Below are 288,358 nucleotides of genomic sequence, written 5' to 3'. Positions count from 1 at the left end.
TCAGCCTCTACATTAACTGTATTGATGCAAGCCCTGAGGGAAATGTTGACATAATGTAAACTACTTTTCACTTAGTTTAACAGCCAGAAAATCATTATGTATTATTAGTGCTTCTACTGTATCCATGAAAGAATAGTACCTTGAATCTAGTAGCCTAGAAACACACAAAGCTGATCAAGTGTTTGATGTGTTGCGATTGCTGTCACAAACCCACAAAACATGACTTTTTACATTGTGGAAATTTAATTTTGTAAGTTGGCTAGAGTCACCATGCATGAATTTTGGTGGCCTTATAACTCCATATCTGTTTAACTTTAGGTACACAAGGTGGTGGTAAAAGGTACCCCATTTCCCAATAGACATGTGAGCTGCATTCAACTTCCTGTAAACATGGCCAATGGAGACAAGCCCAGAAAAGTTTATCTCTTTGGATTATCATTTTTTTCAGTCTGGTTTGGAAGCATCACTGCTTCAGACAGGAAGGCAGTGCAGAGAGTGGTGAGGATGGCCGAAAAGATCATTGGTAGTTCCCTCCCTCCCATCCAGGACATAGCACAGAAGCGTTGTTTGAACAGGGTCCATAAGATTATCTGGGACACTACTCATCCTCTTCACAACCCGTTTTCCTTATTACCTTCTGGGAGGAGGGGGCTTCATGGTATCCAAAGCAGAACATCCAGATTCAGCCAGTTTCATTCCATACAGCATTAACCTTGTGAACTCTCAGGCTTCCTCCTTCCGTTATATATTCAAGATGGACAGTATTTAATATTTTATTGTTATGTATGTGTAGGGGTGTGGATCTATACATATGTTGTATGTAGTATGTTTTAGGTGTGTGTCATGTATGTGTTTCACTTTCAGAGCGGGCAACTAAATTTAATTTTTGATGTGTGCCGTTGTGCCCACAGTAAAAAAATGACAATAAAGGTTGTCTTGTCTTATCTTGTCTTATCTTATCTTATCTTATCTTATCTTATCTTATCTTATCTTATCTTATCTTATCTTACCTTACCTTACCTTACCTCACCTCACCTCACCTCACCTCACCTCACCTCACCTCACCTCACCTCACCTCATCATCTCATCTCATCTCATCTCATCTCATCTCATCTCATCTCATCTCATCTCATCTCATCTCATCTCATCTCATCTTATCATCTGGAATGTCGTTTTTTTCAACTTACTAACAGAAGAAACAAGAATTCCTTTAGTTTATATCACTCTCCTGGGTTAGGGAGAGTCCTAGAATTTATTTTTCAAACAGACGATGAGTCATGCCTTTCATTTCTTCATCAATTTATGGCATTGTTATATGTATTAGCTGAAAGATGTTCTTTCCAGTCACAGTTTATTATCCCATTTTGAAGCTCTGTGCCATATCTGAGACTTCTTTGTATTAAACAGCAAGGAAGAGGTTGCTGGAGACAAGCTAAAATAAGAAACCTGGAACTTCTTCTTCTTCTTTTATAAATGTTTGATTGATTTTCTATTTTCACACACATACTCAATAGACAACGTGATGACTGAGTCCATTAATGATTCTGTGGTACATATAAGCTCCTTCCAACTAAGTCCACTATTACACCTGCCAGTACATCTTCTCTTCCTCTGGCAATAACCATTTTTCCACATCAAGCAAATACAATTTTTATTATTGTTAGTAAACATACAATTGCATATCAACATTTGTTACATTTTTCTAATAATATCAATAAATCAGTTTAAAATATCTTTTCTAGCCAAAGCATATTTTAATTGCATTTACACTCAGTTTCCACTTATTTAATCCATATTCTATTTTTGCTTTTTTCAATTTTAATTTCCCAGCCATGTTCAAAGTTTCCCAATCATTTATAATTTTGAAACAAGTTGTATTTGGGCAACCAAAAGCATCCCTTATTCAAAATTCTTAACATATTCTTATTTCCCTTTTCATGCCAAGATGCAATATACTTATTATAAATCTTAATTATCTAGTTATAACAATGCTTCTATTTCTAACAATCTATTCTTAACCATATTCAAATCTCTAATTAATAATAGGGCATTTCCTCTCATAGGTCAAAGCTTCTGTTTCCTTTGAATCTTACTCTAGCTTTATTTCTCTGTCAATTAACTTTCCAAGTCAGTGCATTTGGATCATCAAATAATTCTTCCTCTATTTTTGTATATATTATTTGGAACAAGAGAAACAATGTTTTTGGAAGACCTAGCCTGTTGATATTCATTAAACTGCTTCCCTCCTTCTCCAGTTCCCCACAGTTCTGTTAACGACTTTCTCTTTCATTCCATCAGCTCTCCTTCCTTGTCATCCAATATGTTCTGAAACCTTGGTTTATAAAATGTCTTTTCCATTTCCAGTATTATCGTTGTGTCTTCTGAGTTTTCATTTATCTGACTCGGCTCATTAATTTCTTCCTTTAGATCGTCAATATTTGTGTCAGCATTCACTAGATTTTCCTTCTATTTTCTAGCTTGGTGGATCCTTCACTGTAGTTGTTGTCTGAGTTTGTAGATGTAGGTTAGAAAATTGTTCTGTTATCTCCTTTGTGTTATTATTAACCTGCTCACAAGCTAAAGTAATTGTGTTTTTTTTTTGCATTAATTTCATCATGGAGAGAATTTCTTTCTGTGTTTCATCAGTATTTTCTTGGTGATATGGCAAGTTAAGGCTACTGGGAATAGATGTTAAAGATGATGTTTTACTATTTAACGCTGAATATGGAACATCCATTTTATTTTTATTTTTTTTATTAGTAGTCTTTATAGATTTATCCAACCAAGTGTCCATTCCTGAGTTTCCCCTAAGCAGATATAGGTAAAATTCATTTTTTTTCTGTCCAGTAAGAAATATATCCTTTCTGTCCAGGGAGAAAAAAGAACCACTGAAGGTTGTTCAACAATCAAGATTTATAATCCAAACTATTCCATATGTTTCTTCTGCAAGAAAATAATTACACAATACAGTTCTGAAAGTCAGTATTTATGTTCAAAATTCAGACAGGCCAAATTTAGAATATTTATCGTCTCTGCCACCCAGATAAGCAGCCCCCAAACCTGTTCCTCTTTTCTTAGCAGAGTAGTTAAAACTTCCAAGGCCAGCCAAAGTCTTATCTAATTCTGGGCTTCAAGCCAGGAGAAACCTGGAGCTTCTTTTAAAAAAAATTGAGGGAGAAAGTTGTGTTGTGGGTGGCTGAAACTTTCTGATTTTAATGAACTCTGATTGGCCAGGAGGTAGCAACTGATTTTTGCTTCAAGCAAATCCACAACTCTCAAAAGGACAAGTTTTGGACTTTTGCTTCATGGATACTAACAAGATTGAAAATTCTTTGAGAAAAAGAGACTTTCCAGGGAAGAAAATATTATTCTATGGAGGTACGCTGGAAGGGAGGGACGTGGTGGCTCAGTGGGTTAGGACGCTGAACTTGTCAATCAGAAGGTCGGCAGTTTGGCGGGACGAATCCTGAGTGCCGCGTAACAGAGTGAGCGCCTGTTACTCGTCCCAGCTTCTGCCAACCTAGCAGTTCGAAAGCACGTAAAAATGCAAGTAGAAAAATAGGGACCACTACGGTGGGAAGGTAACAGCGTTCCGTGCGCCTCTGGCATCTAGTCATGCCGGCCACATGACCACGGAGACATCCTTGGACAAGCGCTGGCTCTTCGACTTTGAAACAGAAATGAGCACCGGCCCCTAGAGTTGGAAACGACTAGCACGCATGTGCGGGGGAAACTTTACCTTTACCTTTACGCTGGAAGGAGTGACTTAAACTTAATTAATCGATTGGAGTTAGGATGGATTTTTACAAGTCTGGTATATGTAATTGAAAGAAAGTTCTAATATAGTTTTGTGTTTATAAAGTGGGTTTGAAAATGTCAGAATTTATTGATTTTAGAAATATTTTCAAAGAAAAATCTAGAAACTTAAAATGGATGTTCAAAAAGATTTTTCCCCTTTAAGTTTAAAGAACCTGAGAGCCTATGTAGTAAATATTGTTAATAAATGATGATAGTCTATAATGATTAATAAGTACAAACATAAATATATACTGTATTATTTCCCACAGCAAGGGGAAAAAATAGAGATGTTAAATTGATTGCTTTGTTCTAAGAAAAGAAGATATCCAATCTTATTTCCATTTGAAAATTACTTCTGGATTTTGTGCTTGTGATGATAAAAATGAAACTTTGATTTTGATTTTGCTGATTAGATAGATTTGTTGTTATAGAAGTGGCTAGTATTTATTATTGTGTAAAAGTTGTAGCTGTAATGTTATTATCTTCTACTGTGCTAACAACAAGTCAGAAATCAACACCTTTTTTCTTCTTTTTCCCCTTCTGCCCAACACTTTCTTTTTTCCCTTTTCCCTTCCTGAATTTCCCATTATTTTCATTTTCTTTGTATTTTATATTCTGACAAACTAATAAAAAATTAAAACTGACGTGTAGGCTGTATTCACTATTAAACCTATGTAATCTCTCTCCACGCATACAAAAGGCTTAAAGTGCCCTTATCAAAAACATTCTCAGCAAGCCAAAATGACACTGTAGGTAGAAGAATCAACCAGTAACCATATTTTAGATATAGTATGGTTAGTAGTGAGCAAACTGCACACTCACTAGCATTGATGATGTTACCCAGCTCACTAATGAAATGTCTGCAACCAAACAATCTAAAGTCATCAAGGATTTCAAAAACACATTTTTAATTTAAATGCCAACTGCCAGGACATGAGAAGCTAAGAAAGAAAACAATCAGTATGTCATTTAAAAAAACAAATGTTAGTAGAACAAACGTACTTAAATAGCACACAGATTATAAATCAAATTTTACGGGGTGATATTCAGTCTCCTTGCTTAGTTTAAATGGACTATCTAATTTTGCTTTCCAAGAAATGAAACCATATTTTGATTCCTTTAACACTCATAACAGGATTGTGACTGAGGTAATTCAGTAACACTGCAAAGCTAGACATTATAAAAACATAATGACTTCTCCCGTAATCTTGAAAATTTCATTCATGTATTCCTGTTATAATAATAATTTGACATTGTGCAATGTTCTTACAATGCAATCCAATAAATGTTTATTTCTACTAGAGACATTAGCTATCTAGTAGCCATTAAATATATTTAACTACAGCAATAAATGAGGCGGAGTAGGAACATCAGACAAGACAGCATAAAAGAACTTAATAACTCCATTATTTTAAATACATTTTCAAATATAGAAATATATATTTTATGTTTATGCATAAAATCTCCAAGATCAGTTGCACACAAATACATATTATTCCAATCACTTTTTGTTGCTGTAGTCAGTTTAAATATAAAATATAACTTATATATAACATTTGACATTGCAAAAAACCATGAAAACAAGGGAAATGTTTATAAAATACCTGTTTAAACAGAAATCTGCTAAACTATATTAAACTGTAAAAAGGAACATGCCAGAATCAAACCTAATGTTATGTTGTTCCAGAATGTAGAAAAAGTAATTAAAATTGAGGTTTGGTAAATGTGTGATAGGAATTATAGAAGGGGCACTATTAAAATTTTAAGCAAAAAATTAAAGACTGCAATATAATAATCAAATAGGTCTTGATACACCATTAATGAGCAATCTGAATTGATTTGGAAAACAACCCACCACCACCTTTTGCTAGAAATGTCAATCATTTGCATTTTAGTTGCAGTTTCCAAAACAATTTCTAAGGCTACCATTTTGAAGAGAGTATTGCAATAACTTCACCTATACATATCAGTGATGTTTCTAAAATGCTGTATCTCTTGACTATTTCTATTATTACCTTCTAAAACCCAAAGCTGAAGTCCTACAATCAGCCACATTTTCATTTTATATGAATTTAGCTCCAACTTCTTTCATATTCAACCTGGAAGAAATGTAGAAACTCTTCCAAAGTCAACCCTCTCTTTAGGACAAAAAGAGAAATACAGCAGGTTATTTATTTATTCATTCATTCATTCATTCATTCATTCATTCATTTATTTATTTATTTATTTATTTATTTATTTATTTATTTAATTTAATTTTTATACCGCCCTTCTCCCGAAGGACTCAGGGCGGTGTACAGGGCAATACAATAAAATACAATAAAAAAAAACCCAAGTTGCGAGCCCTATCTACGGGGGGTAATATCTCACCCCCCATAATTAACGATGGAATATTCTGAATTTCCCGAGACGCTGGCACACACAGCCACTCAGTCTTGGCAGGGTTGAGACGAAGCCTGTTCCTCCCCATCCAGACCCGGACCGCCTCCAGGCAACGGGACATCACGGAGAGGGCATCACTGGGGTGGTTTGGGGTAGAAATAAAAAGCTGGGTATCATCAGCATATATTTTTTTTAATTCCATTTATATCCCGCCCTTCTCCGAAGACTCAGGGCGGCTTACAAGCTTAGCAGTAGCCTTCATTCTATGTATATGCCTGCTTATTAGGGCTTTCACACACCCCCAAGAGGCATTATTACAAAGTCAGCTTAATTGCCCATAACAATCTGGGTCCTCATTTTACCTACCTCGGAAGGATGGAAGGCTGAGTCAACCTTGAGCCTGGTGGGATGCGAACCTGCACTAATTGCAGACAGCCGGTGTTACTTAAGGAGGCATTAGCCCACTGCTCCACCAAGGCTCATATTGATGATACCCAACCCGAAAACCACGAATGATCTCACCCAGCGGCTTCATATAGATGTTGAACAGGAGAGGCAAGAGGACCGACCCCTGAGGAACTCCACAAACAAGAGGCCTCAAGGCCGACCTCTGCCCTCCTGCCAACACCGACTGCGAACGTCCCAGGAGGTAGGAGGAGAACCACCGTAAAATGGTGCCTCCCACTCCCAACCCCCAAAGACGTCACAGTAAGATACCATGGTCGATGGTATCAAAAGCCGCTGAGAAGTCTAATAGGACTAGGACAGAGGAGCAACCTCTGTCCCGAGCCCGCCAGAGATCATTCACCAGCGTGACCAATGCCGTCTCCATGCTGTACCAGGGCCTGAAGCCCGATTGGTACGGGTCTAGATAATCAGCTTCCTCCAGGAACAGAGGGAGCTGCTGCGCCACCACACTCTCAACAACCTTCGCAAGAAAGCGAAGGTTGGAGACTGGACGAAAGTTGTTTAAAACAGCTGGGTCCAGGGCAGGCTTCTTGAGGAGGGATCTCACCACCGCCTCCTTCAAGGCGGCGGGAAAACTACCCTCATTCAGAGAAGCAGTTATCACTGCCTGGAGCCAGCCTCGTGTCCCCTCCCGAGCCGAATAAACCAGCCAGGAGGGGTATGGGTCCAATAAACACGTGGTGGAGCTCAGCCTCCCCATAATCCTGTCCACCTCTTCCGGAGTCACATGATCGAACTCCTCCCAGATGACATCGACAAGACCACCCATGTTCTCACCGTCAGACTCTGCCTAGTCGGAGGCCAAACCGGTCCGGATCCGAGCGATTTTGTCCGACAGATGCTGGCTAAACTCCTCGGCCCGCCCCTGCAAGGGCTCCTCCCTCACCTCCTGATTCAGGAGGAAGCGAGTCACCCTAAACAGGGTGGCCGGGCGATTATCTGCGGACGCGATGAGGGCAGCAAAGTAGTTTGACCTCGCTGTCCTCATTGCCGTGAGATAAGTCCTAGTGAAGGACCTTAGTCGCAATTGGTCGGATTCAGACCAGCTGGACCTCCAACAGCTCTCTAGGCCCCGTCTCCGACACTTCATCTCCCAGAGCTCTGCGGAAAACCACAGAGCCCACTAGGATCTGCACCGGATCAGGGGCCGCATGGGTACAACTTGGTCGAGTGCCTCAGTGGCTGCCTTTTCCCTGGCTTCCACTAGGGCCTCGGCCGAGCTGTGAACTAAGGCGGCAGGTTATCATTAGTAGACTGATGGTGCCGTATCTATTGTAAAATAATCCAAAAATGAGAAAGAAGTAGAGTAGGAAACCTGATGCCTAGACCAAAGAATGCTAACAAATCATTATTACCACCACCATCACCACCACTACCACAACATTGTGATTGGATGAGAAAAACTGACAGATTCTTCCTGCCTCCTCCTCTGGATCCTGGAGAATGCCACGCAATTGAAGCATAAGAAGAAAAACATTTGCCAAATCAATGGAAAACAATTGGGACATTATTTCCTTACATGTTGACTCCTGAAGGACCATTGATGCTAAGTATCGGAAAGAAAATGGGACGCCAACTGTTGAAGAATTATCTTCAAAATTGACTGAACTTACAGATGGCAAAATTAACCCCATTGATGATAGACAATGGGTTAGACAGGTTTATAAGAGATTGGAAGTTTTGAGGGATTTTCTGCATGTTAAATAAAATAACAGATGGTTAACGGAAGGTTTTGAAGATTAGCTTTATTTTGGGGGTTACCTGTTGACTGCTTTTTCATAGAGTGAACAGATGGTGGGTCGACTTGACTGATGACAGATTTTCATATCAGTGACAACTTTCTATGCAACATAGTATTTTTTATTAAATATAGATGGGAAAGTATAATTATGTGTAGACCTCTTATGTTAAGTGTTGAAGAATGTATCAGATATTTCTGATATATTTTCCAGCATTCAGTTGGGGTGGCATTTTATGTTTAACTTCAGTGTTAAATATATATATTTATCATTTGTTATTTTTTTGTTCACATTTTTTTTAATTTTTTTATTCTTAGTGTGTTTTTTTTCTTCCTTATTTTGGATTTTAACTTGGGAAATAAGTAAAAAAAAATAAAAAAGAAGAGGAACAGTGGCATGTTAGAGAGACCTCTCTTAGATGGGAAAAAAATCTCCATAGTTTCAGAGCTCAGAACATAGAATAACAAAGTTGGAGGTCATCTAGTCCAAACCCCTACTCAAGCAGGAGACCCTATTCCATTGCAGACAAATGGCTGTCCAGTCTGTTATTGAAAGCCTCCAGAGATGGAGCACCTACAACTTCTGAAGGCAAGTCATTCCGCTGGTTGATAGTTCTCCCCATTAGGTTACTTCTCTCCTTGATTAGTTTCCATCTATTGTTTCTTGTCTTACCTTCTGGTGTTTTGGAAAATTGGCTGACCCCTCATCCTTGTGTCATCTGCTCAAATATTGGAATACTGCTATCATATCTCCCCTAGTCCTCCTTTTCACTAGGTTAGACAGACCCAATTCCTGCAGCCTCCAAGCACTTAAATCATCTTTGTTGCTCATAGGAAAGTAGCTGGTTTGCAGTGTTTAAAAAGGTAAAGGTAAAGGTTCCCCCGCACATGCATGCTAGTCATTTCCAACTCTAGGGGCTCATCTCCGTTTCAAAGCTGAAGAGCCAGCACTTGTCCGAGGACGTCTCCGTGGTCATGTGGCCGGCATGACTAGACACCAAAGGCGCACGGAACGCTGTTACCTTCCCACCGTAGTGGTCCCCATTTTTGTACTTGCGTTTTTACGTGCTTCAAACTGCTAGGTTGGCAGAAGCTGGGACGAGTAACAGGTGCTCACTCTGTTATGCGGCACTCGGGATTTGACCCGCCAAACTGCCGACCTTCTGATCGACAAGCTCAGCGTCCTAACCCACTGAGCCACCGCGCCCTTTGCAGTGTTTAAGCTGCACCTTATGTCTGATATCGTTCAGTAATGACTAGACTGTGAGCAAGAGCTGACATTTTGTAGTGAAAAAGTTTGACCAGCAGTTTATTGTAAGCAAAAGTGATGAAAATGAATTTAGGTAGTCTTCCTGATTTACAGTTAGTTCATTTTGATTGTTATCCTGATTAAGAATAAACCATACTAGGCGTATCATGGTCATATTTCTTTTTTTTATATCTGTCAGAGAATATCATTTTACCTGTACTGCAGCAAGCACCGCTGAAGATTACACTTTTTCTCTCGCACCACATTTAGGCTATATTAGCATACTATGTCATGCCTAAATAGTATGACACAGTTCACACAACATACTAAAAAAAGGGCTAGTGACTTCCCAAACGACTTCAGGCTTTTTGCTTTCGACCTTGTCAAAATTGTCTTTCATAACATTTTCCCTTTCACATCCCCTCTTCCAACTCCTTTGATAAGTCTCAGATTTCCAGACCTAGAAGGAACTATGATTCTTCCCATATGTGTTTTAATTCAGAGAATTGTTGGAATAATTGTAGAATTAAAACCATAGGTTTTTTTTTTAGGTTTCATGAATAAACAATTTGAAAAAGAATATGGGACTTTACTTTTATGCGTGATAACAGCTATAAGACTTTTCTTTGCATAGAGATGATGGGACTTGCAGATGCCCAGAATGGAGAAATGGATGGTGAAATTCGTGGCAAAATTGACTGATTTGATTTTTTTTTAAAAAAGTCTTTATTTAGCTACCTAGAAACATTGTAACTTTTTGCTTGAAACTGAAAGAAATGAAACTTTAATTTTGGAATGTGGCAATTAGAACTGCTTATGTATATAGAAATACTGTGTTCTATCTTAGAGCAACATATTTTATATTTGTAGCTGTATAGAAGAAAGTTGGAAGTCACTCTGTTTCTATTTTTTTTATCTTTTTTCTTCTTTGCACTTCTAAACTTGTTTCTTTCCTGACTTTTCTTTCTATTTGTTTCTATTTCCATCTTCCTGTATTATTATTTTTTGCTGAAACTTAACAAAGTTTTTTTAAAAAAAGAAAAAGAAACAGCACTTCTATTTCTTTCAATTTTTGGTGACTCCAAAAGTAGTAACCAAATGTGTCAAATGTCAATGAAGAATCCAGGAATATCTGCATAGCTACACTTCTACAGATTGTCCATTAAGGCAATAAATGCTTGTCTCACCAAAGACATATCTAAATTTATACTGGAAAATATCTACTTAATATTTTTTTCTAATACTTCTAGGATCTGTGATGTTAACTTTCTTGTATACCGTGTCGATAGATACAGAATATGACACTTGAAGCTTTTATCTTATATTAACCTTCCATCAATAATGTGACCTAAATATTCTTCTGAAATACTAACTTGACAGCAATTTCCCATTTAGTAGTCTGACAATTGCCCTTAATTATCATTAGTTAATTAATTATATTAGAATTAATTATTAATTCTTATATGAAAATCAGCATTTGCTGTCACAGGTCATCCATTTTATTATCGATCACACAGATCAAAATTTCTCTGTTCAACATCTTTATATATTTCAGCCAAGCAATACATATTTGCCATGTCTATAGTCATCATCATAAACAACCTGTATTCAGCTGAGAATTTCAATTAGAGGGACTCTTCAACAGTCAGAAATTCAGTAAGGTTGAGTTGATCAAAGGACACTGACAAATACTGCATGAAGGTTCACAACCTTTTCTCTTAGCAACTTCCCGCCAGGTAAAGTGGAAGAACAGATGTAAAAGAATATGTCAGATCATCTAGCATATCAGTTCTGCCAGCTGTTGATAACATCTTATAACATCTAGGGCAGGGGTCTTCAAACTTGGCCCTTTTATGACTTGTGGACTTCAACTCCCAGAATTCCTCAGCCAGCAAAGCTGGCTGAGGAATTCTAGGAGTTGAAGTCCACAAGTCATAAACGGGCCAAGTTTGAAGACCCCTGATCTAGGACATTACTTTTCATTCAACCCTTATATAATATACCCATTTCTGTGCAACTTCATATTGTTCAATAAATCACTGGATAATTTTAATTGCTATGTCACACATAGAAAGCAAGAAATAAACTTATTCTTAAGTGGGGTTTAATACTGCATCTACCTAGTCCTATAATTTTAACTCATTCATCCAGGCAAAATGAAATCTATTTCCTAAATGTGAACTAAGTGTGTGTGTGTGTGTGTGTGTGTGTGTGTGTGTGTGTGTGTGTGTGTGTGTGTGAAAGGCACAATAACACATTTTCTTCAATTATAAGATATGATTATAACCTTTATTGCAACAGTAATTTAATATTTCAATTAAATATATAATCATTATTGTTTCCACAAGGTGTCTTTCATTTCTCTGCATTATAACTTAATGAATCAATTTTCAGTCACAATCAACAATATTGGCATATAATTATTAAAACCGTTTCTTTTGGTCGTATTTTTGGGTTACAGAAATAATTTGGATATATTTCTATGCAAACATAAAATTAAATTTCCTGCTTTACTCTTCTACGTGTATTACAAATAAAAGTTTATATAAAAACAAACATTTATATTTCTGATATGATAGGAACAATCAAGCAGAACATAATCATATTCCACATTCTGTCTAACTTATGGAAAAGCTATCTGATAACTAAATCATTGTGCTTGCTTGACTCTGTTTTCAATTTCTGAAGTTCGGATTCAGGTTTCAGGGTTTATCAGCCGAAGTGTAATGTTTTATTTTTTAAAAAATAATGCATTGGGAAAAAATTAGGCAATATTTATTGTGCTATTTAGCAAGTGTTTGGCAATATTTATTTTTGACAGTTTCATGGACATGGTAAAATTATGCAGTCCTGTCTATTAAAAACATGAAACGTGGAAGGCAAAATCCCCTACTATTCAAAGTTTGTTACCTTTTCATTTGTAATGATTAAAGATTAGTATTTTCACCCTTATGGGTGGGATGTGTCTTCCTCAATCTCAGGTCCTCTATCAGAGACCTGGAGCTTTAGCATTCTTAGCTATTCCTAACACTGCCCTCTTCTGGACACAGAGCTTTGAAGTTCCTGGGATCAGTTGGGGCTACTCTCCCAGCTTAGGAGCCACAGCCCAAGTGCTCCTACCACCACTTTGGCCTGTACTTTCCACATCCTCTCCAATGTGGAGGGACCCTAACGTTTCTCTAACTCCTCATAGTCCTTTTTCCTATATGTTGTTGTTGCTTGGCACTCCTATATCTATCCCCATCGCTGTCTTTCGATCTTTGTCTACTACATAGATGCCTGACTAGTATCTGCCTGTCTATCTGGATCTGGAAATCCCACAAGATCTTACTTTTTTTATTCTCCACAATGTTCTATGGCAGGGGTGTTAAACTGCTAGCCCATGGGCCGGATGCATCATTCCAAAACCACGCCCACGCCCTCTGGCAATGGGGAAAAAGTCATGATACGTTACGATACATCACGTGACATTGGGAGTTTGGCAGCCCACCTTGAGTTAGGGTGGGCTAGCCTATATTCTGTGCAGATGTTGTTATGATCCAGGGTCAGCCTGTGGGTTTGGCAGCTGGGTTGGACAATTCAGAGGAGGAGGAGGGGGGTGTTGGAGAGCTTGCTGAGGGTGTTGGAGAACTTGCTGATGATGGCCTTGAGGCTCCGCAGAGCCCTCAGCCAGGCCCCTCCCATCTGGTTACGACGCAGACCCAGCTGTGTGAGCCTGACAGCGTGGATGAAGATGACCCACAGCTGGCCCTGTTCAAGGACGCCCAACGCAGGAGGCAGTCAATCAGGAGTAAACAGAGGAAGGCAATGGGGCACCTCGGAAGGAGGCAGAGAGAAGCCACGCCCTGAACTGTTTAAAAGGGGAATGTGTGGGAGGGCTGGTTTGCTGAAGGCAACCATTTGAATAGCTCCTGTTTCATGATTCGTGTCTTGTTTTGCTCTGTTTTTATGTTAATAAATTTGGCAGGCTTAGTTCCAGCCTCTTGCCGTTTGTAAAGGGGTTGTCCCTGCCTTTTCTGCAGGGCTGGTAGTAGGCTGGTACAGAACAGATGTTCTGTACACAATGTCAACTACTTGCTTGTGCCATATAGCGTATGCTGTTCCTGCATGCATCTCCCACCCTGCCACTATGTGTTGGATAGCCTCTATGTTCTCTCTGCACCTTGGATCCTGACTAGTGTGGTAAATCCCTTCTTCTAAGGGTCTGGTGCATGTCCTTGTGTTATTATGATCAGTGCTGTCTTTTAGTCCAGCTCTTTCCAGCTGCTGAGGATTTTCCAGAGTCTGCCACCTCAGCTATCTGTCAATGGTACATTCCATGCAGAGCCTTGACTGGCCATGGCACCTCCTCTGCTTGATCTTCATCACATGTCTGTTGCATTCTCACCCCATTTTACTGATGCCATTTTGAATGCCATTTTACTGATGCATTCTGGATGCTCTGGGTTTCATATATGGTAGTGGCTTTGAGACTCATCAGACACTGACATCTTCTTCTTGGTTAGTATACAATCTCTGGTTGTTGGGGTTGAGGTGGGAACGTCTATACATTGTGAGAAGCTTTCGAGTCTTCACACTCATTCTGTGAATTCCAGAACAGAAAAGTCAAGCAAATTGTACTTGTACTTTTCATATTACCTGCATCCTTCTCATTGTCCACTCAAGTTTATAAACAAACGCTTAGTCAGGTTTGTTCCTGGCCTGTGGAAGAGAAAGTACTTTCCCCCCCATTTCCTATCATTTCATATGATATATCCATGGCATAGGAGCAGGGGATATTGCTCATTTGTAGCATTATACAAAGCTTTTCTGTTCTGGGATTCACAGAATGGTTATGTATGACACTCTCATAGATATAGGCACATTTCCACATCCTTGTGTGAATCAGAAAAGTCTAAAACTGATTTCTATATTAATTAACACTCTAGAGTTTCTATTAAAATTGCTGTCACAGTTTTCATATTTGCTGAACTTTGGTGTGCTGTTCCATTAGCTGTTTTCCATTATGTTTTGACAACTTTGTGAGTCTGCCAAGTTTCAGTAATAACAGTAAATGGCTCAGATTAATCTATGGTGAGTTTAGACAGAGATTTAAAGCATATCTCTAAAGTTCGGTTCAGTATTTTATTCCTACTACCAAATTCTTTACATAGTATTTTAAAGGTTGCTAATGATAGACCTCTCGCATTTGATCCTTCACCCAGAGTATCAAAGAAGCACTGAGACTCCGTGCCCTAACAGAACCCAGTATCTTCATTGTCATTTCTAAGGCTGGTTTTTGTAGCAGTTGTTGTTAGTTTGGTCTTCTTTACATGTAACCTTAGTCCCATTTTTTTTCCAGCGTGCTTCTTGACTTTCATTGCTCGACCTTCTAAATCATTTGCATTTTCAAAGATCAGAGTGGCATCAGTAGCGTAGCATAAGTTATTGAGGTTCTTTTTCCTTCAAGTTTTAAAATCATGCTCATATTTTTTCCCCCAGTTCAGTTTGCCTTAATTGAACTTGACCATAAAATTAACAATAGCAATAACAATAGTACTTAGACTTATATACTGACTTCACAATGCTTTACAGCCCTCTCTATGCAATTTACACCATCAACCTCTTGCGCCCCCCCCAACAATCTAGGTCCTCATTTTACAAACCTTGGAAGGATGGAAGGTTAAGTCAACCTTGAGAAGGTAGCAAACACTAAGATTTTCTGATTGAAATTGTCCAACTCTAATCTATTTTAATTTGATGATGACTAGGTTGTCAGTCTGCAAAACTTCCATCTTTCACTGTGTTGAACTTTTCCATGTTCCTACTTCTTATGTTCCATGTTCCTACAGTTATTAGAGCTTCAGATTTTCTTTGCCTGCAGGACAACAACTACTAGATGTGCCAAATGCTTTTACCTATTCATGTCATAAACATCGCTAGTATTCCGAAAAGTTCTCAACTTTTTTCAATAGTGAGTGTGTTGAGTGCCATCCAGCTAGAGAGTTTTATCATCTGCATTCTTTCATCAATCATTTTATACTCTCTATCCATGTGGCTTTCTTGATAAAAATATAGGAGTAGTTTGCCATTGCTTTCTCCAGTGCAGCATGAATTGATACCTACGCTTGATAACTTTATCACTAAAGTGATTGCACATCTCTGGCCTCTTCCTATATCACTGCTGCCCAATATAGGTGTCTGCTTGCTCTAGTTGGGCAGCTGAAATGACCTTCACACCTTGAATGACTTGCTGCAAGTATTGTCATATATTCCCAGAATCCTTCTCTAGTCCCTCTTAGGAACACCTTCCACATCAATCACAATGATTAAAATAGGCTTGGCATACTTATAATAGAAATAGACGTTCAAAGATTCATTCATAATGCTTGCCTATATAAATTACACAGTATTTTGTGTTATCACCTCCATATATTGCAGTCTTACATTCCCCAAAATAATCTTACCATTTTGCCATAAAATGGTTATTCAACTCTATTATATAGTGTACCATTATTCAATGAAGTGACACTCAGGGAATCATCAATTTAGCAAAGTGGTTGTGTGATGGTGTGTTTTAGCTTTCAGTACTTACACTAAAAATCAAACTGTACTTCTCATGCAATATTTCTGTACTTTCTTCCTGCTTTCCTTCCAGTAATGTTTTCATGTCACAATTTCATCTGTTTTGCAAAAAATAAAATAAAATAAAATAAAGAACAAAGAACCCATTATAGCTGATGTGTTTCTGTGTATTGTTGGGTGTTGCTTCTTGGCAGGAAAAGCACGGAGCCTGCTTAATTGGTTCTCGCAGGAGAAAAAAAATCAAACTTTGTGTACTCATTTGTGTAGTCATGTACAATGATCCCAAACCTACTGATATTGATTACTTGTAAAACAATGTGGTCACATGGAGCAGGATGAAACCATTTTATCAAGAAAGAAGACCCTAATTAACATGGTCCAGATTGCCTTTTGAAATACCCACTGGTGGTTTTCAGCATTGAATTTGCTACAATGGCCAGTGGAGAACTATACAAAATCTCATACTTTCAAGCCCTTCTTTAAAAATAGCATCAACTGCCTATACATCTTGCTAAATGTTTTCTGACACCAAAAAGATTACTATCATTTTCAATAAAACATGTAGACCGAGATCTGAGATGCTTAAGTTTTGAACAAGATATTGATCTTGAGTGAGATTTTGTTCCTCTTCTGGCTCTTCCAATTTTTTGAGATTAAATAGTGACCTTTTTAGGGCAGTAGAACAAGAGTTGAGAACTGGACTATACATTGGGGGACTAAAGTGACATATGGATAAAGTATAAAGTGACATATTCATTCTAGCTGTAATGTGGAAGAATGAATTCTATATATATAGTTGAATAATTCTGTATTGGGGAGTAAGTAGGGCTTTTCATGATTTTATTACTTTCAACCAAATTAATTCTGTGTAATTAAACAAAAAAGACTTGCTATAGGATGTTTAAAAAGCAATGTATCTAAGATTTCTTCATGTCTAGCTTAAGCACTTAAAGTGTCTGAAAAGTTCCATAAATAGTTAGAGGTTCTGGAGGAATTAGCTGGTGCTTGTAGTTTGGCGGGTTGAATCCCGAGTGCCGCATAACAGAGTGAGTGCCTGTTACTTGTCCCAGCTTCTGCCAACCTAGCAGTTTGAAAGCACGTAAAAATGCAAGTAGAAAAATAGGGACCACTATGGTGGGAAGGTAACAGCGTTCCATGCGCCTTTGACGTCTAGTCATGCCGGCCACATGACCACGAAGATGTCATCGGACAAGCGCTGGCTCTTCGGCTTTGAAACAGAGATGAGCACCGGCCCCTAGAGTCGGAAACGACAAGCATGCATGTGCGGGGGAACCTTTACCTTTACCTTTACCTGTAGGTCTCAGTTACCAACTTTTTTATAAGAAACTTGTAAATTTGACATTGATTAGTCATAAGCTTGATTGATCTACTTTTGTAAACCAATGAAAGATTATCTTAAACTGTGAAATTAATATATTTTAATATTAAAAAGTATTTAATATATCAGCATATTCTATTTAATATTTTTTCCAGAATTTTTTTTAGTAAGAACTGGATGAAGATTAAAATATTATGTGCAATGGTGGGATTCAGCCAGTTCGCACCACTTTGGCAGAACTGGTAGCTAATTTTTTGTTGCCCAGGCCCAGAATAGACTTCCAGAAGTGACATCCACACAGAAAACTGGTTGTTCACATATTTGAATCTCACCACTGATTTCATGGTATGTAATATTACTGTATATGGCACTAGCTTTTCCACATGGCCACATTTGGAGCTAAACCTATAGGTTTATTAACATGCATAGATTGTTACTCAAAATGATAAAAAAACAGTATATGAAATAAATAGAAATGGAATGCTTAGCAAAGGGTTCAATATCAAGCAAAGAGTTAAAGAAGTATATATGTAATATCTCCATGGCTGTTTAATATGCTGCATTTATAGGTAAATGTTATGTTAGAAATGTTCAGACTGGGGATGTGAATATTTTATGCAATTTTGCATTCAGATAATACCGCCTTGTTTGCTGAAAAACATGAATGTGTTGCAATTAATGTTTAATTATATCATGCAAAAAGGAGTGTGAATATGAAAATTAATATATCAAACACCAAAGTAGTTGTGACAGAGAAAATAGAGTGAACCGTTGTTGGTATAAATGAATAAAAATTACAACAAATACATGAATTTGTGTACTTTGGAAGAATGTTTATTTACCAAAGATTAAAAGTTGGATGGAGAAACTAAGACTCTAAATGCTGATAGAAAAATTTTGAGTAGTATATTGTTTGTCATAATCTAAGCATGATTATATTGTTTGGCTCAAAACAAGCTCTGCAATCTGTAGTTTACTCTTAATGCATTATTCATTTGTGATTTTAAATTATACATTGGGACATTCAACTTACATGTCTACTATGATCAAAACATATTGACTGTGTTTATAGTTCCCATTCATGAGACAAAATAAAAATCTGCAAGGCTGTAATTTGTTCCATTTTAGCTCTGGAGGAATGGAAAACTAAATTTCAAACAAACATTTTTATTATTCTATGTGTAATCACATTTTTAGAAATGAAAGAATTAGAACTCAGCTCTAGAAATGAACTAAAGCCTATTTAGTATATGAAGAGTTATGCTACAAATAGATTTTGGAAATTTTGTCGACAGTATTTCTTTTCCATTACTAGGGAGGAGAAATTGATGGTGGTGCAGACTTTATATTTTAATGATATATTTTGTAATAATGCATATTATTTTGCTTTTTTAATGTACCCCTATTTTTCTAAATATTTATTTTTTCTCTTAATTCAAGGATTAGCTTTAATTAAGACAGATAATCTTCCTTACAGACTTATACCAAATCACATTCATCACAATTCTATTCATATGAAACTTCAATGAACATGAAATTATTTAATACTATTTTATGTTTTATTCCATGATGCATATCTCCCCTTAGGCATGAAAGCCAGCTGAGTGACACTGAATCAGTCATTCTCTCCCAGCCCAAGATTCCTCACAGGTGCATGGTTGTGGGGAAAATAACAATAGGAAGGAGATAGTAGCTTTGTTGGCTGCCTTGAGTTAATTATAAAAATATTTAAGGTGTGACCACAACACAACACTATGCTATATAACACCACAACATAGCACAACACAACACAGCACCACCATGCCACATCACACCATGCGAATACCGCACCAAGCCATACAACACTGCCACACAACAAAGCAACATAACACATTATGATTATAATAATGTTACTATAGTGTTAATTTTCAAGCCACCATAAACATCATTACCTTTTATTTTATTTTTAAATGCCTGTGCAGTTCTGGACATGGTTGTTTTTGTTTTTTTTACAATTACATTCACCAATTATCAAATAATATTATTTGTTTCTTTATAAAATGATGAAGTCTTCCCTTTGTCAGTTTAATTTGAATGAATAAATAATATACTTCATCGTCCTAATTAGAATTAGTACGGTAGTAAACAAGTATAAAAAAATCTGATATGTATGTCCACTGGACAATTTGATCTTCTTATCAGCAAATAGTATTGTGCTGTTTTGGACTCTTGGAAGACTTACATTTATCTTTGTAGAGGGAGCTATCTTCTCACAAAAAGAGCCCTTAGTTTAATACAATGTGCAAACTGCTTAGAACAGTTTACTGTGGAGGTTGTAACTGTATGAATTGTATCATGCAAAATGATACATAATTCTGGAGTGGGAAAAATATCCTATAATAAGCTGTCAGAGAAAATGAGAGGCCATTAAAACTTAGTGAATAGGAAAAGAAGTTATTTTTGGTTGTACACACGCTTAGCTGTGTTCCATTTTAATTATTGCCCTCATCAGAGTGACAGGTGAAAGCAAGAAAATAAACCCTTCTTTTAGAAACTGTTGTGGCAGAATTTAAATACCACAGATATGCAGTACATTCTGATATGAGATGTAAGCAATATGTAAAAGAAAGAAGCAGCACAACAACTCCAGCTATATAACCATCACCACATATTAAAAGATGTAATCAGACTAAAACTACAGGTAGGTCCTAGACTTAGGAGCATAACTGAACCCCAAATTTCTGTTGTTAAGTGAGACATTTGTTAAGTGGGATTTGCACCATTTTAGGGCCTTTCTTGCCACAGTTGTTAAGTGAATCACAGCAATTGTTAAGTTAGTGACATGGTTGCTAAGTGAATCTGGATTACCCATTGACTTTATTTGACAGAAAGTCACAAAAGGTGATCACTTGAGTACGGGACGCTGCAACTATCATACTGTAAATGTGAGTCAGTTACCAAGACTGGAAATGATCATATTAGAGTGTTTGGAAACAACACAGCTCTGTAGGGACCAACAGTCACACCCATAGGCATCTGATTTGCTAGAATGTTTTCAGAATTATATAATACACATACACTTACACACACACACATACTTCCCACTTCTCTCTTTCTCAATACAAAGTGAAAGAAACATAATACCTTTTATCAAGGTAAAATCTCTTTCATTCTGAGCTCATGTATACAAACACTTAGCTTTCTTTGCAGCTATACAAAAAAAACGTTTGCCACTTTTTTCAACTTGCCAAGCTAACCTACCATCCTGCTGTTCCTCACATGCTCCCAAACAAAGGGAGGGCAGCCCTCCCTTATTGCTATGTTTCAAAAAGATGCAAAAACAGATTTCGATCTTTACCTATGGGCATCTGGTAAATATTTCACATTAAATTAAATTTTTAAGGAGCCATGGTGGTGCAGTGGTTAGAATGCAGTATTGCAGGCTAATTCAGTTCACTGCCAGGAGTTCGATCCTGACCGGCTCAAGACTTCCATCCTTCCAAGGTCGATAAAATGAGGGCCCAGATTGTTGGGGGCAAAGTGCTGACTCTCTAAACCTCTTAGAGAGGGCTGTAAAGCATTATGAAGTGGTATATAAGTCTAAATGCTATTGCTATTGATATTGTCCTATTGATTTGCTGATTAGAGCTCCATAACATTAGTATTTTAATCTTATTTTATTTTGAGTAAGTAGCACTGTACTACTAAATTTTGAGGAAAGATTCATAGAATTATACTGTAAGAGATTTAGTTTAATTATCTGGTTATTTTGTGGTAAGGCATTGGTGTGGAAGAGCCAGAAATGCATAAACTGAAATGTCCTCTCCAGTGAGATATAACTGGCATTAATTTAATATTTTCTGTTTTGGAAGAAAAAAATATTCATTTTTTTCCAACAAGCTCTCTCTCTCTCTCTCTCTCTCTCTCGCTCTCTCTGTATGTGTTTGTGTATCTCTGTGTTCATTCTTCAATAGAAATGGATGGTTTCTGCTGTTTATTGTGTATTTGATTCTTATGGATTTATTATTATTATTATTATTATTATTATTATTATTATTAGTATTAGTATTAGTAGTATTAGTAGTATTAGTATTATTATTATGTCAATGATTAATTTAAAGTTCGTACTGTGACATTTTGAATAGGATTGCTAGTAAATGGACCCCAGATAAGGCAAATAAGACATCCTAGAGCATTTTAGATTGATATGGTCTAGAATGGGTAATTGAAAGGCTTTACTTATTGACTTTGAGATGATATATTTTTTCTTCTGTTTCTGAATCTTAATCTACATATCTTTTGCTGATATGCCCTTGTTCATTTTTTTATCTCTCTGCAAACAAGAAGGAAAGACAACTTTCAAGACAGCCAATCTAAATTATTCTTCACAAAACTGTTATCCCTGATAATACAGTACTGCTGAGAAAATGTATTTTCCAATAGCTACTGCAAGCACTGCAATTGTGAGCTGAGAGAATACACAGAAATGCTATTGGTGTGCCTGCCCTGGTTTAAATCTGCATGGTTTGATTTTGGGGACATTCGTCTTCCACTATCTCCAGTTTCTGGTTTTTAGTCTTCTTCTTTACCCACAGTAAGCAATGATGGCTTAATAGAAGGAAAATAAATAAATAAATATATCAAATGTAATTGCAATTGAGTTATTTCCCCCCCTCATTTTTTCCACCCTGAGTGGGAGTCTTTATTTTAATTTGTACTGAAAATTGGCAGCACTGAAATGATCCATTGAGGCTATTCTATTAACAGTACACACACACACACACACACACACACACAAACACACACCCTGTTTGATCTGAACCCAGATGAATCAAATGAAGGCTTCAACTGTGTCTCCAAGGAGACTGGACACCAGACAAATATATTATGTAGTGAACTTGTCATTAGTAAATAACCTGTTTTTTCCCCAATAGGACATAGCTGACAACTATTGTCTATATTTTATTTTATTTTTTATTTTTTATTGAAAAGTTTTAAAATACATTTTATCTTTAACAATCCCCCCTCCCCCCACCCCCACCCGTACCAATCCCTCCCTACCCCTCCCCACCATTCCCCCCCCCGACTTCCCAGAGCTAAGTACAAGGTATAAAAAACAAAGAACAATCATAAACCTCCATATGCTAACAACAATAATCTCTTAAATCTATCACTCTCTAGCTCATATAGGATAACTACAAACAATATTAATATTACTTATATATATTAAAAAAAAGAAAAGAAAAAAGAAAGGAAGACTTATTCAAATGCTAAATGAAACTTTTTAGTCCCATATTTGTTCTGGATATAATCAATCCATTTTTCCACTCCATAATATAACGTTCTTGCGAATGGTCTTTCAAGTAAGCCGAGATCTTTGCCATTTCCGCCAGGTCAGAAACCTTTAGAGTCCATTCCTCTATAGTCGGCAGATCGTCCTTCTTCCAATATTGACCTATTAAAAGTCTTGCTGCTGTAATTAAGTTCAACATCAACTTAGTGTCCACAACAGTAGCATCTGTAATTATACCCAACAAAAACAATTGCGGGCAAAACTTTATCCTTTGCTTGAAGATCTTCTGCATATTCCACCAAATTTTTATCCAAAAAGCCTTAACCTTTTTGCAGGTCCACCATATGTGAAAATATGTTGCATCTTCGCCACCACACCTCCAACATTTTGGCTGATAGTTCGGATACATACTTGCAAGCTTTTTAGGATCTAAATGCCATCTATAAAACATTTTATAAAAGTTCTCTCTTAGGTTTTGAGCTTGTGTAAATTTAACGTTCCTCACCCAGATCTTTTCCCACGTGTCCATTGTAATAACTTCTTGGATATTCTGGGCCCATTTTATCATACAATCCTTAACAAGTTCTGTTTCTGAATCAATTTCTATCAATGCAAGATATATCCGTTTGATATGTGCTGGACCCTGATTTCTAATTTGCTTTATCAAATTTTCATCAGTCATTGCAAAACCAATTTTCTGATCTTCTTTCCACCTGGCCCGTAGCTGAGTATATTGAAACCAAGTTTGAACAATCTTCTCATCTCGCAAGAGGTTGTATGGCTTTAAACACCAGACATTTCTTTCCAAGCTTAAAATCTCCTTATACGTAGTCAGATCATGTTTGAAACCAACATTTATGTTTTCTATTGCGTGTTTTGGAATTGCCCACAACGGTATCTTGTAATCTAACTTATGTCTATACTTCTTCCAAACTCTCAACAATGCCTGTCTTAAAATATGCACTTTAAACACGTTATCTACCTTCTTATCATACAACAAATATGCATGCCAGCCAAATAACAAGTCATGGCCCTCAAGATTTAATAATCTCTCTTGTGTCAAATTAGTCCAGTCACTTATTCCTGATAACGCAGCAGCTTCATAATATAATTTAAGATTAGGCATTTTAAGACCACCTCTTTCACGAGTATCCTGCATAATCTTAAGTTTAACTCGTGGCCTTTTCCCTGCCCAAACAAATTTATTGATACCCCATTGCCATTCTTCCAAATTAGAATCTTTTTTAAGAACCGGTATCATTTGAAATAAAAATAAAAATTTAGGCAGGACATTCATTTTCACTGCTGCAATTCTTCCCAACAGGGACAATTGCAATTTTTCCCAGCTCTCCATTTCTTTTTGAATTTTCCCCCATAGCTTTTCATAGTTATTTTTGTATAACTTTGTATTAGAGGGTGACAAAATCACCCCCAAATATTTGACCCTTTTAACTATCTCAAATCCAGTTAATCCTTCTAAAAGGGCCTTTTGCGATACTGTCATATTTTTGGCCAGAATTTTAGTTTTTTTGTGCATTAACTTTAAATCCAGAAACCTTCCCATATTGCATTATTATCTCCATCAGGTCCACAACAGAGTTTTCTGGCTGGGTCACCGTAACAACCAGATCATCTGCGAACGCTCTCAGTCTATAATCCTGATCTCTGTCTATATTTTATTGTTTGCCACATTAATATCCTCTGTATTTGCCAGACGTCATGGTGATGGAATTGGCATGATGAGATGAAAACTGACTTTGCTGTACATTTATACAGAATGTGGTGGCTAACTTTGCTCTGAACTGGGCATGCAATGAATGTATCATTGCAAAATCAAAGAAATAAAACCCATTATAGAGTAGAAATGAATCACTGAAATGGCAAATAATTTGCTAAGCTGCAGTATTTTATTTGCTATTGTTTTCCTTTAAGCTGTGCTAAAAAGCAATTACTTTATTCTTTATCTTGGCTTTTATTACTTGTGACTCCTATGCTAGTTCCCCCCCCCCTCTTTATTTCCTTTGCCTCCAGCTTCATTTTTCTCCTGATTCAGTGAAGAGTTTGAAAGGAAGTGTTTCAGCTTTCTAATGACCTCTCCTAGTGCCTGCCTTTCTGAATTAGGAAACCAGATGATACAATGTCCAAAATACTAAAACAAATAACCTGAACTATATTATAAAGAAACAGTCCACCTTTTACTCTAAATTAAAGGTGTGACTGTTTTGAGAACGAATTTTGTCTGAATAGCTTCTGTCAATCTAAAATCGAATACGATAGACCAGTATCCTAAATTGGCGAAAGGCAGTTGCCTATAAAAATAGTAATAGCAGTAGTAGTAGACTTATACACTGCTTCATAGTGCTTTACAGCCCTTTCTAAGTGGTTTACAGAGTCATCATATTGTCCCAGAGAGATAAAAAAAATCAATCTGGGTCATAATTTTACCGACCTTGGAAGGACGAAATAATAATAATAATAATAATAATAATAATAATAATAATAATAATAATAATAATAATAATAATAATAATAATAATAATAGTAGTAGTAGTAGTAGTAGTAGTAGTAGTAGTAGTAGTAGTAGTAGTTTGAAGGGACCTTGGAGGTCATCTAGTCCAGGCAGTAAACCCTATACTATTTCAGATAAATGGCTGTCCAGTCTCTTCTTAAAAACGTCCAGTGTTGGATCATTCACCGCTGCTGGAGGCAGGTTGTTCCACTGGTTAATTGTTCTGTCAGGAAGTTTCTCCTTAGTTCTAGGTTGCATCTCTCCTTGATTAGTTTCCATCCGTTGCTTCTTGTCCTGCCTTCAGGTGCTTTGGAGAACAGCTTGACTCTCTCTTTTTTGTGAGAACCCCCGATATATTGGAACACTGCTATCATGTCACCCCTCGCCCTTCTCTTCATTAAACTAGACATACCTAATTCCAGCAGCTGTTCCTTATATGTTTTGGCCTCCAGTCCCCTAATCATCTTTGTTGCTCTTCTCTGTACTCTTTCTAGAGTCTCAACATCTTTTTTACACCGTGGTGACCAAAACTGGATGCAGTATTCCAATTGTTGACTTACCAAGGCATTGTAAAGTGGTATTAATACTTCACGTGATGTTGATTCTATCCATCTGTTAATGCAGCCTAGCAATGTGTTGGCTTTTTTGGCAGCTGCAGCACACTGCTGGCTTGTATTTAAGTGATTGTCCACTAGGACTCTGAGATCCCTCTCACAGTTACTACTATTGAGCAAGGTACCCCCTATACTATACCTGTACATTTGGTTTTTCTTGCCTAAATGTAGAACCTTACTTTTTTCACCATTGAATTTCATTTTGTTAGATAGTGCCCAATGTTCAAGTCTGTCCAGATCCTCCTGTATCTGAAGCCTATCTTCTGGAGTGTTGGCTGTTCTGCCAGCTTGGTGTCGTCTGCAAATTTGATGAGTTCCCCATCTATCCCCTTGTCCAAATCGTTGATGAAGATGTTGAAGAGCACTGGGCCCAAAACAGAGCCCTGGCGCACCCCACTACACACTTCCCTCCAGGTAGATGCGGTTACATTGAGGACCACATGCTGAGTACGGCCAGTCAGCCAGCTACGAATCCATCTGGTGGTGATGCTATCTAACCCACATTTTTCTATCTTATCAAGTAGTAGGTTGTGATCTACTTTATCAAATGCCTTACTGAAGTCCAGGTAAATTATATCCACAGCATTCCTAAGTCAATCCTGACTGGCAGAATCAAACTCCAGGCAGTGAGCAGTGAATTAGCCTGCAATAGTACATTCTAACCACTATGCCACCACAGCTCATCAAAATATGTGACTTGACATTAGTACCACCCAAAATAATTTATTACAGCTTGATAACTATAAAAAATAAGAATGTTCATTTGTTCACTTGCATGTTTTTGTAGTTTTAAATGTTATGATCCATAACTTCTATATGCACTTTAGTCAAAACAAGTCATTTTATATCTGCCTTAAATCCAAAAATATCCTTTTTATTTAGCTGATATATTTCTGTGAATACTGAATAGAAACAAAGAGTTGTCTCTGTGTGTATATTTCTTCTTCCAGCTATTATATTTGCTAAGGCTTGTAACTAATCTGTCATTTAGTTGTTCAAGCTACTGATAAGGGTACTTGCATTGCTATATAACTAATTTCTGTAATTCTTAGCCTTGCTTGTACCTTTGTTTTTTGTGCAAGTATGTATTAACTAAGTATGCATTTGCTTTAATTAAGAAATAATTGTAATAAATTCAGATTCCATTTATAAATACAAATTATTATTCAAATGTTTTGCTGTAAAATCTATCATCTCCATTTCAAAGCTGAAGAGCCAGCGCTTGTCCAAGGATGTCTCCGTGGTTATGTGGCCGGCATGACTAGATGCCAAAGGCGCACAGAACACTGTTACCTTCCCACCGTAGTGGTCCCTATTTTTCTACTTGCATTTTTAGGTGCTTTCGAACTGCTAGGTTGGCAGAAGCTGGGACGAGTAACAGGTGCTCACTCTGTTACGCAGCACTCGGGAATCGACCCGCCAAACTGCTGACCTTCTGATCAACAAGCTCAGCATCCTAACCCACTGAGCCACCGCATCCCCCTTAGATTAAATTAGATATGTCCTATTTTATCTGATGATGTAGCTGATTCAGTTTATAGATTTGCCAATTCTTCTATTTCTATGACAACATGAACACTCACTAGCAGCTAACTTTATTCTTTAGTTACCTTTGGGTCATCTTTTCTGACAATGAATTGAGTATACCTTTGGAATACTTAACTGTCTTTCTAAATATATTTTTTTTGCTGGGTCAGCCACATGTTAACACAAATCATGTAATGTGAAGGCTTTTTCATCTGCAGCTATGACTTGGGTTACTGAGTGAACAATATGTCATAGGCAGAACATCCAAAAAATAATCTAACTTTTTCCATATTTCACATAGAGAGAGATGCCATCTGCTTTGGGTATTGTTGTTCCCTCCCATCTTTTTCCTCCAAATTTCCCCGTCCACAAAGTTGTCAGTTCTTAATGAATAATGTGTGATTCCTTAGATTCATTCTCCATCTTTGGTGATAATTAGCTTGTTTTGTACTTTTTTTTAGAATTTTTTTTTTAAATCAAAGTGTGAAGCATATATTTAATTTACTGCTGAAAATGTCATTTACGGAAATACAGATGAACTTTTCTTTTCTTTTTTTCTTTTCTTTTTGATTCAAAGTGTTTTGCTGCTTATCCAAGTAGCTTCTTCAGTTCCTGCAAGTTGCTTGGTGGACTCCATGTATGTCCTCCAGGAAGGCTTTTTTTCTCTTCTTATCTGGAAAGGCTTTTATGTGAGAAGCAGAGAGTCTGTTCTGTACCAGCCTGCTACCGGCCCTGCAGAAAAGGCAGGGACAACCCCTTTACAAACGGCAAGAGGCTGGAATTAAGCCTGCCAAATTTATTAACATAAAAAAGAGCAAAACAAGACACCAACCATGAAACAGGAACTATGAAACAGGAACTATTCAAGCGGTTGCCTTCAGCAAACCAGCCCTCCCATGCATTCCCCTTTTATACAGTTCAGGGCGTGGCTTCTCTCTGCCTCCTTCCGAGGTGCCCCATTGCCTTCCTCTGTTTACTTCTGATTAAATGCCTCCTGCGTCGGGCGTCCTTGAACAGGGCCAGCTGTGGGTCATCTTCATCCACGCTGTCAGGCTCACACAGCTGGGTATCCATCGTGACCAGGTGGGAGGGGCCTGGCTGGGGGCTCTCATCAGCAAGCTCTCCAACCCCCTCAGTATGCTCTTCAACACCCCCCCTCCTCCTCCTCTGAGTCGTCCGACCCAACTGCCGAACCCACAGGCTGACCCTGAATCACAACAGAGTCCTTGGGATGTAAATGTTCTAACTCCTAAATCCTTTACTCCAGGTGGGTCATTAAGTGTGGCCTGCCTTGTGAACCTCTGACGTGCTCTTAATCTTCCTGGGGACTCAAGAAAGAGAAACATAAAAAATGTGGGGGGACAGGTTGTGTCTGAGGCCTTTACCTCTACTAAGGGAAGGATTTTCCACTCTGGCATAATTGTATTCCTTCATTTCTCAAACCATCTATCTTCTTTGTCCAAAATGTGAATATTATGGTCCTCAGAAGAGTATCTCTTTTCTTTTAAATGAAGATATACTGCTGATTATGGTCCTGTCATGTTTCTTCTCCTGTGTTGGGCCATCCTCTTGTGTAGAAACCAAGCAGCCTTTACGCAACAGCCTTTTGTAATGTAACGTTAAAATTAATTTCTAGAATTGATAAAAACAATGCAAAAAATATGGAACATTAATTTTATTTTTTAAAAAGAAAAATATTAAATAAAACCCACATAAAATCAGCAACAGAATGATATCAAAGAAATAAAACCATTCATGCTGGCAGAAAAGCAAATCACAAGTTTAGGAAGTCAGGGAATCTTCCTTAAGAACCTTATATTTTTCTGTTTCTTATCATTTACCTTAGGGAGCGCTGATCAAAATAATTTTACAAATAATATTTATTTAAACCAAATTGGATAATAATTATTTAGATACAGTGAGTGAGCATTATTTTGCCCCTTGATCACTTAATGGACAAAAATTATTTTTAATAACCTTCAGACAATTATAGAAAACCTGGAGCATTTTGCTTGATTGTTATTAGTAATGTGTCATTATGTTAATACCGCTCATTAAGAAGATGGCAAGCAAATGGTGGCATTGTCTGAGTTCTCTAATTAGCCGAAAAAATATAATCTGTAAAACAAACATTTCAAAATATCATGCATGACAGCATAGGCTTATACTTGCGTAAGTGCTATGGAGTTCAGTGAGTTCAGAATTGAAATTTAAATGAGATATTACTCTAACGAGGAATGATGTAGTCATTAGTTCATAAACATTGGTTTTGTCATTAACTTGACAAATTAACTGTTTACAATATTATACTGGTATTAATTTATAGTATTACAAAACAAACCATTTTTTCTGACAAATCTAGGGGAACTACAATCTAATAAGAGACATTCTTGATTATTTTCAAAAAATTGAAACCAAGATTAAAATAGTTATGAAGTTTGTATAAGTATGTATGAAAAAAGAAATCAACCAAATACACTTAACACAATATGGTCTAAATCAAAAATAATACAGCAATACTTCCTACTTGGAAGTATGTTTGTTGTATGCTTTATATTTACCATCATTTTCTATTTTGGGGGAATATAAAACATACGAGGTACATTGTTGTTAATCCTTACAATATTGTAGGCATCAATTTCTCAACACTATTAACCTCACAGTTGACCTTATTGTTCATGACTGTGAAGTGTAATCTTATGTTTTCCACTTGAAGGATTTCTTTCTGATAGTTCAGATAAAAGTGTTACCTTGAGAAAGCTAATGAAGCTGGCAGTGAATATATATGGCATATATATATATATATATATATATATATATATATATATATATATATATATATATATATGTGTGTGTGTGTGTGTGTGTGTGTGTGTGTGTGTGTGTGTGTGTGTGTGTGTGTGTGTAATGCTTGTTAACTATTTAGATTACCTTGCTAGGCCCCAAACATGGGACAGATCTTTATTTCCCGTTTCGGCCTAACCGAAGGCCATCCACAGGCAGTAGTCACAACAGTGACAGCTCATATTTGTGTAAATTTTAGATTGCTAACAAAGAATTAAAGGGAGACTGATATGCATTTCAAACTTATTTGTTTTCATCAGGGTATGGCTGACTGATGAAAACAAATAAGTTTGAAATGCATATCAGTCTCCCTTTAATTCTTTGTTAGCAATCTAAAATTTACACACAAACACACACACACACACACACACACACACACATATATATAAAAATATGAAAAGTGAAAGCAATCCTAATAGACATACTGGGGTTTTCCAGTTAGATAATTTGCTCCAATGGAACCCTTAATATTTAAGTCAGCGTGAAAATTCTGTATGAGAGCAATTGCATTAGTCAAAACACATATGCTAACATTGCAGCCTGATAGTATAAAACTGGACATCAAACACATTTTAACTTTTTCCTCATGGACAATATTTTGAAATGCCCCTAATTAAAACTAGCTTAATACCAAAATGAGTATGTCATATTTTTATCACCTTTATTGTTGCTTTCTGAGACAGTTTGTGATTACTTAGGAGCCAGTTTATTATTAATTAGAAGAAAGTTATAGTTAAGGAAGGAATTAATAATAAATAATTAATCAAGAGTGCATCACCTTTTTTCTCTCTCTACAGCAGCAGCCCTTGCAGATTGAATGATAGCACTTGAGGCAAACCATTTTGTAAAACTGTGGATAGACTTCTGCCTGAGTCTCCCCAATCCAAATCCTTAACTGCCAAATTGCACAATGATGTTCAGTTATATATCAAAAGTTTGAATCATGACAAAACAAAATGGGTGAGGCTAGAACAGTTAAAATTAAAATGATTAAATATATTAATAGTTTCCTTTCCTAGAACATCTGATCAAGAAAATCAAAGAAGAAAGTAAGAATTTTGGTCTCTTTCTGAATCAAAAAGAGACCACTGTGAAGAACAGAAACATCAAGGGGTGAATGCAGCACAGAAATAAAATATCAGATTGCATTGGCTCGTATAGCAGTGATGAACATGAGCCAAATATGGAAATGCGAGGACATCAGCCTGGCAACAAAAATAGTCCACTCTATTGTGTTCCCCAGAGCTACCTATGGTTTCAAAAGTTGGACCTTAAAAAAAGCAGGACAGGAAGACAATTGACTAGTTTGAGCTGTGGTGCTGGAGGAGGCGCCTGCATATATCTTGGCCAGCAAAGGTGACGAACACGAAAATACTGGAACACATCACACCAGAGAGCCCACTAAAAGACAAAATCACAAAACTGCATCTCATGTACTTTGTACATGTTATGTGGGTGAATTCACTGGAAAAAGTAATTATGTTTGGAATACTTAGTAGTAAAAGGAAACCAGGCCACCAAAGAACATGGTGGCTGGACACCATCAAAGCTTACACAAACTAGAGCATAGAAAAACTCAAAGAAGTAATGCAAGATCAGAAGATGTGGACAGAACTGGCACATAAAATTACCAAGATTCGGACATGGTTGAATGGATAACATCATCATCATCATCATCATCATCAACAACAACAACAACAACAACAGTTTCCTACATATTAAATTATTTATTTTCTGTCATTCGAAGATTAGTATTGAATAGCAAATTTTGGAGGACCCAGAATGTGTGAAACAAACTGCAATTTCAGGCAAAGAAAGATCCACTGAAAATGTCTACGGAGATTCTCAGTCATCCAGGTCATAGCTGTGCCAAAGATGCTTTTTCACGAAACAACTGGACTTTCCTGTTCTTTCTTTGAAGATGTTTCGCTTCACATCCAAGAAGCTTCTTCAGCTCTGGGAGCTGATATCAAACTGAAAACTTAATCTGATAAAAAGGAATTACAAGTTTTTACCTGAATTCTGGAGTGGACAATGAAGAGCCCAATGGCCAAAGATAGGCAACATAGTTTTATGATACGGGACAAGAAGACAGAAGAAATGTTTTTTTGCTTATTGATGTGAGTTATTTTGGAAAATAATGTCTGAAAAGACAGCAACTATCACACACACAAAAAAAATCATTGAGCAAAGGATGTTTTTCAGAGCTGGCTTGATACTAAAGTAGCAACAAATACTGTTTTCCACACTGAATCTTGACCTTCAACCCTTCATTTGTAGTAATGTAATCATAATAGTTATCAAAACAAGCCTGAATTAAAGTCAGGAAAAGGAGGCCAACTAGAAGAGTACATTTTAAATTAAAAATTAATGTTTTGTTTTCCATGTGTCCTTGTACTTGTAGGGGAAAGTCTGAAACCAAGCCCTTTACATTACACAAGCAATCTGCTTTGCAGTTTTGTACCGGTCAATACTGAGAATGCAGATCTATTTGACATTCTTAGGCTCTTTATTTAATAAGGCTTTACTTTAGAAAAGCATTGACTGATTGAATGTTTATGAATATTTCATAAATTAAATGAATTAATTTAATTAATTGCCTTTAATTAACCTTTAATTTCATTAAATATGTATAACCAGGATGATTCATATGAATATGAAAGACAAAGTACAGTTATTTGTCATAATGTTTGCAACAGTGTCACTGCAACAAGGACAACTGCTTTCATTTTTTAAGGGGGGGGGAGAAGAGAAAGAGAGAGAGAGAGAGGGGGGGGAGAGATGAACATTGCTAAATCCAGACCTTTGCAGGCTTCTGCATTACAATGAAACGCATAATAGATTTTGGTGATTTGGAGAATACTGACTATTTTGTTTCTTCTCATTAAAAGTTGCCTAATTTTAGGAATCCATGCTGACCTCAAATAATTTCAAAATATGTATATAAGCCTTGAAAATTATAATAATATAAAAGAGCAGCATCAATCTTAGATTTATATTTTTAATGCAATTTGTAGCATTTTGTATCCTGTCAGAATATCTTCATCAGAAGATAATAAATTGAGTGATAGTTTTAATTTGTTTTATATGTAAGTCACATACATTACATGAAAGTTTTTTTTTACCATTTTGTAAGCTGCCCAGTATGTCCTTAGAAAGTGGAAGAAGGGAATGGATTATATTTCTTTGCTGATAGAATTTATTTTCATTCCCCCCCCTCCACATCCTACCAGGATCTATCCTTCCACCCCTATCCAGTCTCAACTGTCAGTACCTACCCTTTCATTCCCTGCCATCACAACTGATGAAGCTTCTTGGATTAGAAGCAAAATGTTTTCTTCTTCTTCTTCTTCAAGGAAAAAAAAACAAAAACAGTTCATTTCAGTTTTCTTCAGTTATGAACTCATTGTTTATTTTGTGCTGGAACTGTACCGGAGAAAAGGCTGCAACTAGCCGCAACATATAGTCTAGCCCCTAGGTGGCAGCCAATAGGTTTGAATCAACCATTGCTGCCTGGAGATAGCCAATTGCAGCACAGGAGACTTGTAGTCTGGGTTGCTGGAGAGCCGTTAGCTGCTCCAGCAACCCACGTGGTATTCCCTCAGAAAGCCCAGTACATAACAACCTGGATGACTTCACAGATGCTAAGCAGAATCCTTTTGAGTATTTGAAATTAAGCCACATTTCTACAAATAGAGTAGAAAGGTATATTTAATTTTAATTTAATGCTATTTTTTGCGATAGGGATCCCTATTTTCCTCCATATGGACTTTAGTTCTGGGTATGTCATTCTTCTTCTATTTTAAAGGTTGCCTTTTCTTGGTTAACATTTAAGCTAATTTTGTTTTACGTTTAAAATGGGTTTTGGCTAGCTGACCTCTTGGAGTAGGGAGATTAGGTAGCCGCTGCCCAAGATTGACATCTAGACTCGTTTTCATATTGTAACTGGAGCAGTGGTGGGATTCAAATATGGGAACAACCGGTTCTGTCTGTAGATGCTGCTTCCGGAAGTCCATTCTGGGCCTGGGCAATAAAAAATTAGCTACCGGTTCTGCCGAAGTGGTGCAAAATGGCTGAATCTCACCCCTAAACAGGAGACATGATATTGCAAAGTGAATTACTTTGCCTGCATATTGTGGATATTAGTTATGATATAAACAACCAGGATAATTGGAATAACGGTATCTAAGCCTCAAAAACCATCTTCAGATAATGAAACTTAGCAGAGACCAAGGGGCTAGGGCAATGCAGCACTCAAGTAGTCCTTCTGGGTATAGCTGACCAGCAGATGAGACACAAGGTTATCTATTCTGTCTTTATCCTATATTGCTTTTATCCTACAATATTTAATTTTCAAATACTCAGCAAATCTTCTAACAATTTTCTAGATGTGTATTCATTGTTTTCGAAATCTTAGAGCCACCTGCTATTTCAACAATACTTTTTTCAAATATTCTCTTATGTTCCTAACTGCTGGCTAGCATCCACTGCTTGTGACCATCATACTAAACAAAGAGGCATGATCATTAGAAAATATAGAACATTCCTTAGGGTTATGTGTCTTATTGAACAGAAAATATTCTAATATATGAAAGGCAATTAGAAGATAGTTAACTATCTCAAACATGTTTATCCAGAGATGGAATGAGAAAAATGAGGGTTTTGTATTTGCCCGGCAATAGTTAGCATGCAGACTGCTAAGCGGTTCTCTCACTGTGATAAAATGTATTATATTAAATTATACAAATTATTTTTAATCACTTGAGATGAAGGAGTAGAGAAATAAAATAAATAAATAAATAAATAAATTTGCATCAATACATCCTTGTTGAAGTATTATGTTGTTGTTGTTAGTTGCGAAGTCGTGTCCAACCCATCGCGACCCTATGGACAACGTTCCTCCAGGCCTTCCTGTCCTCTACCATCTTCTGGAGTCAATTTAAGCTCACGCCTACTGCTTCAGTGACTCCATCCAGCCACCTCATTCTCTGTCGTCCCCTTCTTCTCTTGCCCTCAATCTTTCCCAGCATTAGGCTCTTCTCCAGTGAGTCCTTCCTTCTCATTAGGTGGCCAAAGTATTTGAGTTTTAGCTTCAGGATCTGGCCTTCTAAAGAGCAGTCAGGGTTGATCTCCTCTAGGACTGATCGGTTTGATCGCCTTGCAGTCCAAGGGACTTGTAGGAGTCTTCTCCAGCACCAGAGTTCAAAGGCCTCAATTCTTTGACACTCAGCCTTTCTAATGGTCCAACTTTCACTGCCATACATTGCAACTGGGAAGACCATAGCCTTGACTATACACACTTTTGTTGACAGGGTGATATCTCTGCTTTTTAGTGTGCTGTCTAGATTTGCCATGGCTTTCCTCCCCAGGAGCAAGCGTCTTTTAATTTCTTGGCTACAGTCCCCATTTGCAGTGATCTTGGAGCCCAGGAAAATAAAATCTGTCACTACCTCCATTTCTTCCCCATCTATTTGCCAGGAATTGAGAGGGCCAGATGCCATGATCTTGGTTTTCTTAATGTTAAGTTTCAACCCAACTTTTGCACTCTCCTTCTTCACTCCCAACAAGAGGCTCTTTAGTTCCTCTTCACTTTCTGCCATTAGAGTGGTATCATCTGTATATCCTAGGTTGTTGATATTTCTTCCGGCAATCTTAATTCCAACTTTTGATTCATCTAGTCCTGCATTTCTCATGATGTGCTCTGCATATAAGTTAAATAGGCAGGGCAACAGTATACAGCCTTGCTGGACTCCTTTCCCAATTTGGAACCAATCAATGGTTCCATGTCCAGTTCTCACTGTTGTTTATTGGTCCACATATATGTTTCTCAAGAGACAAATAAGATGGTCTGGTACGCCCATCTCTTTAAGGACTTGCCACAGTTTGTTATGATCCACACAATCAAAGGCTTTAGCATAGTCAATGAAGCAGAAGTAGATGTTTTTCTGAAAATCTCTAGCTTTCTCCATGATCCAGCGTATGTTGTCAATTTGATCTCTAGTTCCTCTGCCTCTTCGAAATCCTGCCTGTACTTCTGGTAGTTCTCGATCCACATACTGCTGAAGTCTAGCTTGTAGGATTTTAAGCATAACTTTACTAGCATGAGAAATGAGTGCAATGGTGCGATAGTTTGAACATGCTTTGGCACTGCCTTTCTTTGGAATTGGAATGTAAACTGATCTTTTCCAATCCTGTGGCCACTGTTGAGTTTTCCAAATTTGCTGGCAAATTGAGTGTAGCACTTTTACTGCATCGTCTTTTAAGATTTTGAATAGCTCAGCTGGAATACTGTCTCCTCCACTAGCTTTGTTGTTGCTCAGCTTTTCTAAGGCCCACTTCACTTCACATTCCAGGATGTCTGGCTCAAGGTCAGTGACCACCTCATTGTGATTATCAGGGACGTTAAGTTCATTCTTGTATAGATCTTCTGTATAATTTTGCCACCTCTTCTTAATCTCTTCTGCCTCTGTTAGGTCCCTGCCATTTTGGTCCTTTATCATGCCCATTTTTGCATGAAATGTTCCCTTCATCTCTCCAATTTTCTTGAAATATCTCTGGTCCTCCCTTTTCTATTGTTTTCTTCTATTTCTTTGCACTGTTCATTTAAGAAGGCATTCTTATCTCTTCTAGCTATTCTCTGGAATTCTGCATTCAATTGGGCGTATCTTTCTTTTTCTCCCTTGCCTTTCGCTTCCCTCCTTTCCTCAGCTATTTGCAAAGCTTCCTCAGACAGCCATTTTGCTTTCTTGCATTTCTTTTTCTTTGGGATGGTTTTGGTTGCTACCTCTTGTACAATGTATCCCAGTATTGCTTTTCCTACTCTTTTATTGACTATGAAGGCTACTCCATTTCTTCTGAGGGATTCTTGCCCGCAGTAGTATACCTGAATTAAATTCACCCATTCCTGTCCATTTTAGTTCGCTGATAGCTAAGATGTCGATGTTCAGTCTTGTCATCTCTTGTTTGACCACGTCCAGCTTTCCTTGATTCATGGATCTTACATTCCAGGTTCCTATAGAGAAAAAATCTTTACAGCGTCGGACTTTCCTTTCACCACCAGACACATCCACAGCTGAGTGTCCTTTCGGCTTTGGCCCAGTCGCTTCATTCTTTCTGGTGCTACTAGTACTATACCTCTGCTCTTCCCCAGTAGCATATTGGACGCCTTCCGACCTGAGGGGCTCATATTACAGTGACATATTGTTTTGCCTTTTGGTACTGTCCATAGGGTTTTCATGGCAAAGATACTGGAATGGGTTGCCATTTCCTTCTCCAGTGGATCACGTTTTGTCAGAACTCTCTGCTATGACCTTTCCGTCTTGGGTGGCCCTGCATGGCATAGCTCATAGCTTCATTGAATTACGCAAGCCCCTTCACCACAACAATACTTGCCATGAAGTGGTGAAGTATTATAAGGGAACATATATTGAAATAGCCTAAAAGCATAGCCATAGGTACTTGCTTTTGAGTGCACAATGTACTGTATTTTATCTTTTCAATTCATTTTCATACAAGGTTGAAGACCTTGCCTTAATAGACACATTTCTTCATAATATTGTTTATGAAACTGACGACTTAATGAAATATTTCCAGGAAATTAAAAAAAAACACAGTGGAATTGATGTTCACGCATTAGAATTCTCTAGATTTAACATTAAGCATGATCAATGTTTTTATTAAAATGTTTGCAAATGGAACATGCAAACATATGGCTAAACTGTGCTTTTGAAACAACTCCTGCATGCTAGCAACTAAGATTGTCATAAAATATATGGATATCCAATTTATTTGGAGTAGATTAAAATCATACACTCGTAGCATATCAGTGACAGCTTTATACTTATATGACAAGTCTGTGGAGTGAAGATAGAAAATGCAATTTAGCTGACTCCTGCTTACTTAATTAAATAAAGTAAAAAAGCAAACCTAGTTCAGTTTTTTTTCAGAAGAATATCAATCCAGCTTGATTTACAAAACTTCTAATATGACTCAATCCCTAGTGTTAAATATATTAGAAATTCTTAAATAATGGGAGAACTCAAATTAGCTGATCAGTATCTTAATAGGCAAGATTAATCCCAGCTGCTGAATCCTTATCACTCAGTGCCCTTCAAATATTAATATTTATGTTATAATAAACCATATAAATGTTCTAATAATTATGAAGGTTTTAGTAGAATTGGCTTTATTGACCACCCTTGCTAGTCAAAAGTATTTTTTTTTCTTTTGTTTGGATGCAGTTCTTACAGGATTTATAACTAATTTGTTTATATTAAGACAGAACAAATGCATTTTAAATACAATTAGCAAATACATTCCACATAGAGATAGAAGTGATAAACACAGATACCTTGTAAGAATTGTCAGCTGAGGTAAATTATCATAGACTGGGAAGCACCAAATTGGAAGTTGTTAGACCCATCAACGGTGACAAGATTACAGATAATTGATAAAATCAGCTATAGAAACAGAACTTATGGCATCCACTGTGAAACTTTGAAATTATCAACCAAATTAGTGGAAAGAGAAATTTTCCAAGACTTTATCAAGGAAAGGACCATCACCCCTTTTAATGTTGACAGTGGAAGCTCTGTTGAAAAAACCCAGTAAGAAGTGTTTCCTTGCAATTTAATGCAAGCCCAGGACACCAGTAAGACTGCAAAAATCAGGAGAGAAGCCTATAGATTGAAAGATGTAATATTCATGTATGTTTCTTGGCCAACTTCTCCAAAGTTCTCTTTTCAGCCATTCCAGTTTGGTGCTTTAAACCTGTTCTGCACTTTTTGTTGAAATAACTAGTCCTTATACTGTTTGTGTATTCTGCTGACCAGGCACCAATATGCAATATGATGGTATATTTATGGCAATAGTACAAATGGACCTCATGCATTTCTATTAATAATGGAATCATCTGTTTCTAAGGGTGCTTCTGCCTGTTTCACCAGATCCACCAGAGCTGTCATGTTTCATGTCCCTCTCTTAATCAATGCCATCTTGTGAGGCCAAGGAAGAGTGACTTTTCTGTTGAAAACCTGCCTGATGGAGATTAGAGAAATACATAACCAGTTGACCTCCTCGAGAGTGTTAAAACCTAGCTTTTCTCCAGGCATTGGGGCCAGGATATAAGGGATGGGGGTCTATTATATAAGTGAGTTTGTTCTTCTGACTTGTTATATAGTGCCTTGGTTTTTCTTTTTTTGTATAGGATTATTTTTAATTTTTACATCTTTTTGTACTGATTGTTTGTTGCTCTAAATTATGTATTTAAGATGAGAGGCCATATAAATTCTGCAAGATCCAATCCAGGTCAGTCACCAGAACCAGAAGTTTACTTCTTATGTTGTGACCCAACCTCAGGGAAGTTGTCTCTATTGGAACATGTGCTTTTGGCTATTCTATGAGTTGCATTTATGTGGTGCCTTAGCTGAGTGGTGTGTTGATACCAGGTGATGGGATTTTGTTTCCTTGCACTGCCAAGCCCATGGTTCCTAAGTACCTGATAAGCTGGTGATAAATCAGCACTCCTGTTGACTAACAAGAGGCCCATTTCCCAGGCTTCAGTCATTTCCCTGGCTATCTTTGTACCAGCATGGCCAACAATCTTAGTAGCTGCGAAATTGGATGTATGTCCTTGTTCATTGCAATGTGAGGCTACCAAAGAGTTTGAGTCTCCTTGTCTGACCACTCACTTGTGTTCTTGCAATCTGATGGTTAGCTTCATCCCTATCTATCCTACATAGTCATAGGGGCAATCCATGCAGCAGATCCAGAAGATTAGATTAGTATCTCCCACCTCCAAGTGACCTTTGCAATGCCTGACTTGTCCTCCTATGGTAGCATTTGGACTCTGTACAATGCCCACTTGCAGATATAGGAAGCTGTGTTCTACTGTTTCCAAAATGTTTTTGATGTATGGAAGGGTATTCCTTATAGTTGGTCTTGTACCTTCTTTCGTCCTTTCTCTCCTTTGCATGTTGGGCAGGCATCTCATTGTCAGGAATAGTCAACACCCCAGAAGATGAACTCAGGATCCAAAAAGATCTTGACAAAATTGAACAATGAGCCCTATCCAACAAAATGAATTTTAATGTGGAGAAAAGCAAAGTTTTACATTTAGGCAGCAAAAATCAAAGGTACAGTCGAGGTGAGACCTGGCTCAAAAAACAGTAACTGTGAAAGGGACCTTGGAGTCCTAGTGGATGATCATGTGACTATGAGCCAGCAGTGTGCAGCAGCAGCCAGAAAGCTAATACAATCCTGGGTTGTATAAATAGACAAGATCAAGATCACGTGAAGTATTAGTACCACTTTATAAAACCCTAGTAAGACCACATCTTGAATACTGCAACCAATTTTGGTCACCATACTACAAAAAATATGTTGAGACTTTGGAAAAATTTCAGAGAAGAGCAACTAAAATGATCAAAGGCCTGGAGACTAAAACATATGAAAAATGGCTGCAGTATTTGGGTTTGGCTAGTCTAAAGAAAAGAAGGAATAGGGGTGAAATGATAGCAGTATTCCAGTATTTGAGGGGCTGCCACAAAGAAGACAGTGTCAAACTTCACCAAAGCACCAGAGGGCAGAACAAGAAACAATGGTTGGAAACTGACCAAAGAGAGAAGCCACCTGGAATTAAGGACAAACTTCCTAACAGTGAGGACAATTAACCAGTGGAAGAGCTTCCCTTCAGAAATCGTGGGCACTTCATCACTGGAGGTTTTTAAGAAGAGACTAGACAGCCACTTGTCTGAAATGGTATAGGTTCTCCTGCTTGAGCAGGGGGCTGGACTAGAAGACCTCCAAGGTCCCTTCCAGCTGTATTCTATTCTGTTCTGTTCTGTTTGCTTGTGGGTACCCATTCTGCCTGAACTGTTCATGTAGATACCTTCTCTCCAGTTGTTTAGCTTGTTGGGTGCTACAGTGGGTTGTCATCCTGCCATACAGTGTTCTGATGCAGCTCTTTTTGCATGATGGTGGATAATTACAGTTGAAACTAAAAATGCATGGAGTGTTGGCTCCTGATATTGGGGATCCCATGGACATCCCTTTTATTTGCTCACACATTTTCCTTTTGAATGTCAAGTCATTGCAAAAACTGTCCTGAGGGAACTAGAACATCATGCATTTCAAAGCTACACAAATAAATCTTGGTGTTGCTATGTGGATGATATGCTTGTCATCGTCAAAGAAAGACTTTCATACCCTACTGAATTCCATTGTCCCAGACATACAATTCACAATGGAGGAAGAAATAGCTAGACAATTACCATTTTTAGATGTGCTTGTCAACAGGCAGGAAGATGGAAGCCTAGAAACCATGGCTTATTGCAAGGCTACCAACACTCCACAGATTCTTACTTAATGATATAAGGTTTCCTGCACAAGCAAGGGTTTGGTCCAGAAGAGTTCCAAGGTACCTTCCAAATCTGTTACGCTGTTATTCTGTTATTCTTTAGTGGATTTCAGTCACGGAATGGTCCTGTTCCAATAATCGTATCTAAAATTTTAGTGTCTGCTGTCAGCTCTTGCTTTTAACTTCTCCAAAATTGTTGCTTGGCTTCTGTAATATTATACATCATTTCTATGTGCTTCTTTCTTATCACAATTAAGAGAGTGTCTTCTTCATTCTGCACAAACAGGAAAGAAATTCAATACCGTATTTTACTTTTATTACCCTTGTAACTCTCATCAAGTAGATCTATCTAGCTAAAATTATTTCTTGGGTTGAAAGACACCCTATAGATGAAACCATCCTTTTATTTCTGGTTTAATAAAGAATTTGGCTCCCCACTGACACTGTTCTGATAAAATAGTACAATTGCTTTTCTTTGCCATTTAATTTGCAACCTGATCAATACAATTTGATGTAATCACTATTGGCATTAGGGCTCTCAAATTCTAGGGGAAATAGAGGTTATAATGTAAACAAAATATTTCATGGGCATTGATCTCAAAAGCAGTCTGACAGTGTTTCTGAAAAATTATCAACATCCAGATATTAAACTTGTTAAAGTGACAAGAGATGAATTTGATTATTTTGCTTTTAAAGATTCTTTCAAAGCAGAATATTTTTAATTCATATAACATTAAATGGATTATGCTGTCGTTTTAACTTTTCTCAACTATTTTGGGTGATTATCTAGGGTTAATCCAGATAATGGGAGTTATTTGACTCCAGATTTAAAAGAATAATCACCATCCTTGTGGCATGGGAAGACAAGACTTCCAGGTGCACTTAAATAGACTTGCAAATATAGAGAAAATATAATGAGACCTTCAATGGACAAAAAGAAAGAAAGAAATCCCTTTTGGAACATTACAACTGCCATGATTCTTTGGTGCTCAGGACTACGGATCTTTTTTAGCTACCTTGTCCTCATAGTACGTAGTGCTGATGAAACCCTTTGGCATTGCCTACAACCTACATCTACAGTACATCCAAAAAGGGCTTCAAGCTGGGCACCTTCAGTCTTGCCCAACCTGGAAGCATTTCACCCAGAACTGCAGGACAAGATTTCATTTCTCCTTCTCCTGCAAGGCTGTCCACAATTTTTTTTTTATCTTTTAATGATTGTTGCTTTTTGACAGGAGTCCTTTTACCTGCTTTACATTCTCAAGAGCTAAGCAGCTGATTTTAAAATTGGGACAGCCTAAATGGATGGAGCAAGCATTTCAAGATTACTATCTTCTATCATCTGCTGAGCAGTGAAGGGAAAAGCAATATAGTGGAAGGAAGCATTATTTCAAACAGCTATTCATCAGCTGGTGGCAAACTGAGCAATGTCCTATTTCTTCTTCAACTTCCTTGGGCTGTGACAACCAGGTAGCAACCTGGAAAAGAGTTGTCCACAGCTGTACTGATCCTGTCTAGCCTGGAGACTCCATGGTTAGCAGTGCAGGGCCGTCCTCCTTCCAGCCCTCCCTCACAATGTCACTTTTTAGATTACTGAGAAAATGAGTTACTGATTTAATTATATCGAACATCTAGCAAAAAGACTGTATATATTATTAACTTGAAAAGACTTGATATCTTTATTCTATTTCTTCTGCACTCTGCATATAATTCTCAGCTTTCTACATTAAAAACTTAGAAACCTCTTTTTTTTCTCTACTCTGTGAGTTTGTATATCAACACCATTTCTCCTGCCAACTGCATGATTTTGCTTTTGGAACTCCTTAACTGACCTTGAAAAGAGAACAGTGTATACTTGCTCACTTTTCTGCTGCCAGTAATTGTTTGTATGAGAGAATATTTGCAAAAATGCCTCCTAAGAAGGAATTGAATGAATTAAAGCATGACTCAAACAAGGCCAGCACCAAATTCCTTTTGGAAGTATTTGAAAAAAGGTTTTCTATGCTACACAACACAATAAAAGAGATGGATGGAAAATCTGATTTAAAAAATGGATTATTAGTATCAGAGCTAAAGCAAACTAAAGATGTTAAAAATATACAGATTAGATTGGATAAGACAGACACAAGGTTAAATCTTCTTAACCAATGTTTACTGTTATTCAGTGGTGGGATTCAAATATGTGAACAACCGGTTCTCTGTGTGGATGCTGCTTCCAGAAGTTCATTCTGGGCCTGGGCAACAAAATATTAGCTACCGGTTCTGCCGATGTGGTGCAAACTGGCTGAAACACACCACTGCTGTTATTGGATTTGAAACAGAAGGAAGTTTTTCTGCTCCTCAGGGGAATTCCTGAACAAATTTGCAACTTAAGTGATTTAATTGTAACAGAAAAAACTAAATGGTAATGATGAGAAAGTAGACTTCTCTAATGAAATAGACAAGATTTACAGAATAAACTCAGCATATGCAGCCAGAAGACAACTGTCAAGAGATTTTATGATACACTTTATAAAAAGATCTATTAAAGAGCAAGTAATTCAGAAACATTATGATCAGAGATTTAACATTTCTGGAAAAAAGGTGCAAATATTCAGAAAAATTCCAAATACCACTCTTGCTTTACTACGTAGGTTTAAGGGGTGATTTTAAAATATTTTGAAACTTTGTGAAAGCAATACACACTGAAACTTTGCATAGCCCTAAAATGGGAAATTCTAATAAAGATGTACAAATGTGAAAACAAACTAAAGATAGATTTCAAGGTAACTGCAAATGGAAATTTGAGGATGCACTTTCTTGAGATAAAGGCTTAGAAGCCCAAACATCTTATTGCCCCAGAGCGAAATCTTATGACCGATGAGGTTTTTTTCCCCCTTTCTGTTACAAATACAAAAATACAAAGTAAAATATTGTTTAACAAGTTCTTAAAACTAAGTGAAAAAATTCAAAAGAAAAATATGCAGTGTACTGTATATATTTTCCCTTTGTTTTTGTTTTGCTGCTATCACTTTAAAAGCAATGCAAAGTTTATAGAGTTTATTTTCCTTTGAGCATTTCTAATTTTAAAAGAGGAATCTCAATACCTGATTCCCTGTCAATGTCCTGAAATAACATTTCCAATACTAAAAGTCTCAATGGTGGGATTCAGCCAGTTTGCAGCACTTTGGCAGAACCGGTAGCTAATGTTTTGTTGCCAGGCCCAGAATGGACTTCTGGAATTAGCATTCACATAGAGAACTGGATGTTCACATATTTGAATCCCACCACTGAAAAGTCTTCATCTTGAGAGGCACCAATGTGGATTCACTGTGGGCTTGAGAGAAAAGGCTGAGAAGATTGGGAGAATCTTATACATGCCCATAGTCCCTCATGATGCTTTCCCAGTGAAAGTGTGGTCTGCATTTGTCTTGTTTAAAATATTTAAATAATGTTCTTGTATATCCATGTGTATGAACATATGCACATGATTGTTGTTAGATTGCATTAGAATTCCATTAGGAATTTCAGATTCATCTTCACGGACACCTAACAAATACTCTATAAAATGTGTTTAATCTTGAATCAGATACTTTATCTTTAGATGTTTCCAATTCATTTGCTGTAGTTTTTCTTTAATCTGAACTGAAGAATAAATTGCAAAACGTACTTGAGTGTGTTTCACTAAAATTTAATTGATATTTGGGGAGTGTTCCAGACTGCTGCTTATTTTATTGACAATGCCTTTAGAATTGCCTTTTTCTGAAGTTCAAAAAATCTGGAGAAAGAGAAATGAAATTTCTACATATAAGATCAGCAGAGTCAGGAATGTAATAATGGTTACAGAAGGTTTATCATATGTTCCTTCAGTTATAAAAGGAATGCATCATATATTTCTGAAAAATGTGCTCCTAATATCTTTTGGTTGTGTTTATACATATTTAAAAATGAAAAGCCAAGTTGGTGCATGTATCTTTGGTGCATGTATCTTTCCTACACACATTTACACACATGCAGAGAGAAAGAGAGAGAGAGAGAGAGAGAGAGAGAGAGAGAGAGAGAGAGAGAGAGAGAGAGAGAGAGAGAGAGAGAGAGAGAGAGAGAAATTTATTGCCTATTCAGATGACCTATATTTCACAAAAGATTCCGATGGAATTTAATCAAAAGGCATAGCTTGTTTTATTGCAGATTTTACAGTGTATATTTATATTCCTTCACTTTAAGAAAAATTACAGAACTTGAATTAATTTTTGTTTGTTTAGTTTTGTTTCATTTTCCTGAAAGCAGCATCAACTTAAGTCACATCACTTTGAAAATATAGACAAGAAAGATTCACCTGAATATTTCTAAAATTTCATGCAGATATTTTCTAATAGACATATTTTAACAGTTTTCAGTTTAGTAATTCCATAATAAAACTCTGAAAAGTTCAGATTTCATTGTTTCAGAATATTCCAGTTCATATAGTAGGTAAACATCATATGCAACTTTGAAACTGATTATGATTTGTCATCCATTACTATTTAGTTAAAAGTGAATTCGGTTTTAAAGTAATCTTTTTTTGAGATAAAGGAGGAGGAGGAGGAGGAGGAGGAGGAGGAGGAGGAGGAGGAGGAATGGACCTTGGAGATCTTCTAGTCCAACCCCCTGCTCAGGCAGGAAACCCTATATCATTTCAGACAAATGGTTGTCCAGTCTCTTCTTAAAAACTTCCAGTGTTGGAGCATTCACAGCTTCTGGAGGCAGGTTGTTCCACTGGTTAATTGTTCTCACTGTCAGGAAGTTTCTCCTTAGTTCTAGGTTGCTTCTCTCTTTGGTTAGTTTCCATCTGTTGCTTCTTACCCTTCCTTCAGGTGCTTTGGACACTAGCTTGACACTCTCTTCTTTTTGGCAGCCCCAGAGATATTGGATATAAGAGGATATATAATATAACAGGATATTATTTTGTTATCAGAAGCCAGTTTGGTAAATTATATATTATAGTTATTGCATGTATCTCTGATGTCATGCAATAGTTGTGAGAGCATAGGCAAAAGTAAATGAAAAAGAAAATTACTTGTTCAAAGCGAAGTAAATGACTTTAATCTTATTTTTTTAACAATACAATCCTGTGAAGCTGAAACCTCTTAGTTCTAATTTAGAGATGAGAGATGAGCAGATAATGAGCAGATAAATTAGGTGATGTAATAAATAACAAGCTGAAAACTCAAATATAACCGATGGCGCTATAAATTCATCTTAACCTTTCGGGTATGAATTCTATATATGGAATTACCGCTTGTTAGGATTTGGCCCAAGATTTTCCTTCTTGATGTTATTTCATATTAATGCTAAACTCTCAATTTACAAGTCTGAAGAAGATCAATAAAAATAAATGAATATTGATTTGCAAGACCTTAGCAGTCCTATGTTTACAGCGCTGCGGCAAGTTAGACATAGATAACACCCGAACCATTCATCCTACAATTTAGTCTCCAGAACATTTATCATCTTTGTTGCTCTTCTGTATGTGGAATGTCACTTGTTAGGATTTGGCCTAAGATTTTCCTTGAATCAGGATGGAGCTGGAAGGGGGTCCATTGGAGATCTTCTAGTGAAACCCTTTACTCAGGCAGGAGACCCTATATCATTTCATATAAGTGGCTGTCCAGTCTCTTCTTAAAAACCTCCAGTAATGGAGCACCCACAACTTCTGAAGGCAAACTGTTCCACTGGTTAATTATTCTCACTGATTGGAAGTTTCTCCTTAATGCCAGATTGCTTCTTTCTTTGATCAGTTTCCACCCTTTGTTTCTTGTCTTGCCTTCTAGTATTTTGGAAAATAAGTTGGCCCCCCTCTTCTTTGTGTCCCTTCAAATACTGGAATACTGCTATCATGTCACCCCGAATTCTTCTTTTCTCTAGATTAGCCATACCCAGTTCCTGCAACCATTTCTCATATGTTTTAGTCTCCAGGCTTTTTTTTTTTAAATCCCATTTATATCCCGCCCTTGTCCAAAGACTCAGGGCGGCTTACAATTTAAAGCACAAATCAATGTGCTTGGCAATCGCCTTCATTCTATGTATATGCCTGCTTATTAGGGCTTTCACCACCACCCCCAAGCGGCATTATTACAAAGTCAGCTTAATTGCCCCCAACAATCTGGGTCCTCATTTTACCTACCTCGGAAGGATGGAAGGCTGAGTCAACCTTGAGCCTGGTGGGATGCGAACCTCACTAATTGCAGGCAGCTGGTGTTACTTAAGGAGGCATTGGCCCACTGCTCCACCAAGGCTCTTTTAATCATCTTAGTTACTCTTCTCTGCACTTTTATTCGAAGTATCAACATCTTTTTTTTGTAATGTGGTGACCAAAATTGGATGCAGTAATTTAATTCATGGTCAATTGCATGACTATGAAAAATCCTACTTCTTCCCTTGCCCAATAAGCCACAGCAAACACTTAGCAATCTTGATCCAGAAAGAACTGGGCTGATAAACGAAAATCTGACACAGTTTTTCTTGTATAGCTATGTTTCAGTATGTTTCTTTTTTCTTTTTTGGTGTTTCTGATGGCCAAAGCAAAGTCGTTGGAAGGATTTCAATACTTTACTAGGAGTTTCTTTAGTGCCTTTAAAAATGATTGAGAAGTATAAATTCATTCTATACAACTTCTGGAAACCTTTTTTTTCAAGTGGGAAGGTACAAAACAAATAAAATCAATGTTCTTATTTCTTTGTTGTTCTGACAATTCAAATGGGCCAAGAGACCTGGTGCAAAGAATCATTGGTACCTGTATTTCTTCCAAAGCAATAAATATACATTTCTTCTCTCAAACACCTATTATATGTTGTCAAAGAGTGTGCGTGAATGACTACCAGCTTCAATGGCCACCATGACTATTGGTTGGAATCTTAACATTCAGGTAAAGCAAAACAACAACATATAATAAAACAAAACACTTTGCTTACATCTTCATTAAATTGATAAATAAATTGATGAATGAATAAATAAATAAAGTGAATAAAGGAAATAAGGATTTATTATTAAATGCATATCTTTCATTTTGTTACTAACCATCCTATTTGCACATTGGTATTTTGCTATCTTCAGTATTCAAAAACTGTCTGTACAAATGACACATTGTGGAATATCGCTGATTTTTTTTATAAGGATGGTTTTCCTGTGGTCTGTTCCCATCACTCCACTATAATTATCTGCCTGAGGCTACTGTTCAGAACCTTGCAATTTTAATGCATGCTTCAGCATCTTTCCCCCCCCCCCCCTCTTTTCTTTGGACAGAAAATGTCTATTTAGCCGTATCTCCTTTTATAACATTGTTGAGTCATTTTGGAGCCATTTTGTTTGCACATATTTAGAATGGAATATTCATCACCATTATTATCGTCAGTCAATGTCCGGCAGATGAAACCTTTTCACTGATAGAACTATGGCTAAAAGCACACCTAAAAAAACCCTATTTTGTCACTTGGGCAAAGTTGCAAAGATCCTGTTTACCCAGAAAGTTACTGAAGTAAGGTTTAAGGTTTAAGGTTTATTCAATTTCTATACCGCCCTTCTCCCGAAGGACTCAGGGCGGTTAACAGGGCATATATAAATAAATAACAGTACAAAAATTAAAAAGAAATTAAACCAATGCCCAATTAAAATACAATGACAATAAAATAGTAAAAAAAACCGTTAAAAAACCCTCCCCATCAGGCCAGACCAGCTAGTTCAAAGAAGTGGGTCTTTAGCCCGCGGCGGAAGGAGCGAAGGTCCGATGCCATCCGGAGCTCAACCGGCAGTTGGTTCCATAGTGCCGGAGCACCCACAGAGAAGGCCCTCCCCCTGGGGGCCACCAGTCAACATTCCCTGACTGGAGGCACCCTGAGGAGACCCTCTCTGTGGGCACGCACAGGGCGGAGGGGAGTTGACGCCGGCAGCAGGTGGTCCTCGAGGTATCCCGGACCCATGCCATGTAAGGACTTAAAGATCATAACCAAAACCTTGAACCTCACCCGGAAGACAACTGGTAACCAATGCAGCTCGCGGAGCAAAGGTGTAACATGGGAGTACCGGGAAACTCCCAAGACAACTCTCGTGGCTGCATTCTGTACCAGTTGGAGCCTCTGAGTGGTCTTCAAGGGAAGCCCCATGTAGAGAGCATTGCAGTAGTCCAGGCGAGAGGTCACGAGCGCATGAGTGACCGTACACAGGGCATCCCGGTCCAGATAGGGCTGCAACTGGTGCACCAGGCGAACCTGGGCGAAAGCCCCCCTAGTCACGGCCACTATATGATCTTCCAAAGTAAGTTGTGAATCTAGGAGGACTCCCAAGTTGCGAGCCCTATTCACGGGGGGTAAGGACTCACCCCCCATAAGAAGAGATGGAATATTTTGAATGTCCCGGGATGCCGGAATGCACAGCCACTCAGTCTTGTCAGGGTTGAGCTGAAGTCTGTTCCTCCCCATCCAGGCCCGCACCGCCTCCAGGCAACGGGACATCACATCGAGGGCATCACTGGGGTGGTTTGGGGTCAAAATAAAAAGTTGGGTATCATCGGCATATTGATGATACCCAACTCCAAAACCACGAATGATCTCACCCAGCGGTTTCATGTAGATGTTGAACAGGAGAGGCGAGAGGACTGACCCCTGAGGAACTCCACAAGCGAGGGTCCTAGGGGTCGACCTCTGCCCTCCTGCCAACACCGACTGCGAGCGTCCCAGGAGATAGGAGGAGAACCACAGAAGAACTGTGCCTCCCACTCCCAATCCCCTGAGATGCCGCAGCAGGATACCATGGTCGATGGTATCGAAAGCCACCGAGAGGTCTAATAGGACAAGGACAGAGGAATATCCTCTGTCCCGAGCCCTCCAGAGATCATTCACCAGAGCGACCAATGCCGTCTCCGTGCTGTACCCGGGCCTGAACCCCGATTGGAATGGGTCTAGATAATCCGCTTCATCCAGGACCAGGGGAAGCTGATGCACCACCACACTCTCAACAACCTTCGCAAGAAAGCGAAGGTTGGAGACCGGACGAAAGTTGTTCAAAAGAGCTGGGTCCAGAACAGGCTTCTTGAGGAGAGGTCTCACCACCGCCTCCTTCAAGATGGCGGGGAAATTACCCTCACTCAAGGAAGCAGATATAACTGCCTGGAACCAGCCTCGTGTCCTCTCCCGGGCTGCATAAACCAGCCAAGAAGGGCACGGGTCCAATAAACATGTGGTGGAGCTCAGCCTCCCCATAATCCTGTCCACTTCCTCAGGGGTTACAGAATCAAACTCCTCCCAGATGACATCGACAAGACCGCCCGTGTCCTGCTCGTCAGACTCTGCCCAGTTGGAGTCCAGACCGGTCCGAATCCGAGCTATTTTATCCAGCAGATGTTGTCCAAACTCCTCGGCACGACCCTGCAAGGGATCCTCCCTCACCTCCTGATTAAGGAGGGAGCGGGTCACCCTGAACAGGGCGGCCGGGCGATTTTCTGCGGACGCGATGAGGGCAGAGAAGTAATTACACATTGCCGTCCTCATCGCTGCGAGATAAGACCTAATAAAGGTTCTTAGTCGCAACCAGTTGGATTCGGATCGGCTGGACCTCCAACAGCTCTCCAGGCCCCGTTTCTGACGCTTCATCTCCCGGAGCTCCGAGGAGAACCATGGAGCTCGTTGGGATCTGCACCGGGTCAGGGGCCGCAAGGGTACAACTTGGTCAAGTGCCTCAGTGGCCGCCCTTTCCCAGGCTTCCACTAGGGCATCCACTGAGTTGTGAGCAACGGAGGAAGGTGGGGACCCCAGCACTCAATAAGGGGTTGATATGGGAAAGCACTTCTGCAGTCTTTTCTTTGGAATCACATTTACAACCTATTTTGCCAATTTGAGATATTAATGGGTAAAACCAGGGCTTTTTTCTCATAGAACGCTCAGAACGGAGTCCCGGCACCTTTTTTGGATGGAACCTTGTAGGGTAGGCAAGGCGGGTTGTATGACATGTGAGTTCCGGCACCTTTTTCTTTTACAAAAAAAGCACTGGGTAAAACTGAGTGTTTTATCTTATTTGGCAGATAAATCAATGCTGTCAATTGCTTCTCCCTGTCACCCTTTTCATTTTCCTTTCCCCCCCCCATGTGTCAGTCTTTTTTTGGGGGGAGGGGGATTGCTATACTTTGCCACTCTCTAAATGGCTCTACGGGAATGTCCTACCATCACATGCCATTATTGCTAGAAGTGAATTTCAAAAATAGGAATGAAGGATATTATTGATGGCACTGAATAGGGAATAAAAATTGAGATGTCTTGAGTTTGCAACAGATTTTAAAATGCAAATATATAAATTGTGGAATTTGTGTCTCCAATTTCTGAAATGTTTAAAACAGAAAGTTAGCAGAGTAATAGATGGTATGTTGCTACACAGCTAGGTGAAAATGTCTTATTATAGGTAAAGGTTCCCCCGCACATGCGTGCTAGTCGTTTCCGACTCTAGGGGCCGGTGCTCATCTCCGTGTCAAAGCCGAAGAGCCAGCGCTTGTCCGAGGACGTCTCCGTGGTCATGTGGCCGGCATGACTAGATGCCAAAGGCGCACGGAGCGCTGTTACCTTCCCACCGTAGTGGTCCCTATTTTTCTACTTGCATTTTTACGTGCTTTTGAACTGCTAGGTTGGCAGAAGCTGGGACGAGTAACAGGCGCCCACTCTGCTATGCAGCACTTGGGATTCGACCCGCCAAACTGCCGACCTTCTGATCGACAAGTTCAGTGTCCTAACCCACTGAGCCACTGCATCCCTTGTCTTATTATACTTTTGTATAATTATTATTTACTAATCAATTACATCCTCAAAGCCTAGGGAACTGTTTTGATTAAGGTTTATGCCTGCCAGTTACTAAACATAAAAATAACTGGGTCTGAGGTTTGTGTTTCAGTGATTTATACCGTATTTTCCCCTTGTCATCTCCTTCAAAGGAATATATTTAGGTTAGAGGTAGACACCAGCATACATTATCATAGTTACAGCATGAAATTAAAGTATATTTATGAGCACATTGTGAAAGTCATACAAGTAATTTGTTAGATTCGGAATTAATGACTGTTCTAGGTGTTGAGAGCAATAGGCAATCTGACTGTTACCACCTCATACAAATTGTTATCTTTTACTCAGCTTTATTTCTATGCCACTTGTGTTTTCCATGGCAATAAACCAAAAAATAAATAAATCCAGAGCTTTTGGGTAAATTGCAAATCACTTCTTACCTTAACTCATTTGTAGGATTTGGCATTCATTCACAAACTTTTTCTTCACAAGAAGCTTAGTAAATTTTTCCTCCTCCAGTTGTTATAGAGATGAGTCCATGTATGTGTGGCATTTACTGGATTGATTTTAAACTGAGGAACGCAAACTTATTAGCAGCCTTGCTAAATCTGTGAGAGTGTATGTGTGTTCACATGTGTCCACACACATGCATATACACACATAATCTGAGATGCATTATTCATTGTGTTTAATGACTACCATCTGGCATGACTATTTACACTTATGATACATATGACCAATAAAAGAAAATGAAATGAAATAATAAATATAGTATGCATCAACTGGGTTTCTTTTGCTGTGGTTGCTTGCAATCTTGGTAAACAGCTAAGAGTATTAGGTTCACTTTTATTTTCAAAAATTGAAGCGGTCTGCCATTTCAAATTAACGCTAAGCTCTGAATTTACAAGTGGAAAGAAGATCAATAAAAATAAATGAATATTGATATTGCAAGATCTTAGCAGTATTTTTATTTATTTATTTTATTTTTTATTTTATTTATTTTAATTCCATTTATATCCCGCCCTTCTCCGAAGACTCAGGGCGGCTTTACAAGCTTAGCAGTAGCCTTCATTCTATGTATATGCCTGCTTATTAGGGCTTTCACACACCCCCAAGCGGCATTATTACAAAGTCAGCTTATTGCCCCCAACAATCTGGGTCCTCATTTTACCTACCTCGGAAGGATGGAAGGCTGAGTCAACCTTGAGCCTGGTGGGACGCGAACCTGCACTAATTGCAGGCAGCTGGTGTTACTCAAGGAGGCATTAGCCCACTGCTCCACCAAGGCTCTGTGTACTATGTTTATAGCACTGCAGCAAGTTAGGCTTTGCATTAAGTAATCAATAATACAGTGGAATGACTAACACCTTTTATTAAAAAAAGCTTGTAGTTTTATTTCTGTAATGGGGATGACTTAGCACGTTTTTTCATATTTACAGTATATGCCTAAACTTGGGCAGTGAATATATTTTTCAGTTATGATTAATGCTATTTTATTATCCTGAAGAATATGCTTATATGTTAATAAAAAATATCTATATAAATTAACAGAACAGAAACAACTTTCACCACAAGAGACTCACTTCCATGTTCAAAGGAATGCTATATCAATAATATGTTTTCTCAAATTCAAACAATAAATTTAAATCATATACAACACCTGCTTGGAACACTGGGAGAAATATAGCATGTTGATATTTTCCAGATCCTACATTGGCCAAACACTGATTCAAATGTTAAACTTTATTAGGGAAGTTGCTAGAAGAAAATTATTTACAATTAACCTATTAGAGCATTCTGGAAAATGACCTTGAAACCTATCCATATCTGTAATTCTTAACAGGTTTGCACTGTTCTGAGTAGTTTAGTTTAAATGTACAAATACACAAAAGTTTTCCAGTTCCATCAATGGTTTTCGAGTAAATAAAATCAAATATTTAATTAAATATATAGGTTCAATAGTCAGATTTTAGTTTTGGAAATGCTATGTGCTTTTGTAGAAATAATTGGTGTTCCAAAGTGCAGCTTTGCATGGAACTGGGGTGATTTTTGTAAATTAGAATATGTTTAAAATGGCACCAGAAAAACAGAAATCATAAATATCCAGGAATAGATCAAGGATGGAGAAACCTTAGTATTATAGATGATAGAAATTGGACAATGTGCAATGGTGATCATACCTACATGCACCATGAAATATAAGTGTGTGTGTGTGTGTGTGTGTGAGTGAGTGAGTGAGTGAGTGAGTGTGTGTGTTTGTGTGTGTGTAGATATGTATAATACAAACTGACAAAATAGAGATAGATCAAGTTCTCACTTATTTCCTTGCCTACGATTCACCCAAGGAAGGGATGGATGATAGCATCAGCTGGGGAAGCATAATCAACAGATAAAGAGGATTTCCACCTTTCAACATGACAGCGACCCAAAGCAAATCTCTAAATCAACAAAAGAATGGTTTCACCAGAAGAAGATCAAAGTTTTGGAATGGCCACCCAGAGCCAAGACCTAAATCCAATAGAAAAATCTGAAAATCTTTAAATGTCATAATTGATTGTATACGTGTAGCCTGAGCAAGCTATCTAACATACTCCGATTTGATATTGTCTTTTAGCTAAAATGTTTGCCTGGATGTACTTTTCTTAAATTGACAACGTCAATTTAGTTTTGGCTGTTCTGGATATTAAATGCCAATTCTTCTGTTCTGGGGATGATTACATGTCAGACCAGCTGCAGCCATTTCCCTTAGGAAACAAAGACCCTCAACCCTATTTCAGTGAAGTGATAGGTTCTTTTACTAAAGGTAGCTGGTTGCAGTAAAATCAGGCTAGAACTAAGATTCCTGCACAAAAGGTTACACATTTTTCCCCTCATCCCAGCCATTTTCCCTTGACCAGTTTGTATTCAGCCAGTGTGTTGACAGTCGCCGAGATGTTTGGGGGCAATCCACATTCCACTCTCAGGATACATGATCGTGAATGTCACTGAGTTTTTTAGTGTTTGTCAGTAAGCTCGTTGCAGTCTAGTTTTTTTTTGCAAGCTGTATTGTTATCTTATCATTGTAACCATGGTGAGTGTCACATGTTCAGCCATGTTTTTTTGTTTGGTTTTATATTTATTACTGTGTGCGGATGTCCAAAACAAAAGTTACTTTCTCCTTCTTTTTCTTTGTGCTGTCTGGTGAGATAGACATGTAGTCATGAGTCTTTCTTTGTTTTTACAAGTTTCTTTGTAATTAAAAGTTTTATAGTAGAATATATGCTTCGGGGTTTCTTCATTTTTACCTGATGTTCACCATGCATCAAATGAACCACGGTTCATCGCCCTCTGTTAGGGAGTTTTTGATTTACTCCCTGACATTGAAGACTGGCAAAAACTGGTTCTGCATCTCTCTGGTCTTCATCAAACTGTCATTTCTGCCTCCCTATTTCCCATCACATCCCCATACATGTTTTATTGCCCATTAGTCCACCCCTCCCACCTAACTTTTGCTTGCAAGAACCTGACAGGGCACCAAGCAGAAAATGGCAGAACTGACACCGCAATAAAGTTAAGATGCTAATCATAATGCAACCCAAAAGGATACAATAGAGTTAAGATTTTTTTAAAACAAAAATAACACTTTGATTCAAATTGTTAGAAATTTGCTATGAAAAGTAAGGTAGCTAGAATCTGGGGGCCAAAGATCTTGGTGTGTAACATATTACAATTGATGAGAAAAGAAACTCTGGAGAAATCAAATAGATCAGATTAAGAGAGATAAACTATGTCTGTTGTTAAAACTTGGTTTTATTGAAAAACAAAACAAAACATTTCTAGGCTAACCTGTTCCCAATGGATTTGGGTGATTAATTCAGGGGAAAAGAGAGTGAATGAGTCGGTAAAATGAGGACCCAGATTTTGCGGGGCAGTATGCTGACTCAGTAAACTGCTTAGAGAGGGCTGTAAAGTACTGTGAAGAGATATATAAGTCTAAGTGCTATTGCTATTGCAGTTGACCACATAAAGGTTCACTATGTTTACTTTCACCATTAATGAGCAATGAGAATGTACTGTTAGCTATAACTATTGTAACTTCAAGGCTCAGGAAAAGAAAATAGTAATATTTATTAGCTGCCAGAGTGTTGTTAGGGGCTGTTGCTTTAGTCTATTATTTTTGGGGTTTTGCGAAGTGCCATCTGGTTGCCACTATGCAAGTTAGAAAATGCGATTAAATGTAATGTTTGCTTCAACTAACAAATCTTTTAAAATTATGTTCCTTTTTAAGCATTGCCAAAATATTCCTAGAAAACAAAACATAGACTATTTTGAAGTTAGCTGGAGACATTTCCCAGCAGTCATTAAATCTCTTCAATCTTTGAATGCACATGAAATCAAGGATAATTCTAGTAGCCATGATATATTAGCAGGAATGATCTCCTAACCCCCCCCCACCCCCACCCTCTTTTCCCTAACAGCTGTTGCACTGGCAATTTCTGGAACAGTGTTTCAATGGGCACAATCCTTTCAATTAAAAACTTAGCCATCTGTTTCACTGACTAGTTAACAATGCCAGGAAATTACATTGCTTATACTCTCTTTCCCCCACCTCTCTCTCGTTTTGTAGTTGTGATTTTTTTTTCACCTTGCATCTGAAAATTTGCTGATAATTTTGGGTTAAATGCACAGGATCACAATAGCTAATACAACCTTGAAATACATTTTTAAAAATCATAACATTATCCATTTTTCATACAGCATCTGAATTATATATTTCACTTTGCTTAATCTGCTGTGACGTGTACATTACTTTCTTGCAACTCAAAGACACGTGCATGCCTGGAAAACTAATACCAACCTATCTCTCATTCCAGTACTCTACTTACTATTCATTAAGAAACACTACAAGCTTAATTTATAAAGAAAAGGGGACAGGGTTTCAGTCATACTTTAACATAATTTGGGGAGCTTGTCTTAGATTGCAATTGATGGGGCAATGACATGATGATCTCACAGGAGTGGGCAGGGAAAGAGTTTTTGAACCATTTCCATCAGAAGGTTGAAAACGTTTCTGCATCTTAGTTTTTTATACTACAAATTCTCTGAATTCTGGGGCCACAGAAAAGGGTTCTAGGAATGCTTCCAACATAACACATGCAGCTTGCCTTCCCCTGAGATGTTTATCTATGTCTCTCTGAGTGTATAGCCTTTGTGGTATTTGACAAGGGATTTCACGAGTTCTGTCCTCTACTTTATAGGATAAGAATTACAATCAAGAGAATATTTGTAGCTCAGGGTTGAAATGAGTGACTCATTGTGCTCTCTAAGAGCAGCAAAGACCCCCTCATAAGAATTACAATCTGAAAAAAGGAAATATTCGAAGTTCCCTACTAGGAGTAAAGAATCAGGGTCACACCTTAAGTTCCAGTTAAGGAGATTTATTGCTGAAGCCTATACACAGGAATCTAGTCAACTAATGGTCAGTACTTAATTGGCATTAGATAAGAATTGACAGAATTCAGAGGGAGCTGTACTTGGAACACTTGTGGGAACGTAAAGACTCCAGACTGAATTCTCTCTTGATGCCATCCCAGGGTCTGCCTCTTCTTCTCCTAGATTCCCCTGATGAATTATGCATACTGTGTTTAAAGCCAGATAGAATTCACCACTGATCCTGTTGATTAGTGAACTGCAGTAATGTGAGAGTATTTTTAATTATCATTATAGCAAAGAGTGTCATTTTAAATGATAGTCTTTTTTAAAAATAGTTTAAATAATTGAGAAGAGCCTTTTACCAACACAGACCGTCATAACTGAGGTCTAAACTTTATAATGATTTGTTTTGGAATGTGAATCTGTTCCACAATGAATTTGCATGTATTCAGATATAGGGTTAAGGTAACAATATTCTTGTTCATGGTATTCATTTACGGAATTTTTGCTTCTATCTTTTTTCTTCATAAATGTTTGATGTTTACTGCTTTTTGTCTATGGAGTTTCTCAATCATCCAGGTCATGGTTGTCCCAAAGATGCTTTTTTTTTCCAAAAGGGAACTGTAATTGTCTTGTTTTTTTTTCCCTTTGAAAACATTTCACTTCTCCTCCATGAAGCTTCTTCAGTTCTAACTGACTGATGGAAAATGAAGGATTTCTATTCTTTGCAGTTGTTTAGTTGTTAGCACTCCGAGGATCAGTGGCTGGCTTTATGACAGTCATTGAGGCCATTTGGAGATTTATCTGTATCCTCAGAGTCACCTGAAAAAGAGTGCAAAGAATGTGGAATCTTTGTGGGTGTTGTGATTCAGGGTCAGCCTGTGGGTTCGGCAGTTGGGTCGGACGACTCAGAGGAGGAGGAGGAGGGGGGTGTTGAAGAGCTTGCTGAGGGGGTTGGACAGCTTGATGAGAGCCCTCAGCCAGGCCCCTCTCACCTGGTCACGACGCAGACCCAGCTGTGTAAGCCTGACAGCGTGGATGAAGATGACCCACAGCTGGCCCGGTTCAAGGACGCCCGACGCAGGAGGCAGTCAATCAGGAGTAAACAGAGGAAGGCAATGGGGCTCCTCGGAAGGAGGCAGAGAGAAGCCACGCCCTGAACTGTATTTAAAGGGGAATGCATGGGAGGGCTGGTTTGCTGAAGGCAACTGCTTGAAAAGCTCCTGTTTCTTGGTTTGTGTCTTGTTCTATTTGTTTTTGTAGCAATAAATTTGGCAGGCGTAATTCCAGCCTCTTGCCTTCTTGTAAAATGGGTTGTCAAATAATGTAAAATACTGTATTTGCATGTTTCTAACCAATATGATTTTCAATTGTAAACAATCTACAGTATATATACAATACTTGAATCTATATATCCATATATACTGAAATCTGTATTACTAATACTAGGATTTGTACCTGCTCATCAAAGAGAATAGAAAATAGAATAGAAAAAAATCTTTTGTTTATAGTCAAGTAACAAGTCTGTCTGCCAATCAGAGAACAATGTGTCATTTAGCTATAGTGTGGGAAATCATGCATGAAAAGGTTACTGGAAGTTCTCTTGTACAGTCTTACAATTTATTTTTTTCATCCTTATCTAATATTTTAATTTTTTGAAGGATGGAGAGAATATTTCAAGGGTTTTAATATGTTCACTTAGTTCATTTATCATATTTGGATACTGCCAAATTATCCAGGATGTCAACAACAATGCTGACAATTAAAATAATATAGCAAAATATCCTTGTTGAGAAGATTCCAATAATTTAGCATACTAAAATTCAATCAACCTATTAATAATAATATTAAGTTAAAATAAAAATCATGTCCTTCATTTGCATAATGAAGTTGACAGACTCTACTTACATTGACAGACTTTTCTGTGAAACATTATATAAATGGTGGAGGGAGGGAATTCTATTGGAGAGTATGACACTGCAGGGATTTACATAATTTTTATAATGAATGATCTTGTCCCACAATAATTTCCCAAATCAAAAGGTAAACCTAATTTGCAGTATGCAAAATTCATAGAATTGAAGTCAAATAATGTAAAATACTGTATTTGATTTGGGGCTCATCCTCGCATTTTAGTTAATAAGAATACTGGTTAGAATAATATCATTATTAAATAATTGTAGTATCTTTAAATGATTCACTCATTTGGGGGATTATGTTGCAATTATTAATGTTTTATTTAGGTTTTGACCTAAGTAATGTTGGTTTATCTTCCCCCGTCCTCCTCTATATATCTGAAATGGTCTGTTTTGGAAATATTATTTTCTTTTTATAAAGGATAAATTCTAGTTTTGCTAGTTCAGTTTTACTGGGGTCAGCCTACAGTCTTTCCATGAGATTATATTTATCTTTATTAAAATGACTGTTCACACAATAACGCCAATAGTTACATTAAATGCTGGTGCTGGTGATGACCTATAAAGCCCTAAATGGCTTGGGTCTGGATTATCTAAGGGAACACCTGCTGCCGGCATCAACTTCCCATCGTCCTGTGCGCTCCCACAGGGAGGGCCTTCTTAGGGTACTGCCGGTGAAGGATTGCTGGCGGGTGACTCCCAGAGAGAGGGCCTTCTCTGTGGGTGCGCCTGCCCTTTGGAACCAACTTCCGATGGAACTTAGGACTGCCTCCGACCTCCGCTCATTCCGCTGGGACCTGAAAACTTGGCTCTTTGAGCTGTCGGGCCTAGACTGAGGGGTTTTAATTGGGTCTTAATGTTTTAACTTTTAAAACTTTGGGCTTCAAATTTAATTAATTGTTTTAATTTTTTTTTAACTTTTGTATGGTATGATTTTAATTGCCCTGTAAACCGCCCTGAGTCCTACAGGAATAGGGTGGTATATAAGTCAAAACAATAAATAAATAATAAATAAATAAAGAGCACACATTTTTGCACTCTGCCAATCTTTGGCTCATCTACAAATCTTTTCAGTTGTGTTTTCTTCCAGATCATTGATCACTGCTGTTTACTCCAGGGGAAGATTTTGCTCTAGTTCTGTAAAGCTGCCTTCTGGGCTTCTCTGATAACCTCTAAGCTTCAGTGCCCTGGAGGCGCTTAGGAATTGGTCGATAGGCGGATCTCATTTTGATTCGCATGACAGCAGGCCCCCCACACACACGCTTATCACTAAGAGAAAATGTCTGACCCATTGTTATGCAAAATGAGACAGTTCTCCTAGATTCAATGAGAAATCATTTTAAACTTCATTTTAAAACTATGACTGCTTTACAGCTTTTATACATAAGGTAAAGGTAAAGGTAAAGGTTCCCCCGCACATGTGTGCTAGTCGTTTCCGACTCTAGGGGCCGGTGCTCGTCTCCGTTTCATAGCCGAAGAGCCAGCGCTTGTCTGAGGACGTCTCTGTGGTCATGTGGCCGGCATGACTAGACGCCAAAGGCGCACAGAACACTGTTACCTTCCCACCGTAGTGGTCCCTATTTGTCTACTTGCATTTTTACGTGCTTTCGAACTGCTAGGTGGGCAGAAGCTGGGACGAGTAACAGGCGCTCACTCTGCTACGCGGCACTCGGGATTCGACCCGCCAAACTGCCGACCTTCCGATCAACAAGTTCAGCGTCCTAACCCACTGAGCCACCGCGTCCCTTCTTTTATACATATAGATATCTAATTAGAATCGTAGTCTGATCAGGGCAAACTATATATTTACACAACTGCTCTAATTTCACACATAGATCTCTTTTAAATGAAATTAAAGGCCTATGACTAACTTGCACCATTTCAGATGTTATGTGGAAATCGCATATTTGAATTAATTAATGCATGTGTGTGTGTGTGTATATATATATATATATATATATATATATATATATATATATATATATATATATATATATATATATATATATATATCACAGAAAAAAATCGAGGTTTCGACTTAGGCGAGGAAAGAAAGAAAAAAGGGAAGGGAAGCAGGCAAATTGGAGTTGAACCTGCCTTGAAAGCATTTTTCCTTTTTATTTAACTAAAAATGAGGGGGGGAATCAAACACAATATTATCCATTGATTTCTGAGAAAATAGTCTGGCTGAACCTTGTAAATGATTGTCTGCATATCTGAAATTCATCCTGCTTCTTGCTTTGGTTTCTGCTACATCAGTAAATAACAAGAACCTCCAGCAGACTTAAAAGAATAAAAAATTCAGAACACTGAATCCTTGTCCCTTTTAAAACTTGAGCAAGGAGACTCTAGTGTCATCCCACCGATACCTCAGGATTTTTCCCCAGCTGTGAAGAGATGACATTTATCACAACTCTCAGAAAGGGGGAAAAATTAGAGCTTTGCAGCTTAGAATGACTACCCATCAGAATGAATTTGTTCAGAATTTATTTTAAGATTGTCCATGGTTCAGAGTCACTTGGCGAGATGGCCAGCCATAGAAGTCAAATAAATAATGACTTTGTGGACAAGCTGTATCATGTTCTTGCCAATATTATGGAAGTGGTTTGCCAGTTACTTCTTCTCCAATTTTTTTTTCTTCACTTTAATTACACAGGCTAGCCTAAAGCCTGGGGTTTTCTGGAGGTCTTCCATCCATAGAATAATTGGTGCCAATCCTGTTTAGATTCCAAGGCTGGACCCACTTAGTCCTGCCATTGCAGAGAAAAAAGATGTAACTATTTAAAGTTGCTTCAAGACACGTAAAGACATGTAAAGACATGGAATATAAACAGCAAAATAGGAAGTTAATTGATTCATCTATCATGGCCTATATTGTGAAGACAGCCTTTAGCACTTCAATTATCTCATGCGTAAAATCTTGCATTCAGATAATTACACACTGATTCAGTCTGGGTATAATGCACAAACATTTTATAACTAACTTGCAGGGATAGATTAATTGTGAAATTTGAACTTTTAAAGATAGAATCTAGTATGCTTGGACCATTATTTTATACTTAAAAATTGTAATAAGCATTTTTGCTTCCTTACTGAGAAACAAGTTACTATTTGTAATCAGTCCTTGTCCTTGTCCTTTATAAAGTTTATAAACTGAGCATAAACATGTAACTGAAAAACTGAAGTCAAAACTAGATAGTCCTTTATTATCAATTTTAGACCAGAAAAATGCCTTGAAGGCATTATTGTATTTCCATTGCAATATGAAATTGTAACAATGTATATTGTTATTGATCTTCATTCAATATTTAGAGGTTCATGTTATGCAGAAAATAAAATGTTCTCCTAAGCCCCAAGCAAATTCTTTAATTAATTAGTTAATTAGTTAATTAATTAATTAAACAAAACTTATTTTGTATGAAATAATTTTTACTATGTACAATTTTGTTACAATAACTCCGAACATAGCCATTTAGGGCACAATAATTTCACATAGTATTGGATTGGTGCTTAAAAAGACTTGTAGATATATTCCAAATAAAACACACTTGAATAAGTGTGTGTGTGTGTGTGTGTATACACACACACACACACACACACACACGCAGGTAGCTTTCACATTCAAGCAATTCTTAGATAATTAAGAAGCAAGACAGTTCTCTTTTATTATTAGTGATTCAGCACATTTATTTTTCATTCCTATAAATTTCTTCCTTATTTTTCCATGTAATAGCAATTGCTGTAAGGCCCTGCCTCAGCTAGTCCTCCCGAGAAAGCAGAACTCTTGAAACAGGCATCGCTTCAAAAGGAACTTTTATTGAGAGTGACAGCAGAAGAGCAAAGCAAGATTTAATGGTTTCCCATGTGAAATGTTACATTAAAGCAGGGGTGTTAAACTGCCGGCCCGCGGGCCAGTTGCGTCATAGCAAAACCACGCCCACCCCATTGCCAGCAATGGCAAAAAAAAAGTCACGATACATCACAAAATGTCACGTGACGTTGCGAGTTTGACACCCCTGCATTAAAGCATCCCTTTCAAAAGCCCACCCCCAACAGCCAAATGTCCAGTTTGATTTCATCCAATCCTCAGGTGTCAAGTTGTTATGGGAACTAAGCAGATAAATGTGGATTCCAGGCATTGTTCTCAGGTTTTCATTTCTACCTGGCCTCCTCCCATTGGAGTAGAGATAAGCCAGATGCTACAGAGCACATTCCTCTCCCACTCACATCCCGAGACGTCAAAAGCGGCGAGGAACAAAGCAGAAGAAAGTGACCGACCAGCCTCCTCCCAACAGCATAGCCGAGCAGCCCCTCCTCCCAGCAAAATGGCAGAACCTGAAAGTAAAGGAAAAAAAAGAATTGAGAGGTCTGACAACCACTACACCACCACCACAGGTCTTTTATATATTCTAATCAAAGAATTAAGAATATTATGGAAGTCTGAGTTAACCTGGAGGTCTAATAAAGTCAATTTTCCTGCTCAGTATCAGAATAAGAAAGCAAAAATAAAACTATTATCCTTTTGCTTATTATGATAAGAAACATACATTGATGAGGTAACTTAAATAAGTGAATAACTTATAATGTGTCAACATGATACATCTTAATTTCTAGCTCATGTGCTTTAGAAAAGCATGAAACAAAAGGAGGTCAATTAAAATAGAAGTCCTACATTTATATTTCATATCTACTTGATCTGCAGTAATTAATCTGATTTTATCCTTCCTTTAATTGGCAATTCAAGGCAATTGCTTCTTTTTCCACCACCACCACAATCACCACCACCACCACCACCACCAACAACAACAACAACAACAACAACAATCCTGTGAAGTGAGCCTGGCTGAAGGAAAGTGACTAGCCCAAGGCTAGCCTGCCTACTTTTCTGCCCAAGGGTGGATTAGAACTCACTGATACTCAAATTAAGAATAAATAAAAGTAGATGTAGTTTCCCCTCCATGAGGATGCCCCCTTGTCGAGAGAGGAGGGGCTTATGTATTCTGTTGAGGCTGAGACCTATGTTGGAGGGATATCACCAGAAAGTATAAGAGAAGGGTCACCCAAGCCAGACAGGTCTCAACTGAGGAGCGAGACTAAGAGTACCCAGAAACCCATTAATCACGATAAGAAATCAGAAGAATCCCATCTAGCAAAGGGGAGCATCTTCACTAAATTGGACCTAAGAGAGGCCTATTACCAAGTAAGAATAAGAAAAGGAGATGAATGGAAGACCGCTTTTAACTGTCCCATGGGGAACTACCAATTCAAAGTTATGGCATTTGGACTACAGGGAGCTCCAGCTGTCTTCATGAAGCTGATCAACCAGGTGCTACATGATCATTTGTACAAGGGGTTTTTGGTTCATCTTGATGACATCCTGATATACAGCACAAATATGGATGACCATGTAAAGCTAGTGCGAAAGTGTTGAAGAAATTGTTGAATGCCAAACCATAACTGTCAAAATGTGAGTTCCATCAGACCTGACTGGATTATCTAGGCTATAGAATTTCCAGTGAGGGTATTGAAATGGATCCTGGCAAAGTGAAAGCCATAATCGAATGGCAATCCCCAAAGACTCACAAACAGCTTCAAAGCTTTCTGGGGTTCACCAACTTTTGCCAACAATTCATCTCCTCATTTGCTGAAATTGCTTTACCCATCATGGATTTCTTAAAAACTGGCAAAGATGGGGGGAAGCCGTGACCAGGCCAGCCGCTGACATGGACTATGAATTGTCAAACTGCATTTGATTATCTGAAAAGACTAATTGTGGTCAAGCCAGTCTTAAAGCACCCCTGCCCAGGGAAGCCCTTTGTGATTCAAGCTGATACCAGTGACATGGCCATCAAAGCTGTACTATTGCAAAAGAACCATGAGGTGGTCCTGCAGCCCTGTGCCTACAACTCGAAAAAGTTCATCGACTGCGAGAGAAGGTGGAGTGTGGGAGAAGGAAGCTTTTGCAATTCAATGGACTCTGTTAAACTGGTGGCACTACCTAAAGGGGAGCAAGGTGCCTTTCAAAGGATAGACTGATCACAAAAACATAGAGGCGCTGAAAACTCCTTGCAAGCTGTCCCTGAAGCAAGTATGGTGGGTGCAGTATTTTAACCAATTTAACTTCACCCTGAAATACATACCGGGGGAAAAAACTTTTTAACTGATGCTTTATCCAGATTGCCTCAGTACAAAAGCTAGTGTGAAGAGGTCAATGAAGCAATCATATCTGCACAGCAAGTCCCACACCCCAGTAACCCTGGGTCGAGAAAATTAAAACAGGAACTCCTCAATGATTGATGGTTCAAAGACAATCAAACCTCCTTGATGTGCAGGGATGGATTGGCTTACAAAGGGGGGAAGTTGTATTTGCCCGAATCCCTCCACCTCAATGCTCTTAAGCACGGTCATGTGAAACAAGCTGGACACTTTGGCTATTTGAAAACACTGCATCTGGTTCATTGACAGTTTTGGTGGGCAGGTTTGAAACGGAACATAGAGAACTATGTCAAAAGCTGTGCTGTGTGTGCCACCATGAAGAGAATTCTGGGAAAGTCCCCTGGACTATTGACATTTATGTTAACATTCTTTTCTTTGGGAAGAATAATCCATTGTCTAATTATTTGTTGAAGATTTACATTTGTGGACTTTGCTATCCATGCTCAAAAGCAGCCTGTGAAAATTCCTAGAGTCCTCTAATGAATTTATTTCTTTACAATATCCTGAACAAAGAATGCCTCCTGTGTCTGCAAATGTAAAGAACCAAAATGACAGTTTAAGAAAAGCTGCTCCTTATTTCTTACTACTGTTCTAGAGAACGATGTTCATGAACCTCAGAGAGAAAACTATTGATCAGTGACCATCCATTTTGGCTAATGCACTTCAGTACTTTTTCATAATACTGTTTTCTTAAATCTGCCTCAGCAACAATCTGATTTAAAAATCAAAACTCAGTAGCAACTCGATCCTTCAGATGTATTAAAGTACAATCAATAAGGTCCTTCGCTATGGTAGACAGATGCTGATCAGGATGCAAGTGACTGTTTTGACATTCTGCTATCTTTATTCCCTCAAGGGCAACAGAATACACTGAGCAAGCTGGTCTTCTCTTTTGCCTTCCCTTTCTTCCTTTAGCCTTTAATGGCTTCAGTTTTGTGTAAAAAAAAGGATACCACAAGTTGATAAAATATTTAGACTGTAAATTATACCAGCTTTGCCTCCAGGGAATGGAATGAACTGGAATCACTCCGAAAATACGTTCAAAAGACATTAAGTATCCTGCTGTCAGACACAGAGGCTGGGAGGAGGGGGAAACACATTTTTTTCATCCATTTGTATGCAACAACCAGTTAGGGCCATAAATTGGAGGCAGATAAAAGAGAGGCAACCCTACGTCTAACGCCATCCTTATGCAAATAGTACATCTGGTGCTATCTGAGGGAAAGCCAAAAACTATTTCAGAGCAAGTTTAGATACTTGCTGCATACTCTGTGATGGCACAGCTGGATAAGGAAGTCTCTGGCTGGATCTGATGGATATAACATTCAAAAATGGTGATATTCCTAAAGGCAGCATTGTTTTTTAATGATACCTCAGCTTATAGAACTTGTTATTCTTGTTTGTTTTAAAAACTTGCCATGTCAGTTAATGAGTTTAAGTGTAACTTATGGCCTCTATTCCTTAAAATGCCTGTTACCATTTTTTTAAAAAAAATCAAAATCCCTTCATTTTTTCTTCTTGGTATAATGATAGCAACATGCAAAGATACCCCTTACCTTTAGGTTTCAGATTTTTATTTTTTTAGAAACATTTTGTTTCTTCTCTGTACAAGGGAAGTCAACAACTAACTTCTGGAATGGGCACAGAATTATTTGAGTATGATAAAGCTATTGATAAAGATGGTTCAAATATTTTAGGGGGAAGACTCAACTATTTCAGAAGCTTTTAAGTCTTTCTAGCCACTTTCAGCACTTTTAGGGAAGCTGGTTGAAAGTCAGATTGATCCATCACACTGAGTACAAACTGCCAGCAAACTCTGTGATTTTAAACAGTTTTTTTCCCCCTAAAAGAAGAGGGTCACCTGGCATGGAATAGTTGGGAAGTGAACCTGAGTTCTTATTTATAAAATAAGAAGAGCAAATGGTCTCCTACTGAGCTATTACTTATTTTAAAATGTTTTGTGCTGTTTCACAAAAGCCATGCTATTAGGGGTTGATGCATAACAAGCTGGCAGGGTCCAGGAAAAGAGCCTCTTTTTTTTTTGCTATGGCCCCATCCTTTAGAATATTCTCCAGCTAGATGTGACTTCTGCCCTCACATTCCTAGCCTTCCAAAAGAGCCTTAAAACCTGGCTCTGCTGGATGGCCTGGGACCCGATATGGGTGCTCCACGCTGGGAGTGGAGAGAAGATTCCTCATGTTGACTGTTCTTTTGGTTTTTATTCTTTCTTTCTTTATTTTTAATTTTAAGTGTTCTGCATTAACTTTCTATTTATTTTTTAATCATTCCGTAAGCCACCTACTAAAGTATTAGGCATTCAGACATCAAAACTTACCATTTCTTTAATTTTATTTTTAGCCCGTTTTTAACTCTATGTTTCACTCCAAGCTACTCTGCTTCTGAGTGCCCCATCTTGATTGAGTTTAAGTAGGTAAACAGAGAGAAAAAGAGAGAGAGAGGAACACAATTGTTCTCTTTTCCCCTAGAAGCAAGTTTCATGCTGAATTGGAACATGATTGTTATATTCCTAGACATACTACTACTGGATAGTTCAATGATTTCTTCTTTCTTTATTATTTTGTTTGGCAAAGTATTTAGCTCTTACGTGCGACATGTACTGAGACTAATCTAAATTGAATATTAGAATCTTAATTTGTTTGCAGCTGCCTGTTAAGTTCTGCAATATTCAAAAGCCAGATGGTAACACATCTTGCATGTCTTGTGGACACAAAACAAGGTCCCAATGGAAACATTTCGGTGCTCTTGTTTGGGTAGAATCCATATCTCTTATTCCAATAACCTTGCCGTTTCTCTGCTTTTCATTTTTCTTTGGGGACACATTTGTTTCACTTTCCAGAACTCTTAATAGAAACACTGGCAAGCAGTGTTACTAACACTTTTTGTTCCTTTAAATATGTGCATTTTGAATATTAAAGATTATGTCCCTACCAGTATGATTAAGAAAAAAACAATAATCTGGAAATGGAAAACATGCCAGCTCCATCAACATTTCTCCTGAAATATATCAACTAATTCCCAGAAGGCAAATGTACAATACTTAAGAATGGACTTAAGAAAGCTTGCTCATAATAAATACATGTGGTCATAATTTTATTTCTGTTTCAATAATGCATGTTTTCATATTGTTTTAATTAGGTTGTAAACTGCCTCAAACCTCTTGTACGAGAAGAAACATTGCCAGTCATTTAATAAAGTAATAAAAAAGTTGATATTTTGTGTGTGAATAGTTTATTTCTTTTAATTTTTCCATGTACTACATATTAGAATACTTAGCCATTAATACTTAGCCTGTTCATGGAGCAGGTGGCAGCTGTAACTAGAAGGGCCTTTGTTCAACTTTGCCTTGTGCACCAGTTAGCGCCCTCTCCTGGATCAAGAAAACCTTCTTTCTGTCAGTTATGATTATCACTGTTCATCTTATATCTTAATTAATTATTTATTTTATGTCTTCAGAAACAGGAAAAAATGTATTTAAAAATAAAGAATGAGAACATAAATTTTAAATTGTACATCATTTCATCATTTTGATTTCTATAATTAACATTGTTTCATCACATGTTGTCCCAGAGCTAATGGCATATTAAGAGGAAGCTCGACCAATAAAATGCTATCAGAATAGATGTGCCATGACAACCAATGTTATAAAAGGCAAATATTGGACAGTTATCATCGGTGTGAGAAAATTGACAACAGATACTGAAGATGACAAAGCTGAAGCTTCATTCGGTAATTTAATTTTGATTATTTTAATAATTAAAAGGTTTTGCTGTTTTCCTGTTAACATTTTAATGGATTATGGCCATGATCCATAAGGAGAGTATATGATATTTCAGCCTGCAAAGTTCTCTTCCCTTCTTTCTTTCCCCCTTTCTCAATGTGAAAAAAGGCACTGAACATTTCAAATGAAGAATGAGGAAAAACAGCATTGTTGTTTGTTTGTTTTTTTAAAAAAGAAACAAAATGCATTTAACACTGGTTTAGAAGTAAGCTGATTTTAGTTTTTCTCAGTTTAATGTGTAAATATTTTAAAATATTTAAAGACATCTGATGTTATTTTTAATGCAAACCAAAACAGAAATATCTATTACCACTTTACAATGTCTTGGTAAGCCCACACTTGGAATATTGAATCCAGTTTTGGTCACCACGATGTAAAAAAATATGTTGAGACTCTAGAAAGAGTTCAGAGAAGAGCAACAAAGATGATCAGGGGACTGGAGGCTAAAACATATAGGGAACGGTTGCTGGAATTGGGTATGTGTAGTTTAATGAAGAGAAGGACTGGGGGAACATGATAGCAGTGTTCCAATATCTCAGGGGCTGCCCCAAAGAAGAGGAAGTCAAGCTATTCTCCAAAGTGCCTGAAAGCAGGACAAGAAGCAACGGATGGAAACTAATCAAGGAGAGAAGCAACCTAGAACTAAAGAGAAACTTCCTGGCAGTTAGAACAATTAATCAGTGGAACAACCTGCCTCCAGAAGCTGTGAATGCTCCAACACTGGAAGTTTTTAAGAAGTGACTGGACAGCCATTTGTCCGAAATGGTATAGGTTTTCCTGCCTGAGCAGTGGGTTGGACTAGATGACCTCCAAGGTACCTTCCAACTTTTTTTTTATTATTATTATTATTATTATTATTATTATTATTATTATTATTATTATTATTATTATTATTATTATTATTATTATTATTATTATTATTATTAAACCTGCAAGATTAACATGAAACTAACTGAACCTTCTCAAAGTGTTGAATACCTCAGAGATTGCCAGAATGTCTACAAACATTTGCCATAATTTCACTAAATGTGGAAAAAGGAGAGTGGGAATGTTACAGTCTAACTCCAATAGTATTAACTCTTGAGCGCCTTGTGATCTATTGCCCACAAAGGGGCAATAAAATGACAAAGAGCAAAAAATAGATAAAGAGAAGATAAAGAGAAGAGCAAAAGAAATAAAGAGAAATAGAGTTCTTTTTTTCTCAGTTTGCCTGCATTTTGAAAAAACTGAGCTCATTTCCTTTTGCCTTCCTTCCCATTGCATAGATAAACCCAGCGCTTTTGGACTCTGGTAGCTGTCTAGCTTTGGGGCTTTACGTATTCCCCAAATCTGTCACCTACAAACAGATTTCTTTTCCTTTAAAAGTTTAATTCATCATTGCTTTCTGCTTCTGGAAATGTTCATACAACCACACAAAATTCTTCAAACCCCCCAACAGAGAAGGTGGAGAATGAGACTTGCCATGATTTGCTATTGCTCCAGTTACTACATACTCTTCTGCTGAGAACTGGAGAGTTATCTCTAAACCATGAAACATTTTTTGGATTTACACAAATGTTTCAAAAATGAGATAAGGATAACCAGCAGCATTTAATATGCAGCATTTCTATTTGATTTCTTTGTTAGTGCTCTCTCTCTCTCTCTCTCTCTCTCTGTGTGTGTGTGTGTGTGTGTGTGTGTTTGTGTGTATGTGTATACATTCATGCATGCAAGTAGGCTATTTCTGTACAATACACATGTGCGTTATCTAGATGATATTCATCCTGTTACTTTACTTAGTTAGGAATGTGCCTTGACCGTTCATGTTGCACATTCTTAACTGCACAGGAATAAGAAGAAAATAAATGCTTCTCTTTTCATTCAGTGCCTCACAGATGGAAACAATGAGAAGCCAAATGATTTTCGGAAGTATCACACTATCTTTAATTAGGTGCCAAGAGCTGAAATGGAAGGCGTCTATTGGCATCAAATTCAAATATAGTCTCCAGATTTTATTTCCCATGGTGAACATATTGCAGATAGACTTGATGTGTTGATTTGTACATTTATATTACTGTTTGAACAGATTATTCCTGTTTCAGCAATAACAATTAATCAAAGGTGTAGCAGGAACAATGTGTGAAAAATAGCACAAGTTATCACCACACAGATGGTTTGAAATAGTAACCAAACTTAATAAGAAGCTCAGTCCAGAAAGATTCATTTCTAGCAAATATTTCTAGAAGTATGGCAGAACAAGAACTAGAATCTATCTATCTATCTATCTATCTATCTATCTATCTATCTATCTATCTATCTATCTATCTATCTATCTATCTATCTATCTATCTATCATCTATCTATTTATCTATCTATCTATTTAATTCAATTTGTATAGCTGCCAAATTCAACCAAGTGACTCTGGATACTGTACAATTCTAAAATTCTAAAACAGTTTAATATACATTAAAACAATAAAAATCCACAAAATTAATAAGTATGAACAGCATCTATGATGATAAATCAACTAATAGTAAAGCCAAGTAATGGCTTCAATATTAGTTGTTAATATTAGTATTCACACCTTCCATACCCCAGGACTTGGTACATTTGAGGTGCAATCTTAATCTGAGGAACAGGAATAGTGAACAAACTCTAACGCTACCATTATTCTTTTCTTTTGACTTGAAAATGATATTTGTATTACTTTGTTTCATAATCCAGATTACACTGGCAGTATCACCTCCAATGGGGCTTAGTGGTTTACCTGCCTTCAGGTGTATTCCTGCAACTGGAATCCTCTGTCTCTTAAAATATAAATTCTGAGACTTTGGCAATATCAAATACCTACTTCAAGTCTCCTGATTCTGTCCCACTTAGCATTGGCAAAGCAGGAGACTGCCACCAAACTCGTTTGCAATTAAGAAACTAGCTGTATTGTAAGATATATAGCCTATAAAAGTGTTAATGATGGCCTCTGAAATGGGTCCAGATTATTGATTTTTCCTCACCCCCCCCCTAATCTTTGTTTGAACACACCATAGAGATAGATTCAGCAGTATTTCTTTTTTTTGTGAACTGATCTATAACTATTCAGTCATATACTGTATGTTTGGAGCCAATCAAGTCCCCCAATTTCATGACATGTTCCACTATATTTAAACTAAAGTAAACTTTTTTTGGCAAGAGAAGAAGGGGACAAAAGAGAATGTGGTGGCTGGATGGAGTCACTGAAGCAGGAGGCGTGAGCTTAAATGGACTCCAGAAGATGGTAGAGGACAGGAAGGCCTGGAGGAATGTTGTCCATGGGGTCGTGATGGGTCGGACACGACTTCGCAGCTAACAACAACAAAACTTTTCTTGGTCCTTTTGACTGTTCTTGGTAAAGGTATGGAAATGGTTTGCTTTTGTACCTTCCAAGTCTAGTTTGTAGCCTTTGTATTTTATGTGCAAACAACACATGTTGTCCTGGATGGCCTTGAGTAAGCAAGAAAGCTAAACATAATTCCTAAATTAAATTAAAAGCTAAATTTAATTCCAACCCTGGTAGGAATTAAAACATGGGATTATCTAAGAAGACCTTAGCTGAATGCTAGAAGAAGGCAAACCATTTTGGTACCATAGAAAACTATTATGGATATGTTCATCGCAACTTAACTTTGGCTTGAAAGTAATTTTATTTCAAAGCATTGTGCTCAGAAAATATTTTCCCACTCTCAGTTTTTTTTTACTGCTTCTTCCCTCTGTTTCCATATTCAAAAATCTTAAGGAGGAAAAGATGAAAATGTATTTTGCTTGACAGCAGTAGGAGTCATCTGTATGGACACATCCTTTGTTCTATTCTGTCCTTAATGGAAGATTTTCTCTTTTCTCTCTAAAACTTCATTTCTTTTTTTTCTTTTTTGGTCTCATTTTAAAATTCATGCTCTTTGCTGCCTTTTCAGCACACAAAGAAATTGCTCTTTTCACCTGCTTTCCTCCTCCTTCCCAATGATCTGCTTCATAAAAAGCATTTATTTTCTGAACTCAGATGTGGCAAAGTGCTGATTATATATACAGTATAAAACCCTAGTCATTATTTTAGGCATTCTGATGTTAATTTAATGCAGCATAATTCAAACTGCATCCAATTAATGTCAAACTGTTAAATGCTATTTGGGGCAGTTGTCTGACAAGTTTGACAATGCTTGCTCATCAGTCACTAGCTCTGTGAGTGTATGCATATGTGTGTATACACACACACACACACACACACACACCACCATACATTATATGTTTATATACAGAGAAACATTAATCCACATTATTGTAGACATTAGTTTAGGAAAATAAAAGAGAAATATAGACTCATCAGTTTACGCCATTTAATGCTTTACCTTGTGTATTAATAATCTTGAATTTAGCAGAGCTGTTTGATTTTTAAAAGGGTGTTGACCAGATTTAATGGTGATATTCTGACACTTCCTATGCTTCCAAATGTTTCATATAGACTTTTTTCTAAAAAAAATATTATTCACAATTCTAAATAGCTTTCTTTTAATCAAGCCATAGTGTAAGAGAAAAGAAACTTTGTCTGTCATGGACCACAAAATAAAGGTAGTGTAAGATGTTTTTAATAGCTTTATCTGATTGGTTGGAAAACACTGACATCTCTACTATATGTAGAATGTGAACAAAATACCTAGCATGACCATTTTTTCTATCCTATGCTTATATATATATATATATATATATATATATATATATATATATATATATATATATATATATATATATATATATATATATATATTGTTGTTGTTGTTGTTAGCTGCGAAGTCGTGTCCGACCCATCGCGACCCTATGGACAACATTCCTCCAGGCCTTCCTGTCTTCTACCATCTTCTGGAGTCCATTTAAGCTCACACCTACTGCTTCAGTGACTCCATCCAGCCACCTCATTCTCTGTCGTCCCCTTCTTCTATTGCCCTCGATCTTTCCCAGCATTAGGCTCTTCTCCAGTGAGTCCTTCCTTCTCATTAGGTGGCCAAAGTATTTGAGTTTTAGCTTCATGATCTGGCCTTCTAAAGAGCAGTCAGGATTGATCTCCTCTAGGACTGACCGGTTTGATCGCCTTGCAGTCCAAGGGACTCGCAGGAGTCTTCTCCAGCACCATAGTTCAAAGGCCTCAATTCTTTGGCGCTCAGCCTTTCTTATGGTCCAACTTTCACTGCCATACATTGCAACTGGGAAGACCATAGCCTTGACTATACGCACTTTTGTTGACAGGGTGATGTCTCTGCTTTTTAGTGTGCTGTCTAGATTTGCCATGGCTTTCCTCCCCAGGAGCAAGCGTCTTTTAATTTCTTGGCTACAGTCCCCATCTGCAGTGATCTTGGAGCCCAGGAAAACAAAATCTGTCACTACCTCCATTTCTTCCCCATCTATTTGCCAGGAATTGAGAGGGCCAGATGCCATGATCTTGGTTTTCTTAATGTTAAGTTTCAACCCAACTTTTGCACTCTCCTTCTTCACCCGCAACAAGAGGCTCTTTAGTTCTTCTTCACTTTCTGCCATTAGAGTGGTATCATCTGCATATCTTAGGTTGTTGATATTTCTTCCGGCAATCTTAATTCCAACTTTTGATTCATCTAGCCCTGCCTTTCTCATGATGTGCTCTGCATATAAGTTAAATAGGCAGGGCGACAGTATACAGCCTTGCCGGACTCCTTTCCCAATTTTGAACCAATCAGTGGTTCCGTGTCCAGTTCTCACTGTTGCTTCTTGACCCGCATATAGGTTTCTCAAGAGACAAATAAGATGGTCTGGTACTCCCATCTCTTTAAGAACTTGCCACAGTTTGTTATGATCCACACAATCAAAGGCTTTAGCATAGTCAATGAAGCAGAAGTAGATGTTTTTCTGGAACTCCCTAGCTTTCTCCATGATCCAGCGTATGTTGGCAATTTGATCTCTAGTTCCTCTGCCTCTTCGAAATCCTGCCTGTACTTCTGGTAGTTCTCGATCCACATACTGCTGAAGTCTAGCTTGTAGGATTTTAAGCATGACTTTACTAGCATGAGAAATGAGTGCAATGGTGCGGTAGTTTGAACATTCTTTGGCACTGCCTTTCTTTGGAATTGGAATGTAAACTGATCTTTTCCAATCCTGTGGCCACTGTTGAGTTTTCCAAATTTGCTGGCAAATTGAGTGTAGCACTTTTACTGCACTGTCTTTTAAGATTTTGAATAGCTCAGCTGGAATACTATCACCTCCACTAGCTTTGTTGTTGCTCAGCTTTTCTAAGGCCCACTTCACCTCACATTCTAGGATGTCTGGCTCGAGGTCAGTGACCACATCATTGTGATTATCTGGGACGTTAAGCTCATTCTTGTATAGTTCTTCTGTGTAATTTTGCCACCTCTTCTTAATCTCTTCTGCCTCTGTTAGGTCCCTGCCATTTTGGTCCTTTATCATGCCCATTTTTGCATTAAACGTTCCCTTCATCTCTCCAATTTTCTTGAAAAGATCTCTGGTCCTCCCTATTCTATTGTTTTCTTCTATTTCTTTGCACTGTTCATTTAAGAAGGCATTCTTATCTCTTCTAGCTATTCTCTGGAATTCTGCATTCAATTGGGCATATCTATGTTTTTCTCCCTTGCCTTTCGCTTCCCTCCTTTCCTCAGCTATTTGCAAAGCTTCCTCAGACAGCCATTTTGCTTTCTTGCATTTCTTTTTCTTTGGGATGGTTTTGGTTGCTACCTGTTGTACAATGTCGCGAACCTCTGTCCATAGTTCTTCAGGCACTCTGTCTATCAGATCTAATTCCTTAAATCTATTTGTCACCTCTACTGTATATTCAACAGGGATATGATTTAATTCATACCTGAGTGGCCTAGTGCTTTTCCCTACTTTCTTCAGTTTAAGCCTAAACTTTGCAAGGAGAAGCTCATGGTCTGAGCCACAGTCAGCTCCTGGTCTTGTTTTTACCGACTGTATAGAGCTTCTCCATCTTTGGCTGCAGAGCATATAGTCAATCTGATTTCTGTGTTGACCGTCTGGTGATGTCCATGTGTAGAGCCGTCTCTTGGGTTGTTGGAAAAGAGTGTTTGCTATGACCATCGTATTCTCTTGACAAAATTCTATCAGCCTGTGCCCTGCTTCATTTTGTACTCCAAGGCCAAACTTGCCTGTTATTCCAGTTATCTTTTGGCTTCCTACTTTAGCATTCCAATCCCCCATGATGATAAGGACATCATTTTTTGGTGTTACTTCTATAAGGTGCTGTAGGGCTTCATAGAACCGGTCAATTTCATCCTCTTCAGCACTGGTGGTTGGGGCATAGACTTGGACTACTGTGATATTGAATGGTTTGCCTTGGATTCGAACTGAGATCATTCTGTCATTTTGAGGATTGTATCCCAGTATTGATTTTCCTACTCTTTTATTGACTATGAAGGCTACTCCATTTCTTCTGAGGGATTCTTGCCCGCAGTAGTATACCTGATGGTCATCTGAATTAAATTCACCCATTCCTGTCCATTTTAGTTCGCTGATACCTAAGATGTCGATGTTCAGTCTTGTCATCTCTTGTTTGACCACGTCCAGCTTTCCTTGATTCATGGATCTTACATTCCAGGTTCCTATGGAGAAAAAATCTTTACAGCATCGGACTTTCCTTTCACCACCAGACATATCCACAGCTGAGCGTCCTTTCGGCTTTGGCCCAGTCGCTTCATTCTTTCTGGCGCTACTAGTACTAGCCCTCTGCTCTTCCCCAGTAGCATATTGGACGCCTTCCGACCTGAGGGGCTCATCTTCCAGCGTCATATCGTTTTGCCTTTTGGTACTGTCCATAGGGTTTTCATGGCAAAGATACTGGAGTGGGTTGCCATTTCCTTCTCCAGTGGATCACGTTTTGTCAGAACTCTCAGCTATGACCTGTCCGTCTTGGGTGGCCCTGCACGGCATAGCTCATAGCTTCATTGAATTACGCAAGCCCCTTCGCCACGACAAGGCAGTAATCCATGAAGGGGATATATATATATATATATATATATATATATATATATATATATATATATATATATATATATATATATATATATATATATATATATATATATATATATATATATATATATATATATATATATATATATATATATATATATATATATATATATATATATATATATATATATATATATATATATATATATATATATATATATATATATATACTGGGGATTTTGTTTTTTTAAAAAAAAAATCATAGATTGATATAGAAGCAAATTAAAATACATTTGATAATAGAAAAATAAGAACATGAATAATCCATCTGCTAAATTATTTTCTTTCGTATTTCTTTATCGGGAAAGCAAAGTCACCTTCAGACATCTTTTCTTGGCAGTCTCTACCAAATATTTAAAGAAAAATGACTGGAAAAGAGTAACATGTCACGTGCTGAAAATACCTTTCCCGAGAGACTCACAGACCACTTTTATGTGATATCTTTTGAGGCATTTGAAGAATACTATCATTTCCCTCTTAGCTGCCTTTTCTAAAGGGTAAACATACTCAGTTCTTTCTTTCCATAACATTTATTTTCTAGTCTCTGGGTAAGCTTCATTGTCATTCCCTGAACATGTTTGTCTGAATGCTTCTTAAAATGTATGTCCACTACCGGACATTTTACTTGAGGGGGGAACTGCCAAATCAGAGCAGAATGGAACAATTATATCCTGTGTTTCATAAACACACGGCACAACACAGGACAGGGGTGTCAAATTGCTGGCCCATGGGCCGGGTGCATCATGCAGAGGCTGCGCCCACCCCACCTCCAGCGATGCAAAAAAAGTTGTGATATGTCGCAACGCATCATGTGACGCAGTGAGTTTGATACCCGTGACATAGGAGAACAAACCCATCAGGACAAGATTGAGTAGTGCTTCTGCATTTAAAAGACAAAGGCCACTCTTTGGAAGACAGCAAAGTCCATATTTTGGGCAGAGAGGACTGCTGGTTTGAAAGAGGAGTCAAAGAGGCCATCTATGTCAAAATTGAACAGCCATCTTTCAACAGAGGGGGAGCGATATGACATCATCTGGCTCCAGTCTACAACACAGTCCTTTCAGCAGTTCCAAAAAGGCTCATTTGCACTACTCAGGTGATCCTTAGGACACAGATAAATCTCCAAGTGGTCTCAACGACTCTCTAAAAGAATACAAATGACCACCAGGCAGCAAGGAATATAAATCCTTCCATTTTCCACCATCCAGCCAAAGCTGAAGAAGCTTACTGGTGGAGAAGTGAAACGTTTTCAAAGAAAACAAAAAAGTCCAGCTGCTTCTTGAAAAAGCACCTTTGGGACATCCTGTGCTTCAGAAATTATATTTCCTTTAGTGCACTCAAAATTGCATTTGTCTTCTTTGCAGTCATATAACAATATCTGCTAGTTCATATTCAGTTTGTCATCAGCGACTAGCTGTAAGCTGAGGGAATATATATGTATGTATGATATATACATACATAAAAAGGTAAAGGTTCCCCCGCACATGCGTGCTAGTCGTTTCCGACTCTAGGGGGCCGGTGCTCATCTCCGTTTCAAAGCCAAAGAGCCAGCGCTTGTCTGAGGACGTCTCTGTGGTCATGTGGCCAGCATGACTAGACGCCAAAGGCGCACGGAAAGCTGTTACATTCCCACCGTAGTGGTCCCTATTTTTCTACTTGCATTTTTACGTACTTTTGAACTGCTAGGTTGGCAGAAGCTGGGATGAGTAACAGGCGCTCACTGTGTTACGCGGCACTTGGGATTCAACCCGCCAAACTGCCAACCTTCTGATCGACAGGCTCAGCGTCCTAACCCACTGAGCCACCACGTCCCTTATACATACATACATACATACATACATTATATATAGGAGAGAGGCAACCTAGAGCTGAGGAGAAGTTTCCTAACAGTTAGAACAGTTAATCAGTGGAACAACTTGCCTCCAGAAGTTGTGAATGCTCCAGTGCTGGAGGTTTTTGAGAAGTGATTGGACTGCCATCTGTCAGAGATGGTGTAGGCAGGGTCTCCTGTTTGGGTAGTGAGGTTGGACTGGATGACCTACAAGGTCCTTTTCTACTCTATTATTCTAATAATTCTAAAATGAATGACTAAAGTATGCAGCTTATTTTTTTTCCTGACTTCAGATCCCCTCTGGAAATTCATTCAAAAAATGTTCTCAATGGTACAGTGATGTCAATGGATATATGCACGTTTCAAGATTGGCAAAATGGTGGTCACAGCACTATGGGGCAAGCTTTACCCTTTTTGAATGTGGTAGTGATGTCAATGAATGTTTGGAAAAATCTGAGTTTGCACTGCAGTGCTCCAATTGTCATGTTGTCAATTTTGCCTGGGTCTTGACAACACCCATGAGACCTCTTTTCTCTTCATAGGTAAAGGTAAAGGTTCCCCTGCACATGCATGCTAGTCGTTTCCGACTCTAGGGGCCGGTGCTCATCTCCGTTTCAAAGCCGAAGAGCCAGCGCTTGTCCGAGGACGTCTCTGTGGTCATGTGGCCGGCATGACTAGATGCCAAAGGCGCACGGAACGCTGTTACCTTTCCACCGCAGTGGTCCCTATTTTTCTACTTGCATTTTTACGTGCTTTCGAACTGCTAGGTTGGCAGAAGCTGGGACGAGTAACAGGCGCTCACTCTGTTATGCAGCACTTGGGATTCGACCCGCCAAACTGCCGACCTTCCGATCGACAAGCTCAGCGTCCTAACCCACTGAGCCACCGCGTCCCTTTCTTTTCATATGTTCCATTAAACATTAAAAGTTTGCTTTCAGAAATTATTGGGTTAATACATGTAAAGTGGTTCACATATTTACACATTATTTTAATACCCACACAGATTTTGGATACATTTTCTCAAGGACAGTTTATAGAACTCAGTTTTTCTTTACAAAAATAAACTTTGACATTCTTTATCGCCCCTGATGAACAGACCTCTCACTTTGCAGATGTTCTTGGCCAGCTATGCCATTTTCCTGAACATGAAGTTAACAGCTATTCAGAAAATGACAAAGGAAATGGGATATTTCAGAAGAGGGTCTGTGATATTGAGTCTTCTTTTCCTGCCCTTGCTTTAATTTGAATGTGGATGGGCTGTTAAGAAGGAGATTGCAGCTGAAAATATGCTTCATTTGTTTTCTCTGAAACCCAGGCATGTTTACAATGCATATATCATGTAATGTTCCCATATAATTAGGATGTTATTACCTGTTGTGTTGATTTTTTTTATTAGATAAAAAACAAGCAAAAATAGAAGACAAAAACGCCCATCATATTTTTTTTGCAGTTTTGCAAAGCTTTTTATTGTAGCTTTTAGCTTTGGATAATTGGTTGCTGTCGTAACATTGGAATTTATAGTTAATCAGTTCCAAGTGTTCATGGCTTTAGTTGATAATATTACCATATTTAATTATTGTTATTATCTCAATCAGGGCTTAACTTTCAAACCTGCACTTGTATTTGGGAAAGAACAATTTAAAAACTCAGCAGGTGTTAAAAATAAGCAGAACTGGAAAGTTACTGATTTCTTTTTATGTCCCCCTATCCTGAATTATGAAGATGTATGATGAAGTAAGTTTCTTATAAGTTTCTCTACCAAGCCACTGCTTCTTAATGCTGACCCATTCTTCTACATGAAGAATTTAATCTAATGAATCAGCCCAATCCATTATGCATATAAATATGCTGAACTATTTTGTTCCCATTGCATTTTAAGTGAACTTTCCTAATTACAAGATTCCAAATTAATACAGTTCTCCCTTAGTTGTTTGCTTGTTTGCTTGTTTTTTTAAAAATATGCCTTTTGAACTTTCTATACTTTTCCTGACTCTTGCTTCAAAAGGTATAACCAAACTTCAGGCTATTATGCAAATGGCATAAAGGAAAGAGATGTTAATTTGAGATTGAGGGCAATACTGTAGATGTTTGGCCTGCTATGGAAATAGTAGGAATCTAATACTGATTAAATCAAATTTTGAGTCTGAAGCAGTCTGGAAGAGTCAGATTTCAATCTGCTCTGCCATGAACTTATATTAAAATTCACCAATTCTGGACAACATTGAAACAGTCTCTCCATGCCATTCTAACGGTTGCCATTAATTCTGTGGACACATTTTTATAGAAAACTGAGAATAAATTTTATTCACTTATATCTTTGGTGTAATCTATCTGCTTCTTAGAAATAAGTTATTAAGACTCCTGTCATGTATTAAGGTACTCAAAAAGCAGTGATAACATCTGGGGGAAATCAACTGTAAATTTGGACATCTTTTTAAATGTGATGATCTCATAATGGATCAGTTTGGGTCTGGTTGTTAGCCACATATTTTCATAAAGGAAATGCCCATAGGATCATTTTATAATGCAATAGATTCTACAAATGTTTCCATTCTTGATATTTTGCCATTAATCAAACCTGCAGGTGGCTACTGTTAATCTATGTCCTGTCAATTCCCATATGTTGAAGTAAGATGGTGGGAAATAGAATATACTCAAAGAGATAAGATGTGTATCTTGAATCTTAGACTTTGTTATGAATTGTGATAAAGGAAACTTTGGTTACCTAAAACTTGGAAATTACAAATATCAAATGTTAAATTTAAATATTGATGGGAAACTAAAATTGGGAAAAACTAAACAACAGGACATTAATTTTCTGTAAAGATTGAATGCTAAAGTAACTAGGACATGTATAAGCTAAAAATTTATTGATAAATATAACAATGCTATTTTTACTTAATTGATATAATAAGAACTGTATTAGTTCAAATATGAGACAGTAGATATTAAGAGAAAAAGAGAGGAAATATTTGATGTGGTAGCTTGAGATTTGTACTAAAGATTTTTGTATGTTATTGAATTATTGATTAACCCAGCCACCACATTGCTTTTTAAATACTTAAATGCAAAAATTCAAAAATTAATAAAATATTACAAAAAAAGAAAGAAAATTTTAGAGCGTGCAGAAATGGATAGATTGACTTTAAAAATAAAAGAGAAAGAAGAGTCAGTGTATTTTAGAACATAGGATAATCTCTAGCAATGGCTAGAAAAACAAGTTACAGAGAAAGGAATGTGATATGTAATTTTGAACATATATTAGCAAGAAGGCTATTGAGCGATTAATTAACATATTGTTTATGATAATTAACTATTATCTATTATTGTTTGTTAAACACATGAACCCAGACATTATGCTGTTTGCTAAATATTGAGAACATTATTTGGAAAAACCCCAAACCCAACCCTAATCCTAAGCTTAACCCAAATCCCAACCCCAACTAAGACCTCACCTTATTCCTAACCCTATAAAAACTAATAAAATATATACAAAAAAAGTATTGCAGAGCCTTGAATGCAGCTTGGTAAAAGCAAAAGAATGTCTCGGTCTTCTTATTCACATATTTATGAAATATATATGCATATATTTGTGGCATTATGCACAAATGTGAATGGCAGTTGTGAGCACTTTAATTTAAACTTATAAACTACAGGCTTATAGAAAGTAAAGTAGAGGCGGTTATTTAATTTCAGTTCAGTGACTTGTACTGCAGTGTCTTTTATTGATGCCTCTGTGGCATTTATTCAACTTCAGCATCTATTTTAAAGAGCTAGTTCAGCTTTTTGGGGAAAAATTAATATTTTATACCACCACTGTAGTTTTGGTGTTTGATATGCATGTGTAGGCATACCTAATGGCCTTGTATAATATCAAAACATTCTGTGTTCCAATTTCTGCAAATACATTCAAAAAATTGAAAATGTGAGCTATACTGGAGTCTGATTTATATTTAGAGAAATTCAGTGAGCTCAAGAGAGTCTTACAGTTATTCTTTAAGAGTCATTCTCTTACCTACATTTCTACAGTATACAATACAATTCCAGCTTCCTCTTTCAGATCAATAAAAGAATGATTTTTTAAAGCATGCCTTTTAACACCTAAATTGAATCATTTGATTTTTTTACTGTAAAATATAGGTTGAAATTTTTGCTAAAAATGCTCATGTAGTACCGTATTTTCCGGCATATAAGACGACTGGACGTATAAGACGACCCCCCAACTTTTGAGATGATTTTCAAGATTTTTCGTCTTATACGCCGGAAAATCAGCGAGCCCGGGAAGGCACCCCCTCCCCTCTCACTGTGGAGGAAGCAGGGCAGGCTGGCATCTGGCGGCAGCCGGCAGGGCAGTCCTGTGCACGCGCGCGCTCCCCGGCTCCTAAGGAGTCGTCGGGGAGCCATGGCAGGCGCCTCACGCTCTTCCCTCTTGAAGCAGCGTGCTCCTTAACAGCCGGGGAGCGTGCGCGTGCGCAGGACTGCCCTGCCGGCTCCCGCCCAACGCCGGACGGCTCCGCCGTGTGAGTCATCCCTGAGAATTTTCCTCATCTTCTTCTAATCATTTTGTGTGGAATTATTATTATTATTATTATTATTATTATTATTATTATTATTGTTGTTGTTGTTGTTGTTGTTGTTGTTGTTGTTGTTGTTGTTGTTAACATTTCAAATGACTGTACAATCAATTGGAATCTATTAATACTTAGAATAGCAATGGTCAAAACATAACATCCTCCTCCCAAGATGTTAAACTTCAATTTTCCTACACAAACAACAAATAACAGAGTTGTGGGATTGCAGCCCATAAACATAAACAGTACAGTACAATAATGGATTATGCTGTTCAGCTGTTGAGATATTGCATTCATTGCATATTTTCTTTAAAATATGCACATTTTAACTAAGCATATGAACTGATGCATTCATAGACACCTAGTCATCATTCCTTTCAGGGAAACAACAGAAAGGTACTATATAAGGAAGAACATGACAAAGAAATTAAAGCCATGACATAAGGATACACAGGCTTTCAAGTGATGCCTGAGTTGCAATTCTATAATTTTGGACTCGATCTTCCCCCAGTGAAAGTAAACCTCATTCCACTATTTCAGTTCAAATCAAAGAGTGGAGGGCTGTGTATTCTGGGTTTCTTTTCATATCCAAAAGGATTTTCATTGCTTAAGTTTTGTTTAACAGTAGGTCTACCACTGGTGAATTAAATGTATATACATATAATATATAATTTTCAAGAAAATTAAAGCATTCTTCAAGAAAGGAAAACTAAAAAAGTAATAAGGTGGAACCATGAAGGCTGACCCAAAACAAAGAAATGAATGCTATAGAGAAAGAGTGATTAAGAAGGTGGTACAGGTAAGGAACATGAGGTTCAAGAAACAGGAAGAGAGGAACCCAGGTCAGTAGCCATTCATGTTCCTTACCTGTAAGGTAAAGGTAAAGGTAAAAGGTAAAGGTTCCCCCGCACATGCATGCTAGTTGTTTCTGACTATAGGGGCCAGTGCTCATCTCCATTTCAAAGCCGAAGAGCCAGCGCTTGTCCGAGGACATCTCCGTGGTCATGTTGCCGGCATGACTAGACGCCAAAGGTGCACGGAACACTGTTACCTTCCCACCGTAGTGGTCCCTATTTTTCTACTTGCATTTTTACGTGCTTTCGAACTGCTAGGTTGGCAGAAGCTGGGACGAGTAACAGGCGCTCACTCTGTTATGCAGCACTTGGGATTCGACCCGCCAAACTGCCGACCTTCCGATCGACAAGCTCAGCGTCCTAACCCACTGAGCCACCGCGTCCCTTTCTTTTCATATGTTCCATTAAACATTAAAAGTTTGCTTTCAGAAATTATTGGGTTAATACATGTAAAGTGGTTCACATATTTACACATTATTTTAATACCCACACAGATTTTGGATACATTTTCTCAAGGACAGTTTATAGAACTCAGTTTTTCTTTACAAAAATAAACTTTGACATTCTTTATCGCCCCTGATGAACAGACCTCTCACTTTGCAGATGTTCTTGGCCAGCTATGCCATTTTCCTGAACATGAAGTTAACAGCTATTCAGAAAATGACAAAGGAAATGGGATATTTCAGAAGAGGGTCTGTGATATTGAGTCTTCTTTTCCTGCCCTTGCTTTAATTTGAATGTGGATGGGCTGTTAAGAAGGAGATTGCAGCTGAAAATATGCTTCATTTGTTTTCTCTGAAACCCAGGCATGTTTACAATGCATATATCATGTAATGTTCCCATATAATTAGGATGTTATTACCTGTTGTGTTGATTTTTTTTATTAGATAAAAAACAAGCAAAAATAGAAGACAAAAACGCCCATCATATTTTTTTTGCAGTTTTGCAAAGCTTTTTATTGTAGCTTTTAGCTTTGGATAATTGGTTGCTGTCGTAACATTGGAATTTATAGTTAATCAGTTCCAAGTGTTCATGGCTTTAGTTGATAATATTACCATATTTAATTATTGTTATTATCTCAATCAGGGCTTAACTTTCAAACCTGCACTTGTATTTGGGAAAGAACAATTTAAAAACTCAGCAGGTGTTAAAAATAAGCAGAACTGGAAAGTTACTGATTTCTTTTTATGTCCCCCTATCCTGAATTATGAAGATGTATGATGAAGTAAGTTTCTTATAAGTTTCTCTACCAAGCCACTGCTTCTTAATGCTGACCCATTCTTCTACATGAAGAATTTAATCTAATGAATCAGCCCAATCCATTATGCATATAAATATGCTGAACTATTTTGTTCCCATTGCATTTTAAGTGAACTTTCCTAATTACAAGATTCCAAATTAATACAGTTCTCCCTTAGTTGTTTGCTTGTTTGCTTGTTTTTTTAAAAATATGCCTTTTGAACTTTCTATACTTTTCCTGACTCTTGCTTCAAAAGGTATAACCAAACTTCAGGCTATTATGCAAATGGCATAAAGGAAAGAGATGTTAATTTGAGATTGAGGGCAATACTGTAGATGTTTGGCCTGCTATGGAAATAGTAGGAATCTAATACTGATTAAATCAAATTTTGAGTCTGAAGCAGTCTGGAAGAGTCAGATTTCAATCTGCTCTGCCATGAACTTATATTAAAATTCACCAATTCTGGACAACATTGAAACAGTCTCTCCATGCCATTCTAACGGTTGCCATTAATTCTGTGGACACATTTTTATAGAAAACTGAGAATAAATTTTATTCACTTATATCTTTGGTGTAATCTATCTGCTTCTTAGAAATAAGTTATTAAGACTCCTGTCATGTATTAAGGTACTCAAAAAGCAGTGATAACATCTGGGGGAAATCAACTGTAAATTTGGACATCTTTTTAAATGTGATGATCTCATAATGGATCAGTTTGGGTCTGGTTGTTAGCCACATATTTTCATAAAGGAAATGCCCATAGGATCATTTTATAATGCAATAGATTCTACAAATGTTTCCATTCTTGATATTTTGCCATTAATCAAACCTGCAGGTGGCTACTGTTAATCTATGTCCTGTCAATTCCCATATGTTGAAGTAAGATGGTGGGAAATAGAATATACTCAAAGAGATAAGATGTGTATCTTGAATCTTAGACTTTGTTATGAATTGTGATAAAGGAAACTTTGGTTACCTAAAACTTGGAAATTACAAATATCAAATGTTAAATTTAAATATTGATGGGAAACTAAAATTGGGAAAAACTAAACAACAGGACATTAATTTTCTGTAAAGATTGAATGCTAAAGTAACTAGGACATGTATAAGCTAAAAATTTATTGATAAATATAACAATGCTATTTTTACTTAATTGATATAATAAGAACTGTATTAGTTCAAATATGAGACAGTAGATATTAAGAGAAAAAGAGAGGAAATATTTGATGTGGTAGCTTGAGATTTGTACTAAAGATTTTTGTATGTTATTGAATTATTGATTAACCCAGCCACCACATTGCTTTTTAAATACTTAAATGCAAAAATTCAAAAATTAATAAAATATTACAAAAAAAGAAAGAAAATTTTAGAGCGTGCAGAAATGGATAGATTGACTTTAAAAATAAAAGAGAAAGAAGAGTCAGTGTATTTTAGAACATAGGATAATCTCTAGCAATGGCTAGAAAAACAAGTTACAGAGAAAGGAATGTGATATGTAATTTTGAACATATATTAGCAAGAAGGCTATTGAGCGATTAATTAACATATTGTTTATGATAATTAACTATTATCTATTATTGTTTGTTAAACACATGAACCCAGACATTATGCTGTTTGCTAAATATTGAGAACATTATTTGGAAAAACCCCAAACCCAACCCTAATCCTAAGCTTAACCCAAATCCCAACCCCAACTAAGACCTCACCTTATTCCTAACCCTATAAAAACTAATAAAATATATACAAAAAAAGTATTGCAGAGCCTTGAATGCAGCTTGGTAAAAGCAAAAGAATGTCTCGGTCTTCTTATTCACATATTTATGAAATATATATGCATATATTTGTGGCATTATGCACAAATGTGAATGGCAGTTGTGAGCACTTTAATTTAAACTTATAAACTACAGGCTTATAGAAAGTAAAGTAGAGGCGGTTATTTAATTTCAGTTCAGTGACTTGTACTGCAGTGTCTTTTATTGATGCCTCTGTGGCATTTATTCAACTTCAGCATCTATTTTAAAGAGCTAGTTCAGCTTTTTGGGGAAAAATTAATATTTTATACCACCACTGTAGTTTTGGTGTTTGATATGCATGTGTAGGCATACCTAATGGCCTTGTATAATATCAAAACATTCTGTGTTCCAATTTCTGCAAATACATTCAAAAAATTGAAAATGTGAGCTATACTGGAGTCTGATTTATATTTAGAGAAATTCAGTGAGCTCAAGAGAGTCTTACAGTTATTCTTTAAGAGTCATTCTCTTACCTACATTTCTACAGTATACAATACAATTCCAGCTTCCTCTTTCAGATCAATAAAAGAATGATTTTTTAAAGCATGCCTTTTAACACCTAAATTGAATCATTTGATTTTTTTACTGTAAAATATAGGTTGAAATTTTTGCTAAAAATGCTCATGTAGTACCGTATTTTCCGGCATATAAGACGACTGGACGTATAAGACGACCCCCCAACTTTTGAGATGATTTTCAAGATTTTTCGTCTTATACGCCGGAAAATCAGCGAGCCCGGGAAGGCACCCCCTCCCCTCTCACTGTGGAGGAAGCAGGGCAGGCTGGCATCTGGCGGCAGCCGGCAGGGCAGTCCTGTGCACGCGCGCGCTCCCCGGCTCCTAAGGAGTCGTCGGGGAGCCATGGCAGGCGCCTCACGCTCTTCCCTCTTGAAGCAGCGTGCTCCTTAACAGCCGGGGAGCGTGCGCGTGCGCAGGACTGCCCTGCCGGCTCCCGCCCAACGCCGGACGGCTCCGCCGTGTGAGTCATCCCTGAGAATTTTCCTCATCTTCTTCTAATCATTTTGTGTGGAATTATTATTATTATTATTATTATTATTATTATTATTATTATTGTTGTTGTTGTTGTTGTTGTTGTTGTTGTTGTTGTTGTTGTTGTTAACATTTCAAATGACTGTACAATCAATTGGAATCTATTAATACTTAGAATAGCAATGGTCAAAACATAACATCCTCCTCCCAAGATGTTAAACTTCAATTTTCCTACACAAACAACAAATAACAGAGTTGTGGGATTGCAGCCCATAAACATAAACAGTACAGTACAATAATGGATTATGCTGTTCAGCTGTTGAGATATTGCATTCATTGCATATTTTCTTTAAAATATGCACATTTTAACTAAGCATATGAACTGATGCATTCATAGACACCTAGTCATCATTCCTTTCAGGGAAACAACAGAAAGGTACTATATAAGGAAGAACATGACAAAGAAATTAAAGCCATGACATAAGGATACACAGGCTTTCAAGTGATGCCTGAGTTGCAATTCTATAATTTTGGACTCGATCTTCCCCCAGTGAAAGTAAACCTCATTCCACTATTTCAGTTCAAATCAAAGAGTGGAGGGCTGTGTATTCTGGGTTTCTTTTCATATCCAAAAGGATTTTCATTGCTTAAGTTTTGTTTAACAGTAGGTCTACCACTGGTGAATTAAATGTATATACATATAATATATAATTTTCAAGAAAATTAAAGCATTCTTCAAGAAAGGAAAACTAAAAAAGTAATAAGGTGGAACCATGAAGGCTGACCCAAAACAAAGAAATGAATGCTATAGAGAAAGAGTGATTAAGAAGGTGGTACAGGTAAGGAACATGAGGTTCAAGAAACAGGAAGAGAGGAACCCAGGTCAGTAGCCATTCATGTTCCTTACCTGTAAGGTAAAGGTAAAGGTAAAAGGTAAAGGTTCCCCCGCACATGCATGCTAGTTGTTTCTGACTATAGGGGCCAGTGCTCATCTCCATTTCAAAGCCGAAGAGCCAGCGCTTGTCCGAGGACATCTCCGTGGTCATGTGGCCGGCATGACTAGACGCCAAAGGTGCACGGAACACTGTTACCTTCCCACCGTAGTGGTCCCTATTTTTCTACTTGCATTTTTACGTGCTTTCGAACTGCTAGGTTGGCAGAAGCTGGGACGAGTAACAGGCGCTCACTCTGCTACGCAGCACTCGGGATTCGACCCGCCAAACTGCCGAACTTCTGATCGACAAGCTCAGCGTCCTAACCCACTGAGCCACCACGTCCTTACCTGTACCACTTTCTTAATCAGTCTTTCTCTATAGCAGACATATGCCAAAAAGTCTTCTTTGCTTTTACCTACAATATTTTCATCCTTTCAATCTAACCACTGGATTTATCTTGATCTTCCACTTTTGACATCAGCAATTTGTGAAAGCAAATGTGTGGCTTTGGAGTCAGCATAAAGGAGGAAAAAAATCAATACTGAAGTTGGGATTTATAGGTATTACCAAGTAAATGGTAAAAAAAGATGTGAAGGAAAAAGATAGACAAAGAAATGGCACCTTTTGCACAACAAACTATATTTTATGAAAGCCTTTGAATGAAGATAGATGTTTCTTTATCCCTGGTTCAAATTTATTACTTTGAGTATTTATCTTGAAGATTTTCCACCAATGTCAGTGATAATAATTTACCTCTTTAAAAGAACTATTTCTATCTCTCAGTATTTACTTTGAAGTAAATGCCAGTGTGTTCGAGCTTTTTCCCAACTGGGTCTACCGATTTCATTCAATTTCACATTTGAATCAGTGTTTACAAAATATGGTCTATTTCTCTAACAAATAAATAGAGTTCATGATCTGAAACTGTCTTTGGAGGCTTGAATGAGATTTGTAGTCCTACTGACATATAGTACAAACTCTTACTGGATATATATGTACTGGATATATATATGTCTTCCGGGTGAGATTCAAGGTACTAGTAATGGTGTTTAAAGCCCTACATGGCAGGGGTCCGGAGTACCTTAGGGAACACCTGCTGCCGGCGTCAACTTCCCTCCGCCCTGTGCGTTCCCACAGAGAGGGACTCCTCAGGGTGCCACCGGTCAGAGAATGTAGATTGGTGGCCCCCAGGGGGAGATCTTTCTCTGTGGGCGCCCCGGAGCTATGGAACCAGTTACCGGTTGAGCTCCGGACGGTGCCCGATCTCCGCTCCTTTCGCCGCGATCTGAAAACATACCTGTTCGAACAAGCCGGCCTGGCCTGAGGGGGGATTGGTGGGGTTTTTTATTATCATTTTATTGGGGTTTTTATTAATGTATCAACTGTTTTTATGGGCATGTATTTAATTATCTTTTAATTTTTGTAACTCTTGTTTTATTCTTGCCCTGTACACCGCCCTGAGTCCTTCGGGAGAAGGGCGGTATAGAAATATTAATAAATTAAATTAAAATATATATATATATATATATATATATATATATATATATATATATATATATATATATATATATATATATATATATATATATATATATATATATATATATATATATATATATATATATATATATATATATATATATATATATATATATATATATATAATATATGTACCATATCCACCAAAATTCTTTCAAAAGAAACCTGTCCTTAACTTTGGGTGACCTGTTGTCAGAATGTTTTCAGAACTATTTTTGGACAATGTGGATGATATCTGGCATAAATCCTTTTGAGTTGTGGGTCTTATCTCTGCAGAGAAAAAAATGTCCCCTAAGATATGAATTTGGGTCAATATAAAAGGGGGAGGGAATGACATTGCCATAGGTTTGCAATATAGGCCCCCCCAACCAAACAGAGGAAATAGATGAACCTTTTGCTAGTCAGCTATCTAAGGTATGTAGGAAGCACATCAGAATAGTAATGGGGGACTTTAACTACCCTGACATCAACTGGGAGACAAACTCTGCACCAAGTGGAAGATCAAACAGATTCCTGACAAATTTTGTCTCCCAAAAAGTAGAGAAGGGAACTAGGGGATTAGCCATTTAGGATCTAATTCTCACGAACAGAGAAGAAATGATAGAAGGTGTTGAAGCCACAGGAACCTTGGGAGGAAGTGATCATGCAATATTGGAATTCAACATTATGGAAGCACAAGCAACAGAACACAGACAAACTAGAGCACAGGTCGGCAACCTGCGGCTCCGGAGCCGCACACGGCTCTTTGAGCCGTCTCTTGCGGCTCCCAGCCGCCCGGTGCGCGCGCACCTCTTCCAACGGGCAGTGGTGCGCGCGCACCTCTCCAAATGGAGAGTGGCACCGCCCGTTTGGAGAGGTGCACGCGCACCTCCCCGAATGGGTGGAGGTGCGCGCGCACCTCCCCAAACCTTTGGAGAGGTGCGCGCGTACCTCCGCGCGAATGGGCAGCGGTGCCGCTCTTTCAGGAAGCCCGCCGCGGCCCGTCTGTGAAGCTGCCGAAAGCGGCAGCTTAGCAGACGGGCCGCGGAAGCTTCCGCAAAGAGCGGCGCCCCTGCCCATTCCGAGAGGTGCGCGCGCACCTCTCCGAACGACCGGAGGTGCGCACGTACCTCCGCGCGAATGGGCAGCGGTGCCGCTCTTTCAGGAAGCCCGCCGCGGCCCGTCTGTGAAGCTGCCGAAAGCGGCAGCTTAGCAGACGGGCCGCGGCAGCTTCCGCAAAGAGCGGCGCCGCTGCCCCTTCGCACGGAGGTACGCGCGCACCTCCCCAAAGGTTTGGGGAGGTGCGCGCGCACCTCCGGTCGTTCGGAGAGGTGCGCGCGCACCTCTCGGAATGGGCAGGGGCGCCGCTCTTTGCGGAAGCTGCCGCGGCCCGTCTGCTAAGCTGCCGCTTTCGGCAGCTTCACAGACGGGCCGCGGCGGGCTTCCTGAAAGAGCGGCACCGCTGCCCATTCGCGCGGAGGTACGCGCGCACCTCCGGTCGTTCGGAGAGGTGCGCGCGCACCTCTCGGAATGGGCAGGGGCGCCGCTCTTTGAGGAAGCTGCCACGGCCCATCTGCAAAGCTGCCGAAAGCGGCAGCTTTGCAGACGGGCCGTCGCCATCGGGCAACCGGGAACCGGTTCCATCTCATTTTTAAAAAAATGGCAGCCGCGTGCGTCCGCGCATGCGCAAAAAACCTTTTTGCGCATGCGCGTGCATGGACACACGCACGCGGCTCCCTCTTTTTTTAATTTGTGATGGAACCGGTTCCCAGTGGCTCTTTTTCTTTTTTAGGTTGCCGACCCCTGAACTAGAGTCTTGGACTTTAAGAGAGCTAATTTCAATAAACTTAGAGAGGGCTTGGGAAGCATTCCATAGATGAAAATCCTCAAGGGGAAAACAACTCAGGAACCTTGGGAAATTTTGAAAAGTGAGATAATAAAACCGCAGTCTAGCACAATACCAACAAAGAGGAAAAATAACAGCTCTCAAAAGAAACCAGCATGGCTGCATAAAGAACTCTCTGATAAATTGAAAGATAAAAAGGACAAGTATAGAAAGTGGAAAGAGGGGCACATGACTAAGTCAGAATATCAGCAAATAGCCTGAGCCTGCAAAGATGAAGTAAGAAAAGCTAAGGCTCAAAATGAACTAAGGCTTGTGACCAAAGTCAAAAATAACAAAAAGCTTCTTTCAACAAATATGGATATATTTGCAACATCGGCCCTGAGAGACTATTCGAGCGCAATATGATCTATCGTTATTCCGAAGCGGATTTGTATGCCCTTAGGGCGGTTCCTGCCTCATGGGCGCGACCTGTCGCCTGTTTCCATACTCCCCTTAATGACGGGTCCAAGCTTTGGGACTCCGAGAGGTGGTTGGGCTTGGACAGGGGCCTCGAGTTAAGACGCGCTAAGAGGCCCCTGATAAGATTCTTAGCCGGTTATTTTAAGAGGTTAGGGAGGGGGAGGAAGGGGAGGGTGGGGAAGGAATCTGTAACCGGCACTCAGTCTGGACCTGTTAGAGGTCCCGACGGGACGGGGTCGGGGGAGGTGGCTGCTGGCGCTGGGAATGTGGGGGTGGGGCATCGAATCCCCACGGCGATAGGGTATGGCAGCAGGTGTTTGCGCGGAGGGCCATATCAACATCTGGGATCGCGCCCCCGCTATCTCCGAGCGGTGGCGCGCTCCGACCCTCCGGTTAGCACCCTCCTACCCGGGGATGAGGGTGATCAGGCCCCTGAGCTCAGGTTGGTCTATTTTAACGCTAGATCCGTAGTTAACAAAGCTCCCCTCATCCGTGATCTGATCGAGGAGGAATGTGCGGATCTAGCGTGCATCACGGAAACTTGGTTGGGTTCGGAGGGAGGGGTGCCTCTCACCGAGTTATGCCCGCCAGGTTTCCGGGTGCTGCACCAGCCACGGGCTCAGGGCAGGGGTGGTGGGGTGGCAGTGGTTATTCGGGAGACTTTGTGTCCCCGGGAGGCCACCATTGTCCAGATGGCCGGGAGTGAATCCCTCCTCTTGAGATGTGGTCCTCGGGTTCAGTTGGGCTTGTTGCTCACATACCTGGCGCCCAGCTGTGTGGCAACAGCCCTGCCTGAGCTGCTCGACACCCTCTCAGGGTTGGCGGTGGAGTTCCCCAGGCTTATAGTCCTGGGTGACTTCAACCTGCCATCACTGGGGGGGTCATCGGAGTTAGCTCGGGAGTTCATGGCTTCCATGACAGCCATGGGCCTGACCCAGGTTATTGAGGGCCCTACTCACGAGGGGGATCATACTCTCGACCTGGTGTTCCTGTCTGGACAGTGGTTGGATGATCTGGGAGGGGGTTCTCCGTCCATCACCCCTCTGTCATGGTCAGATCATCACCTCCTGAGGCTGGTTTTCCGTCATGCCATCCCCCGCCGCTGGGCGGCGGAACCGACCAGGTGGTTCCGCCCCAGGCGCCTAATGGACCCGGACCGGTTCCAGAGGGCGCTTGGGCCGATACCTATCACCCTTACCCACAGCCCAGTCGATGCTCTGGTGGAGGCCTGGGAAACGGCTGCCACCAGGGCACTCGACTGTGTTGTACCCATGCGACCTCTGACTCGGCGCAGATCCCGTTGGGCTCCATGGTTCTCTGTGGAGCTCCGGGAGATGAAGCGTCGGAGACGAGGTCTAGAGAGCGGTTGGAGATCCAGCCGATCCGAATCCGACCGATTGCAGTTAAGAACCTTCATAAGGTCTTATCTTGCGGCGATAAGGACGGCGAAGTCTAACTACTTTGCCGCCCTTATCGCGTCCGCAGATAATCGCCCGGCCGCCCTGTTTAGGGTGACTCGCTCCCTCCTTAACCAGGAGGTGAGGGAGGATCCCTTGCAGGGACGAGCCGAGGAGTTTAGTCATCATCTGACGGACAAAATCGCTCGGATCCGGACCGGCTTGGACTCTGACTGGGCAGAGTCTGATGTGGAGGAATCAGGCGGTCTTGAGCACGTTATCTGGACTGAGTTCGACCCTGTTTCCCCTGATGATGTGGACAGGATCATGGGGAGACTGAGCTCCACCACCTGTTTGTTGGATCCGTGCCCCTCCTGGCTAGCTTATGCGGCTCGGGAGGGAACACGAGGCTGGTTCCATGCAGTAATAACTGCTTCTTTGAAGGAGGGTGTCTTCCCTGCCGCCTTGAAGGAGGCGGTGGTGAGACCCCTCCTCAAGAAGCCTGCTTTGGACCCGGCTGTTTTAAACAACTATCGTCCAGTCTCCAACCTTCGCTTCCTGGCGAAGGTTGTTGAGAGTGTGGTGGCGCATCAGCTCCCTCTGTTCCTGGAGGAAACTGATTATCTGGACCCGTACCAATCGGGCTTCAGGCCCGGACACAGCACGGAGACGGCATTGGTCGCGCTGGTGAATGATCTCTGGAGGGCTAGGGACAGGGGTTGCTCCTCTGTCCTGGTCCTATTAGATCTCTCAGCGGCTTTCGATACCATCGACCATGGTATCCTGCTGCGGCGTCTCAGGGGGTTGGGAGTGGGAGGCACCGTCCTACGGTGGTTCTCCTCCTACCTCCAGGGCCGCTCGCAGTCGGTGTTGACAGGAGGGCAGAGATCCGCCCCGAGGTCTCTCATTTGTGGAGTCCCTCAGGGGTCGGTTCTCTCGCCCCTCCTGTTCAACATCTACATGAAGCCGCTGGGCGAGATCATTCGTGGTTTTGGGGTGGGGTATCACCAGTACGCTGATGATACCCAACTTTTTCTTTCCACCCCGAACCAACCCAGTGATGCCCTCTCCGTGATGTCCCGGTGCCTGGAGGCGGTTCAGGTCTGGATGGGGAGAAACAGGCTTCGTCTCAATCCCGCCAAGACTGAGTGGCTGTGCATATCGGCGTCTCGGGTTAACCAAGTTATTCCACCTCTAACGATGGGGGGTGAGGTGTTACCCCCCGTTGATAGGGCTCGCAACTTGGGCATCCTCCTGGATTCACGGCTCAATTTTGAAGATCACATAGGAGCCGTGACCAGGGGGGCTTTTGCACAGGTTCGCCTGGTGCGCCAGTTGCGTCCCTATCTGGACCGAGACGCCCTACGCACAGTCACTCATGCGCTTGTGACCTCCCGTTTGGACTACTGTAACGCTCTCTACATGGGGCTGCCCTTGAAGACCACTCGGAGGCTTCAACTGGTGCAGAATGCGGCCGCGCGAGTTGTAATGGGGGTTTCCCGATACTCCCATGTAACACCTCTACTCCGCGAGCTGCATTGGCTTCCGGTTGCCCTCCGGGTGAAATTCAAGGTGCTGGTTATCACCTATAAAGCCCTACATGGCCTGGGTCCGGGTTATTTGAGGGAACACCTGCTGCCGGCATCAAACGCCCTTCGCCTAGTGCGCTCCCACAGGGAGGGTCTGCTCAGGGTTCCGCCGGTGAGAGATTGCCGGCGGGTGACACCCAGGGATAGGGCCTTCTCAGTGGGAGCGCCTGCCCTCTGGAACCAGCTGCCGGTAGAGCTGAGGACTGCTCCCGACCTCCGATCATTCCGCCGGGGCCTGAAGACCTGGCTCTTTGAGCTCTCGGGCCCAGGCTGAGGAGAAAATTTTAACTGGGGTTTTAATGTACAGGGTGAATTTAATGCTTTTTAATTGGTTTTAACTTTTGTATGTTTTGATTTTTAATTCCCTGTAAACCGCCCTGAGTCCTCAGGGAAAGGGCGGTATACAAATGCAAATATTAAATTAAATTAAATTAAATGTAAAAAACAAGAAAAAACTGAAGGACTAGATGACTTCCACAGTCCCTTCCAACTTTATTATTATTATTATTATTATTATTATTATTATTATTATTATTATTAGTAGTAGTAGTAGTAGTAGTAGTAGTAGTAGTAGTAGTAGTAGTAGTAATCATCGAACAGTCAGCCAGTTGTTCAGACCTGATTTGGCATTTTTGTCTACCTGGGATAGACAGATGTGGATGTTTGATGGTATTATAGATATCGTCGCAGGATGGAAGCAGTTCCTAGTGAGGCCGTCCTTTGCAATTGACCAGTTGTTTTGGGATTGCACCCAAGGTGCCTATTACTATTGGTACTACACTTGCTTGCCTTTGCCACAGTTGTTCTATTTCTATTTGTAGGTCTTTGTATTTTGTTATCTTCTCCAGTTCTTTCTTGTTTATTATTATTATTATATAAAACTTTTATTCATAAAACATGAAAGTCAACTGAACACTCAAATTGACTGACACTAATGGTTGACATGGGTTGCTGCCAGCATCCTAGGTATAAACCAGGTATCTCATTAAAATGTAAGCTGTTCTGAGTAGTGCAGTTTTTTGTAGCTTTGCTGGAGTTATTGCAGGAAGCTGCAATTTCTTGATGTATTCTGCAAAGTTTTTGGACATAGTTCCCAGTGCCCCATTGACAATGGGTATCACTGTTACATGTTTCATCCATAATCGCGCAGTTTTGATGGCCAGGTTGTAGTATTTCGTATTTTTTTCCAGTTTTTTTTCTTTGACTCTGGCATCTCCTGGTACAGTGATATCAATCAACTGTACGCTTCAGTTCTCTATGACTGTGATATCTGGCGTTCCAAATGTTCCAAATGGTGATCTGTCTGTATTTGGAAGTCCCACAAGACCTTCACCTTCTCATTCTCGACAACTTTTTCCATCCTATGTTCCCACGACTTTTTGGACACAGGCAAGTCGTATTTTTTACACAATGCCCAGTGGATTAGTTTAGCAACTTGGTCATGTCTAGCTTTGTAATCAGTTTGCATGATTTTGCTGCACTCATATATTAAATGTGAAACATTTAAACAGATGTTTGGTGGTATTATAGATATTGTCGCAGGATGGAAGCGGAGCAGCTGGCTCAGGGACAGCCTAATAGCTTTTCTATTGCTCCAACGCCCTCTATTTACTCTCTTGTCATAAATTTGCAAAGTAACCTGGTTAGTTTGCAGACTGTAGTTATATTGGTCATCTCTTAGACCTTTGCCTGATTGAGTGTTTTCTCTGTAGGTATTCAAATTTTTGGGAGGAGAACAAGGTCCTTCTCTACTTTCACCTTCTGAGTTAGCCATCCCATGTCTGTCCATGGTTATCCTCCCAGGTCCTTCCACAGTATTTGGGTGGCTCCTAACAAACTCTGCAAAAGACTCTTTCAGACAATCAACCTTATCCATGACAATTGACAAGAGATTATATATTGAGTTTACAGTTTGAGCAGTAGGCAAACATTGTCTAGAGAGGAAGTCTGTCACATTTTCCCCCTTCAAATTTGCTACATCTCCCTCCTGTGTAAAAGAGGCTGTTGCAAGATTCCAAGGAGGGGAGCCATTCTCCAAGAGGGAGGAGGACAACTCAACACGCTGTCTGCTCTCCAGTTCGGTTTGTAAGTCCCATTCCAATGAGTCACATAAATTAAATTTATCTGATAAGGTGCCTGCGAATGAGTTACTTACTGGAGCAGACTGACTATTTGCAATATAATCCTCCATTTTCTGCTGCTTCAAAGGCTTGGATATACTTTCTGCTGCAGAGTGCTGTCTCTTCCTTCTTTTCCCCATTCAGGTTTGTTAAAACAGGTTTAAAAATAAGTTTAAAACTATGGTTTAAAAGGTTGAAATGGGTTAAAAATGGGTTTAAAAAGTTTAAAAGAGATAGGTTAAAATACAATATTAAAAGAGGTTAAAAAGTTAAAATAAAAATAAAGTAAAATAAAATAAAACCTTTACTTTTGGAGGAGCTCTTTACAGCCTTTGCTGCCTCTCCACCATCTTGGCTCCGCCCTCACGCAGGATGGAAGCAGTTCCTAGTAGGGCCGTCTTTTGCAATTGACTAATGGTGAAATTGTCAATGCCAGTGCTGTTCAAGTGGTGCTCCAGTTGCTTTGGGATTGCACCCAAGGCACCTATTACTATTGGTACTACCCTTGCTTGCCTTTGCCACAGTCTTTCTATTTCTATTTGTAGGTCTTTGTATTTTGTTATCTACTCCAGTTCTTTCTCATTTTTATTTATTTATTATTATTATTATTATTATTATTATTATTATTATTATTATTATTATTATTATTATTGTTGTTGTTGTTGTTGTTGTTGTTGTTGTTGTTGTTGTTATTTCTATTTAAAATTTGTACCTCAAATTCCCGGACTGATATCTCATTCTGAGCAATCAGAATATGGCAGAAAAGCGTTGTATAAAATGCTTAACAGATGACTATATTCTAGTGATCACCTGGAGGTATTTTTGCATCCTAGATCTGGTGGCTCTACCAGTTCTGCTGTTGGCTGCCACTAGATTGGTGAAGATTCACAAATATTGATCTATAAAACCTATTTTCATTACTAAGGTTCAGACATTACATTATTAGATCTTCACTACTGGGCAGAGGTCAAGATCCTATAACCTAAAGCAGGGGTAGACAACCTTGGCTCTTTTATAACCCATGGACTTCAACTCCCAGAATTCCTGAGCCAGCATAGCTCAGCATGGAAACCTCTCCCTTTCCCCTCAGCATGGCTGGTTCAGGAATACTGGGAAGTGAAGTCCACGAGTCATAAAAGAGCCAAGGTTGCCTACCCCTGGCCTAAAGGGACCCCAAATCCAGCATCACACATTTAATAAAATAAAATAAAAATTCCCTCCTCCTCCTCCTCCTCTCCTCCACCTCTAATTCCTAGACATCTTTCTGACTCTCTCCAGTTCTGGATCAAGAGAGGAACTGAGGAGAAGAAACAAACTAAAAAGGATAAAATGTCCAGAAGGTAGAGAAGTCACAACCTGAAGGTAAGACCTTGGTCAGGACCATCTAAACCCTGGTAAGACATTAGTTTTGGCTCTTACTTTTAATACATTTGAGATTTGACTAGCTGAACTATTTTTCTGGTGTAATGTGTCTACCACAAAATAATCATAAGTAGAAAGCCTCACACTGAAACCTAATGACAATTTAAAATCAGATGTCAAACTAATACTAATTGTCATTAGTCTTGCACTTTTAAAAAATAAAGCAATTGAGAATAATGGGAGTGAAAGGAAGAAAAATTGTTACTTTTGTATATGTACGTGGAGAAAACTATTTCAAAGAATACTAAGAGAAATGTATAAAATATTGTTTTCTGAATGGCCAAGACTAAGAGGTAAAAGCTGTGTTTTCTTAGAGCAGACATGTCAAACACAAGGCCCGGGGGCTAGATCCGGCCCGCCAAGTGGTTTCATGCGGCCCGTGAAGCCATCCTGGAAACAGTGAGGGAACAGCTCCCACTGCCTTGGCCCTGGCCCAGAGACCCTCCTCCTGCCAGAGACCCTCAGATCTGTCCCAGTCCTGCCCAGGCCCCCATAGGCACCCTTGATGCAAATGATGTAGAGCTGGCCACACCCACCCAGTAGGCCACACCCACTCTAGCCATGCCCACCCAGTAGGCCACGCCCACCCAGGCCATATCCACCATGCCCCCTGAGGGCATCTGCAATGCTGATGCGGCCCTCAATAAAATTGAGTTTGACACCCCTGTCTTAGAGCAATGGTAGGGTTTATTTATTTTTTAATATCTCAAGATATAATGGGTCCATTAATATTCCTGAGAAATAATGACATGAAACTCAAATATGGTGAGCAGACGTGGAGGGCTCATGCTCTCTATCTGTAGTGAGGAGTGCTGACAAAACAGAGTGACAACTGTATTTTGTTATTTACAGAAATACAATATTGTATCTGAAAGTCAGAAGTTCATGAACATCCTTGCGATTTATGCAAGTGCGTATCCTCAGGCAGGAAAAGGTGCTTGTGGCAATGAATCCATTTGCATCCAATCACAAAGCATCTTTTTTTAACCTGTAGAAATAAGCAATAATAATAATCGGAAAACATATTTGGATTTGGAAGGAGATGTGGAACTCTATTATTTCTTTAAATAACTTACACGGGGCCCATCTTAACCAAAGAACTGGGTAGCTAATAAAACCAATATATAACATAACACAAGGTAAGATACATACAGATAATTTAAAAATGACCCCCCACTTGAATTGTATTGCATCACCTGGCCCCAGGACCTGAAGGAAGACACAGGTTATCAAGATCTTCCTGAAAGCTAACATAGCTGAAGTCACCCATATCTCAGGGGGATGAATGTTGTATAGAGGAGATACCACGACAATTAAAGAACACCACTGTATTTGAGAAGAGACTTATAATATTCCTATCTGGCCAAATTTCGTGTGATGGGCAGAACTTTTATGGTAATTTTTATGATCAGCAAGAATAGGTTGAAACAAAATGTAATTTCCAACTGCTTATTCTTTTTTAAAAAATCAACAGAGAGACTGTAAACTGTAAAAGGACTAAACAAATGAAGGAAATGTTACTTTTTAGTTGTTCTGTTATCAAAGTTCTTCTGGATTAATGACTCTTCTGTAAGATAAAATATAATAAAATGAAGCACGTCCTTCCACTGAATATTCTGCAAAGAATATTCATTATGTGTGCCTGTGTGTAAAAGAGCACTTTTCGTAGTGTATAAAAACATTCCCCACATTTTTTCTTCAGTAAGACATGTTATGTGCTCTAAAATCCCTTATAGTGCTCCAATAAAATAACTTTAAAAAATTACTTATTTATACTAGTATAGTTCTCAAAACAAAGCTATTCAATTTATAGTTCTAACTACTTCGCATTGAATTCATTCATAGTTTGTATGAAAATAAATGTGACTGCTGACCTAATTCTTCCTTATGAAAAGCAGATTTTTTTTAAAAAAAAAGCTCAAAAAGTAAAGATAGTTTAAAGTGTTATATAAAGAGAAAAAAAAATCCAATTACAGGCCCCATGAACATTTCATTATAAAATTGTGCCATGAGCAATTTGTACTGTTAAAATCTAAAGGACCAGATATCTTTATATCACTTGTCTGGCCGAGAGGCACGATGGAAGGTTTAATCACTATGTAAAATTTTAATTCCATTAAAATTAAAATCTTTAGCATTTGAAAAATATATATCAAAAATGGATATTAATAGCTACCGTATTACTTAGTGCTTTAATTTGCTTAGTGATGTAACTGTTAACAAAGAATTTTGCACAGGCAAGGCATTATTGTATGTTATAACCTAACATCTGGTGATACATAAATATAGTTGATTTTTCCCCCATCCCTTGAACAGGGAAAATACAAAATTATATCATCACTGAGCTCTTATTTAAATATGAACAATAACTTACAGTGTATTCTAACAGATTTGTGCCTTCCATATGCCCAGTGGTGACTTGACAGAAATACATATTTACCCTTGGAGCAGCTTCCTTCTGGTTTAAACATTAAAGGTGAAAATCTATGCATCAAGAAAATAAATGACTTTCCTGTGCCCTATATACTTCATCCAAAAGAAACTGGACTTTGGGAAATGCAGCAAGTGATAAATGTTATCGCTGACAAAGATATGAAATTATGTATTTTTTCTATTGTTCCTTGGATGTTTAATGCACAGTGCCAGTGGTTCAGCTGAACTTCTGCTTTAACAATTTTAGCTTTGTCCTATACATGTATAGGTATATATGTATGTATGTATGTGTATGTATATATGTGTATACACACACAATAACACACACACACACACACACACACACACACACAAACCCAATGACAAACGTGCCAATATTCTTTCTCCCCATCCTATTTTACCTATAACAAACCTGTGACTTTCAGGAAAAAAAACTTTCAGAAAATGTAGTCTGAAGAGTTACTTGTTTGTGTATCAGTGGTTGTAGTATAAGTACCCATACATATTTAAATACTAACAAACATTAAGGGATTTGTGTTATGTTTACTGCTATAATCTTGTAAATGCATTCAGAGTATACATGTCACAAATACTAGCAAGTTGTGTGGGGGCCAATTTTCTCCCCACCCTTTTATTTTAGGAAAACCAGAGCTTTCCTACAGACAGATATGATCAAGTCAGGTCAGGTCAAGTCAATCATTGAGACCAATGGATTTTTTTTAAAAAAACAAACAAACCAGAATTATATGAAACTTCCTAAGGTTTGTTTGTTTTTCACTCTCCTTGAAACTTCCATTTAATTTAATGTACTTTCTTATAATAATTTTTTTCAGCCTGCATGTACCAGTGGCATGCCTTCCATTTTTCAGGGAATCCATGTATAATTTTCAGCTAAGCTTGATCTCTTGTTTCGTTCCTGCAAACTTCAAGAGCCTAAACACTTCTCTATCTGTTGTTTCTTGTTATCTTTGCCTTGGATTCTCTTTGGAGAATTCCTTCTTTTCTGAGGCCCTTTGTATTATGGCCATTTTGGAAATTCATTAGTTCCTTGGAAATTCAGTACAAGATGATAGACAGCTCCTATTCTACCTATGCTCTTAGAGATCATAGGTAGAACCGGAGTTAACATAAGATAATGATGGCAAAATGACTTTACTTTCTTCCCTTGTGAATTTGAGTCCATCTTTCAATCACCTTCCCTTAATTAGATAAATCCATCTTCTTTTAAAATAAAAGGACAAAATAAAGAAGACCATCAGTTTGAAATGACATTTTACTTATTTTGAACAAATTAGTTAAAGAAATCTATAACTGATTGTTTAGTTTCCAAATATATTTTAGGATGTTGTAGAAGTGAGCGCCTGTTACTCATCCCAGCTTCTGCCAACCTAGCAGTTCGAAAGCACGTAAAAAATGCAAGTAGAAAAATAGGGACCACTACGGTGGGAAGGCCCCTTCATGGATTACTGCCTTGTCGTGGCGAAGGGGCTTGCGTAATTCAATGAAGCTATGAGCTATGCCGTGCAGGGCCACCCAAGACGGACAGGTCATAGCTGAGAGTTCTGACAAAACGTGATCCACTGGAGAAGGAAATGGCAACCCACTCCAGTATCTTTGCCATGAAAACCCTATGGACAGTACCAAAAGGCAAAACGATATGACGCTGGAAGATGAGCCCCTCAGGTCGGAAGGCGTCCAATATGCTACTGGGGAAGAGCAGAGGGCTAGTACTAGTAGCGCCAGAAAGAATGAAGCGACTGGGCCAAAGCCGAAAGGACGCTCAGCTGTGGATATGTCTGGTGGTGAAAGGAAAGTCCGATGCTGTAAAGATTTTTTCTCCATAGGAACCTGGAATGTAAGATCCATGAATCAAGGAAAGCTGGACGTGGTCAAACAAGAGATGACAAGACTGAACATCGACATCTTAGGTATCAGCGAACTAAAATGGACAGGAATGGGTGAATTTAATTCAGATGACCATCAGGTATACTACTGCGGGCAAGAATCCCTCAGAAGAAATGGAGTAGCCTTCATAGTCAATAAAAGGGTAGGAAAATCAATACTGGGATACAATCCTCAAAATGACAGAATGATCTCAGTTCGAATCCAAGGCAAACCATTCAATATCACAGTAGTCCAAGTCTATGCCCCAACCACCAGTGCTGAAGAGGATGAAATTGACCGGTTCTATGAAGCCCTACAGCACCTTATAGAAGTAACACCAAAAAATGATGTCCTTATCATCATGGGGGATTGGAATGCTAAAGTAGGAAGCCAAAAGATAACTGGAATAACAGGCAAGTTTGGCCTTGGAGTACAAAATGAAGCAGGGCACAGGCTGATAGAATTTTGTCAAGAGAATACGATGGTCATAGCAAACACTCTTTTCCAACAACCCAAGAGACGGCTCTACACATGGACATCACCAGACGGTCAACACAGAAATCAGATTGACTATATGCTCTGCAGCCAAAGATGGAGAAGCTCTATACAGTCGGTAAAAACAAGACCAGGAGCTGACTGTGGCTCAGACCATGAGCTTCTCCTTGCAAAGTTTAGGCTTAAACTGAAGAAAGTAGGGAAAAGCACTAGGCCAGTCAGGTATGAATTAAATCATATCCCTGTTGAATATACAGTAGAGGTGACAAATAGATTTAAGGAATTAGATCTGATAGACAGAGTGCCTGAAGAACTATGGACAGAGGTTCGCGACATTGTACAACAGGTAGCAACCAAAACTATCCCAAAGAAAAAGAAATGCAAGAAAGCAAAATGGCTGTCTGAGGAAGCTTTGCAAATAGCTGAGGAAAGGAGGGAAGCGAAAGGCAAGGGAGAAAAACATAGATATGCCCAATTGAATGCAGAATTCCAGAGAATAGCTAGAAGAGATAAGAATGCCTTCTTAAATGAACAGTGCAAAGAAATAGAAGAAAACAATAGAATAGGGAGGACCAGAGATCTTTTCAAGAAAATTGGAGAGATGAAGGGAACGTTTAATGCAAAAATGGGCATGATAAAGGACCAAAATGGCAGGGACCTAACAGAGGCAGAAGAGATTAAGAAGAGGTGGCAAAATTACACAGAAGAACTATACAAGAATGAGCTTAACGTCCCAGATAATCACAATGATGTGGTCACTGACCTCGAGCCAGACATCCTAGAATGTGAGGTGAAGTGGGCCTTAGAAAAGCTGAGCAACAACAAAGCTAGTGGAGGTGACAGTATTCCAGCTGAGCTATTCAAAATCTTAAAAGACAGTGCAGTAAAAGTGCTACACTCAATTTGCCAGCAAATTTGGAAAACTCAACAGTGGCCACAGGATTGGAAAAGATCAGTTTACATTCCAATTCCAAAGAAAGGCAGTGCCAAAGAATGTTCAAACTATCGCACCATTGCACTCATTTCTCATGCTAGTAAAGTTATGCTTAAAATCCTACAAGCTAGACTTCAGCAGTATGTGGATCGAGAACTACCAGAAGTACAGGCAGGATTTCGAAGAGGCAGAGGAACTAGAGATCAAATTGCCAACATACGCTGGATCATGGAGAAAGCTAGGGAGTTCCAGAAAAACATCTACTTCTGCTTCATTGACTATGCTAAAGCCTTTGATTGTGTGGATCATAACAAACTGTGGCAAGTTCTTAAAGAGATGGGAGTACCAGACCATCTTATTTGTCTCTTGAGAAACCTATATGCGGGTCAAGAAGCAACAGTGAGAACTGGACACGGAACCACTGATTGGTTCAAAATTGGGAAAGGAGTCCGGCAAGGCTGTATACTGTCGCCCTGCCTATTTAACTTATATGCAGAGCACATCATGAGAAAGGCAGGGCTAGATGAATCAAAAGTTGGAATTAAGATTGCCGGAAGAAATATCAACAACCTAAGATACGCAGATGATACCACTCTAATGGCAGAAAGTGAAGAAGAACTAAAGAGCCTCTTGTTGCGGGTGAAGAAGGAGAGTGCAAAACTTGGGTTGAAACTTAACATTAAGAAAACCAAGATCATGGCAACTGGCCCTCTCAATTCCTGGCAAATAGATGGGGAAGAAATGGAGGTAGTGACAGATTTTGTTTTCCTGGGCTCCAAGATCACTGCAGATGGGGACTGTAGCCAAGAAATTAAAAGACGCTTGCTCCTGGGGAGGAAAGCCATGGCAAATCTAGACAGCACACTAAAAAGCAGAGACATCACCCTGTCAACAAAAGTGCGTATAGTCAAGGCTATGGTCTTCCCAGTTGCAATGTATGGCAGTGAAAGTTGGACCATAAGAAAGGCTGAGCGCCAAAGAATTGAGGCCTTTGAACTATGGTGCTGGAGAAGACTCCTGCGAGTCCCTTGGACTGCAAGGCGATCAAACCGGTCAGTCCTAGAGGAGATCAATCCTGACTGCTCTTTAGAAGGCCAGATCCTGAAGCTAAAACTCAAATACTTTGGCCACCTAATGAGAAGGAAGGACTCACTGGAGAAGAGCCTAATGCTGGGAAAGATCGAGGGCAATAGAAGAAGGGGACGACAGAGAATGAGGTGGCTGGATGGAGTCACTGAAGCAGTAGGCGTGAGCTTAAATGGACTCCAGAAGATGGTAGAAGACAGGAAGGCCTGGAGGAATGTTGTCCATAGGGTCGCGATGGGTCGGACACGACTTCGCAGCTAACAACAACAACAACGGTGGGAAGGTAACAGCGTTCCGTGAGCCTTTGGCATCTAGTCATGCCGGCCACATGACCACAGAGACGTCCTCGGACAAATGCTGGCTCTTCGGCTTTGAAACGGAGATGAGCACCAGCCCCTAGAGTCGGAAACGACTAGCACGCATGTGCGGGGGAACCTTTACCTTTTACCTTAGAAGTGTAAAAGGAGGAGGAGGAGGAGGAGGAGGAGGAGGAGGAGGAGGAGGAGGAGGAGGAGGAGGAGGAGGAGGAGGAGGAGGAGGAGGAGGAGGAGGAAATAAATTTCTGGCTCAAGCAAAAATCTGTGAGATTTTTTTTGCATTGTTTTTTGTGTTGGAAAGAAGTGCTTCCAAGTTTATTATAGACTTCTATTGATTGTGCATGTTTATTGCCAGAGAGTATCTCTAAAATAATAAACACTAAACAGCATTTTAATAAGGAAATATGATTTTCTATTAGATTCTTTTTATAGCATCCCCCTAAGAATGACTATTTTCTCGCAATTGAAATACAGTATTTCCCTTGATGTGACTTTAATCCTACCCTTATATTAAGTTTAAAGTTTTATTTCTATTATCTTCCAATGTAGAATAAAGGAGAAAAGGTCAAGCTGAAATATTAGCTAAGCCAAAAATGTTCAGATGTTTAAGCTGAATATTAGCTTTGGTATGAATAGGTCAGATTTAATGAGGGAACATGTTCAAGGCAAGGCAGGGGATTTTATTCATCAAACTTTTTAAAATATGAAAGTAAAACTAAGTTAAAGCCTAAGAAAAAATACAGATAGACTTTAGGCAAAGTAAAATGTCTACTCCCCAGAGCCTTTCCAAAAGTGACTTTTTGGGTGATGAGAAGGAAATTCATTTATTATTTTTTTAATAGTTTCAGATAAGTTTAAAGAATGCAAATAAGCTAGTAAAGTGAAAGTCAAGGAATTCAATTTAAATTAAATTATTGATTTCTCCAAATATCTTTGCAGACTTGGCCAATTTTGGAGCATATCCCATGGCACATCTTTTAAAGAACATTTGTAACCGTCAGATGAAAAAGGTACATTGTGTTTTAAAGGGACACAAGCAGCCTATCAACTTGGGGTATGGTAATCTCTATAGCCATTAAAATGAGATTCTGTAAAGCCACCCATTCACCTCCAATCTAAGATAGGAGTGTCATAAAAAGTGTGTTAAATAGTTGTTTCAGGGAACACTGTACAGTATTATAAAAACTGTTATGATTTCTAGACACAATCCTTTGGGGGGGGAAAAGAAAGAAAGTGATTTGCTTTCTGGCATCCAGAGAAAACCACTGTACATACTTGATAAGTTGAGTGATTTGAAGGAATTACACATTATCTATTTGTGTAGCAAAATCCTACTGGATGGGCTAATGGGTAGAGCTTAGTTATGTCTTTCCTGTTATTCCTAGCATGTTGCCATCATCATCACAAATACAATTGTTCCAAATAATTACCTAGAACTTAAATGAAAAAGAAGGCCCTGGTTTTAGATTCCATTTCAAAGCCAACTAATCCACAAACAATAACCCCAAATAAAGATTTGCCCCATGTTTGACGATTCAACGGAGGAGGAGGGGGGTGTTGGAGGGGTTGCTGAGGGGGTTGAAGAGCTTGCTGATGAGAGCCCTCAGCCAGGCCCCTCCCACCTGGTCACGACGGAGACCCAGCTGTGTGAGCCTGACAGCGTGGATGAAGATGACCCACAGCTGGCCCTGTTCAAGGACGCCCGACGCAGGAGGCAGTCAATCAGGAGTAAACAGAGGAAGGCAATGGGGCACCTCGGAAGGAGGCAGAGAGAAGCCACGCCCTGAACTGTATAAAAGGGGAATGCGTGGGAGGGCTGGTTTGCTGAAGGCAACCGCTTGATTAGTTCCTGTTTCATAGCTCCTGTTTCATGGTTGGTGTCTTGTTTTGCTGTTTTATGTTAATAAATTTGGCAGGCTTAATTCCAGCCTCTTGCCGTTTGTAAAGGGGTTGTCCCTGCCTTTTCTATTTGTTGTTGTTAGCTGCAAAGTCATGTCTGACTCATCGCAACCCTATGGACAACACAATTCCTCTTCACTCAGTGGGGCCCAGGCAAGACAAAATGCTGGACATCCATGCTTTATGCTATCCGTTCAGCTCCTCTGTATGTCTGACAGTATTTTTCATTGTTTATTACCGTATTTTTTGGACCATAAGACGCACTTTCCCCCAAAAAAAGTGGGGGAAAAATGAGAGTGTGTCTTATGGTCCGAAGGTGATCCGTATGGCCAGCCCCAACCCTCGCAAGTGGAAAGCAAGGAAGATTGCCAGGAACACAAATCGGCACGTCCTGAGAAACGCCGATCTCGTGCTCCTGCAATCTCCCTCACTCCATTTCAGCTTCCCTTCCTACAAGAGAAAGCAAGGTGAAACTGAGTGAGGGAGATTGCCAGGAATGTGAGATCGGCTGAAGGCAGCAGCTCTCCACCCAGTTTGGAGAAAGAGAAAGAGAAAGAAAGGGAGTGAAATAGAGGGAGAGAGAGAAAGAGGGAGAAATAGAGAGAAAGAGAAAGAGAGAGGGAGAGAAAGAAGGAGAGAGAGAAGGAGAAAGAAAGGGAGGGAAATAGAAGGAGAGAAAGAGGGAGAAATAGAGGCAAAGAAAAATGGAGGGAGAGAAAGAGGGAGAGGGAGAGAAAGTGAGAGAGAGAAAGAGGGAGAGAGAGGAGAGAGAAAGAAAGAGGGAGGGAGAGAGAGGGAGAGAAAGAGGAGAGAGAGAAATTAAATTAGTAACATGATTAAGTGAATCTGGTTTCCCCACTAACTTTGCTTGTCAGAAGGTTGCAAAAGGCGATCACATGACCCTGGAACAATGTGACCATCATAAATATGAATCGATTGCCAAGCATCCGAATGTAAATCACATGACCCTGGGGATGCTGCAACAGTCATAAGTGTGAAAAATGGTCATAAGTCACTTTTTTCAGTGCCGTCGTAACTTTGAACAGTCACTAAGTGAATCGTTGTAAGTCGAGGACTACCTGTACTTTATCATTTTTTTTTCTTTTTTGGGGGGGGTCAAGTTTTTGACAACTTACTGGGCGACTGGTGGTACTCAGACATTGGCTTGTCCTAAAAGTGGTACAATGGATGAAAAGGTTGAAAAGCCCTGTTTTAGTATACCGGTACTATTTGGTTCAGAATATTTTTTTTTCTTGTTTTCCTGCTCTAAAAACTGAGTGCGTCTTATGGTCAGGTGCGTCTTATGGTCCGAAAAATACGGTATATTGTTGTAAATCTTAGTATATTGTTTTGATACTATACAAAATGATAGTATTGAGATTCTATCGTTTATATTGTTTATATTTCTAGAATATTAGAAATAAAGAAAAAAGAAAGAAACATTCTATCACAGGGATGTCAAACTTGCAACGTCACATGATGTGTCGTGATGTATCGTGACTTTTGCCAGCAATGGGATAGGTGCGGTTTCGGCATGACGCATCCAGCTCGCGGACCGGCAGTTTGGCACCCCTGTTCTATCAGCATTAATTACAACTTAGAATATTGATATTACAAACATACATTATTTGACTTTCTCAAGAAATTGAGTATAGCATTAAAATAAAGAAACTGCTGTAGATTATATGCAGATACATGCAGATGCTGTGCTAATTTGTTGTACGTTTTTTAAAAATTTTGAGCTAGGTGCTGAGTGTTGAAGTCTCTACTGATACAAACACACAAACACACACAACATACAACCAATTGAACAAGAATTCAAATACCAAGCTATCAAAAAGTAATTAAAAAGAAAAGGGAAAAAAACTCTTTGGATATCTAATTTCCCCTTTTCATACCTCTGCAAATTTACCATATTGTGGACATTTAAGTCCTCTTAGAAGCTGAACTGTAAGTATATTTGCCATGCTGTGTGTTATTTTGCACATATGGGAACCATTCTTTCTTTAATTTGATTAAACGTCTATTACATATGCAAGTAAAATTACAGAATAATTGGTTCTATTGTATGAATCCTTTTTTTTAAAACATCCTGAACCACCAGATTTAACCATTTTCTAAATGAGGTTGAAAGGTCAGGTAAGGAATCTCAGGCAATAGTAAAACTAAATGCAGATGCAGTTTGATTCACTGGCTCCAGATTTCAGTCTCAAAAACCTCTCCGAAAGATGGAAAAAGATTCTCTTTCTCAAAAAAAAAGTCAACAGAATTATTGCCATTTCATACGTCTGATTCATAAAAGTCAGTTTCCGAAGTTCCTGGAACTTTTAGTCATTAAATATTTAGTCATACTTAGTAACTAAAGCTGTCAACTTTTTATTGTATTCACTACAATCAAATAAGACTCCATTGGTAATGCACCATTTCTTAAGCAATAGTCCTCATCTTAAACAATGAAGAGTGTCATCCTTATATCCCTCTAGAATAGGCTGTATTGTCTAAGGAGATGAAAGTGCTCATTAATCACTGTCTTTTACTGATGTAACTTTTATCCAAACTAAAATGAAGACTCATCCTTCAATCAATCATAGTACATAATAACAGTTGTCCTTATGGTTAAATAATACCCTTAGTTCAGGAATAGCTGAATTTTTAAAGCACAAAAGACTATATTCAATCTCTACTCATTTTAGGTAAAAAAATTACCCTACTGCAAATTGGAGGTAAAGGTAGGAGGAATATGCTACTGAAAGATCTCCAGTATCAGAAAACTGAGTAATCCATAACATTATATAACACAATTTTTGTTGCTGATTGCTTACGTCTAAAGTCTATGCAAAAACAACTATATTTGCCACAAACTTTGATTTTGTGACCACAGCTGACAAACGTTTTCTATTTATAGAGACAAAAGAGGTATTTTTTATTGTTTTAAGCCATTTGGGAAAACAACTATATACCCTTGCATGACAAATACACAAAGACAGTCAAAACCACTCAAAAAGGCGAAAACATATAAGGAATGGTTGCTAGAATTGGGTATGTCAAGTTTAATGAAGAGAAGGATGAGGAGGGACATGATAGCGATGTTCCAATATCTCAGGGGCTGCCACAAAGAAGAGGGAGTCAAGCTATTCTCCAAAGCGCCTGAAGGCAGGACAAGAAGCAATGGATGGAAACTAACCAAAGAGAGAAGCAACCTAGAACTAAGGAGAAATTTCCTGACAGTTAGAAGAATTAATCAGTGGAACAACCTGCCTCCAGAAGCAGTGAATGCTCCAATACTGGAAGTTTTTAGGAAGAGACTGGACAGCCATTTGTCTGAAATGGTATAGGGTTACCTGCCTGAGCAGTGGGTTGGACTAGATGACCTTTCAACTTTATTATTATTGTTGTTGTTGTTGTCATTATTATTATTGTTATAATTAGTGAAATGAATAGATTTTCTAGATTTGCGGCTGTACTGCCAATCACTTTCTTGCAGAAGCCCTCAAACACAGTCCCCCATCATGTTTTTTGTTTTGCTGTCTTTGGTAACAGCATTCAAAGTCCAGTATATCTTGGTGAAAGCACTCGCCTTGCTCCTCTGGTTAAGGACCCACATTCTTCTTGAACTTGTCAAGATGAGCATCAAGGATATGGACTTTCAGGGATATTCTGCATCCCATTCTGGCATTGTTCTTTATGAGAATCTCCCATAAAATCTTATATCTCACTCCTGAATTTTTTTGCTTACCCTATAAACCTTGATGTAACTTTTTTTTTGTTTTTTTAAAGACACATCATTTTTCATTATAGGTATAATCTGAAACAAAACAAAAAATCCACATCAATGTGGGTAATCCATTCATTTTTATCTGTCAAGCAATGAAAATTTCAACATGTTTCAACTTATATTAATTTCTTAATTTTATTTCACAATTTAACATTATTATTCTGGAACAAAATATAGTTCAAGGGTCTACAAAGTTGGCCCTTTTATGACTTGTGCACACTGGCTGAAGAATTCTGGGAGTTGAAGTCCACAAGTCATAAAAGGGCCAAGTTTGAAGACCCCTGATATAGTTCATATTAGTCATAGTTTTCTTTTAGTAAATCAAAGCTCTTGGCTGTTGATGCTTGCAGACTCAGGGCTGGCTAAGTTTAAAGACTGCTGTGTAGAAAGGAAAAGTGTGGAGTTGGAGAAGAATGAGGAAAAAGATGGCAAATAGAAGTTTGTGAGGCAGTGATAAACAAAATTCCCTTTCAAAGCTTGGATAAATAGATTCCCCAGATGTCTATGATGCCTGGTTGGGACTCAGCCCAATTGTTATGCAACTAAACACAGCTTATTCTGTCAGGGGTGTCAAACTGCTGGCCCATGGGCCGGTTTCATCATACCGAAGTTGCGCCCACCTCATTGGCTGCAACACAAAAAGAGTCGCAATACGTTGTGACACGTCACGTGATGTGGTGAGTTTTACACCCATGTATTATGTGATTAATATTTATATGTTACTTATATGTAGGTCTATACATATGTTGTATACATATGTTGCTTAAATGTGTGTTATGTATGTGTACACTTTGAGAGCAAGTAACTAAATTTCATTTTTAATGTGTGCCCACAGTAAAAAATAACAATAAAGGTTATCTGTCTGTCTGTCTATCTGTCTGTCTGTCTGTCTATCCATCTATCTATCTATCTATCTATCTATCTATCTATCTATCTATCTATCTATCTATCTATCTATCTACCTGTTGTGTAGTGGATTTTTGGGAAGCAGGAGGCGAGACGAGAGGGTTCAAACAGGAACATTGCTTTATGGTAGTAACAGGAACAGAACTGAGAACAGAGGCTTCTACACAGCTACTTATATGGTTGGCCACTAGGCGGTGGCCAATAGGTTTAAAGGAACCTATTCCCACCCCAGAGCCAACCAATGATCATCCTGGAGACTGCATGTCTGGGCAGCCAGCGACTGTTACACAGACATCCTAATTAAGCAATCTCAAGCAGCATTCAAAGACATGTGAAAACAGTTTAAGTAAAAGGCCCAATACATTACTCACTCTATCTATCTATCTATCTATCTATCTATCTATCTATCTATCTATCTATCTATCTATCTATCTATCTATCTATCTATCTATCATCTAATTCCTATTGGAATTCCTTACCTGAAGAAAGGAAGGAACCAACATCTTCACAAATGGGGATCTTGCAGGATCCAATCTCAGTCAGTCATCAGAAAATTTTGTCTTCTGAGCTTCTCTATATTCTCTGTGACACAGAGAGGTTCCCTGAGTCCAAAAGCTTGGGAGATGAAACCTCTGGTCCTGGTGACTGGACCCCCCAGATTGGATCCTGCAACATTATATCCTGGGATACGTATTTGCCTTCATTCGTGAAATGAGAATCTGCCCATTGAATCTGCTCCTGCAAAGGAAAATAACAATTTTTGAGCTGCTGCTAGCTGTTCCCTTTTATCCTTTACCTGATATTTTATTTAAACAGAATAACCGAGTTGAAAGGGACCCTGGAGGTCATCTAGACCAACCAAGGCAGGAAACCCTATACCATTTCAGACAAATGGTTGCCCATTTCTCTGTACACCGCCCTGAGTCCTCTGGGAGAAGGGCGGTATATAAAACAAATAAATAAATAAAATAAATAAATAAAATCTCTTTCTTAAAAACTTCCACCTTCAGCTTCTGGAAGCAAGTCGTTCCACTGATCAATTGTTCTAACTATCAGGAAATTTCTCCTGAGTTCCAGGTATTGAACTAATTTTGAAAATTACTTTTGAATTCCTGGATTGGACTGCTGGCACTGCAGAGAAACTGTGTTGTTTTTAACCCCTGACCCTGAATACTTAAAATCTGGGAAGAAGATGTGGAGCAGTTTTTCTACATCTTTGGAGTCTAGTATTACTAACCTTCTTTAGTGGTTTCTTACTTACCCCCTCTGTGTTTACTCAGCTATTATCTCCACTGGATAATGGGAATTTTTTTACAAGGAGAGTGGAAGAAATAGATGATTGTATTATCTAATAGATTTTTTAAAAATTATTATATTCATCATCTGGTAATGACCTACAAAGCCCTTCATGGCATGGGTCCGGAATACCTCAGGGAGCACCTGCGGCCAGCATCAACTTCCCTCCGCCCAGTGCGCTCCCACAGAGAGGGCCTCCTCAGGGTGCCACCGGTCAAAGAATGTCGACTGGTGGCCCCCTGGGGGAGGGCGTTCTCTGTGGGCGCGCCGGATTTACGGAACCATCTTCCGGTTGAGCTCCAGATGGCGCCCGACCTTCGCTCCTTCCGGTGCGATCTAAAGACCTACCTGTTCGAACAAGCCAGCCTGGCCTGATAGGTGATGGGTTTGGGTTTTATTGCTTTTTATGTATTTTAACTTATTGTTATAGTTTTTGGGCATCTTGTTTAATCTCTTTTAACTTTTGTATTCTTGTTTTTTAACATGTATTGCCCTGTTCACCGCCCTGAGTCCTTCGGGAGAAGGGCGGTATACAAATAAAATTATTATTATTATTATTATTATTATTATTATTATTATTATTATTATTATTATTATTATTATTATTATTATTATTATTATTATTATTATTATTATTATTATTATTATTATTATTATTATTGTGCGGGAGAAATTACAACATTATATTCTATATAACAGGAGTGAAATAGTTGATAATTTAAGATGGAGGCCTAATATTTGTTATAACTTTGAAAACTGGGTCTGTGTTTTTTCCCCCCTTCAGTTCATCAAATCAAGAGTCACAGCAAGCTATCTTGCTGAAAATAATGTGTCACCAATTACTTTTTAACCAAACTTCTTAAAATAATGAGAACACAGTGTGACATTTCAGGGAAAGAACAACTATACTTGTCTATTTAATTATCTCCTCTGAAAGAACTCTGTATCTCCCTCGCCCCCATTTTTTTTAAGTCAGAGAAATGGTGGATTGCTTCAATAAATAGTAGGCTTTCAGCTACACTTTAAAATGTTCCAGGTACTTCAGTAGAATATAAAGCCTTGCTTTCAGAAGCTTTAATGTTTGCTGTTTTGACAGGAAGTACAATTTCTTTATATCTTGATCTTGGTATTATGTATCTATTTATGTGCCAAGAAGGCACTTAAGGCAGTTAACGATAACAGCAACAATAGCAACAATTCATTCAATCAATCAATCAATCAGAATAAGGCTGGAAGAGACCTGAGAGGTCTTCTAGTCCAACACCCTGCTCAGGCAGGAGACCCTATACCACTTCAGACAAGTGGTTCTCCAGGCTCTTGTTAAAAACTTCCAGTGATGGAGCGCCCACAATAGAGGCAAGCTGTTCCACTGGTTAATTGTTATCATTGTTAGGAAGTTTCTCCTTAATTCTAGGTTGCTTCTCTCCTTGATTAGTTTCCATCCATTGTTTCTTGTCTTCTGGTGCTTTGAAAAATAAGTTGGCACCCCCCTCCTGTTTGTGGCAGCCCCTCAAATACCAGGATACTGCTATCATGGCACCCCTTGTTCTTATTTTCTCTAGGCTAGCCATACCCAGTTCCTGCAACCGTTCTTCCTATGTTTTAGTGTCCAAGCCTTTAATCATCCTAGTTGCTCTTCTTTGCTCTTCTTTTTCCAAAATCTCAACATCTTTTTTGTAATGTGGTGAAAAAAACTGGATGCCATACTCCAGGTGTGGTCTTACTTGTCTTACTAAGGTTTTATAAATTGGTACTGATGCTGCACATGATTTTGATTCTATGCCTCTCTTTATACAACCAAGGATTGTATTAGTTTTTTTGGCTGTTGCTGCACATTGCTGGCTCATGGTCAAGTGATTGTCCACTAGGACTCCAAGGTTCCTCTCACAGTTACTGTTTTTGAGCCAGGTCTCACCTAATCTGTACTTATACCTTTGATTTTTCCGACCTAAACGTAAAAGCTTGCTTTTCTCCATATTAAATTTCATTTTGTTGGATAGGAACCATTGTTCAAGTCTGTTAAGTTCTTTTTGGATCCTGAACTTGTCATCTTCTGGCTCAGGAATTCTGGAAGTTGAAGTCTACAAGTCATAAAAGAATCAAGGTTGCCTATCCCTGGCCTTGTGCAACCCAGAGCTGCCTCAATTTGTCTGTATTTTTTTTAAAATACAAAAACATAGTGAATAAGTAAAGAACTGTTTCTGTTTTGTTTAGGGCAGGGGGCAGGGGGTAGGGGGCTGACATACCAGAAGGTTCAAGTTAGGCATTTTGCAATTTTTTGACATACTGAGCCCAAAGGTTCTGCCATCACTGTTCAAAATAAGTCAAGGCAACAACTGGGAACAGTAACACAAAAGTGGGTGGGGAGAAAGACAAGTCCTTCAAAGTAAAAATCTGGAAACTATTTGTGATCTTTGTTTATGCAATGAAGGCAGTAAATATATTAAATATATATGTATAATCTTTTTTTATAAAAAAAACAACCCTAAAACTTTATTAGTTAATTATTAATGTTATTTTGTCATTTTTAGCTGGAAGGATGCTGATGCCAGCACTCTCTGCTGTGCTTAAGTACTCTTTGAACACAGCTGTGCCAAGTTAAAATATCACTTCCTGCTTTAAAAAAAATCTATAGGGGAGAGTTTTTAATCTTCACCATAGACTTAGTAATAGGAAGTCAAAGTTTAAGGTGATATCAGCTTATGACATAAAGTATGAAAACACGATTGACAATATCAGGAAGAAAAGACTTTGTTACTGAGCTACTTAAACTTGCATTTAAATAGTCACAACATAATTGAGCCTTATGTGCTGCATAGAATCGACCATGAAAACTCTTTAGTAACCTCACAATCCAGTGGATAACCCTGTAAATTTGTTTGTGCCTGATGTATTTGTGGGAATTCTGATAGGTTTCATCTCTGATAACCCTTCTGTGTATCCTATATATCGACTGGACATATTATTGTAACTGTTGGATGTGGGCCTCCTGCATGGATGGCTTAGAGTACTTATTGATCAAGGAGAGATAAATCAAATTAAATAATAATGAATAAATAAGACTGTGGCTAAGGAACTTTAGAAACTAAATCTGAACTTTATCAGATGGCAACGGGAAGAAGGAATCTCAGTAGATCACATTCCTGGTCTTAGACCATGAAGAAGATCCTTAAAGGATCCTCTGTGATTCTTTCACTATCAGTCTAAATCAGGGCTTTTCAACCAGTGGTATGGGTACCACCTGTGGTACATTGGGACCTGGCAGGTGGTACACGACCATCATAGAAAAGTGGTAGCAGGGGAGGGGAATGAGCTGAACTGGTGGCAGCACTGCACAAGCCTGAGCGAGAGATGGCTGGAGCTGCAGGGCTGTCAGGGCTCAGCGGAAGCCCCAGGATCAGCGCCAGGCTCCAGCTGGAGCTCGGCACTGATCCTGATGCTTCTGCTGAGCCCAGAAGAAGCGCAGATCATCTGGAATGTTGCAGCATCTCCAGGGTCTTGTGATTTACATTCAGATGCTTGGCAACTGATTCATATTTATGACGGTCACAGTGTCCCAGGGTCATGTGAAGTGATCAATATCTGCTGCAACCACCCAGCAGATGGGGGGGAATAAAAACCAAATACCTCCCCACCCCAACCCCGCTGCCAATCCTCAGCAGAAATGCTCACAACAATGAAAACCTCAGACAGGAGGAAGAGCACCGCTGGGCGGGCAGGCAGGTGTCTTGCTTGGCTGTGGCTTGGAGGGCACTTTTTCCAGTACCATTGTAACTTCGAACAGTCACTAAGCGAACTGTTGTATGTCGAGGACTCTCTGTACTTCATCACTTTTTTCCTTTTTTTTTTTGGTCATCAAGTTTTTGACACCTTGCTAGGCGACTGGTGGTAATCGGATGTTGCCATATCCTAAAAGTGGTACAATGGGTGAAATGGTTGAAAAGCCCTGGTCTAAATGGGATTGGAGGATCGGAAGCCTAGAAATGCAGGTTATTTACACAAGGCTATGAACAGTTAAAAAATTAACTGGGACAGTTAAGGAGCTAATGTCTCCTTAAGTAACACCAGCTGCCTGCAATTAGTGCAGGTTCGCATCCCACCAGGCTCAAGGTTGACTCAGCCTTCCATTCTTCCGAGGTAGGTAAAATGAGGACCCAGATTGTTGGGGGCAATTAAGCTGACTTTGTAATAATGCTGCTTGGGGTGTGTGTGAAAGCCCTAATAAGCAGGCATATACATAGAATGAAGGCTACTGCTAAGTTTGTAAGCCGCCCTGAGTCTTCAGAGAAGGGCGGGATATAAATGGAATTAAAATAAAAATAAAAATAAAAAAATAATAGGAGGGGTCTTCAAGCAGAAAGAATAAGAGACTTCAAAATTTAATGAATAGTCATGGATTCACAGATATTATGAATCCAGCGGTAAAGGCACATACATTTTATTCAAATAGACATAAATCACACTCTAGGATAGATTACACATGGATATCTAAAACTTTTTCAAGATAGATAGAACCCCTAACATACCCATTCTGTGAGATTTAGTGGGATGAAATTAGAATCCCTAAGTAACCCAATCAACACAAAAAGTCGACACAAGGATCTTGAATTGGACACAAAAACAAACTAGTAAACAAAGCAGCTCAAGCAGCAGATATGTAACATGTGCTCTACCAGAAATACACAACAAATGCTCATGCAACTAGATGCTACACCATGGATTCTCCTTTTTTGATTTCAGATTTCTCTGAAGTCTGTAATTCTACTCAAAGTGGAAAATCTCCTGATGGACTGTGAGAGAAAATTCATGAAGAATTTAAAGAGGTCTTAATACCTGAATTTCTATTTTCAAACAGTATTTTGTACCAAGGGAACCGCTTACCAGCGTCTTGGAAACTAATCTAAGATAACTTTGATTCTTAGAGCAGGTAAAAATTTCCAGGAACTGGCATCTTATAGGTCTATCTCACTTCTCAATATGAATGATAAACCATGCATTATATTGTTAGATAACTGATTAAAAGTGATTATACATAAAATTATTTCTATAGATCAATCTGATTTTAATTCTAGATTAAAATATCAGGATATTATTAAATACTATGCAAATTAGTAAAATTAATAAATCTTTATTAACCATATATTTTTAGAGGTATTTAAAGCCTTTGATTCTATGGGGCTACCATTTTAAAAACAAATAACAGATGAATTCAAACTTGGGGCTGGCTTTATAAGATGATTAAACATATATATATGGATCAATTAGAATTCAAATAATGCTTCACAGTTATGTTTCTATCATAATTGTAAGAAGCACTAAGCAGAGTTGTTCCATGTTTCTTTGATTATTCAACTTAGCTCAGGAGTAGGCAACTTTGGCTCTTTTATGACTCATGGAATTCAACTCCCAGAATTCTTGAGCCAGCATGGCTCAGCTTGGAAACCTCTCCCTTTCCCCTCAGCATGGCTGGCTCAGGAATTCTGGGAGTTGAAGTCCACAAGTCATAAAAGAGCCAAGGTTGCCTACCCCTGATCCTAGCTGTTTGAACTGCTTCCAATAGAACTTAGATCAAACAATCAGATTTACATAATAAAACGGGAAATCAGCTATACCTTTTACATTTATTTGCAGATGATGTGGTTATGACCCTCTCAATGGCATTGGACTAGAAAACAGCAGACTCTTGGGTTTCCATTTGGCCTTAGTCACAAAAACAGCTAAGTAACTTTGAACAGTTACTCTCTCACACTCCTAGGAAAGAAGCAATTACAAACCATTTCCAAATAAAGACTGCCAGGAAAACAGCAGGGACATGAAATCATGAGGACTCAGGATTAACCTGAAAGCTCAAACAAAGAACAGAAAGCTGAATGTGGAAACAAATTCTTAAGACCGAACAAAACCTGGCAGGATGTATTACAATATACAGTGTATATTTGGTGAAGCAGCTTCATATAATTTTCCAAAACAAAGAGTAATTATATGAAGCTGTTTACTATCACTGCCTTCTACGTACCTCTCAGCTATTTCTAATATCAAAATGAAGAAACTGCCTTGCTTCTCTTCTCTTTCCTTTCTGTTGCTTTCTCTTGCAGTTCCAAAAGTTTGAGTAGGCTTCTGCACGTGGATAGAAATCTCTTACTAAACTTCAGTCAGTTGCATGTGTTCGTGAATACATGTATACACAATGATATTTTTCTAAGTTGAACTTCATAGTGATAACTGACCAATATTAAAAAGCTATTTAATCTCCAATGTATATGACTGTTTTATGCATATTAATAATATAATCCCAGTCCACAAATTTGAATTATAAAAATTCAAGAGGAAATGAAGGCGTATTTTTCCATATAGAGCTATTGTTTGGTTGGTACAATGAACCAACTTCGCTTTCAGTGACAACAGCATATTGTGTTGTCACAGTTACTATTTTTTTTAAAAAAAATAGAATGTAGAAATGAATTTCTCACCTAATTCATAATTTGGCTGCTTTTTCATAATTCTTTTGATTTTTTCCCCCCTTTATTTTATTAGGCTGAATATATCATGTAGCAAAATCTAAAGGAAGACATAAAACTTATGTATAGAAAAACACCTGTATAGGAAAGATAAAATGCCCATTTATTTAGCTTTATATTAAGAGACATCTGTTTAATTACAAATAAGTTTGCTGTAACTAGGACAGGGGTGTCACACTCTCAACGTCATGTGACGTGTCATGACGTATTGTGACTTTTTTGCTGGCAATGGGGTGGGGGTAGTTTTGACACCCCTGCTTTAGAATAAGGAAACCTCTGTTGCAGAAGAATATGAGAGGAAGGATTGCACAGGGGAAAAGAGATTCATGTTGTCAGACAGAAATGATGGTAATAAGGAAACATATTCCATTCAACTGATAATGATTGGCTAAAGGTAAAGGTAAAGGTAAAGGTTCTCCTGCACATGCGTGCTAGTAATTTCCAACTCTAAGGGTCAGTGCTCATCTCCGTTTCAAAGCCGAAGGGCCAGCGCTTGTCCGAGGACGTCTCCATGGTCATGTGGCCGGCATGACTAGACGCCAAAGGCGCACGGAACGCTGGTACCTTCCCACCGTAGTGGTCCCTATTTTTCTACTTGCATTTTTACGTGCTTTCGAACTGCTAGGTTGGCATAAGCTGGGATGAGTAACAGGCGCTCACTCTGTTACGCAGCACTTGGGATTCGACCCGCCAAACTGCCGACCTTCTGATCAACAAGCTCAGCGTCCTAACCCACTGAGCTACCGCGTCCCTAATGATTGGCTAATTTCCTATAAAAAAGAGAAGTTGAAAGGTGTCCCAGTTTGGCCACCTACTCAAATCTAATAACTTTGGATTGAATACACATATCTCCTTTGACTCTCCCTTGATCGTCTGGTGATTTGTATTAAATTCAGGGCTTGGGACATGAAGAGAGAAAAAGGAGTCTTATCGTGAAACAAAGGTTTCACCAATAATTCACCAAGCACAACCCATGACCAAAGAGCCAGTTCAACATTTTGCAATTGCTGGCCTGTATATAATAATAGTATAATTGGATTGGTTCCATCTATAATCATATTAAAGCTAGGTATGATTAAGTTCCATTTATTTCAGTAGATCTATTCATAAGACTAACTCTACTATTCATTGGCCTTGTGAAATATCTACTTATGCTGTAAATTAATGCATACAACCATATAGATTCTTCAGTTTCAGACATAAAAAGAAAATACAAAAAGTTTTGAGTCATACTTTTTCTTGGTGACCATTTCTTTGAAAGGTAACTAAAATAATTGTTTTTGCATCCCTGTTTGAACAAAGTTTTAAAATCAGTTTCAACGAGTTATGCAGCTTCCAGATCTGATATTGTTAACTGCAAAATAGGTTTTCATGTATTCAGTGGTATTTACTGCCGAATAAGTATGGAACTGTAATCTTTAATTAACCTGGATTAAAGCTGATGTATTTCAAGGAGGGTTTTTTTTAATCTTCACCAACCAAATAATAGTTAAAAAGTATAATACCAAATTTATAAAAATATACAAAAATCATACCAATTTGCAATTAGCTTACATATAATCCCCAAGGTAATAGGCCATTTAAATTTTAAACACATCTTTCTTCCCTGACTCAACACTTCCATAGTAAACTGTAACATAAATTATAACATATGTCTATATCTATCTATCTATCTATCTATCTATCTATCTATCTATCTATCTATCTATCTATCTATCTATTATCTATCTATCTATCTATCTATCTATCTATCTATCTATCATCTATCTATCTATCTATCTATCTATCTATCTATCTATCTATCTATCTATCTATCTATCTGTTGTGTAGTGAGTTTGTTGTGCAGGAATGAAGACGAGGCGAGTGAGTTCAGCAATGGTCATGTTTATTTGCTTGCAGGATCTGAACTGGGGAACTGGGCTGCAGCTGCAGCGATTTATAGCCTGGCCCCTAGGCGGCAGCCAATAGGTTTAAAGCAACCCATTGGGCAGCCAATAGCAGCACCGGAGATGGGGTGTCTGAGTTGCTGGGAGCTGTTAGCTAGCTCCAGCTTACCACGTGGTGTTACACTTAAGCCCAATACATAACATTATCTATCTATCTATCTATCTATCTATCTATCTATCTATCTATCTATCTATCTATCTATCTATCTATCTATCTATCTATCTATCTACCTACCTACCTACCTACCTACCTACCTACCTACCTACCTACCTATCTATCTATCTATCTATCTATCTATCTATCTATCTATCTATCTATCTATCTATCTATCTATCTATCTAACTATCTATCTAACTATCTATCTATCTCTACCTATACCTCTATCTCTACCTCTACACACACACACACACACACACACACACCGGGCATATCTGTATAGCAATATGAAGTTCTCGAACTCCGGGAAGAATATAAAGCAGCTGTTTATTGTTAAAATAGTAAAAACAATAAAAACAACTATTTACAAACCTAAAACAGCCTAGCTTTCGCTGGTCCACTGCCAGCGTCATCAAAGTAAATGCAGGAGGGCAGGTTGAGAGGATGAAAAAGGCAGGTGAGAAGATACAACAACAAAGGGTAAGATCAACAGAGGTAGAAGGGGCAAAGAAAGGAACAACAGGAGAAAACAAAGCAATAGGACTAAAACACGCACAAGGAGATGCTGTCCCGCTAGGATATTTACGGTTAGTTAGGACGGGCGGCCCTATCACACGATCAATGGGCAGGGCACTGAGTCAACAAGGTTTATAAACAAACTCCTCACCCCCTAGCATTTACCCTGAAGACGCTGTCAGTGGACCAGCGAAAGCTAGGTTGTTTTAGGTTTGTAAATAGTTGTTTTTATTGTTTTTATTGTTTTTACTATTTTAACAATAAACAGCTGTTTTATTTTCTTTTTTCCCCCTAAGGATCTTTATTCCCTCTCCCCAAGAAAAAGGCTATTTGTTGAAAATGTAGCTCAAATAATTATCCAGTCTTATGAACGAAGGATTGTTTAAAAAGTGTCTCATAGACTAAGCCTTATTTAGGGGTCCTTCAATCTAGCAGTTTTATTTTGCTAAGAAAATGAAACAATTTAGTCTACCCTTGCCAGATGAAGAAAAATGGACTATAAGGACTATAACAATTAGAACTGTGCAATTGAGTTGGGTCATACTATTTTATCATTATTTCCTTGATGCAGCAGGAGACGATATGCCAGGTTGAGAAACTTTGCCATTCCCTTTGTCTCGTGGATTCTCATTATAAAATCAATAGAACTAAAGCACTGAGATCAAGGGAACTGTGAAAATCATTAAAATGGTCATTAAACTCTCTATCTTTCTTCCTAAGAGACGCAGAATATTCTTTCCACAGTTTATATGTACAATTATTGATGGCTATATTATATAAATATATTTGCATGTAGAGATCTTGCTGGCTGAATAACTGAACAAGTCATTCTTTGTGTTTTAGAATTTTTTAAAAATATATTTTATTAATTTTTAACATATACCTTAATATTTGGTAAACATCGTGTTGTCTGGGTTAGTGTTTAAAAGCAATCAATAACAATTAATTTCTATACTTCTATAGTCCATATAATAGCTTTATTTGATTTCCTCTTCTTCCAATAATATTCTCTTTTGCCAACCTGAAATTAATACACTTCTTATTTAAATAAATGACAATTAAATATAAACACTTTTCTCATGTTTTTGCAAATAAAACCACATCAATGTAAAGCTTTTTTTCATTGATCATCTTAATTGCCTAGTTATAAATCTTGTTTACATTCTTATTTAAATTTGTTTCCCCCACAATATTCAAAACATTCTTACTAGTTAAGATTTTCTCAAAATTACTTACACTTAAATATTTAAGTCTTTTTTCTCATAGAAGCCATCACATTTTTACATTTCTCATATCTTAAAGAAAAATAAGAGGGGGAAAAAGGCAAAACAAAGAAAACATTTCTTTTATGTAAACCATCCCAACATTTTTATATTTCTCATGTCAAAAAACAAAAGATAAAAGAAAGAAGGCATACTATATTATTTGAGGGGCTCATCCCTCTTAAACTAATCTTCATTTATATTCAAAATCTTTCTATTTCTTTTACCATATTCAAACAAATGTTTAATTTTTAAATACTCCCTCTGCTTTTTTCAAATATGTTGTAATTATAATTCCATGCTGGGAATTCTGCCATGCTTGTTGGGATTTCTATAAAGAACCTTTCAATGTATATGGAAGACAGAGATTTGCGGGGAATTATTTTTTTTCTTGAATAAAATCTCTAAATCTTACCTTTAATTCCAGATTGAATGATACCATGTTTATTATGTAAATTCAGGGATAGACTGTAGATTCAAATCCCTCCAAAAGGTTGAACATAGAACATCTAACATGGAGGATGACTTTGCCTGAAGACTCCTAGTCAAGATAAAAGGATGAAACTAGTTGTGTAGTATCTCCCCTACTTAGCAGCTAATCCAATATCACAGTGATAAGCCCCAGAAACATAATTCTCCTATGAATCAACATTTTGTACAAAATTGTCCCCAAATAAGCATCAGCTTTCAATGTTTCCAAATTTATGATATGTCACTAATTGACTCTCCTTAAGTTGCATCCAACGCAGATCATATTGGTAGGTCATGCCAATTGCCATCACCAATTTGAAGTAAACAAGGAATTCTACTGAAAAATATTCAGCCAAAACATATGACTTAGTACCTTTTCTTAAAAGGTAATGTGAAAACAGGCAACATATTGATATAACAGCGAAAATCATATGGCATTTGTAAATCTAGCCCAGGAACATTTGGAATAGATCAATTGCTGTTTGTTTGTTTGTTTGTTTGTTTGTTTGTTTGTTTGTTTGTTTGTTTGTTTGTTTGTTTTACTGACTTGGCTTTGCACATTTTTGCAGCATGATCCAAAATCAACACATAGCATCTCACAGCAATTGTTAGAGACTTAGCATTAACCACCATTTTGTCATTTATCCTTCTTCCATTGTCTGAACAATGCAAGGCAATGAATCTGGATCTACCATTTACATTTCCCAGAGAATTTAGAGATATGTTAGGTGGAAAACATGAGAAAACAAACTATGCTTTACAACTGTCCAATTCTGACTGGAAGATCCAGAGTAGGAGTCAGCAAACTTTTCTGCTCCCTGGGCACCAAACATAATCTTGTGTGAGAGTGCAGAAACATATATGTAGAAACTCACAAAACAATGATGTTTCACCATGTGACTTCTCAAGGTCACTAAATATTGCTTTTAATAGCCGCTTGTATTACACAATGACTAAGTTCATGTCATTTTTTTGTGGTGTAGCCCTTCAAGTCTGAAGACCCATTACAACAGACTAGAAGAAGAAAAACCTAGGAGAAAAGTAGGGAAAGGCACACATGGAAGATTGAGACAATTTAAACTTGCCCTAAACTGTTACCTAACAAATAGTTTTAAGTTATACTTACTCTGAAGTCTGTGCTAAGAAAAACAAAACAACAACAACAACAACAAAAACAAAATAACTACTGATTCACTAACAATCAGCTTCAACTTGAAAGAGAATAATGTTTGCCAGAAGGTCCATATCTGAACAGAACAACACACTCCATGATTTACACAACGGCAGCAGTTCTAAAATAATATGTTAATACTTTAGAAGGATTATTATCTGAAGGTTAGTTTATCAATTTTATATCAACAGTAATATGATTTTTGCTACTTGATTCATTTTAATTAAAGTGCATTCTCCAGAACTAATTATTGCCCCAAACTAATTATTGAGGGCATACAGTAAATCTAACAAAAACCTACTTATGGAATGAGCCCAAGTCTGATGCAATTTCCAAGGTCTATGATATCACACTCAAGTTTAGTTTAAAAAATGGAATTCTTTTAAATAGAAGGTGGATGGGCATAAATCAAACAAATTAAAAGAAATACAGTAAAATTATGATGATCGTGGGCAAAACTGTATGGAGTTTTGATGTTTTCATGAGAGACTTGCTAAATCTCTTAGCAACCTTATAAAGTCTGAAATGTGGTTTTTGTAAGAAGTGCAGGTTATCTTTTGAATGTGGCTCAGGAATTTATTGTTTTGCTCTCCCCTGTTTAAAAATGAGGTCAGCTGGAACTAATACCATTAGGAATATTAATAAATTATAGGAAAATTATGTAGGTTTTCCAGCAGACATCATTTTAAATTGTACTGTTGCTACAGTTATAAGCATTACAAACAGACTGATAACAAATATTTTTGAAAAACTGTAATCCAATTTTTTTTCCTAAAAAACAACAATACTTTCTGTTATATGTAATAGAGTTTCACATATACAGTTTGCACTAAGGTTTTATGGGTAACTGATTGTAAAAAGTATTCATGTTTTGCCTTAGGTTAAATTATTTTAACAGAAAAAAAAACCATTGTTCTGATAAATCTAGGAATTTCATGGTCACATTAAAATTATTTTATTCTATAAGAGGTTTTTAAAGTTTTAACTGAATTTCAGTGCAAAAATGTAATACGTAGATGTATGACTGACTGATTGAGTATATTGCATGCTATTATTTCCCAAATGCACTGAGAGGGTTAGGCTTAGTTAAAAATACCATGAAAAGAATCTTAATAAAAATACACCCACCAAAATCAAAAGATGAAACTCTCAATACCATCATAAGGGATTAAAAAAGATATACAAAGTTATTCAATCAGGCAAACATTCTTCTTGAACTAGATCAGGGGTAGGCAACCTTGGCTCTTTTATGACTCGTGGACTTCAACTCCCAGAATTGCTGAGGCAGCCATGCTGAGGAGAAAGGGAGAGGTTTCTAAGCTGAGCCATGCTGGCAGTGGCGTAGCGTGGGGGGTGCAGGGGGGGCCGGCCGCACCGGGCGCAACATCTGGGGGGGCGCCCATTAAGCTCACCGGAGGGGGACGATTCCGCTTCGCCGAGGGTCAGAGGAGCGAGTGAGTGAGCGAGCGAGCGGGCGGAGCGTAGAAAGCAACCGCATTCACTGCGCCCAGCCAGAGCGGGATCCCGTCCTCTCGCGGCTGCGGATCGCCTCCTTTCTCGGGTGGGGGTGGGGAGGCTTGGCGGTGTCTTGCCTCCCTCTCTTTCTCCCGCCGCGGCTCTCCTCCGCTTGGCTCTCAACCTGCAAGCCCGGCCCCCCCGACCCAGCTCCCGCCCCCGTCTCCACCTTTCCCGGAGGTAAAGGTAACAACTGCAGCTGCCGCACCTGCGGCTGCTTGCTGCTGCTGCTCCTCCTCCTCCTCCTCCTGCCGTATTGACTCTCTGCGGCCACTCGGTTCCCCCTGCAGGAGGCGATCGGGACCGCCCCCCCGACACACGTCGCCAGCAGCGAGAGTTTCCAGCCAGGCTGGCGAATCTTTGGGGCGAGGTGCCAAAGAGAAGGAGGCGGCTTGGCTTGGATAAGCAGTGTCTGGGCAGAAAATAGGTCGGGGCGGCGCCGCAGCAAGTATGAATTCCTGGGGTACAGCCTAAGCAGGCAAAGCTGCAGGGTGGGTTGGTTGGCTTTTCCGGCTTTGGAATAACCTTGGGAAGCTGAGGCATTGTAAGTTGGAAGTCATTGTTTGTCGCCTAACATGTTGGGTCAACCCCACGCCACATGCTAAGCCATAAACCGTGGTTGGTATCCAGGGTTTAGGACAAGATGGAGAAAACTAGCCAATTGTGGGATCATAAATCTTGATGAAGCCCATCATCGCTCCATGTGATGTATGCACTCAATCTACAAACGTAGTCCAAGCCTATTCACATCTGTTGTAAGGTCATTCTCTCGTGGGGTTTATCCTGACGTCCACTAAGAGTGGAACAAACATGCCCCATTAACCATTTTCAACGCCATGTCCTCTCTTTGTCTCATCCTAAATCACAGCTGAGGCACCTTAAAGTTGCCTTGTTTCAGTTTTAAACTAGCATTTTCTCCAGAGACCCTTTTTTGCCTTGAACCTAACTCAGGGGTAGGCAACCTTGGCTCTTTTATGACTCATGGACTTCAACTCCCAGAATTCCTGAGCTAGTGGAAGAGACTCGAATGCTAAAATCCACAGGTTAGGGGGCGCAAATTACTTGCCTTGCCCCGGGTGCTGACAACCCACGCTACGCCACTGCATGCTGGCTCAGGAATTCTGGGACTTGAAGGCCATGAGTCATAAAAGAGCCAAGGTTGCCTACCCCTGAACTAGATGATTAAATGTGTATTTAAATTGTGAATTTAAAATTCAGTAGACAACTATAGGTTTATCAAACAGACTCAAAATGTGTAATGTACATTCGTTGGGTATATTAAATGGTTAAAATACAATTAGAGTAGGCCTGGAAGACCAAACAGCAGTCATTTGTTTATTATAATTACTCTGTAAGGAGAACTATTGTTGGATTTATGCCAACAATTATAAGGTCTGGAGCTGTGATTTTGAAGACTGAACTTCAATTAAAACTAACCAAGCACCAAGAATCATATTAATTTCTATACTTCTATAGTCCATATAATAGCTTTATTTGATTTCCTCTTCTTCCAATAATATTCTCTTTTGCCAACCTGAAATTAATACACTTATTTAAATAAATGACAATTAAATATAAACATTTTTCTCATGTTTTTGCAAATAAAACCACATCAATATAAAGCTTTTTTAATTGATCGTCTTAATTGCCTAGTTATATATCTTGTTTGCATTCTTATTTAAATTTGTTTCCCCCACAATATTCAAAACATTCTTACTAGTTAAGATTCAATCTACTATCAGTAGATTGAAGTCAGACAGAAAAATGAGTGCTTTGAATGTGTACCTTACAAAAGACACATATTTGAATCATTCTTCACTGATTAGACAAGTTATTGCCCACTACAGAAAACATACTGTAGCTAAACAGGATGCAGAGTTTTTGATGATCAAATTAATAAGAAAAATGTATTAAATGAACTCAATTTCTTTTGCCCCAACATTATGGATAACTATAATAGAAAACTATTCTGTTTGCGGGTTGAATCCTGAGTGCCGCGTAACAGAGTGAGCGCCTGTTACTCGTCCCAGCTTCTGCCAACCTAGCAGTTCGAAAGCACGTAAAAATGCAAGTAGAAAAATAGGGACCACTACGGTGGGAAGGTAACAGTGTTCCGTGCGCCTTTGGCGTCTAGTCATGCCGGCCACATGACCACAGAGACGTCCTTGGACAAGCGCTGGCTCTTCGGCTTTGAAACGGAGATGAGCACCGGCCCCTAGAGTTGGAAACGACTAGCACGCATGTGCAGAGGAACCTTTACCTTTACCTTTTTATTCTGCAACATTAGAACATGTAAGCTACAGAAACAAAGGAATGGAGAGAACTGGGAAACAGAGCCACTTAATTCACACACATCACAATGCATTGCATGCACTGATTCTTTTTTAATCTATAAAACATTGTCATGAAAGCACATTATTCAAAGCCAAACTTTTTTTTTAATTTAATTTGTATACCGCCCTTCTCCCGAAGGACTCCCGAAGGACTCAAACTTAACAATTTGGAGAAGACAGCCCACACTGTTTGTCCATGAATGATCAATTATATGATGGAAATATATGATGAATATGTGACATTTCCATTATGGATTGTGGAAGTTGTGTACTTATTATCATGAATTACTATCAGCTAGACCTTTTATAGTAACTAATGGAACTGCCCGCTGGGCAAAAGGTTCAGTTGGGAACTCCATTAAGCAAATTTATCTACTTTATGTAGAAAGCAGGAAAGGAAATCAGATTCAATATTTATTGAAAGCAAAATTCTGGAGTTTTATCTTGGGGTAGAGATTGTTATCTCACAATAATTAGCATTAAATATGCAGATGGTTCTCAAAGCTTGATAATTTTTCTGCATGCTTTCTCTTTTCTTGCTGCTGCTGTCAGATTTACTTATAGTGATCAGTAAGTACAGTAACTGTGAGCTGGGACAGTATCATTTGACAGACACAGTTGACCTCTTTTGCATATATTTTTCCTATATTATTGAATAACCAAAGGAAAACAGAAAAGGGCACAAAGAAATTGCAGATCAGTTATGATTATTTCAAAGGTTCAATGCAAGGATTTTAAATTATTTACGTATATCTCAATTATTTTCACAATAAGTGAAACAGATACACATAATTGTTGTGGCCAAAGATACAGATTCAGGGCAAACAAAGGCAAACTTTCTCTGATGTTCTCTTGTTTCAGTCCACACACATAAAATAAGTTTTTAAGCACTTTATTGAAAATCCAAGCCCCTAATGTGAATCCCCAAGACCTCACTCTCACTCACATGCAAAGTCCTAGGAAATCCAATAGTACTCCAAGGGCAAAGGAAAAATCCTCAAAGTTCACAGTCCAAGTCCAGTCCAGAGCCCAAGGCAAGGTCCAAAATCCACAAGCAAGCCCGAGGTCCAAGCCCATGGTCAATCCCAATACAATGCAGAGTCAAGAAAACCAAGCTCACAAAGGCAAAGCATGCACATGGCAGGAGAATTTCAACTCCACTCATCTAATTAAATAGGTGCTCACTGGTGCAGCTCATAAGAAGAGGCGAGGCTGCCTCCTCACAAGTAGACTTGCAGACCTCTGTTCTGCCTGCCTCCGCTCAACCCTGCATGCCTGTGGATCAGATGGAGAAGGCAATTCATCCTCATCCCCACTGTCCAGCTGCAACTGCACTTCCAGTGTGGCCTCTGAGCTCTGCAGGTGTAGGGGTGCCTTTCTTTTTCCTTCTTTAGCTGGCTGTTCATCCAGTCACTCCTCTGGCAGTCCACTGCACCCCCCTGCAGCCAGTTTTTCCTCATTGTCCGAGCTGATGGCTTGGGAAGCCATCATAGTTGTATACATGAATATCTTGTACTAGAGTGAATGCAACCCCCCAAAAAATCATGCTTCTTTTCCATGTGGGATGATCATATTTCCAAATGTGTGAAGTAATAGAAACTATATAAACTAAATTTCATTTCAGTTAAATTAAAATGAAATAAACTTAGGTTTTGACCTGCACTCAACTGTTACTTTTTGAAATATATGCATTCAAAAACATGCTTAAAAAGCGATGGAATTAAATTGAAAATACTTTCAAAAGTGGGAAAAAAATAGTGTTTCCAGAAAAATAAGCAAATATTCCTGAATGTAGGGATGTCAACAGCTAGTAAAAGTAAACAAAATATCGTGCTTGTTGTAATTATTGCTACTTATAATGCAAAATAAAAAGGAAAGGGATTTCAAAGGTGATTTTCCTTAGAGTGAAAAGGTTGTATCAAGATGATTGCTTTCGTTATTAAATGTCAGCATTTACTAAAATATAAATAAAGCACTGCTGTGCAGATATACATACAGCACATCAGGAGTGAATTATTAACTTATTTTCATAATAATACAAAATAAAATTTTATACTGAAATGCAAATTTTATTTCTGAAAGAAGGAACTTGGGATATGTGATTTACTGAGACAACCTTATGAAGTTCAATCTTTTATGCTTCTGTGGGTATCTTTCAGGAAGCAGATTATATTTTATGTTATCACGCACTCATAAAATAGACCATCATAAACCCATCTACCACTATATGCTAATCAGAATCATTCTTCCGTGGGTTACATTTTCAGATAACGGTATAGAAAACTTCACATTTTATTGGTTGGGTATTTCAGCAGATATCTTTCTCTGTGTGATATATCAAAGAATCATAAATACTTCCTGCAGAAACAAGCCACTAATATGGGAGGTTTCTGCCCTCCTCAATAGGTTAAATATTGAACCGATTTTTTAAACACTGGATCAAGCAAAGAAAGAAAGAGACTTTAAGTTTGATTCTCTTTGAAGATCATTAAATAATCACAACTTAATCCAAAGGAGTTCCTCAATAAAATAGTACTGTATGTGTAATTGCTTCTATTCATTGTAATTTAATGTAGTTTTATCATGTGCCATTATATAAAGTTAAGAATGACCCTTATTCCTGTTTCACTGGATTATTTGAGTTAATTTTTGGTGTATTTTAGAAAGCATGTTTTTAGGGCTGAAAAATGCTGCAGATGGCTACAATTAATAATAATAATAATAATAATAATAATAATAATAATAATAATAATAATAATAATAATAATACCGTATATACTTGAGTATAAGCCGACTCGAGTATAAGCCGAGACCCCCAATTTCACCCCCCAAAACTGGAAAAAAGTTATTGACTCGAGTATAAGCCGATCCGCCGTTCTGCAAGCCTGAATACACAGGAATACCCTGTGTGGCCGCGGCTCGTCGGCAGGTCTCCGTTCCTCCTGCCGACCTTTGGGGAGGTTTGGGCGCCTCCCCAAACCTCCCCAAACGTCGGCAGGTCTCCGTTCCTCCTGCCGACCTTTGGGGAGGTTTGGGCGCCTCCCCAAACCTCGGCAGGTCTCCGTTCCTCCTGCCGACCTTTGGGGAGGTTTGGGCGCCTCCCCAAACCTCCCCAAACCTCGGCAAGTCTCCGTTCCTCCTGCCGACCTTTGGGGAGGTTTGGGCGCCTCCCCAAACCTCGGCAGGTCTCCGTTCCTCCGCGCAGACCTGCCGACCTTTGGGGAGGTTTGGGCGCCTCCCCAAACGTCCCCAAACCTCGGCAGGTCTCCGTTCCTGTTTGGGGAGGTTTGGGCGCCTCCCCAAACCTCCCCAAACCTCGGCAGGTCTCCGTTCCTCCGCGCAGACCTGCCGACGTTTGGGGAGGTTTGGGCGCCTCCCCAAACCTCCCCAAACCTCGGCAGGTCTCCGTTCCTGTTTGGGGAGGTTTGGGCGCCTCCCCAAACCTCCCCAAACCTCGGCAGGTCTCCGTTCCTCCGCGCAGACCTGCCGACCTTTGGGGAGGTTTGGGCGCCTCCCCAAACGTCCCCAAACCTCGGCAGGTCTCCGTTCCTGTTTGGGGAGGTTTGGGCGCCTCCCCAAACCTCCCCAAACCTCGGCAGGTCTCCGTTCCTCCGCGCAGACCTGCCGACCTTTGGGGAGGTTTGGGCGCCTCCCCAAACGTCCCCAAACCTCGGCAGGTCTCCGTTCCTGTTTGGGGAGGTTTGGGCGCCTCCCCAAACCTCCCCAAACCTCGGCAGGTCTCCGTTCCTCCGCGCAGACCTGCCGACCTTTGGGGAGGTTTGGGCGCCTCCCCAAACGTCCCCAAACCTCGGCAGGTCTCCGTTCCTGTTTGGGGAGGTTTGGGCGCCTCCCCAAACCTCCCCAAACCTCGGCAGGTCTCCGTTCCTCCGCGCAGACCTGCCGACCTTTGGGGAGGTTTGGGCGCCTCCCCAAACGTCCCCAAACCTCGGCAGGTCTCCGTTCCTGTTTGGGGAGGTTTGGGCGCCTCCCCAAACCTCCCCAAACCTCGGCAGGTCTCCGTTCCTCCGCGCAGACCTGCCGACCTTTGGGGAGGTTTGGGCGCCTCCCCAAACGTCCCCAAACCTCGGCAGGTCTCCGTTCCTGTTTGGGGAGGTTTGGGCGCCTCCCCAAACCTCCCCAAACCTCGGCAGGTCTCCGTTCCTCCGCGCAGACCTGCCGACCTTTGGGGAGGTTTGGGCGCCTCCCCAAACCTCCCCAAACCTCGGCAGGTCTCCGTTCCTGTTTGGGGAGGTTTGGGCGCCTCCCCAAACCTCCCCAAACCTCGGCAGGTCTCCGTTCCTCCGCGCAGACCTGCCGACGTTTGGGGAGGTTTGGGGAGGCGCCCAAACCTCCCCAAAGGTCGGCAGGAAGAACGGAGACCTGCCGAGGTTTGGGGAGGTTTGGGGAGGCGCCCAAACCTCCCCAAAGGTCGGCAGGTCTGCGCGGAGGAACGGAGACCTGCCGAGGTTTGGGGACGTTTGGGGAGGCGCCCAAACCTCCCCAAACAGGAACGGAGACCTGCCGAGGTTTGGGGACGTTTGGGGAGGCGCCCAAACCTCCCCAAAGGTCGGCAGGTCTGCGCGGAGGAACGGAGACCTGCCGAGGTTTGGGGAGGTTTGGGGAGGCGCCCAAACCTCCCCAAACAGGAACGGAGACCTGCCGAGGTTTGGGGACGTTTGGGGAGGCGCCCAAACCTCCCCAAAGGTCGGCAGGTCTGCGCGGAGGAACGGAGACCTGCCGAGGTTTGGGGAGGTTTGGGGAGGCGCCCAAACCTCCCCAAACAGGAACGGAGACCTGCCGAGGTTTGGGGACGTTTGGGGAGGCGCCCAAACCTCCCCAAAGGTCGGCAGGTCTGCGCGGAGGAACGGAGACCTGCCGAGGTTTGGGGAGGCGCCCAAACCTCCCCAAACAGGAACGGAGACCTGCCGAGGTTTGGGGAGGCGCCCAAACCTCCCCAAAGGTCGGCAGGTCTGCGCGGAGGAACGGAGACCTGCCGAGGTTTGGGGAGGTTTGGGGAGGCGCCCAAACCTCCCCAAACAGGAACGGAGACCTGCCGAGGTTTGGGGACGTTTGGGGAGGCGCCCAAACCTCCCCAAAGGTCGGCAGGTCTGCGCGGAGGAACGGAGACCTGCCGAGGTTTGGGGAGGTTTGGGGAGGCGCCCAAACCTCCCCAAACAGGAACGGAGACCTGCCGAGGTTTGGGGAGGCGCCCAAACCTCCCCAAAGGTCGGCAGGAGGAACGGAGACCTGCCGAGGTTTGGGGAGGCGCCCAAACCTCCCCAAAGGTCGGCAGGAGGAACGGAGACCTGGGGAGGTTTGGGGAGGCGCCCAAACCTCCCCAAAGGTCGGCAGGAGGAACGGAGACCTGCCGAGGTTTGGGGAGGCGCCCAAACCTCCCCAAAGGTCGGCAGGAGGAACGGAGACCTGCCGAGGTTTGGGGAGGCGCCCAAACCTCCCCAAAGGTCGGCAGGAGGAACGGAGACCTGCCGAGGTTTGGGGAGGCGCCCAAACCTCCCCAAAGGTCGGCAGGAGGAACGGAGACCTGCCGAGGTTTGGGGAGGTTTGGGGAGGCGCCCAAACCTCCCCAAAGGTCGGCAGGAGGAACGGAGACCTGCCGACGTTTGGGGAGGTTTGGGGAGGCGCCCAAACCTCCCCAAACGTCGGCAGGTCTGCGCGGAGGAACGGAGACCTGCCGAGGTTTGGGGAGGCGCCCAAACCTCCCCAAACGTCGGCAAGTCTCCGTTCCTCCGCGCCCTGCCTGCCTGCTTCTTTCCGCTGCGGAAAGAAGCAGGCAGGCAAGGCGCGGAGTTTGGGGAGGTGCGCGCGCACCTCCCCAAACCTCCCCAAACTTCGGCAGGTCTCGGACGGCGGTGGCTTGGGAGAGGTGCGGGCGATCCCGGAAGCACCAAAGCCTCGGCCGCGCACAAGTCCTCGGTAAGTTTTTTTTGTTGACTGGAGTATAAGCCGAAGTGGAATTTTTCAGCCCAAAAAGTGGGCTGAAAAATTCGGCTTATACTCAAGTATATACGGTAAATAATAATAATAATAATGATGATGATGATGATGATGATGATGATGATGATGATGTTGGAAGGGATCTTGGAGGTCATCTAGTCCAACCCCCTGCTCAGGCAGGAAACCCTGTCATTTCGGACAAATGGCTGTGGAGCATTGACAGCTTCTGGAGGCAGGTTGTCTGTCTTTTATTTCTGCATCCAGCCATAGAAGAAAACCATGATGGGGCAAGAAATAAAAAGATCTAAAGATATTTAGAGCATTATTGCCATCCTCTTTCTATGTTAAATCCACCATGCCAATTCACAATCCTCTTGTTTTCCCCACACACACATATTTCTCCCCCCACAAGTATGTGTGAAAATTTGTTGGTCCACATATTTAAATCAGCTAATCATATTGCTTTGAAACTCACTAAAATATAAAGAAAAATAATATCTTGGGTAAAATGCATTAAAATGTATTATGGGAGGAAAAAACATTTAAAATTAGGTGAATTTTTTGCTAACTGAACAATACGTACAATGGGGAAATGGAATAGAATGATCTTATGGTGGAAGATATGAAGAATTATCTATCATTTTAGAGCTGTGCAAAGCTTTGATGCTAAATATTGATTTAAAAATGATTGTATCCCACTTCATCAAATAACATTAGATGTCTTCAGGTTGATTTGTATTATTCAAAGGACTTTTGCAAATATGTATACATATTTATATTGCATAAAAACTTTTGATTAACTTGGTTTGAGAGTCCGAATATACTCTTTGAACTGAATAACAAGATTGCATCAAATCAATTCATTCTGGAACTACCACCAAAAGTAGGACCTATATTAAATCTTTTACAGACTTAAAAACATTTTCCAACCAATCTTTTAATTGCGTTGCTATATCACAATGACATAACAACAGCAATTGGGATTGCTGTCGCCAAGTAATGCAGTCATAAAGCATGATGTCATCTGGCCAGATTCCTTAGCAATGGCAATCCTGGGCAATCCTGGTTGTTGCCATAACCCCAAGATGTGCAGGTTATCAAGTGGGAAGAGAAAAGAGTTACCAGTAAGGAATGCAGAGGTGGTTTGGGGGTTTTGAGTGTGTGTGTGTGTGTGAGTGTGGGAAAATTAGGATACTGCAGGGGAGGTGGAGAAGACCAGGAATAAGCCCAAGAAAGCTGGTGCAGACTGTGGGGGGAATCATGGGAAGCTGCTGAAGGCCTGGGAGGGCTGGTCTGTATGTTTGGTTTTTTAGGGCTGTCATAACTTTGAAAAGTCACTTAATGAATTCATGTAAGACAAAGACTGCTAAATTGTTGCATTCTAATGTGAATTTATACACGTTTCCCTTGCATTATGTGAATTATTTGTTTTGTCCAAGAATTTACGGTATCCAAAAAACAAACAAACACAAATAGCCATTATACATAATCAATCTGCACCAAAGGTCTAGAAACATACCAAGTCTTTTTCCTGCTAAAACTGTGTCAATATTTTCTTATCAACACCCTTTTTGGTCCTTACCTATTATCATGTAGTAGATTTGTTTAGAGATGCATCCTATTTCCAACTTACCTTCAATACCTGGAATAGCTATTAAGTTAACATGGTGTCAAAAGGGCATCAATATCTCATTCAAGTCTTTTGCCCAAAATGAAAAGGACCTCTCTAATACAAGAAACAATGCTGGATATATTGCATCAAACCAAAGATAACGAAGGATACTCCGCTCAAAGACAAGATTTTAATCTGAGCATATCTAAAGGTAAAGGTAAAGGTTCCCCGGAAATGCGTGCTAGTCGTTTCCAACTCTAGGGGGCAGTGCTCATCTCCGTTTCAAAGCCCAAGAGCCAGCACTTGTCCGAGGACGTCTCCGTGGTCATGTGGCTGGCATGACTAGATGCCAGAGGCGCACGGAACGCTGTTACCTTCCCACCGTAGTGGTCCCTATTTTTCTACTTGCATTTTTACGTGGTTTCGAACTGCTAGGTTGGCAGAAGCTGGGACGAGTAACAGGCGCTCACTCTGTTACACGGCACTCGGGATTCGACCCACCAAACTGCTGACCTTCTGATCGACAAGCTCAGCATCCTAACCTACTAAGCCACCGCATCCCTAGAACTTAGCAGCCATCAAACCCAGGATGAAATGGACATCCAGTGACCAGTCACTGGACAGGATATTAAAATGTAGGCTACATGAGCTTAAGTGGCACTTGCCAAGCAGAGTGGGAAAACATGAGGAGGGGTTCATTTGCAAAGGTCTGTGAGTCAATGGAGGATGATATTATCTGTTCCTGCTTTCATTAAATGGTGGGTGGACCATATTAGTGAAGGAACAAGTCAGTCAGCACTTCATTTCCTGCAAATTCTATTCATTTTGAAGACTGAACTGTTTCCAACATTCTCTTTATTGAAAACAGTTAAATCTGTTATCTGATGCTTCCTAAACTATATGTTTTCATTCAGATAAATGCCAAGGTATCCAATTATCAGAAATTTAAATATTTGTACAAATATATATATATAGGCATACAAGATATCTGAATAGCAGCATAATTAAAGGGGCTGAGATAAGTCACTTGAGGCAAATATTCATAGTGCAATAATAATAGGGTTTTTTTCCTGATCAAATCTCATTTTATTATCTTAAAAAAAAAACTACATTTCATCATTCTGAACAAGAAAAAACGTTTCTCAAGTATACACGTGAGAATTGTAATATGCTCTGGGCAACGTGACGTTCTCAGGGAGAAGCAATTAAATTTCTCAGTCATAAATCACTTGTCAAACAGAAAATTGCTACTTTCCCAGTGGCATCAATGAAAACAGTAATGGAGCAGAGGATACTGAATATGGGGGAAGATTATTATAATATATCCAATGCTTACTGATGTTCTTATAAAGTTATATTATCTGAAAATGGTTTATTTTAAGAATATATTCTTGATACTCAACTCCATTGGACTGTATCCTAATATTTGCCCGTAGGAGAAGTGGATTAGAACTTTTCCTCATCCCCCCCCCCTTTCTTTCTTGTTGAATGGAGTAAGCTCTGCTGTGGGCACTAAGACATTTGTGAAAATTGTAAAGAGATAAATAAATATTTTCAATTACAACTTCTAATGTAAGGCAACTTCTGCCACCTAGTATTTAGCTATTAAGGCATTCATTCAAATTACAGTACATCTTTGTACTCTGTCCCATGCTGAACCCAGGGGTACCTCCATGTATTCATTTTCAGTAGTATCTTAGCATTCATTCATTGATTCATTCATTGATTCATTGATTCATTGATTCATTCATTGATTCATTGATTCATTCATTGATTCATTCACGGAGAACTTCCATAGTTACCAGCAACCCAGTGATGAAGCCACATTAACTAATGTTATAATTTCTACCCTACTGTGATGACATCCACAGATGTGAATTCGGACAAGGAAAAGCCAGACCCAGGGACATTGCATGGAGATATGGACGAACATCTGTAGGTTGCCAGAGGCTATGAGCCAGAAATGGAGGGGCTGAGTACAGTGGAGCAACCAAGATGAGTAGCCAGCTGAACTAGGGACAAAAGAGGAATAGCTGCAGCTGCAGCTGGGAAGCCCAGAGACTTTGGGTGGAGAGGGCGCACAACTCAGTGGAGAACTGACTTCTCCTTCCAATCCAAAAGGGGCTGAGAGGAGCCAGGCAAAATGAAGTCAGCCAGGCTACTTGTGAGGCAGCAGCCCTGACCCTCTTGATGGGCCGGACCAGGAAGTGGCTATTTAGCTCAACCAGTGGAGTGAAATAACTCTGGGAACAATGTGTCAGTTCCCTTGTCATGGGTTCTTCAGCCGTTGTGATTCTTGCCTTGACTCTTAGACTGGATTCTGTACCTTGAACTTCAGATTGCAGCTCTTGAACTCTGTTCTGTTTCAGCCTACAACCAGCCCTGCAGAAATGTCAGGGACAACCCCTTTGTTATATTCTAGAGGCTGGAATTAAGCCAACCAAACATATTTGCAAAAACTAAACGAAACAGTTCAAAACAGAGTAAAACAAATACAGACCGAGACTATATCAAAAGCTCTTCAAATGGTTGCCTTCAGCAACCAGCACCTCCCACACATTCCCCTTTTAAACAACAGTCTCAAGGGCGTGGCTTCTCTTTGCCTCCTCCTGAGGTGCCTCATTGCTTTTCTTTGTTCACTTCTGCTTGTCTGCCTCCTGCTTCGAGCATCCCTGAACAAAGCCAGCTGTGGATCGTCTTCGTCCAATCTTTCAGGCTCACACAGCTGGGTCTGAGGAGGAACAAGATGGGAGGGGCCTGGCTGAGAGCTCTGCGATGCATCTGCAACCAAAGGCTCTCCAAACCCCTCCTCCTCCTCCTCTTCAGAATTGTCCAATTCAGCTGCCGAAACCACAGGCTGACGCTGAATCACAACAAACTCTGGACTTGCCATTGACTTGTGGACTTGCCTTGCCTTTGCACTGTGGACTGGTGGTGCCTTCTCTTGAGTAGCCTACTGAACTCATTAGGGGTATACTGGTGTTTATGATGCTGGGGAATACTAATTCAGACTTGGAAGCCTTAATAAAGTTTTCTAGCATTGTGGTTGGTTGGTGTGTGTGTGTGTGTGTGTGTGTGTGTGTGTGTGTGTACAGGACAGCACACCTACTGAAAAATTGTGGTTGCCTCCTATGCCAAAACTCCCCACCTGTCTTTCCCCACCTCCAGGCTGTCTCTAGAAATCTCATTTTGTATCCATCACACCATGCTGAACTTTATAGAAACCTAGTGTATGAGAACAAAATAAGAAATCCTCTCCCTTAGGCAGATGTTCTTAACCTTTCCTTTACTATGGTTCTTTAGTTATAAAGGGCATTTTGCTTCACAGTTTAAAAGCTTAGAAATGGAGGGATTGTGCTTCAAAGATGTGTACCTAATAGCCCATTTTCTTTTAACTGAATTACTTCTTATATGTGCCATATAGCTCCCAAATGGCTGGAGGTGATGACTTCTTTCTGTACCAGTATAAAAGCACCGTGCATATGTTGTGCAGATATTTAAGTATATACTCTGTTTTGATAAAGGCTGTGGTGAAGTACTCTTTTGAAACTGTGTGGTAAAGTAGCAAGCACCCCTTCGTTGTAAGAGTCAAATGACGTACCAAAAGTTTTATTTCAGCTGATCCAATTGCCCTATTTAAATCGAAATAGTCTCTTGTGGATATATTCTGGAGCTGTGGTGGTGCAGTGGTTAGCATGCAGTATTGCAGGCTAATTCTGCTGACTGCCAGGGGTTCGATCCTCACCGGCTCAAGGCTGACTCAACCTTCCATCCTTCTGAGGTCGATAAAATGAGGACCCAGATTGTTGGGGGCAATATGCTGACTCTGTAAACCACTTAGAGAGGGCTAAAAAGCGTTGTTAAGTGATATATAAGTCTAAGTGCTATTGCTATTGCTATTTTAACTTCAGGCAGAAACCGAAGTTCATCCAGAGCAACAATTCTTTGAGGCAAATGGAACCACCTCTTCATTTCAACAAGGAGACTGGTGTAAGTCCATAGGGGACATAGGGCCTTACTGAGTTGGATCAAAACTGCTCTTCACAGGCCACACATTTGCAGCCATTATCTTCAGCCTCTTTATGTGAAGTATAACTCCCTTAATATTTTACAAAATACTTGAGTTTATTTTCCTACAGAGGAGTTTATCAGTTAAAGAGGAATATCAACTGATTTGTCTGTTTCTGCTCCTTACCGTGGTATGGTATATGGATAGCAAGGAAAGCTTCCTTCCTTCCAATTTTTCACTATTCATTGCATGGCATTTGAATGTTACTAATGCATGAACCTTCTGAACACAGTATAAATACTGTATATATATAATTAAAAATATACCCAGAATATAAAGCCTCATGAAGAAATATGCAAAATAATATTTTTTTTTTATTTTTTTTTATTTTAATCCCATTTATATCCCGCCCTTCTCCGAAGACTCAGGGCGGCTTACAATCTAAGCACAAATCAAATGTGCTTAGCAATAGCCTTCATTCTATGTATATGCCTGCTTGTTAGGGCGTTCGCCCCCACAAGCGGCATTATTACAAAGTCAGCTTAATTGCCCCCAACAATCTGGGTCCTCATTTTACCTACCTCGGAAGGATGGAAGGCTGAGTCAACCTTGAGCCTGGTGGGATGCGAACCTGCAATAATTGCAGGCAGCTGGTGTTACTTAAGGAGGCATTAGCCCACTGCTCCACCAAGGCTCTATTGAAAACAGATTTTCTTTTTGACAGACTTATATCTGTATTTTTGGAAAATAAGTGTTCAGAAATTCACATTGTGATTTACAGTATATACTTCCTTTTTGTTTTAATCACAAACAGATGCAAAAATAAAATAGAGGTAAATGAGCATATTGATATATTGCTAAATAAAATATTTTGCCTCATTCTTAAGGGATGAGCAATTTTATCAGACTATTGTTCTTTTTTCAGTTACAATTTATTTCCATTGTGTTCATGAAAAATTTTGCAGAACATATTTTTCTTTTTTACCAAAACATGGCATTTTTGCCCATCTCTATTGACTGAATTCAATAATGGTGATAAATATTCCAGCAATATGCAACTTTTGCCTGTATGACTCAGCAGTCAGGGAGAAAAAACAAATGCACACACAAACATGCACAGAGATATGGTCAAATAATAAGTCTTATTCAAGGTGAACTTAATCATAAATCTAAAGTGGAGTTGGAATCAGAAAGACATGTCTGTCATTGGTTTGCATAATTGAAAGAAAAAATTAAACTAGGCAAAAAAGTTATGGGGTTTGAGCCTGTAAAAAACTGAATTTGAAATTGTAGTGTGAAAAATGATGAACCTGTTATTGACAAGGTTTATACAGTTATTGAAATTCAATTTTGAAAATGTATATGTGAATCAGTGCATAACCCAATGGGCAAAGAATTTGAGGCATCATATAATGCTTGAACAATGGAGCCATGTAGACAAAGGGTTTAAAATTTACATTGAATTATAATTAAAAGAAGCTATCTTTCACAGCTTGTATATGATCTCAGGAAAAATGCAGCTGTGTTAAACAATTGTGATTCTCTTTCTTTTGAGCCTTTGCATACTCCAAAACTTATTTTTAAATAAAAGCTGAAACCTTGCCTAGCCTTAGAATTTCTATGAAAAAAAGTCCTCCCAGCTAAGAGGCAATTTAAACAAGTTAACTTTTCATGAAAAATGAATAATGTGATTTCATCTCTATGAAACTAACAATTCTTGTAGAAAACACATGCCATCAACTGCACACATATTATGGTCATATATTATTCAGTTCTTACCTGAATGTGCATACTGTTTAAAAGCTTAAAATTACTTTTTGACCAGTACTATACATTTGAAGAGGGACGCGGTAGCTCAGTGGGTTAGGACGCTGAGCTTGTCGATCAGAAGGTCAGCAGTTTGGCGGGTCGAATCTCAAGTGCCGCATAACAGAGTGAGTGCCTGTTAGTCGTCCCAGCTTCTGCCATCCTAGCAGTTCGAAAGCACGTAAAAATGCAAGTAGAAAAATAGGGAGCACTAGGGTGGGAAGGTAGACGGAGACGTCCTTGGACAAGTGCTGGCTCTTCAGCTTTGAAACAGAGATGAGCACCGGCCCCTAGAGTTGGAAACGACTAGCACGCATGTGCGGGGGAACCTTTACCTTTATACATTTGAATTAAATGACTTGTGATGGAAAAGCTATATACTAGTGTATTCACACACAAACATCACCATGAAATGTCAGCAAAATTCAACAAATAGCCATGATTCCACCTGCACATAGCATAAATGTGGGAAAGTATGATAACTTCCTCAGGTATGAAATATATCTGTGGAGCAAGATTATCTAGATACTATTGGAGGATGAAGTTGTCAAGGTGAAACTGCTTGCGATGTAATTTTTTATTTGGAGTGCTAAGAGTCTTACTGCCTAGCAAAGAAATTACACCCTAATGTATGTTCTGTAGACCATTTAAAATAGTAGGCATTCAGCTGGTTTAACTTCTTCATTTCCAGTAGTAAAAGCAGGGCATCTTTCTGCCTACTGAACTTTTGAAAGCTGCTGCTAACAACTGATAACATTTTTATTACTTGTGTAATGTCTCTTTTTCTACCTTAAAGAAAACTATTAATGAGTGTCATGAAATGACTTGTTTAAAATTGCAAAGGTAAACAAAACAAATGAACATTTATTGTGCTGCTATTAGTAACTGTGTACTAATGCCAGCATATTATCATGCCAGCATATTATCATTTGCATATAATGTCCATCACTATTCTGAATAATGTTGCATTGGTGATGTGCAGCATTAGGCCATGCATGTTGGTGAAGAGACATATATCCACAAAAACAGGCCAAAAAGGCAGAACATTTCCATTGGGAAGATTATAGTTTAAAACCACGTGGGGAAAAAGTTTCTTCCTCCCCACAAAAAAAGGAAAGTCCTCCAATAAAAAAAGCAATTTCTCCAAAACATGGGATTTCAAGGTGGCACATACCATCCACTACTCCCAAATTATAGCCACGCAGATGTATTAAATTCTTGCCGTTTAAAAGCTCAGATTTATTTTCTGACCAGTAAGCTGAGTTTATTTGCCATATACTTTAATTAAATAACTTGTGATGGAAAAGCTATACACTAGTGTGTCCACACATACACATCGCCTTGAAAAGTCAGCAAAATTCAATAAATAGCCATAATTCCATCTGCCCATTCCATAAGTGTGTGAAAGATAGTATGAGAAAAGTGGAACTGATCAATTCATTTCGGGAGGCATCAAATATATGGGAACAGTAATCTCTGAAAATCCTTATATAGAATCATGGTTAAAGGGGATATCTTGCTTGTTCAGTCTGCAAGCTAGACTTTGAGTCCATAGAATATGTGTAAGTGTATGACTAAAATGTATATTGTACAAAGGGAATAATAAAAATTGGTTCCACGTGTCTGAGTCACTTTATTAAAAAAATAAATTGGTAGTGTCTTTCATCTCTCAGCGATATTTCTGTCTATAAAAAATACTTTTAGATTTTTGAATTATCTACACAACATCCATTGCCCCATGTCCACTGCCTCCCATTTTGAACTGTATATATTGGATGGATGTGTGTAAAAAATTCTCTGCTCCAATCAGTACTGTGATTTACATTTCTCCGTGGGCAATAACATACAATATGAGCTGTCATGACAGCATCTGAGGAAGATGGATCAGATGATTCTTTCAGATTCTTGGTAGCAGATCAGTCCTAGTAAAAGGGCCAGCCTGTATTCAATCCCCATAAATCACCAGCCTTATCCAGACTCATTAAATAGCTTCCAATCTTATCAGAATAGTCATACCAATGGGTTGGACATCAGATGAGTGAGAGACTCTGTAGCGTATAGTTACAGAGACCACACTAGGAATAAAAATACAGTATGCTTTGGAATAGTTCAATCTGCTTCAGTGATTCCACCACCATTTAGAATAGCTGAAGTGGGAAAGTTCAAACTTTATCAGAGAATTCCTTCATGTTGTAAGCCAGGGGTCTTCAAACTTGGCCCTTTTATGACTTGTGGACTTCAAATCCCAGAATTCCTCAGCCAGCTTTGCTGGCTGAGGAATTCTGGGAGTTGAAGTCCACAAGTCATAAAAGGGCCAGGTTTGAAGACCCCTGTTGTAAGCAATGTGCATCAGTTTTGTGTGCAAGTTCCAATTAGGAGCCTTGGTGGAGCAGTGGGCTAATGCCTCCTTAAGTAACACCAGCTGCCTGCAATTAGTGCAGGTTCGCGTCCCACCAGGCTCAAGGTTGACTCAGCCTTCCATCCTTCCGAGGTAGGTAAAATGAGGACCCAGATTGTTGGGGGCAATTAAGCTGACTTTGTAATAATGCTGCTTGGGGTGTGTGTGAAAGCCCTGATAAGCAGGCATATACATAGAATGAAGGCTACTGCTAAGCTTGTAAGCCGCCCTGAGTCTTCGGAGAAGGGCGGGATATAAATAGGAATAAATAAATAAATAAATAAATAAATAAATAAATAAATAAATATCTCCAGGGAAGACCTGTTCCATTGGGTACCCAAGCCAACTGGCAGAGACAGGTCTTCAGGTTCCTGCATAAGGATAGGAAAATGGGGGCAGATCTTACCCCAGAGCAGGGGTGTCAAACTGCTGGCCCATGGGCCGGTTTCACCATACCAAAGCCACACCCACCCCATTGCCGGCAATGCAAAAAGAGTCACGATACGTCGCAACATGTCATGTGACGTGGCAAGTCTGACACCCATGCCTTAGAGGATAGGATGTTTCAAAGGGCAGACGCTACCCTTTGAAGGGTCTTCTGGATCCTGATAATCAAAGTTCTTTGGCCAATGGGATCTGTACTAGACCCTCTCTGCTGGCATGAGTGGGACTGGCTTGTCCAGAGAGACAAGACGGTTCATCAGCTTTCTCCGTTTTATTCTCAGTTGCTTGGATTTCTTCCAGGTTGAGCAATAGAAGGAACGTTGCTTTAATTTCATGCAATAGACATCTGTTTAACTGAGCAATTTAGAGTCTCAGATGACAACAAATATCTGCATTCATATCACTTTGCTCTAAATGTTTTCCAGATATGACTCTGATATTATTTTGTTCTCCGTGAGTTTGATAGCATGTCTCATGCATTATTTAGAAAGAGAGAAGAAGGGAAAAAAAGAATGAAGTAAAGTGGTTTCACTTAAAACATTGTTTTCTCTGGGGGGGGGGAGAAAAGAAAACAACATGTGTAGTTATTATTCCATAACTAAAATTAAGAGAAGTTTGCGAGAAAATTTTATTTTAGTGTAGAATATATTGAAGAAAATATCTATGTGTGTGAATGTGCTTGTGTGCTTCTCTTTCACATGGATGCATACATTCCCATGCTAGACTAGCTCCCTGGCAAGTTAATGCAATGACATATGGTTTTCCATGCAGAGATACAGGGCATATGACAATGTGTTTTCTATTGCAATTTTTTCATCCATGAGAGAGTAATTTCTACATTGCTTGTCTAAAGCATATTCTAAATCTTCCTCTGCATCTGTAGAACATCTGCCTAAACTAGGATTGTCAGCATCAATATTTTATTTCTCATATACATAGACTGCCTTAATTTCTTTCCAGAGCTAAAAGAAGGTTTCTGGGGCGGGGGGGGGGGAATCAGAAAGACAAGGAATTGAGCTTTTATTGTCTAAATGCATGATCTATTGGTATGCAAGGTAAAAAAAAATCCTACTCAGTACTCATTTTCTTTCTTATAACATATGGCCTCTGCAATGAGAAGTAATTCCCCTCCCACATATTCACAAAGAGATTTGCAATTTCTATTTTAATACTTTGCAGAGGAAAAGGGAAATTTATTAATGGAACTCATGTATACCTAATGGCTGAAAAATGTTCTGCCAAAGCAAGTTTGAAAGATTTTTTTTCAAAATAATTTGTTTTTCATCAAGCAGTCTAAGAATTAGTTTTTAAAAAAGGAAGGGGGAGGTATCCCATATGGCTTTAAGGTCATTCCAGAAACATTTAGTTCAGTTGTGTTGAATTAGAATGTTGGATATATAACAGTTTATTATATTCTAGCATGTTTCTACTTTAAATATGTCAATTATGATTTAATAATGACATACACAGTACCAGAAATTATATTTGTGTGCAACACTAATTTTTTTTTAACTTGGGCTCAAGCTCCATGTCAATATGGGTTGACATAGTTTCTTTGACAAGGTAGTTGTCATTACCTCTTATTCTATTCTCCCTAATGTTAACTACAAGCTTAGTATTTCCTAAGGGTCTGTCATCTAGAACCAGGCAAGTCTGACTCCAGTTAATGTTTCAAGTTTAGCCAGTTAAGTTAGTTGGCCATGTACTACAGTATATAAGGTAAAGGTAAAGGTTCCCCCGCACATGCATGCTAGTCGTTTCTGACTCTAGGGGCCGGTGCTCATCTCCGTTTCAAAGCCGAAGAGCCAGCGCTTGTCCGAGGACGTCTCCGTGGTCATGTGGCCGGCATGACTAGACGCCAAAGGCGCACGGAATGCTGTTACCTTCCCACCGGAGTGGTCCCTATTTTTCTACTTGCATTTTTAGGTGCTTTCGAACTGCTAGGTTGGCAGAAGCTGGGACGAGTAACAGGCGCTCACTCTGCTACGCGGCACTCAGGATTCGACCCGCCAAACTGCCGACCTTCTGATCGACAAGCTCAGCGTCCAAAAGTTAAAAAACGCCATGTACATTGCATACATATTGTGTAGGAAGATTCTGACTAAGGCTCATGCTGCAAGCCATTTCACATGCTAATTACTCTTCAGCAATTTCTTACAGACACAACGTTCAAACAACCTGCCTTACAAGCCAAAATCTTTGCACCTTAAATCAAGGGTCCCCAACCCCTGGTTCCTGAACTGGTATTGGGCCACAGCATGCCAGCAACCAGTCCACACAAACAAGAAAAGCCCCATCCATGGGATGCAGGCAGCACACAAAACCACGTACTGGCCAGTCCACAGAAAAAAACTTTCTGCACAAAACCGGTCCCTGGTGCCCAAAAGATTGGGGACCTCTGCCTTAAATAACATCTTTAAACAGTAAGCTTTCAAGTTGTTTGAGAAAATGCAGTCATTCATTTCGGCCTCACTGCAGAAATGGATCAGTCTTAGGCTGAGAACCTGGAAACCTTCTGCAATCCAAGTAGCCCAATGCAAAAGTAAAAACATAAATAATTTGACAACCCTTATGGTAGCATCTCCATTTCTTAGGGTTTTTTTAAAACAATTATAAAAAAATGCATTTAAGCTTTTAATGATCAACATATGAGAGAAAAGTCAATGGCATTACTCAAGTGATTAAGTCTTCAAAATATCACTGAACAAGAGGATTAGAAGAGCAGCTTGTTTTATTGCTACGTCTTTGGACTTTAATGAGCAGATGATATCTACTTCCAGCTTTTTTAAGGACAAATTTATTACAAGAGGGGAAGAAAAAGAATAAACCTAAAGTTGAAATGATTGTGAACTGGAATACGATTGGAAATTTATTCTTTCAACTTGGCACTGAAATCCATAATTTTTAGCCAGGCATAACCTGTACATTATTTCATTTAAATACAAAAAATATTAATGCACATAGAAATTACTGAAGAGAAATTGGAAAAGTACTGACGTCTTTGGTATTATAATGAAGTCTACTGATAGGCTTCTAATGGAATTTACTATATTTCCTCACAAGAACTATTTAAGGTTGAAGTTGTCGGACCTCAGAGAGAGGATTTTACTGCTTAGTGTTATTGGATTTCTAGAATGTTAATTCTAAGACTTTAAATCTTAATATTTATAGAATATTAGTCCATGAACCTTTGATGACCTTGCATGTTGCAGCATTGCATTCTTGTTGTTGTGAAGCAATTAGATCAATCTTTTAGTCTTTATCTATTTAAAAAAAAGTTTAAATAAATGGAACTGCAGATTTGCCTAAACACAAACAGGGATGCTAAGGAGATTATTATCTAAAATAACATTTACATTTGATTATTACCTTTCTATCTAAATTTAGTCTGAAAATTCTTTATAGAGGAATGCATATAGAACTTTTGATTTGCATTCCTCTGGCTGATGTCAACAATTGGTATATGTTGGTATTTATTTATTTTCTCAGCACTTAAATTCTGTTAAAAATTAATTAGAGAATTTGTAAATATCCCATGATTGATTCCATCCTAATCATTCATTTAAATAACAGTGTTAATCTATTTTATGGTATCTTTAGGTTGCTTCAGTTGGTTTGTACATAGTTTTAGCCAATTTTATTAAGCTGAAATCCAGGAGTAAATAAATAAATAAAATTCTCCTTCATGAAAAATTAGGAGTAATAGCTTTATTTAGTGCACACTCAGACTCAGTATAGTACAGGTATGTCAAGTAGTAGGAAAAGATTTATACGATCTTAAGAGAAACCAGATTATATTTGCAAGATGTATCAAAAGTATACACAGGATCTCATAATTGAATAATGCAGTAATCTAGGTAAGGCAATAATTATGTAGTACAATAATAAATACATAATATAATTACAATATAATCATTTCCTAAAACTAACACAACATAATTGTATTGTCACTCAGAGCCACTCAACAGTGAGAAAAGAGGCATATAAATTTAATAATAAAAATTATGAATTTATAATAAATAATGAAAGGCAATTTTCCAGCTTCATAAGCTTATGTAAAATTTAGTGTTTCAAAAGTCCTTTTAAACATAATGAATCCAGACTCTAGATATAATTTAAGAGAAAGTCAATCCCAGAGAATAGGAGCTAAAAATTTAAGTTGACCATTTTAACACAGGGACACACTAACTAATCCTGATTTCATGATTTAGCCAACCCCACAAATATTTAAAGTAATGAAATAACTGGCTATTCCTTTAGGCAAATTCTGGAAGGTTTACAAAACCAGGGAGACATTGAAAGGCGAGATGTGAACTGGTTGGTGAAAGAAGAGTCAAGTAGAGCAGAGTCAATAGTAGGACCAGCCTACTACTACAATAACCCAGCAAGCACATATCCAACTAATTGCCTAGATCAGACATGTCCAACCCATGGAACCCTGGACAGCTAATAATGTGACCCCAAAAGATCACAAACCTTTAACATTATTATGTGATTTTAGCTATTTGTATATACATTAATTATATTACATATTTTATATGTATCCCAAGACAATTCAATCAATGCATCCCAGGCAAACCAAAGATTTGGAAAACCGTTGCCGCTATGTTTCTGAAATAATATATTCATTTTCTATGTATTTTAAGGTGCAAAATACAAGTTCTTTATATGAAAGGGTATAACATGGTGCTCTTTTTTTAAAAAGTATTTCCACGAAAGTCTATTCTGTCATTTTTAATTCTTGAATGTTTACTTTGGGTTTGTTAGCAATTCTGTTGATTTTTTGGGGGAGGTGGGGTGTTTTATAAGAGCCTGTCATAGTTTCACAACTTTCATGAAATAACATAAGCTGGTAGACATTCAACAATTTTCTGTGTATGATAATTAGAATGAATAGCTCATTAAACCAACCTGCAAGAAAAAGTTAATGATTCAGTTCCTTATAGATACCATCTCTGCATGCTGCAGATAGCCTTCTAGTTGCCAGTACAGCAGACTGCTGAGTTTCTTGTCATTTATCCTGGCCATCTACACTGCCCCAGTATACAATATACCTCATTCTGCATATGGTGCACACTCTTACCTTGCTGCTTTTTCTTAGAAAACCAAAATAAAGATTAGCTGCTGAACCTAAAGCTACTGTCCTGGAACCTACAGTGCTTAATAGTTCTCAAGGGGATCAGCAGAAAAAGCATTGCCTTACTTTGTTAAATGCAAAAGGTGCCCAGATGCTATGCATGCAGAGACACAGCATCCCTTCCTTCCTGTATCTGTGTAATAGTTGAATAACTGCAGTTATAGGAAGGAGAAAAATATCTGGCTTTATATCCCTTACAGAGAACCAAAAAAGCAAATGGCTATTATTTAGCAGAATGTTTTAAAAAAAGGAAAAGAGACAAACTGCCCAGACACCTCCTATACACCCAACAAAATATAGAAATCTTTCCTATTGTCTTATTCCCAAACTATGACTTTCTATAGAAATGTGTACTCTGTCGACTTGTTGCCTCTGGTAATTTTGCTCTCAGCCCAAAAATCAGTAAAGCGGGAGTGAAACCTTCAATATAGCACTTTTTGAAAATTCACATTGTTTTAAGGGATCCTTGATTTAACTCACATCATCCAGACAACATTAATTATAACTGCTGCACTAGCCAGTAGCTGTATGTCAGTACCAGTATGTCAAAATCATTGTCATCATCATCATCATCCACATCAAACATCCACATCTGCCTATCCCAGGTCTTTGGTAAGGACTTGATAGGTAGACAAAAATGCCAAATCCAGTCTGAACATCTGACTGACTGTGTGATGATCAATAACAGCAACAACAACAACAACAACAATAAAGTTGGAAGGGACCTTGGAGGTCATCTAGTCCAACCCCCTGCTCAGGCAGGAAACCCTATACCATTTCAAAGAAATGGCTGTCCAATCTCTTCTTAAAGACTTCCAGTGTTGGAGCATTCACAGCTTCTGGAGGCAGGTTGTTCCACTGATTAATTCTTCTAACTGTCCAGAAATTCCTCCTTAGTTCTAGGTTGCTTCTCTCCTTGATTAGTTTCCATCCGTTGCTTCTTGTCCTGCCTTTGGGTGCTTTGGAGAATAGCTTGACTCCCTCTTCTTTGTGGCAGCCCCTCAAATATTGGAAGACTGCTATCATGTCACCCCTAGTCCTTCTCTTCATTAGAAGGTGAAATAGGAAGCTCTTGGTGAGATAGCGAGAGTGTGGAAAGAGTAATATCCTCAGAACTGGCAGTAATATGTGAAGATACCCAATTCCTGCAACTGTTTCTTGTATGTTTTAGCCTCCAGTCCCCTAATCATATTTGTTGCTCTTCTCTCTACTCTTTCTAGAGTCTCAACGTCTTTTTTACATTGTAGTGTAAAATATCCACAGGCATTGGGGATGGGAGAAGGAAAGCAAAATGGAAAACATGAGACATGAGGAATTCATAAGTATTTATATGAAAGATTGGTGGGGAAAGTTGCACCACCCAAGGGCCTTGATCAATGTAGATCAAGTGGTCTTTCACGCTTCCTTTTTTGGAAAAATTACAGAAACATTTGCTCTCCTCCAATCTCCTTGGACCTCATGGCTTCCCACGAGAGATTACAATTTATGCAATATCTCCTGCTGATTCTTTCAGTAGTCCAGATGTATCTCAAACAGCTTTGGATACTTGAAATCAAATACATTTCCTATATTATCTTACCTTTTCCTTTTCTATCCTCAGTTGCAGTTCTTTTATTCATCATGGCCAGCAACAGGTTTTTTTTCCCCCCGCTGAAAAAAGACAGAAGTGAAATATAAGTTCGGAGTATTTAAAAATGAAACATTGACTTTGGGTTTTGCTGGTTAGATAGGTTTGTTGTTATAGAAATGACTAGTAAATATTAGCATGTAAAAGTAAAAAGTTGAGGCTGCAATGTTATCATCTTATTCTACTGCACTAAAAAGAGTTGGAAGTCAATGCTTCCCCCCCCCCCCCCGGTTTATTCTATACTTTTTCCCTTCGTTTTTCCCTCCCCTATTTTCCCACTGTTTTCATTTTTTTTCCATTGTAGCCTGATAAACTTAATAAAAAATTGCAAAACAATTTTGCTATTACAATTACTAATAAACCCTCTTCTGTTCACATCAGACTTTATGCCTATTTGCCTTTCCTTTAGTTTCTGACATCTGAAAAAGCTTTGTGTTGTTCGTGGCATTTCCTGTAAGTCTTATGTCATTCTGCTCATTTCTTTTCTGATAGGATCCATACAGTTTTGGATAATAACCTCTTTCTTTGCTTATGATCTCTTCCTTCTATTTCCTATGCGTGTCTCTTTGTTGTTTGAGCATCTTAGAAAAGCTCTTCATGTACACTGGCATATTTAGATGTCTCCCTTTGGTTCTTTCTAGAAGGAATTGTTTGCAGCTGCAGCTGCAATATCTCACTATAGGTTTTCAATCCTTCCTGGGTGCTTTTTTCCCCTTAGGATTTCAAGCTACAGGATCTGACCTCCTTTTCATCTGAAGCCATCAAATTGTGCTCTTCTGAAACCCAGTATACAGCTTTGATTCTTGCATTCCTCCTTCCCTTGATATCATGAACTCAAGGATGACATGAGCATTTTTTTTCTCAAGGTTCCAGTCACTTTCATTTCTTCAACCAATTCCTCTCTGTTGATGTAAGGTCTAGGTTAGAGACCCCATCTTCTTCTTCAAGTTTCTGACAAATGAAATTGTCAGCAAAAGGGCACAATAATTTATTGGACCTCTGACTCTTAGTAGAGTTAAATTTCCAGCAGATGTTAGGGTAGTTGAACTCTTCAAGTATAACTATAAAGCAGCTCCTTGAAATTTTAAGTATCATATACAAAAAGTTGTCAACCATATATTCTGTTATTTTTATTTGTTAATGGTTTTTGAATAGTACAGATTTTTTTTACCTATCTAATTTACATAGTCACCTATCTCACTCCATAGGAACAAATAATTTTACATCAAATAAGCAGTATGTCATTGAAGCTTATAATTTTTATTTCAATATTGATCTGCCTAGAAAATTATTGATAAAAATCAATAATGTAAACCAGACACACTATAAGTGAAGTTTATAGTTTAGTTTGTAGCGTGTCTGGTTTACATTATTGATTTTTATCAATAATTTCCTAGGCAGATCTATATTGAAATAAAAAATATAAGGCTCAACGAAATGTAATCCAAAAAAAATCATAAAATTTTAATATTGTTTATTTGAGGTAAAAGCTGTTCAATATAATCAAAGTTTTGTCGACCTGTTGTAGCTGGGTCATCACAGTACCATTGACCCAAATTTTCAATACTATATGTTTACTTAAACCAACTTGTTTACTTCTTCAATAAGTGACTTACTTAGAACACCTTGGAATGCAAGAAATAACTAATCAAATCATGTAAATAATCCATAATGATATGCAGTCATCAATTTACAGATACCTTCCTAAAATCTCAAAGTTTTGCTAAAGTGCTGAAGAAAAATATGGAGTAGTGGATTCCAGTCCTGGTGAGGCTATTTACTTATACTGATACCACTGAACATGTCCCAGAGGATTGGGGCCTGGTGACTGTTGTCCCAATTTTTAAGAAGGAAAGAGAGACAACCCTGCTAATTATAAACTAATAAGTCTACTAAACATAATTAGCAAACCTTATGCCAAACACATCCAAGATAAACTCAAGGAGTGGCTGGATCATAACAATTTGATAGTTGAAGAATAAGCCGGGTTTAGAGAGGGGAGATGCACTATTGATCAATGTTTGGTCCTCATATATATATACGAAAGTAATCACCCCACAACCCATAAGGCCAGCTGTATCAGAACCCTCTTTAGACGTATAGATACGCATTGCAGCACGAATAAGGCAAAAAGGGAAGAAAGACGCCACCTTTATCGTGTCTGCAAAAACAACGGGTACCCGTCTAACTTCATCAGACAATACAGCAGGCCAAGTGAACCTACCCGCCATGAATGTAACAACGCCTTAACATCACGGATAACACTGCCTTATATCCACGGTGTATCCGAGGCCACAGCGCGCATACTAACCCCTCACAAAGTCGGTGTTGCCCACAGACCTGATCGGACCTTACGAGCTTGCGTCATGCGCCCTAAAGATCCACTCCCCAATGAAGAAAAAGCCTCGGTCGTATACAAGATATCATGCCAGAATTGCAATTGCAATTACATTAGGGAGACAGCAAAACGACTGAGGACTAGGGTGCATGAACACAAGCTTGCTATTAGAAGACAAGAACAACGTTCACAGGTGTGGACACACATGGCTACACACAACCATGCCTTTAATCTAGCAGGGACTGAGGCAATTGCCAGTGACAACACTAAAGGCCTGTTTAAGGAAGCCTGGTTTTCAAACCATTCCTCCATCAACCGGCATATAGACCTCCCCCCTGCATACCACGCACTAAAAAATTGGGAAGAGCAACGACGTGCGCGACATGAAGACAAACAGCACAAGAATTCACAAATTACCTCATTGCATCAAATCCAAGGTTGCACCAGCACACAACCACTCTGCAATGTCGAACACAAGGAAGAAGAGCAACAACCATTTAAGATCCCTGGCATGAGAACACGGACAATGACCAGGGTTATGGCTACAACACATGGAGCTATAAACAATTCACTTTTAACAACAGATACCCAGAGACAAATACATCCCAAAAACGGATGCGCGACAACTCAAAGAAATACGGCAGACCTCAACAAACAGATCTGAGCATGCTCCATGAGCAGAGTGCAGACACCAACAGTATAAACGGAATCTCCCCACCCCAGCATCTCCATCCTGATGACGTTGGCAGTTGGCCAACGAAAGCTTGATTTTTCAGCAATAAAAACTGTTTTAGTTTTTAATTCTATCCCAGTTTTCATTTGTTTGTTAATTTTAACATGCCTGGGATTCGTATTTTTAATCTTATCAAGGAATATATATATATATATATATATATATATATATATATATATATATATATACACACACACACATACATACATATACATATACATATACATATACATATACATATACATATACATATACATATACATATACATATACATATACATATACATATACATATACATATACATATACATATACATATACATATACATATACATATACATATACATATACATATATATGCATTCAATAGACCTGTATTATTATATGCTGCATTTATAGATCTCAAAGCAGCCTTCGATACAATTTCCAGACCAAGCTATGGGACAAACTGGAAGCTGTTTGATCATAGGCTTCTCCATTTGTGATGTGCCTCACATATCAATAACATTCCTCAAGGTTAGGTGTAATATGCAAGGGTCTCTCTTGAGGTCGGTCCAGCTCAAAAGAGGGTTAAACAGGGGTACACTTTGGCCCCCTTGATTTCTACATTAACGACATGGTAAAATAATTAAATAAATCAAATTATCACCCACCAAACATAGGGGATTGAACCTTTGCCCTGCTGCTTTACGCAGATGATGCAGTAATCCTCTCCAGGACACCTGTCAGTCTTAAAAGAGTCTTGCAAGTCTTTGTTCAGTATTATCATAATGACAAACTGGACATAAACTACCAGAAAACTAAAAGGCCAAAACTCCATCCATGGTATTTCAATGGACATAACATATGTCACCTTCAAATATCTAGGTGTGGTCATACATGCCATCAGCTCAAGAAAAGCACATTATGAATATGCAGCTACTTCTGGCCAAAGATCACCTAGTACTATTCTTACTTTTTTCTGCTCAAAGGGAAGATACTATGTTCCTGCAGCTTTTTCAGGCCAAGTTGCCAGCACAGCTTCTTTCTAGGACCCTGCTCAGACCCTCAGCTTCTTGTTTTACATCTCGAGAAAGAGTTCAATCCAAATTTATTAGAGCAATTCTCCAGAAGCCTTGTTGTGATTCAAACATGCTCTTATGGCTGGAGAACAGGATTGATCAATGTTGAAGCAAGAGTCTGTATAGTTTCCTTAAATCTTTGGCTAAACCATAATTTCTTTCCCCAAGGCCTTGCACTATTAATCCTCCAAGATAAATTCTCCTCTTCATAAATCAAGGCTGTTCAGTACAACTTTGTTAAACTAGGTTTTCTCTATATTATTATTACTTAGATTTATATACCGCCCTTTCCCGAAGGACTCGAGCAGAACAAACCCTGAGACCAAGGGTAGAGGACATAGAGATGCAAGCAGAGAAAGCGCCATTGTTTCTGGCTCCAGATTCTATTCAGGGATAGGCAACCTTAGCTCTTTTATGACTCGTGGACTTCAACTCCCAGAATTCCTGAGTCAGCCTAGCTGGCTCGGGAATTCTGGGAGTTGAAGTCCACGTGTCATAAAAGAGCCAAGGTTGTCTACCCCTGTATTAGATATACTGTCACCCCTGTCAATTATCTTAGCAAGTTAGAGATAGTGAATCATCAGAAAGCCTTTTTCACTTGTATGATGTCATTTGTTTCCCTCAGCCACCCTGGACAACAAATATAAAGGAATATCATTGGCTGAAAGACTCTGCCCGTGTAATTCTGGAGAGGTGGAAACCTCTGGACACATCCTTCTTCACTGCTCTTTTTATAGATGTTGTGTTGTGAGTTCTGGAGAGTAGGAAGGACGCCGAGACGATGAGTACAGCATAGCAGTGCTTTATTAGGTGAAGGGACTGTACTGGGGAATAGGGGCTACCTGCGCTCTTTATATACCTGGCCAGCACCTGGCCAGGTACTCAACCAACCAATTGGTTTGAACCTCTGTTTCCTGCCGAAATGCTTCCCACCAAAACAGTTACAGTTCAACGTCTCCTGGTGGTGACTCTTATACACAGCTTTAGGTGTTGCAATAAAGTTTAATACATAACAATAGAGACATTCAAACAAAAATTATTTTCCTGATAATTAATAGGTATCCTGGCCATTTAGACACTGTTTATCTTAAAGACGAACAGTTCATGGTCACAACACAGGTAACTAGATTCTGCACACAGCAATACAGATTCAGCAGGATCTGATGAATAATCCACTATAACTATTTTATACAATTTATGTACTAATTCTTTTGATATTATCACCCTGTTGTAGTTTAGTACCTAAAAACTATTGGCCTTCACAATTCAAGGACTAATGTTACATTATACTCTAGGCTGTGCTTGTGTTTACATGCAATTGATAGATAGGCTTCCAAATTATAATTTCAATATAGATTTTATTTATTATTTTATTCTATAACTTTTAGTTAAGTACTTCTTCAGTATTTGTAACTGGACTGGTCTTTGACCGTAATAAAATATTTGAATTAATTATATGGAAAATGCTGACATTTACTATTTCTTCATTTTTTTCCCAAAGTATTATCATTATTTTTATGGGCAACATGGGAGTTATATTTTTCAGGACAAATCCACCAATAAAAAACACTACAGACATTGACCATTAAAGATATCTGTTCACAAATATTCTAGGGAGAGAAAGAACAGAGATATTTTATCAAATTCCTATCATCAGACTTCAGTAGCAATTTCTGACATAATATAAAATGTGCAACTTTATAAAATATAAACTTTATGTAATAATAACAAGTACCGATAAAGAATATAAATAACACAACAGTGAAAACTTTGATCCCAGAATTCCTTCTGAAATATTTCAGGCTTCCATACCTTCAGAAAAAGCAAAATTAAATGGACTAGCCTAAGGTCAAGAAAGACACAACTGAAGAACATTGTAGGTCTTTGCATTTTTGGGGGGGATAATCAAAATATATTGTGCTGAACAGATTGAGTGGACTACTTCTTTGTGGAAAAGGTGGGCTTTCTAGATAGACAAAGCAGTCCTTAAATACCTTAGTCATCTACATAAAGTTACACCTATCAATTCCCGCTCCTTCTAACCAAATGCTCTGTCTGAGTTTCAGCTGAATGCATTTAGCAGATTCAGCATGAGTAGCCATGTTCCACTTTCTCTTAACATTTAAACGGGCCTCAATCAATGATTGTAAAACACTTCTATGGATTTTTTTTACATCATAAACTGAATCGTAAATTTAAAGATTTTGTTGTCTCCCCAAACCTGTTGCTAATAGCAACTTGTGTCCATTGTCCGGTATTTCTTTTCCTTCCTAACCTCTATCAGTTTATTACACGGAGGTCTTTACTTCTTAGCATGCCTCATGAATTTAATGACAGAACACGGTACCAGGAGTAGCATTTGGCGGTGTTGGAGCAGCTGTCGAATACTAAAGCATCTCTTCAACCTGTAATCCCTTTTCTGCAAGGTTCTAGTTGAAGTTAATGTTGCATAGGGTGTACAGCTATCCTTTCTAACTTACCAGCTGAGCAGTGGAGACTATTAAAAATTTAAAAAAAGCTTTATTTGATCCTGGCTTTGGGAAGAACAAATAAAAGGGATTAAACGCAAAAGTGTAGAGAAAGAATTTGGCAAGAAAATCTATAGCAAAAAGATTAGGTAAGTGCCACTGGTGAAACAGACAAAATGTCAGAATCCATTTATATCACATTCATAAATGTATGTTTAAAACATTATCCCCCCCATGGATTCTGCCATCTCCCGAGGAAGGAGGAGCGAATGTGGATTCAGCCTGCCTTAGGTTATTTCAAAGACCAAGGGAAACGTTTTGAACTGGGGGAACAAAAGGGAGGGTTAGAGAAGAAGGCATCTGGCCTGTGTCTCCATTTGAATCTGTAGAGGAAGAAGGCAATAACCATAAAGATTCAAAGTTCCTTTTTCCCACGAAAGGGATGACACGAAGTAAAATGATGGGGGGCTGACCAAATGGGGTTGAGGGAAGGGGGGTTGAACCAGTAACTCTTTATAAAGTTTCAGTTTGTAAAACAATACCAAGTCCTGTCTTGTGTTTCCACAACCAAGCATGTCCTAGTAAAAATTCCTTTTGGACTAGAACTGACTCCAAGAGTTTTTGTTTTCCTAAGACGTGGATTGGGGTGGGTCCTGACACAAAACCTCGATGGGCCTTTTGGTCTGAAAAATGCAAGAGAGATTTCCTGTGTAATTTTATTGCCTGAGGCTCATAAAATTACCAGGATAGCCAAGTTTGAAGCAAATACCTCAGTCACTGAATAATAATAATAATGAGCATCTGAGTATGTGATGTTACATTACAATCTAATAATAATATTAATAATCAAATATCTGGCTTGGAAAGGACCTAATATGTGTATAGCAATGCCAAACACAGTCTAAATATTTGGCTGATTGTGTGACTAACAGTAATAATATAATACAATAATATTCAGGCCAAAATAAATGCTTAATTGTCACTCTTGAAACTTCTTGCTTATAATTATTTTAGGAGGGGTAGTGGTGGATAGAATCTGCCCAAAGTCACTTGATAGAGAAGTGGGTGGCATATATATTTAATAAATCAATAAATAAACCTGTCCTATTACATCATAATGGACTTTTTGTCATTTTGACATTACTCTATTTACGACTGAATGCCTATATCTGCAAGTTACCTAAAAGAATTTTTTTTCCCTATACAAACTTTGTATATTTGTCTTTGAATTACATTTCTGCAGGCCACTTTTTTTCACCTTTGGAATTCTGCATGTTTTCTCCCTATTGAAATCTGATTCGTTGAGAACATAACATGAAAGTATTTCATGTTGTAAGTAAAAGAAACATCCAGTTTAATTGATGATACTGTTGTACTCAGTCAAATTATGAACTAATGAAAATAGCTTTTATTAGTTATTTTAGGTGGTATTTAAACAGCATCGTTCTTTAATTTTTCTTTAAAAATGTAAGAAACTATTGTTAATAAGCATATTAGTGATTACTAATGTGTGATATTAGTTTGAAATCCCATAAAATGACATTTCATTTTATTAAGATGGCCAGTATTAGTGATAGCATTTTCCCCATTCATTGGATTTATGATCAAAGTGGCAAGTGTACTAAACTGAGATCCCACCTTAAAGTTTATTGAGTTTTAACATCAAATTACTTTTTTTGGTCTTATTTTAATAATTTTCAAAAACAGAGCTTCCGGAATTTTAGTACTGCAGCCAAATGGAAAGGATGTTTCTGGCAAAGTAAGGAGGTCCCATTAATATTCTTTTTACCCAGACCAGCTATTTCATGAGATAATCACTCTAAATTGGCAGCATTTCCTTGCATGAGCACAACATTGCCTGCCAATCAAGAGAATGGAATGGGTTTCTTTGTCTTGTAGATCTCTGTGCGTGACTCAGAATATGATGAAACTTTTCTTGTGCTGTAGCTTGAAAACAAAGTGAAAATACAGCCGAGTGAACTCTACTTCTCGCTGGGTATGGTGATAATAAGCAGCAGAGGGCAGAGTGCATTTAGTTCTGGGATTGGAATCGTTATGACACTTAATGTTGCCAGCAATTTTTTTAAAAAAAAAATCTTAGAAATGCAGCACAATTTGCAATGCCATGTACAATTGATGAGGGGCTTGGAAGTGAGATAAGGGCACACAGTTCTTAGCATTAAAACTGAAGGGCATCAATAATTCAAATTTCTCTTTAAATAGGGATGAAGACTTAATAGTAAAAGAGTCAGAGACAGCATCCACATGGGAATTCAGAAAACTGCCTGAACATTAGCTAGGTAATCACCATGAGGGAGCATCTCTCAAGCTGCCTGCATTTTCAACAGAGTCAGCATGACTTCACTGCCCCCAAACCCTGAATTGGCCCAAACCCAAATGCTGACATGCAATTAAATGAGCCAAAATAGAATGTTGGCCCAATGTTCCATTTTCAGTCACTAGCTGATTTCATCTACTATATGTCTGCTGCCACTTCACATCATTGTGATACAGAAATCTTAACAATTGGGAAAGGGACAACTGAGGATGCTTTAGCCATAATAAAACAATGATCATTATTACTTATAAGTCAGGACTGGCATTTTGGGATGTCGCCTAGCATATGGGAGTCTAATTTAACATAGCACCCAAACAACTACATTTGATTTTGTACCAAATCTTAGTGTGCACTACAGAACAAAAAATTCTGTAATTTTTTGAAGGAAAAAAAAAATTCAATTGTTTCCACTTTGAACATCTCCCTAAATTAGTAATAGCTAAAATAGGGCCTTTTCAGTGGTAGTATTCTGTCAAATCCCTTTCTTAGCATAGCTCAACTGGGATTTAAGGTTTCAGCATGTCTGGAAGGAAAATTAATTCTATTGGTGTGTATATTCATCATAATTTATGTTCTTTCTTTTTTATTTGATCAATGGTAGTAAAATGATAAATTCCAAATAGAAGCAGCTGTTCTGTCATATTTTGAAACATTTAAAAATTAACTTAAATTAGACTATAAGAACTAGAAATGTTTGCAGAAAATGTGTCCTAGTTTGTGATGAAATAACCTTCATTGTCACTAAAATTCCTCTCCTTAAGTATCAGTTTTAACATAACCCCAATCCTTACCTATTCTATTCACAAACATACCAGAAGCTGAAGCTGAAAAGCCTAAACAGAAAACATTTGTCACACAACAATAATAATAATAATAATAATAATAATAATAATAATAATAATAATAATAACAACAACAACAACAACAGCAATAATAATAATAATAATAATAATAATAATAATAATAATAATAATAATAATAATAATAATAATAATAATAATAATAACAACAACAACAGCAGCAGCAGCAGCAGCAGCTGGGAAAGCAGATAATAACAAGACCTGGCAATGGCTAAGAGCAGGAAAGTTGAAGAAAGAAACCAAGGGATTAATTCTGGTTGCACAAGACTAAGCCTCAAGGACAAATGCATACAAAGTCAAAATTGAGAAGACAGCAACAGACAGTAAGTGCCATCTATGCAAAGAAGCTGAAGAAACAGTGGACCACCCGGTAAGCTGCTGCAAGAAGATCGCACAGACTGACTACAAGCAGCGGCATGACTAAGTAGCAACAATGGTGCATTGGAAGATCTGCAAGAAATATCATTTGCCTGTAAGCAAGAACTGGTGGGATCTTAAAATAGAGAAAGTCATAGAAAATGATAAAGTTAAACTGCTCTGGGACTTCAGAATTCAAACAGACAAGCACCTGCAACATAACACCCCGGAGCAGTGGGCTAATGCCTCCTTAAGTAACACCAGCTGCCTGCAATTAGTGCAGGTTCGCATCCCACCAGGCTCAAGGTTGACTCAGCCTTCCATCCTTCCGAGGTAGGTAAAATGAGGACCCAGATTGTTGGGGGCAATTAAGCTGACTTTGTAATAATGCCGCTTGGGGGGGTGTATGAAAGCCCTAATAAGCAGGCATATACATAGAATGAAGGCTACTGCTAAGCTTGTAAGCCGCCCTGAGTCTTCAGAGAAGGGCGGGATATAAATGGAATTAAAATAAATAAAAATAAATAAAATAAATTCTCGATAAGAAAGAAAGACAAAAAAGTCTGGATAGTGGACATGGCAGTGCCTGGAGACAGCAGAATAGACAAGAAAGAACTGGAGAAGATAACAAAATACAAAGACCTACAAATAGAAAAAGAAAGACAAGCCAGGGTAGTGGCAAAGGCAAGCCAAGGTAGTACCAATAGTAATAGGCGCCTTGGGTGCAATCCCAAAACAACTGGAGCACCACTTGAACACCATTGGGATTGACAAATTCGCCATGGCAATTGCAAAAAGTGGCCTTACTAGGAACTGCTTCCATCCTGCGATGATATCTGTAATACAATCAAATATCCACATCTACCTATCCTAGCCCCTTCATGGATTACTGCCTTGTCGTGGCGAAGGGGCTTGTGTAATTCAATGAAGCTATGAGCTATGCCGTGCAGGGCCACCCAAGACGGACAGGTCATAGCTGAGAGTTCTGACAAAACGTGATCCACTGGAGAAGGAAATGGCAACCCACTCCAGTATCTTTGCCATGAAAACCCTATGGACAGTACCAAAAGGCAAAACGATATGACGCTGGAAGATGAGCCCCTCAGGTCGGAAGGCGTCCAATATGCTACTGGGGAAGAGCAGAGGGCTAGTACTAGTAGCGCCAGAAAGAATGAAGCGACTGGGCCAAAGCCGAAAGGACGCTCAGCTGTGGATGTGTCTGGTGGTGAAAGGAAAGTCCGATGCTGTAAAGATTTTTTCTCCATAGGAACCTGGAATGTAAGATCCATGAATCAAGGAAAGCTGGACGTGGTCAAACAAGAGATGACAAGACTGAACATCGACATCTTAGGTATCAGCGAACTAAAATGGACAGGAATGGGTGAATTTAATTCAGATGACCATCAGGTATACTACTGCGGGCAAGAATCCCTCAGAAGAAATGGAGTAGCCTTCATAGTTAATAAAAGAGTAGGAAAATCAATACTGGGATACAATCCTCAAAATGACAGAATGATCTCAGTTCGAATCCAAGGGAAACCATTCAATATCACAGTAGTCCAAGTCTATGCCCCAACCACCAGTGCTGAAGAGGATGAAATTGACCGGTTCTATGAAGCCCTACAGCACCTTATAGAAGTAACACCAAAAAATGATGTCCTTATCATCATGGGGGATTGGAATGCTAAAGTAGGAAGCCAAAAGATAACTGGAATAACAGGCAAGTTTGGCCTTGGAGTACAAAATGAAGCAGGGCACAGGCTGATAGAATTTTGTCAAGAGAATACGATGGTCATAGCAAACACTCTTTTCCAACAACCCAAGAGACGGCTCTACACATGGACATCACCAGATGGTCAACACAGAAATCAGATTGACTATATGCTCTGCAGCCAAAGATGGAGAAGCTCTATACAGTCGGTAAAAACAAGACCAGGAGCTGACTGTGGCTCAGACCATGAGCTTCTCCTTGCAAAGTTTAGGCTTAAACTGAAGAAAGTAGGGAAAAGCACTAGGCCACTCAGGTACGAATTAAATCATATCCCTGTTGAATATACAGTAGAGGTGACAAATAGATTTAAGGAATTAGATCTGATAGACAGAGTGCCTGAAGAACTATGGACAGAGGTTCGCGACATTGTACAACAGGTAGCAACCAAAACCATCCCAAAGAAAAAGAAATGCAAGAAAGCAAAATGGCTGTCTGAGGAAGCTTTGCAAATAGCTGAGGAAAGGAGGAAAGCGAAAGGCAAGGGAGAAAAACATAGATATGCCCAATTGAATGCAGAATTCCAGAGAATAGCTAGAAGAGATAAGAATGCCTTCTTAAATGAACAGTGCAAAGAAATAGAAGAAAACAATAGAATAGGGAGGACCAGAGATCTTTTCAAGAAAATTGGAGAGATGAAGGGAACATTCCATGCAAAAATGGGCATGATAAAGGACCAAAATGGTAGGGACCTAACAGAGGCAGAAGAGATTAAGAAGAGGTGGCAAAATTACACAGAAGAACTATACAAGAATGAGCTTAATGTCCCAGATAATCACAATGAGGTGGTCACTGACCTCGAGCCAGACATCCTAGAATGTGAAGTGAAGTGGGCCTTAGAAAAGCTGAGCAACAACAAAGCTAGTGGAGGTGACAGTATTCCAGCTGAGCTATTCAAAATCTTAAAAGACAGTGCAGTAAAAGTGCTACACTCAATTTGCCAGCAAATTTGGAAAACTCAACAGTGGCCACAGGATTGGAAAAGATCAGTTTACATTCCAATTCCAAAGAAAGGCAGTGCCAAAGAATGTTCAAACTATCGCACCATTGCACTCATTTCTCATGCTAGTAAAGTCATGCTTAAAATCCTACAAGCTAGATTTCAGCAGTATGTGGATCGAGAACTACCAGAAGTACAGGCAGGATTTCGAAGAGGCAGAGGAACTAGAGATCAAATTGCTAACATACGCTGGATCATGGAGAAAGCTAGGGAGTTCCAGAAAAACATCTACTTCTGCTTCATTGACTATGCTAAAGCCTTTGATTGTGTGGATCATAACAAACTGTGGCAAGTTCTTAAAGAGATGGGAGTACCAGACCATCTTATTTGTCTCTTGAGAAACCTATATGCGGGTCAAGAAGCAACAGTGAGAACTGGACACGGAACCACTGATTGGTTCAAAATTGGGAAAGGAGTCCGGCAAGGCTGTATACTGTCACCCTGCCTATTTAACTTATATGCAGAGCACATCATGAGAAAGGCAGGGCTAGATGAATCAAAAGTTGGAATTAAGATTGCTGGAAGAAATATCAACAACCTAAGATACGCAGATGATACCACTCTAATGGCAGAAAGTGAAGAAGAACTAAAGAGCCTCTTGTTGCGGGTGAAGAAGGAGAGTGCAAAACTTGGGTTGAAACTTAACATTAAGAAAACCAAGATCATGGCCTCTGGCCCTCTCAATTCCTGGCAAATAGATGGGGAAGAAATGGAGGTAGTGACAGATTTTGTTTTCCTGGGCTCCAAGATCACTGCAGATGGGGACTGTAGCCAAGAAATTAAAAGACGCTTGCTCCTGGGGAGGAAAGCCATGGCAAATCTAGACAGCACACTAAAAAGCAGAGACATCACCCTGTCAACAAAAGTGCGTATAGTCAAGGCTATGGTCTTCCCAGTTGCAATGTATGGCAGTGAAAGCTGGACCATAAGAAAGGCTGAGCGCCAAAGAATTGAAGCCTTTGAGCTATGGTGCTGGAGAAGACTCCTGCGAGTCCCTTGGACTGCAAGGCGATCAAACCGGTCAGTCCTAGAGGAGATCAACCCTGACTGCTCTTTAGAAGGCCAGATCCTGAAGCTAAAACTCAAATACTTTGGCCACCTAATGAGAAGGAAGGACTCACTGGAGAAGAGCCTAATGCTGGGAAAGATTGAGGGCAATAGAAGAAGGGGACGACAGAGAATGAGGTGGTTGGATGGAGTCACTGAAACAGTAGGCGTGAGCTTAGATGGACTCCAGAAGATGGTAGAGGACAGGAAGGCCTGGAGGAACATTGTCCATAGGGTCGCGATGGGTCGGACACGACTTCGCAACTAACAACAACAACCTATCCTAGGTCCTTGGTAAGGACTCGATAGGTAGACAAAAATGCCAAATCCAGTCTGAACATCTGGCTGACTGTGCGATGATCAATAATAAATCAATCAATCAATAAATAAATCAATAAATAAATCAATAAATAAAAATATTAATAACTAACAATAATAATAATAATAATAATAATACCTAGGATTCTGGCAGCAACCCATGTCAACCATCAGTGCCAGTCAATTTGACTGTTCAGTTGACTGAGCTAAAAGATAATAATAATAATAACAACAACAATAATAATCCTTGACCAGTTGTTTCTTTGAACCATTTACTTTGCAGTAAGACAATGCCTTCAATAACTAGTTTAATCTTTTTTAGCCTTAAGGGACGCGGTGGCTCATTGGGTTAGGACGCTGAGCTTGTTGATCAGAAGGTCGGCAGTTTGGCGGGTCGAATCCCGAGTGCCGCATAACAGAGTGAGCGCCTGTTACTCGTCCCAGCTTCTGCCAACCTAGCAGTTCGAAAGCATGTAAAAATGCAAGTAGAAAAATAGGGACCACTGCGGTGGGAAGGTAACAGCGTTCCGTGCGCCTTTGGTGTCTAGTCATGCTGGCCACATGACCACGGAGACATCCTCAGACAAGCACTGGCTCTTCGGCTTTGAAACAGAGATGAGCACCAGCCCCTAGAGTTGGAAACGACTAGCACGCATGTGTGGGGGAACCTTTACCTTTACCTTTTTAGCCTTAAGCATGCCCATTTTAGGAGGAAAATAACATACAATGTAAACAAAAACTGAGATGGAAGTGAAAATTAGGTGCTCTAACTATTGTAGTCAATTCATTTTATTACAGAACTGCTCAGTGTAAGACACAAAATATGTAAATTGGGAAATGAGAGTTGCTTTGAGGAAAAAAAACGCTCAAATGTTTAGGATTCATAAAGAAATATTATTGCTTAATAGAATTAGAAACTGAATATGAGGCGTTTATGGAACTAGGTACCTGTGAAATTACTTGGATACATTTGTAGATGTTAACTTTAACCCTGAGTTTGAAACTGAAATTAGAAAATCTATAGTCTGGTTTCAAAGTTTCTTTCCTATGATGATATATTGTACCCTTTTCTTGAAAACCTACCACTCTATAATGTTAAATTGGTCACGTATTAATCTGCATCATCTTATTATTCCATGCTGCTGTAGACATTCAAACCTTAAATAACCTGTCTGTCTGTCTGTCTGTTCTCTCTCTCTCTCTCTCTCTCTCTCTCTCTCTCTCTCTCTCTCTCTCTCTCTCTCTCTCTCTCTCTCTCTCTCTCTCTCTCTCTGTGTGTGTGTGTGTGTTTGTGTGTGTGTGAGTGTGAGAGAGAGAGAGAGATGTATGTATCTCTATTTATCCTTTTACTATTTTTAAAGTCTTATTTATTATTATTGCAGATTGTTTATATAGTAAATTCCTTCACTCAATGTATGTTTCTCTTCTTTAAACACATATAACAACAACAACAACAACAGCAACAAAATACAAATATCTGCAAATAGAAATAGAAGAACTATGGCAAAAGAAAGCAAAGGTAGTACCAATAGTAATAATAGGTACCTTGGTTGCAATCCCAAAATAACTGGAACTCCACTCGAACACCATCGGCATTGGCATTCACCATCAGTCAATTCCAAAAAGGTCGGTTTATTCGGAACAGCTTACATCCTGTGACAATACCTCTAACACCATTAAACATCAACATCCGTCTAATCCGAGTCCTTGGGAAGGACTCCCCACTAATGACTCAGTGAGGCATATCCCAGCAGGCTCCCCGTGAGTCCGATCTTTCAAATGTCTTTCCTTGCTTTGTCATTTCTTTCCTGCCTCCTTCAGATTGCATTTTTCTTCACATTCATCTCTATAGGTTACTGTTCATGAAAAGGTGATGATCAGATTTTTTTCCCCACATTCATACTCCTAACATTTCTCCTGCCTATTACTTTTCTCATACTTGCTATATATCTATTTAAAAAAAATCTGTTTACTATCTCAAGAAGGAAAGCAGCAGTTCATACCTGGTGCTTATGTTGCAGCTACTCATTTAGAGGTGGGAGAACAGGATATTTAAAATTCCTTTGCTGGAATCCATTGCTTTTGCAACTTATTCTGTCTTTGGACACGTGTATGTTGCATGGAGATCCTGAAGTGGAAACTCATATACTTTGGCCACCTCATGAGAAGGAAGGACTCACTGGAGAAGAGCCTAATGTTGGGAAAGATTGAGGCAATAGAAGAAGGGGACGACAGAGAATGAGGTGGCTGGATGGAGTCACTGAAGCAGTGGGCGTGAGCTTAAAGGGACTCCAGAAGATGGTAGAGGACAGGAAGGCCTGGAGGAACATTGTCCATGGGGTCACAATGGGTCGGACATGACTTTGCAACTAACAACAACAACAATGTTGCATGGACATGTGAATTGGATCAGAACCATGTTCTGCAGGAATTTAGCATCAATAATCCCTAGAAAGTCAACTTACCTACTTGAGATACTAAGTTAAGAACAATATATAAATGTTCCTTTGTTCTTTATGTGGTCCTTTAAATCAGGGCTTTTCAACCACTTCACCCATTGTACCACCTTTAGGATATGGCAATATCCGAGTGCCACAAGTCACCTAGCAAGGTGTCAAAAACCTAATGACCAAAAAAAGAGGATGAAAGTGATGAAGTACAGGTAGTCCTCAACTTACAACATTTCACTTAGTGACTGTTCAAAGTTACAATGGCACCAAAAAAAGTGCCTCCCAAGCCACAGCCAAGCAAGACACCTGCCTGCCTGCGGCAGCGCTCCTCCTCCTGTCCGAGGTTTTCATTGTTGTGACCATTTCTATTGAGGATTGGCAGCGGGTGTGGGGGGTGGGGGGGTGTTTGCTTTTTATTCCCCCCATCTGCTGGGTGGTTGCAGGAAGTTTTGGTCACTTCACATGACCCTGGGACACTGTGACCGTCATAAATATGAATCAGTTGCCAAGCATCTGAATGTAAATCACAAGACTCTGGAGATGCTGCAACATTCCAGCTGATCGGTGCTTGTTTTGGGCTCAGAAGCACCAGGATCAGCACCAAGGTCCAGCAGGAGCCTGGCACTGATCCTGGCACTTCCGCTGAGCCCTGACAGCCTTGTAGCTCCAGCCGTCTCTCGCTCAGGCTTGAACGGTGCTACCACCGGTTCAGCTCATTCCCCTCCCCCGCTACCACTTTTCTAGGATGGTCGCGTACCACCTGCCAGGTGCCAATGTACCACAGGTGGTACCCATACCACTGGTTGAAAAGCCCTGCTATAAATCAAACACGACCAGAACTTTTTAGGGTATACAACAGAAGACTGGTCTAATGTAGCCTCCCACAATTAGGAGATTGGAAGCCTTTTGAGTTTTTTGAGACTAGAAAGCCTCCAGTTACCATGAGATATGAAACAAGAGTGTGCACTCCCATTTTCATGCTCCACAAACAGAAGCTTAACTTTAAAATTTGGTATTGAGTCCAGAGGAAAAAGGATAATATTGGAGACACGTAAATGCCCCCATGTTTCAGTTGGTGTGCTCATTGTCAGAGATTTATATTTTCACAGTCCATTTTAATTATCTTGTTTCAGAGTCTTCAAAGTGGTCCTATTAACTTAATTTTCCTCTGCTGTATTTATCCCAGGTATTTCAAATATTCTGTGTTTTCTTATACTAAATCCTTTCTTTGCATAATGAATTTGCTTAAAAGGACACACAAAAGAACAAATGTGATTAATATTCTTGCTAGTGTTTCATATGCTGAATCCTTTTCAGATATTATTAGAGTCACTTATCGTTGCTGTTTTGTCCTTGAATATGTCTTCTTAAAAGTTTTCTCTCTCTTGAGCACAAGACAGAGGAGAAAGGCTCTGTTGCTTTAGCAAATTAATAACATTTCTAACACCTTATTATTTCAGACATGAGATGATCTTATGTGTAATTATTTGCATGCTTCTATACAAGCTATAAGATAGATAGATAGATAGATAGATAGATAGATAGATAGATAGATAGATAGATAGATAGATAGAATTGATTAAGTCAATTGGCTTTATCAAATACATAAAAGTCGTACCAGATAAATATAAAGAAAACAGAAGGACTTGTTCATAAGTCATAAAATAAGTAAATGTCAAAAATATTAAATATGAAAGGCTGAACACAACCAAATTAATTTACTCACACCAACTCCTGATGTTGTTGCAAAAGCTTTGATTTTGTTTTCTTATGATTTGACCTGCTCATAATTCAACCAGGCACATCTGGTTTGCATTATCTGCAGACTGAACAGTACACAGGAACATGTGGGGGAATATGGGGACTATGTAGTTGTTAAAGAGGGATGCGTTTTTATTTTAAAAAAGAGTATATCTACCAAATAGGAAAATAATTGCTGCTATGGTCATAAGTGTGAAACATGGTCATAACTCACTTTTCTCTGTACTGTTGTGACTTCAATCACTAAATGAATAGTTGTAGGTTGAGAACTACATGTAGTTGAATAACTAAGCCTTCATTCATATATATTAATTTGATCCTGAGAGGTTTCCCATACATGTGTCAAAAAGGAGAATTCAAGTCTGTGTTTTTGATTATTATGGCAAGAAGTAATAGAGTTTTCTGTATCTCTTTGTTATGCCATCAAATAGTGATCCACATAGTTCTTGCTCAGATTTTGTAGCCCTATATCAGCCAGGATTTCTAAACATACATCAAAATATGAAGTATCCTATCTTAGAAAAATAGTGCATTAACTTTGCAAACTACTAAATTCTTCCCCATGCAATTAATCTAAAAGTTATCCAATAAGCTTTTTAAAAATTGCATTCAAAATTTTGTGCTTTTGAGCTTTTAAATGATTAATGCCATAGAGCATAAACTTACCAACAAAAAACCCCCTACAAAATGGCATAATTGCTATTTGCATGCATTATTTATAGCTAAATGGTCTATGAAAAAATAAAGTCAATAAAAGAATGTCATTGAGTGTTAAAACCAATTTGTTTCCTCCTGCTTAATTGACATCAAAATATTACCTCTTAAGTTCTAGAAGTACTGCTTCACAATTATAAGGCTTCAATTTAAAAAAAAGAGATAAATATTAATAACCATGCTATTATTCTGCACATAATTCTTCTTAATTGTTCATTTTCATACCTTAGCACATTGAGCACACACTGGTGTTCCTTTTGGAATTGTGGTGCTGGGGAAGATTCTCAAGAGTCCCTTGGGCTGCAAGGAGATCAAATCAGTTAACCCTAAAGGAAATCAATCCTGACTTTTCTTTGAAAGGACAGATAATGAAGCTGAAGTTCAAAGACTTTGGCTACCAAATGAGAAGAGAGGACTCATTGGAAAAGACCCTGAAGTTGGAAAAGATTAAAGGCAAAAGGAGAAGGGGGCAACAGAAAATGAGATAGATAATGTCTCCGATGCAGCGGGCATGAGTTTGGGCAGACTCAGGAAGACAGTGGAGGATAAGGGAGGCCTGGTGGGTCTGTGACAATTTGCCATGACCAATTCGCTATGACCAACTCATCACGGCCAACTCACCATGGCCAACTTGCTGTGGGACAACTCTCCATGGCCAACTCCACAGGACAATTGGTTTCTGGCCAAAAGAAATGGTGGTATAGAATCATTAAAGGAAGGATGCAAAAGGAGGGACATAATGAAATGAGATTGACAAAAAATAAAATATTTTTTTTATTTATTTTAAATAATTAAATAGAACTGTTAAATTGTTCCCCAGTGAGTTGCCCCATGGCAAGTTGGCCATGCTGAGTTGGCCGTGGTGAGTTGGCCATGGCGAGCTGTCTGTGGTAAGTCGTCCCATTCCCACCTGTCATGCTATGGTCCATAGGGCCATACAGAGTTGGACGCAATTTAGTGACTGAACAACAACTAGTGATCCTTTTATACTGTATACTGTAGCTATTTTTTCAATGTATTTTTTAAAGGAGATAGGGATGTATTTATTTATTTATTTGATTTTTGCCCTGATTTTATTGCTTTATAAGTAACTCAAGGCTGCAAACATGGATAGCAAAATGGGTGATGAGGACAGATGATTCTGGAAATAAGCCAGTCTTGTGTGCTTCATGGCGTATCAGTGATATCCCTCCAGTGTTAGTGAAAGTTGTATTTTAGAAGGAATGGGAAAATTTAAAAAAAGAAAAGAATTAGTGGTAGGCTGTATGAGTGGAATAAAATTAGAGCAATCTTTAATGACGCATGCCATCTGTATTTTACAAAATACTTACGCTTATTAAGCAATAAGGAATCTATTCAACCAAATGGTAGCTGTTCTTTCTTTCATTTCTCTGTTATGTTTAATATAGCTTTCTAACAATAGTTACTGGAGCTTTCCAAGATGTAGTGTGATTATTTTTAAGAACATTTAAACTTCCATATTCAGTTTCAAAATTGAAATTTCAGCTTGTTCATGTTGTTAGAATGATTACTAATGAATATTAAAATTTTATTATCTTGCATTTTAATTGATGTTTTATTTTTTTATTACAAGCTACTGATCATTGCGTGAGCAGACATTATACGAATATTCATAATAAACTTGCTAAAGTTGATTATTTACCTGTTTTCTGCTCCTTATAAGAAAACAAACCTATTTCTATGTTGTTGTTTTTCAAAATTTATTTGTTTTAGCCCCTTTAGCTAAGCTTGCTGAACTTGAAAAACAAGCAGGAAATCAAATTTTAGAATTACACATGTTGTATATATTTCAATATTTCTTGCCATATTATAAATTCTGTGTGTTTGGGAAGGTGAAAACCAACATGCCGGAAGGCAATCATAGAACATTTCCATAGGTTTTCTGCATCAATGCCCAATACTGCATTATTATATTATGAAGTGTTGTTTGAGGTTAAGTGTGATGTAGCAATGTAAATACAAAATGGGTAGGTCTTGCACTGTAATAGCATGACACTGCTTTGGGGATTTGTTTATTTTTATTCCACTTATATAATTTTTACAAATATCTTAAGGTGACACACATATCTACCTTCTTCTTCCTATTTTCTCCACAACCCTGTGAGGTGGGCCTAAGACATCCAGGTGGCTTTCGTGGCAAAGATAGGACTAGAACTCACAGTCTCCCACTTTCTTGCCCGGTGCCTTAACCATTAGACCAAACTGACTCTCCTGTTCCTCTTTTCATTCCTTTTTGATCTTTCTGAGGATCCCTTTGGGTATGCATTTAATAGAAAGCAAGCTGGTCTTAAATAAAACTTTATTTTAACATAGAGGGTAGAGAATTGTTTTTCCACTACTACTTTGTTTAGTTGGTTTATAACTTTATTCTTCTCCTTTACTACATATATATATGCAAAGAAGAAAAAAAAAAGTATACAACAAAAACTGCACATCTGACCACAGTTAATTTTCTCGTAAAAAAATTCTGGTGAAATCAGTTAAACTACACAAATATTTAAAAGAAAAGAGTAAAACACCTGTCATAATGATGAGAAACAAGCCTCATGAGTGACATTACAATCTATTACTACACTTGACAGCTAATCTAGACACTTGGTTCCTAAGCTGATTTATTAATCCTCACTTGTGTTGACCTATTGATTATCTGGTCTAATTTAATTATCCCTATTTGAGGAGCCATTCACCTGATTTGTGAATATGTCCCAGAATAATGTATCAATATTATGAGTATAGTGTGTTCATTACAAATTATTTTAACAAAGAAAAGATGGATGATGGTGTAATTAAAAAAAACACTCTTTGCATGGCTATCTATATTTAGGGAAAAACCTTGCTATCAATATTTATAAAGAAAAGAAATATATGCAAATAAATTCAAGGAATATACAAATATCTCTTTATTATGAAAAACTGCAGAGTACCATGAACATTGCTATAAAATTGTAAATGAATTGAATAGTGCAGAATTTTCTTTTCCTTAAAATACCTTAGCAAATTTCTGACAAGATGAGGCTGTAAGAGAGAAGAGATCAATTGACTTTTTTTCCTCCCTCTGTTCTTCAGAGAGAGAGAGAGAGAGAGAGAATGGAAAAACAGTAAAGGGAATAGAGGGAATAAATGAGGAAATGACAATAAATAAATAAATAAATAAATAAAAGAGAAACAAAAAAAGTGACTTCTGACTTTTTCAGTTAGGATAACAGTAAAGTTATAATATCAACTTTAGTTATGCCAAATAACCACTTTTTCTATAATAATAATAACCCACATAATTGTCACAACCTAAAGTCAGAATTGAATTGAATTGAAGCCTTTGAACTATGGTGCTGGAGAAGACTCCTGCGAGTCCCTTGGACTGCAAGGCGATCAAACCGGTCAGTCCTAGAGGAGATTAACCCTGACTGCTCTTTAGAAGGCCAGATCCTGAAGCTGAAACTCAAATACTTTGGCCACCTAATGAGAAGGAAGGACTCACTGGAGAAGAGCCTAATGCTGGGAAAGGTTGAGGGCAAGAGACGAAGGGGACGACAGAGAATGAGGTGGCTGGATGGAGTCACTGAAGCAGTAGGCGTGAGCTTAAATGGACTCCAGAAGATGGTAGAGGACAGGAAGGCCTGGAGGAACGTTGTCCATGGGGTTGCGATGGGTCGGACACGACTTCGCAACTAACAACAACAAAAGTCAAAATTTCATTTTCCCCCCACTTTCATGTAGAAAGTCCAGAAGCAGTTTCCAACTAAATACAAAACTATTTACATTCTTGTCTCTAATTAATGCAGTCAGCTTTGCCATCTCAGCCAGTTCTGCAATCTTTTCAATCCATTCCTCCTTTATGGGAGCTGTTTTATATTAAATTTCATATTTTATATTAACACCTTTCACTATTAATTTTCCAATCTTGTGGTCTTGAGCTCCCTCTTATGTCAAAAGAATTTAGTCTATCAGACTTCTGCACTAACTTCAGCAACAAGTTAGTCTTGTGGCTACTGTTGAAATGCCACTTAAATACAACAGTTCAAAGTCAGATCATCCAATCAGGTCCCGTCTTTATCATAAAGTATCACTGCCCCATAAAACGTATTTTATAAATCAAAAAAAAAAAAAATAGACCCGCAGATGAAAAAAGGATCCTCTCGATTAATTAAAAAAGTTCTACAGCTGTTAGTTTGCAATCAGTTTAACAGTCTAAAGAAAAAGTAACAGCAAAAGTCCAAGCTTCTTTACTTTTACATGAACCAGTCATTTGTTTCTCCTCCCTATTTTCTTTACCAACATCCCCAAAATAACGTTATTCAACAAAACCAGAAAAAGAACAGACGCCCAAAATTTATGTTGATAATTGAGACATTTGCTAAGGGAATCACTGCAGTTGATTAGTAACACAGTTGTTAAGTGGCTCCTCCATTGACTTTGCTTGTCAGGTGATCACGAAAGTTGATCACATGACCCTGGGACGCTGCAACTGTCATAAATATGAAGCGAATTTCGATCACATGACCATAAGGATGGTCTAACGGTTGTAAGTGTGAAAAATGCTCATAAGTCGCTTTTTTCACTGCCTTTGTAACTTTGAATGGTCGCTGAATGAACTGTGGTAAGTCAAGGACTGTCTGTAATCTGCAAGCCAAAAAAAAATCCTCTTTCTATCGCACAAAAGGCAAATGGGCAATTAAAATGTTAAATTTAATCAGGCACAAAATTTAAGAGAAAATTTTTATAAAATGTTTTATAGATGGCATCTGGATCCCAAAACGTTGTCTAACATGTATCCTAACTTACAGTCTAAATGTTGGAGATGTGGTAGTTTAGAAGCCACCTATTTTCATATGTGGTGGACTTGCAGAAATATAAAAGCTTTTTGGGTTAAAATTTGGTGGAACATTCAAAAGATTTTTAAGAGAAAGTTTTCTCCGCAATTGTTTCTATTGGGTATTGTTCTAGATTGTGATGTTAAAGAAACCAATTTGATGTTGAATTTGATAACAGCAGCATGGTTACTGGTGGGACAATACTGGAAGAAGGATAGTTTGCCTACAATAGAAGAATGGGTGTTTAAAGTTTCAAATCTTGCAAAAATGTCTATGATTTCTGCTTACTTGAAGGATCATTCACAAGAAAGATATATTTCAGTTTGGAGGAGATGGATAGATTATATTCAGAATAAATATGGGACTAAAAAGTTCCATTTAGCTTATGAGTAGATTTTAGAGGGATATTGTTATTAATTTTAGTGTTAGTACTTTGTATGTATTTATGTTAAAGGGGAGTTAAAGCACATTATGAATTTGGTTATTTTTATATTATGGATAGTCTTTAGCTAGAATATGATTATTATAATTATACCCTGTATTTAGCTCTGGGAAGTGGGGGGGGAAGGGGGTGGTTTGGGGTGGGTGGGATTTTGGGATGTATTGTAAAATTTTGTTTTTTTAAAACTCTTTAATAAAAAAAAAGAATCACACACAAAAAAAGATGTTGAAGAGTAATGGACTTAAAAGAGAACCTTGGGGTATCCCACTGCTTATTTCTTTCTATGCAGATATAGTTCCATTATATAGTTCCATTATATACTTCCGTTATGTTTGCCAGCCAGTTACAACTCCATCTGGTGGTAATGCTGTCTATTCCACTTTTTTTTTAAATCTTAACCACCTATTGAGTTTTTCCCAAAGACCTTGCATAGGCAGATGTGGATGTTTGATGATGTTAGAGATAACATTGCAGGATATAACCTGTTTGAAATAAATCTTTCCTTTGCAGTTGATTCATTATTAATATGATTATACTTGTTTTTTAAGTTAGATAAAAAGAAAAAATAAGATTCCCAATAATTAGACCAACATATCTTGAACAGTACTGTTGGAAAATAACAATAGAGCATGGCGCTATATGTAAAATCAAAAACTCACATCCCAAAATAAAGTAATAAAATAAAATAATAAAAAGAGATGTACGATAGTGCTAAAATCTTTTTTGTCTATCAAAAGCCACATTTCTCAGCGGTTGTGCTAGAAAAATGGATCTGTTATACTGTTTGCCATTTCTTGTTGCTACATTTTTTAATCTTGCTGTCTGTATAGCAAGATTATTTCACTATTTACAATTCAAAGGGAATATTCAGATGAATATTCATTTTAATTGGCATACACATTATTTCTTGTAAAGGATATGTATATATATATTAAAAGCCAATAATTTTTCCTAGCTGGGAAAAAATGTATATGGGAAAAATACATGCTTTATAAATAGTTTTCTAAAGTACATGTATTTTGTGAAAATTTTGAAGGTAATTAGATGTCAAAAGGGGGAGGGGGATCTATAAGATGTCCCTGAATCCCAGATTTTCAAATATGTATTATCCAATATTAATACATTCATACAATAATTGTAATAAGGCAAAAGTCTGATGTATCCTAAAAGAGAGAACTGTATTGATCATCTGCAGAAATTAGGCCAGTAATTGGCCAAGAGCTAGGTAACATTTTATTATTGGATAGGTCAGTCATAAAGAAAAAGAAATAGCAATTTTACACAAACCATTCCTCCCCCTGCAAGCTAACCCATCTAAGGGGATTTACATTGCTACTAGACAGTCATGCTGATATAATCACCGCCAGGCAGGTCTTAAGTCACAGGTGTGCTCTTACAGTTCAGTTACAACCAGTGTTTGTTCCATGTGTATGCAGGTCATAACATTTTAACAGGCTGCTGATGGTAAGTAAACACAGGTCCCTAAAGTTGCAATGCAATGAATTATGTCTGTCTGTCTGTCTGTCTGTCTGTCTCTCTCATAACTATAACTCTAATATACAAAAGCATAATTATTAAGTGAATAAAATCATGTCTATAATAGAACCAGAGGATAGCCATGTTTATCCTATTCATCAACCCTTCAGGAAACTCACCTTGCTGGAATGCATGGCATGGCAAGTTATGGAGTGTGTGTGTGTGTGTGTGTGTGTGTGTGTGTGTGTGTATCATCAACAGATAATGGCTGGCACTTTGAGTGGGTGTATGGAATGTAATATGCTTACACTGCACTTTTCAAGAAGTAACAGAACAAGGCGTGGATGTATACGAGCCATCTGTAACATTTCTGGTGTGAATTTAGACTTGGAATAAACAAATTGGATATAAAAGAAGAAATAAAATGTGATGGATTTGGGAAGTGTGAGACCTCCATGGGGAGCAGGGGACGCGCTGAAGTCTCATTCCCAGCACACTGTAACACAGCCTGGCCAATTGTTGTTGAGTGTTTGTAAGTATTGAATATGTGTATTGCCTAGTATAGGGCGAGATTTAAGGTGCTGGTACTTACCTTTAAAGCCCTACATGGCTTAGGCCCGGGATATTTGCAGGACCGTCTGCTACCGGGGACGACTTACTATCGCCCAGTGCGCTCACACAGAGAGGGCCTCCTCAGGGTGCCGTCGGCCAGACAATGTCGGCTGGCGACCCCCAGGGGGAGGGCCTTCTCTGTGGGAGCACCAGCCCTTTGGAACCAACTCCCCCTTGAGCTTCGGATGGCCCCGGACGTCCGGTCCTTTTGCCGTGACCTCAAAACTTTTTTCTTCCATCAGGCTGACCTGGATTGATGATGGTTTTTTAAATATGTTTTAATTTTTAACTGTGTAGTTAATTTATTTTGGGGCTGTTATTTAATTCTTTTTTAATTTTTGTATTGTTGTTTTTTATTGTTGTTAGCCGCCCTGAGTCCTTCGGGAGATAGGGCGGCATATAAGTCCCAAAAATAAATAAATAAATAAATAAATAGGGCACAATCTTTGACAGCAACTTGGGTAGCCTAGTTGGCCAGTTGGTTATTAATTCTTTGTTTAGCCTAGTCAGGCAAAAAGTAATGTTCTTTAAGCTAGTAACAAACATTGTAACAAACTGTAACAAACTTAAGTGTAACAAACTATATAAGATAACAAGTAACAAGTAAGAACTCTGGACTGCCCCTGACCTTCGTTCATTTCGCTGGGACCTAAAAACCTGGCTCTTTGAGCTATCTGGCCTGGACTGAGGGGTTTAATGTTTTAAATTGTGATTTTAATTTTTTGCGGCTAGACTTAATTTAATTTAATTTTAATTTTATATTGTATTGTTTTTAAATTTTGCCTTGTAAACTGCCCTGAGTCCTTTGGGAGTAGGGTGGTATATAAACCGAATAAATAAATAAATAAATAAATAAATAAATAAATAAATAAATAAATAAATAAATAAATAAAAATGTATTAGTCAACTATGATTGAACACCTGGCTTGTTTTCTGTCTGAATAACACAAGAATAAAAGAACTATTACTAAACTTTAATCTTGAGTGACTTTGACTCATTCATTTTATAACAATGTCCCTGTGACTCAAGCCCAAAGCTGGAAATCCACCACCTGATGGCTGGTAACACAATCCCCAGTTGGAGATGATGGTGAGCAGATGGTATACTGGGACAGAGTTGGAGACTGCAGCCCAGCAACAAAGTTTGGAGAAATGGTCATGACTGTCACTGCTTTTGTTTTCTGTTTGTCAGCTCTGCACGTCTCACTCTGTTTTTTTCTTCCAGCTGCATAGTAATCTTATCAATGTAACCAAGATGATTGTCACATGTCCAGCCATGTTATGGTTTCATGCCTAGAACTGCTGTTAACTGTGCATGTCTACAAAAGTTTTTTCCTTTACTTTTTTTCTCTTTTTCTTTGTATTCTGTCTGATGAGAGGATGTAGTCAGTTAGGAGTTTTCCTTTGCTTTAAAATTAAAGTTTTATATACTGTAGAATATGCCTTGGTTTTGTTTATTTCTACCTTATGTTTACCATGCGTCCAATGAACCACGGTTCATCGCCCTCTGATAGGGAAGTATTAATTTATTTTCCCTGACATTGGTAACAATGGTTTGAAGTATAGTTTGAAGATTTTGAAGTATGGCCCAGGCCAGGGGTGGGCAACCTTGGCTCATTTATGACTTGTGGACTTCAACTCCCAGAATTCCTGAGCGAGCCATGCTGAGGGAAAAGGGAAAGGTTTCCAAGCTGAGCCATGCTGGCTCAGGAATTCTGGGAGTTGAAGTCCACGAGTCATAAAAGAGCCAAGGTTGCCTATCCCTGGCCCAGGCCTATCTCACCCAGTAGCCATGCTGCTTAAAACTACCATTTCCCTCTGTCTCCTGAGATTGAAAACAAAAACAAAAAACACTCAGCCTGAAAATAGACACACATATTCAGAAAAGAGAATATTCAAAACACTTGCTTTCTTTTGATTTCATAATACTGGAAATGGTAGTTTTGAGGGAAGGATATTTTGAAATAAAATATTTTGCAAATCCCTATAGTCACATCATTAGAAAAATTCACCATTGCATAATGCCAACACATTATAACACGAATGCCCTCATGGGAAACAGTAGTTTTTGTTTCCTTTGCATGATCATATTTCTCATTTTTTTAAAAGGTTCACATTTAATGAATGTAGAAAGGAGGTTAATGAAAAGAGGCTGGTAGGGCTTACTTCCCTTTCTTCACTCTCATAAAAGCTGACCTTCTTTATCATTCTGCATAGGCTTGGCTGAATTAAGCTGCCACAAGGTGTTTTCATTGCTGTTCCCCAACATTTGCAAAGGAAGTTCTACAAAATATGGGTGAGAAACACTGTTCATTCCTCTTACAAAGAAGAGTTGCCTTATATTTTCAAATTTCTTTAAAAAGAGATAAAAAAATATCTTCTTCTGCTACCTTTCAGTCTGCTGTTTAATATATTGTAAATTTTAAGGAGTCTTGAGCCACATTTTCTTTGCATCTAAAGGTGTTCTTTCTTTACACAGCACTTAGACGTATAGATGTCTGTGGGGACAGAGGCAGAAGAAGCTGTTAGCCTGGCATTATCCCAGTTCTTATTCGATTGATTCATTTTGAAAATTATTTTAAAGGAAAAGAGAAGTTTAGGGAAAATCTCATGGTTTGAATATCTAAGATAAGAAAACATAGGATAACCTTTACTGTCACTTTTTTCCATGAGCACATTAAAAAATGTATTGTTTATATATACTCATACACAAAAGTGCACGTACATATGTATACATTCATTTGTATACATACATATGTACATATATGTATATGTATAAAGGTAAAGGTTCCCCTGCACATGCGTGCTAGTCATTTCCAAATCTAGGGGCCAGTGCTCATCTCTGTTTCAAAGCCGAAGAGCCAGCACTTGTCCGAGGATGTCTCTGTGGTCATGTGGCCAGCATGACTAGACGCCAAAGGCGCCTGGAGCGCTGTTACCTTCCCACCATAGTGGTCCCTATTTTTCTACTTGCATTTTTACATGCTTTTGAACTGCTAGGTTGGCAGAAGCTGGGACGAGTAACAGGCGCTCACTCTGTTACGTGGCACTCAGGATTTGACCCGCCAAACTGCCGACCTTCTGATCGACAAGCTCAGCGTCCTAACCTACTGAGCTACTGCGTCCCTTCATGTATATGTATACATACATACATATATATCACATACACACACACACACACACACACATTTATATCAGTGGTGGGATTCAAATATGTGAACAACCGGTTCCCTGTGTGGATGTCACTTCTGGAAGTCCATTCTGGGCCTGGGCAACCAAAAATTAGCTACTGGTTCTGCCGGAGTGATGCAAACCGGCTGAATCCCACCACTGACTTATATATTAATCATAGACCATTTAGAATACATAACAGAAAAAAGAGTCTTGACAGTTAACAAGGTTGATACTATAGGTCAGACATGTCAAACTCGTGATGTCACGAATAGTACATTTTTTTTCCTAGTTCAAAGCTCTGTTAGATATAGGCACTGGAAATGGACCATCTCATATGGTGAGCAATTTGGTCCCTAGAGAATCAGACTCTGAACTAAGTAATTAACCCAGAGTTCAGTACTGATCTGTAAGATGGTGTCCTCAAGGAACTATAAGAAAAAAAAGGAAGGGATATATTTTATTAATGAAAGATTAAAAAAAAGAATTTGAAGGGGTGTCATACATGGGAAATTAGAAACAATAATCTTATTTTGTACAGGGCTCTAATTACAGTACACTTACATAACCAATATGGGGATTATTTCATTTAGGAGTTTTGAAGTTAATTATAGAAATTTCCTACAAATACTAAGGAAGAGCAGATTTGAGAGTAATATTCATTTACAAGCAATCATAGAATTTTAATTCTCAGTAGCAGGAGACACCAAGATTGGAACAATTTCGTTCTAATAGGTCCCAAATGCATGCCCTTTATTCTGTGCTAACAATACCATGGGAATTCATTCTCTCTCTCTCTCTCTCTCTCTCTCTCTCTCTCTCTCTCTCTCTCTCTCTCTCTCTCTCTCTCTCTCTCTCTCTCTCTCTCTCTCTCTCTTACTGTCCTCCTCCTCCTCTGTTTTTCTTAATCCTGATTTTCTATCAGTAGCTTAAATTTTATGAGAGTTCCTATTATATTCTCTCAAGTTTCCAAATATGTCCATCTGTTGGCAGGATTTTACAGGACATAGGCTTGCAAAGGAAATAATCTCAAGATAAGACACTAAATAGTTTTCCTTTTATCTAAAGAACTTCTCCAAAAAAGCAGAAATAGCCCACACCTAACAGAACTGCGAAAGCCTGAATAAAAACTCTGAAAATAATTTCAGTATGTCAACAATGAAAGATGTGAAACAAATTTGCAGTGCAATAAGGGAAACTGCTTCCTCTTAAATGCATCAAATATCAGATGTGATGTGACTGAAATGTCCTGTCTACTTTTGCAGAGATCAACACACACTCCAAAATGAGGGGATACAATCAGGTATTGCTAGATAAAATGAATAAACAGTCACAGAGACTCAATGAAGTCTATGCAGTAGGAATATTTCATGGTCCAGCACTTTGTATTACATCTACTATTTGGTGAAACATAATTTGCTTTAGAAATTCTTTTAAAGAAGATAACCTGAGAAAAAATTCTCCTAGGTTGACTATGATTTATTTACCAATTGGTTAAAGATTGTGTATAAACACCCTTTCTTTCATTGCATAATTCTCTTGCAATTAGCAGCTTCCCTGGGCATCCATGCAATTCCAAGGAGACATTCAATGAAACAATTTATTGAATTTGACTTTCTCAGTACTGGCACTCCTGCCATGACGAAGGGGGAAACCTGTGCTTGATAAAGAATTAAGAGATTTTTCTCCTATTTCTGGAATGGGGTGACCAAATAGCAATTCATCTCCCTGTCACAACGTTGGTGGTGAATTTTGAAAGGCAATATGGGCCAAGACAAGTTGAAACACAGAAAAGGTGTCAGAGATTGAAGCAATGCCAAATTAAATTAAATATGAACATCTGCATTGATTTGGTCATCCCAGGACCTCCCGGAGATTTTGCTGCTCACAACATACCTTCTCTACTCACTAGCTATGATGTTACCTGAGGGAGCACCTGCTGCCGGCATCAAGTTCCCTTCGTCCTGTGCGCTCCCACAGGGAGGGTCTTCTCAGGGTACTGCCGGTAAGAGATTGCCGGCGGACAATACCCAGGGGGAGGGCCTTCTCTGTGGGTGCGCCTGCCCTTTGGAATCAGCTGCCTGTAGAGCTTAGGACTGCCCCTGACCTCCGTTCATTCCGCCAGGACCTGAAGACCTGGCTCTTTGAGCTCTCTGGCCTGGACTGAGGGTATTAATTGGGGTTTTAATTGGTTTTTAACTAAGATTTTTATATTCAAGGTTTGATATAATCATTTTAATTGTTTTAAATTTTGTAATTGTGGTATTGTTTCTTTAAAAAAACCTTGTGAACCGCCCTGAGTCCTACGGGAGACGGGCGGTGTATAAGTCTAATAAACTAAACTAAACTAAACCTAGTTTGAGCAATGAAACACCTGCAAGAACACCTGCAACCAAGAGAGCAGCAAGCACCCCTCAAACCTTTTCTTTCTCATGTAAACTTTACTCAGCAGGTAACTTTTTGAAGACCACGCACTTCATTTCATTTGAAGAGTAACGAAGATAATCTTGATGGAGATATGGAGTGTCTGTTGCTGAAGCTGAAGTATTTTTAAGTTATTACAGACAATTTTAATAACAGTAGTTTTAGCTTTCCTCTGGAATTGATTTCCTGATCTAGTCTACTTAGTGGGATTGACAGGATAAGCCTTTTAGATTGTATGACAATGCAAAGTGGATGGATGAAATGTTCTGGTTTTCTTTTTTTAAAAAAAAAATATGATATCATCTTTCCCACACCCCATTCTTCAACTAACTCTACAAATTTATGCTTACCAATATTTATTTAATATTGTGCCTTTATTATTTTTATAAATAAATCAAGGCAGCGAACATACCTCATATGCCTTCTTCCTGGTATTTTCCCCACAGCAAATCTTTGAGGTGAATTTGGCTGGATGTCATGGTTCTGACTAATGAGACAGATCAAAGAACATTCCAGCATTGTTTATTCTAAAAAGTCTATAATAATGAGAACGAAGCAGCGGCACTCATGGATGGATGCCAGAATCTGAATTCTCCTCCCCTGAACACATCGTATCATACACAATTCCCTCCCTTAATTACATCACATTCTCCAATTAGTTTAACGTGCAAAGTTTCACTTCCTTTCTGTAGCGCACCATCCCTTATCTTATTAAAACAATTGGGCTAACATCCCCCCCCCCAAGCATCATTAATTCAAAGGAAAACAGTTTAAAGGAAAAGGCTGCCTCTTATATTGTCAGAGCAAAAACATCCAATGTTTGCAGCGTTGACACTGAGAGTGACTGGCCCAAAATCACCCAGATGGCTTTCATACCTAATATGGGGACTAAAATTCATGATCTCCTGGTTTCTATCCTAATGCCTTAACCACTACACCAAATCTCTATATCAGACATGTCAAACTCTCAACGTCACATGACGTCACACAACATATCGGAGCTTTTTCTCCATTGCCGGCAATTGGGTGGGCACAGTTTTGGGATGACGCGTCCAACCCGCGGGCCAGCAGTTTGATACCCCTGCTCTATATGTTTATTTTACTTATTTACATACCATCTGTATACCATGTCTTCTCATGATTCTGGATGGTTTATTAAATATGAAGCCAGAAGTATCCATAAAATCACCCTAAAGCATCGTGCAATAAAGGTAGTCCTTGAGATATGATTGGTCACTTAATGACTGTTTGAAGTTATGACTCCTCTCCAAAGCTACATATGATCCCCTTTCAAAATTACAGTGACTGCAGCGTCCTCATGGTCATTCACAAGATTGACCACAGGTAAACTGCAGTGCTGCCCTCTCCACTCCTTACATTTTATGTTTTGAAACGTCAGATACTAATTGCAACTACTAAACCGAGCTACTAATATTTTAACACATCTTGAGGATCCTTCATTCTTCTCCTTTATTTTTCTTCCTGGCATTCTAAATACCTTGGTGACCTCCTTCAAGAAGTTTCCTAATATAATTTCCAAATTGTAGAAAATGCCTTAGGGCAGGGGTAGGCAACCTCGGCTCTTTTATGATTCATGGACTTCAACCCCTGCCTTAGGGCATCATCACATCTGTTCTCCTCTTCTTCTTCTTAACTTCCTTTTTTACCATCTCGGGTGTCGAGGAACATACAAAATTCTGGCTCTTGCTCTTGTGGCAGCCTCATTGTTAACTGATGTTGTACAGAATATCCTTGATGTTGTCTTTCCATCTCCTTCTGGGTCTGCCTCTTGTTCTTTGACCTTCACTTTTAGTATATGTTTTGTATGATATGGAATCTCATATCATCCTCTCCAAGTGAGCAAACCATTTTATTTACTGTTTTTGTATGAAGTTTAAGATTGGTTCTATGCCAATTCTTTTTTTTTTTCTTATGGTCTCATTTCTGATTTTATCTCTTCTGGTCACTCCAGCAAATGTCTCATTTCCGTGATGACTACATTTTATGTTTTGTTGTAAGTGTAGCACATGATGGATGTCCTTTGTATGAGATGCTTCTTTGTGCTGATCGATACTGCCTTATGTTGTAGGACTGAAGCAAGCTATCCGAGTACTTGGTTTGCCTTACTACATCGTATGTTACATCTCTTTCTCCATTTTACCATCTTCAGTGACTGTTGTTCCTAGATATTTGAATTTTGATACTTTTTTATTCTTGTTTCTTCTAATATTATTTTAGGGTATGACTTTTTTTCTTCCAATTGCCATTACTTCTGTTTTCTCTTTGCTGACTCTCATAGTTTGTCTTGCATTCTTGCTTCATAAGATGATGTTGCAGTTTCTTAACTGTACTTGCTATCAATGCCTGATCATCTGCAAAGCGTAGTTCGTTGACATTATTTCCACTCTTGGCTTTGTTTTGTTTTTTTTTGCTCAAGCTTGTGCCGTCAATGTAAGTGATAAAGCAATAGTGGTGATAGTACATGTCCTTGTTTTACTCCGGATATTACTGTGAATGTTCCTTGTTTTGTTCTGACTACACTTCTGCAGTCATTATATAAGGTTTTGCATACTCTAATAAGATGTTCTCTTACTCTATATTAGGTCAAGGTTTGCCACAATAATTTCATATCAACTTTATCAAATGCTTTCTCTTGATCTACAAATGCGGCAAAGAGATTCTTATTGTATTCCATATTCTTTTCTATTAGCTGTTTAAGCATAAAAATTGCATCTGTGCAACTTTTATTTCTTCTGAAACCCATCTGTTTTTCTGCTAGTTGTGGTTCTATAACTGGTTTCCAACTTGTTTCAATTATCTTGGCATACATTTTCCCTACATAGTTCAACTGAGTTCTGGTTTGCTCCCTTTGTTTTTCCACAGTGGTATTATTATTGCTTGTTGCCAATCACTAGATGCAATTAATTGTGTCCATGTTGCATTAAAGATTCTATGTAGTCATCTGATGCTGCTTTCCCCTGCTGCTTTAATTATTTCTGTTGGTAGTCCATCTATTGCTGATGCTTTGTATTTGGGTAACTTTCTAACCAGTCTTACTGAATCAGTATTTATGGTTCTAGTACTATTATTTTCTGGTCGTGTTGCTTCTTCATGATACTCTTCTAGGAGATCTTTGAATTGTTCTCTGCACCTTTCTATTATTGCTAATGATTTTATTAGTGGCCTTCCATTCTTGACATTGATTATTTTTGTGGGGTTATAATTCTTCCTTTTCTGTATTCTTTTGACTATCTTGAAAAACATTCTGCCTGCTAATTTCTCATCATCTGCTAATGATTTTCCAAAGCATCCCGAAGATTCAAGTTTTGCTTTCTTGATTTGTTATCTCTATGTGTTGTGATTTGTAGCTTGTACAGTCTTCTTTCCCTGATTTTATCTGATTATTGTATAACTCTTTTTTCACTTTTTTCCTGCTTCTTTAACCTTCTCACACCACCATGCAGTGTGTTTGGTCCCATTCCATCTTTTTCTTTTTTCACTTATTCTTCTTTTGCATAGTGTACCTATACCTTTGTAGTTTCCAGTATTATTTTTAAATGATTTGGTTTTTTAATAACTAAGTTTGCAATGCAAATGTGCCCACAAACACTATGATTTAATTTATAAAGTCATAATGTGGGACGCGGTGGCTCAGTGGGTTAGGACGCTGACCTTGTCGATCAGAAGGTCGGCAGTTTGGCGGGTCGAATCCCGAGTGCCGCGTAGCAGAGTGAGCGCCTGTTACTCGTCCCAGCTTCTGCCAACCTAGCAGTTCGAAAGCACGTAAAAAATGCAAGTAGAAAAATAGGGACCACTACGGTGGGAAGGTAACAGCGTTCCGTGCGCCTTTGGCGTCTAGTCATGCCGGCCACATGACCACGGAGACGTCCTCGGACAAGCGCTGGCTCTTCGGCTTTGAAACGGAGATGAGCACCGGCCCCTAGAGTCAGAAACGACTAGCACACATGTGCGGGGGAACCTTTACCTTTACCTAATGTGGCTTATTTGGCTTTGGTTTATGAGTTTTATGAACCACATCATAGAGGCCTCAGCATATTATGTGAAAGCAAGCCATTATGGTTTATGTAATAAATCATGTAATGAACTATGGTTTTGCATGTGTGAACTCGAGAATGAAATCTCAAATTTTTATTTCATTTGATTTGGACTCAGTATTGGCCTACTTCAGATGACGGTATACTAAGTGATTCCAACATAGCTCAGTGCTATCACACGGGCACTTAACTGCACACATGGCATTTGATTAAAAAAAGTTACATCGTAAAGGGAAAAAACAAAATCTGTTATTTTATAATAACTAAAATTTCCTGTTTTGGATGAACTTGGGAACACGTTGACTGGTCAAACATAAAATCATAATTATATCTTAATTTAATTATAATAAAAAAATAACATTTTCATTCTTTTCAGTCAACGAGTGACTTCACAAAAGCTTATACAATATGCAGAGTCCACAGTATTTTTTAAGATTCTCGCTATGCCTTTATAAATTTCTGTATTTATTTTTTATAAATAAAATAAATTAACATTTAAGGATCAGTGACTTGCAGTGGCGGGAACTTGAGCTTGCATTTAAACAATTAAATTTTAATAAATCTTTAATAAACAAAGATGATTTTTTCCCATGTCATGTTCTGACTGGAAGCCATTTTTTAATCTTTCTTTCAATATGTATTGTTTAAATGCAACTTCAATTTCTGCCACTGAAAGTTTAGTTTAGTTTAGTTTTTATTTGATTTGTATACCGCCCTTCTCCCTAGGGACTCAGGGCGGTTCACAGGGCATATATAAATAACGATACAAAAGTTAAAAAGAAATTAAACCAATGCCCAGTTAAAAAACAATAATACAATACTAAGAACACCAATTTAAAAAACCCATAATCCCCCATCAGGCCAGACCAGCTAATTCAAACAAATGGGTCTTCAGGCCGCGACGGAAGGTTCGGAGGTCTGATGTCATCCGGAGCTCCACCGGCAGTTGGTTCCATAATGCCGGAGCGCCCACAGAGAAGGCCCTCCCCCTGGGGGCCACCAGTCGGCATTCTCTGATCGGTGGCACCCTGAGGAGGCCCTCTCTGTGGGCACGTACTGGGCGGAGGGAAGTTGACGCCGGCAGCAGGTGGTCCCTGAGGTAACCCGGACCCATGCCATGTAAGGACTTAAAGATCATAACCAAGACCTTGAACCTCACCCGGAAGACAACTGGTAGCCAATGCAGCTCGCGGAGCAAGGGTGTAACATGGGAGCACCGGGAAACTCCCAAGACAACTCTCGCAGCCGCATTCTGTACCAGTTGGAGCCTCCGAGTGGTCTTCAAGGGAAGCCCCATGTAGAGAGCATTACAGTAGTCCAGGCGAGAGGTCACGAGCGCATGAGTGACCGTACACAGGGCATCCCGGTCCAGATAGGGCCGCAACTGGCGCACCAGGCGAACCTGGGCGAAAGCCCCCCTAGTCACGGCCACTATATGATCTTCCAGGGTAAGCCGTGAATCTAGGAGGACTCCCAAGTTGCGAGCCCTATCCACGGGGGGTAAGAGCTCACCCCCCATAGAAAGAGATGGAACATTTTGAATGTCCCGGGATGCCGGGATGTACAGCCACTCAGTCTTGTCAGGGTTGAGTTGAAGTCTGTTCCTCCCCATCCAGACCCGAACCGCCTCCAGGCAACGGGACATCACAGCGAGGGCATCACTGGGGTGGTTTGGGGTCGAAAGGAAAAGTTGGGTATCATCAGCATATTGATGATACCCAACTCCAAAACCACGAATGATCTCACCCAGCGGTTTCATGTAGATGTTGAACAGGAGAGGCGAGAGAACCGACCCCTGAGGAACTCCACAAACGAGAGACCTAGGGGCCGATCTCTGCCCCCCTGCCAACACCGACTGCGAGCGTCCCAGGAGATAGGAGGAGAACCACTGAAGAACTGTGCCTCCCACTCCCAATCCCCTGAGACGCCGCAGCAAGATACCATGGTCGATGGTATCGAAAGCCGCCGAGAGGTCTAATAGGACTAGGACAGAGGAATATCCCCTATCCCGAGCCCTCCAGAGATCATTCACCAGCGCGACCAATGCCGTCTCCGTGCTGTACCCGGGCCTGAAACCCGATTGGTAGGGGTCCAAATAATCCGCTTCATCCAGGACCAAAGGGAGCTGATGCGCCACCACACTCTCGACAACCTTCGCAAGAAAGCGAAGGTTGGAGACTGGACGAAAGTTGTTCAATACAGCTGGGTCCAGGGCAGGCTTCTTGAGGAGAGGTCTCACCACCGCCTCCTTCAAGACGGTGGGGAAATAACCCTCACTCAAGGAAGCAGATATAACCGCCTGGAGCCAGCCTCATGTCCTCTCCCTAGCTGCATAAACCAGCCAGGAAGGGCACGGGTCCAACAAACATGTGGAGGAGCTCAGCCTCCCCATAATCCTGTCCACTTCATCAGGGGTCACAGAATCAAACTCTTCCCAGGTAACATTGACAAGACCGCCCGTGTCCTGATCGCCTGACTCTGCCCAGTTGGAGTCCAAACCGGTCCGAATCCGAGCGATTCACTAAACCTTAAATGTTTTTCATATCAGACTCAAGCCATGTAGCAAAATGGATTTTTTTCCAATTGGGTTTTAACTAGTTTATTAAGGTGAATATTGCAAAATGAAAATTACAGTCCTGTTCAGTCACCACCATGTCCCTGCATAGAATTTAATGTACAAATGGCTACCAGCCACTCTTTTCTTTAACTCTCATTGGTGATATCATTGAAAAACCAGTCCCCTTGAGAAATGCATGGAGTATTTGTACGTGGTGTATATGCTAACATTTCCAAGTGAACTAGAAGTTTGAAAATGCTGGAGGTGAAGCATTACATAGCAGATGCATTGCAGCCAAGGACAATTCAATGATTCTAATAAATATAAAGGTAAAGGTTTGTATCCGACTGCAGGAGACAAGGCTGATGTCCATTTCTTAACCGAGGGAGCCAGCATTCTCCACTCTTTCCATGGTCATGTGGCCAACATGACTATACACTGAGGCACACTACTTCCCACTGAAGTAGTACCTATTTATCTATTCGCATTTGTGTGCTTTCAAACTTCCAGGTGGGCAGGAGCTGGGAAAAGTAACGGGAGCTTATCCAGTTGTGTGTGGTGCTCGGGTCTCCAGACTGTCAGCTTTCCAGCTGACAAGTGTAGTGTATTCAACCACTGTGCCATTGTGCTCCCATTCTAATATAGCATGACTTAAAAACAGCAAGGATTCTTCACCCCTGCTGCTTATATTGAATTGTACATGAGAAAATAGCTTGAAAGGGCTATAGGACTTGCAGTGTCACTATTTGTTCTGCCTATGGTTCTCAAAACTGAAGAATTAAAAAGGGAAACCAATCCATATGAAAATATGCATTGTAGAAAGCATTTATACCTGTGACAGATTCAAATACTTTGTTGTTGTTAGCTGAGAAGTCGTGTCCGACTCATCACGACCCCACGGACAATGTTCCTCCAGGCCTTCCTGTCCTCTACCATCTTCTGGAGTCCGTTTAAGCTCACGCCCACTGCTTCAGTGACTCCATCCAGCCACCTCATTCTCTGTCGTCCCTTTCTTCTATTGCCCTCAATCTTTCCCAGCATTAGGCTCTTCTCCAGTGAGTCCTTCCTTCTCATTAGGTGGCCATTCAAATACTAGTACTAATTTTAAAAGAATACTACCGGTAATAAGTCACTTTTTTTAAAAAAAAGGGTGGCAATCTAAATCAAGAAATAAATATTATACATTAAAGTGTTAATTTATCACAAATGATACTGCTTGTAATTGAATCAACTAATATTTTTAAACTACTAATTTTAAAAGTTGCAGTGATTAAGCAAAAAACTATCCAGGGTTAAGTCTTAATTTCATATCCCAAACCTTCTATTCTCAATTTCTGGTGCACCACACCGAATAATTAGTGATAAATTCCCGATTGATTCTTACGATTAAAAGATTTATAGGTTATTCAAAAGCCATCTGTTTCATGACTGATTTTTTCTTAATGAAACAAGATGTCTAACCTGCAGATAAAATAGCTTTCTTTAAAGGTTACCCCAACTCATATAAATCCAATTTTAACTGAAGCACAACATAAGGTATACTAATATTTCATCTGTCTGCATGCATCGGAAGTAGAAAAGCTGTACTAAACCAATTGTTAGGTTATTGAGAATGATTACAAAGAAATTACAGGATTGGTGGAGCAGTGGGCTAATGCCTCCTTAAGTAACACCAGCCTGCAATTAGTGCAGGTTCGAGTCCCACCAGGCTCAAGGTTGACTCAGCCTTCCATCCTTCCGAGGTAGGTGAAATGAGGACCCAGATTGTGGGGGGCAATTAAGCTGACTTTGTAATAATGCCGCTTGGGGGTGTGTGTGAAAGCCCTAACAAGCAGGCATATAAATAGAATGAAGGCTACTGCTAAGCTTGTAAGCCGCCCTGAGTCTTCGGAGAAGGGCGGGATATAAATGGAATTTTTAAAAAAATCCATGTACTATAGTTTCTGAGCCATCTAGAATAGTTCCTGGAAAGCTGAATAACATCTAGAGATATTTGTTCATTTTCAAAGTCTTACAAACTTAATTTCATCTTGCTACTTTGAACCAAAACTCTAAAAGTAAACTCAAAAGTAAACCATTAGGTCTTTTTCTGCCTTCAGTTTTCTATGTTTCTATATTTCTATCAGCTGAGACCAATTATCTATAGCAGTAGATCTCTTTTAGGTCCGTCTGCCCTTCGCAGAATATTAATTCCAGAATATGGAATCTTTCCATAAGAAAAGGAAGTAAGAGTATAGAATTCTTTAACATAATAGAAAACAACTTTTCTGAAGAGTACATCCTAATTTAGCACAACCAAGAAGCAGAACTGAGAACAGATCATGCAGGATGTTTGTAATCAATAACTTAAAATATTTGGTGCGTGCTGTAATAAATAAATAAATAAATAAATAAATAAATAAATAAATAAATAAATAAATAAATAAATAAATAAATAAATAAATACATCCTTCCTACTTATGCTATACTTTTATTTTGCTTAATCTTTAACCTGTCAGGAAGAATACTTTGCATATACTATCCTCTCATTTGTCATGTACAACCCTTTTTTTCTCGAATATCTTAAAAGAAATCTCTCATCTGTACTGCAGCATGGGAAAAGGTCCACCACGTAATTCTGTTTGCATGCAATCTACCACTTAAGAAATATAAGCTGGGTGCTCTCAGCCTGGTTACTGTACCTACAGATCTCTCTTATTACAAATGATTATCTAATGGTCTAATCTATGTTGTTGAAAAAGCATGTACATGTTTAACATGTCAGCTCAACAGCATGCTATAAATTGTTATATGGTCACATTACAAAAGGCAAAAGCTATGCAAAATGCAAAAGCTATGACTATGGCAGTCATAGATGTTTTCATTGCATACAGAATTCTAACTGCAGACAATGGAAAGCAACCCATTCTACAAAAGAATCTGCCCTATAATTTTAATTTCTTTACATGAGTCAGAATTTATAGTATCCAGTATATCATAGCAATATAAAGTTTAATATACAGAATATTGATTTCAAAATAACCAACCAATACAAAAAATATTAATCCTTTTGAAAAATATATATTATTGGGCAACATAAGCCTATAACAGCCAGGTTCCTACAAAGGCCAGCCAAAGTGCTATGACTTTAGCTCTAGTAAATTAAAAGATTTAACTGATATAAACACAACAAAGAATGGCTTAGTTACAACAGTGATTTTACTTTAAATTAGTACATTGAACACAACAGAATTGTCTTTTCATTTAAATAAACTTACAATATAGCAGTTTTGCCTTCAAAAATAGATATTTAGGCAACATCACCACATCCTAAGAGACTTTCTGGCAGACCTTACCTTAACACTAGCTTTCATTCGTGTTTCCTCTTTTCCAACAAAGATGTTATCAATGTCTACAAGTATAAAGATGATTGGGGGACTGGAGGCTAAAACATATAGGGAACGGTTGCTGGAATTGGGTATGTGTAGTTTAATGAAGAGAAGGGCGAGGGGGGACGTGTTAGCAGTGTTCCAATCTCAGGGGCTGCCACAAAGAAGAGGGAGTCAAGCTATTCTCCAAAGCACCTGAAGGCAGGACAAGAAGCAACAGATGGAAACTAGTCAAGGAGAGAAGCAACCTAGAACTAAGGAGAAACTTCCTGACAGTGAGAACAATTAACCAGTGGAACAACCTGGCTCCAGAAGTGGTGAATGCTCCAACACTGGAAGTTTTTAAGAAGAGACTGGCCAGCCATTTGTCTGAAATGGTATAGGGTTCCTGCCTGAGCGGGGGGTTGGACTAGATGACCTCCAAGCTCCCTTCCAACTTTATTATTATTATTATTATTATTATTATTATTATTATTATTATTATTATTATTATTATTATTATTATTATTATTATTATTCTATCCAGGGACAATGGAAGTCTCCAGTCAAAAATGAGAAAGCATCTATAAAGATGAGCTTGTGCAGCTAGAAGTTCAAATTGTTACCAAAAAGAACACACTGAATTCCATAATGAAGACGCAAGTCATGAATAACTGTTGCATGTAGAACATTTTTAATTACAGGTGGAAGGAGGTTTTCAGGTACTCTTATTTTTGCAAATATAACAGGTTGAGAAGAGAAATTATTTATATAGAAAACTGTCCAGTTACTTCCAAAAGCCTTTTGTCAAGCTTGGACGATTTTGTTAGATGGAGAAAGAGAATGAGGATTAATGCAACAATCTTTTATACCTACATTGCCATGAATCTGGAAAGGAACACCTTTTAATTGAAAAGTCTGCTAAGTATTATTAGTTTTTTGAAACCCAATCATTCCTACACTGAATTCCTCACAGTATTTATCTAGAAGGCCCCAATTCCAGGAATCCATATTTGCATATTTAGAAATATTATCATATTTTTATCTATACGTACAAGAATGTCACCTTTTTCAGAAGCAATCTCTATGATACTGGAACCTGCTCAATTCTAATATCATGACTATATCCTGACCAAATACAGAGTACTCACTTTCCATAAATACAAGCAAAAACAGGGTCAGTCCTTAACTGGGCTTAGTCATCTTCACTGGGCTTAATCATCTTCCATGGAGATAGCAGCCCTGGAAGATCTCCATATTCAACATCTGAAGAAATTTCAGAAACTTCCATTTTTTTGCTTGTAGCCATTGCATAATGTGCTGAAATAACAATGCTCACCATACAAAATACAGGTAGCAATATTACTGTTTTATGGGAAATGTCTATGAAGTTTCACAATAAAAGTCATGTTGTAAATCATGCCTAAATGCTTTCCAATTGTGAGTGCATTGAGATTATAAAGAATTTCAGAATTTATTCAAGTTCAAGTTGAGCAGTTTATGTCACCATTGCAGCATATATCTCTGTCTTCAGTATAATTCAGAGTCAATAAATTCTGGAAGGGAAAAAGAGAGAGTTAAGAGATTTTTTTTTCACTCTTAACCAATTGATCACTATAAACTTAAATTGAAAATCTATCTAATATAACAATGGAATTAAAATGGTCTTCAGCCCAAAAATGTTCCATAAAACAGTCTTCTCCAACCTGATTCTTCCCAGACGTACTGGATCAATTCCCATAATCTGCTGTCTATATGGCATTTATCAAACAATTTGATCATCATTAGATGCAAGTAATTAACAGATTTTTTTTATTTCAAATAAAATGCCATTATTTACTATTATTTTTTGGCATAATAAAATATTTTCCTTAATCACAGTCATTTAAATCCTGCAATTCATTATTATCCAGTATAACAAAAGGATATAGAATTAATATTTATATATATTTAAAGTAATTATTAAAAGATTAAAACAAAATATATTTTTATATCAGGTAAAAAATAAGGTATATTGAGTTTGGAATCCGTTAGCCTCTGAGACAGTGATGCAAGAAACAAAATCACCCAAGATTGGTGACTTTCTTTTTCTAAATCAGGAGCCTTCTTGGAACTTGGACAAAAGTTCTGAAACTTTTCTAATCCTGAAATTTAGGCTTTCTAACAAATATTCACTTTGATAGCTGGCAAAATGATAATGGCCATGAACAGCCAGGATTCCCAAGCTTCAGATCATCCAGAAAGGAGTCAAGGACAACTCACCGTTGCCAACTTGCTGCAGAACAACTTGACATTAGCCAATTGCCGCAGGGACAACTCACCGGAGGAGCCGAATGGGTGGGCAAGTGAGTGGGTGGGGAGAGAACATGGGGTACGGTGGCAGCAAGTTGGCAGCAGCAAGCTGGCAGCAGCAAGCTGGCCACGATGAGTTGGCCCATTTTGTCCCGAAAGGAAGTTCCTCTCATTCTCCCATCAAATTTACTGACAGGGAAAGCTATTATGATTATTTCAAAATTCAGAAATTCTCAGCACTCATGGAAAATGTACAGGATCACGATATTTGAGAGACCACCAGTTTCTAATCAGAAAGGGGTGGCACGTTCCAGATTTCAACTATTAAACAGTCCCACCTTGCAGGATCCAGGATGTGTAACTTTTATTCGGTGTGGCAGCTCTCTGGAACAGCTTTTTTCCCCAATATCCATTGAGCTGCAACCATGTTGGATCTGAATCTGGATCATCCCATAAGACACTGGAGCAGGACGTTGTGAGAGCTACCAGTAAACGTCAATATGTGTTTTGTGCGTTATTGTGCTTGGCATTAAAGGTATTAGATGTATCATTGCTTGTTGGATTTTTATTAGTGAAGTATTTTTCACTTCTTTTGAGCATGGTTAGCTTCTCAGGATAGAGAGCTGAGTGTCAGCCACATAAAAGGAATAAATAAAATGAAGTCTTTCACCTGGACTAAAATTAAATGTTTCAAATAAACATGACAAATTGCACTGTATTTTCTGTCATGGTATTAAAACCCATCTAACCAACGCTGAATATAAATAGCATTTTTTAAGGAAGCCAACACCATGTATGGCAGTAAAATTCAGCAACTGAAAAAAGACATTTCCAAATTAATATCTTAACATTTTAAGCAGTATTATATATTACAAAATAAATGTAGTAGTTATAAGGATGATAACTGATGCAGTAAGGCTTAATATATGAATAATGTGAAATACATTTAATAAAAACAGATAGGATGAACAAGAACATTTATTGTTTAAACCAGGGGCAGGCAACCTTGGCTCTTTTATGACTTGTGGACTTCAACTCCCAGAATTCAGGAATTCTGGGATTTGAAGTCCACAAGTCATAAAAGAGCCAAGGTTGCCTACTCCTGGTTTAAAAAAACATTAAGATATAAGCAAAATTAAAAATCAGCACTGCTGATTTTAATGGGAGAAATAATAAAGCCCCTACTTAATCCTTGTGCAGAAAAATATGGCTTTACTGGTCTTAACTTCAGACTGATTGGGTCCTCTTTTTTCATCAGATACAATTATAAGGTAAACTTTTAATGTATTGTGTAGTATAAGATTAAAGAAGGGCACATTCTAACATTTTTTGAATTAAATGTATTTAGATTTTACTTGTCTGAAACACAAATTAGAATGGTCATATTAGTGTGTATGTGTGTGTGTGTTTACATTTTTTTAAAAAATGATAGGGCCATATTTGATAATTTTCCAGCATATTTGAATCCAGCATGTAAGAATTAAAACAGCACAGACCTATTCTTTTGGACCTGATAAAGGTAAAGGTTGCCCCGCACATGCATGCTAGTCGTTTCCAACTCTAGGGGCCGGTGCTCATCTCCATTTCAAAGCCGAAGAGCCAGCGCTTGTCCAAGGACGTCTCCGTGGTCATGTGGCCAGCATGATTAGACGCCAAAGGTGCACGGAACGCTGTTACCTTCCCACCGTAGTGGTCCCTATTTTTCTACTTGCATTTTTACATGCTTTCGAACTACTAGGTTGGCAGAAGCTGGGACGAGTAACAGGCGCTCACTCTGTTACGCGGCACTCGGGATTCGACCCGCCAAACTGCCAACCTTCTGATCGACAAGCTCAGCATCCTAACCCACTGAGCCACCGTGTCCCTTTTGGACCTGATACTACGCCCCAAATAGTTATACTCAATGTCTGAAAAATGTTTATGCAGAATTCCTATCAAGGAATAGCTACTTCATTAGGGAGATATTAGCTCCATATCTTAAGATCTTCCATCTAGGTGAAGATATTTCTCCAAATATCAACTTTATGAGATTGTTTAACCACGCCCAAACAAACCAAATTCTGTGGATATTTGCAGTTTTGTTGCCCTTTTGGTTCACTAACATACCACTCTAGAGCTGGCTAAAATATAAATAATTAAGAAAAGTGGTACTTAACCTACATTTTGTGTCTTCCTGCACAAAATATTCTGAAATCGTAGTGTTTTTAAAAAATGACATATTTCACAGTGTTAAAGTTAAATATTTCAGTCCTACATATCTGCAGGCTGTCCCAGCAAAATTTGGCCTTACTCTCCCCTTAGAGCCAAGGAACGTCTTGGTTCCTTGGATCTAAGGGAGACTGCCACTGAGCTTAAGTAAAGGTAAAGGTTCCCCCGCACATGCATGCTAGTCGTTTCCAACTCTAGGGGCCGGTGCTCATCTCCGTTTCAAAGCCAAAGAGCCAGCGCTTGTCCAAGGACGTCTCTGTGGTCATGTGGCCGGCATGACTAGACGCCAAAGGCGCACAGAACGCTGTTACCTTCCCACCGTAGTGGTCCCTATTTTTCTACTTGCATTTTTACGTGCTTTCGAACTGCTAGGTTGGCAGAAGCTGGGACGAGTAACAGGCGCTCACTCTGTTACACGGCACTCGGGATTCGACCTGCCAAACTGCCGACCTTCTGATCGACAAGCTCAATGTCCTAACCCACTGAGCCACCGCATCCCTCCCACTGAGTTTATTGGAACATAATTAACAGGATTGTAACTATGAATCTGAAAATTGTTTCAGCTAGACCAGGGGTATCAAACTGCCGGCCCATGGGCCAGTTGCATCATATGCAGGCCGTGCCCACCTCAGCTCGGGCAATGCAAAAAAAAAATCACAATACGTCGCGACACATCACGTGATGTGGCAAGATTGACACCCGTGAGTTACACTGAAATATTTTAACTCTGGATGGAATTGCTAGAAATACTTAACTCACTTGCCTTAATGTGAAGAACAAAGTCAGAGGTCCATGTGTATTTTTCACTCAAAGTATTAAGACAATATTTATTTTAAAAAGCAAAATAAAATCAGACTGGAAGCCCCCCGAACTCCCATATTTAGGCAGGCTGTATTATACTTTGTTTTCAAGTTACTATTTCTTTCTCAATCAATCGACTTTCTAATGAATTGACTGCAATGACTGTAGGTTATAGTCCTGCCTTAGGCTTGGCTGGCTTGGTGATTTGGGGCCAGTCACTCTCTATCTGCTCAACCCACCTGATAGTATTGTTGTGAGGAAAATAGGAGAAGGCAGCAGTATTTGGTGTAACGTATTTATAAACATAAAGACAGGATTAAAAATATAAAATAAATTCAGAATAACATTCAGACATTAACATCATTAAAAGAACACTGTCCCATTACATTCTTTTTCATGAAGAAATTACCAAAACACTTCATACAACTCCGTATATTTTACTCAGAAGTATATCCCTTTTGAGTCCAATGAAGCTTGATCTAAAGAATTGAAAACAGGAAGGGATGCAAACTAAACACACCTTTTGTCTAACGTTGTCAAATTTAAATATTGCATTTTTGCAAACTAAGTTCATCGTCTCGCATCTTTTCAATCTTTATGCTAAAATGCTTGGATGTCAAATGGGTTTTCTAAAATATTCAATTTTCTGTTCTTCAATTCTTCCTTCAAAAAATTCCATGTTTACTGTTCCCCTAAAAAAAAAGTCTGTATAAACTATTAGACATAATCACGTTTAGAAACTTGGATATATATTTGTTTGGGAAAAGATTTTCATAATGTCCAGGATAACTCAATTTGATTGTCATGCCAAAGAAACAATTCTGAGTCTCACAAAACACTAGAGGGCATCAAGGACTCATAAAAAACACAAAAAAAAACCATCCAAGGAGAGGTGGGCCGGTACCACACTAGGGAGACAAAAGTTAATAAGAGTAACAACATTAAAAAGAAAAAGAAATTACAAGCTCCTAAAGGACAGCGTTTGGCTGTATGTCTGTGGAATATATATATGTATGTAATATAATATAATATGATATGATATATGACATTTTATATATATATATATATATATATATATATATATATATATATATATATATATATATATATATATATATACGTACATTCATACATATATACATATACATATACATATACATACATACATACATACATATATACCTTGCTAGGCCCCAAACATGGGACAAATCTTTATTTCCTGTGTCAGCCTAACCTGAAGGCCATCGACAGGCAGTAGTCACACCGGTGACAGCTCATATTTGTGTAAATTTTAAATTGCTAACAAAGAATTAAGGGAGACTGATATGCATTTCAAACTTATTAGTTTTCATCAGTCAGCCATACCCTTCCGAGATTCGAACCTGGGCTGATTGCACATTAGGTATATATATATATATATATATATACCAATATATATATATATACATATACACATATACACATACACACACACACACACACACACACATATATATACACACATATATACATATATATGCATATACATATATAATATATATGTAATATATTACACACACACACACACACTTTAAAAGCCATATGATGTTATTTCTCAATCAGAAACATTATTCTATGATTATTCTAATCGTTAATAATAACCCCAATACAACCGCCCGCCCCCCACCCACCCCCCATTAGCTGTTTTGCGTCCAAGATCGCGGTACACAACCTCAAACCACAGGCGGGCTAACCCTGGCAAACTTTTATTCTGGGGAAAAAAGGGGAACCCAAGTTTGAAGACGAGCCGGTGGGAAAAAGCATCAGCCGCCGCCCCGCCGGGACCTCCCTTACCTGCAGGAGGGGCGCCCCGAAGCCGCCTCCTCTTCGCCCACTCGAACTTGGGGAGTCCCTCTTCCGCTCCTCTCCGCCCGGAGCTCCCCGTTCCCAGAAAGGGCCAGCGAGAGGCGGACGGCGGCTCCCTCGCTCTGGCTTCCCCGGGAAGAAGCGCGCAGGCAAGGAAAGGGCGGGCGGCGCATCCCCCCTCAGGGAAAAGCCGCCCTCCCGCCGCCGCCGCCGCCGCCCCCACTGAGACTTTTTGTCGGGAAGCAGCTCGACACCTTCCACTCTAGAAGGGGGCAGAACCCCGAGGGCCGGGCTCCCCTTTCCATTGGTCGAGGGCTTTCCTTACTTAACCAATAAGCGTTTGGTGGGGGGGGGGGGTTGCGGCCTTGGAGAAGAGCCGCTCGGGTCCTCTGGGCGCCGTTGTGGGGGGGGGGAGGGGCGGGAGCGTGGCCGGTCTCGCGGTGGGACTTTTTGCAAAAAAAACAAAGCCGGACGGTGAGCGAGGGAGAGCAACCTTCGCGGTGTCTAATGCGAGAGCCCGAATACAGTGCGGCGGGAAAGGAAAAAAAAAGCAATCCGGGGCTGCTGCTCGGGGCTAAGTTTAGTCCGAGCGGACTTTCATTCCGTTGCACGTGCAACCTCTCTGCCCCGCTAAAGGGATAGTCTGAATCAACGGCGTTTAGACGCGCGTCTTCGGAAGTACCGTCGGAGACTGGGCGAACGAGCAACTGTAGAGGGCACGCGTCACCTTGCAATGTGCAAGGAAACGGACACTGAACCGATTAGAAGCACTTTCAAATAAAATAAAGAGGAAGTGAGGAGAGACAGAATTTGAAAAGAAACTTTTAAAAGTATTACCGTAGTAAGAGGAACTTTTTCAGACACTTAATTCTAGGTCGGGTTGCCTTATTAATTTGAGAAATAATAATAATGATAATAATAATAAGATAATCTTTATAGTCATTTTTTTTTACTGTGGGCACAAGGCACACCTCAAAAATGAAATTTATTTGCCTGCTCTCAAAGTCAAACACATACATGACGCACACCTAAAACATACTAGATACAACATTGTTATTTACATAACACTAAAATAGTAAATACTGTCCATCTTGAATAATGGAAAGAGGAAGCCTGAGAGTTCACAAGGTTAATGCTGTATGGAATGAAACTATGGTAGAATCTGGATGTTCTGCTACTAATACAGTACATTGTGTTGTTTAAGTGTTCCCTTTATGTGTGTGTGTGTGTGTGTGTGTGTGTGTGTGTGTGTATCTATATATATATGGGACGCGGTAGCTCAGTGGGTTAGGACGCTGAGCTTGTCGATCAGAAGGTCGGCAGTTTGGCGGGTCGATTCCCAAGTGCTGTGTAACAGTGAGTGCCTGTTACTCGTCCCAGCTTCTGCCAACCTAGCAGTTCGAAAGCACATAAAAATGCAAGTAGAAAAATAGGGACCACTATGGTGGGAAGGTAACAGCGTTCCGTGCGCCTTTGGTGTCTAGTCATGCCGGCCACATGACCATGGAGACATCATCGGACAAGCGCTGGCTCTTCAGCTTTGAAACGGAGATGAGCATCGGCCCCTAGAGTCGGAAACGACTAGCACGCATATGTGGGGGAACCTTTACCTTTACCTTTTTTATACACACACACACACACACAGAGTGCTTTTTTTCTTAAAAAAAAAGTGCCGGAACTCAGAGATGCTGTCACTGGGAGCTGCCCGTCCTTTGCAACCCCCGCCCCTGTGGCTCAGAGCCGCATGCCGTGGTGATTCCCCTCTCCACAACCGCCGTGGGGATTCCCCTCCGTGCAGTTGCCCCGCCGCGGTCCGTGCTGAGCCCCCAGCCGGAGCTGCTCCAAACCCCAACCCAGAGCTGTGTTCCTCGTGGCAGTTGGTCTCTAGTACCAAACAACATCTTTCCAACCACATCCAGAAAAATTTGTAACAAACAGTGGATTTCTAAAGGCCATGTTTGGTATTTCCCAGCAATCTGTTACTGGAAGGAAAAAGCAATCCCTGCTGCATTACTGATCCCACAGAAGCATTTGCATGTATGCAGGTATCCTTAGGGTGCCATAGTTATGGATGAGAAATATTGGTTGCAAAGTTGGCATTTCTGGATGTAACACAGATATTTTGGACTTATTTTTGTTTCTTTGTAAGTTTGATATTTTTAAAAAGGCATATGCTACTGACTACACTTATGCATATATGTAACATCTTTTGCTAGGATACATGGCCACTGCTTGCCCAGAATGTGAAAAGTTAAAGATTGTGAACAAAATTTTAATGTACAGATAATACCACCAGAAATTATTTTAGCCTTTTTAGTAAATGTTATTGATGTTAAGCTCACCATGGAAAACATCATATATTGTTATGTATATACTAGGTTAATTATTTAAAGACTGAAGTGCAACATAACTAGATTCTAAATAATCTATTTTTCAAAACACACAACAGTCCAAACAGTAAAAGTAAAGTCCAAATTAAGAATATTTCATTCTTAAGAATTGTTTAATTTAAAGTGGTTTAGTTGTACTAGATGGTTATAGATTCAAAATAGTTTTCAAGGGTGTACAAAAGATACAATTTTTTTCTAGCATCAGCTAAATTAGACATATTACATTGAGAAAAATGTTTCTCATTTCTTTCCTGTTACCTTTATTGATTTCATTGCAGAAATGTTAACATAGGAAATAGATTATTTTGTCATCTAATTTTATCTTCCAAAAGACAGAAGCAGATGAAAAATGTGAGGTTCTTTCCTGTTGGCTTTTTTGAATTAGCTGTTTTAGATTTTAAAAGTTTAGTTGCTAAAGAAGTAACCCTGTAAATAATTTTAATGTCCTCCTCTAGTGCAGGCTAGGCAACCTTGGCTCTTTTATGACTCAAGGACTTCAACTCCCAAAATTCTTGAGCCAGCATGGCTCAGCTTGCTAACCTCTCTCTTTACCCTCAGCGTGGCTGGCTCAGGATTTCTGGGAGTTGAAGTCCACGAGTCATAAAAAAGAGCCAAGATTGCCTACTCCTAAAGCCAATAGAGGAAGCTTTTTTTTTTTTGCAAAAAAGGTGCCAGAACGCCGTTCTGAGCATTCTATGAGAAAAAAAAGCTCTGTATGTGTGTGTGTATTTGTTTATGTGCAAGCAGCTTTGTAGGTGTTTTATATTGGGAAATTAGTTATATAAAAGCAAATGCTTACATAAAAAGAACATGGTAAAGGGAGGAGGAAAAGGAGTTATGGATGGAGCCTGGGTTCTGTGTATCATCTAGGAATTATTTTTCTGGTTGTTGCCTTCATCTCTCTACCAGCTACGAAGAGAGATGTGGCCACCCAACTCTATTTTGATCACAGTAAAAGTTGTTTGCTTGTTGAAACCTCGGCTCAGGAGTTTCTTTTGGCTCTTTTAAATTCCTGAGTAATGCTAGGGCAATTGTGAGGCTAAGTGTAAAATCTTACATAATAATAAAAATGAAGTTGGAAGGGACCTTGGAGGTCATCTAATCCAAACCCCTGCTCAGGCAGGAAACCCTATACAATTATGATACGGCTAAAATTATTCCGTTTTTTTTCTTAAGTGGTGGTTGTACATATACCTATTTAACAGACTGTGCTGATCTTATTAATATATTTGTGATGACCAAATATATAGGATTATGTAGAATAGAACAGAACAGAACAGAACAGAATAGAATTAGAATAGAATGAGAAGAGGAGAGGAGAGGAGAGGAGAGGAGAGGAGAGGAGAGGAGAGGAGAGAAGAGAAGAGAAGAGAAGAGAAGAGAAGAGAAGAGAAGAGAAGAGAAGAGAAGAGAAGAGAAGAGAAGAGAAGAGAAGAGAAGAGGAGAAGAGATGGTATTGGCTATGACTATTTCAATTCAATTTATTTTAGGCTTAAAAAAAAATAAAAGACTTGGGGCTGGGATACCTAGACCTATGTTTCTCCAGCTTGGCAAGATAAATGGACTTTAACTCCCAGTATGTATGACTGGGGAATTTTGGGAGTTGAAGTCCACATATTTTAAAGTTGCCAAAGTTAAGAAACACTGATCTCCCCAACCTGTGGGCCATGGCACACTACTGAGCCGCGGCCGCTTGGCCATCGGGCCACATGAAAGGTGGCCAGTTCATGCACACACACACGTGCACTGACACCTCCCCATGCACTAATGGCAAGCATCCTGCTGGCGCTAGTGCCGCCCCACCCCCAAGTGTCTCGTTGGTAATAGTGCCATCCTCTGTCCCTGAGTGTCCCACCGCGCTAGTGCTTCCCTTGTCTGCCGAGTGTCCCGCCGACATTAGCACCGTCCCACCTGTCAAGCATCCTGCCGGCGCTAGCACTGCCCCACCCACTGAGCATCCTGCTGGCACTAATGTCGCCCTGCCCCTGAGCAGTGTTATGTAGTGGGTCCTACGCAAGGAAGAGATGCCAGCCGGAGTACGTGTTCAGTTCTTTATTGGAAGGGGGTAGCGTACTGAGGGATGAGGGTTACCTGGCCTCCTTAAATACCTGGCCTGGTAGGCGAACAGCCAATGGAGTTGGCCCTAGGTTTCCTGCTGAAACTGGGTTTCCTGCCAAAACCGTTCAGGCCAACGCCCCCTGGTGGCTGTTGCTATGCAAGTGCCTGCATACATAACAAGCAGGGCAGTACATGAAATTATGCCCCCTCCAGTCCGCAGAAAAAAATGCACTCCACAGAACTGGTCCCTGGTGCTCAAAAGGTTGGGGACCTCTGATTTAGACTATCTTCTCCACCATGATAGACAGTCAGTACAGCATTAAAGGAAATCCTTCTGCTTGCCATTTTGCAGTTACTTGCAAACCAGCCATCTCTAGATGTTCTACTTTCTACTTTTTCTCTCTCTCTTCCTCCAGTATTGAGAAAGATCCTGTTATTATTGCAATTGCCTATTGAAAATCTACACTATGCAAAAACCCTTTTCCATTTTTAAAATTTTGTTTTATATTTAATGATATGAATTTATTCCAATTTTTGTTATTTATGTTATTTTTTTTCCTTCTCCGTAAGACAGTTAAGTGCAAATTTTCTTACTGTTGTAGACCAGCAGAGAAACAACTCGTGGAGAGGGCATAATACATTATTTTTTTTACTCAGTTTATAGTATAACTATATGCTAATGTAGACAAACAAAACAAAGAAGTAATCTAAACTAGTTAAATTGCTTTGATCAGCTGTTGGCATATACAAGTGAGGGTACATATTGTAACCACTATATCAAAACTTGCTGCATTCTGAAAAGAAAAAATAGAGGGATCTATAAAATAATCAGAGCTGCTTGATATTTTTTGTTAAAAAGATAATAAGGAAAAAAAGAATGAATTAAACATTTCTATACTATAGTATCTCTTTCCCACCATCTATTGAAACAGACATCCTCATATATTCAGAGTTAAAATATCTTCCCAGAAGAAATGGTTGAATGAAAACATTAAATCTGCTGATGAAAAGATCTTTCACTGTTTGGGGGCAATTAGTGAAGGGACATGTTCTGGTCTTTTTGTTTCCTCCTTAGCTTGTTGTTGTCTCTTTTGAATGATGTGTAAATATGGCTTATTTCTATGTGTCTACTGATAGCTGATTTGTCTGAATGACAAACTAATGTTTTTGGATTTTGCTTGGTTTAGAATGCTCACAGTTTCCCGGTTGAAACTCTGGTTGAGTCCGCCATGTGTTACATAATGAAGGAGTATTCATTGTGTTGTCTCCCTGTGAGTTGGTGTTCATGAATGCACTTCACTAGTCTTCTCGATTATCCTACATAGTAGCTATTACCATTCTTGTTCTCTATGTTGTAAGTGACCTGTTTTTTTCTTCTTGGGCTACTGGGACTTTTGCTTTACTAAAGATGTTTTAGAGAAGGGGTCACCAACCTTGGCAATTTTTAAGACTGGTGGACTTCAACTTCCAGAATTCTGGGAGTTGAAGTCCACCAGTCTTAAAGTTGCCAAGGTTGGAGACCCCTGTTTTAGAGGGCTTTTGTTTGTGTGCTTCAGTAATGCTGTATGGTTGTAATGGTCCATATTGTTTGTTACGAAATGTTTCTCGTGTATGCCAGTGTTATCCTTTTTTACAGCTTGTGTTGATTGTGCTGTAGTGGTTTGAGTGATCAGACACCACTTGGATAAGCAGTGAAACATTTCGAACCAATAAGAAAAGAAGCTCACTTTTTGATAAAGTTACATTGGGATCCACATTGTTGGAATATGTTGCATAGGCCGTCTGTTTGTGGGAGGTTAGAGTGTTACTTTGGTAATGGAATTCTTAGTTACTGTGAGTTGTTTTTCGATAGCCTTGCATTTCTAGTTTACCATCCCTTCCTCCAGCAAAAGAAGCTGGGCAATAAGATTATTTAAAGGAGCACAAATGTGCTGCAGTAATCCAGAACACCAGGAAAGAAAGCGGACTGCCTATACAACATCTTCCAGTAAAATGGATGCTCACTGTATTTAAACAGGGAACAGACCCCATGCTGACTAGCATTGGTGCTGGTTAATGAAACATCTGCAGGTAAAAAATACATATTTCAGAAACCTGGAAAGATAAAGTATAGGAGAACAATTGCATGACATAAGTACTGTACACATTTGTAACCTTGTAACTCTAAAAACATCACTTTCTCAGCATTTCTGTTTTATTCTTCTTACTGAGCTTTTCATTTTAACCAATGCCTTGCATGACTAACCATACCATTTTCCCAGTGTACCTGGATTTGTTGCTATTTGTGTTGAGCCATGATGCTAGCCAACCTTGGCATTTTTTAAATTATACAATTCGATGTGCTTTCTGAGAAGCATGAGGGAGTTATCCTTGAATAAGTATGAAATGACTTACAATCTGATACACAAACCAATTCTCTGATGCACTGTAGATATTCCCACATGAATGTTCTGCCCTGTTTGCTTGCTTCACCTTTCTTGACTTGTCAGTTTTAGGTTACATTGGAACTAAAATAATTTAGTAAGTTTAAAGTTAATCTTAAAAGCCTGCCTGCCCCCATCCCCGAAAGATAATTCAATTGAAAATCTATTTCAATCTTATGACCCAGTAGCATATCATAAACTTCTATCAGATTTGAAGGGGGCGGGGAGGTTTTGGCTCTTAAATATAAGGAAGTGAAGTGGTATTTAATTTTTTGTTTGTGGTTCTCATGCACTAAGGCAATCATGCTGCATCTTTGGTAAAAAAAGAAAACTGTAAATTTTACTTTTAAAGAAAGGCAAGCTCTGTTCTGGAATACTATATTATTTGTTCTGTTTAGTTTATTTTGATTTATTTTATTACTGTGCTGTGAGAACTGGGACAGAACAATTTATCTATTCATCTATTTATCATTTTATCTATTTATCATTTTAATCCTTCCAATAATGACAATTTTCTGGGCTAATCACAGGATATTTTCTTTAAAAAGAAAAGAGTTTCAATAGAATTCATTAATAAATAATAATAGGAGGAAAAAACATACAAATAAATAAAAGCCAAAGTATAAATCAGCCAATTAAAATAAAAACTATCTATAAAAATTCCAATTACTCAAAGCAATTGAGAAATTGCATCCCAAAGATATCTAACTCAATTTTCTTTGTTCATATTTGTACTGCAGGATTTATTTTGAAACCAAAAAGCTCTGTCTCTATGCACAAAAGAGAAAAAGAGATTAAAAATAAAATAGGACCCTTCTCTGGTGTTTACTTGAATTTATAACAGCAATCCAAGTTGATAAAGTGATGATGTTAACCTACAGAATGCTTAAGAAGAGCAAGCAAGCCAGCACCATTTCCAATGATCTCTGCCAGCATTCAACAAATCAGTGGAGAAGCCAGCAGGAAATCAGAAGTTGTTCCTGTTCCCAATGCTTCTTTGCCTGCCATGGTCATTCTGTTTCCATGTTTAGGCAGGAAAATATTTCTGAAATGATGACCCAATGGGTTAGGATTGTCTGATTCTTGTACAAATCTTTGAACCAGGGTAACAGTTAAGAATAATCCCTTAGTATCCTTTCCTGGGAGGTGGTTTCATTTTTGGAAATATATGTTTATATCCTGAGATCAGTGTGTGTGTGTTTGTGTGTGTGCTTGACCAGAGGCTGGACTAGAAGACCTCCAAGGTCCCTTCCAGCTTCTATTCTATTCTATTCTATTCTATTCTATTCTATTCTATTCTATTCTATTCTATTCTATTCTATTCTATTCTATTCTATTCTATTCTATTCTATTCTATTCTATCCTTTATTTCTATTCTGTTCTGTTCTGTTCTGTTCTACTCTACTCTACTCGTAAGAAGAAATTTTCTGATAGTTGGAATAGTTAATCAGTGGATGACTTGCCTCCAGAAGTTGTGAGTGCTTCAACACTTGAGATTTTGAAGAAGAGATTGGACAACCATTTGGGTTTTCTGCCTGAGCAGGGGGTTGGACTAGAAGACCTCCAAGGTCCCTTCCAACTCTTTTATTCTTTTATTCTATTAAGAAAGGCAGAGGATGAGGTTTCCAACCCAAGACTAAAGATATATACTGTTTATATATATTCACAATGAATATCATGAGAGCCTTCATTTCTCTGAGGTTACACCTATTATTTGACTTATTATTCATGTATTCAAATAACTAATTATAACAGAATATAGGCATATATTCAAATGGGCTATGAGAAATGAGTTTGTCTCAGGATTCTTTACGCTGACCAGAGAGCCATTTATTGTTCTGATTTTAATTAGGCTGTCTCTCTCAGTGTGATAAAATGAAAGCTGCATGATATTTTATAGGATTTTTATACTTAATTTGGAATTGGAAATCAGCTTTTTCTACTGAACTATTTGTAGCAAGATCAGGTTAAAGTATAATAACTTCTTTATCTAAGAAGGAGTAAAGGACAATGAGATGTTTACTCCTCACTTAATTGAACATCTATTGCTGGTCAAATTAAATCATTAAAAATATAACGAACAATTCATTTTTATAATTCAGTTCAACAATTCAAGAACAATTTTCCAGACTGATTCATTTCTATTACTCAGATAACTACAAAGTCCTAAGGCAAGCAATATTAATTCTTTAAATCAATAGACCTCAGTTTCCTCAAGACAGGTGTACCAATTAGCAGTTCCTTTATGTATTTCTTGTCCTTTGTCCCAGAGTCAGATGATGAAATGTAGTAAGTTCCATTTTGAATTTGAGCAGTGATAATGAATATTACCAGGCAGAATGATCCTCCGTGAAACTGATACGAGGTGCATCTTAATTACTCCAACTCAGTATGATACGGATTTAAAGCAACTTGCTTGGCTGTCAATCCTGGAATACTCTTGTATTTGCAACAGCTTTTGCCCCTCTGATAATTCTCCTGCTCAGCTCAGTTGAAAGAGCCATCTATAGCAGGGGTCTTCAAACTTGGCCCTTTTATGACTTGTGGACTTCAACTCCCAGAATTCCTCAGCCAGGCATGCTGCCTGAGGAATTCTGGGACTTGAAGTCCACAAGTCAAAAAAGGGCCGGGTTTGAAGACCCCTGATCTAGAGGAACATAAGAAATGGCTATTCAAAATCTTAAAAGACAGTGCAGTAAAAGTGCTACACTCAATTTGCCAGCAAATTTGGAAAACTCAACAGTGGCCACAGGATTGGAAAAGATCAGTTTACATTCCAATTCCAAAGAAAGGCAGTGCCAAAGAATGTTCAAACTATCGCACCATTGCACTCATTTCTCATGCTAGTAAAGTCATGCTTAAAATCCTACAAGCTAGACTTCAGCAGTATGTGGATCGAGAACTACCAGAAGTACAGGCAGGATTTCGAAGAGGCAGAGGAACTAGAGATCAAATTGCCAACATACGCTGGATCATGGAGAAAGCTAGGGAGTTCCAGAAAAACATCTACTTCTGCTTCATTGACTATGCTAAAGCCTTTGATTGTGTGGATCATAACAAACTGTGGCAAGTTCTTAAAGAGATGGGAGTACCAGACCATCTTATTTGTCTCTTGAGAAACCTATTTTCGGGTCAAGAAGCAACAGTGAGAACTGGACACGGAACCACTGATTGGTTCAAAATTGGGAAAGGAGTCCGGCAAGGCTGTATACTGTCGCCCTGCCTATTTAACTTATATGCAGAGCACATCATGAGAAAGGCAGGGCTAGATGAATCAAAAGTTGGAATTAAGATTGCCGGAAGAAATATCAACAACCTAAGATACGCAGATGATACCACTCTAATGGCAGAAAGTGAAGAAGAACTAAAGAGCCTCTTGTTGCGGGTGAAGAAGGAGAGTGCAAAATTTGGGTTGAAACTTAACATTAAGAAAACCAAGATCATGGCAACTGGCCCTCTCAATTCCTGGCAAATAGATGGGGAAGAAATGGAGGTAGTGACAGATTTTGTTTTCCTGGGCTCCAAGATCACTGCAGATGGGGACTGTAGCCAAGAAATTAAAAGACGCTTGCTCCTGGGGAGGAAAGCCATGGCAAATCTAGACAGCACACTAAAAAGCAGAGACATCACCCTGTCAACAAAAGTGCGTATAGTCAAGGCTATGGTCTTCCCAGTTGCAATGTATGGCAGTGAAAGTTGGACCATAAGAAAGGCTGAGCGCCAAAGAATTGAGGCCTTTGAACTATGGTGCTGGAGAAGACTCCTGCGAGTCCCTTGGACTGCAAGGCAATCAAACCGGTCAGTCCTAGAGGAGATCAATCCTGACTGCTCTTTAGAAGGCCAGATCCTGAAGCTAAAACTCAAATACTTTGGCCACCTAATGAGAAGGAAGGACTCACTGGAGAAGAGCCTAATGCTGGGAAAGATTGAGGGCAAGAGAAGAAGGGGACGACAGAGAATGAGGTGGCTGGATGGAGTCACTGAAGCAGTAGGTGTGAGCTTAAATGGACTCCAGAAGATGGTAGAAGACAGGAAGGCCTGGAGGAATGTTGTCCATAGGGTCGCGATGGGTCGGACACGACTTCGCAGCTAACAACAACAACAACAAAGAAATGGCAATCTATTTGATTTCCATATACTTTAAACTAGCTCTACCTGTAGCATGCAGATTGAAGATTGTTCTTCAAAAAAAAGTTTGGAGACTTTCACCTGTTCTAGGTAGGATCCAGTTTCTGTTTGGGGGGCATTGAAAGACCTTCTGTCATAATGGACTTTCCCTTTTGGAAAAGAAATATCAACGTCCCACACTAACTACTTTGATTAAAATTGAGGGGAACAGGAATGTTTCTGGGTACAAAGCTATATTTGCAGAAAATCCATAGTTCGATTTATTTAAAAATTAGGATTTAAGCAAAATTTTAACCAGTACACCATACTGACTGTCATTATCTTATGTTAGTGAATTCTAAATTCACAGCAATTCTCCAAGGAAGGCAGACATAAAATTCTGGTTGCCTTGGAACCATGATGACGATGATGATGATGCATGTATTAAAATTCAACAGATACACTTCTGAAATGGACAATTACCAATTCTGTTGAATTCTAATAAACAGTGATTCAGCTCATTTGTGTCTTTTTATATCCTTTCAAAAGCTGGACAGACTTGTTGACGTACAGGTCTGATTTTTAATTCCTAACCCATTTAGAGGCATTCATCCTGCATATTTTCTTGGACCAATTTAGTTTGTGTTAAGATACACTAATTAAAGCTCTTGTCAAAGTTTTGTCACATCTGTTAAATAATTTAAAATAAGAATTAAGAATCATTGGCTTGGATCATTCAACATGCCAAATCATAATGCAGTTTATTTGATTTTGGCTTTATTGTGTTAGGTTTGTTCAGTCAACCATAGTTAAATGTGAATTAATATAATGTAGAGAAGGGTGGAGATGGAGGCAGTCTTTTCTTTCCTTGATAGAGTCCTTCATTAAACTCATCAGTGGCAAATCTCAGAACTATTGTAAAATTCATATGAAGTTAAAAGACTAGTGAATATTTTTCTGAGTGGGAGAATTCTGAAACCAATCACACAGTTGGAAAACATCATAAAAAACCATCTTGACCAATTCAAAGTTTTATTACATCATGCATACATATGAATGATTATCTAATTTTGTTTCTGGTTTTGGCATGTTATATGGCACTCATATATCAATCAGTCTTTTGGAAACAAACAACAGAATGCATTGTTTGAATCTCATACTGATAAAAAAATTCTGGTATTACAGGAGGTTGTTCTCAAGGAAGGATTCTCATCCTGCTAAATGAGAAACACTGGGGTTTCTTCTGGATTGTCCTTGCTCTACTTTTTTTGCATCCTGACCCCCATTGGGGCCCCAGTCTAACTGATGTAGCCATATCTTCAAGGTCTTTCAGAAGGTCAAAAGACACACCTGACCTTGAGGGACAAGATGTTCCAGAGGATGGGAGGCATGCCAGAAAAGGCTCTTCTTTTGGACCCCACCAGCTGAAATTCCGACAGCATGTCCCTTCTGTTGGCATTGGTAGAGTTGGCTAATTCCATCAGGGTGAGCCAGTTTCTCAGCCTGGACCCAAGCCATGAAGGGCTTAAAAGGCGATAACCAACACCTTGAATTGGAGGTGGAAGCCAGTGCAGCTATTCTGTCTGGTCTTAGGTCAACATCACAATTCATTCAGAGTGAATTAAGAAACCTAGGATAGCTTAGTACAGTAACCTCCAAATAGCAACTTTTCCCACAGAGGTATTAACACTAAGGATTACTAGCTTAATGTACATAGTAGATTTATGGGAAACTTTTTAATGGAGTTCCTCAGGGGTCGGTTCTCTCTCCCCTCCTGTTCAACATCTATATGAAGCCACTGGGCAAGATAATTCGTGGTTTCGGGGTGGGGTATCATCAGTATGCTGATGATACCCAACTTTTCTTCTCCACCCCGAACAAACCCAGTGATGCACTCGCCGTGATGTCCCGTTGCCTGGAGGCGGTCTGGGTCTGGATGGGGAGAAACAGGCTTCATCTCAATCCTGCCAAGACTGAGTGGCTGTGCATACCGGCATCTCGGGTTACCCAGACTATTCCATCTTTAACGATGGGGGGTGAGGTGTTACCCCCCGTTGATAGGGCTCGCAACTTGGGCGTCCTCCTTGATTCACGGCTCAATTTTGAACATCACATAGGAGCCGTGACCAGCAGGGGTTTTGCCCAGGTTCGCCTGGTGCACCAGTTGCGACCTTATCTGGACCGAGATGCCCTACGCACAGTCACTCATGCGCTCGTGACCTCCCATTTAGACTACTGCAATGCTCTCTACATGGGGCTGCCCTTGAGGACCACTCGGAGGCTTCAACTGGTGCAGAATGCGGCCGCGCGAGTTGTGATGGGGGCTTCCCGATACTCCCATGTAACACCTCTACTCCGCGAGCTGCATTGGCTTCCGGTTGCCCTTCGGGTGAGATTCAAGGTGCTGGTGATGACCTATAAAGCCCTAAATGGCTTGGGTCTGGGTTATCTGAGGGAACACCTGCTGCCGGCATCAAGCTCCCTTCGTCCCGTGCGCTCCCACAGGGAGGGCCTTCTCAGGATACCGCCAGTTAGGGAATGCCGGCGGGTTATTCCCAGGGGAAGAGCGTTCTCTGTGGGCGCACCGGCCCTATGGAACCAGCTCCCCATGGAACTTAGGACTGCTCCCGACCTTTGCTCATTCCGCAGGGACCTGAAAACTTGGCTCTTTGAGCTGTCTGGCCCAGGCTGAGGGGTTTTAATTTTTATTAGGCTTTAGTTTTAAATTTTGGGGACTTTATTTATTTAATTGTTTTAATCTGATTTTAATTTTTGTATGTTTGTTTTAATCTTCCCTGTACACCGCCCTGAGTCCTCCGGGAATATAAATTTAATAAAATAAAATAAATAATGTTGAAGGTGTTATTAATATGTTACGTTATGTCCCAAACTTTGGAATTAAAGTATTTTTGAGGTACAATGGTTGTTTCAGATTTGGGGTATTGTTAAGAAAATAAGACATATCACATTTAGTCTCAGGCAGTCTTTAATCCAACAGAAGCCGTGTACCTCTTTTTTAAGTGATTGCACCAAAAGTATTGCTTTTGCTGTTGTAGCTGTTATTAAAGGAAAGAACTGGACTTTTTCCTTTCTCGGTAGATAAGATTGGAGGGAAAGAACAGATGCTGCATGCACTCATTTGATTTTATTTTCTTTAAACATCTGCCACCCCATCGTGGACCTCTGTGTGATAACATCTGCAAACCTATTAAATTAATGCAGAGATGACTTCTAGATTATCATGGCTATAAAACTGGTGTCCTGTAGGTAGAGAAGGAGGCAGGATAAAAGCTTTGTCAGGGTACAAAAAAAAAAGAAATGATTGCTTATCCCAAAGCTGGGAGTATAAAATGAGTACATTTATAAGCAGTGCTGTGCTTGAGGCCACTATTATTGTTAATTATTTCTCTACGCACATAAAAAATCACAATGGGGGAACTGAAAGTAATGATTAGAAAACTCACTCCTGTCTGCCTCAATGTAAAAAAATTAATCTCTCTTCCCATCAGTCACTGTGAATAAAATCTCAGTCCTTTGCTGAGGTATGTGTTGTTTTTCATTATTTCCATGTGTATTAGACAGCGTCTTTATTAAGCTAGTTCAAAGGCTGCACAGACAAATTACATAGGGCTAATAAAGGTATTAACAATATGGATTTGGGAGATGTTTATTGTCTTCAAGCATAGCTGCCTTTCTCACAGCAGCCAAACACTGGCTGATTTATAAAGTGGTTTGCTTTAGTGAGATGCAACCCAGCCCTTTGCAGGTGGGAATAATTCAGGGAAGAGAATTCCTTGTGGTTTTTTTTTAATTCAGCTTGCAAGCTTTATGGCATGGGCCATTATTTCTGTCTCAGGACAACATCCATAGCTGTTACATTTAAGAAGAGATTTTGTTCTTATTTCTCTTGGACCAATTTTGCTTTGGGCAAATTTCTGCTAATAATCTAAGTAATCATGGTCATCATGCATTGACTTTAGTGGCTCATTTGCATTCCATGCTGTTTAGTCATTGGCCAATGCTTTGGGAAGCTTCCTCAAACTGCTTATCTCAAGATACATCAGACTTTAGTTTCTGCGATGACTTAACTTCATGTTTTTTTAATCCCATTTATTTATTTATTTTATTTTTAATTCCATTTATATCCCGCCCTTCCGAAGACTCAGGGCGGCTTACAATGTAAGGCACAAATCAATGTGCTTAGCAATAGCCTTCATCCTATGTATATGCCTGCTTATTAGGGCTTTCCCCCCCCCCAAGTGGCATTATTACAAAGTCAGCTTATTGCCCCCAACAATCTGGGTCCTATTTCAGAGGAAGTATTAGGATTGAAATCTAACTGGCAGCATTTGCCCATAGGATAGTTGTATTAATAATGCTGTTCATTAGCCCCTAGAATGTTTACAATGCTAATTTCCAATTCATTGTTCAAATCATTATTATTACCTTTCCATTCTTTTGTGGGCTTTCTGGTAATTAAAGCATGACACATATATTTGGAATTAAACAGATACATTTATATTTTACTGGATGATTAGACAATCATTGTCAGCACCATGAAGGATAGTCCAGTGATTCCCTTACTACCACATATAGGATAGTGGAATTCATATAGGAAAGTGTTGAAAATCACATCTCCAAGATGGCTGCTGAACAGTAGGGAGATTTTTTTTTCTCCTGCTGATGGTCTGCTGATTTTGCTGCCAAAGCTGGTTCTTTGGCAGCACTGCTTCCTAGATTTGAATGGGAGCACTTAGGAATGACCCAAGATGGTTTTCAGACAACTGTGGATGCACCTGGGATGAGGAATCTTGAAGATTAAAGTTCCTAGTGGGACTGGCAGAAAATCAGGTCATCCATCCATTTCCTCTTGGCAGAACATTTTAACCCTGAATCTGTGAAATGAGGGCCAAACTATACCTAACACAGATTTTTTTCCTTTTTTTAAATTCTAAAGCAGCTGCAGATGGCTTGTCTGTTGATCAGTGCAGTAAATTTTCCAATTCAAAACATTTCCCTTTAGTCAAACCTCTTTTCCAGTGATTACCTCTTGATCTAAACTACCTCCTTTTCGAAACTCTAATAGACCCCATATCAGTGAGAACAAGGTGCAATACAGATGATTATGTTTGTCTACTTGGAGCTTGTGTCAAGGTTCTGACTGATGAACCCAATGAAGTAAGCATAGCTGAGACATCAAATATCTAATGCAAAACTTTATTGAGCCCATCATTTTGGCACAGATGAAAGGAAAAGCAGCTCTGGCTAATTGGTGCCAAAATCAGTATATTAAAAGTATAGAATTTCCTTTCCCCCTAATAATACAGGTCACATTGTCCAGTGTCAGACAATTATTATAAGAGTGTTTCAGTTCTCGGTAAACAACTCTTGAGCTACCTTGGTTCTCACTGCTTGACACTCTGATGTCTGAAACCTGCATTCCATTCTCCCTGAATATGTAGGCAAGCTAAGAAGCAGTAACAGATGCCACAACATAGGTATTCTTTGCAGCTTGACAGCTTGCTTAGATTGCCCTTTGGTAAGTACTGTAATTTAGTTAGATACTATGAAAAAAGAGATAAATAATATTTTCTGAGCACAAGTCCAATAAGAACTAGAAAAGTGTGGAGGAAAGATATGATTATCCCATAACAGGAATTGAAACTGATGTAGCTCTTTTTATTATTTTGTTCTTAGAGATTTTTCCTTGATTTTGATGTATGGTCATTTCTTCTAATATCTTGGGGGCGGGGGAGTTGCAGCTTGGTTTTAAAAATTTAAAAGCTAAAATTCTAACATAGTTCTAGAGGCTGTGCTGTGAAGATAATTAAGTGTTATTCCTTGTTAGATAATAGCCAGCATCAACAATTCCTATCTGGTTGCTGTGATCAATTAGTGTAACATTTTGCCAATAAAGTTGCTCTGTCCTTTCTCAATTTTGCCAAGTCTAGGTTGATGAATGGGATGTTATCTTGCCAGGTGATCTGGGATTTTTCAATGGCTTGTATCCCAGGATGAAATGGATAGGGTGCTGTGTAACATGTCCTTTACCTCCTGCAGGATGGATCCTTGTCTTTCTTGGATGCTTATGCAGCTGGAGAGAAATATAATTTCCTGAGTCTGGGAGATTTCTAGCAGCTCACTGTAGGAGGAGACAATGTTGCTGTCTTTGAAAACTGCTAAGGCGTGCTCCTCCTTATCAAACCTTTCCTGAATCCTTTCCAACCTTCCCTTTTTAAGGAAAGCTGATGAGACTATGATGGGCTGTCAACAATGGAATACTTTAAAGGAAGTGTATTATTTGAAAAGTGGATAGCAGGGGTTGCATTAATGGGTGACCTTTTGGGGGAACATATATGAGTTTCAGATCTCAGTAGCTTTCAGTACCATTAAAGTGGTATTTCAATGGCTATGGTATTTTTCTGGATTGCCTATGGCAGACCTGGGCCTTTTATGGTCTATGGACCACATCTGGCTTGTGGGTGATCCCACCTTCACTCACAGCAACAGAGGTAGGGGATGGAGCGGCAGCAGAGAGCAAGGCATCAGTGTAGTGTCAATGGTGAGGGCAGGGAGGTGGCAGCATCAGGGGCAGATTAGTGGTGAGAGATGGGGTGACAGTAGCCCCACCACAACAGTCCCAAATTCTTATCTGGCCCCTTAATTGCCCATCCGGTCTATGAGTATAGGGGATTGGAGGCATTGTATTGCAGTAGCTCTCTCCTTTCTCAACAGTTAATGCCAGTTGAGGGTGGAAAGGTGGGGCAAGAGATCAGTTTGACAGCTAATCCTTTGTGGAGTGTTGCAAGAATCAGTCGCTTCTTCCCCCCTCCCCCCATTTAATGTCTATAAGAAACCATTGAGAGTGTGACGCTAATAATATCCAGCTTTTAATCATTATTGTTGGTCAGCAAGTGATGCTGTTGAAGTCTTGTACTGGTGCAGGAGAGAACAGGTTGAAATTGAATTCTAGCAAGATGGAATTGCTGTTTGTTCATCCGAGTTCTCTGCAATGCTGAGTCTTGACATGGTGGCAAATCCATTACTTATGAATTTATCACTCCTGCTTGAACTAAAGATGAAGATCACGTCCAGAGTGCACCAGCTACAGCCCTACCTGAAGCAGTAGGATCTTGCTACAATAATTCCTGCCCTTTGGAACCAGCTGCCCGCAGAGCTTAGGACTGCCCCGACCTCCGTTCATTCCGCCGGGACCTGAAGACCTGGCTCTTCGAGCTCTCTGGCCCAGGCTGAGAATTTTTAATTTTAATTTTAACTGGGTTTTTTATTTTCTCTCAGGGTTTCATTTAATCTTTTTTAATTTGTTTTAACTTTTGTATTGATTTTCTTTTAAATATCCTGTAAACTGCCCTGAGTCCTTCGGGAAAGGGCGGTATATAAATCTAAATAAATAAATAAATAAATAAATAAATAAATAAATAAATAAATAAATAAATAAATAAATAAATAAATAAATAAATAAATAAAGTGTCTTTGTTAATACTCAAGTTAAACATTTCAACACATTAGTTATTTAAGGAGACTTGGAAACTGTGGTTGATTCAAAGTTCAGTAGCTCATGCTAGCCATGTTTACTGGTCGAAATGTTATATCAGTGCTGTGGATTCTGCACTGGTTGCTAATAGGCTTACAGGTGCAGTTTTACAGTGCTAGTGCTAAACTATGAAGCCCTAATATGGACCACATGTCCAAGACAATATTTTCATTGGAATCAGCCTTCCAGTTTGATTTGTCAGGCTGCTAATGGTTCCTCACTTTAGGAAGTTGTGTGTGTGTGTGTGGGGAGGGGAGAATGGAGGGGACAAGGCTTGAAGGCATGCTTTTAGATCAGGGGTCTTCAAGCAATATTAATTCTTTAAATCAATAGACCTCAGTTTCCTCAAGACAGGTGTACCAATTAGCAGTTCCTTTATGTATTTCTTGTCCTTTGTCCCAGAGTCAGATGATGCAATGTAGTAAGTTCCATTTTGAATTTGAACAGTGATAATGAATATTACCAGGCAGAATGATCCTCAGTGAAACTGATACGAGGTGCATCTTAATTACTCCAACTCAGTATGATACGGATTTAAAGCAACTTGCTTGGCTGTCAATCCTGGAATACTCTTGTATTTGCAACAGCTTTTGCCCCTCTGATAATTCTCCTGCTCAGCTCAGTTGAAAGAGCCATCTATAGCAGGGGTCTTCAAACTTGGCCCTTTTATGACTTGTGGACTTCAACTCCCAGAATTCCTCAGCCAGGCATGCTGCCTAAGGAATTCTGGGAGTTGAAGTCCACAAGTCATAAAAGGGCCAAATTGAAGACCCCGGTTTTAGATCAAATCATTGGCAATGCAGAGGGAGATACTAAAGAGGAAGGGAAGAGTTTTCCCGTCAACTATTTCTTTCTTTCAATCTGGCTGAACTTATAACATTAATTCAACTCATACACCATTTAACTCTCTGACATCAATGAATTTATTAAATATATGGTCTGCAGGCCCTTGCTGAGACATTTCTACAGATGCATGGGCCATTTCACCAGAGAAAATACATTTAGTATGTCAGTAGTAAACAGGCACCAGATGCAGAGAAACAAGCAGCCAGTTGTGTTCTCAGTAGTGCCTGCAATTGTTTTGCTCTCAGCTGCATAATTTTCATGGAAAGGGTTGTATTGTTGTTGCTTTGGTTTGGCAGAATATTAATCTGCTGATGATTTTGAAAGGCAACTTTGAAATGTGTTGTTATACTTCCCACCCTCGCCCACTTTTCTTTTGAACAAAAGGAAAGTGTGATGATTGACGCATGTTCACTGAGAAGCATATATCTTTCCCTGGAGTACTCAGAAACAAGCATTAAGCTGTGGGAATGAAATGAAGTGGAAATGAAAGAGTGCAGCATTTAGTCACATTCTAAAGAATACAAAAAATATAAAAAAGGAAGGGACGAAAAAAAATCTATATGAATGGCTAAAAAGGATAGCAAAGCAGGGAAAATCTGACACTTAAACCCAAATCAGGGGTGTCAAACTGCTGGCCCATAGGCCGGATGCATCATGGCAAAACCGCGCCCACCCCATTGCCGGCAATGGAGAAAAAGTTGCGATACGTTGCTACACATCACGTGACGTTGCGGGTTTGACACCCTTATCTTAGCTGCTGCCCATTGCAACTTCAGTGATGAGTTGGGGGAAAAAAAACCCTCTTTGATTGCTTTCTAGATAACTTCCATCCTGACAAACCCTGACGGATCCCCAGTCCTTTGGGGATGTTGCAGGACCTCTATAAAGCCCCCCCAATAATTAACAGAATGCTGATTTCTGGTAGGAGGGCAATGAATGCTTGGGAGCTGCTGTCTGGCCACTGCAATGTATTGGGATTTTACTTGAACTGCTTTTCACGTGTATTCTGAATGCTGCTTAAGGTTGCTCAATTGGTGTGTCTGTGTAATGGTCGCTGACTAGCCAGACTCCCTGTCTTCAAGAAGATCATTGGATGATTTGGGGTGGGAATGGGTTCCTTTAAACCTATTGGCCACCACCTAGTGGCTAACCATATAAGTAGCTGAACAGAAGCCTCTGATTCAGTTCTGTTCCTGTTTGCCTCAATAAAGCAATGTTCCTGTTTGCAACCACTGATCTCGCTTGCTGCCTCCAAAGAACTCACTACACAACAGCCACACTTTCACACTTCTGGGTAGGTTGAGCATCAGGGCAGGTTTCCCATTGTGAAATTCAGGAATTTCTAAGCCTTGACTAGCAACACTATCACTACAGTGTTTTTTACACTGACTTCAGTTTTAAATAACATTTATGTAGAGGAAACCGTCTGCAGTCATTCAGCCTAAGTCAGCATGTGGCATTCACGCTTTCTAAATTTAAACAAGGTTCCCATCTGTCCTAGTTTGCAACAATTTCAGTCGAAGGAATGTGATGCAGAGAAAGGATTTGCAAGTCTATACCTCTCTGCTATACGTTTGCAGTGCTGTGCCAAATATAGGCATTTCAAATTAATTTTATCAGTATGAGTATAAAGCAGCTTCCAAGCACTGAGGATTGTAGTTTACTGAGCCCACTTAGGGCAAGGGAAATGACAGCATTGTCCTGAACTCCTCCATTTGGCAGTTCTCAAAACGTTTCTGACCTTCAAATTTTTAATACAGGTAGTTCTCGACTTACAAGCACAATTGGGACAGAATTTCAGCAAGGTAGTTCTTAAGTGAGTTCTACCCAATTTTACAGACTTTTTTTGCCAGTTGTTAACTGAATCACGCAGTTATAAAGGGAAGTGGACTTCCCCCATTGACTTTGCTTGTTGGAAGCCAGCTGGGAAGGTGGCAAATAGTGATCACGTGACCCTGGGACCCTGCAACTATTGTAAATACATGCCGATTGCCAACAGTCTGAATTTTGATCATGTGACTGTGGGATGCTATGATGGTCATGTGTACAAGGAATGATCATAAGTCACTTTTCAATGCCATTGTAACTTTGAATGGTTGCTAAATGAATGGGTGTAAGTCAAGGGCTACCTGTATTACCATTGTTTTCTGTTGTGTGGCTTTGGAAACAAAAACTGTTTGGTAAATATTATAATAGCCAATCCATTTAAAAAAAAAGACTCCTCTCAAGTTATTAAATCCAAAGATTGCTCACTGTCCACTATTGTAATTGAAACAAAAATCACTTTTTGGAAAGATCTGCTCACAACTTAGTATCCCAACAGTCCTAGGAGAGCTGTGCCGTGTCTTAATTACATTATTAGTTAATCAGTCTAGGCCAGACAAAGAGAGGCATGCCTTAGCCACAGCAGGCAATTCAAGCCTGGTCCAATGGTGCTCTCTGAGCTTTCTTGCAGACATTTCATTAGCCATTTTTCCTTTTTCCTTTGAATTCTAGATATTAGAATTGTGCAGTGCTTGGAAATCAATAGCCAAGATGCGCTTTGGAGCATGAAAAACTGCAAGTGTTGTGTCTGATAGCAACATCTGAAACCCTCTGCATCTTTTCTTAAGATCATGCATGGCTGTCTTAAGGAGTTGCCAACAACTGTTGTTTGTTCTTTCATGTGCTCCGAAACATCATTTGAATTTGAAATGCTGCACAGCCCTACCATATGGGCAAAGTGCATCAACTAACTGACTTTAAATGTTCCAATTACTGTATATCATTGACTGAGTGGTGTTACTTTAAGTCCATGCACAAGTTGGTTCTCTAAGGCTAACCCATGGGAACTTAGCTAATGGAAATAGTCGATTCCGTTTTAGTTAGTTAAATATTTTGTGGAAACAGTAAGACCTAATAAAATTAGATACATCGTTTGTTAGAATATTGCTAAGTGTATAATGAATATATTCTTTTTTCCTCTCCCCACTTTATTAAATTTCAACAAAAAGTAAAATATACAAACACAAAGAAAATTTAAAAAGGAAAAGTTGGGGGGAATATAGGCTTTTCTAAAAAAAAAATCTTTCTTTCATAGATAGATTCAGATTAATCTGAATCTGTCTCCATTCGTCTGCTACATAGTAGGCCAGACTTATCATGACAATGATTAGATATTTATCCCACCTTTTATACATACATATAACTCAAGGTGGCAGACATACATAATACTCCTACTTTTTATTTTTTCCCATGAGAACACCCCCATGAGGTGGGTTGGGCAGAGAATAACTGGCCCAAAATCACCCGGCCATTTTTCATATCTAAAAGGTAAAGGTAAAGGTTCCCCCGCACATGCGTGCTAGTTGTTTCTAACTCTAGGGCCCAGTGCTCATCTCCGTTTCAAAGCCGAAGAGCCAGTGCTTGTCTGAGGACGTCTCCGTGGTCATGTGGCCGGCATGACTAGACGCCAAAGGCGCACGGAACGCTGTTACCTTCCCACCGTAGTGGTCCCTATTTTTCTACTTGCATTTTTACGTGCTTTCAAACTGCTAGGTTGGCAGAAGCTGGGACGAGTAACAGGCGCTCACTCTGTTACGCGGCACTCGGGATTCGACCCGCCAAACTGCCGACCATCTGATCGACAAGCTCAGCGTCCTAACCCACTGAGCCACCGCATCCCTTTTTCATATCTACTGAGACCCCAAACTCACAATCTCCTGGTTTTCAGACCAGCAACTTAACCACTAAACTCAAGTGGGCTTCAAATATTGTGCAACTTGGACACAAGTTAGAGACATGAGGTTTAACTGTGTACTCACCAGTGAGATTCACCAGCTACTCCCTTTTGTTGCTTTTAAAATTCAAACTTCAAAGGCACAGAGAAAAGAATGATCCACAGGGAAAATAGTGGACATGGTGGGAACCAAGGCTGGGAAAAACAATATTAGATATCATCTGGCTGGAATTCTCAGGAAGGAGAGATCTAGGAACAACTGAGATATCAAGAAAGCTATTCCAGACAACATGTATTTGAAATTAAAAAAAATAGCAACACTTTGTTAGATTTTCTTTATTTTGGAATATGTGTGTAGCTATTGAAGCTTTATAATCTTGTATATTTATTGTTCTCTGAAATTTTTACTCTCTGTACATCCTCAGTGAATTATTATACAACCTGGTACTGTATGTTTTCCAATCAGAGTTGCTGTTGTCCCACTAGCAGATTTATCATCTTGTCCCTGCCTAGAATTTTTTTTTCTCTTGTAGCTTTCTATGGGACTAATTTTATAGCAGCACTGTATTTTAATCTGCTTTGTTTTGCCTAGATACAATATGGCAAAATCCAATCAAGTGCCATCATTTATTTGCTTACATCTAGTAAAAAGAATCTTGCCAAAGTTAAAGCTATAGCTTTCTAAGCTACTAGCTATATACTAAGAGATTTTAGGGTGCTGGGCCCTATCAACCAAAATGAAATTCAATGGTGAGAAAAGAAATATTCTACATTTAGGAAAGAAAAACCAAATGCACAGATATAGAGTAAAATCTCCTTTGTCTCTGAGTAACTGGGAAAAAGTCAAGACAACTCTGCCATGTTGCAGAATCTCAAGGCTGCTTTGCATAACAAATTACAGTTTAATGTACTAATTCTAAGTATTATTTTATTTGAAAACGACCAATTTTGAATTTCTTTCTGATGGAGCCAGCATTTATACATGCATTCTAGACCAGGAGCCCCAACACCCAGGCCGCAGCCCAGTACTGGGCTGTGTAAGCGCAGGTGCAGCTCCAATTGTGTGAGCAGTGTCATGCACGAAGCTCCATTTGCATGAGTGACGGGTGTCCTTGTGCATTCACCTGCTGCTTGCATGGAATTATTCCTTCCCCCCCCCCCCCGCTGCTGCTGCCAAGACCAGTCCAGAAAGCCAGGAAGATTGGGGACCATTGTTTTAGACATACATATACTCAACTGGAAACTGAAATTGCCTATTTTGCCTGTTGTAGAATTACTTCTTCTCATAACTTCAGCAGCTTGACGTGTCCAGAATGAGCAATATAGCTAATAAAAGATGGCGGCAATATTGGTGAGCAGGAGGATTCAAATACAATTTTGATGTATGTCTTCTCTTGTATGTTTCTTAACAGCAGATTGAAAGAGTAACTGATTGTGTTTTTATTGGAAATGTATCTTATTCTGAAAAGAAGACATGAAGAAAGTGGGAGAGAAAGGAAGAGGAGAAGAAAGGTGAGTGACTTTGAAGGTGAGATGGATGGAAAGAGACACTACTTCAAATAAATAGTTATGGGTAGATAGGCAGCTATTTTCAGGCCAATAATTGCTGAGGACTCAGAACTCTTTGCCAGGATTATATAAAACAATAGTGGGGAATCTTGTAACTAGAGCAGAGTTCCTCAACCTTTTGGGCACCAGGGACCGGTTATGTGGAGAGAGGTTTTTCCGTGGACTGGAGGGGGCATGGATGTGTGTGCTGCTTGCATCCCGCGGATGGGGCTTTGCTTGTTTGTACATCCCTGTTGCTGGCATGCCACGGCCCAGTACCAGTCCATGGACTGGGGGTTGGGGACCCCTGGACTAGAGGCAATATTTAATATGTTTGCATGTGACAGCTGTAATGGACTCAGCAGCGATATAGAATTGGTGAAGCCACATTAACCACTTGGGCAAAGTTCTCTCTCTCTCTCTCTCTCTCTCTCTCTCTCTCTCTCTCTCTCTCTCTCTCTCTCCCTCCCTCCCTCCCTCCCTCCCTCCCTCCCTCCCTCCCTCCCTCCCTCCCTCGCTCTCTCTCTCTCTCTCTCTCTCTCTCTCTCTCTCTCTCTCTCTCTCTCTCTCTCTCTCTCTCTCTCTCTTACAGTTTTGTATATTCCCTATCTCAAAATAGTAGAAAATGGAATCATGGAAATAAATGCCATCAGAGATGGCTCCAGGGTCACAATGAAGGATTTTAGAATGTGCCCACCCATTTCATAGCAAATCTCCACTCTGCATTATCAAAGGATTGGGGTCTTCCTGGACAGATAGAGGCATACAAGTGTTCAACCTCATTGAAGAACTTTGGATGTTGAAGATTATCCATGAACCCTGGAAAGAACTGAAACCTGATGGTACTTCAAGAGGCTGAAATATTCCCTCCATTTTAAAGTATTTTTCCAAGTTTGTTTTGCTGACAACCCAATTCATTGAGATCATGGAGACGGATGACAATATCCTGTTATTAAAACTCCAGCATTGCAACCACATTTCATTCAAATAACACTGGGAACGTATAGCTGAAATCAATTCAAATGTACAGTACATCTGAATGTAAGTCCAATACTCACAATGAGACAAGAGAAAACCTCCCAGGGATATAACTGTCATAGTGTCTTTCCCCAAAGCTATATCAAAATCCCATCTACTCTTATCTTTGAGTGAACAGAAAGCAATAAGAGCATGACATTTGGTGTTCCTATTGCCAATCTCTATTGCCTGCATTTCAATTTACTGCAGACACCTGAATTTTCTTCAAAAGAATTGGTGATAAAGAGATTTTATATATCTTGAGGCTGAACCTCCGACAGTATCAATATAAAGGAGAAAAATACTGTTCCAGCACGGAAACAGCTAAGGACGATTTAAAGGTATCTCGCTTATGGATTGTAGACAACCTGAAAATAATGCCATGGGGCCATTACATAAAAATAATATTACTATCTCATATTTATGCCATGCCTGGGTTCAAGTGTCAAATGCATCGGTAAAAATAATTCTCTCTGGAAAAAGAGTGATTTTTTGCCAAATCCTTCTGTAAAAATGGCATTCCCTGTAAAATAGCTGAATGCAAAAACAGACATCACAGAAATTATTTATTATGATTTTCAGCTTTTTCCACTAGAATGTATTAGGGTGAATGATTGCCCTCTGCTTCTGATATTTAAAATTTAAGCAAAGCTCTCAAGGGTTATTTGAGAGCTTTGTTTCTTATTCACCATTCTTTAGGAAAAAAAGTTTCAATCTTATCTGTGCATAGGTTGGGAATTTGATAAATATCATAGAAGAAAAAAATGGGACTTCTGAACTGTTGACAAAAACATATCTCTGTGTGGAGACTTAATCCATGTAGTCTCTTAAAATTTGCTTTTATGTTACTTTATTTATTTATTTATTTATTTATTTATTTATTTATTTATTTATTTATTTATTTATTTATTTATTTATTTATTTATTTTTGGGACTTATATGCCGCCCTATCTCCCAAAGGACTCAGGGCGGCTTACAACAATAAAAAACAACAATACAAAAATTAAAAACGAATTAAATAACAGCCCCAAAATAAATTAACTACAGTTAAAAATTAAAACATATTTAAAAACCCATCATCAATCCAGGTCAGCCTGAGGGAAGAGAAAAGTTTTGAGGTCGCGGCGAAAGGACTGGAGGTCCGGGGCCAAGCTCAAGGGGAAGCTGGTTCCAAAGGGCTGGTGCTCCCACAGAGAAGGCCCTCCCCCTGGGGGTCGCCAGCCAACATTGCCTAGCTGACGGTACCCTGAGGAGGCCCTCTCTGTGTGAGCGCACTGGGCGATGGGAAGTCGTCCCCGGTAGCAGACGGTCCTGCAAATATCCCGGGCCTAAGCCATGTAGGGCTTTAAAGGTAAGTACCAGCACCTTAAATCTCGCCCAGAAGACAACTGGTAGCCAATGCAGCTCACGCAGGAGGGGTGTAATATGGGAGTATCGGGATGCTCCCATCACTACCCGCGCGGCTGCATTCTGCACCAGCTGAAGCCTCTAACAATATTATACAGATTATACAGTTATAAATACACACACACACACACACACACACACACACACACACATATATATATACAGTATATATTAAAAACCACAATTAATGAAAAAGAACTTGAATATTATTAATAAAAATTGTTACTACAATTAAGTATTTTATTTGTCATTACAGAGTCGTTGTTTTATGACCATAATTAAGCCCAAAATTTTTGTTGCTAAGTGGGACAGTTGTTAAGTGAGTTTTGTCCCATTTTATAACCTTTCTTGCCACACTTGTTAAGTTAGTAATATGTTTTTTTTTATGTAAATCTGGCTTACCCACTGACTTTGCTTGTCAGTAGGTCACAAAAGATGATCATATGGCCTGGGACACTGCAGCCATCATAAATATGAATCAGTCGCCAAGCATCTGAATTTTGGTCATGTGGCCAGGGTGATGCTGCAATGATTATAAGTGTGAAAAATGGTCCTGTCACCTTTTTCAGTACCACTCTAACTTTGAACACTCACTAAACAAACTGTTGTAAGTTGAGGACTACCTGTATTTTATTTACAGAAAAATAAAACAAAAGAATAGGGAGAGAAAAAAGGGAAAGAAGAGAACAACAGCAACAAATATTCTCCTACATCTACAGGAAGTCCTTGGTTAATTACAGTAATTTAGATCAGGAACTCCATTGTTAAGCAACATGATCCTAAAGCATGACATCAATTATAGCAGCAGTTCCAGAGTTCAGGTTGCTGTCATTATGTGAATCTTATGAGGTCAATGAGGTCATTAAGTGCAGTGTCACATGACTGCCCATTTGTGACCTCTTGCCAGCTTCCCCATTGATTTTACTTTTGAGAAGCTGGCAGTGAAGGTTACAAATGGTGATCACATGACTGTGAGATCCTGCAGCAGTCATATTTGTGAATCGGTTGCCAAGCTTCCAAACTGTGATCATGTGACCACAGGACACCATGGATAGCATCATCTCCCTGCTAGATTGTGTAGGACAAGCAAAGTTTATTTTACCTGTCTAACTGTCTGTCTATCATCTATCCAGTGGTGGGATTCAAATATGTGAACAACCGGATTTCTGTATGGATGCCACTTCCGGAAGTCCATTAACTACTGAAGTGGTGCAAACCGGCTGAATCCCACCACTGCCTATCTATCTATCGTCTGTCTGTCTGTCTGTCTGTCTGTCTGTCTGTCTGTCTGTCTGTCTGTCTGTCTATCTATCTATCTATCTATCTATCTATCTATCTATCTATCTATCTATCTATCTATCTATCTATCTACCTATCCATATCTATCTATCTATCTATCTATCTATCTATCTATCTATCTATCTATCTATCTATCTATCTATCATCTAGCTCTCTCCCTCTCTGTATATATCTATACATATCTCTATCTATCTGTCTATCATCTATCAAAACATAGAAACTTTTTCCATTTAGCTGTTTTTTCAACATCCCACTAATTATCACACTTTCCTAAAATGCATTTTCCTGTGAGCTCCAGATGGTGGTAATGAAAAAATAATCCTTTTTCAGATACAGTGGTCCTACCACTTTTAATAGCATCTGATTCTAACATATCAAGAATGCTATTTATTTTCTCCACAGTTAATATTCCATTTCTTTGTATTTATGTTATTTTATTTCTCTGCCTTCCTCATTCAATCTCCAGGAAGTTGTAACTATTTGAAGAAGTAACAATTATAGTTAGATCAACTCACAGAATATCAAACAGTAGGCCTGTAAATTATTCATTTTGTGAGAAATACCCAAGGTATTCTACTTAATTCTATTTGTGAATTGTTAATGAGCAGTTCCTGTTATCTGTAATTATACACTACAAATGACTTGCTATATAATTTGTACAAACAAATATTAGCCTGCGGGTGTTTGGGAAATGTTTCACTTTGGTATCCTGAACACATTTATATATAGAGAGATATATGGATCATATGTAGATACAATATATAAGTATACATATATAATTTATAAATAGACAAGTAGGTATTGTTCCTTATAAATACTTCAAAATGAATGTGCATAATATCTTAGAATAGAATAGAATAGAATAGAATAGAATAGAATAGAATAGAATAGAATAGAATAGAATAGAATAGAATAGAATAGAATAGAATAGAATAGAACAGAACAGAACAGAACAGAACAGAACAGAACAGAACAGAATAGAATAGAATAGAATAGAATAGAATAGAATAGAACTGGAAGGGACCTTGGAGGTCTTCCAGTCCAGCCCCCTTCTCGAGCAGGAGAACCTATACCATCTCAGACAAGTGACTGTCCAATCTCTTCTTAAAAACCTCCAGTGATGGAGCACCAATGATTTCTGAAGGCAAGCTGTTCTACTGTTTAATTGTCCTCACTGTTAGGAACTTTCTCCTTAATTCCAGGTTGCTTCTCTCTTTGGTCAGTTTCCAACCATTGTTTTTTGTCCTGCCTTCTGGTGCTTTGGAGTATAATTTGACTCTCTTTCCTTTGTGGCAGCCTGTCATATACTGGAATACTGCTATCATATCACCCCTGTTTCTTCTTTTCTTTAGACCAGCCATAGTAATGACATAAAACCAGACACAAAGAGAAGATGAATACATCATTTCCCAGGTTATATCACTGTATAGCCTGCGAGATTGCAGATAGTATTGTCTACTTTCCATGTGAGGTTAGGGCTATCTTTAGTGGAGAGATCCCTTTGTCTGTGAAAGTCAATGCACACAATCAACTTAGGAGGTCAATAAGGAGTAATTATGTGCAGAAAGAACAAGGATATTCATTGAAAGTCTAATTCCTAATGAATACACTCTACATAACCTTTTTTACAATGGGCTTCCCCTTAAATATGCTAGGAACAGATATATTTGACTTCTTATCCAAAAATTCCCATTAGCTTCAGCCTTGAAATCTCAATACACTGTATGACCTTAAATTAGGACACACAGTCCCTAAGCTGTAATAATGACTGGCAAATGACAAGAGCACCTTTAAATAGATATTTAAGTCCTATGTTCTAGGTTTGAGTATCACTGAATTTTCCTTAGCCAGAAACTTTTTCATCTCAATCTGTACCTCACAGTTGACTTGAGGCTTAAATATTACTGAAGTATTCAGAAAAATGCTGAGATTAATGTAGTGCATACACTGATGAACCATACAATACTATGACAAAAAAGAGAGGCTTTAAGTCCTGTCAAATAGAGGAGAAAAGAGAAGCACAGGTAGAAGTAAAAGGGTAATTAATGTCACAATACAAAGTGCAATTATCTAGTCACTTGGAGCTATGTTCTTATTTACAAACCCTTGAATAGATAAGCACACACCTCAACCTGGAAAAGAGAGATAACGGTTCATTTAGAAGTAACTTGGTGTGATTTTGAAAGAACAGATTTTAGATTCTATGTAAAATTAGCATCTCAGCTATGGTTTTGCAAGCCAGTTAGCATCAGCAAACTATTCCTCCCTGAAGTGTTAAAACAGTCATGTTCTACAGAAGGATTGTAGCAAAATTAAGGTTTTAGTAAAATGTTCTGTGAAAAAGAAGAGTGATTAGCTTTCAATTGGATTCATTGAATATATTCATATGCAGAAAAAGGCACCAAATTTCACTGTAGAGTGAAAATCTTTCCTTTACTATCTTCAACTGCTGATACCTGTCCCTCCAATCATACAATTTTCCTACAGCATAATACAGAAAATAATCTCTAGAGCTCTGCAGTTGTTTGTATTTTGAAGCATGATTCTCATCATGCAGAAATAGGCGTTTAACTCCCACTTGAATTCTGTTCATGGGACTATGAAAATGTGTGTATGCTGAAATAATTGAACGAATACAAAATGTTGAAAAAAGTAAAGCGATTGATTAAAATGTTTTAGATCCATTCATCCATTCATCCTACAGCATTTTTTTTTCAGGATCGTAGTTTTTTTTTTTAAAAAAAATAGCTTACAAGCAATATCATAAATATGCTAATAAGCTTGATTTAAATATTGAAAAAATATAATCTATCTAATTAAAATAGTATTAGTTTATAAGAGTAATAAACGGACTGCGGATTTTCAGAGTAACATTAAATGGCAACAAAATTTAGAATTTTCATTGTTGTAGCAATGACTTTTTCGAAAAAAGTAATGTTTTGGGATCTATTTTACAGAATGTGGACCATTATTCTACTATAAGAAGGAAACAGGTCTTTTTTTCCTTCTGTACCACTTAATTACACATTTAATTCTCCTAGTAAGCATGTTGCATGGTGGATATGGCAAGTCATTAAGGTGGAAACAGATTGGTCAAATATTTGCTGTCATCATTGTCCTTCTGGAAGTTATTCTTTTTCTTCATAACTAATGAGTAATGTAGTTGCTATCTGCACTTTAATACCTTCATCAGAATATGAGGTCTATGCAAATAAATTATCAAGCAAGTATCAGTATAAATTCATTCCAAGGAAATATTATGATGCTAAGGTGATCATCAACATTTTTCCTTTTATTTGAAACATACATTTTGCTAAAAATAAAGGGCAAAGTTAACACACTTTTCTATCATTCACTGAATACATGGAAAAGAACAATGTGTCCCATATATAAATGCAAATCACTTCCATCAAGATTGCATTCAGCACAATACAATTTAAACCTTCATTTCAATTTTTGACCCATCTATCTTTTACAAGTATGCTATTTAATTTCTATAGACCATTTGCCTTGTCCTCTTTGTACCTGAAATTTGACCAGTTTATTTAAGAAACAAAGATCAAGCTATTTTGTAACAACAACAACAACAACTTCTGGCAAGGCTTTGATTTCTTTGCCCTGGGTAAATCTTTGCAGTTCATCCAACTCTGTTTCTGTGAATACTTTATTTCGTATTATAAATCGGCATTGATCTGCTAGTCTCTGTTCTGTTATTTCTGATTCTGGATGTTGTTCTTTCCAGAACTGGTGCATTCGTTTTATATATCCTCTTCTTGTTGGACTTGTTCTGTAATAACAGATCATTATTTCTTTGTTTTCAATCATTGTGTATTTGCGACGGGTAAACACCTTTTCTTCCAGTAGTTCTGCAGCTGCTGGCCCTGGTTGCTGTTGTGATTCAGGGTCAGCCTGTGGGTCCGGCAGCCGGGTCGGATGACTCGGATGACTCAGACGAGGGGGAGGAGGAGGGTGTTGAAGACGAACTTGCTGATGATGGCTTGGAGGCTTCGCAGAGCCCCCAGCCAGGGCCCTCTTACTTGGTGGAGACTCAGCTGCGCGAGCCCGACAGTGCGGATGATGATGACCCACAGCTGGCCCTGTTCAAGGACGCCCGACGCAGGAGGCAGTCAAGCAGGAGCAAGCAGAGAAAGGCTGTGGGACTTCTCGGAAGGAGGCACAGGGAGGCCACGCCCTGAACTCTAATAAAGGGAGTGTTTGGGGAAGGGCTGGTTGCTGAAAGCAACCGCTCCGTTTGAGGATCAAAGCTCCGGTATCTTGTTTCATGTTTTGTTGTTTGTTTGTGTAATAAACTTGGCAGACGTTTTCCAGCCTCAGACGCTTTCCAGCCTCTGCCGTTTGTACAGGGGTTGCCTTTCTGCAAGGCCGGTAGCAGGCTGGTACAGAACAGTTGCTCAGCCAACAGTCCTGAGTCCTGTCACCCATTTTTCACCAGATATCCAGGAACACCAACATCTGGCACGGACCTTGTTAACCCGGGTGACATCCGAGCCAATATGGCATTCTGAAATTTACGTCTCACCATATTTTTTTATGGGAGAGACACTCTTTGTCTGACTCCTCTGATGTGACCTGTCCAGTATGGTTGAACCTCTGGCATAGCTCTCATCTTCCTCAGAGTACACAAGCCCCACAACCACGTCAAGGTAGTGCCTCACTGGTAATAGGGACCTTGGGTGCAATCCCAAAACAACTGGAGCACCACTTGAACACCATTGGCATTGACAAATTTGCCATTAGTCAATTGCAAAAGGCGGCCTTACTAGGAACTGCTTCCATCCTGCAACGATATCTGTAATACCATCAAACATCCACATCTGCCTATCCCAGGTCCTTGGTAAGGACTCGATAGGTAGACAAAAATGCCAAATCCAGTCTGAACATCTGGCTGACTGTGCGATGATGATGATGATGATCATCATCATCAACAACAATAATAATAATAATAATAATTATGTTTGGAAGGGATCTTGGAGGTCATCTAGTCAAACCACTGCTCAGACAGGAAACCCTATACTATTTCAGACAAATGGTTGCCCAGTGTCTTCTTAAAAACTTCCAGTGTTGGAGCATTTACAACTTCTAAAGGCAGGTTGTTCCACTGACTAATTGTTCTAACCATCAGGAAATTCCTACTTAGTTCTAGGTTGCTCCTCTCTTTGATTAGTTTCCATCCATTGCTTCTTGTCCTGCCTTCAGGTATTTTGGAAAATAGCTAGACTCCCTCTTCTTTGTGGCAGCCCCTGAGATATTGGAACACTGCTATCATGTCCCCCCTCATCCTTCTCTTCATTAAACTAGACATACCCAATTCCAGCAACCGTTCCTTATATGTTTTGAGTGAATGAACATTTATTGTCAAAGTACAACCATGTATACATTGAGATTGGCTGAGCCTTCAGTCCCCTAATCATTTTGGTTGCTCTTCTCAGTACTCTTTCTAGAGTCTCCACATCTTTTTTGCATCGTGGTGACCAGAACTGGATGCAGTATTCCAAGTGTGGCCTTACCAAGGCATTATAAAGTGGTACTAACACTTCACATGATCTTGATTCTATTTCTCTGTTAATGCAGCCTAGCACTGTGTTGGCTTTTTTTGGCAGCTGCAGCACACTGCTGGTTCATATTTAAGTGATTGTCCACTAGGACTCCGAGATCCCTCTCACAGTTACTACTACTGAGCAAGGTAGCAATATACTGTACCAGTGATTCAGTTTTTCTTGCCTAAATGTAGAACCTTACTTTTTTCACCACTGTATTTCATTTTGTTAGATAGCGCCCAATATTCAAGTCAAGATCCTCCTGTATCTTAACCCTATCTTCTGGAGCTTTGGCTATTCCTGCCAGCTTGGTGTCATCTGCAGATTTGATGAGTTTCCCATCTATCCCCTCATCCAAATCATTGATTAAGATTTTGAAGAGCACTAGGCCCAGAACAGAGCCCTGAGGCACCCCACCACACACTTCCCTCCATGTAGAATCAGTTCTCTTTGAGCACCACACACTGAGTACGACCAGTCAGCCTGCCAGCCATTCAAATTGAGGCACTTGTCATAACATCTTACAAGGTTTGAAATTACTTAGTAGTAGTCACTTGGTGCCAAATCTGGGCTGGGGGGGAGTAATCAAAAACATCCCAACGAAACTGCTTCAAAAGTTCTTAGGTGTGTCTAGCAGTGTATGGGGGTGAACCAACATCCCACCGGACGTCAGCATGCCCTGACGCTTGTTATGGATGACTCATCTGAATTTTTGTAACGTTTCACAGTAGACTTCTGAATTGATGGTTGAGCCACACTCTATGAACTTCATTAGCAGTACTCCTTTGGCATTTTCACATTAGGCAGGATTTTCTATGGCACCACTTCTAGTGTGCTGTTGGTTCACAATAATGCTCACCCACACACTGCTAGATGCATCAAGAACTTCTGAAGCAGTTCCGTTGGGATGTTTTTGATCACCTCTCCCATAGCCCAGATTTGTTGCCATGCGGCTACTACTAAGGAGTTTCAAACCTTATGACAAGTGCCTCAGTTTGAATGGTGATTATGTTGAAAAGTAAAGTAATATTGTAGCTTTCTAATGTGTATAATAAAAGTTCTGAATCTGTCTCATTGATAACCAAATGGAGGTTTATTTCCGAATGCCCTCATAGTTTTATTTTTTTTTAAAAAAATGTGAATTAATATAGATAGAAGACTTTAGAATTCGATGGATTCATCTATCCTTGATTGATTTCAATCAATAGGTGTCTTCCTGAAATGCAGTTAAGATTGTGTTGTTTTGGTTGGTCACATAGTCAGCTAGATGTTTAGACTGGATTTGGCATTTTTATTCCCAAGGACCTGGGATAGGCAGATGTTGTTTGATGGTGTTAATGGCAGGGCTTTTTTTCTCATAGAACGCTCAGAACGGAGTTCCGGCACCTTTTTTGGATGGAACCTTGTAGGATAGGCAAGGCGGGTTGTATGACACGTGTGAGTTCCGGCACCTTTTTCTTATACAAAAAAGCACTGGTTAATGGTACCATTGTAGGGCGTAAGTTGTTCCAAGCAAACCTGCCTTTTCAATTGATTGGTGGTGATCTTGTCAATGCCAGAAAATTGCCAAAAAATTGTTCTACTTTTATTTGCAGGTCTTTGTGTTTTGTGAAACACGCCCCCCCCCCCAGTTCTTTCTCTTTTTAGTCTCCTGCCATGCCTATTATCTAGACTTTTTTGACTTTTTTATTGACAATTGTTAATGTGTTATCTGTAACGTTAAATTCCCAAAGTCTCAGAGCGCTTTATTTTTTTCATTCTCTATGACTTTTATGATCCCACCAGTACTTGCTTCTGGAATAATAATAATAATAATAATAATAATAATAATAATAATAATAATAATAATAATAATAATAATAATAATAATAATAATAATAATAATAATAATAATAATAATAATAATAATAATAACATTTCTATTATCTATTTTCCTATAAGATTTTTGGATGCTTCAGAAAAATTCTAGTAAGTTTGTTTCTCTGTCTGCACTGTTTTGAAGTGAGTTAATAGGCTTTTCAGTTTTACACTAAATAATACCTTCCAAATTGATTGCATTTAGAGGTTATTTATTTATTTTTTTGGTACTAGCTTCAGCAAGTATTCATGATCTATTCATGATGATCAACATTTGTTGGGAATAAGCCATAAAATAAGCATTAGACAGAATCTGCTAGGAGAAATTTGGTAGAATTATATATTTAATTTATTCTAGATAAGCATTACAAGGTTCACAAATGTAAAAAAAAATACATGGGAGAATGAGTGGCTTTCTAAGTATCATGGTAATCCAATTCCCAACAGCTTGAGCCAGATGTGGTCAATAAATCAGAGTAATTATGGAATCATATCTGGAGATCTACTACTTCCTCATTTTTACTACAGCAACAAAAATCACACAAATTAGCTTTGATATCATACTTCTTTTTAGACAAGTATTTTACCCCTTGTTGGATTATATGAAAGATATTCACAAGGTTTCTCAATTCAAAGTCCAGGACAAGTGGACGGAATTTTTGTTTAGCATCATTAGACCTACACTACAATTTTCCTTATGATTCCATGAATAGCAACTTATTTTCTTTTTTTAATACAGCATTTATACTTGGCATAGTAAGTAGATGTGCTAATCAGAAAAAAAATAACATTGGGCTTCCTATTATTATCTTGCCAAGTGAAATAAATTTAGGTCAAAATTGAGGCAAAGAAATAATTATGGTGGAATCGGATATCATAAATAGCTTATGAATTCTAGAAGAAACTTGTACTATTGTAGAAGAAACACCATGAGCATTTTGATTTTTTAAAATAACTTGTGCATGATTGTATTTGTGGTATGAAATGAAATAAAACCTATCTTTCCAGTGCCCACTCACTCTTAACAGCATATGCTGGCTACCACTCTTTTATTTAACCTTATGGAGTAATTGAATATAAATCAAAAGTTTTTGTTTTCTTATTATTTTGTTACTAATTTTTGTTAATAACTTTGTGGTGGCACAGTGGTTAGAATGCAGTATTGCAGGATAATCCTGCTGACTGCCAGGAATTCAATCCTGAGCATCTCAAGGTTGACTCAGCCTTCCATCCTTCTCAGTTTGGTAAAATGAAGACCCAGATTGTTGGGGGAATATGCTGACTCTGCAAACCACTTAGAGAGGGCTGTAAAGCACTGTGAAGCAGCATATAAGTCTAAGTGCTATTGATATTGATATTGTCCTGCAAATTTACTGCATCATAATACATTTTCTCAGACTTCTATTCACAGAACATCTTGCAAAGTCTGGTGCATGCTGGTTTCTTCTGAATTATCACGAGAACTAACCTAAGGTCTATTCCAGGGGTAGGCAACCTTGACTCTTTTATGACTCATGGACTCAATTCCCAGAATTCCTGAGCCAGCATGGCTCAGCTTGGAAACCTTTCCCTTTCCCCTCAGCATGGCTGGCTCAGGAATTCTGGGAGTTGAAGTCCACGAGTCATAAAAGAGCCAAGGTTGCCTACCCTGGCCTAGGCTGCTTTATGACTCGTGGACTTCAACTCCCAGAATTCCTGAGCCAGCATGGCTCAGCTTGGAAACCTCTCCCTTTCCCCTCAGCATGGCTGGCTCAGGAATTCTGGGAGTTGAAGTCCACGAGTCATAAAAGAGCCGAGGTTGCCTACCCAGTGGCGTAGCGTGGGGGGTGCAGGGGGGGCCGGCCGCACCGGCCGCAACATCTGGGGGGGGCGCGCTCGCACTGAGCTGCTCAGGGAGCCCCAAGGGCTGCACAGAGTCGGCTTGGCTCCGCTCTCGAGCTGCTCTCGTGCAAGCTTGAATGCAGCGGCTCTTGCAGGTCGGAGCCCCGCCCAGCAGCCCTCGAGAGGGACCCGGAAGCATCCCGCATGCGCGCGACTCTTCTTGGAAAGTCTACGCCGCTGCGGGGCGCGTCTTTTCGGCGGTGCCATGACGTCACCGGGTTAGGGGGCGCAAATTGCCCCGGGTGCTGACAACCCACGCTACGCCACTGTGCCTACCCCTGGTCTATTCCATAAAGATGGATGAGAAGTAACATTTTTGAAAGATATGCCAATTTATTTTCTTACAATTGTGTGTGAAGACAGGAAAACATTTATTCAGTTTCCTAGGTACTCATATTAATAGGTAACATTTTAAGTGGCTAAATATAGTTGCAACTATCATCAGTCATATTATTAACCAATTTAAAAGGCACCTAAGCAATCAAGGCTTTAGTGCAAAAAAGAATTATGACTATTCATTCATCAACTGGAATAAATTCATGAGATGTAAAAGTTATCATAAATCAGATGTTCTCCAACTACTGTGCTGGCCAAGCATGAAATAGTTAATTGATAAGATCTGATTTTAGTTTAAAATAATATCCACTGGGACGTAGCATTTTGTCTGAAATACTTTTAGAATCGCATTGTACTACAGCTATTCAATAGCCTTTTGTAAATCTGTAGTCCTCACCGCTCAATAAGGCTGAATAAATACATATGTACATAGGATGGTATTGGCAGCTATGAATGTGTCCCAAGGTTAATAATAGATCTTGGCACTGTTTTTCTTTAGTATCACTTTTCAGTATAATCAATGTATGGCGTTGGCTCATTTCTTCTCTTGCAGAAAATGTTGCAATAATATAAAAAGAAAAAAAATGGTCTAATCATTTATCTGCTAAACAGCTTCAGAGAAGCTGTTTATCACATGCCTTGCTTAAGGGAAGCTAGAGAGTTTGCTTAAAACATCACTTAATGTGTTCCTGGCAAAGATAAAGATTCAGAACAGGAGCTCCAGATTTATAGTTGTTATTTATTTTACTTGTTAACTACCAACTAGTTCAGCCAGCTATTTAAAGCAAAAATTACCTCAGATTAAAAGCAAAACTTAATACATGATTGATTTTGTGCAGTTGCCTCAGTTTTTAGTATCAGTATCTGTTTTTAGCAATCACAAATGTATTGTAGACCTTCTCCAAGATGATTTGACCCCATCTGGACCTCCAGGTCTTCCAGTGGTACATATTTCTTTTCTTTTAGCAACCCTATAATCCCTCACCTTGGGGTGGAGTCGGGATGACTGAACAGAGCCTGAGTGTTTACTGGCCGGATGCCCTTCCTGGTGCCTACATGGTGTTCCCAGCAGACAATTATTCTTTCTGCCCAGAGAGAGAAATATCTGCTGCTACCAAGGATCGAACTCAAAGCCTCCTGATTGTGAGGCAAGAGCTTCACCTCTAGGCCACCACACCACTCCTTCCAATGATGTGTCTATTATGCCTGAAATCAAATCTGTCCACTGGTCAATGGTCAATGGTAACCTCTTCTTTTATTTCCTTCCAAACCTTCCATTTATATCTCAAGTGAGATATAAGTGAATTGTTCTATGATCAATTTGTTTTCTTGGCTAACCATAGTACTCCCAGGAGTCTATTCCAGCACACAATAACAAAGTCATCAGTAGTCTTTCTTGTGAGTGGCTTTTTCACATTCATGGGGAGTCAAAGAGAAGACCAAAGCCAGCATTCTCATCTTTGTAGGTATAGACACACCACATCATAGGAAAACTGCTCCAGGATTTTCATTCCGACCCTATTCTGCAACATATTTCTTGACTATTTCTTTTAATCTTTTAGTCCTGTGCGCTCCCACAGGGAGGGCGTTCTCAGGGTGCCGCCGGCAAAGGATTGCCGGCGGGTGACACCTAGGGGGAGGGCCTTCTCTGTGGGCGCGCCTGCCTTTTGGAACCAGTTACCCGTAGAGCTCAGGACTGCCCCTGATTTTCATTTGTTCCGCCGGTACCTGAAGACCTGGCTCTTTGAGCTTTCCGGCCAGGACTGAGAATTTTTAATTTTTAACTTATTGTAATTGGGTTTTTTAATCAGAGTTATAGGGGTTTTAGATTTTCAATCAAGGATAATTTAATCTATTTTAATTGTTATTAACTTTTGTATTGTAATATTGTTTTAATTGCCTTGTGAACTGCCCTGGGTCCTACGGGAGAAGGGCAGTATATAAGTTCAAATAATAATAATAATAATAATAATAATAATAATAATAATAATAATAATAATAATAATAATAATAATAATAATAATAATAATATAGTTAGTCCATTCTGAAAGGTAGAAACTATCACTTTGGTACCTTCAGTTCTAAGGCTGGTTGCTGTACCTGTTATCATTAGTTTCACCTTCCTCATATTTAACCTATTCAATATTGAAATCATTTTTTCAATGTGGTCCCAATCTTTAATCACAATAGCTTGCATATCTTTGCATTTTACCCTATCAGAGTAGCAGCACCAGTATAACCAGTATAATGCAGATTATAGATGTTTCTTCCTCCAATTTTAAAACCTCACTAATTTTCTTCCACTCCAGATCCCCTCAATATATATTCAGCATGTAGGTTGAATAAATTAGAAAATATGCAGCTTTGTCTCACATGTCTGCAATCTGGACCAACTCTGTTTCTCCATGTTCCAGAGGGACTGTAGCTCACAAAGAATTATGTTTTTTTCAGTAAACTTTGTCACTTGGAAATGGTGCTATTCCGCTCCTTATTTCTGGCTGCAGTGAAAGTGAATTCCCAATCATAGTAGATAAACTATCCATGTTTCAGACTTCAAAACATTTACTTACAGCCTCCTAGTCTTACCAGGACCCAGTTTCTACCTGTTTTACCTGATTCTGTCCAGGAGTACACCCAGACACTGGTCTCAGTTGTGCACAATTGTTGTTGATTCATGCACAACAGAGAACTGCTTCCTTCATTATAGCCAGATAGCAGAAATTATTTTGCTGACTTCTTTTTTAAAAAAAAAACAAGTTTTATTGGCTTTTCAATTAAAATCTACATATTTAGAAAGCATCATGGTAACTGGGTAATCAGAGATTCAGTAACAGAGTTTTCAGTACATAATTCAGGTTACATTATTAAAATGTCCTTCTCAATTTCCCTTAACATTTCATACAACCAGTTTAAACTAATAAATTTCTAGAAATAGCATGGTCAGTTAAAAAATTTGTCAATTCAATTTCATTGAGATATATCTATGTCCTGTTATTAAATTTTACCTAATTTTGATTTTAATTATATTATTCAAATTTAGCCTTTAACATCCCAAATAATATTCACAACCCAAATTTCCCTTATTCCATTACAGCAAAAACTATAGCATCTAACATGTACACAGTGGCTGAGTGGCTATGTTCTACCTAATAAACATTGTCTGTTTCACATCCTAATACATCACATGTTACTGACAGGACCACAACCTATGTTTATCAATCTACAACTATTTATACACAACCAGATTCTGTTTTAAATTTTAGCTAATTCTTAATTCTTATATGGAATAATAAAACATCTTTTAACATCAAATGTGGGATCTATAAACCAAATTTCCATTATGTCAGTGCACAAATTATAATATCTAAAATAAGCCTAATAGATACATAAACACACTCTAGTTCTATCTCATAAACATGTTCTATTTTTGATCCTGATAGATCACTGATTACTAAAAGGATAACCTTTAATGGTTCTCACTTTTTAAATCTAACTCTGGCTTTCTTTTTTTGCCAATTAGGATTCCAGACCAAGGCCTTTAAATTGCCAGATAGGTCTCCCTTCGCTCCAATACATATTATTTGAATCGAAGGAGGCCATCTAGCCATCGGTGATCCACAAGAACCAAGCCATTTGTAATCTTTATGTTGTTGTTATTTGCCGACTTCTTGAAATTTAGTGTTATTCAGCAAAATACTAAAATTAATTTTAATATATATTATTACCAGTCCATATAACTCAAACCTTAGTTGTACTAATATCTTGTCATAGTGCTTTGTTTTTATTGCAGTAAATTAATGAATCAGGAGCAGTATAATTGCTATAACATTTATTTCATGAAAAATCAAGATAAATGGCCTTGAAAGACTTTACAAGTTTAAAAATATCCTTTAGACTTGTCTAAGGGATATTGAAACAATCAAGTAAGTGGGGTTTTATTTTGAAAGCATAGCAGTATGTCAGATTTTTTTTTAACAAACCATGATTTCTTATTGATAATTTTCTCAACTCATCATCTTTCTCTCCTGAAAAGGTTATTTTGTCCCTTTTCAATAGACATTCATAAGGATTTACATATTAGTGACTATATAACTTCACAATTTTGTGATCTGAACTGCAAAATTAGATTGATTTATGATCTAGTTGCTACACGATGTTGAACATAACAGACCATTGATTTATTCTGGACTCCTCTGCGTGCCATGTCTTTGAAATAAGTGAAATGAAGATATAGGAAATTTTTAGTCAAACTCTAAAATTTAGGAGGCAGTTGTAGAAGTTTATATGTTTACCATTTCTGTTCAAATATTAAATCTAGGAGAAATAATGTATTCTAAGGATGTATCTTGTGAAGATAAAATCAGTGTAATTATTTATTCATATCCCTGAGTACTGGTTGTAAACAATATTTCAATATTTATTTGTGCGTGGGGTTCAGTAAGGATTAATTTATAAATGGTGGATTGAGTGGCTGAACCTCATTCAACAGTTACTTTTACCGGCAGAATTTTGTGTCACCCTACGTTATGTCCCTATATCAGATAATTATTTAGAAATTTAGCGGTGATATTGTGGGGGGGAATCATATAATGAAATATTACATTGACACATTAAATGTCAATAAATGAGAATGTTAATGTAACTAATGGCAGAGTGGGTCATGTGACATGAGAATACTAGTAGTACCTAAAGGACATATATCCCTTACTCTCTGCAGTTCAGAAGATTTGGTAGCTCTTTATGTTTTAACCTATTGTCCACATAATGTACATAATGTAAAGCAGGGGTCACCACCTCCCAACCCCGATTCATGAACCATGCCCTCTCCAGTCCGTGGAAAAACCTTTCTCTACAGAACTGGTCCCTGGTGCCCAAAAGGTTGTGGGCCACTGACCAAATCATGTTTATTAACCTGCTTGCATTCAGCAATTGTTATCAAGTCTCTTTTGTCTAAGTTCAATACTAAACAAATTAAAAAGAACCTATGATATATATATGCATAGCAGCTATGCATATCAGGAGATATTAAGCTTCATCATAAGACTCCTAAGTCATATGTATATATCCTTAAATTTTCAATGGAGAAAGGACTTGATTTTCACAGAGGATTATGTACATGAAATACCTTATTATAAGATCAGCCATGGTGGCACAGTGGTTAGAATGCAGTATTGCAGGCTAAGTCTGCCCACAGTCAGGAGTCTCATCCTAAAGTTAACTCAGCGTTCCATCCTTCTAAGGTCAGTAAAATGTGGACCCAGATTGTTGAGACCAATATGCTGACATTTGTAAACCATTTAGAAAATGCTATAAAGCACGTGGAGTGATATATAAGACTATTGCTATTATTTAGCAGGCCTTTGCCTCCTCCTCCTCCTCCTCCTCCTCTTCCCCCCCATCCTTTGACATCTACTGTTGTATTCAGGAAACTTGACCTAAATTACAAAGAAATTCAGCCATATCATTTTTTTACCAAAAAAACAAAGCCCTAGAATCTATAATTTAACATAAATTCATAGAAAAATTTTATTTTATTTTATTTTATTTTAATTCCATTTATATCCCGCCCTTCTCCGAAGACTCAGGGCGGCTTACAAGCTTAGCAGTAGCCTTCATTCTATGTATATGCCTGCTTATTAGGGCTTTCACACACACCCCCAAGCGGCATTATTACAAAGTCAGCTTAATTGCCCCCAACAATCTGGGTCCTCATTTTACCTACCTCGGAAGGATGGAAGGCTGAGTCAACCTTTGAATTGTAAATAAGCTTCTCTTCAATGTTGCTCTTTAATTTTATTATAGTTTCATTAATTTTATTTTTTCTAGTTATTTTTAGGTTATTAAATTGTTTTATCCTTTTCTGTGTGTGTATTCCAATGGGGTAGCTTTGGCTGAATAGGGATTTTAATAAATGTTAAATAACGTTTCAGTACAAAAAAAATATTAGTGTCCTCAGAGGAAAAACATATCAATTTGTAAATATGTTAATGTTTATTATTAAATTTCAATAAATATAATTCAATTAATTCAGTCTTGCAATGAATCAAATCCTTTTCTCAAAGCTGCCCCTTCATAAGTCTTTAAATTAAAAAAGGGAAAATGATATATTTCCCGACAGTTTTTTGTGGATTGGCTTCCATAATATTCCATTTTTTTAATTGAAAAGTTTTACAATACATTTTATCTTTAACAATCCCTCCCCCCCTCCCTCCAACCACCCCTTCCTAGAAAAATATTCCATTTTTTTTCTGTATGATGCGATTTCATTAAAAAAAGTCTTTGCACCAAAATTTCTGCAGAAGGTTAAACAGATGGAATAGAAATATATCACACTATGATATATTTAAAACCAATTCTGTTTCTTTAAGTGACATAAGCAATTGTACAATTTGGGTGTTTGATATAAAATAAATCCAATCAAACAACCAGCTTTTTGATAGCACTGTAGGCAAGGCTTTTTTTGTCATTGAACGCTCAGAATGGAGTTCCAGCACCTTTTTTGGATGGAACCTTGTAGGATAGGCAAGCCAAGTTGTATGACATGTGTGAGTCCCGACACTTTTTTCTTTTACAAAAAAAGCACTGACTGTAAGAATATAAGAATGAATGCACACACACAAAGTAACGCTCTGTATGAAAGCACATTTAAACATTTATTTATATGATTTGTAGAACTGCTCATATCACAGCATATTTATGAGTCAAAATCAAAATGTCTGTAAAATATGTATTAGTATAAATTAGGAACTTTGATAAATAATAACACAGAAGTTTTGGGAAACTTTTTAAAGGCACTTGCTGCTGTGTAATGCCTAATTCAAATACAACCTTTAGTGGAGTTTTCTTTGCTCTGTCGGCAGCTGAAAAATGAATATCCAATTTTGAACTAGTGTTCTGCATAGCTCTTGCTATTCCAAATCAATCTAAAGTCCACATGTCCTACAAGATGTGAATTTACCTGTTACTCTTTTTTCCTAATTTCATAAGTTTCAAAATGCATCCTGTAGAACTAATATTCAATCCCCCCCCCATCCTCCTCCTCATGGAAGCATTAATTAATGGAACTTGAAGTCTAACAAGACTGGATCATATCCTGCATAAAGAAGAAACTATGATTTTTATTCCCTTTTCCAATTTAAAAACACATTAATTAATTATCTTAAAAAAGCCCTGATGATACTCTTCAGCTTTGCTGCATATGATTGGTGACTCTGAATGTTATCGTATGTTCCTCCTCTAGTATAGAACCTTTCACTCAGATTAATCTGGTTTAAATAGTACATTGGGGGTATTATAATTATGTTCAAAGGTTGGGTTTTAAAGTCATTTAGTTTAGGTCCTGCTGTCCTTGAAAGATTCTCTTGTCAGTCAGATGCTAATAATAATAATAATAATAATAATAATAATAATAATAATAATAATAATAATAATAATAATAATAATAATAACTGGCTATGTCATGGGTCTTCAAACTTGGCTGCTTTAAAATTTGTGGACTTCAACTCCCAGAATTCTGGGAGTTGAAGTCCACAAGTCTTAAAGCGGCCAAGTTTGGAGACCTCTGGGCTATGCTATAGATATTTACAACTCAATAGCTGACAACCTCTACTTGATCTTTTCTGGATTTAGGAACTAAGCAGGCTCAGAGCTCACTTGGTTAACAAAGAGTCTAGGCTGAGCTGTACAAACAGAGGCATAGAATTAAGATCACATGTGTATTAGTACCACTTTATAAAACCGTACTGAGACCATACCTGGAATACTGCAACAAAATTTGGTCACCATACTACAAAAAAAAAAAGATGTTGAGATCTTGGAAAAAGTTCAGAGAAGAGCAACTAAGATGATCCAAGGCCTAGACACTAAAACATATGAAGAACGGCTGCCGGACTTGGGTTTGGCTAGTCTAAAGAAAAGAAGAAATAGGGGTGACATGATAGCAGTATTCCAGTATTTGAGAGGCTGCCACAAAGAAGAGGGGGTCAAACTATTCTCCAAAGCACCAGAGGGCAGGACAAGAAACAATGGTTGGAAACTGACCAAAGAGAGAAGCAACCTGGAATTAAAGAGAAACTTCCTGACAGTGAAGACAATTAACCAGTGGAACAGCTTGCCTTCAGAAATTGGAGGTTTTTAAGAAGAGAATGGACAGTTGCTTGTCTGAGATGGTATAGGTTCTTCTGCTTGGGGGGGGGGGCTGGACTAGAAGACCGCCAAGGTCCAGATTCTATTCTATTCTATTCTATTCTATTCTATTCTATTCTATTCTATTCTATTCTATTCTATTCTATTCTATTCTATTCTATTCTATTCTATTCTATTCCATTCCATTCCATTCCATTCCATTCCATTCCATTCCATTCCATTCCATTCTATTCTATTCTATTCTATTCTATTCTATTCTATTCTATTCTATTCTATTCTATTCTATTCTATTTCTAATTCTAATTTCTGAACAAGAAATAGAACAATGCAGGGGCAAACCACTTCTTTTGCCAATAAAACTGCTTGATTGTGTCCCCATAGCCACCAGGAGTCAAACTCAACTCAGGAGGGTCTACCTTTTAATTGATATCTAGATATATACATAATTATATTATAAATGGGGAAATAATAAGTTCAACAATAGGTTCAAATCTGACTCATCTATGGAGGTCCATAAATAGCTTGTTTAAAATACTCTTACCATGCCCATTGAATTTTATCAAGGGAAAATGCTTTTTGAAGAAAGGATGAAATGTAAATTCAGTCAATTGGAGAGGTGGCTTAACTAATTTTTCTCCAAAGAATATGTCCTGCCATCTGTTGACTTTTTGTGGGCTTTTAATTTCACGTTTAAATTAGTTCACTATATGCTAGTCACGCAGTATGTTCTCATAACAGATATTTTCCAATTAGCCATTAGGAATTACAAACCATATGCTTCCCTTGGGTGATTAAGAAGTAAGAAAAGACATAAAACTCAGCTAAGACTAAAATCCAAAACTGTACTGATTGAAATCTCTCTCTCTCTCTCTCTCTCTCTGTGTGTGTGTGTGTGTGTGTGTGTGTGTGTGTGTGTGTGTGTAATTAAACTCAGTAACCTGCAAAATTTTGGGAATTCAAAGTTTGTTCCAGCATTTCATTTATATATTTGCTTTGAAGATGTGGATTTTTTTTAAAAAAAAACCATGTATGGCTTTGAGAAGATAATCTCCCTAGAATATTTTTTTTACTTATTTTAGGATCTCACTCACATTTGTATTTCAGGCTCATGTCTAATTTTTCCTAGCATGAAAAATGCTTTTGGACAACTTCAAGTACTGTATGTTTTACTTGATTCAGTAAAATAGAATTTAAAAAATATAAAGGCTAAAATGAGTCTTATACTTTGGGGATATCAAAGTCTGATCTACATACACAATACAGCTGTTTGGAAATGTGTCATGGCTCCCACAAAGAAAAATTCTCAGAACTGTCCTAAAACAATGGATGCTTACCAATATGGAAAAAATTTGCAAAACTAGTTCTAAACTTTTGGACTCTACCAGTCTACTGTCAGGCAAATTGTGTACAAATGGAGGCAATTTGACATTTTTAGCCTCCTCAGGAGTGATCAACCAACCAAAATCATACCAGAGAGAAGGCATGTAATAGTCTGGCAGGTCTCAAAGAATCCTAAAGTGCATTCGATTCCAGAGTGTGTTCTGACACACTGATTTATTTCCTTGGTTTCTTTGTACGTGACCTAACCATTGAGCAAACAGTGGTGATGGATCTATTATTTGTCTCTACTCTGATATAAATTCAATCATTTTTAATGAAAGATATCAAAAGGTTTTGAGTAGTATGGCTAAGATATTAAATGTGCATGAAATCTGTTGTAGTTAAATAATTAATTATTGTTAATTCCCAACAACTAAATATCTTTACATGTCTAGTTTAATGAAGAGAAGGATGAGGAGGGGTATGATAGCAGTGTTCCAATATCTCAGGGGCTGCCACAAAAGGAGGGAGTCAAGCTATTCTCCAAAGCACCTGAAAGCAGGACAAGAAGCAACAGATGGAAACTAATCAAGGAGAGAAGCAACCTAGAACTAAGGAGAAACTTCCTGACAGTGAGAACAATTAACCAGTGGAACAACCTGCCTCCAGCAGCGGTGAATGCTCCAACACTGGAGGTTTTTAAGAAGAGACTGGACAGCCATTTGTCTGAAATGGTATAGGGTTTCCTGCCTGAGCAGGGGGTTGGACTAGATGACCTCCAAAGTCCCTTCCAACTTTAGTATTAATATTATTATAAAACTTTTATTCATAAAACATGAAACTCAGTCAACTGAACACTCAGATTGACTGGCACTAATGGTTGACACGGGTTGCTGCCAGCATCCTAAGTATCAACCAGGTATCTCCTTAAAATGTAAGATGTTCCAAGTAGCGCAGTTTTTTGTAGCTTTGCTGGAGTTATTGCAGGAAGTTGCAATTTCTTGATGTATTTTTTCAAGTTCTTTTTCTTTGACTCTGTCATGTCCTGGTACAGCGATATCAATCAACTGTACGCTTTGGTTCTCTATGACTGCGATATATGGCGTGTTGTGTTCCAAATGGCAATCTGCCCATATTCAGAAGTCCCACAAGATCTTCACCCTCTCATTCTCAACAACTTTTTCCACCCTATGTTCCCATGACTTTTCGGACACAGGCAAGTCGTATTTTTTACACAATGCCCAGTGGATTAGTTTAGCAACTCAGTCATGTCTAGCTTTGTAATCAGTTTGCGCAATTTTGCTGCACTCACATATTAAATGTGAAACAGTTTCAACTTTGTTGTTGCAAAGTTGGCAATTTGGATTGTCAGTGGATTTTTGTATCTTCGCTTTCATGGCATTAGTTTGTAGTGCTTGTTCTTGAGCAGCCAGTATTAAGCCTTCTGTTTCTTTCTTGATGGTTCCCATCTTAAGCCATGCCCATGTCAAGTTGTTATCACATTTTCCTTCAATATTTTTCAAATGCTGTCCATGCAAAGCTTTGGTTTTCCATCTATTTAATCTGTCATCCAGCCGTTTTTCCTTATATTCTGCCTTTGTTTCTGTTATTTTTATAATGTTTTTACAGCCTGCAGCAATTTTTCTGTAGTTTGATTGACATAGTCATTCAAACTTTGTTTTTTCTTCTTCTACAGTTTGGTGGATTTGCAGTAGCCCTCTGCCCCCTATTCTTCTTGGCAGATACAACCTGTCGATGTCACTTCATGGATGTAGAGCGTGGTGCATATTCAAAAGTTTACGCATTTTCCGGTCTAGGTGTTCCAATTCAGCCAAAGTCCATTTGATAATTCCAGCTGGGTAGCGTATCACTGGGACTGCCCATGTATTAATGGCTTTAATTATATTTCCAGTATTCAGCTTTGATTTTAGTATTTTGCGGACTCTCCTGATGTATTCCTTTTGTGTTGACTCTTTGACTTTTCCATTAAAGATGTTATATGCTTCCAATATGCCTAGGTATTTGTAACCATCATCCTTTGCTAGTGCTTTCATAATACTTCCATTTCCCAGTTCTATTCCTTCTATTTTTCCCATTTTTCCTTGCTGCATGGATAATATAGCACATTTTCCAAGTCCAAAGTTGTATTATTATTATTATTATTATTATTATTATTATTATTATTATTATTATTATTATTATTATTATCATCATCATCAACAACAACAACAACATTTACATGATTTTTAAAATGTATATATTTTAAATGTATAAGGTTTGGAATGTTTTCTATTCTGATCGATGAATTATGTGAAATGATAGAACAATTTAAAAAATGTCTGTTTCAGTAATGGAATGTGCATTTGCAAGAGCAATATGGGAAGGTTTTGGCAACACAGAGGTTTCCCAAAGAGAGTCCCAGTTATAGCTTTATTTTGTCCATTAGTGTAAGTAAATAAAAAAAATGATTGGATTTTTACTGGGTCGTCTCTCTGTTTGGGTCTGACAGTTCCAATTAGGGCTTTTTTTTAACCCTGAAGAATGTGAGATAAGTTGTTTTTGACATGAACCTGGAATTCTTTCTGATGACTGAGAGGAGAACCTATGGAATTCTAAAGGCATTGCTGAAGAATCCCACTCAAATGACTGAGAGGGTCCTAAGATTCAAAGTGCTGGTGATGACCTATAAAGCCCTAAATGGCTTGGGTCCGGGATATTTGAGGGAACACCTGCTGCCAGCATCAAGTTCCCTTCGTCCAGTGCGCTCGCAGAGGGAGGGTCTTCTCAGGGTGCCACCGGTAAAAGACTGCCGGCGGATAACACCCAGGGAGAGGGCCTTTTCTGTGGGTGCGCCTGCCCTCTGGAACCAGCTGCCCGTGGAGCTCAGGACTGCCCCTGACCTACGCTCTTTCCGCCGGGACCTGAAGACTTGGCTCTTTGAGCTCTCTGACCCAGGCTGAGAATTTTAACTGGGGTTTTATTTTCAGGGATAATTTAAACTTTTAATTCTTTTTTAACTTTGTATTTTATATTGATGTGATTTTAAAATGCCCTGTAAACCGCCCTGAGTCCTTCGGGAAAGGGCGGTATATAAATCTAATAAAATCTAAATCTAAAATCTAAGGGGAACCATGTTCTGTTTTTTGAATAGATTATACAATGCACTTTTCTTCTTGGAGTGCACACCTTGAGTATCCTCCTGTTTCTTCAAGCTTGCTCCTCATAGCATGAAACTCAGTGATAAAGCTACATCTGTCTCAGTGCTCTATGTAGCTCAATTCTCACAGAACTATTTCATCCAATACTAAAAAGCAGGAGTACATTTCTTCCCATTTTAATTTAGAAAAGAAAATTTATGATTCTCCTGGTAAATTTCATTTGTTACATGAAGTATTATATTTCTAAGATTTATTGGGATATTAACATGGAGATGGCGGTGTTAAACAATACTTCAAAAAGCTTTAAAATTGTAGTGGGAATCTGGATTTTATATGAAGAAAATTAGTTACACAGGTAACATGATTGCATAATTTCCCATAGGGTCCCTACATCAAGCCAAATTTCACTATATTTTAAAACAAAGTTGCTTGACTTGTTCCCTATATAACACACAGTAGAAGGCAACACTATCCTAGCATAGCACACAAGATGAGCAAAGACATCTGTTAATGGTTCCACAAATAGTTATAAACTGTGGTGCTCAGATGGTGTTGCCAGCCAAGCTAAGGCCTTCCAATTTATTTTTATAGTCAGTGGAAGCCTCATTTTTCATGGTTTGATAGTTTGCATTCAAATGTACCAATATCTTCCAGTGCAATCATTTTTACCCAGCATGTTTCATTGGCAAACACAAGATGCTGCAGCTAATGGTCTGCTGGTAGGTAGCCATTTTTAACATCAGGCTGGGACATGGAACCTTATTTGCTTGCTGAAAAATTAATTCGCAAAAAGGATTTTATTATATTAACATACATCCTTTCTTCATTCATAGAAGTGTGCTTTGAAGTAATAAGCCAAACATATAAGTCAAAAGAGACAAAGGTCTGAAAGGTAGGGATTTATTATTTTTTTAAAATTGCAATAGTTGGACTGAATCCAAACATTGCTTTCAGAGAGACCTTAACTTCAGGTAAAAGACAAGCTTCTTCTTTTCTTTCCTCTTTCTGGAGAATAAATGGAGCCAAATTAAAATTCAGAAAAAGGAAAAATAATCCCCACTCCCTTTCATTTCTTTTCTAAAAAAAGAGTCCATCATGGGCATGAAAGTTCAGTTTTTCTTTCTTTGGAAGCCATGAATACCTGATCATGATAATCTTCCACTCTCCTTGTGCTAATCAGAGGAATGGTAATCTTGCCTCTGTTCCTTATATCACTTTTTTTTTGCCAAAACAAAAATTTTGGAGATTTGTTTTGCATATCCATACATCAGGTATGTCAAACTGCCGGTGCACAGGCTGGATGCATTATACTAAAACCGCACCCACCCCATTGTCGGCAATGGGGGAAAAGTCACGATATGTCACACGACGTCACGAGTTTGACATGCCTGCCATACATAAACAAGAGCCTTCTCATCTAAGGCAGTCTATCTTAAATGCAGTCTTGCCGTGGATCTGTGCTTCAGCCAACCCGGGACAAGGCAAATATATTCCTCCTGTTGAAATTTCCCCAAAACAAGGAACAGAAGCTGTAAAATTAAACAGAATGCTCTTTCTCAGGAAGTTATAGCAGGGACGAAGTCTTTTAGTCTGGTTTTAGATCTGAGGATTACCAGTTCACTTCAGTGACAATTCACTGCAAAACCCTTATATTTTAAATTCACTTGCTTTTTTGCGTGGTTTACTGTATTGAACTGAAAAGATGTCTTCTTTGGTATTCCTCTTCCAAGAGGGTACCCAGAAGTTGTTTATTTTTCAGTGTTGTGACAATGAACATGTACAGGGAACTCAGCTGCAGTGGACTGTGTTACCCAAGGATTTAAAAACAGCTCAATGAGCTTTGGTGAAGCTCTTGGCTCTGACTTATTCAGATGGAACCCTCCATCCTGGAGCAAAGAGGCAAGATTACCCTCCATCCTGTGTTGTAGTATATTGATGATTTATTGTTAGGAGTTCCTTCTGACAGAGAATGTGAATAGAATACTATCAGTCTTTAAAGTTTTCTGGGTGACTTTGGCTATAAAGTTTCTTTAAATGAAACACAAGTAGTTGAAACCTCTGTTTTATACTCAGGATTTAAAATCTCTGAGGTACCGTGTCAGTTGACTACTCAAGGTGTTGAAGCTGTCTGCAGAATTCCTCTCCCTAAAACCCATCCTTAACTAAGAGGTTTTTTTGGGGAATGATACGATTGTGTCATGTTTGGATTTTTAATTTTTAATAAAAGCCTTGGTGGAGCAGTGGGCCAATGCCTCCTTAAGTAACACCAGCTGCCTGCAATTAGTGCAGGTTCGAGTCCCACCAGGCTCAAGGTTAACTCAGCCTTCCATCCTTCCGAGGTAGGTAAAATGAAGACCCAGATTGTTGGGGGCAATAAGCTGACTTTGTAATAATGCCGCTTGAGGGGGGGGTGAAAGCCCTAATAAGCAGGCATATACATAGAATGAAGACTATTGCTAAACACATTGATTGTGCTTAGATTGTAAGCCTCCCTGAGTCTTCGGAGAAGGGCGGGATATAAATGGGATTAAAAAAAATATTGGTGTTTTGTCAAAATCCCTCTATGAAGCTACAAGAGGAGATGACAGAGATTCTTTTGAGTGGACTACCCAGTGTGATCAGTCTTTCCATAAATTTAAATAGGCATTCATGTCATTACTGGCTTTGAGCTTGCCTAGCTTACAGGAAACCCTTTTTATAAAATGACCAAAATGGAATTGCAGATTGAGTTTTAACTCAGAAATTAGGAAACTGGGAAGCTCCTGCAGCCTATTTTTTGTAAACAATTAAACACTATTGCCTGCCTGCCACCAATGCCGTTCTAACTGAAAAAGCCCCAAAAGCTAACTTTTGGAAAAGACTTTGAGGTGAGAGTGACACAAATTAAGGGAAGCCATTAGCACTTTGCCAACTGTTTGGCAAAATATCAAGCTGTTTATTCTGCCTCTGAAAAGGTTAGACTTGTGACTGTGAATAAGCTAAATCCAGCTTCTTTAAGTAGATAATTCACCTGATGATTTACCTCATGATTGGATGCAAGTTCTTGGTGCAGTTTGCTACAGCAGGCCAGATTTTCAAGACAAGGTTTTACAAAATTCAGAATTAGAATTGCTTATTGATGGAAGCAGTTATCTCTTCAATGGTCAGCATAATGCTGGATATGTTGTTGTGACTTTTTTTTGAAATTTTGGAACAAGAAGCATTGTCTTTGAATACATCAGCTGAAAAACCGGAAGTTGTTGCTTTAAAACACACTTTACAGCTGGCAAAAGATAAAATGACCAATATTTTTTTTGGCAGCAAACTTCCATTCTTGGAGGCATTGGTCTACTGAAACAGGTACCTATCTCTTTGTTCTGTACCAGCCTGCTACCGGCCTTGCAGAAAAGGCAACCCCTTTACAGACGGCAAAAGGCTGGAATACGTCTGCCAAATTTATTACAAAAACAAACAAAACATGAAACAAGATACCGGAGCTTTGAAACTCTATCAGAGCGGTTGCTTTCAGCAAACCAGCCCTCCCCCAAACATTCCCTTTATAAAGAGTTCAGGGCGTGGCCTCTCTTTGCCTCCTTCTGAGAAGTCCCACAGCCTTCCTCTGCTTGCTCCTACTTGACTGCCTCCTGCGTCGGGCGTCCTTGAACAGGGCCAGCTGTGGGTCATCTTCATCCACACTGTCAGGCTCACACAGCTGGGTCTGGGTCTCCACCAGGTAGGAGGGGCCTGGCTGGGGGCTCTGCGGAGCCTCAAAGCCATCATCAGCAAGTTCTTCAACACCCCCCTCCTCCTCCTCATCTGAGTCATCTGACCCAACTGCCGAACCCACAGGCTGACCCTGAATCACAACACTATCCCGCACCGCAGGGCCCTTCCCCCGGGGCTGCCGATCCGGATGCGGTCGGGATGGGAATTGTTCATGAAAAGCAGTCACCAACGCAGGGGCATGAACGGCGGTCGCGTCTTCCCAGGTGAAGTCCTCTGGTCCGTAACCTTTCCATTCAATCAGGTACTGGAAACGACCTTTCAGCCAACGGGAATCCCTGATGCTGGCGACCTCGTACTCGGGGGTGCTGCCTCCATCACGAGGTCCTGATGGGGGAGGTTCCGCTCGGCGGAGTGGACAAGCCGGTTGCTCGGGGACCAACAGAGACCGATGAAAGACTGGGTGCACGCGCAGGGAACGTGGCAGAGTTAAGCGATAGGTGACCGGATTGATGACAGCCTCGACTGGGAACGGTCCTAAATATCGGTGATCTAACTTTCTCACCGGCCGTGTTGACGGTAGGTTCCTGGTGGACAACCAGACCCGATCCCCCACCGATAGTGGAGGCGTATCCCATCTTGACCGATCAGCAAACCTTTTGTAATCGGCCTTGGCCTTCTCTAACTGACGTCGCACCAATCGATGGATCACCTGTAACTCTGCCATGAAGTCGTTCGCTGCCGGCTCCGGTGAGTCCACGGGAGAAAGGGGGAAAAACCGGGGGTGATAACCCACATTGGCCAAGAACGGTGTCATCTGTGTGGAGGTGTGCTGCGAATTGTTAAATGCAAACTCAGCTATGGCCAGATAGTCCACCCAATTGTTTTGCTGCAGATTGACGTAGCAGCGCAGATATTGTTCCAGGATACCAATGACCTTCTCGGTTCCCCCGTCAGTTTGAGGATGATGCGCGGATGAGAGACAAATCTTGATATCCAACGCATGCATCAACTCCTGCCAGAAGCGGGCTGTAAACTGGGCCCCCCTATCAGAGACGACTCTATCAGGGAGGCCGTGCAGCCGAAACACCTGCTGAATGAACATATGACTAGTGGCGCGGGCTGACGGTAAGCCGCGACAGGGGATGAAGTGCGCCATCTTGGTCAGCATGTCCACCACCACATACACTGTCGTAAAACCAGAGGATGGGGGTAAATCCATCAGAAAGTCCATGGACACAGCCCCCCAGGGTCTTTTGGGTGTTGGCAAGGGCTGCAGTAATCCAGGTGGGGCCCCTGTCGCTGACTTGGCCTGCCTGCATGGGATGCAGGAGGTGACATAGGACTGGACGTCGTGTCGGACTCGGGGCCACCAGAAGGTACGGGAGACCAGGTTCAGGGTCTTGAACAGGCCAAAATGGCCCGTTGCCGGGTTATCGTGACACTGGCTGAGGATAAGTCCCCTGAGTGGCCCTCCCGGAACATAGAGCTGGTCACGATAATACAAGAGTCCATCCGTGACCGTCCAAGGAGAATCTGGCCCCACCTCCTCCTTCCGCTGAGCCACCCACACCTCCTGCTGCTGTGCCTCCCGGATCCGAGCCCGTATATCAACCGGCTCCCGTACCGCAGCAAAAGACTTGACGGGGATCACTGTCCTGGGCAGAAGCTTGTCTTCCACTCAGGAATATTCGGGCTTCCTGGACAGAGCATCCGCTCTTTGATTGTGCCCGCTAGGTATGTACCGAACCCGGAAGTCAAACCTCGCAAAGAAAAGAGACCACCGGATCTGGCGTTGGTTCAAATTCCGAGCGGTCTGCAGGCTTTCCAGATTCTTATGGTCCGTCCGGACCTCGATTTGATGCCGCTCTCCCTCCAGATGATGCCTCCAGGCCTCGAACGCCGCTTTGATGGCCAGCAGCTCCTTCTCCCAGATTGTATAATTGCGCTCCGAAGGGTTCAGTTTTCGTGAATGATACGCGCAAGGGAAGAGGGTACTGCTGGGCGTCGTTGCCTGGAGTAACACCGCCCCAATGGCAATGTCGGAGGCGTCCGCCTCCACGACAAACGGCCGTTGCGGGTCAGGATGCTTCAAGATGGGCTCCTTCATGAAGGCTTCCTTCAAAGTCTGGAAAGCCTGTTGTTCTGGTGCGTTCCACTGGAACCGAGTCTTCTTCTGCAGGAGCCGGGTGAGGGGGGCTGTCAAGGCAGCAAACCCAGGGATGAAAGTTCGGTAATAGTTGGCAAATCCAAGAAGTCGCTGAACATCCTTCACGCGACGCGGGGGTTGCCAACTCTGCAAAGACTCAACCTTACTCGGCTCCATGGCAATGCCCTCAGGAGAAATACGGTGACCCAGGAAATCGATGGTCACCCGGTAGAACTGGCACTTCTCCAACTTGGCAAACAGCCGATGTTCTCGGAGTCGCTGCAGGACCTGATGGAGATGCTGATGGTGCACCTCACGCGACGGGGAGTAGATCAGGATGTCGTCCAAGTAGATCACGACAAACTGATCCAACAAATCCCGGAAAATGTCATTCATGAAATGCTGAAACACAGCGGGGGTGTTGGTCAGGCCAAACGGCATCACCGTGTACTCAAAATGTCCATAGCGAGTACCAAACGCCGTCTTCCACTCATCACCTGGCCGAACCCTGACGAGGTTGTAAGCTCCACGCAGGTCCAGTTTCGTGAAGATCTTAGCCTCCCGGAGTCGGTCCAAGAGTTCGGGGATGAGGGGCAGCGGGTAACGGTTGCGCACCGTGATGGCGTTGAGTTTTCTGTAATCGCAGCAAAGCCGTAATTCGCCCGACTTCTTTTTGACGAAGAGCACGGGTGCAGACACTGGCGAGGACGAGGGCTGGATGAAACCGTGAGCCAAATTCTTCTCCAGAAAGTCCCGCAATGCAGCCAACTCGGGGTCTGACATGGAGTACAAACGCCCCACTGGGAGAGGCGCATCAGGGACTAAATCAATGGGGCAGTCATAGGGCCTGTGCGGGGGTAATTGATCCGCCTCTGTCTCGCTGAACACATCAGCAAAGTCGGACAGTTCGGGAGGCAAGGAAACCCCTGGGAAACCCTCCACCTGGCCAGCACAAATACTGTATGGCGGGAGTGGTCCACGCACTGCAAGCTTGGGAAGGTGACCAAGTTCTGTGACCAATAGATCTGTGGGTCATGCGCCCGGAGCCACGCCAGTCCCAAGACCACGGGGAAATGCAGGTCTGAGGTGATATAGAACTGGATGGCCTCCACATGGGAACTGATGGCCATACATAATGGTTGCGTGGCGGCCGTAATAGGCCCAGACAGGAGCACTCGACCATCGATAGTCTCCACTAACATGGGCGGATCCACCGGGCACTGGGGAACAGCCCATTTGGCCACAAATGCTGAGTCCATAAAATTTGTGGTGGCCCCAGAGTCAATTAAGGCATGGACTGGAATCCCCTCTGGCTTGCCAGGAAGGATCAGACGTGCCTCCAATATCAGATGCCGTGGAGGTCCACAGGCAGCATCGGAAAGACGTCACTCAGTGTTGTTGTTGTGGGACGCCCGATCTATCACACCGTCTAGATCGGGCTCGGGGCATTTCCCGACAGAAAAGTAGGGGACTTTCTCGGGGCAGACTCGATCACTGATGCCCGCTGTCGCTTCTTTGGGCAAAAAGCAGCCAAATGTCCAGGGTCCCCCCAGTAAAAACACAACCCCCCCGATCGTCGTCTGTTCATTTCAGTCACCGATAGACGAGACCTGGCGGCACCCAGCTCCATTGGCTCCTCCCTTTGAACTGGGGGCTCTCGCACAACAGGGGCGGCAGGGGTCTGTGGGGTGGCACGGTGACTCCTTCGCTGCTGCAACCGAGCATCGATCCGCAGGCAGAGATGGATCAGCCCATTCAGGTCTGATCCATCAGGGAATATCCACACGGGCCAGCTCATCCAACATCTCCTCCGACAATCCATCCTGGAAGGCATCCACGAGTGCAGCCTCATTCCAGGCGGAATCCTGGCTAAGCAGCCGGAAATCGCTGATATAGCCCTGTAGGGGGCGTTGACCCTGCCTCAGAGCTTTCAGACGTCGAGTAGCAGTCTGCGTCTTAATAGGGTCCTCATACATCAGACGCATATGATCACAAAACCCCACAAAGTTGTCCAACAATGGGCTAGGTTGAGCCAGCAGAGGCGTGCCCCAACGAGCTGCATCACCCGAAAGAAGGCTTAACACAAACCCCACCTTATCCCGGTCAGTGGGGAAATCAGCTGCTCTCACGCTGATAAAGAGCTGGCATTGTCCCAGGAAAGCAGGAAACAGTTCTGGAGTGCCTGTAAATTTATCCGGCATTGCAACTTGGCATTTTCTCCTGGGTGGGGGTGATGGTGGGGGTGCAGCATGAACCTGAGCTTGCAGTTGAGCCACCTGAGCTGCCAGCAAAGTGAGTTGCTGGGTGAGCTGGGCATTCTCCGCACGTAGCTGCTCCATAATATTAGTAAGGGGTGGGAGGCTGAAAGCAAACTGTTCTGTACCAGCCTGCTACCGGCCTTGCAGAAAAGGCAACCCCTTTACAGACGGCAAAAGGCTGGAATACGTCTGCCAAATTTATTACAAAAACAAACAAAACATGAAACAATGTGGGAAATACCAAATATATTTGGTATATTTGGGATAGAAATATGAATGAATAAATATATTTGGTATTTTCCAGAAATATTGGAATAACAATTCCAATTTTTTTATATAACATTGAATGAGGTAGGAGATAAAGTCGAGAGAAGTTGTTTTTATATAATACCTAAAGTGAAGTGCATTAATTTACATATGCAGGCATAAGTGACTCAGGTTAATATTTAACAAGCGAAATGCAGAGAAAGTAACTAATAAATTTATAGGAAAAATCACAAAATGTCTCCTTTTCCCCTTCTTTTCCCTTCCTTAGCTAACCACATAAAATATCAAATCAAGATTTTTACTTCACCAAGTCCAGATTTTATAAAACTCTGCATGTATTTCCAGTTAATACTTCCACATTGTCAACATCAAATGTATTCCAGGCCTACATTCACACCAATATTAAATATATATTTCTCTTCAGATGAGCCTTCCCTGCAGGCCAAATATTTTTCATCACTGCTTGACTTGATCTATGATTCAGACATTCAGTATAAATTGTCCTTACTTGCATGAATCACATGTCGAGAATCTTGACATGCTCATAAGTTACACAATTGAGCCTGGGTCCAGATTGATTATAAAACATTTAACTGGGGATGCTCAGTTAGAACCCAGATTTAGAACACAAATCACTTTTAGAGCTCTGTGATCTTATAAGTTATTATACTTACAAGGATGCTGGAAGGAAGGAAAAGACACACAATGTATTCAGAAAATGTAAGGTTTTATTACTTCGGACTTGCTTAGGAAACTAATGTTCAGTCTAAAAATGATGTCTTGAGAAGCCACAGACAATTTCTGAGAATTGGTTAACCAATCTAAATTGGTTAAGTTTCTTCTACTGCCTGACTTGTCATTTCAGGAATAACAGCACACAATCCTAATATCCTAGTATCAATCCTAATATCACCAAGATCTGTAGACATCACAGCTCTGATGCAACCTATCTCTGTTTCTATGACTAGCTAAGTTCACCAGGAATCACAAGGGTTGTTGAGGGTCCACCAGAAAGTAACTTGCCCTTAGCTAATTCCTAATGTTAAATCTTCAGACAGTTCTTCAGACACTTTTTATTTATTCATTTTGAGGGGAAGTAAATTATTTAAATAATTGTTCTCAAATATGAATATCCTGTGGAATTCTCATTAGTGAAATTTATAACTTTACATTTTTCTTAGCTGGGGGATATTTTAGGGCAGTGGCCCCGAACGTTTTGGGCACCAGGGATCGGTTCTGAGGAGAGAGGTTTTTCCATGGACCAGAGAGGGTGTGATTTCATGTGCTGCCCACAGTTGGGGCTTTGCTTGTTTGCACAACCCAGTTTTTGTCATGACACAGACTGGTACCGGTACACGGACCGGGGGTTGGGGACCCCTAGTTTAGGGTGTGAATAAATGCCTTATCTTTCCCTGAATCTTTGTCCCATCTCCCCAGCAGTCTGCAATTAAAATAACACTTTATAACATTTCCAAGGGAAGATATGTAAATATCTTAAATACATAAAGAGGTTCTTCTGAAGTAATTGCTCAGAAAGATAGAGGAATTTATACAAAACAGTCTCTCTCTCTCTCTCTCTCTCTCTCTCTCTCTCTCTCTCTCACACACACACACACACAGAGAGAGAGAGAGAGAGAGAGAGAGAGAGAGAGAGATCCATATCTTCTAATATTGTAATAATCTCAAAAATACCACCAATACATATCTGAAAGAAATTTTAAACTACTTTTAGAACAAAACAGTAAAATAGAAATATACTGTGTGGGAGAAAACTTTCTGAGAAATAAGAAATTAGTTTTTGAGATATTATATAAATTTCTCAGCTAAGTCTCAAAATAACATACAATAAAATTTCTGCTAACATGATTCAGTCTATAGTCAGAAGGATTACCACATCATTTCCACATATAAGATACTTTGAAAATGGAGCCTCCTCTATGAATTGTATTTTAGGCTACCAGTAAAGGTAAAGGTAAAGGTTCCCCCACACATGCATGCTAGTTGTTTCCGACTCTAGGGGCCGGTGCTCATCTCCGTTTCAAAGCCAAAGAGCCAGCGCTTGTCCGAGGATGTCTCCGTGGTCATGTGGCCGGCATGACTAGACACCAAAGGCGCATGGAACACTGTTACCTTCCGACCGGACTGGTCACTATTTTTCTACTTGCATTTTTACATGCTTTCGAACTGCTAGGTTGGCAGAAGCTGGGACGAGTAACAGGCGCTCACTCTGTTACACGGCACTTGGGATTCAACCCGCCAAACTGCCGACCTTCTGATTGACAAGCTCAGTGTCCTAACCCACTGAGCCACCACGTCCCCTAGGCTACCAGTAGTTTTCCCTATTTCAGGAATACTTAGTTTGATACTGGTTTTTTTAAAAATATAAATTTAAAATAACCAATGCTTTACTTTTAAAGTCTGAGAGACCCTGTTTAATAATGGCATAATCTATTGAATGAAGGTAAATTAATGTCTCCCAAGCTCTCTCCCACATACCATTGCATTGAGTCTAATGATAAGGTAATGCTAAGGTGATTTTCTGTAAGACTCTTCATAACACAAGTTTCTCCTTATAAATTTGTATCATACAACTATTGCATGATTTTATTTGGGGGTTGTGCTGGGGCAATTTGTATATGTTTCTCATGGAAAGAGAAAGATCTAATAAGTTATACAAGATATATAAACATTGAATGTAATTTAATTATTATTTATCCCATGGAAAAGGAAATTGATAAAAGGATCTCTGGTTTAACTTGAATGTGAATAGCTGGGACAGAATGATACTTCAATTATCATAACTTTATCTGATGGGGAGGGGTCATCTCACAGCTTCATTAAAACCTACTAGTGCAGCTTGTGGTTCGCGTGTGCAGCGCTTCTGGACATGCAGGAACAGTCTGTTTCCTGCCGTCCATTTCTTTCTTTTTTGGAAGACTCTGAAAAGGGTAAACAATCACCCTGGAGGGGAGATTACTGAGAGGAGGACTTCCCTGCGATTGCAGAAGGGCAGCAGCCCTCCACTGGAATCCAGGATCATCTCCTTTGGCCCGAAGAAGAAAAGACTGGCCATAAAGATGGCCGATAACTAAGCTGCTCCCTGCCAAACGCCAAAAGCACTACCTAGCACTAAGAAGCAATCTGGAGGACCTGGGTGAGCTTTTACCTTTCCTATTCCCTTAACTATCTCCTTGTGGGACTTTCCTGAAAATCTCCTTCCCCATTTTCTGAGAAAATGGCAAATATCTACTTTGGGAACAAATCTTAAAGCCTCAAAGCTACAAAAGAAATTCAATTAATTCAGCAAAGAAATTAAGCAATTTCATCTGTATTTACTAAAAAGCTTTTATTTGTTGCTGGGGATCCACTATCCTATCTTCTCTATAAGCTGTGAATTAAGGAAAAAAATTGGACTAATCCTACAAAAGTTCTATATTAATTTGGAAAAAAAAGAAAAGAAAATTCTTACATTGCATGTTATATGTTATTGATGACATCTTGTGGTGAAACCTAGTACAGCAAGTAAATTTCCTTTTTCTGTTGTGAGAGCTGACTGAATAACAGAGCTGTCCTTGACACTATGCTTAAAGATAAGTGTGGGAACACCTGGCACTGAATACAACTCTTCAGGAGGTGGAAAATCTTTGACTATTATTAAAACAGCCTCCATGGAAGATTTAACTGCAACCAACAATGAAATGGATGAATACATCCCACCACTTGATTATAAACTGATACTAGACATGATTTTGGCAATGACAGAGCAAATTAAAGCCAAACTGCAAGAAAAACCTGACAACTTAAAGCCACCAAATCAAATTTTAACTTTAAATGAGGAAAAGATAATCCAAAACCAAATAGAAGAAGTGGAAACTAACACTAAAATAGGAGATTTCAAAGAACAACAAAAGCAACCTACAGAAAACCTTAAAGTCCAAACCTTAATGGCAACTACAAAACTTACAAGCCAAAAAACAACAGCACCTGAAGAAAGCAACACCAAGAGTGAAGACCCTAAAGGCCTTCAAATACACTATATTGAGAATTCAATTAATCAAATGACAACCATAATACCAGCTACTACTTTCTACCTAACCCAGATAGAATTGGAAGAACAAAAAGATTTGACTGATTTAATGACAACTACATTATATCAACCATCAAAAACTGAATTATCAAAGCAAAAATATAATGGTTACAAAGGGGACATCTTCCTTGCAAAACTGACATTTGGATACACTCTCTGGATTCAAATAAGGGGTATAGGAAGAAAGGAAGATACATTTGAGAACTTAAAGATGCCAAGAGGGAAGCATGATTGGCACAAAAGGAAGGCAAGAGTTAGATTTAAAAAACTGAACTTGTTTCTCTTTTGGGATTCCTAAAGATAGACTATAAAAATATCTTTCTATGGATTTAAGGGGAATCTCTAAAAATATAACTGATTTTACATTTAGCTTTTGGATCTGTAAAGAAAAACAAAAGTAAGCTTTTAGAATATAACTCCGAACTATATTATAGAACTAGGAATGACATATCAAAAGATAGTATTTTAATAATTGATGTACGGTCAAGATGACTTATAGAATATTCAGTGGTTACTTTTGAATTATAGTATAGAATCTAGAATTTCATATATAAAAGATAGTATTTTAATAATTGTTGAACGGTTAAGACAAAAATATATATTTCTAATAACTGGTGATTTGTAAAGATGAAAATTAGACTTTAATGGTAAAACATAAGAATGTTTTGTAATGAACAATGTAGGTTTTGTAGACAAAAGAATTATTTTTTATTGAAATAGAAAATTTATTATTTATTTATTTATTAATTTAATTTATATACCGCCCTTCTCTCAAGAGACTCAGGGCGGTTAACAGGGCAATACATAAAAACAGGTACAAAAAAATTAAAATTATTAAAACATGATTAAACAGTGCCCATAATAATAAAAATTTAAAATTAAAATCATAGTAACAATCCCACCCCGTCCCATCAGGCCAGGCCCGCTTCGTTAAAGAGATGGGTTTTAAGGTCGCGCCGGAAGGAGCGGAGATCGGGCGCCATCCGGAGCTCTACCGGAAGATGGTTCCATAAATCCGGTGCACCCACAGAGAACGCTCTCCCCCTGGGGGTCACCAGTCGGCATTCTTTGACTGGCGGCACCCTGAGGAGGCCCTCTCTGTGGGAGCGTACTGGGCGGAGGGAAGATGACGCCGGCTGCAGGTGCTCCCCAAGGTATTCTGGACCCATGCCATGGAGGGCTTTGTAGGTCATTACCAACACCTTGAACCTCACCCGGAAGACAACTGGTAACCAATGCAGCTCGCGGAGCAAAGGTGTAACACGGGAGTATCGGGAGACCCCCGATACAACTCTCGCGGCTGCATTCTGTACCAGTTGGAGCCTCCGAGTGGTCTTCAAGGGTAGCCCCATGTAGAGAGCGTTGCAGTAATCAAGACGAGAGGTCACGAGCGCATGAGTGACCGTGCGCAAGGCATCCCGGTCTAGATAGGGCCGCAACTGGCGCACCAGGCGAACCTGGGCGAACGCCCCCCTAGTTACAGCTACAATATGGTCTTCTAAAGAGAGCTGTGAATCTAGGAGGACTCCCAAGTTGCGAGCCCTATCTACAGGAGATAATGACTCACCCCCCATAATGAGGGGTGGGATATCCTGAATATCCCGAGATGCCGGTACGCACAGCCACTCCGTCTTGTCAGGGTTGAGATGAAGCCTGTTCCTCCCCATCCAGACCCGGACCGCCTCCAGGCACCGGGACATCACGTCGAGGGCATCACTGGGGTGGTTTGGGGTCGAAATGAAAAGTTGGGTATCATCAGCATACTGATGGTACCCAACTCCAAAACCACGAATGATCTCGCCCAGCGGTTTCATATAGAAATTGAACAGAAGGGGCGAGAGGACCGACCCCTGAGGGACTCCACAAGCGAGAGGCCTCGCGGTCGACCTCTGCCCCCCTGTCAACACCGACTGCGAGCGTCCCAGGAGATAGGAGGAGAACCACTGAAGAACCGTGCCTCCCACTCCCAATCCCCTGAGACGCCGCAGCAAGATACCATGGTCGATGGTATCGAAAGCCGCTGAGAGGTCTAATAGGACTAGAACAGAGGAGTATCCTCTGTCCCGAGCCCTCCAGAGATCATTCACCAGCGCGACCAATGCCGTCTCCGTGCTGTACCCAGGCCTGAAGCCCGATTGGTACGGGTCTAGATAATCCGCTTCATCCAGGACCAGAGGGAGCTGGTGCGCCACCACACTCTCAACAACCTTCGCAAGGAAGCGAAGGTTAGAGACCGGACGAAAGTTATTCAAAACAGCCGGATCCAAGGCAGGCTTCTTGAGGAGAGGTCTCACCACCGCCTCTTTCAGGGCGGCGGGAAAACTACCCTCACTCAAAGAAGCAGCTATAACCGCCTGGAACCAGCCTCGTGTCCCCTCCCGGGCTGCATAAACCAGCCAGGAAGGGCACGGGTCCAATAAACATGTGGTGGAGCTCAGCCTCCCCATGATTCTGTCCACTTCCTCCGGAGTCACAGGATCGAACTCCTCCCAGGTGACATCGACAAGATCGCTCGTGTCCTGATCGTCCGATACTGCCCAGTCGGAGTCCAAACCGGTCCGAACCCGAGCGATTTTGTCCGACAGATGTTGACTAAATTCCTCAGCACGCCCCTGCAAGGGATCCCCACTAACCTCCTGGTTAAGGAGGGAGCGGGTCACCCTAAACAGGGCGGCCGGGCGATTATCTGCGGACGCGATGAGGGCAGCGAAGTAGTTAGATCTCGCTACCCTCATCGCAGCGAGATAAGACCTAATATGGGTTCTTAGTCGCAATCGGTCGGATTCAGATCGGCTGGACCTCCAGACGCTCTCTAGGCCCCGTCTCCGACGCTTCATCTCCCGGAGCTCCGCGGAGAACCATGGAGCCCATTGGGATCTGCGCCGGGTCAGGGGCCGCAAGGGTACAACTCGGTCAACTGCCTTCGTGGCCGTCCTTTCCCAGGCCTCCACTAAGGCATCCGCCGAGCTGTGAGCTGGGGAGGCAGGTGGGGCCCCCAGCGCTGCCTGAAACCTCTCAGGGTCCATTAAGCGCCTGGGGCGGAACCATCTAGTTGGCTCAACAACCCCATGGTGGGGAGTGGCAAAACGGAAGACCAGCCGCAGGAGATGATGATCGGTCCATGACAGGGGCATAACAATTGGAGAGCCCCCACCAAGATCATCTAACCACCGACCAGATAAGAAAACCAAGTCAAGGGTGTGGCCTCCCTCATGGGTCGGTCCATGAATTACCTGCGTCAGGTCCATGGCCGTCATGGAAGCCATGAACTCCCGAGCTAACTCAGATGCTCCTCCCAGGGATGGTAGATTGAAGTCTCCCAAAACCATAAGTTTAGGAAACTCAATCACCAGCCCTGAGAGGATATCGAGAAGCTCGGGCAGGGCTGCTGCTACGCGACTAGGCGAAAGGTACGCGAGAAGCAAGCCCAACTGCGCCCTAGGACCAAACCTCAATAAGAGAGATTCACACCCGACTATCTGAGGAACGGTGGCCTCCTGCGGGCATAAGGTCTCCCTCATAACCACAGCCACTCCCCCACCCCTACCCTGAGTCCGAGGCCGGTGCAGCACCCGGAAGCCTGGTGGGCAGAGATCCACCAGGGGGATACAACCCTCTGGGCCCAACCAGGTTTCCGTAATGCAAGCCAGGTCCGCTTGCTCACCCTCAACTAGATCCCGGACGAGGGGAGCCTTATTAGCAACGGACCTGGCATTCAGGTACACCAGTCGGAGCTCAGGTGGCTGCACATCCCCGCTCCCAGAGCCTTGGGTCGAAGGCAGAGGGTCGGAGCGCCTCACCGCTTGAAGATAGCGGAGAGGCCCTCCCGGAGGTCGATACGGCCCTCTGATCTTACACCTGCAGCCATTCCCTATCGTCGTGGGAATTGGCAATCCCACGACCCGCTCCAGAGCTCCAGAGATGACCGACCCCGGCTCCCTCTCAACGCGATCTCTCCTAGGCCTGGTCTGAACAGCAGTTGGCGGATTGCCCCCCCTCTCCAACCAACCACAACCCTCTCCCCTCCCTAACCCTACAAAAAATTTAGCTAAAAAAGTAATCAGGGGCCTCTTGTTAAATTTATATCTTAGGCCCCTGTTTCTGCCCGGCCATCTCTCAGGGTCCCAACAGTCAGACCCGTCATCAAGAGGTGAATTAAAAGATAAGGCGGGTCGCTCCCAGGATGGGGGGGCACCCCTGAGAGCGAGTAAAACCGTGCTGGAGTATCTCAAGACCATAGTAAAATTGGATAGTACTGCAAAACAGACCCAGATCGAATAAATAAAATGGGAGGATCTTAAAAATGGAAGGAGAGCATCCAGACTGCAAACCCAGCTCTTCTGCCACTAGAGCTGGGTAACCCCGGGACAATCCCCGTTCTCTCACAACGGTCAGAACCCGGGGAGCAGCCTGAAATATGCAGCCGGGGAAAGAGATACCGCCTAGAGCTCTCACCTCTAAGACGGAACAGATGGAAACTCCTAACTCTTAATCACTCTCTCACAGTGGTTATACACCCGGCGCCTTCCACAGCCCAGGGGGAAAGGAAAAAGGGAGGACAATAGAGGTAAACCAGTCAGCGAGATGGATTAGGGTAAAAAACCCGTAAAGTCACGGAGTGGGGCTCAAGGATATGGTCCAGTGAACTATAATAGAATTGTGGGTTACCCCAAAATTAAGCTTTTTCCCATATACTATAGGCTATTCTAGAATATCCTATTGCAATTAGATAAAATTTAAAAACAGGATACTGTTATGTATTAGTGAAAAATATTTTAAATTTTATTAATTGACTAGGTTACAACTAGAAGTGTACTAACGTGCTTATTTTGACTATGTAATAACTAAGGGAATTAGAGAGGGCACCTCTGTTGATGTAACCTGAACTATTTACAACTGGTTATTTCTTATTTCAACTACCCAACCACCATATTGTTTCACAAATACATGTATATGTAAATATTAAAAAATAAATAAAACTTGTATAAAAAAACCCCTACTAGTGCAAGGATAGTGAACATAATGTTTCTAAATGTTTTAGGCTTTAATAACACAAATCTTGGCACTTAATGAACTATTTTTGTTGATAACCTCATTGTTACTGTGTCTTATCTCTCTTTTGCTATCTACATGTCTATTAGAATAAATAAATCACATTAAGTAAATATGACTCAGAAAAGAATGAGCATTATGTTGTAGAATCTACAATAGAAGGCAGAAGTCAATATATACTAGTCCCAATAAAGCAGGGGTTCCCAACCCTTGATCCATGGACTGGCACCGGGCCACAACATGCCAGAAAACAGGCCGCGCAAACAAGCGAAGCCCCATCTGCAGAATGCAGACAGCACACAAAACCACGCCCCCTCCGGTCCACAGAAAAACCTTTCTCCACGGAGCCAGTCCACTGCAAGGTTGGGGGACATGACAGTAAAGCACTTTTATGTAATGTACAGTATATGAAGAAACCTCAAATGTGCTTTTTTTTAAAAAAGGCAATTGGGCTGGTATTTTTTTGTTCGTGTGGTTTTTTTTTTTGAGGAAGAAGAAGTGGAAGACGTTTCCCTTCTCATCCAAGAAGCTTCATCAGTTGTAACTGGATGGTGGGGAAATGGAAGGATAGGTTCTGACAGTTAAGAATGGATTGGGGGAGGATAGAAGGATAGATTCTGACAGGATGTGGGGTGGGGAAATGGAAAGATATGTGTATTTCTTTGCAGTCATCTGGTTGTTAGCACTCTCTCTGAGAGCTGTTGAGGCCTTTTGAGGGGCACCTGAATCAGAGTGCAAATCATTGTGGAATCTTCTTGGAACTGCTGCAAGGGCTGTGTTGTAACTGGAGATAGGTGGTGTCGTATTCCTCTCCCTCTATTGAGGAAAGGATCTTCAGTTCTATTTTTAAGAAGGAATATTTTTTTAGAAATCTGGAGAAACAGACTTTCATTCAAAGTTGTACTTTGAATGTAATAAAAAATACAATGGATTTATTTATTTCATCCCTAAATGTAGACCATGGTTTACTTCATATTTTTAAAATCAGACAAGCTTTGAATAATCCTATAATGACACTAGAGTAAAATGAAGAAACTTGGTTATCAGCAAAAATAACAGCAATGTAAAGTTGAATAAGAGGGACGCGGTGGCTCAGTGGGTTAGGACACTGAGCTTTTCGATCAGAAGGTCGGCAGTTTGGCGGGTCGAATCCCGAGTGCCGCGTAACAGAGTGAGCGCCTGTTATGCGTCCCAGCTTCTGCCAACCTAGCAGTTCGAAAGCACGTAAAAATGCAAGTAGAAAAACAGGGACCACTACGGTGGGAAGGTAACAGCGTTCCATGCGCCTCTGGCGTCTAGTCATGCCGGCCACATGACCACGGAGACGTCCTTGGACAAGCGCTGGCTCTTCGGCTTTGAAATGGAGATGAGCTCCGGCCCCTAGAGTCGGAAACGACTAGCACTCATGTGCGGAGGAACCTTTACCTTTACCTAAAGTTGAATAGACAGAATTGAACTATTAGCCTTTACTGTACATAAATACTTCAAGAATCCTAATGTGTTTATTATCAGTAACTAATATAGTGTTTCCAAATTTTCTAGTAAAGCAATATCATAAATTTTAAACCAAATCTTATTGCTTTTTCCTAAATAAATATTTACTTTTACTAGAATAACAGCTTTGAAAAACAATATATGAATTCCATTTTGTATTTAATCATTAAAAATCAAACATTATGTGTGATCGGGATGTATATAAATTCATTCACACATTAGAGCTTTATGCTGTTGTTATAAACTTCAGTGCTGACAAAAAATATCTGACAAAAAGATAATATTATTTATTGAATGTTTGGGTTGGTTATAATTGATAGCTACTATGATAATATTAAAAACATTCTGTAGAACAGTAGTTTTCTTTAACTTTTAAAAATGAGAAAACAATACAAATCAAGAATTGAAATACTTGGCTACAGGTTTCCAAATATTTCCTTATAAATGTCAACAGAAAAAAATGGAGGAAACCCCTTATTAATCTGAATAAAAGATGTTGGGGAGGGAGAACATCTGTCCTTAAACAAAGTGTTAATTGGGTCAGTCTCCTTTGGATAGGTGTAAATAGATTCCTTCCCACCCACTTGTCACTTATTCAATGAATTTCATTATCACATTGCCAGAAGGCAGGGATTCAATTACACCCAGCCAGAGGGGAGCAATGTGGTAACTAGCTCAGTTTAATGAACCAGAACAGAAGTGGGCTGATGAGTATGTATAATTTAGAGACTAACAATCATGTAAATCTAACGATGCTTAATCAATTGGCACCTTAACTCCAAAACTGAGTGTAAAAAGTACTGACAGTATATGCTGTGCATTGAGGCAAACTGTTATCTAAGTAGTACATCCTGGTTCTCTAGCCCCTGATTACAAAAATCAGCATGGGAACAAGCAACTGTATAGCAAGAGGATGCTACTGACTCATGATGTTGCAAATACGTATAATTCAGCGAATGGTGCCTTATATGGAAATGCTTGTTTCTTGTAATCTTACTTTTCTCCTCCTTTAAAATAATACTTGGATCTCATGTTTCTTCTCACCTGTTTCAAATGAAATTTGTCAGTGTTGCAAATTCCAACAAAGAATAAAAAGGTCCCATACAGTATAAATTCAATTCATTGATTGATTAATTTAAAACATGCTTATGGCTGACCATCTTACAAATAAATTCTGGGTAGTTAACAAAATCAAAATATTAAAATCTCTATAAATCAAATGGTGGAAACTGAATTGATTCCACCTTATATTCTAATTACCAGTATACACTTGAAAAATGAAGGCATTTATTCTCACGTCTCACTGTTCATTCTGCCTAAAATGACTGCCAAACATCTGAAAAAATATACACATAAAAAATTTCTCACTCATTTATACCTATTCATGTAGAAACAGGATGTTAAATTACTAGATCAGGGATAGACGTGTCACAAGGAAACCCCGGCCACCACATTGCCGGCAATGGGGGGAAAGTTCCGATACATCGCGCAATGTCACATGACATTGTGAGTTTGACATCTCTATACTAGATGACTAAATGCACATGCTGGACCTATTAAAATCATGACACCCTGTCCAGTCATGACACCCTCGCAACGAAGGGAGCCTGCATTGTCTGAGAGCTGCTTCCATCAACATGTTGCCAGCATGAAAATAGGGAATTTAATAATATTTCCACCAAAGCAGTACCTATTTATCTATTCACATTTGTATGCTTTTGAACTGCTGGATTGGCAGGAGCTGAGGCAAGGATGGAAGCTCACCCTGTCATGCTATACTTGGATCTTGAACCCATGCAGTCAACTTTCCAGCTGACAAGCCCACCACTGAGCCATCATGCCCCTTTTTAAACATAAGGGGTCAAAATTATAAACAAGAGAATAATAACAAACTCATTAACTTCATGGTAGCCTTCCAAAAATGCTAATTACAATTTCTTTCCCTATTTAGGTAAGCTAACATAGCATATTCAAAAAAAAAATATTCATGATGTAGCTAGCATTAAGTCACTGCAAACTGACAGGAATAGCCAAACATTTGGGCCCACTAAGATGGAAAAATAATTCCCCTCCAAAGAAGCACCATAGTCTGTAGGTCAGATTATGGAATTTTCATTTGACGCACTTTGATATTCAAACCCACGTTTTTATGAAGATGTGAGAGTTATAATTGCTTTTGTCTCCATAGTTAGTTACTTGAACTTGAGATTGTTTTTTTAATCGTGAATATTAAATTTGTTAAAAAGGTAAAGGTAAAGATTCCCCCGCACATGCATGCTAGTTGTTTCCAACTCTAGGGGCTGGTGCTCACCTCCATTTCAAAGCCAAAGAGCCAGCGCTTGTCCGAGGACGTCTCCATGGTCATGTGGCTGGCATGACTAGATGCCAAAGGCACACGGAACGCTGTGACCTTCCCACCACAGTGGTCCCTATTTTTCTACTTGCATTTTTTACGTGCTTTCAAACTGCTAGGTTGGCAGAAGCTGGGATGAGTAACAGGCACTCATTCTGTTACGCGGCACTCGGGATTCAACCTGCCAAACTGCTGACCTTCTGATCAACAAGCTCAGCATCCTAACCCACTGAGCCACCGCGTCCCTTATTTGTTAGAAATTTGTTAGAAATGCATTAAAGGTGTTCTCTGAACTGCTGTACAAGACTTGGGTCTATGACAACTTACTGCTTCCATCTCTCCCTTGCCAATTTGCCTCCGCCACCTAGTCCTGCCACCTTGCCACAGGATACCTCACCCTGGCCTACATGGGGGTAAATCGCCACAAACCTGGGCCTTCTGCTCTGATTTCCAAAGCTGGTCCTGGAAGCAAAAGCTCCCACTAGCCCACACTCCTTTTCCAAGGGCTTCCCTTGTCTCACTTTCCAGCACCCCACCCATGAAAGGTGCACTAAGTGTGAGTCATTGTTTCACACACACCCCATTCTGAGCTTGGGAATTTTCATCCACATCTTCACTTTCTCAGGGTCTTGCGGAAGAACAGGGTAGAACAATGGGTAATGACCCTCTTTTACCTGTCTACTATAGAGAGCGTCCTCTCGTGCTGTATTGTGGTTTGGTATGCTGGTCTGACAGTCACGGATAGGAAAGCATTACAGAGGGTGGTGAGCACAGCACAAGACATTGTGGGCTGTCCCCTGACACCACTGGATGACATCGCCAGGGCTTGCTGCCTTGGAAGAGTGAGGAAAATTCTCAGGGACGACTCACACCCTGGACGGTATCTCTTTACTCTCCTACCATCGGGTAGGAGATATAGGAGTATAGCCAGCCATACCAACAAGCTGAAGAACAGCTTTTATCCATGGGCTGTTAGGCTTTTGAACAGGAAATATTTTTTATAAACTTTATGCAGAATTGACTTGCGAGGCCGGTGTGTGGTGCAATTAGTTCACATGGTGTAATAAGATGGAGGTTTGTTGTCACTGTGAGTTGGGGGGTGGGAGCACGAAGGGAGGCTCAGCTAATCTCAATGTATACATGGTTGTACTTTGACAATCAAGGTTCATTCATTCATCTGAGCTGGCAATCTGCCAATCATGACTGTGCATGGGGAGAAGGACTTCTCCTTCAGCATAGTGTGCTTGATGGCTCTGATGGCTTCTGGGTGGGGAGAAGGGCAAGCAGGAATGGTGACAGGGTGACTCACTCCCACTCCCCGTGAGTTGTCCCTGTGGCCAGTTGGCCAGGTGAGATGACTTGCAGTGAGGTGGTGGCGGCAAGGTGGTGACATGAGATGGCAGCAGCGAGTTAGTGGAAAGTTATATATTGAAGTTCTAATCCAGGAGTATCAAACTGTCGGCCCGTGGGTCATTTTCATCATACCAAAGCCACGCCCACCCCATTGCCGGCAATGCAAAAAGGGTCACGATACGTCGCGACATGTCACGTGATGTGGTGAGTTTGACACCCGTCTTCTAATACAATATAAGAAAAAGTGACTTGAGAAAAAATTATGAACTGTTCGCTACAGGTTGATGCAGGCATTCAGTCTAGTAATATTTCCAGAAAATCACAGGTAACAGATTGCACAAGTGAGTGAACCCATTTTTGAATTTATATTATTTTAGGCCGCAATCCTAACCTTATTTTCCTTCAATATTTAAGTTTGTATTATTAGTAACTTGAAAAGAACATTTGATCGTATATGCAAATATACTCTTAGATAACACTTCTATGTAATGTCCTCTTATAGGAAAAAGTGTTACCAAAAACTAAAAACCTGCTTCTGAATCAAGTTAAGTTCTAGTGTCCTTATATCTACAATAGAGCTAAAACTTTTATAAGAATAGTTCTAATCTCATTGATGTCAAACAGAAACAAAGCTTGGGCATTTTTTAATCTACTCAGCAGGAAACTGGATGTCTTCCCATTGATATTATGGCTGACCAATTTTCTGTCTGTGAGAAATGTATCTGAGACATTGATTATAAAGACAAGAAGTAAATTACATAAATTATACTTTGGAAAGAGCATAATATTAAGGGACACTAATAAAGAATAGCATAATCTAACTGATTTTTAAGAGGAAGGATTCCAAATTGAACTACTCTAGAAAGTCTACAGAAGTCATATATACTTTAGGAAGTGCCATTTTTCTTCTTCTATCATACAGTCTAAGAATATATTGAGAATTTTTGCTCTAAAAAGCCATAAAAAGATTAAGGTAATTTTTGTTTCATTAAAGAATACCAAGCACAGCCTGAGAAAATTTATTCTTCTATCTCCTCTAGCTTTTAAATAAACCTTTATTGTATTGTAGCACTGGAAGAATATACAACATGAAAGGACAGGGGGAATCAACCTGAAACAGCATTTATATTGAAACAGAAAGTAACTTCCGGAGTACCTTAGGGATCACCTGCTGCCGGCGTCAACTTTCCTCCGCCCTGTGCATTCCCACAGAGAGGGCCTCCTCATGGTGCCACTGGTCAGAGAATGTTGCCTGGTGGCCCCCAGGGGGAGGTCCTTCTCTGTGGGCGCGCCGGAATTGTGGAACCGTTTGCCAGTTGAGCTCCGGATGGTGCCTGACCTTCGCTCCTTCTGACGCGACCTGAAGACTTATTTCTTCGAACAAGCCGGCCTGGCCTGATGGGGGATGGGTTTGGATTTTATTGTTGTTTTAAATGTATTTTAATCTATTGTTGTAACTTGGGCATCTTGTTTAATTCCTTTTTAATTTTTGTATTTTGTATTTTTACATGTTTGCCCTGTTCACCGCCCTGAGTCCTTCGGGAGAAGGGCGGTATACAAATAAAATTATTATTATTATTATTATTATTATTATTATTATTATTATTATTATTATTATTATTATTATTATTATTATTATTATTATTATTATTATTATTATTATTATTATTATTATTATTATTCACATGGATTGTATATATGTGGCAATCGGGTTAATGAAAAAAGTTGTAGTTCAATGATTTATTCACTTGAAATTAACTTGAGATATCATGGCAGCTTCCTTGCTTTGGCTCTGCAATATATTAATTCAAGGGAAGAGCAATCTTGCAGCCTGCCCTTTTAGTGACAAATTATATTCAACCAAATACTATAAATGTACAAATGCTATGAGGACATGGGGTGAAAGAGATTAAATAACTACAGTATGTTCCATTTGTTCTTCTGAGCTGGGCCTTTTTGTTGCTCTTGTTGTTGTTATCTTAGTTCATAAACCTCCCTAGGCTGGAAGGATATATTCTAGATTTCTCCTTGTTTACTCACTGAGAAAGCAGTGTGATTAACCATGGATATTTCTGGACTGTTTCTTCAGAGAACATGGGAAAAAAATTGAAAGCGCAGTTGTATTGGAACTTTAAATCAATAAGCCAATGTAGTTGAAACAGAGTCTGTTGCCTTCTGATTAGTGTGGTCAGCGATCCTAGTTTGGTTTAAGATTAGCCAATCCAACAAGTAGTGATGGGGATGGACTTTTTCCCCCAAGCTATAATAAATCTTTTTCTACTTCTTTTTCCTCCTTCATCTGAGGGAAAAGTAAGGAGGACAAAGAAGCAGAAAACATTTATGATAGCTTTTAAATCATTAAAAGGAAGCTTAAGATTGAATAAATATTAGACGTTGTTTTAGATAGTTACAGTCGTCTTCATTTTACAACTGGTCATTTAGTGACTGTCCAAAGTTGTGACAGACCCCTCCCATTTACCTATGACCTGGATCTGAAATTACAGCCACAAGCAGGGCCCCTGCAGTCATTCACCTTTACTTCTGACCATAGGGATGCTGCAGAAGCCTCTCCTTGCCTATCTCACCTCCGTCCTACCCCTAGTCCCCACACTTTTGGGGGGTACATCCCATCCTATTAGGTCCCATACGCTCTTCCTACCTTTGTCACTGATCACTCATTTGGATGTTTGTTGCATTCTGTGGATTCATTGAAGCCTAACTCTGAACAGATTTCAATTGCAATGGGATTTTCCCCTACGTTTTACCAGGGAATGAAAATAACTGGGATTGGAAGTGTATAATGAGACTCCTGAAATCTCTCAGTGATGCTTGTTTTAGTCTCCAAAGTCATGGAAGCCTAAATGGATATATCACTTAATACAATTGGAATTTCCCATGTATTTTGCCTTATTAGCTCTAAAACCTCTCATAATGAAGCATCCATTTTATATGTTGAACTTCACAGGGCTTGGGCACTCCAGTGCCCATGGACTGGAACTCCTGCTTTTAGCTTTGTTGCTGTGCTTACTCTTCTCATCTCCTGGAGCTCCATAAGCAACACCATATCTTCCAATCAGACACTAAGCCTTTTACAGGACAAACCACCCTTCCCATCACCTGGCATTTGAGCTGGTTATTGTACCAAGCTCAAAAGAAATGAATATTATTCTTCCTCTAATCCACTATACTTGTGGATTAGAGTATTGCAATCAGTATTGCATAAATACCTAGGAATCTCAGAAATAATCTTTAAATTAAAAATGACAATTTTCTTAAAGAAAAGGAAACATCAGAGGTCTCATCAATTCTCCTTTCCAAATATTGCATTTGCTGTTATAGCTCTTAGATGCCCACAGAAAACTGACAACTGTGTCAGCTTTTAATAGGAAAGAAAAAATTGAAAAGGAGGGACAGATGCACTGCTGTATTGGTGTTATCGCTTTTCTCCTGGCCCCATACGAGTTATTCCTAGCAGGGGGGGTTAGATGGAGAAAACATAATGTTCATGAGCATTTATAATTGCTGAAAGAGAAGCTAATGTCATCCTGGGTCATATTTGCAGTTAAGAAACTAATGGATAGTTGAATTAGTCAGGTATTGTTTTTCTATAAATAAACTATCCTGCCCGTTTAGCTTTGGCTGCCATGATAACTGGCTACATGTAGGAAAATGCCACATTGTTCTCTCCTTCTGATTAATATGGATTTTAACATAAAAGTGGATTTTATTTCTTTAAGTAAATTACCATGGCCATTAAGTGAATCAGGCCTTCATTAAGAGAATCAGGCTTCCTGTATTGACTGCTTCCTGGAATGACTGCAAATTGGGATCCTGTGATTCTGGAATGGTGTAACTGTCAGAAATACAGTTGACAAGTCCTCAAATTTTGATCATATGACCACGGCACAATGCAAGAGTCTTAAGTGCAAAGTCTGATCATAAGTCCCCTTTCTTAGCACCATCATAATTTTGAATGATTAAAAATGGCTGCAAGGTGAGGTCTATCTGAATTACATACATGTGTCTTTAAATATTTTTAGTTAGCAGGTTGAATTGTGCAATCAAGCTATTCCATGCTGAGGAGATTCATCTAAAACAGGGGTCTTCAAACTCGGCCCTTTTATGACTCATGGACTTCAACTCCCAGAATTCCTCAGCCAGACATGGTGGCTGAGGAATTCTGGGAGTTGAAGTCCATGAGTCATAAAAGGGCTGAGTTTGAAGACCCCTGATCTAAAACACTGTAATATGCAGAGCTAAGCATGCAGAATTATTTCAGTTGGCCTGAAGAACATAATTTGGTACGAGAAAGTACACTGAAAATTCTAATCTAAGTAATCTAAAAGCTAGAAAAGTTTACTATCACCTCAGAGACTGAATAAGCAGCTTTAGAAAATGCATACTGCTTTCCTCAAAATAACAGCTGCAGATTAATTATATTTAGCTAAGTGAATAAATTTAAGGATCTTCTTTCTTTTTTCTCTCCCATATTTTCCGACAGTTTTTTCTCATATATTTTTCCAACAGTTCCAAGTTGTTGTTTTTTTTAAAGCAAAGAGACGCAGAAGAAAAGCATTTGGTCCCAAAATCATGTAAAAGACTAGTTACTCCCATTAATTTTATATGCCTTCTTATGAGTAGAGGTTTAAAAGAACTGGTTGCACTGGGAGGAAACTGGGTGTTCGGTTCAGTTAGGGCTACATAATGAAGAGAACCGAACATTAGATCAGAAGATCAGATCAGAATAATAGAATTGGGAGGGACCTTGTAGGTCATCTAGTCCAAACCCCTCCACTGCCCAAGCAGGAGATCCTACACCATTTCTGACAGATGGTAGTCCAGTTTCTTCTTGAAAGCTTCCAGTGTTGAAGCTCCCACAACATCTGAAGACAAACTGTTCCATTGGTTGATTGTTTTCACTGTCAAAAATTTCTCCTTATTTCTAAGTTGAATCTCTCCTTGATCCGTTTCCATCTGCTATTCCTTGTTTGGCCTTCAGGTGCTTTGGAAAATAGGTTGACCCCCTCCTCTCTGTGATCGCCCCTCAGATATTGGAACACTGCTATCATGTCCCCCCTGGTCCTTCTCTTCACTAGACTAGCCATGCCCAGTTCCTTTAACCTTCATATGTTTTAGCTTCCAGTCCCCTAATCATCTTGGTTGCTCTTCTCTGCACTTTTTCTAGAGTCTCAACATCTTTTTTATGGTGTGGAGACCAAAACTGGTAGTGAGATAAGGTTGTGGACTTACTAAGACTTTATAGAGTGGTATTAGTAACTCACATGATCTTTCCTGAATCCCTCTGTCAATGCAACTTAAGATTGCATTGGCTTTTTTGGCTGCCTCCGTACACTCTTGGCTCATATTTAATTGATTGTCCAGTAAGACTCCAAGATTCCACTCACAGTTACTGTTATTAACTCTGGTTTCACTCAATCTATATGTGTACTTTTGTTTTTTCTTGCCTAAGTCTTTATTTTGCTCCACATTTAATTTCATTTTGTCAGATAGGGCCCAGTGTTCAAATCTGTCAAGCTCCATCTGGATCTTGAGCCTATCATCTAGGTTGTTGGCTATTCCTGTCAGCTTAGTGTCATCTGCAAATTTGATAAGTTCCCCTTCTATTCCCTCACCTAAGTCATTTATGAAGATGTTGAAGAATACTGTGCCTGTGACAGAACCTTGTGGTACCTCACTGCTTACTTCCCCCCATGTAGATGTAATACCATTAAGGACTACTCGCTGAGTACAGCAAGTTAAAAATCTATCTGATGGTGATGCTATCTATCCCATCTTTTTTTTTAGCTTTCCAAGAAGTAGGTTGTGATCTACTTTGTTGTATGCCTTGCTGAAGTATACTATGTATGCTATGCCCTCATAGTATACCATTTTGCTGGTCCTCTAATTTAGTCACTTTGTCAAAGAATTAAATAAGATCGGTTTGGCATGATCTGTTTTTAACAAACCTGTGCTGGCTTCTAGTTATAACTTTCTCTGTTTGTAGATGTTCACAGATCTGTTTTTTGATTATCTTTTTCAGTATAATCCCAGGTATTGATGTTAGGCTTTACTGGGTCTGTTTCCCCCCCCCCTTTTTTTTTTGAAGATGGGAACCACATCAGCTCTTTTCCAATCATCTGGTAGTTTCCCAGTGGTCCAAGATTTTTTTAAAGATATGGTACAGTGGTCCTGAGATGACATCTGCCAGCTCCTTCAGAACTCTGGGATGTAATCCATCAGGTCCTGGTGATTTATGTTCATCAAGATCAGCCAAAAAATTAAAAAGTCCTCAAAAAAGAAATCAAAAGAAAAAAAAGTCTTTTAAAATATGCAATTGAAATTTTTATGAAAAAAGTAGTTTTGTTGAAGTTAACTTACGTATGGGCATTTGTATTTTAAAAACTGCATGAGAAAAAATTGCAGTGACCTATTTAAGAAATGTGGCAAGAAAAGTCGTAAAATGGGGCAAAACTCATTTAACAAATTTCTCACTTAGCAACATAAATTTTCGGCTCAGTTGTGGTTGTAAGTCAAGGACTATCTGTACAGTTGTGAAGTCTGGTATTTTAACAGGTAATGGAATTAAATACCTGTGTTGGAATGTTGTAAACACCTCCCTCCCCCAAAAAATATTGAAGTAGGTAGGCAATTAAATAGCCTATTTAATTTATATACTTAGGAGGCTATTAGTATTAATACACAACATTAAAGCCCATTAAATACATGAGTACTATCCTAACCCTATGAACCTAATAGTACGATATGACAAATGTTTATTCGAAGAAGATAAACAGTTAAGATTGCATCTTCAATCTGCAGTACATGTTATCTGAAAGGATCAAAATGAAAAATTTCTTGGGAGTATTACAAAACGCACAGCAAGCATGTTTTCAGGTAAATTTAAATAGAAATTACTAGCAGGAAGTTGACACCTGTGAAGTTTTAAGAATTTGCATTGTCAGACAGACACTTAAAAAGTAATTTCCCCGTGGGAATATGAAACTGTTAATCAAGGCACTGTGATTCCAAAGCAGTTTGCTAGGCTAAAGTTTCTTCAGAACCAATTTACTGTTTACAAATATGCAAGGGAAGTAACCAAATGATAATTAACACAAAATTTACACAGTCTTCACTTTTAAAGGCTTTTCTCAATTCTTTCAACAGTTTTGTTAGTTTGCAATACTGCTGAGTTATAATAATAATAATAATAATAATAATAATAATAATAATAATAATAATAATAATAATAATAATAATAATAATAATAAGTTGGAAGGGACCTTGGAGGTTATCTAGTCCAACCCCCTGCTCAGGCAGGAAACCCTATACCATTTCAGGCAAATGGCTGTCCAGTCTCTTCTTAAAAACTTCCAGTGTTGGAGCATTCACCACTTCTGGAGGCAGGTTGTTCCACTGGTTAATTGTTCTAACTGTCAGGAAGTTTCTCCTTAGTTCTAGGTTGCTTCTCTCCTTGACTAGTTTCCATCCGTTGCTTCTTGTCCTGCTTTCAGGTGCTTTGAAGAATAGCTTGACTCCCTCTTCTTTGTGGCAGCAGTCCCTTCCAACTCTGTTATTATTTTATTCTTTATTGCTGTCGACAATTAATTTTACCCTTCCTTTTCCTAGGACCGGATTAGCAGGTTGCTCTTACCATTTTATATAGTGTTATGGTATTTACATCTCTTCCTAGCACCCTTAAATGTGGTTTTGCAGTGTAAGTTGAACATCACACAGCCACGTATGGAAAGAAACATTTTCTATATGCAAGGTGACTGTTATGTCATCATGGGGATTGAGTCACTAGGTAAAACATCCAGTCACGTTTTTTTTAGAATTGTTTTTCAATTTTCTCTTCAGTGGCTTTTACTTATAACATGTTATGGCTGGGGAATGGGAAATGAAGAATCGTAGAACCTTTTTTTTATGGAAGGAAGATGACAAGATAGTTCTTAATTCATGAGTGAGGAGTGTAAGTAAAAGACATTCATTCATTAGCCAGTTAATGGTGGCAGGAATAAGAAATGTATGCATAATATATGGTACATTAAATGTAACTACTTTTGGCTGTAATCTTATGTAATGTTACAATAGTTAAATCCCATCCCATTTTTTTTTCTTCAACCAGTCTTGACAATAATGTCCACTTCTTCATTTTAGTCCAGTCAATGCCTATGGAAGCATTTCTTCAAATGTAGAAGATGTATGCCACAAAACCTGGACTGTATGGAGGATAGGTGAGCTACTGACATCCAATATTGCAATTAACCTCTTAGGGACCTCATGAGATATGAAGTCCTGGGTTGCCATGTTGCAGCAAATGTCCTTCTTTTGTGCTTGCAAACTCTGTTTAACCACTGTTTTCAAATTTGCAAGTGTTGCAATGTAGTTCTCTGAGGTGGTTCAGAAAAAATATGTGAATAGCACCATCAGCAGTCATTAAAAAAACCTGTAACCATATATTTTGCAACAGAAGCCTAAGATCAGCTGCCTTTTTCTACAGATGAAATTTAATGAAAATATTTCACCGGGTGATGCTTCTTTTCTGGATAATAATGATGAGTGCATGTTTCATTGACTATCACAATTCTGTGAAGAAATTTCTCCTTAATTCTTGTAGTGTGTGAATAATTGTTAACAAAACTAAACTGTTGATTTTTTTTATTTTATCATCATGCAAGGATTCCATCTTATATCAACCTTCCACCAATGATGTGACCTAAATATTTTTGTGAAATACGAAGCTTGACAGCAATTTTTCTTCAAGTGGTTTGACAATTGCCATTAGTTAATTATATTAGAATTAATTAATTATATGAAAAAAAATCAGCATTTGGTATTACAGGTCATCCATTTGATTATTGATTGCACAGATCAGCATTTCCCAATTTGGCATCTTTCCATAATTCAGCCAGTAATGCATACATGATGATGATGATAACTTTATTGTCACTTTGAATGTACACCAATCGGCATACATCAAAATGAAATTTCGTTGCATGCAGCTCTCAAAGGGTCACCACCTCCAATATATACTCCTTGTTCGGGGCCTGCTCAAATTTCACATTGTCCATTTTAGTCTCTAGAGAGTGAACAATGGCAAACAGGACAGATGGAAATGGGGCTCCATGTGGATTAGCCCTCAAATTCGCTTGTATTCTGACAACCTTGCCTTCTTTCCTTTTTCTGATCCTGACTCTTCCACCCTTTCCTTAAAGAGGCCTTGCTTCTTTTCACCCCTGGAGCACGCTGCCGCCGCCACCAACTCCTCCAAAAGCCTCTCTCTCTTCCTCTGGGCCTGCCAACAGCCTCATCCAGTTCCTTCGCTCCATAAGCTCTAGGTCCTCTCCTCCTCTGCCTCCTCTGGAAACAGCCCTGATTTACAGTAGAATCCATCACTGGGCCAGCAGTCAGATCTTGCTGCTGGTAGAACAAATTCAAACAGCGCCAACGACTTTTAACGGTCTCACCAACAGTTCCAAAACAACTAGAAACTCACCAGGCCAGCAAAGATTGTCGGTCGTATGTCGTATGTTACCTTAGTTCTACCATGTTGCTCAAACACATTAAAATCTTCCTGATCATGTGGCCTATAGCCCTTACTATCCCTCCCAAAACTATTCGCCTTCAAGAGCCAATGCAGCCGCAGCCATTCCAGGCGCCGCCATCTTAGAACATGATAGCAGTGTTCCAATATCTCAGGGGCTGCAACAAGGAAGAGGGAGTCCAACTATTCTCCAAAGCGCCTGAAGGAAGGACAAGAAGCAGCAGATGGAAACTAACCAAAGAGAGAAGCAACCTAGAACTAAGGAGAAACCTCCGGACAGTTAGAACAATTAATCAGTGGAACAACCTGCCTCCAGAAGTGGTGAATGCTCCAACACTGAAAGTTTTTAAGAAGAGAGTGGACAGCCATTTGTCTGAAATGGTATAGTGTCTCCTGCCTGAGCAGGGGGTTGGACTAGATGGCCTCCAAGGTCCCTTCCAACTACTTCTTCTTCTTCTTCTTCATTATTATTATTAAACTTTTATTCATTAAACATGAAACTCAGTCAACTGAACACTCAAATTGATTGGCACTAATGGTTGACACGGGTTGCTGCCAGTATCCTAGGTATCAACCAGGTATCTCCTTAAAATGTAAGATGTTCCGAGTAGTGCAGGTTTTTTTAGCTTTGCTGGAGTTATTGCAAGAAGCTGCAATTTCTTGATGTATTTTGCAAAATAATAATAATAATAATAATAATAATAATAATAATAATAATAATAATAATAATAATAATAATAATAATAATAATAATAATAATAATAATAATAGTTGTTGTTGTTGTTGTTGTTGTTATTGTTGTTGTTATATCACTGGCTGAATAATTTTGCTATGTCACACACAGAAAGCAAGAAATAAACTTATTTTTAAGTGGGGTTTAATCCTGCACTTACCTAGTCCTATAATTTTAACTCATACATCCAGTCTAAATGAAATCCATTTGATATGAACATTCTCAATAGCATGTCCGTATGTGTGTGTCGTCCTCTTTGTGTATATCTGTGTGAAAGGCACACACTAATGCATTTTCTTCAGTTGTAAGATGTGATTATGATCTTTGCTGCAACAATAATTTCATATTTTAATTAAATATGTAGTCATTGTTGTTCTTACAAGATGTCTTTGAGTTCTCTGCGTTATAATTTAATGAACTGATTTCCACTTACAATCAACAATATTAATATATAACTGTTAAAAAGTTTTGGATATGTTTCCATGCAAACATACAATTAAGTTTCCTATTTTACTTTTCTATTAGTAGCAGGCAACACGAAGTCATCCATGTACAGGAAGTGGCCGATGGTAGGTTCCATCCTTGAACTTGTATCCATATCCAAGCTCTGTGATTATCTGGTCATGCCTATGCAGAACAGAACTTGGGACAATACATCACCTTGGTATATTCTGCGCTTGATGCCCACTTGTGTGAGTTAACTTCTAGTTATAATGCTACAAGTAAATAATCTCCCCTGTTAAGTCATGGGCATCAGTGAGCAAAGACCAACGGCCACATGATACACATCCTGACCGCTTAGGCACCAAAGCGCCACTGCTTTCATCTTATCATCTGTGATCTTGTTGATCATCAGGAACCCTTCGACTCGTCCCAGATGCACTTCCCATCGCTCTGGCTCGTCGATGTTAAAATGAAATTCACTGGACGCTCCGAATTTAGCCATGTTGCACTGGTCCTTTAATGCTGCTTTATTAGGAAGGTCTCAGATTTTTTTTTCTGCCTTTCCTGCTTCCGAGTGACTTCAGCTCTGATTGAAACAGCATCCCACCTTCATCGCCACTGTTAAGTTGTGGGCTCTGGACCGCATGGCCAAGATGGACGACACAGGACAACTGGGTTCAGCATAACATTCTTTATTGATGAAGCACAGACTTGGCAAACAAAGGGGCAACTGCCCCTCTTATATACCT

The sequence above is a fragment of the Vipera berus genome, assembly GCF_964194415.1.
Source record: "Vipera berus genome assembly, chromosome: 7".
Classification (NCBI taxonomy): domain Eukaryota; kingdom Metazoa; phylum Chordata; class Lepidosauria; order Squamata; family Viperidae; genus Vipera; species Vipera berus.
This window is presented reverse-complemented; position numbering follows the sequence as displayed.